Source organism: Rattus norvegicus, chromosome 9, assembly GCF_021556685.1.
Source record: "Rattus norvegicus strain SHRSP/BbbUtx chromosome 9, alternate assembly SHRSP_T2T, whole genome shotgun sequence".
In the NCBI taxonomy this organism is placed as follows: Eukaryota; Metazoa; Chordata; class Mammalia; order Rodentia; family Muridae; genus Rattus; species Rattus norvegicus.
The window spans coordinates 80233764-80522121 of record NC_141542.1 but is presented as its reverse complement, the minus strand read 5'-3'; the positions used below and the strand labels follow the sequence as shown (position 1 = coordinate 80522121).

Sequence of the window (288358 nt, the reverse complement as noted above, 5' to 3'; positions counted from 1 at the left end):
CTCACACAGGCACCAACCTGGTACTGCTCAAACCTGCTAAGGCTATGACAAGCCCAAAGAAGTGTTAATTATGGTCCGTGTTCACACTAGGCACACGGGGCTGCTCCTCTTCCCTTTTCTTTGTGCTATTAACTTGTCTTTTTATTTCATATTACCAGGTTCTGTAGTTTCTATGGTGGTGTTAATGGTGGAGGAGATGTTTGGAAATTCCTTCAACTTAGCATGCCTTCACCTCACAGTTTGAGCCAACGTCGTTTGTGAATATTAATATTAACAGAACGCCATCCCTGGTATATCCTAAAGCAGGCTGTGACATCCAGCAACACCATCCTTCATACTGTGTGTCCTTACTCCCCTCCCCCATGGGTGGTATCTGTCATAGGAATAGGTCTCAAGGCTCCTCTGTGGACTGACAAACTCTTGTCTGTGCTGGGGATCTGGAATGGAAAGAAAGACATGAAATAATGAAGACATCAGCACTTCCTGAAAAATAGAAGGTTGATTTTAAAGGTCACAAAGGGGCTGGAGAGATGTCTATAAGGTTAGAAGCTTGCACTGATGTCAGATAACTCAGAGATTCCTTGTAACTCCACTGCTAGATAATGTGATAACCTCTTCTGGTGTCCATGAGTTTACACACACACACACACACACACACACACACACACACACACACACATACACACACACACACACACACACACACACACACACACACACAATGAAAATAAAGTTTCAAAAGTCATAGAAGGAAGTGCACACAGGATTTGAAGTCCCAAAGCCAGTTTTGGAATAATAACTTTGTGGTTTATCTGTGGTTTACCTGCCATGATACCGTGGGGAAGTATTTAGCCACTGGGAGATGTGATTTCTTTGTATACAGAAGGAAGGCAATCATGTCAGCCTAGCAGGGAGGCTAAAATAACTCAATAAAGCATTGTAGATAAAAAGTGCGTGTAAGTTTGTAAAAGATGTAATAGCTAAGATTTATTGAGCTGAAACTTTTTACGAGACAGACACTATTCTACGTAATTTAAATCTCATTTACTCCTCTCTAAAATGTTCAGACAGATTTCTCTTTATCTCTATTTCAGAGATGAAGAAACCAGATCACTGGGAAAGTGTTACTGGACCCAAACCCTGGCAAGCTGAGACTGAAGAGACTCTAATAGTAACCACAACTATAAACGCCTGGTGAGAACCAATCCCTATGCAGCAGATGCAACCAATGACAACACATTGAGACATCACCACTCAAAGCCATGTAGGATTCATTCCTAGTGGCGTATAATCTATGAAATTTGACAGACATTTGATTTTCCATACAAACCAGTCTAGTATCAATTTTAGTGATCTAACTGTCCTCTGAGCTCCGTTAATCCGTTCCTCTATTTTCAATCCTTTGATAATAACTTTTGATCACCCAATCTGCATAATTATACCTTTTCCAGAGTATTATATAGCTGTGGTCCCACTGTACAGCCTTTTCAGATTGTTTTCTTTCACTTATTAATGTGGGTCTTGGGGTTTTTTTTCTATCATGATAGGTATTGTGACCAAGGCAAGTTTAAAAAAAAAGCATGTAATTGGGCACCTGCTTACAACATCAGAGGGCAAGGGTGAGTCCATGAGCATTATGGCATCAGGCAGGCAGGCAGGCATGGTGCTGGAGCAGTAACTAAGAGCTTACATGTCTAGACAACAAGCATGAGACAGGAAGTAAGCCGACTGGAATGATCTTTAATTTTTCTCAAACAGTTCTAACAACCAGGAAACATGCATTCACATATATGAGACTTTGGGGTCACTCTCATTCAAACCCCCACAATATGTTTATGTTTTGCTATTGGATAGTTTATGTATTTACATTTCAAATGTTCCCCCTCTCCCATCCTCTCCCTGCTTCTATGAGGATGCTCCCCCTCCCGCCCACCCACCCTTACCTCAACACCCTAGCGTTCCCCTACACTGGGGAAATGAACTTTCACAAGACCAAGGGCTTCTTTCTCCTCCTATAGATGCCAGGCAATGCCATCCTCTGCTACATACGCAGCTGGAGCCATGACTCCCCCCATGTGTACTCTCTGGGAGCTCTGGAGGTCTGGTTGGTTGATATTGTTGTTCTTCCTTCCATGTCTTTTTGCAGCTTGGAAGCTCCTTTATCATTGCTGGGTAATATTCTCTTCTCCGGCTATGCCACAGATTACCCATTCATATGTTGAAAGATACCTTGGTTGCCTTCTCTATGGCTAGTTATAAACTAAGCTGCCCAAACAGGCATGTGAATGATTTCGCGCAGTCATGTTCCTAGTTCATTTGTGTGAGAACTAAAGAGTGCAGTAGCTGAATCCTGTGCTAAGCACATGTTTTATTCCGTAAGAAATGGATTGACCGACCACTTTCCAAAACTGATCAAGACAGTTTTGCACGTCCACCAGCAGCCAATGAGTTCTGGTTGCTCCGCCCCTCCCCATGGCCTTTGCTGTTGGCCTTCCAGCTGTGGGCTGCTGCAGCAGACTGTGGCACAGATGGGAGTTTGAATTTGCAGCTTTCGGGTGATCTTTTCCTAGGTTCTTCATCTCCTTGTGTTTTCTTTGGTGTCATCTGCTTACATTATACTTATCAAGTCCTTTGATTAATGTTTGAGTTTCAAAGTTCTTTGTATATTTTGGATCATACTCTTATTTCAGATGTGCCTTTCATAAACATTTTATCTCAGTTTCTGTCAACTGGTTTTCTTGACATTTTCTTTCAAAGTGTTAGAAGTTTATACACTTACTAAATTTTGATATATCAATTTTTTTCATGGATTGAGCCTTTGCTGGTGTGTCTAAAATGTCAATGTTATACTCAGAATAATCTAAGCTTTCTAACACATATTCTTAAATCTTATAGTCTTGTATTTAATATTTTGGTAAAGGACTATGTATGTATGTATGTATGTATGTATGCATACATGCCTGTATATTCTTGTAGATGAAATGAGAATGCATGTGTGTGTGTGTGTGTGTGTGTGTGTGTGTGTGTGTGTGTGTGTGTGTGTATACATGTTGTGGTGGTTTGAAAATGCTTGGTCCAGGGAGTAGTACTATTAGAAGGTGTGTCCTTGTTGAAGTAGGTGTGTCCTTGTTGGGTAGGTGTGGCCTTGGTGGAAGTGTAGCACTGTGGAGGGCAGTGCTTTGGGAGTGCTTCTTCCTAACTGCCGGGAAGCCAGTCTTCTCCTGTCTGCCTTCAGATGAAGATGTTGAACTCTCAGCTCCTCCATTCCCATGTCTGCCTGGATGCTGCCATCCTCTCACCTTGATGGTAATGGATTGAACCTCTGAACCTGTAAGCCAGCACCAACTAAATGTTGCCCTTATAAGAGTTGCCTTGGTTATGGTGTCTGTCCACAGCACTAAACCCCTAAGGCACATGTACATGGAAGTCAGAGAGGTCAACCTTGTCTGTTATCCTTAATAGTGCTGTCCACCTCCTTTGAGGTGAGAAAGGTTTGTCACTGGCCTAGAGATTACCACTCAGGACAGATAGGCTGGCAGGCACGGCAGGAATCTGTCTATCTGTTTTCTCAGAGCTGGGATGGCAGGGGCTTGCTACCATCCTACTATTTTGGGCTAGATTCTGAAGAACTAAAGTCCTCATGCATGGTAAGCACTTTACAGATTGAGCCCCTCCCCCGCCACAGTGATATATAATTCTGAGTTAATACCTGTGTTTTGTCTGTCAGTGTCTAGTCATTCTAGTACTATCTGCTGCAAAGAATTTTTTAATAATAATCTGTTGTATTATTTTTCTCCTTTGTCCAAATCAATGGAGCATGTGCATGTGGGCCTATTTCTGGGCTCCATATTCCCCTATATTGATCTGTTTGTTTATTCTTTGCCAGTACCACACTGTCTGATGACTGTAAGGTTATAGTAAGTCTGAAATAAGGTAATGTCGCTCCTCTCACTCTACTCTCCTTCAACGTTGTGTTGGCTATTCAGTGTCGTTTATTTGTCCACAAATCTTTAGAATCAGTTTGTCAATAACCACAAAATAACTCCCTGGGATTTTGTTTGGGGTTGCATTGTGTCTATAAATAAAATTCAGAAGGGCCAATATCCTCACAATATTGAGTCTTCTATCCGTGAACAGAAATACCTCCCCAGCCATTCAGTCCTTTGGTGTCTTTCATTTGTGCTCCATATGTTTCCCTGAAGAGACATGTTACCAATCCTTCATTTTGGGCACACTAGCATTTTTTTTTAATTTTCAAATTCAACTTGCTTTTTGTTATGTACAGGAAATCAATGGACTTTCCTATGTCAGCCAGTTTGCCCTGAGAGGTTCTTAATTCCAGGACAGTCGTAGATTCTTTCTGTTTTCCTACCTGTATATTCATTTCCCCTTTAAACACACAGTTTTATTTATTCAGTACTAAACTATATGCCATTTATTATCTTTTCTTGTTTTATTACATTAGCTAGGCCCGCAAGGGCTCTATTGAAAAATGACACTGTTGAAATGAGTGATCGTCCTGTGAAACCAGTCAGTTTCATGTGGCTAAGGATGATGCTACCAGTAGCAGCTTTAAAACGTATTCATCAGACTGAGAAAGTTTATTTTTCCTAACCATAGCTGTATGTTGGACGCTGTGAAATTGTTTTGTAGATCTACTGGTAGGAGGCTATAACTTCCCTTCTTCAGCCTGTGGATGTGACGGAATGTTATGTAAGACTGGGATAATGTGTTGGAATGTTACATATGACTGGTATAAACCACCCTTAGCCAGGATATACAGTTCTTTCCACCCAAAGCTAGATAATATTTGCCAATAATTTTTAAGGTTCTTCTGAGTTTATGAAGACTATCAGTCTGTAATTTTCTTTCTTTGTCTGACTTGGGTATTAGATAAATTCTGTAGACTGGGTTAGGAAACATTCTCTCTTCTAATTTCTAGAATGAATTGTGAAGAGCTGGCATAATTTAAATGTTTGATATGAACCAGTAAGCTGGACTTGGGTCTTCTGCCATGGGTTAATCATAACTTCAGTTTCTATAACAGCTAAAGTATTGTTTTAACTGTCTACTTAGGATGTATCTTTCAGCAAAGAGTTTACTAATACTATCTGATGCTTTCTAAGCATTATGCTAGAACCTAAGAAACTAAACACATGTACAGTTTATAACTCAGTTCTCATTTTAACCCCACAGAATATGATCCATGTTCTACAAGCAAGAAACACACCAGGAGAAGAAAGTCACTTGCAAAGAGTCATGCAGCTAATAAGTTATAGGGTTACTAGTACTCTAAGCCACACAAACATTTGGTAAATATTCCTGGCTAAAACGCTTTATTTAACAAAGAACAGGAAGTTTGAATATCCATTGAAGATCATTCTGATAATCCATTTACTTAATAAATATGCGTGGGGAAATACTTTCTTGATGGCACTGGTGTGTCAGCTTTAGGAGATGCTGTGATGCAAATTTCTGCAGTGGTGGTGAATCACAGGGAAACTTGCTGGACAGCTAGTGACTTTCATCATTTCCCCACGTTCTTGAACATCTACAGCATTGTGTTTTTTCTTTCTTGAGTCTTCTTTTCTTTATTTATAAAGAGAGAAGAGTAATAGCACTTTTCAGAGGATCCTTTTGAGAATTAAGTGAGTTAATTCATGCTTAACAATGAGAACACTCTTCTATTGTAGTTAACCCCTAACCACCAATAAAACCACAGTAGTTCAAATTAAACACAACAAATACTTTAGTTAGTTGCAATAGTATTAAAAGACAAAGACTAATTTAACCATTCAATTGGTATTCTTAAGCAATGCAAAACCATTATTTTTTAAAAAATTTTAGGCAGGTTCTCTCTAAATAATCCTGACGGTTCTGGAACTCACAGAAATCTGTCCATCTTCCCCTCCACTCCTAACTGTAGATCCTAGATTAATTAAAGTACAAATTTCAAGCTGGGGCATTTTTTAGCTAGGTCCTGAGAACCAAACACCTATGATTTCAATACTCAAGAGACTGAGGCAGGATGATCACAAGTTCAGGGTCAGCCTGGCCTATGAGTAAAAGCCTGAATCAAAATAAAAAGTAACAAAGAAACAAATAAAACAAGCTCCCATTGCTATTTAGGGAGATTTACTAACAATCAGCTACTCAAATAGAAACCAAATGCAGTTATATTTATTTTCATTAGTTATTAACATTACAACTACTGATAGTTTGAATTTAATAGTTCCTTGACTTCAAAATTTAATGTTTTATTAGATTTGATTTTGTCATATTTATCTAGAATAAGTGGGAATCTTATAAATTTGTTTAAAGAATTACCCAAAACAATGGATATGAAGTTTAAAAGTAACTAGAAGAAACAAATGCTACTTAAATTGTAATAGATGGGAACCAATATATTTCTTCAATTTATTTTAGAATATTTACTATGCATTGTATTTTCATAAGCAATAATGTTTCAGAGTAAAATTTTCAATATAAAATGCATATTGGTACAAGTAATAGATGGAGAATGAATGCTTTGTGGAATGTATATTATAAAGAAAAATACAAATATCCCTTAGTATGTTTAAATATATATAAATACATATTCAGAAACACACTCTATTATGTTATTAACAAGTCAGAAAATATCATCTGTAACAGCACTAATTAATCCTTATTGAACAATCTATGCTATCATCTTGTGTTATTTTATATATCTATGCACCCACTTTATAAAACACAGCAATAGATAATAGTAATAGATAATCATAATAAAATATTTCCTGATCTTAAAAATATCTTTAATACACAAACATATGAAAGGTCTATGACAGAGCCTTTAAATTCCAAAATGTGATGTGTGATAATCATTGCCAGCTTAATGGTATTCAAAATATACTAGAGCCTGGGAAGCAAGAATCTGAACTCAATCCTGGCTGAGATAACAATAATTAGAACCTCGGTAACAATTGTGCAGGCTGGGGATGTTTTGAAAATTCAATATTCATATGTATGCTGTTTATTCCCTTGAAATAACAATGATCTTTAGAAGAAATGCTACCTATGCTTTATTTTTTCTGAAGATTTAGTTACAGAGATTAAACATTTTCCAGTAGCTGGAGCTGATGTGGACAACAAAGAGATCAGCAGTAAAGATCAGTATCAAGGGAGTTATCAAAAAAAATGTAATTCTTCTTTCCAATGGGGAGGAGAGAGGCAAATGAAGAGAGAACCTTCCAGGCCGCCCCTCCCTTGTCTCTCACATAATGCACTCTGCCCACCAGGAAGTGAGGCCCCTGAGGATGCTTTTCCAATTGCAGTAGGGATATGGGCGGTGGCTAGCCTTTCTCCCTTCAGATGGTTCCACAAACATTTGGGCTTTTCCTTGTCACAGTTTACGAGTAGGAGAGGAGTCTATCCCTGGGTATTCACAGAGATTAGCTTCAGGCGCATCTTGTATAGTGCTATTGTGCCTTCATATAACCCACCTACCTTCTCTTGAACACTTAAACTCATCTTTAGATTATCTCCAACACCAAATACAGTGTGAAACGTTTATATTGTGCTGTTCATTTTTAGACATGCTTAGTGTGAAGGAAATTTTCTCTTATGGATGTTGTAGCTAGGGTTTCTATTGTGAAAAAACACCATGGCCAAAACAGTTTGAGGTGTAAAGGGTTTATTTTGTATTCCTCTTAACAGTTTATAGTTCATTATCCAGGGATGCTAGGACAAGGACTCAGGCAGGAACCTGGAGGCAGGAGCTAAGACAGAGGGCATAAAGAGGTGCTGCTTACACTTGCTTCCCATGGCTTACTCAGACTGCTTTCTTATAGAGCCCAGGGCCACCAGTGCAGAAGTGGCACCAGACACAATGAACTGGGTCCTCCAATATCAATCATCAAGCAAGAAAGGCCAATCCTATGGGAGCATTTTCTCAATTAAGATTCCCTCTTCCAAATGATTCTAACATGTGTCAAATTGACATTTAACTAACCAGTCCACTGGATATTTTCAACCAAGTGAGTTCAGCAAATATCTATTGTTTCTGGAATTCAGCATTGAACAGATGGGTTTATCTAATATGTAAAACCTAATAGTCTGGGATCTCAATGAAAGTCTCCGATTAATAGCTTTTATGATTTTTATGTGAAAGAAATGAAAACTCAATAATTAAAGCTCAAAAACTCTAACAGGGAGCTTAGAAGGGCTGCTCTGGGTTTCTTGGGTGATACATAACATGTGTCAACAGAGAAGGGGAAAGTTGGTCAACCCCCCAAGTTATCACCACTCTCGTCTCACTGAGCAAATGAAATGATGATTATACTTCATGTATTCTTCCAGAACAGACATTCACCAAATGCTTAACAGAGGAAAACACTCCTTTGGGGTACATTATTAATAAGCACAGATGATCAAAGAGGGGTTGATGGAATTTTGACTGGAATGTATAAAGAGGTAAAAATAACAAATGTTGAGGCAAATTTCATACTTTAAATACTTAGTGGAGAAACAGTAAGCATGAATATTTCATGCAGTAAAGTATTTTCAGAGTTTTTCTTATAAAATTAACATATATTTAAAATGGAGAAATTAGAAAGTATGGAGAACAGGAGAGCTGAAACTATTTTTAAAAGGAGAGACTAATTCTCAGTACTCCCATGCTTCCAAGCTAACCAGTGTTGACCTTTGCTACATTTTCTATCTTCGGTCTATTGACCTACTTCAACTTTTCAAGTTTTATGAAAGCAAATTTCTAAAAAAAATAACTGAAAAATTTCAGACATAAACACATATTTACTTGAAGATCCCAATAAAACACACCGTACTATGGGTTGATGTCTATATGCAGGTGAGGGCAGGCACAAGATAAGGCAAGGCCCGTGACTGGGCAGTGAAAAAGAAAGGCGGGCTGAGAATTTCAGAGAAGGGACAGAAAGTATGGAGGAGAAGAGGGGAAGATGGAGGAAGAGAAGGATGACCCAGATCTGTGTGGCTTTAAATAGCCACCGGTAGCTATGAATATCTTATAAGAGATAGATAATTACAGGACAATTTGTCTTATGTAGGTGGGCAGTTTATATCAATATCAGTTGGCTCTGAGTTTATTGTATGGACATTTTGTTGGGTGAGAATTTACTGATATAAATCCGATTGATAAATTACAAGCCTCAAGAGTTTTGATTTTACCAGGTTACTGGGAATTGTGACAGCTAACCTCAAGATGAGCAGTCATTGTATGGGTCTGGTGTGGCAGTTACCCACCATGAGAACATAGCGAGATGGGTGGTCGCTGCTGGGGCTATCCATGGCGGTGAGACCACTGGGACCAGAGAGTAGCAGGTGGTAGTGTGGGACAGTGAGTCCTTTTTGTTTTATTATTAACCACAACACCATATTAACAAGTAAAAACCTCAGTACCTGGAATGAGCGTTCTCTTTTTGAGTCATCCAGTGTGGTCCCACAGACATCTAAACACTGTAGGCTATTGTCAATGTTCTTGGTTATCCAAACTTGAGTCCAGTGCTGATAGCACCACACACCTGAATCCAAAAATATGGAGAAATCAAGCTGGAAGCTTCATCCCCACTGGGTAGATTTTATAGTGCTAGAAGGTGCTGTTCACACTACTGAAGAAGAAAAGAAATCAACAGTCTCCCTCAGCTATGAAAACTGCAAGCTCCAGTAATGACTGATCTAATAACATATCCCACTGGCAAAATGGTGGTACAAATGTGGAAGAAACCAGCATCTTTCTGGTTGAGTTGATGACCTGGTCCATGAGATGAAATCTACTCTTGGCACTGTTAATAGGGCCAAGAACCTATGGAAAGATAGGTATGGTTCCTAATACTACTTGCTAAATTGGCATAGTGTGAAATGACTCCTAATGACTTATGGCAATACCTATATAGAGATCAATATGTTTCTTACCTATATCCAGAGGAGCGTCTTCTTGCCGTAGGTGGCAACTGACACAGAAACCTTCAATTGGTCAGTGTACAGAGAATAAGAGATTGTGAAAGGGTTGACCCTAAATGGGACATATATATTATACCTTCAAAAACTCTGAAATCTCATAAAGAGGGGGCAAAAAATATTGTAAGAGAGAGGCAGTATATAATTGTAATGAAACAGTAGCTGCCCATATAAATTCACACTGACTGTGATAGTATGCACAAGGCTTGGGAAAGCTCAATCCAGACAAAACCCCAGTATACCAGGAGGGAGGTGAGCATGGAATCATACTACTAGCTAATGAAACATTGGTATTTGATGGCATTTGGAACATTAGTTTTCTTTTATGATGTGAGTCCTCATAGATAGACCACATGCCAGGGTAGGCCCTGCTCCCAGCTCTGATTGAGTGACATAAACTGAACTCAATGGAAAAAAAAAATGGAGAATCAACTAAAAGTTGGGTGGGTGGGTGATAAAGTGAGAGTAGGTATGGGAGGAGTTAGGGGAAAAGGTGCATATGATCAAAATGTATTCTATGAAAGTCTCAAAGATTTAATACAAGTGTTTGTAAACAGTTTTGTCCAGACAGGGTCTTGCTATGTAGCCCAGGGTGACCTCAAATACATAATCCTCTAAGATCAGCCTCCTGTTGGTATCACAGGAATCCACTGTCAGGTCCCATTAGATTGCCAAGTAATAACAAAAACAAAAATGCCCTAAATGACAAAGTCAAGAGGCTTTGAAATGCTTTCCTCAAATGCAGTCATGAAGATCCATCTACTGGCCACCCTACTCTCCGAGGTTACTCCCTGTGCCTAATTACTTCCAAGTGGAAGTGTCAGGCAGTCTTTCCCTTGAATGCAAGTGTCATATATGTTCATTGTAGAATATCTGCAAGGTGGAAAATAGTATAGAGAAGAGGAAAAGAAATCATTAACCAAAGGTCGTTATTACTATTTGGATATCATTTTTTCTCCTTACTTTTCTAAGTATTTCATCTTCTTTTATATTACACATCCATCCTTTAGTATGAAACATAATTTTTCAATGTTATGAAAGTTCTTCATAGTTATTATTTTCATGAGCAAATAACTTTCTTAGTTGCTTTTATTATTGTTGTGGCAAAACACCTGGCAAAAAGCAACTGAAAGAAAGACGGATTTATTTTGACCCAGAGTTTGTGTGTACAGCCTATTGGGATGGGGAATGCATGATGGGAGGAGAGTATGGTGGCTACTCACATTGCAATCACACGTAGGAAGCAGAGACAGATGAGTTCTGGTACTTAAATGGGCTCTTCCCTACATTTGTTCTAGGTCTCCAGCTATGGTGTGGTACCCTCACATTCAGAGGGCAACCTTTCCTTCAGTAAACATTTCTAGAAATACATAGACGCACTCAGAGATATGATCCATGATGACTTTAATTCAGGCAAGTTAATAAAAATTAACTATGACAATATCCAAGTATCATTCACTACATATGAACATTTATATAATCTATCATTGAACACTGATTTCCCAACACTATAATATTTGTATTGTAAATAAAGATTATTCCAATGTATAAAACAATTCCACATCTTATTTCTCAGTATAGTTTTCCAGAAACAAGGATTCATTGTCAAAAGATGTGTAAGAGCCAAGACTCTTAATCTAATATTATCTATCTATCACATATATATCTATGTATTGATATATCTAAGTAAGAATGTATCTATCGCTATCTATAATTTATCATATATATATTTACTTGGGGCAAATGGGGGTGTATGTATCTATTTCTGTCTGTATGAAGATATGCATGTAGGTATGTGTGCATGTGTCCATGTATATATGTATGTAGAGGTAGATGTTCATATCAACTGTCTTTTTCTATTTCCCTCCACCCTAACTGTTGTTACATGCATATATGTATGTGTACATATATTTCTAAATATAAGCTGCTCAGTCTGTATAATATTAATCGCATATATGATTTCATGGCCGAGTATTTGGAATTGGATAACCAATTGGTATGGTTATCCCTGGGTAAGACTTTATTTGTCCTGCTCTCAGAATCCCTTATTTACCTGTAGTTGTTTTGTATAGGGGTTGAGGCCTCATGGGCTTCCCCTCGTCCATGTTGGTATATCTGTTGATGTTGCCTTGTTCAGCTCATTTCTTCTAGGTAGTCATAGTGGTCAGATTTTATGGTGTAGCTTTTAACATTACTAAGAGATACAATCTTACAACAAACTCTCTCATCTTCTCTGGCTCCTATGATCTTTCTGCTTCCTCTTCTTCAGTGTGAGTGTGTTTTGTAGACATATGCATTGGGATTGGGCTTTACAACTCTGAATTTGATTGGTTGTGGTTTTCCATAATGGTCTTCTATGATGTATGAGAATTTTCCTTGATGAGAGGTGAGGACTCCACTCAGTTTTTGAGACAGCATCTCTCACAGAACCCAGATCTTGCCAACTCGGCTAAGCTTGGTGAATAGTGACATATAGAGATCCACCTCTCATCTCCAGGACTGCCACACCCACATGCACACACTGCCACACCCAGCTTTTTCCATGAGCATTGGGTATTCATAACTCAGGTCCTCATGCTGGAGCAGCACTCTCCTGAGCCATCTCCCCAGTCCTAACTCTTAATGTTTTATCAGCAGCCTCTTTATTCCATATTTTCTCTATAAAATATGCATGCATCTTTGTCTCTATTTTATGGATGAAGAAACTCAGAAAGGAAGATGGATTAGCTACTTGTATTGAATCACACAAACAAAAAGAAAAGGTAAGAAAGAAATTTCTAAACATTTTACACAGGTTGTTTAACAACATACAGATTCCAAATTCTCTATATATACTTAAAATCAGGCTCTAAGGACAAGGGGCAGCCTATGCCAGGCAGTCAGCTTGGAGTGAATCTCAAAGTGGATCTTTCTAGTCATCAAGAAGCATATTTGTTTTAACTATGAAGCAAAAGTAGAAACAGCAGTTAAACCACACACATTTCACAAAAGATACACCAGGGACGGAAATAATGAGCTATGGATGGACAAGGCCAAGAAGTACTTTATAAGAAAACTGTGCCCAATCACACACAGTCGGATGCTTAGTATGTGTTTAGAGAAGTTATCCTTTAAGAATAGAAAAGATCACCAAAAGGTGGGTAAATGGAATATATAAGATAGAAAATGAGAAATATGGGAGATAAAGCATTTAACCTTATCATAAGGCATTGAGATGTAAAGAATGTGAAGAGGGTGGGTAGGTTTTACTTATCAAGTTGGCAAATGCTTAAATAAAATGCTTTTCTACATGGCTGTTAAATGTATACACTGATACAGTCCTTATCAAGCCACTTTATACCACGATGCTTAAATGTATTTTTCTAACCCAATAGTTGAACTTCCTCTAACTTATATTTGAGTATGCTATTCAAAAATTTGAAAGAAATTGCCTAGCTGATCATTGTGACATTATTTGTAAAATTGTAAACATAAAAGTTAGCCAAAATGATTGAACGTTATTAACAATTGTAATATGCTATAAATGAATCACGAATGTCATAGGAAAATTACCATGATTTAACTGTAATCTTAGCAATAGTATTCTAAACATAATTAGCTATCTATCAGGAACATTAGCAATGATTATCTCTAAGTGAAATTATTTGATAATTTTAAACATTTTTCTTACTAACTAGAGCAATATGATTTACTAATTGAGAAACTATGAAAATAAGAGATATAAAAATTTTATTATAATTTCCTTTTCCCACTCATAAAACATAACATATCTAGTGGTGAGGAAATACTTGTTAGAAATTTATTCAAGGATTCCAAGAGTAATTTTTAATGATAAAACTTTAGTGCTCTCAGCTATTACCATTCAAGTTGATATACATACATAGGAAGAGGGTAAGGACCAGCTCCGTTGATGATGAAAAAAATTATTTAAATAATTGAAACCACAAGTTGGTCCATCGTCTCATATCTCACTCACCTATTGTGGTCACAGGAACCAGCAGACCCAAAAAGCAAAAGGTCCAGAGCAGAAGCTCCATTGTTCTGAGGAAAGATAAAGAAAATCCAGAGCCTCTCTCCAGCCAGTTTGTCACTGTTGTTGATAGTGACTTTAGAAAGTCAAGATAACGTAAATCCGAGGACATTTCAGTAAAACCACATTTGAGCAATGACGTCATAAACTCCATCACAAGCTCATATACTTTTAAATAGTGAATAACATTTTACACAACACTCTTTCTCTCACATGAGGGAAGGGATGTGGTGAATGCTGGAGTACAGGTGTCAATGGGACTGTCACCTTGGCAGCTGGATGGGCCGAGGACTGAGAGTGCACACTGGGATGGAATGAAGACGCACATGGAGCATTTCGCAGAAAAGGCAAGCCCACAGCTACCCCTCAACAAAAGTGCAATTCTACTCAGTTGTTCTGAAAGAATACACACAAAACATTTTAAAGGCATGAAAGCACACAATCAAATAATACACAAAAACTGTCAGTAAAACTCTGTAAACATTTTCCCCTGCCCAAATGTTTTGTGAGGGCATTTGGTTGGCATTACTACACAGGGTTTTCCTAACACTCACTGATAATTGGATTTCCCCCAATCCCCATGTCCAATTTTACTGTAATATGTGGTCTCCTGCCAACCCCACTGGCCAAAGATTATCTTTCTGTAACCTTATGGAATGCAGGCAGTAACCCAGAGCCTCAAGGCCAGTGAGCTGGAACCCCAGGATCCTCACTAACAAGGGTGAATTATTATCACGTCTTTCCTGGTGATTAGATTACCCCTTATCATTGTGTTTTATAGCTTTCTAGTTAGTCATCTCAATACAATTTATTCACAATAATAGTGTTTTTATTATCGCTGTTTTATAGTTCCTATAGCAATAAAATTTATTCTCAACTCTATTATCACAATATTCAACTACTAATGGAATTCTTGCTCTTATTTGATTGTGTTTTAAAGCCATAACAATAAAATTTACTTCCAAAATTATGACTGCAAGTTTTATGCTCTTTAAACTACTTGATAAAATGCCTACAAACACATGTGATTCTTTAAGCCCCACGAGAGAAAGCCTGCCGAAATACAAACACTGCTGGGGGTAGTGGATAGATGTGTGGCAGGGAGATTGGTTCCTACTGTGCAGATATGTGTTCTTTGATTGACTAAATAATGGAATAAAAGAAATAAAAGGGGTTTACAAACACCTGATTTAAGGGAGCACTAAATTCTAATCGATAGAAATGTTTGTTAATAATAATAAATAATAATAATAAAAATAAAAACCAACTATTTTTACTATCTGCTAAGCCCTAAATATTTCTAGCATATTTATTCTTCCAAATAATGTGCTCTTGAAATAATGTCTGTGATTTCTTTGAACTCCACAATGTATGGCAGAATGCCATATAAGTTGGAGAGAAGCTGTTATGAAATATTATTACCAAAGGCCGGGGCTATTTTGAAAGCAAATAGCTTCTGTGGCTTAGGAATTAGAAGGCACATAGCCAAGTCAGCTGGCCACCCCTGCTGCAATCTTTGACCTGAACACAAGGACACTGTGCTAAGCCCCATCATTTACTGTGCCTAGAACATGGAATCAAAGAGGTTAGAACATGTTGACAGTAACGCCAAGCACTAGCAAGAATCAAGAAGGCGCTATGGCAGGCTCTCTGTATTTATTTGAGTGTGGTTAGTGGCTCCGTCTCAGACAGATGAGCTCGCTTTAACAGATCTGCTTCTACCATCTAAAGCATCAAATGGACAAAAGAATGAATGGACATATAGATGCACTAGCAAGAATCAAGAAGGAGCTATGGCAGGCTCTCTGTATTTATTTGAGTGTGGTTAGTGGCTCCGTCTCAGACAGATGAGCTCGCTTTAACAGATCTGCTTCTACCATCTAAAGCATCAAATGGACAAAAGAATGAATGGACATATAGATGCACACGTGGAGAAATGAGTATCTCTGCCAGTCTCTTGTCAGAGAGGCCCGAGTCTCTGTGAGTACATGTAAAGGTGAGGTTTTACCTTGCTACAAGAGTCCGCTTCCTTCTGCCCACTGCTAAGCAAGTGCATGACTCAGCTCTATGGTCAAGAGAGAAATTGTTTCTGGTCTCTGGCTATGGCAGTCTTGATAATCTGAATCAGTATTTAGGCTGAGGGCGTGCAGGACATGGATAGCCCCAAATGATGACTGAGCCCAGGGTGTGACAGTGTTCACCATGGCAACTACCAATGCAGCAAGTTTCCAGGATCAACTTTTTGGAGTCAAGCCATGAATGGAAATCCTTAGTAACCTTATGTCCAAGTTAGGTTTCTGTTGCAGTGATAAACACCATAACCAAAAGGAACTGGGGAAGGAAAGGGGTTCTTTCACCTTACACTTCCATGGCTCCGTCCTCACTAAGGGAAGTCACAGGGAGACGTCAAGACAAGAACCTGGAGGCAGGAATTGAAAATCAAGACATAAAGGAACTCTGCTTACTGGCTTTCTCAACTACCTTTTTAATATAATCCAGAATTACCTTCCCAGGAGTGGAATTGCCACAGTGGGCTAGACCCTCCCATACTTATCATTAATCAAGAAAATGTTCCTCCCCCCACACACTTGCTCATAGGCCAGTCTGATAGAGGCCTATAGAGGGTTTCTATTGCTGCAGTGAAATACCATGACCAAAAGAGCAAGTTGGGAAAAAATGGTTTAATTGCCTTACACTTCCATATTGCTGCTAATCAATAGAGGGAGTTGGTACAGGAACTCAAGCAGAACAGGGACCTGGAGGCAGGAGCTGGTGCAGAGACCATGGAGGAGTGCTGCTTATTGACTTGCTTCTCAGGGCTTGCTCATCCAACTTTGTTATAGAACCTAGGACCGCCAGCTCAGGGATGGGGATGACGCCACCCACAATGGGCTGGGCTTTTCTCATCAACCACCAGTTAATGAAATGCCCTATAGGCTTACTTACCTACAGCCTTATGGAGGCATTTTCTCAATTGATGCTTCTTCCCCTCTGATGACTCTAGCTTGTGTCAAATTGACACAAAACTATCCGGCATGAGGTATTTCTTAATTGAGGTTACTTTCCCCAGATGATTCTAAACTTGTGTCAAGTTAACAAAAACAGTAGCCAGGACACTTGTTACCCAATTCTCTTGTTTTGCACCTTTATCATGGCTGATACATCTGCATTATGGTTAGGTTCTCTTTTCCCACCTTCCACCAGCTCTTTGCTCATTGTCCTTTATAATGATTTTAACCTTCCTCCTCATTATGAGTCTTTGCCATGTTAAATACTGCCTTGGCATCTGCTTCTCCCATGATCTAGTCAGCATACCAGCCAGAGTTTAGGACAAGGGGGAAAAAACTAATGACTATAACTCACCAGGAGTTACAAGAACCTCTGTGAACTTTGTAGATGATTATACGCAGAAATAAAACTGAAGCTTGGAAATAACTGAGATTATTCAACATGGCCAAGGCTTTTCAAACCGCAGCCATCAAGCTACAGAAAGTCATATGCTAACTAAGTAGCCACCATACCAGTTGGCTTAAGAAAGAAAAGAAAAACAAGACAAGGAAAAAAAATTTTCCCCAAGTCGCTTCTCACTTGTCTGAATTTTTCCAGTTACCATGTGACCTGGGCGAAGCCATCAACCCTTTGGTGTAGCTAGATTTTGGTCCTTGACATATCTTCTATTTGGATCATCAGAAAGAAGGAGTTTCAGGGAATAAGTGTGTGCTCTCAAGAGAACGATGGAGAGGTAGGAGGGTAGGAGGCTGGAGAGATTCCCAGAGGAGTTTGGCTGTCCTTCAGGCCCCTCAGCAATCTGCCTGGGCATAGAATAGCAATAAAGTCAATTACCTGGAAAGCAGCCACTAGGCATGTTTCCATCACTTACCAGCTGGACAGTATTTCAGTCAGCATTACCCACCACCTAGGTTTCCAACAGTACACTTCTGCCTCACCGCCAGAGATGCTGCCCCTAGAAAGCTTGATAAAGATTCTGGGGCTCAGTTGAAGGAGCTTGCAACCCCATAAGAACAATGAGGCTAACCAACCAGAGCTTCCAGGGACTAAACCACTACCAAAAGACTATATGTGGACTGACCCAGGGCTCCAACTGCATATGTAGCAGAAGATAGCCTTGTTGGAGCACCAGTGGAAGGGGAAGCCCTTGGTCCTGCCAAGGTTGGACCCCCAGTGCAGGGGAATATGGGGGGGAGCAGTAAGGAGGATGGATGGGGGGAATACCCGTATGGGGGAGGGGGAGGGGAAGGGGGAGGGGATGAGGGATTTGGACAGGAAACCGGGAAAGGGGATAACATTTGAAATGTAAGTAAAGAAATATATCTAATAAAGATTTTGGGGCTCTGCTTCTGTCCATCATTTGGGTGCTAAACAGAAAGACATTCCAACTACAAATTTTCTTCCCTCTTCTTCTGTTTGCTCCAGGTTTATTGTCCCATATGTCATATTTCTGTGGATAAATGCAGCAGGGCCATTACAGATTATGACAGGAACGCATGGTCAGAATCTCAGTATAGTACAAGATAGGCCAAGTGCAGGGCAGAGCCCCCAGATTAGGAATCACATGCCCTGGCCTGCCATTCTGCTTCTACCATTTCATCAGCAATGTGATTTGTAGCGAGCTTCACCTATCTTCCTTCATAAAGAAAAGGAAAATTACTCTTGTCTTGCTTCATACTTGTATTTGTGGAGCAAATTATAAGGAGTAATACAAGGGAAAGCCCTCCAAAGACTGGAAAACCATCAACATGCATGGTGTAATTATCCCCGACACTAATAACAATGGGCTGCAATTGGATTATGGGTCCACGCAGGGTAATTCCAACAAGAGGCCACACAATACAGAAGAGAAAAATTGAACTCCCCCAGGCACATTCCTGGATCTGCTTTCTTTTTCACCAGAATGGAACTTATTTTAGTATTCATCTGAAGGGTTTTTCCTAAAAATGGGAGAATGGGTGGGGGCTCCCAAATACAGAGAGAGAGAGAGAGAGAGAGAGAGAGAGAGAGAGAGAGAGAGAGAGTAGAAGGAAGGAAGAGGAGGAGGGGAAAAGGAAAGAGAGAGAAAGAGAAAGATTTTAAATGCAGTGTGTATTTGCAATGGGCTAGACATTAGCTACTAAAATCAGCCATGTATGCTTTGCTTCATCTTAGCTCTCTGTTTATTAAGTAACAGCCCCCTCTAGCATAATTGACTTTTTCTATAAAAATACCCTTAATCTGATGTAATTCATATACTCCCATTTCTGTGAATTTACCCTATAATCTCTAAAATGATTTCTATAAAAGGAGAGAAAATGAGACTCCCATTAATTTTATACACAGAAAAATAACTGCTGTTGAAACCATTATGGGCTTTAATAATAAACACAAACACACTCAAGAAGTTCAACTGCACACCCTGGGATGACACAGACGTCACAGGCTTGCTGCTTCTATTCCTGGACATGGCGGGTGAGGATCTTCTATACTTCCCTATGCACTGCCTGTTTCTGTTGGCACCCCCACCCCCACCCGGAGCTCCCTTCACTTAAAATAATCTGTGGAGTTCTCAGTAAGGCTGGCAGAGCTCTTACCGAGAGTGGCTGACTGTTTGTGTCTCCGCCCTCAATTCCTAGTCTAAAATCTCTCAATGCAAAGGTGCTAGGTAAGGAGGTGTTTGGCAGGGGCGTGGGCATGGAGGTAAAACCTTCTGGCATGTGATAAAAAGTGGCTGAGGGGATGTGTTTGCCTCTTCTGCCACATGTGGACTCAGGAAGAAGGTGTCATCTGTGAAACAGAGAATTCCATCCCTCCCCACATGTGGAATCTGCAGGCTCTCTGATCTTCAATTTCCCAGCCTCTGAACCAGTGAGCAGTAAATTTGTGTTGTCTGTAATTCACCTAGTTCAAGGTACTTCGTCACAGCAATAAGGGAAGCAGCTAGCTGATTCACTTCTAAGCTCTAGAATTCATACGTGGATGGACTGGCTCTGCATCCACAGGTCCCGGGTAGATCTCAGACTCTACCCACAGACTTAACATTTGTGCATACATTCTTGCATGCGTACCTGGGTGTGTGCATGTGTGTGCAGGTGCACCTGTGTGAATATGGTGGCCAGAGGACAACCTCAGCTGTCATTTCTCAAATATCATCTACATACACCTTGTGCTTTTGAGACAGGGTTTTTCATTGTCCTGGGATTTGCCAAGTAGGTTAGGTTGGTGGACCACTCAGTCTCCCGGTATCCTCCCAACACTGGGATTACAAGCATACACCTCCACATCTTCATTATATATATAAAACTGTGTATACAGATATACAATATATGATATGTGTAATATCATATATGTAGTATATGGTGTACAGTATGTAGTATGTGGTGTATGACATATAATTCAGAATATAGGATATAGAATACATAAAATATAGCAACATATAAAATATGACAACATATGATGTGTGATATGTAATATGTGATACATGATATATGATATGTATAATATAATATATAATAGATTATATGATAGATTACATACAATATACCATATAACTATAACTATATCATCATCATCATCATCATCATCATCATCATCATCATCACTACACACACTATTCTCTCAGAATAACCCTTCTGCTTTTTATCTTGTTCTTTTCTTTTCTTTTTAGTGCTGGGGACAGAATCGAGGCTCTGCCACTGAATGACACTCCTAGTTACACATTTCTACTTTGAGGAAGCAGAAGACTCCCCCCACCCTCATGCCAGCCTGAGTTGATTAGAGCAAAACTAGAGTCTGCCTTGAACACCATTTCACTTCTCAGTCCCCCAGACAGAGCCTGGCATAGCACCTGGTAAACATTCGCTGCGTGAGTGAACTCTATTTCCATAATCATAATGTCATTGTTAAAAATTACCACAAACCCTTCAGCACTAATCCAGCTTTCTGTCCGTTGAATTTTCTCACCAGTAAGTCACAGAAGACCTCTGAGAGAGAAATCATTTGTTCCCACTAAGCCTCTGTGCCCTGGTCTGTAAAACAAAGGTGAAACTCTTCTTTCATAGCACCTCCAGGAGGGTTGAAGTAAGCCAGGTTACACGTATACAATCCACAGCTCAAGAGTTCCCTAACTTGTTTCATTTTAGACTCTTTTGAGGAGTTTTCCCTGTCTCCCCACTACTCAGACCAATTATGCAGAGTTCCTGTGGTTGGTCCCTTAAATCAGTGTTTCTTACAGTTCCTTAGCTGTGTCTGATGGGTGATTGGGTACAGGAACCCCTGGAATCATTGCATTGGGTTGCAGATCGCAAATAAAGTTTAACCATTGAATTATTCTCATCTAGGCTTTGGGAGAATAAACAAGTCCAAGTAAGCCATGCTGATTCCCACCACATCCTTCCTCAATTCAGTGTTTCCCTTCATTGACAAGAGTTCTAGTCAATGATCTCTGTCAATCATTCCAACCCTGATTTCCCCTCCGATCCAATGGCCACCGGAAGTCTCTGGTATTCTATCTACCCATTGACCTGATTCATATATAGCTTACAGCAGATTCTCATGTGTTCAAGTCACACATTCCTTATATCTCTGGTCCGGTGCTAGGTGAAACTTAATTAGATGTTGTAAAAAGGATCTTTGGTTTAAAAAAAAATAATACAGAAAGAAAAAAAGAAAAATTGAGACTCTCAGATAAAATGGTCATGGATCAAAGATTTTCTTTACTGCATCAATTAGTGAGAGAGCCAAGGAGATGTTACGACCACTTCAAAGGAGAAATCAAAGAGCCACATGTATATAGTCAATAGAAGGCTTTGAAGCAAATTTACAAATAGATACGAAATGAGCCCAGTGCATTCCACTGAGCACCCTTCATTTGTATTTCCATGGTAGAGAACCATTTGGATTACTGTTTATTTTCTGCAATGTGCACAGTTTAGAAATAGATCAAAGATGATGACACACACACACACACACAGAGGGAGGGAGGGAGGGAGGGAGGGGAGGAGGGAGGGAGGGAGAGAGAGAGAGCGCCACAAATGCTGCCTTAACAGACAGTGTTTTAGTTTGTTCATGGCATACATACCATGGCTTCTGTGGTCCATTTCCAACCTCTCTCTGTCTTTCCTGACAGCAATCAAAATTACAGCAGGATGATAGATTCTCTTTGGGATAAAATTGATAGTAGAATTAAATGAACACACCGTAAGACATCTCAGGAATCTGAATGAGGTGGATTCAGTTAATGGTACCCCAAAACCTGCACCATGAGGAAGCCATTAGAGCAAGTGTATAAATTTCACTGATTAAGATGTCAGTGGAAATGAGTTCTAATTATTACTAAACTAATGAGCTCAAGGCTTGGGAATGATTTGGAACTTGTCAGCCTGCTGGACAGCACCTCTGTGTGCCAAGTCTGAGACTGACAAGGATGACTTCAGTGTGTACCTATATTCAAAATCAATATAATGATTGTGACCAAAAGCTACAAGAATTGCAAGATTTAACCACAGGATTATGTAAAGGTCTCTCAACTACTGTGTTAGTTATCTTCTCATTGCTGTGATAAAATACCCGAAAGAAGTGGCTTCAGGAAGGAAAGATTTATCGTTGCTTATAGATGAAGAGCACAGCCATTATGGTAGGAAAAGCATGACTGGACAGCTCACCCCAGGGACAGCTCAATGCAGCAGTATATGGGGTGGGGGAGTTACATCATATGGGTTGCAAGCAGAATTTGCCAACTATAATGACTGAGGAAGATACTGTCTCCATATGACTCCACACACATGTGCCAACCATGTGCAGGCACATGTGCACTCGCTTGCATGTACATGTCATATGTGCGTAAACATACATACAAACAAACATACCTAACCACAAGACAGAGGGGAGAGAACCAGAAACTGGGGCTGGACAGACAGACCATAACCCATAAGCTCAAATTCTGTAGCCCTATGTCTACAAGCCTAGGAATCATGACTAAAATGTTCTACAACTCTCCCAAAGAGTGCACCAGCCGAGGACCAAATGTTCAGACACACAGGCCTATAGAGGACACATTACATTTAAACCGCAACAACTGCTTTAGAGAAAACTTTTCTGTAAAACTTTAACGTCACTGTTGTAGTTTGACAGTTAAGTTCTAATGTCCGTTCCTTGTGTCTTACAAGACTGTTTTCCAAATAGAATCTACTCACTATCTAGTTCTTTCCTCTCCTCACTCTGGACTATGGGAGTGCCCATTGGATTGTGAGGAATTCATTAAAAGTACAGCTCAGGGACACTGGGCCTGCCAGAGGTCACATCTCATTCTGCTTCAACCCTAACACTTCCTGTTAGCACTTCCCTCCCAAGGCCTCACCCGAGCCTGACTCCTCCTCTGGACCAGGGCCACCTTTCACATGCTGCCCAACCCAACCTTCCTGGAGCATCTTGTCAACAAGACTCTGGACAACACCCTTCACAGCTACACCCTTCACCTCCTGTTACACCCACCCTGCAAATCCACAAATAACCTTGGGTCATACATTATCTCCTTTCGTCTTCTCTCCCCTGGCTTCTGAGAGCTATAGAAGAAAGCTCACAATGGTCACATGAATATCTGGTGCATTTCTATCCAACATTTGCAGAGTACCCAATACACTGTGGCCTATAAATAATAGAAGCAAACCCAAAAGGACACAATGGTGTTCAATAAACTTCTGGGGATCTGAGCCATGTCTGTCAACCCTAGATAGGGAACCAACAAAAGAGCAAACAACAATTTCACCAGACCAGCATGATGAATCAATGAGTTTACCAGGGTTACTTACAGCCTTTGGGTGTGGATGACCCAAAGACAGCTGCATCACTGAAAAGCTCTCCCCACTATGGTGACAACTTACAAAAGCTGCACCCCAGAGCTCTCTACATGCTTTGAGGTTAGCTGAATTCAAGACTCTTCTCATTCACTGCTTATCCAGCCCTGACGTGGCCTATGAGTCTTGCTTCAGGAACTTCTTGGGCTTATGAAGTGCGTGAGACTCCTGCATCTCATGAGCCCCTCTCCCTGGATAGCACATCTTACTTGAGAGGACCCTAATGTAACTAAGTTTTTAAATGCCTACTTTTAATGATGGTTCTTAAATGCTTTAACCTCCCTTTTATCCCACCGCCCAACTAGAGGTGGTGGGAAAGAAAGGATGTGGGGAAAGGATCTGTTTAGAAAGATTGTTCGGAGCAACTCCCACCTGTGTTGTCTGGAATTTGGCAGTTCTTTACGAAGGTCAACAGTGGCAGCTCGGTCCACTCACAAACACTTCACGGATACACCAGCAGTCCAGTTCAGTAGAATCAGGATAGCAAACACAAATCAGCAGTAGTGGCACCACCTAACAGAGACAGCCAGTCCTCAGCCTCAGCTCTCAGCAGGAAGGACCAGAAGGAATGCCAGGAGGTTCTCAGCTGTGCCTCTCTCTGGGAAATGAAGATCATCGAAGACTCAAGACCCACAAGCATTGTACAGCTAGCTACACCAGCAGGCCAAGCTCAGCCTCCATCACAGACTGGAGGTCTATTTATACCCTCCAAACATCATGTGCTTTCCAGGGATCAGCACGGGTCTGTCTGAACTGACATCACTCCGCCAATCAGTCCAAGTTTGAGGAAGTAGCAAGAAATTGCAGCACACCACCTGAAGATTTTTGGTTCATTTCTCTCCATGGAGTCCTGACAAATGCAGCTCAACTATGGAATGTAAAGTGGAACAATACATGTGTGTTGTTAGCAAAGAATCCTTCATCCCGTGTCCTTTCATGTACTTGCTTTAGCAGAACATCCTTTCACTTGTGTCTGTTTCAGCTAAATGTTCCTTCATGTGTTTTCCCCAGCAAAACATCATCCAACCAACTTTCCAAAGAACCCTTAAATTTACACTTCACCCTAACCCTAACCAACGTGAGTGAGAGCAGAGCCTCCTCAGGGCCCAGAGACTGACTGGTGGTAGGAAGGATAGACTTCAATAGACCACAACAGGATCAAAATAATCAGAGTTGGGGCACTGAGTTTCAAGGAAGCCCAATAGAGGGCTCCTGAGTCCAGGACTTAGGAAGCCAGAGAAGGCTTTGCTACTTCATCAGTGATGGCCTTCAACTTCGACAAAGCCCTTGGCATGATTCAACACGCCTTTTGTAGATCTGGAGTCAGCTCCAAAAAGATGGACACACCATTGGCCTCCTTAGACCTGCTCACATTGTTTTTATTTATCTAAATCCTCTCTTAGCAGAGGACAGCCTCAGACTGAAGTGAGGGAGTGGAGCCCACATATGAGAATCTGTCTTCATTTCAGCCCCTTCCCTTCTGCCTCAGAAGGAACGTTGCTTTCTTTTCATGCTGTTTCCCACTTGGTCCCTGTTGCTCATTTGGGGACCAGGAGCTTCACAACCTGTCCTTATTTTCTCCATGACTTTTGTCTTCTTAAGATTCTCCTCTTAACTCTCTATATATGCTTCTCTTATACAAACAAAACAAAATGAAACAAAGCAAAAGCAAAAACAAAACAAAAAAACCCAATAAAACCAACAAGTAATTAAGGCAACTTAAAGATTTCCAGGTTTCACTAGTTTCCATGTTAAGTAAAAACAATGACTAATCCAAGAGGTTACAAATGTTAACCTTGTAGGTTATTCTGATTCAACTCACACCCACTTCTGCCTCTAATTATCCCAGATTCCCAAAGGAAAGTGGGTCATGTGTTCATGGAAAAAATTAAGATCATTGCTTGCTACAGGTGCCTCCCTAGCCATCCGCATCTTCCAGTTCAAAGTGGTCCTCTGAGTTCCATGGCGAGGGTCCATCATCACCACTTGCACTGTTGCCTGGGAATAGCCAGTGGAGTGAATGGCATTACTCATGGCTGCTTCTCCTAAGCTAAGCTAGGGCCAGGCTTGCTGGCAGAGTCCTCTAATGGCTCTGGCCACCAGTACTCTCCATCTAACGGTGCAGTGTCCATTGGTCTCCACCTTTATGTACCTGGAAAACTGAGCAGTGCAGACAGAAGAGTAAGTCAGGGCCTCTCCCCCACTGCTTTGCTCTTCATTAAGAAACCCCACAGCAAACATGGCCGCAGTAGGCCTCATGCCTGGCACAACCCAGGAGCACGGCACACACAATTTTCTACATAAAAAAAACACACCAAACACACATATTTGGTTCTCTCTCTCTCTCTCTCTCTCTCTCTCTCTCTCTCTCTCTCTCACACACACACACACACACACACACACACACACACACACACACACACACACCTCCCACACACACATACCCTCTGCATGCTGTGTCAGAGGTAATCTTATCTTTACAAATCTTACCAAGTAGACATGTCACATGACTGAACCAATTTGTGGCTACAGCTCGAGGTTTCCTAGACAGGTCCTCAGCCTCCTGTAAACAAATCTGTGGCTGTCTACAAAAGTCTGGAGTGAGAAGGTTATCTCAGCCAAGCTATGGAATAGCCATGACCCTGCCAGAAAGACCATGAAGCATCTCCACCTTGAATCCAAGACAGCAATCAATCCCCTTCTTTCCTCATTCCTATTCGAGACCTGTGGAAGAAGAGCTTTTATCTGCTTCCCCTTACTCTACCCTTACTCTACTCTACTGTCTCTCTTTCTCAATCTCTCTCTCTCTCTCTCTCTCTCTCTCTCTCTCTCTCTCTCTCTCTGTGTGTGTGTGTGTGTGTCTGTGTGTCTGTGTGTGTGTGTCTGTGTGTCTGTGTGTCTGTGTGTGTGTGTCTCTGTGTGTAAGTCTTCTCTGGAAATATAGTTGTAAATTAAACTATAATCTATCATAAAATGTACCATAATCTATCCCTGGCTAACTTCAAAAACAACCAGTTCCTGTGTATGATATCAGAGATGTTTTACTGAACACAAGCAAAAGTACATGAGAGGAGCTGGGGAGATAGGTCAGTGGATAGAGTGCTTGCTAAGCATATGTGAGGACCAGAATTGAGATCCCCAGCACCTACATAAATGGCAGATGGGTGTGGCAGCCCATGTGTAATCTTGCAGGGCAATATTAGACTAGTTAAATCTGCAAACTCTTGGTTCAACAGGAGAAAGAAACCCTGCTTCATTAAGTAAAGTGACTGAGGAATACACCCCATGTTAACTTCTGGCCTACACACACACATACACATGAAAAAAAAAGCTATTACCTCCATCTTATGAAAAATAACCCTGTCTTCTGTTCTTTCCTCTTGGTACTGTAGGACAGATCATTCCCATCCATAAATTATGAATAACCTTATTCTTTTTGTAGAGAAGAGAGGCAGGCTATTGCACCATTCATGTGTAAGTTTCATATTACTAGATTTGTGATTTTCCATCTGTGTGTTTGTGTGTGTTTGTGTGTGCATGTGATTGCAAAAAGAGCTGTTTTTGTTTAAAAAAAAAAAACAACTTTCCATTTCATAACTGGGAATGCCTCATCTCAAAGCAAGGTGAAACATCAGGTATAGCCCAAAGGGAGTGAAAAGCTTGCCATGTGGCTGATTCTCAGGGGATATCAGCAGGGTTGGATCTGGAGATTAGGAGCATTTGGAGCATCAGTGAACCCTATCTCTCTTTAGGGAGCACTGCGTGTCCATAACCTCTGCGTTATAAAAGAGAGAGAGAGAGAGAGAGAGAGAGAGAGAGAGAGAGAGAGAGAGAGAGAGACTTCAACATAAATATCCTTAAAAGTCTTGTAATGTTTCCCTGGAATTTGGAATCCATTAAGCCCATCTAGAAAAGCTGAATTATGGGGGATATTTGCTTAGCTGCTTTGAAAGTAACTAGAGGCAGTTTCGTGAAAGCTAATTCTCTCGGCATTGCTAGAACAAAGGATATGTAAGTATTTCTTTGGCCTTGGATGGAAATCCCAAGCAAAGAGTATAAAATGTCTTAATTTCTCCTTACAAAGAAAGAATGGAAGAAATCACCTTGGAAAAGCTGAAGCAGCAGACACTAGCAGGTGGGTAAGTGCTAAAGGTAACATATAGGTCATTTATCATGGTCTATCTACATGCAGGAGAAGTCAGAGATTCACAGTGTCACAGATTGACAGTGGGGTGATGTAAACACAGATTTTTAAGAATCCTTGAAAGGACTCAACCGTAATCAGAATACATACATACATACACACACCCACAGCACATGAATGCAGGCAGGCACTCATGCACTCAAAAGCAAAAACAAATATCTAATACAAATACTGTCGATCAAGAAAGCCATTTCCTAATCTCTTCCCTTTCCTACTCCCCCCACGTTAGAGAGATCTGGAAGTAGACTGGACAGATAAAAGCACAGAAGCACACATAGGAAGATAAGACATCTAAGCACTAGTTATTAAAGGTTGTATGGTTAAAGTAATAGCACTCAACTAATATTTGGAGATCAAGAGTTGAAGGAACTTACTTAGTGATAAAAAGATCATCATCCAGAGTGCATAATTGGTTTCTCCTGGGTGTACACCTGGTCAAAGAGTGTGGGACCCCCAACAGTGGGAGAGGGGTAGCTCTGATTCTTTTGCCTGCTCTTGGGACCCTTGTCTTTCTTCTGGGCTGCCTCATCCATCCTTGATAGGAGGGGATGAGCCTAGTCTTATTTCATTACATCTTGTCATGCCATGTCCGGCTGATATCTCTGGGAGGCCTGCTCTTTTCTGAAGGGAAACAGAGGAGCAGCAGATCCAGGGGGAGAGAGCCTGGAAAGAATGGAGGAAGGAGAACTGAGATAGTGTAATGTATGAAAGAAGAATACATTAAAAATTAATGAAAACACTAAAGTAAAAAAGAGAGAGTTTTAAAATTAGAAAGGTAAGAACCAAAAGAATAGAAAGAAAAATGTCTAAAAAGCCATACATTTGATAAGTTTGGCACCTCTCTGAGTAATTGATAAAACAAATAGAGAAATCAGAAATGATATAAAAAGTGTGAATACAATTAATGCCACCAGGAGTTGGCATTTCAGAAAAATACCCAATGTCTACAGCATCAAAAACACATGGATTATTTTCAAATGTGTAAGCACTTGCAAAAGTGGGTATAAGATATATGTCCTCAGACTACAATAATATAAAATTAAATGTGAATTATAGTAAAACATGTTGGAAATCTTCAAATATTTGGAAAATTAACTCTACACATTGAAACAATCAATGGGTCAAAGAGAGCAAAGAGAACATTAAAAAATATGAAGTGAATGGCAATGAAAATATAATACCAAACATCGACAGAAATGTGAAAGCAGCATGTGCTAGTGGGCAATTCATTACTTCAGTATCTCTGTTCAGGGCTGGAGAGATGGCTCAGTGGTTAAGGGCACTGTCTGCTCATCCAGAGGTCCTGAGTTCAATTCCCAGCAACCACATGGTGGCTCACAACCATCTGTAATGAGATCTGATGCCTTCCTCTGGCACGTCGGTATACACGCAGATAGAGCACTCATATACATAAATAAAGCCTTAAAAAGAAAGAATCTTAAAGAAAAGCCAATAATATCTCTTCTAGAAAAAGAGAATGGTGTGATCCATCAATAATTTGACTTGCTTTTCAGAAGCCAGAAACATACCAGCTGTCGTGACATAGGATAGGCTGAAGAAGCCAGGATAAGAAGAGGAAACAAAAAACCCAAAGCAAAAGATAGAAGTATTATCAGAGCAGAGTGAGTGAAACCAAAAGCAGGCAGCAAGAAAACCAATAGTCAATAGCTAACATTTAAAAGAAAATAATTACAATTGATCAATCTTTGCACAGCTGATCGAAGGATGTATAATGCTAAGTGAGGCAATGAAGACTGAGAGACAAAGCAGTGCGTGTTCTCCCTCATGTGCTAGTCCTAGCCTGTAATGCATATGCATATATGTAAATAGGTGTAATGTGGTTTAAAGAGAAGAGCAAGAAAATGTTAACGTCAGATGATGACGGGAGGGATGAAGAAAAGGACTCATGAGCCCTGAAGGAGGAAATAAGCATGCTTTTTTGGTTGTTGTTACAACTCTGTCAACCACCCCAGCCCCACTTGTGGTGGACCAGTGTATAAAATGCACTTGAGAGTACAAGTGTGAAACCCACAGCTTCAGAATGGCCATTCTAGGTGGACACACGTTAATTGAAGTTCAGAGTCAGGGAATACGTGTGTTTGTTTGAGTGGCTACCTTGATCTGGCTGTGTCATGTTTTTATTTGTGAGTTCAATATAATAACGTAATTTTTAAAAATGATTGATCAAAGGAAGGAGAGGAAGCTGGAGTGGGAGGGGTGGGGGAAGGGGACTGGACAGGAGTGTAGTGAGAGATGTCACTACAGACCCACAAGTGTAAAAGATAGAGGGACTTTAGCTGCAACTTTAAAAAATGTCCCCTCACGAGCATTGATTTTTTGTTTTAATTATTTGTGTTTTGAGATTATAATATGATCACATTATTTTCCCCTTCTCTTTCTTCCCCCTAAACTTTCCTATGTATTCACTTTCTCTCTTTCAAGTTCCTTTCCCCAATTGTTGCCACATCTGTACATGTGTGTGTATGTATGTGTGAGTGTGTGTGTGTGTGTGTGCGTGTGTGTGTGTGTGTATTCTATTATACAAATACAATGTGCTCAGTACCTATAACATTAAGTATATGTATGTTTTCATGGCTGACGATTCCGTACTGGATGACTAGTTGGTGTGATCTTGAGGAAGACTGTTTTGTTTGTCCAGCTCTCAGCACCCCTTGTTGTTTGTAGCTCTTTGTCTACATGAGGCCTCATGAGCTCCCTTCCCACCTTGTCCACATTAGCACATCTGTGGGTGTCATTTCTGTTTAGCAACTTCTGCTGGTTCTTGGGAACTGTGGAAGATCTGACCAGTTAGGCTCACAAGCTTCCCTGCCTGCTCCATGTGTGCTAGGCAAACGACACAAGACTTCTGTGGCACTCATCTCCTTTGGATCTTCATGTTCCATGGTGGCATCTGTGAAGGTGGCTGTTGTGTCAGAGTTGAGCTTCCTGACCATTGCCTCTGCAGAGGAGACTGTGCCTTTATTATCCTGAATGGCAAAAACAAACAAACAAACAAACAAACAACAACAAACACCCAAAAAATAACAACAAAAACCTTTCCTTCTGTGCAAGACAGATCAAACAGTATACATTGTGAAAAGCGGATCTAGGAGGAGGGTAGTTGTACGGTGTAATTGTAATAGAACTCACGCTTGTTCTGGCTTGGTGCCTGAAATGGCGGTCTCACCCATCCCCCACAGCTAGCTCCAAGCAGCCTTCTGGCCCTCTCATGGAACAACCATTCTGGTCTCCCTCAGCTCCCTCTAACCCCATAAAAGGAAAACACTAGAGACTTATATTTATACCAGCCAGATTTATATTGGTAAATCTCCAACCCCAATACACCCATGCTAAGAGCACACAACTCAGTTAATATACTTACAAGTGCATGCCTAGATTGGGCAAATATACACTACACTACTCTACTGCCCAGCTATGCAGTCCCTAGAAGCTTGCAGCTCCTCCAGGCCAGTGGGTCTGCTCCATCTCCACCTCTTCTTCCTCGTCTTCTCCCTCTATCCTCTGTCTCATGTGTCTCCTCTCTCTAAAACCTCCAGCCACGCCTTTCCCTTCCACTGCCCAATCACAGGCTCTAGCCTTTATTTTCAGTTGGGGAGCAGGTCACCTGAGTTTGTGATCTGCTCCTCCTAGGAGGTAGGATTAGCATCAAAATACAAACAGCACCAAGGCAATCCACAACAGGTAGTCACTTACATTCGCTGGCCAAATTCCTTTAAAAAGTACAATTAACAAAAAGTGACACAAAACTTAAAACAGAAAAAAATGAACAGGTCACTAATATATAAATGTATCCATTGCCAATGATCTACATACTGAAACCACTTTGAGTGGGTAAAATCGAAAGTCTGACCGTACAAAACAAGATATAGCCTGTCTGGGACATCAAAAATAAAGAATGCAGCCAGCATTTGGGGGTTTGGGGAAAGCTCCATTAAGTGTCCAGTGCTTTAACACAGCCACATCAAGGTGAGAAAACCAGCTCTCTTAGACAATTACACATAGGAGAGTTCATCATAAATCTGCCACACTCATTATTGTAAAATGTACGGTTATTTTTCCTAGGTAGTTAGCAACATCCTAAAAAGGACTTTATTGATTTGACAAGTACTAACAAGAATGTTCCTTTAGTGACTTTTCTTGTATTTTGTTTTGATTTATCTCTGGGATAGAACCCACATCCTTGTGCACTCTGAGCAAGGACTGTCCCACTGAGCCAGACACTAGCCCTTGGCATTTAAGACAGTGCCTCACTGTGCAGCTTAGGCAGCCTTTGAACTTACTGTGTGAGAGCCACCATCATGGTATTTCTTGTTTTTCTCAGTGACACACAGTGCATTGGTCAATTGGTAATAAGAGAAGGGATTTTGCTTCTTACAAAGACCCTCTTCCAGTGCTGTGGCTTCTTGGCAAGACAACTGAGATTGCTGTTGTAGCACATCCCTGACCCACACTAAGGGGAAACCTTCCCCTGTGGTCACTAAGACACCAGAAGCAACAGTGAATTGGCCACTTATAGGCTTGTTTTGCACCTTCTACTGGGACAGAAAGTACTTGTCCACCTTAAAGCACATTTAGAGAAATGAAAGGAAACGGCCGATATATGACAGAATAATCCTACTGGCATTTCATAATTGTAAATAAAACACACCAAGTATCCAAGTATCCTGCAGTATATGGAACCCCCATGACAAATGATTGTTCAACCCAGATGCTACCGACACTCTGCCTGAATACTCCGGCTGCCATAGCAAAGTACCTTAGACCGGCTGTCAGAAATTACAGGAACTTAGTTTCCCTCTGTCCTGAAGGCTGGAAAGATTAAGCTCAGAGTTTGGTCAGGGTTCTGCTTCTGGTTGGGGCTGCTCAGTGGCCTGGGAGAGGGAGACCTGAGGCTCTTCTTAGCAAAGCAATATCTCGTCCTCCCACTCCCCTTCACCTGATTGATTCCTTAGTTCAAATGTGGTAGCGTTGGGTCTAAGCGCCTTCCATATTATGACCTGGAAAAGGAGGGCACAAGTCAGTACTGTTTGTTACTATTAGGCTCAACAAAGGAAGGATCCTTGTAGCTATAAGTTACACCAGGCCACGGAAGCCAACATCGGATCTTTGGAAATCCATCTATCTAACCTCCTGGCCATGGTTTTAGAGACACTTAGTGTATTCTTCCAGCTTCTCTCTGACAAGTTTCCCAAAAGTATTTCCCTAATTCCTTTCCCTCTTCAACCTCTATGTTTTATATGCTATATTCTCCTCTTTTTAGTCTAAGAGACAACCCTTAGAAAATTCAGCTCCCATGATTCTTTGCAACATTTCCCCACCATTACCATCACTGTCATAATTTGTACACTTCTGTTTTGAATTGAAATGAGCTAACAGCCTATCTTTTCTGATGGGGCTTGAACTCTTAGTCAATAGCATTTGCAATCACAAGCTGTGTGCTCAAGCAAATACCTCTTCAGTTTCATGAAAAGCTAACTAATGTCCATTGTGACACCATATATTTTTATCTTCAATTCATCATTGTTTCCCCCCTTCAATTCCTATATAGAAAACTATGATTTAGCACAGATGCCATACCATGCCTTCACTTCTTCTCTCCATATTCTGTTGATAGTATTAGAGAACAACTTTTTATATAGTGATTACTCATTGTTAATGTATGTACTTATGTACTCTAATAGATAATTATATTTTATTTCTTTTTACCATTTTAGTATAGAATAAATACTCTAAACCATATTTGGCTCTTATCTGGATAAGACAGACTTTAATCCTCAAAACTCCCTTCCACCAAAGCGTTGACAACACCAGCAAAGCTTCTATCAATAAAAAAGGCTGACTTGCCCCGAGTTTGTGATGGTTATTCTGTTGAAAATTTAACCATATAAATGAAAAAAAGAAATGAAATTCATAACTTTCAAAGCAAAGAATTCCTATTACAAATCTCAGGAAATTTTCTAATCAAAGCAAGTCGTGATGGCATAAAGAGATGGTGTTTGGTGGTGACAGAGTGGTGGTGTTTTGTGGCTGGCTGATGTCCTGGAGCAGTTTCTGGAGAGAAGCTGTTGCTTGTTGACCATTGGGAACAAGGTTCCATCTCTAGTTGTCTGGTTGGATCTGTTCTGTGGTTTCTTCTTCACTATTTTGAACTAAGGCCAAAAACAGTCTCAGGTCTTCTTTCTAGTAGGGTGTCTGTGAGAACCACCCCCCATGCTGTGTAAAACACATTACCGGCTCATCCTAGAATGTTTCATCCATTACTCTACAGTGTCCCCCCATACCTGTACATCTCTAACAGGCTCCAGCACTGTTGCTGGTGGAGAGATCTCGTTTTGAGAACCCTCAAGCTCAGAAAGGGAACTGTTGAAAGAACATACAGTAATTGGAGTTCCTCAAGCTAAGAATTGCCTGGTGATAGTAGCTTCCAAGATAGAGGAGACTAGCAGTGGACACACAAAAGTTAAAAGACTTGAGCAAGCATCAAGACAAACCATGAATTTTCTCAGAGGCTTATAATCAAACAGTGCAAGAACCAGTGTGGAATTCGCACCATAGACCCACAGCAATCCCGTACTTACCTACCGCAAACCAAACCACACCTCCCTTTCCTCTCTGAATTATCAGCTAGACAACAAAGGAAGTCTTTCTTTCCTTTTTGTAAACATGAAATACATGAGCGAAGTAAGGTTTTAATTTCCCCTTCCGTCTCCATGTCACACACATAAATTTTGTCATTGCTAATGAGCTCATCCATTCAAGGTGGTAGGTAGTACGTTATGCATCTGAGCAGGCAATTTAATGCCTTAAGAAAAGGTAGATCCCTGGGAGGGGCAACATGCATCACCAGTCTCTAACACACAAAAGATGTATGTTGAAAAATCAAGGTCTGTGCCCAAATGTGCAATGTATTTTTATCCCAAACCCATTCCAACATTAGAAATATGGTTTCAACTAGATTGAAGATTTTTCTTCTCCTAAGAAATGTGAGGGTTGCCAGCGAGTGATGGAGTTTCCAGAATTCTTCTCCCAATGCTTAACAGATGAATTTATTGGATGAAAAAGTAAGAGTGACTCCAAGCTTCTCTGGAAGCTTGCCCAAATTCAGCAACAGTGATATCAATAAGTGTCACATAGAAGCATGCATAAAAGATGGGGGGAAAGGGAAGCAAACACACAGCCACTAAAAAGACAGTAACACGGAGCAGAGCTAACCGTGATGGACCATTGGAGTCAGGAGAAGAGACTTGCTAATCCATCAGCACTGCTTGGGGGCTCATCAGGGGGACCCAGGAATGAGGAAATGAAGTATTAAGGGTTCAAGAACACAGCACGTCAGCCTTTCCATTCTCCGGGGAGATTATGAAATCTCTAGCCATTCACAATATGCCTTCTGTACAGAGTGCTGCAGACTGCCCCAGATTTTGCAAACACCAATAGGTTCAAGAGAAGTTGCCCAAAGTTGGAGATCATGCAAGTATCTTCATGTTGAAATAATAGAATCTTTCTTCATGGTGGAGAATTCAAGGAATTGGGCATAAATTCATACTTCTCCCTAATTTAAATTCCAAACAGCTGACGAGTGACAGCACCCCCCAAGCACATTCTCTTTGCTTATCTCTGTTCATACAATAGAGTTCACCAAGTGTGCACATTTTCATCGAGAAAAGCACTCATTTGAACAATATTTGATTTCAAACCATTCCCTCAAGAGCCAGCAAGCTCCCAATGTCTTTTCTTGAGTTTCACTGACAATTCCAAAGTTCCCACAAGGACACTGAATTGTGTGCAGGCACACCCTGCGTAACTTCCTTTCACTAGGGTATGTACTAGTAGGGTATAGGCTGGATATGGCCACTGAACATGCTTTTATATCTGCCCTGAAACCAGGCAGGTCTCTGTGATCTCAGCTTCCTATGTGAGCCACTCTGTGGGCTGTGGCTATCGTTTCTAGTCACCTTCCTGACTTCTGAAATGTGACGTGACACAAGTAGAGTCCTAGTCCTTCAGTTCACAGTGAGCAGAAGCTTTGCTCCTTTTAAAACTATAAACAGCTTTATATAAGTAACGCTGTCATTTAATCCTTTCTGCCACCTAATCCAGAAGGCTTTCCAAGAAATAGAGTTTGGCTGGGGAAGGATAAAAAGACTAGACTCCAAAGAGCTGGGCCAAAGTCAGTATGAGACAAACAGGCCCTTAATCTTCATTTCACATCTGCCCAGCTCAGGGCTTCAGGCCCAGGGTTCGTTCTCTCTCTCTCTCTCTCTCTCTCTCTCTCTCTCTCTCTCTCTCTCTCTCTCTCTCTGTGTGTGTGTGTGTGTGTGTGTGTGTATGCATTTTCCAAGGGTCTGTCATTGTTAAGTACAGTTCCTGAATAAATGCTATTGAAATTACATGGGAGGGATCAGTAAATAGCATACACTATATAAAAGTCACTATAAAATTGATATGTGATCACGTTACTACTTCCATTCCCCTAAAATGTTGCACCTTCATCAAAAACTGTATTTCATTAACACTCTGTGTTAGTCCCTGAGTCAAACACAAGCAGGTAAAACTCACTTCAGAGTTTGCATTTTAATAATGAAAACAATACATCACACATCACGGAGAAGAATGGATCTCAGTGTTTCAGTCTGTCAGAATGTTGTTGCTGTCCTATGGAGAGATCCTTACAACCTGATGATCAATGATAGGCCACTGTGCAAAAAGGAAGTGCTTACCTTACAATTCTGATATTCAAAGCACAAATAGATGCATTTTCCTATAATGGGAAGAAGGCCCTTTAAAACACACACACACACACACACACACACACACACACACACACACACACCTTTCCAATCTTCATAAGCATCTAAGTCATTAGCTTTTCAAATGGAAGCTTCTACCCTTTCTTCCCAGAGAGCTGCAATATTCACCCAACTGAGCCTGCTAGCATGGCTGCAGAAACAAATTGGTAAAGAAGCTATGGAAACTCAGCTTGGGGAAGATCCCAATCACAGAGACCTGAATGACAGAAAGACAGGAGGGATTCTCCAAGCTACACTGACTCTCATAGTATTGCCTGTCTGCAGAAGCCAATCTCATAGATTCCATCATGGCATTTACTGGATTACCAGGATTATTACATTCATTAACTAATCAGTCCCTCTCACTCTCACTGTGAGAGCAACCAAGCTTTAGGACTGAGATAAGACCACCTTCACAGTGCTCTTACTAACAACAGTCTACAATTGTTTTGAAGGCTACTGCTGTGTGGAACTCCATCTCATGCCACAAGCTTGGGTCCCCAATGCCAGCAGAACCTGTATAATATCACTCATCATCATCATCATGGATCCCCATAATTGATGGAAGAAATGAAAATGAACTTTGTTTTTAACTTTACGAAGAAGAATTCTCTAAGCTAAATCATAAAGACTTCTATCATGGTCAGTAAACTTTGCTCAATCCCACATGCTTCCTCTCAGAGGTACAACTTAGGCAAGCAGTGACTGGTATCAAATGAACTTCATGCTAGCCATCACATAATAACAAAATGTCTCTTCCACATTGAGGCCACGCTTCATGCCTGGTTCGTTTCCCTAGAGATCTCTGGCAGCGTTTTCTAATGAGTTTCCCCATCATTGAAGGTAGTGTTGATGGAAAATTCAGTACAATGTGGATGGAGAATTCACTACCCAAGAATGTGTGCCATCACTCCCCACCAAAAAGATGCCTTGGTTTGTTCATTGTTTGAATTGAAGCAGGTCTTAGAGGCTTTACTTAATGGTTTGATTTTTAAGAGAACTGAAATTAAACAAAAATTATTTTTCTCAAGGCATAAAATTAGCTAATGAGATGTAAAGAGGCATTTAAATAAATCAGACAGAACCAAACTAAGGAAGGATTGGTGGCAAGCAGAAGACAGGGAATTGAATGCTGGGGGCAAAAATAATGAAAGCAGCTTAATTAAAAAAAATAAAGACAGGCAAACTCAGATGGTATCTATTATATATCTATCTCCTCTCCATCTGTCTACCCACCTGTCCACCTACCCACCCATCCTCCCACCTACCCACCCATCCTCCCACCTACCCACCCATCCTCCCACCTACCCACCCATCCTCCCACCTACCCACCCATCCTCCCACCTACCCACCCATCCTCCCACCTACCCACCCATCCTCCCACCTACCCACCCATCCTCCCACCTACCCACCCAGCCATCCAGCCATCCATCCACCCACTCACTCATTTACCCATCCATCCATCCATTCATCCATCCATCCATCCATCCATCCACCCACTAACTCATTTACCCATCCATCCATCCATCCATCCATCCACCCACTAACTCATTTACCCATCCATCCATCCATCCATCCATCCATCCATCCACCCACTAACTCATTTACCCATCCATCCATCCATCCATCCATCCATCCATTCATCCATCCATCCATCCAACCATCCATCTTTGGGCTATAATGCAAGAGTGCTATCTTCTTCCAGAGCCATATCTTACATCTTATAAATTCTTCTCTTCTGAAATGGTAGAAACACCCAGGCTGTCTCTTCCCCTAAGCCTTTCAACATGCATTGGCTAATAGTCAACACTCTTGTCTGCAGCTTTTTCATTCATAAATTCAACCAGTTTCAGATAAATAATATTTGAAAACAAATGCACCTGTATAAAACATGCTCAGACCCTTTTTTTCCCTTGATTCCTTAAGCTGTACAGTGTAACAGCTATGCGCACAACACTCATGCTAGACTAGGTGTTCTATGTAATCCAGAGATGATGCAAAGTCTGTGGGAAGATGTGTCTAGGTTATATCAAATGCTACATCATTTTATAAGAGGGACAATAGTATCTGGGGTTTGGGTTTTGGCAACGTATTCTGAAACCAATCTCCTAAGGATACTGAGGGATGAACTTAGCAACACTGAGTCAAGTGTCCAGACGTTTAGTAGTATATTGCACAAAGCAAGGCAGACAGGTCAGTCTCCTGTGTCAGGAATGGAATGGGATGGAATGGTGCCATGTTGCGCGTCTTCCTAATGTGGCTGCACTTCTGACAGTTGTTTTGCTATCTCCTGTCTGATTTTCAATCCATAGAATAGAGCTTACTCCATGAGTCGCTCCTCACCCCGTCACTCTCTCCCTCTCATAGAATGGCACAAACACACTGGAAATAAGATGCCTTCCAGCACTTTTATTTTCTAAGATTGAAGCAAGAATATATAAGAGGAAAGAGTGAGTTGTGGAATTATACATGAGTATTCATATATACACACATATATGAAACAAAGAAAAACATGATCTTGAGTTGGCAATCATTCTCTCTCCCTCTCTCTCTCTCTCTCTCTCTCTCTCTCTCTCTCTCTCTCTGAGCCCCAAATCAACATATTCAGAGCCTGAAAAATTAACTGGTTAGTACTAGGAAGACTATACTAAACAACAAGTTAAGCCCAAATTAGTTTCTTCATAGCCCTCCCCTAAACTGTACACACTCAGTGACTTCAAACTGACACAGCAAATACCCCTCTACTAACTACACAGAGGACCCTGGGATAGACACATCGTTGTCCTTTCACACAATGATAAAGAGGATGAAGCCACAAGGACATGCGGCGTACACACTGGTCCCCCAACTACAGATCACAGGACACCTGATCTCCAGCAACAAACCTGCACATAAGTGATCTTTCCTCCCTTATGTGAAGGAGTGAGTAAAGAAGGGGGGCTTTCCTCCTCCTCCTCTTCCTCCTCCTCTTTCAACTCCTCCTTCTCCAACTCCTTCTCTACTCTCTTCCTCCTCCTCTCCCCCCTCTTCCTTATTCACTCCCTCCTTGTTCTTACTCAAGACAGGCTAGCTTTTCTATTTTGTTGGTTATAGAGAATGAGAAATGAAGAGTAGATTTTTTTTCTTTCATAGCGACACCTCTCAGGGACTCGGGTATGAACTATGAGGTTGCAGACTGTGGTGTGCTAACTTTACCCTCTGCAGCATCCTTCGCAAGAAACCCTGATTAGTGACACTGAGGCAACAGGAACGATGAGTACATCTGCTACCCCTAGGCCGATCAAGACATAGAAGTTAGCACTGTACCAGTTGTGTGGAATCATCCAAGAGATCAAATGGTAGTTGCTGAGGAACTCCATCATCCCTACATGGTTAACTGGGATTCGGAAGTTGAGTCTTTTTATAACTTTGACAGATAAAGAGGGCAGATCTTCACAATACTGTGCAGGAAGCAGCTGCATATTTTGGCAACCATCGAGAGATGAGAGAATACATGAAATATTGCTTCAAGAATATAAAGGAGGAATCTAAATAGCCAAGAGAAGACCAGAGAGTGAAAACAAGAATTCATAAGGAGTTTCTCTCTGATGTGGTTTCTCAAAGGTACTGTATTCAAAAGCAGGAACCAGGGATCAAGGAGACAGGGATAGCAGCAAAGGACTTGGAAGAGTGAGCACCAAATTGAGGGAAAACTTTCCCGAGAGACACTTAAAAAGTAATCAGAAAAACAGACTGAAGATTCAGAAAGGGCAGCGCGTCTGGAGCCTGCAATGGAGAGGAGCACTGTGAAAGGCCACCTCCTATATCACACTCTTAATGGACCGAGAAATCTGCTATGCTAATAGCTCAGAGCCAATTGCTTTGCATGAGGTTCTGTCTAGTCCAAATGACTTTGACAAACTTCAATTTCCCACTTTAAACAGAGAGTGAATGATCGTTGCAAGGTGCATGCCTCTTTAGGGCCACCATGTTCATCTGGTGGGAAGCTGTCCTTGAGAGGCTGCTTATAGGATTCCAAGGACTGCTGGATTAGCCACTTTCACTCTGGCCCTTCTCCGCTCTGGAATGGCACCTCCTGTCATACCTCATCTGCAGAGGATGCTGGTCACCATTAAGCATTTCCCTGCTCTCCACCCACTGACCTGGCATGGCTACAGAGAACTCATGCTTGACATAAACGTAACAATTTCTGTGACTTGAGAATGATGTTCTGTTCTTCAGCTGGCTACTTCTCTCCCTTGGTGAGTTGTACATAGATCACACATATATAACAGGCTGAGAATGACCCCAAAAGCCTGTCACTGTGCTCTGAAATAAAAAAGCATCCCCAGTCCCCGTGGTTAAAAGCCAGTGCTCATTACTAGGAGATTGGTAGCTATGAACTATGACCAAGGGAAGAATCGTTTAGCCAAGACATGAAAACCTGTGTATCTAATTGATGTCACTTGGAGAAGGGCCTTCTCTACAAGCCAGCCAGGTAGAAAGATGGAGAGAAAACTGATCGAAATATTCTGAACTATCTTTTGAAAGGGAACTAAAATGTAATGAGATTCTTCTACATGCCATAAACTTCACTCTCTAATTTTGTAGCCTCCATCTCACTAGAGCTTGCCATCATTAGCTTCATTTTAAATGTGTGTGTGCTTGGAATCAGAGTCGAAGTCACTCATTCAAACTCACACACTGGCTCTCTGGCACAATGAGAAGCCTTATTTCAGACTGTTTAAATTCACTTTCTGAAGATCATCTCAACTGACACGGAAAAAGAACAGGGGAATTCTGGTGTGAGTTCGTGATTAAGTTCTCCACAGGTTAGATATGAAAGGGAGGGAGGTTCCTTAGCATCATTAGGACTATTTCTGTAGAAGCCAAAAGCTAAGGACATTGCCTACGTGAAAAACACGAAAGCTTCCCACTGAAGCCCAGGGCAAGGCAAGGATGCCATGCTCTCCAGATCTGTTCAGCCCAATGCTGGAAACATTATCCAAGATAGCAGAACTGAAAAAGAACAGAGGTACCAGACCAGAGAGAGAGGGGGAGAGAGAGAGAGACAGACAGAGACAGAGACAGCATCTTCTTATAGGTGATATGATCCTTTACAAAATAACTTAGAACTAAGTGAATTCAGTTAAGTGTCAGGATACAAAATCAATAGACAGACTTAGTAGAATCTTCACATGCAAATAACAGTCTAGCTGAGAAAGCATTAAAGCACAGTCCATCCCACAGTGGCATTAACAATAAGGAGATTAAGGATGATTTAAAACGAGGGCATGGGCAATCTCTAATCTGGAAGCTGCTCACATTCATATGAAGAGATAAGACTCTGAACCCACCCAAATAATGCTGAGGAAGCGAATCAAACCTAGTGATATTGTGAGTCCTGTCTTAAATTATATTACAAAGCCATAGTAATTAGATAGTATGACATGTCAATAAGAATGGGCATTCAGCACAGTGGAACAATGTGGAAGGGAAACTCAGTAATGGCCAAACAGTGCAGTCAGCTGCTTTCGATAAAATCACCAGGAAGATACAAAAGATAAAGAATAGTCCCTTCCAAAGATGTGCTGGGATTGTCATATAGAAAGGAATGAAACAGAGAGGGTGGCTTGTGTGAGCCCATGTGGAGGTCAGAGTAACGGCACTTGCCACCAAGGCCGATGACCTGAGCTGGATCCTAGGAGTCATACAGTGGGCAGAGAAATGACAGGAACTCCGTGAACAGGGCATGTTTCAGAGCCGCATGCTGGCCATGGGAGCCATTAGCCCAAATTATTTCTGTAGTGAAAACAGGACTTGGACCCAGGGTCTTGAATGACAGAAAACGTAGAGGGAGCTAGAAAGTAAGTGTTCTGAGTGAAGAGCTATAAGCAAACAGGGAATGCTTCATAAATAGTAGGATAGGGTTGAGGTAAAGTGTTCAGAGTAAATAATGGCTTGGGAAGATTCTAGAAAGAGGCCCATTCACCAAAAGAACATATCATTGAAGGTTGTCATTAGATATATTGCAAAGATCTTTTGTGTGCCTCTGTGCCTGGGTGTGCATGTGCATGTATGTGTGTGTGTGTGTAATGCACATGCACATGCACATGCCCATGCACATGTGCACATGTGCACATGTGTTGAAGTGGAGATCAGAGAACATCAAGCTGTCTGCCATCTTTTTTGAGACAGGGTCTCTCATGACCTAGAATTTACAAGCTAGATTGGCTGGCTAACTAGCTGCAGACCCCAGGGATCCTTGTTTCTGCCTCCCATGCTGGAATTACAATTGCACATCGTAACATGCATTTTGGCTTCTTTTTTTTTTTTTTTGGTTCTTTTTTTCGGAGCTGGGGACCGAACCCAGGGCCTTGCGCTTCCTAGGTAAGCGCTCTACCACTGAGCTAAATCCCCAGCCCCGCATTTTGGCTTCTTAAAATCTATATTTTAAAGGACCGAGTTCAGTTCCTAACACTTGCAAGGCAAACACTTTACCGAGTCATCCTCCTGCCCTGGGGACCTCTGGGTTTCCTGCTTTGGACTGTAGAGGAGGCAGTGATGCCCATCCAGGAGATGGCTCTGGGGCTCAGGTTTGTAACGTAGCTTCCAACCAAAGTCCTCATCACTGCAACGTGTCTTTCCTGTAAATATGAGTGATATGCATTTCAAGTGAACTTGAATCAAAAGGTTTTTAAAAATACTCCCAGCACTCCGATTTGAAAGAAGAAAGAAGAAAATGAATTCACTTCCGTTTGACTTCTCAGAAGTTAGTTTTGAGCAATTTTTAGCTCAGAAATGTTCAACATGAAAGCGTCATTACAGCTCATCTTATCTTCCCAGGCATGGAAAGGAGTATGGTCACCTCGCAGTCTGCTTTCTCTACCTGGGTAAGCATTAGGACGCTGTCTTCTCTGACCATTCATAAATTGCCGAGCTTCATGCCCAGGATACTTCTGCACACCTGGAGGTGAAAGCAGCCTCCCGTAGAACCTTTGCTCAGCAATATTAGAATTATTTTTGCAAGATACGGGACCTGGCAAACATCACTTTACTTTTTGCTAAACAGCAGCGCCCATGAGGTGCTGCATCAGGTCTGATGGGGAAGTCCAGCCCAGCTCTGCTACCCTAGGGAAGGACAACTTCCCTCAGATACGGCTAGAGAGACAGACAACTTGAAGCATCTCCATTTTCTTTTTCTGGATCATTTTTGTGTGTCCCCAAAGCTGGCCTTGAGTACAGTTTATTCCCACAACACAAAGGCATATACAGCATTAGCAATCCCTGCGGGAGAAAGCCTCCCCCTCCCTTACAGTTGCAAATCTTTCTCCAAATACTGGCGTGAAAATTACTACAATAAGTAGAGTCAAACTCAGAGCCTCCGGGGAGGGATTCATCAAGACTGTGCAAAGTGGTTTACAAATGTCATGTTATTATTTCTTAAAATGGGTTAGGCAGGTGTTTATCCATGCTTTTCTATAGGCCAAAATAATTTCATATTCTCCACTCTGACTCCTGTAGACTGGAGATGTTTGCAGGCTGTCACAAAAGGAGAAAATGAATGCACAGGAGTGCATGGAATATTAGAGCTTCAGGGGACCTCAGAGTTCAGCTCATTGAGCCATCTCACAGTGCCAAGGCCAGGCAAGTTGAAGCGACTTCCCTCAAGTCACAACCTGGACACTTTAATAGACAAGGTTGGCCTGAAACCCAAGTCAGGCTACTCTCAATTCGAGATGAGTCTTATAACACCCCAGGGGAAGCAATGTTAATTCACAACAGCAAAAGACTACAGTGCTATATAAATACTTGGAATGCTCATACCAAGCCAGGGACAGTAGGATATTTTTTAAATTCGAGGAAATGTGTATAAAAGAATACATATTTTAAAGGTAGAAAAATATAGAAGAGAAACACAATGGTTCAAAAGATAGCCTTAGATATCTGTCTTCCTAACCTAGTACCATCATTTACCGAACCATATCCCTACACTAAAATGTGTCCATAAACTGATTCTCTTATACGTAGGGACCACATTATAAACACCATTTTCTAACCAGCTTTGGGGTATATCTTGTTTCCAAGTTGATAAATCTGTATTGACTCTGTATTGACCCTCTCTGTCTCTCTCTGTCTCTGCCTCTGTCTCTGTCTCTCTCTGTCTCTGTCTCTCTATCTGTCTCTGTCTTTGTCTCTGTCTCTCTGTCTCTGTCTCTCTATCTGTCTCTGTCTCTGTCTTTGTCTCTGTCTCTCTGTCTCTGTCTCTCCATCTCTCTCTCTCTCTGTCTCTCTCTGTCTCTGTCTCTCTCTGTCTCTGTCTGTCTCTCTGTCTCTCTGTCTGTGTGTGTGTGTGTGTGTGTGTGTGTGTGTGTGTGTGTGTGTGTGTTGCTCCAGACCTTCTAATTGAGTTCCCAACATGAAACTTCTATACTGTCTGGTTTTTTCTCTTCTACATGCAACAGAAAGGCAATGGGTTGACTAAAGTGATAGTACCCTTCCAAGTCGTTCTTCCTAACAGCTGGTCAGCACAGGCTCTGTGACCTTTCTTAGCTGTTTCCTCAGCTAGCAAGCATGCTTCTTTCCAAGAGTAACTTGGTGTTTTAGAGAACAGACTGTGTAGGGCATCCTCAACACACACTGGTTATTTAGTTATGATATTAACTTAATAGTATATTAATTCTATAATTAACAATCATTTTGTGTATGTGATAAACACGCATGCATGTACAAAAGTTTGCACATGTAGGAGTACATGTGTGTGCAGGTGAGTGTGTATGTATGGGTCCATGAATATGGAGAGCTGATACTGACTTTGAGTGTCTTCTTCAATTGCTGTCTATTTAATGAGGAAGGGCATCTTACCTAACCTGGAGCTTGCTGATGCCAACTAGTCTAGCTAGCCCTTAGGGGCAGTCCCCAGCCCCCACCATGTGAATGTGAAGAATTAAGGTAGTCACCATACTTGGCCTGATTTTATGTTTCCTGTGGCTTTCTTCATAGTAAGTTCTTGATCCACTAAACCATCTTCCTCACCCATCAAGATCTCTATACCTAAATCTTTGTGTCTGCTCTTGTTCTCCAAGAGAACCAGTCTTAGAATTTCAAAGTAGAAAATATGTGTAGGTAGTTTTCACACTTATCACCTCTTGAAAGATTATGCCAAGTTCTCTTCTCTCAAGAGTCAGGAGTGTGAGTATTAAACAAAACACACCTCCACTTCATGGCTGTCAGGAAAGTTAGTCTGTTCTCACACATTTTACTGGCGTTTGTATTTCCTTCTCTTTCTGTTTATTTTGACTCCTCTTTCCCACAACTTGATGTCTCCAGAATTCATCAGGAACTTCACTTCTAGCTTCTATGGGTCAAGAAAGAAAAAGAGTTCTCTTAACTATAAGTATCATGAGGGCGGAGACTTGGGTATTTTCCTCCATGCCATTATTCAGAAAGCCTGCTTGTCAAGCACAACCAATAGACACTGACATAATTACTGATCAAGTGAATGAATGAATGAATGAATGAATGAATAGATGGATGGATGGGTGGATGGGTGGATGAATTAATTAATTGTACCTAACAGCTACAAGAATGGATTCCTAGCTGAACCCTGTGAAAGCTATCCTGACAAAAGCTAGAGGCTTGCACAGCCTTTCCTTTATTTTAAGTAAAGAAAAGACACCTAGGCTGGGGTCCCAGATCTGGTGGGGCACTCATTACCAAAACATCCTTTCTAACAGTATGGCTTTTTCATCATGACACCAAGCACACAAGCAAAGTACTCACTTCACTACACATTGGAGAAGCAGAATCCGAGCACGCATCACACGGATGATGCAATTTTAAAACTTCAATCCTATGTCATATTCACAAGATAAGTAAGCATGGCTCTGTGGGCAAGCAAATGTATTAACAATGGAAGAAAGGAACAGCACATGAGCTGCTGACTCTACCCCTCAAGATGCTGGAGACTTTACAGGTCTTTCGGATGTTATAGGAGCCTGGCAGGTAAGTGATGGTGGGCATGGACCAGGCAAGGGGTTCAGACCTTGCTTTAAAAGTGATGCTTACCTCTTGGCGCTAGCAATACCAAGAACATGGGTTAGAATGTTACATGATTAGAATGTCAGTTCCGTCTTTAAACATTGGCCAGATGTCATGTCAAATAAAAGGTTAGATCTGACCCACAGGGATAGTCTGCAACCAGGAAGCCAAACACTTGTAGAAAATAAAGGAACAAACATACAAATGAGGTGTAAAGTCCCAGGGATGCTGTGACAAGAGAGGATTCTGATTGTGGAGTGACACAGAGGTAAGACACCAACCCCACTTTCTAGGCCAATGTTGAGATGGACCAAAAGGATCCTGCATACACTGAATGGACCCCTCCTTCTTTAAAACCTCTGAGCATTAAAGAATTGGTGTACAGGGTACAAGTGTGGGAGGCAGCCAGCATGTGCAGGATTTTAGGTGGATGTGTACTCCAGTGTGAGTGGCTGTCTAATCCAGAGATGGGTCCAGTAAGTCATTAAAGAATGACTTTTTGGGGAAGAGAGCAGGCTCACATCTCAGCCAACTGGGTCCTCCTGCAGGTACAACATTTTTTTCATACTGTTACCCCCCAAAATCACTCACTATACCACCAAACTTAGAACCCCCAAACAGTTGTGGTGAGAACCCACAAAACTCAGAAGCTATGTAGCCTTACACTGCAAAATCTGTTCTGGCAGACACCCATGCTGCCATCTTCCCAGCACTGCCTAATCTCTTTCTCTTCAAACGGCAACTCGTGTATGGTGTGCTATTTTTTTCTGTTTGGAAATGCTCCAGCTGAACACTTGCCTGGTTGCTATGGTAACTATCAGGTAGCACCGTCTTTTTGCCTGGAGCTGAGACTGCCAGCAAGAAAGCCAATACACTAGTATATTGTTTCTTCCTGGACTAATCTTTTAAACTGTAGCCTATAGTGTTCCCATAATATATTCGATCAGAAGCTTGAGTGGTTTATTGAATTTAATGCGCCATGGCTCTCCTTGGACCAAGCAATGCATTCAGTAGTGGGCCTTTATCCTGAGTTTTTCTCCTTTGCAATGAAAAGTGTGAGACTTGCTTTGGTGTTCGTTTTTGTGATTTCTACAATTCTAAGAAAGAAAATGGATTTGTACACACAAACACTCTGTCTTTTTAATCTCACACTCGTTCAAGAATTATTTATCTTATTTAGACAGGACCCAGGTGGGCCATTTGCCAAACATCTGATGTTGAGATAGTATACATCAGCAGGAAAAAGCTAATTCGCTGCCGTGGCTAGTGGACACAGTTAGAAGGCAAAAAGTACAGGCTGGTGGGTTCGAGCAAAGCAGTGGCTGTCTATTCAAAACTCTTCAAAATACCTTCTCCACCTGTGTCCTGATGGAGGAAATGTGCCTCTCAGCCTCCAGGAGAATTCGAAAAAGAGGGAGAAAGGTAACAACTCAGAGCGCTATGAATGGCAGGCTTGTTTGGGGTCAATAAAGACCAGGGAAGAATGAGAGTTCAGTGAGGGTTGTTGTCTGGGTGTGCTAGAATTTTCACAGGATTGAGAGGCAAGTGGGCAAGCCCTGAGGCTTTGTCCCTCTGTGGTTGTGTCCCTTCCAGCATGGAGCCACTCAGGGCAGGACTGAACCATATAGGCAATGGCTAGATAGGCAACACAAACTTAATGGTATTTTGCCCTTAATAATTTATTGATATATAAAACTATTAGAGAATTATAAAATATTTAAGATCAGGGCTTTCTTTGAATGGATGTTAGCTGAGTACCTCCCTGTATTGACTTTGAAAATCAGAAAGTACAGGCACACATACTCAGATCAACTGTCCAAGCAGGACCTCTTTGATAATATACTTCTCAGCCTTTTACTTATTAATAGTTTTGTGAGCACCCACGAATCCATCATTTTCTCTTTATAGTTCTAGATGTTTTAATGTTATGAAGCATACACAGATGAGGGAAATGGGCCACTCCTTTCAACTACCTTCTAATTTGGCAGGGAAGGCTGCTATTTGCCCTAAAGATAGACCTATGCCTTTTTCTATACCCCCAAAACCAGTGACTGAAACTTTATTTAGAAAGAGGATCTTGTAGGTGTGATCTATTCCAGAAAACCCGAATGAACCTTAAATGTGACCCCAAGCATCCGTCAGAAAGGCAGAGAGTGATATGACTCACAAAGCCACAGGAGAAGACTATATGAAGACAGAGAAAATGGTCCAGCCTCATCCAAGAGATGTCAAGCAATTCTACCAGAAGTGAGCAGCCACAGGAAATTTCTCATTGCCCCAAACAAAATGCCACCATGTTGCATCATGACTTCAGGCTTCTGGCTTCCTGCTGGGAGAGAAGGAATTCCTCTCATTTAAAAATAATCAGTGTGTTACTTATCCAGTGCAGTCTTAGGGGTCTAATACATAGGATGATATGACGTGATTGGTACCATATGAATGATGTGAGTAGTTGCTATGGCAGCCTCGGAAGTAACTCAGTATCTCTTTGCCAAGCATTTTACATGCATTCTTTTAATTCTTCAAATGATTCCATCAAGCATTTACTGTAACTACCACCATCTTATGAGTGGGGTAACTGAGAATCGATGTAAGTTCTAGGGTCATCAATCTCTCATAGGTCCTAGAATAACCAGTTTTTATGTTACCTCCACAAGTTTCTCATTACAAGATCAAGTCCAAAGCCTTGATTGGACTTCCTATGGTCACTACAGTCTGGATATACAAATTGTCCTCCCCTGTTTTCTCTGACAGTAGGATGCAAAGAGCAGCATACTATAAAACCACTGTCTTTATTGCTTCCTGAAGGTTCTGAAGATTATTAGTTTTCTTATCAAGCACTTATGAAGTGTGGTTAAGAGTACCAATAAATAAATAAAAGACATCAAGTATAGAAAACATAAATTAAATTTTCTAATTAGGAATATAAAATGAAAACAATTTAATTTAGCATATATATATGGTCTTTGTCTCTGCCTCTCTGTCAATCTCTGTATCTCTCTCTCTCTCTCTCTCTCTCTCTCTCTCTCTCTCTCTCTCTCTCTCTCTTCCCTTTTCCCTTCAGAAATAGGATTAAAAAGTAGACTGTGATCTTTAGGTACTTGACTCTTTACTACACTGACAGCAGGACTGCAGAACTTCGGGACAGTTTTCTAATACATCAATAACAACAGTTTACAGAGATTTGAAAGAGGCTGGGCAAGCATAGGACTGGAATGGATGGGATAGAGCCTCATGAGTAGTGCCTAGCAGAGAGAGAAAGAAAACAGAGACAGAGCGAGAGTTGGGAAAGAAAATGGGCAGCAGCTAGCTCAGTGAAGCTCTTACTTTGAGGAATACCTGCTGGGGTGGGGTGAAAAAGAAAAGCCAATAATATTGAAGTCCAAAAGGAATCAGATCCTCTCCCTAGACTTAAAACCAAATGAATTAACTTTAGTTCAGTAATTGTCTAAAAGGCTCTGGGATATCTCAGGGTCCTTTGCTGGGATCAAAGTCTATTTTTAGAGAAGTTAATGCTTTCACAGTGTCTGCTGTTCAGTTTTTGCGTGTGTCGATACCTCTATCCAAAGAGACATCACTAACATTGAAAGTGTTGGAGAGGAGTATTTTCCTTGTCACTCAGGCTCAGTTCTGCCTCCTGGCTGCCCAGCACAGAGGCAATGCTTCACTGATGTGAGCTGAATGCTGAATGGGATTTAGTGGTGTCACTCTGCCAGCTATGAGTTCTATGACCTCGGGGATTGTACTTAGGTTTGTTTCCTGATCTGTAAGTGCAGATAACACTGTGTGCTTCCCAGGGTGATGAGCATAACCAGAAATGGCAGGTGCACAGTGCACTGCACAGATGCTGACAGCTTACACATAAGGTATTGTTACGTTGTCAAGACCGTGTTTCAGAAAGCCATGTGGTTAGAACAGAAACTAGGGAACGGTAAACTTGACTTTCCAGTTCATTTCATTGGCTCACTATCCACAAAGGCTATTCAGCATCCTCAAGCTAGTCTCCATTTATAAAATGAACATACTAATATTTATTTTATTAGGAACATTGTGGTGAATAAATGAGTTATCATATGTAAGAGTTATGTCCTTATACACTTATACATCTGTATATAAATTAGAAAATATTCTTTTCAATGAAAAAGTAAAATGGAAATTGCCAATAAAAATAGCTGGATACATTTGTGGTTTCTTTTTAATTTTCTAATATGTCAAAATTGACAGCAACTTTTCTTTTTAGATTTTATTTCCATGTGGAAGGGTGTTTTGTTGCATGTAAGTTTGTATACAATTTGCATTTTTGGTATAAGTGGAGGCCAGAAGTAGGTTTCAAATTCTTTGGAACTGGAATTAGCATATGGTTGTGGGCTGTCTTGTGGGAGCTGGGAATTAAACCCAGGTCCTTTCAGCCATTGAACCATCTCTGCAGCCCAACACCAACCTTATTTCTTCTACACTCTCCAGAATTCCTAAAGTTAATAGCTACATATCAACATATTTAACATTCCTCCTCAGTTAAAGAAAAAGAAGACAACCCTTATTCCTCTATTTAGAAGAACAGAGAACTTTGCAAATGTCCAAGTATCATAACACAAAACTCAAGGATGTTCCTTCTTCTTTTCTCTCTCACTGATTGCAGTTCTTGGAGGTAGAGACAACTAAAGCTTCGCACGTTCTCTGTCCCAGATGATGTGCGATGAGTGGGGAGGGCAGCGAAGAAGATCTGAGATCTCAGAATTCAGATTTTCAAGTTCACACTGCCTCTGAGTGCCAGTCCACAATGTCACGTCTACATTGTTGAAGACATGAACATGAAAATATGACAATTAGCAATGGCACTTCAGGCCCCCGAATCCCATGGGATTTATCCTGATCAAACATGGTTCATATCTAATTTCAAAAATTAGAAATGGTTTGAATATACTGGAAACTCTTAACATATATGCTGATAAAAATAAATAAATTAACTTGGTACTGGGCCATGGCTATAGTCAAAGGAGGCATGTTTGATTCAATGCACTTGGCTGTTAATAAACATGTTTTCTAGCCACCACTTCATATGCATGCATGTGGTTGAGTGATCATAAGACTCTGGGTTTATTAAAACAAGGTTCCTGGGAGATTGGGCCTCATGGTCCAAGGATAGAGGAGGCAGGTATGTGATGGGAATATACTATTCACGGAGAATAAAACTTCTGAGGTACATCAGTAGGTTTAGCAAAATGTATAGTAGCCACAGATTGAGAAGGATGGTTTAGAGAGTCCAATTTTAGCAAACACCAAGCTCTTCTGGCTTTGCACTCTTTTCGTTTAAGATCTTCATCTCTTCTGCTCTGGTTGGAAATTGAAACAGTCATACCACAATTCAATAAAAAAGGAAAACTCTTGGGAAATAAGCTTGGAAACTAAACCTGCAGAAAAACTTACAGAACATCCTGTTGTTTATTTTGTCTAGATTGTGTCAAGACAGTGATTGAAGTAGATCATTGGTTAATAGACTCTCATTAGTTTGCTTAGCAGGTACACAAGATAAAGAAAGGCTACAAGAGAATAAACCTAGCAAGGCTATAAGAAGATTGGCATCACTAGAATGATGAAATTGTTGGCTAAAGGGGGATTTCAGAGATATTAGGACTTGTAGCTTTTTAATTCAAGACTTTAGTGTGCCGTGAAAGTGTTTGATTTGAAAGGCTGTGGAAGTGGTTCTCATCCCTGTCTGACAACCTAGTTCTAGACAAGTCCTCATGCTAGACATTGGTTTCTTAAGTTTTCAAAATGAGGGGATCATATTCATTCGAACCCTTTGATTCACAAGAGGAGAGAATCTGGCTCAAACTGACCTGACTTTTAAGAGAGACTTTATTGATTTCTATAGCTGCACACAGTATGCCAACACCAGGCAGAGCTGAAAAGAGGTGCCCAGGACATCTTTGCTCTCCAACGAGTGTGCTCTCCCTCTGTGACACAAGGCTTGTCCTTGCATCTCTGGGGTTTTACATCCTGAGAACTTCAAGCACAGCGACAATAATGAAGAGTTTGTATTTCACCGTGGTTTAAAACTAAGGCTCCAGAACTGTGTTCCATTAGCGGTTTGGGTTTCAGTCGAATCTCCCAAACGTTCACCTCATGATGAGGTGAACATGAATGATGTTCTCCCGTGAAACATGAAGTGCATACAGTCAGGACAGAGACTGTGAGGGAAGACTGGGTTCTCAAGGAAAATCAAGTATCTGAAAGAAGGTAAATGGCTTATGGGAGCCCCTTAACTGGATGTCGAATACAATGTGAAACTGTTGACTTCAAAAACTATTCCAACTAGCTAAGGCAATCTCTGAGAAACTTTCTTGTATTGGAAAATTATTAGCAAAAAGAACTGGTGATTTTCTCAAGTGTCATAAAATAATGCAGAAATAAATTCATACTCTCTTCACTTGTAATCCCATGTTCTGCTGTATTTTGAGGGTTCTAACTCCAGCTGTTGCAAGAGACCCAGGAGAAAAGGATTCAACTCTCTGCCTGCAATCTCTCCAGGGAGGTATCCTTTGTTCCTTCTGGAGATGGTGTTAGGAACCTCTGATAACCAATGGTAGTCAAAGGATGGTAGAGGGTAGGTACTTGACTCTGAGCATGTCACAACACAGCACTGTTCATAGTCCAACTGAACATGCTTTGAGTTCTCAGTTTGGATGTCTAAGAACACATTCATGGTTGCCATAGCAACTGCCTAGAGGTGACTCCTTGTAGAGGTGGTAATGAGGATGCTGTGTCTTTTTCTTGGTCCCTGAGGTAGGAGGGAGAGGGGCCAGGTTTGAGTGATTTCCCCTTTTTAAAGTTTTTTAGATAATAACGTGCAGCCAGTATTAGAAGTCCCTGGCATAGCCCTTTCAAGTTTATTAAGACAGGTTTGACTGAGTTCAAATAGTTTGTTCGATCTCACATACTTCCATTTCACTGCAGAATACCCCACAGTCTGTTCCTGCTATCTATTTAAAATTGCAATACTATTATTACTTTTATTCCCTTCTCAAAGGACCTCGTCCACTCTGGCACATCATGTGATTGCCCGCTTTCCAAGGTGCAAACTCATGAATATTCTTAATTAGAACTGTGGTTTCCTGATCTTTCCAATCCAGCTAAGTTGGAACTTAATTACGGCAAGGGACCAGGAACATCTGGCAGGTCTAACAACCATGATCTGTGCTTCTGGATGTGCCCTGTGAGTTGCCAGCAAAGCCGTACATCACCGTGATTGCTGATACTCAGAGGAGACACAGAGGAAGAAGGAAGCAGAGCCAGCAATAACCTCTCAATTAAGTTCTCCGAAAAACGCAGATGATTAACTGGCTACAGGCAGAGTTTACTCTTCAATCAAAAACAGGAGCAACAACATAAACCAGGCACACCTGCCATCCCAATGACTTAGGGATGGAGAAGAGAAGCATTCCATCTTTTTACATTAGCAGGCTGTCCAATGTTTGGCAGCTCCTTTCCAAGTGATTCTAGTTTCCTTCCTTCATTAGTCTGAGGCCCAAAATAAGTTCTATTCAATTTCACATTATCGACTTGATTTATGTCAAAACACTGTACGTGTTATGACCCAGGCAGTGATAATCTCCAAGGAACTGTGACTTGGTATTTAAAACATGGTCTTTGAAAACTGATTATTATTTTTGGAGGGGGGAAAGTCTGCCTTATTTTTGATATTTTAATGGAATTGCTTTAAATTTAAAGGTTCATAATTGAAAACATTGTGTAGGGCTTCTGGTAAACAACATTGGGGATTTTATCTAAAGAATGTACGGTGTGCATCCTGCCAACTGGTAGGCACTATGGTAAACAGAAGACTCAATGTTCTGCTGATGTTTATAAATCAGTGGAAGAGAAGAAAGAGTCCCTTCATATTACGACACCGAGTAGTCTGTGATAATGGATGATATGAGCTTAAAGTAAACAGACTTTGAACTTGTCAGGGAGAAGGCAAGAACACCAATGGGGCTTCCTTACTTTATAAGCAAAAACTGGGAAATCAGGAGTTTGGGGTGACTCATGACAAGCAATGATGTAAGATAGAGGTCATGGGGGGTGTTATCACATTTAATTCTTAACGCTGGGAAATTATTCTCAATGTATAGATAAACAGCCACCATTCAAAAGTGCAAAGCTGTTTCTCAGAGATCACTCAGCAGCAACTGGCTTAACAATCAGTTCATGGAGGGGTGAGCAGTGCAGTTCAGCTCATCTATAAGAAGGCTAGGAAAATGCAGCCAGAATGTAGTCTATCAGGGCAAGATTGCACAGTGGGACTGCCAGAGTGATAAGTTCAAAGTTAGTCCATATTCATGTTATCCATTTATGAGTTATACGCCATACTGCACCGAGAACTGAAACACCACACCCTTAGTCCTAAGAGCACCCCTTTAGGCTTTCTTACTTCCATCCTCTCATTTCCTGTGGGCCTCTGCATCCATTGTTCCTTTGTTTTTCTACTCTCTTCTGGTTCCGGGAAGGAGCTGCTTCCTTGTCTCTTGCAGAGTCCTTCCATCCGGACTGATGGGTGGATCTTGCACTTGTCCCTCAACACCTTGACATGTGTCTCCTAAACAGATGCCATGCTCTCTTCAGAAAACTTCTGCTAGGAGAGATAGATGCATTGGGCTCTGAGAGCCTGTAGGCTAACACTCTGCTTTGTGCAGCATGCGCCAACCAAAACTTTGCCAGTTGTTGGCAGCAAGAAAGGAAGAGTAAAGAGAGAAGAGGTCAAAATGAAGACTACAGAAAAATGTCTCCTTCCTTTTCCCCCTCCCTCCCTTTCTTCTTTCCTTCCTTCCATCCTCTTTCCTTTCCTGTTTGTGTTTGAAGGTGTTTTGTTGTTGTTGCTGCTGCTGCTGCTGTTGTTGTTGTTGTTGTTGTTTCATTGTTGAGATATGATCTCATTCTTAGCCCAGGCTATCCCTGAACAGCATTTTCCAGATCACTTTGCACCTTGAAAAGATCTTACAGGTCTCCATAAGCCTTGTGATAATCTATATATTCTCTCTTCCTGGTCACCTAGCTTTAGTTCCAGCTCGGCTTTGAATACAGGTATCGAACGGAATGTCTGCAGGTGGCTTCGGGAAGACATTTCCTGGCTCGCTCTACATTTTAATCAGAAAAGTTTTTCTTTGCCAGGAGATTTTTCCTTAAAAGTCGTTTTACCTTCCAGGCACTAAAACCTTTGTTTGCACATGGCTCGCTCTGTGACAGGGCAGATTAGTTAGAGCTTGGATTGTCTCTGATCCACCAACCAGCAGAGATCACTGACGCAGCAAGAGCACAGGAGATGGGAGGCGGGAGGTGGGTCATTTGTCTTTTCAGTGGGCTCGCACAAATGATCTTCTCCTGACACATGTTCTGAAGACCCCTCTTCTTTCCCTTCAGGTGTTTGACCCTCTACTGAGTAGAGGAATTGATCAAAGTTGAAGCTGTAGCAAGACTGATAGAAAACCTCTATTTCTCCATAAATCAAAACTTTAGAAAGAATTCAAAGTAAAATGGTGATATCTAACTCAGTTGCTGAATTTGCCTGCCTCATGTGAACATGACCCACACTGTTTAGGTGTCTTATTCTCTAGTGTCTTTTTCAAAATATGCACATCCAGGGAATTCTACATGGAAAACGATTTTCAAAAAAAAAAAGCAAAAAAACAAAAACTATCACTGACCTTAGAGATGGATCTTGTTAAGCGAAAGATGGTAATTTGAAGTAAAGCTCCTTGTGTCGATTTCCAAAGAATTGTGGCTTGGAAGGTTCTTGTGAGGTGAAGGAGAACAAGAAGAAATAGTCATCAAGTTGAGATCCTGTGCCAAACATCTGGAGGAGAGAATGAGAGCATTATGGGAAAACAGATGGCGGGAGGCTTGGCCAGATAAATTAAAGGCAACGCTGCTCAGTATCTGATTACCTAAGAGAATTTGACTTAAAAGGAAAGCATCTATAAAACCTGTACTTTAAATAACCTCTTGACATGAGAACACTTTAAAAAATTGGAGCTCTTATCAGGCCTTGAGGTTTACTTTGATGGTTTTAATTTACTAATTACTGGGTGCATTGTTGCCTTTTATTATTATTAGAAACAAGACTCTAATTGAGAACCGAAAGGCTTATAAAGGCCCACACTAAAAATTATTTCCATGTTATTTTAATTAGCCTACTTAAATTCCATTTGAAAAATTAGGGACTTAGCCAAGCATCTGTGTGTGTGAATTAACTATCTCTGTCAAGAGAAGCAGGTGAGCTTCTTTGGGAGCTCTTTTCCCTCTGAAAAGGGGGCTCATTTGGTACATGTAAACGTTTTGTCTGTAGCCATACTGTACACACACAGAGCTGAGGGCTCACCAGCATTGCACAAACCCAATAAAAATTTAAAGAGTTTAATCTTAAAAACTTTATTGAGTCTCCCGCAAGACACTAAGCTCTGAAATGGAAATTAATAATGATGTCAAGAGTATATAACGTCAGGGCTGGGGAAATGGCTCAGATGTTAGAGCATTTGTTGTTCCTCCAGGGGTTCTGAATTCAGTTCCCAGAATGTGTGCTTCTGCACACACACACACACACACACACACACACACACACACACACTACTGTGTCACCTGCCTTTTGAAGACTGAGTTTTCATCCCTTAGCTTCCCCTGGTCACTTTGTATTAAAATGGCTCAGTCCTGAACCATGACCTCACAAACTGGGACAAGCATGTCAACTCAAGCATCCCTCCAAGAGGTCTACCAAGAACCTCAGGAGCCTCACTGCATTTTGCCAGGCCCTACCTCCTTCTGATCTCTTGGCGGTGCTTTCTCTCATCACCTATAGCTAGCTTCCTCCTCTCATGCTACACATGACCATTTTTCTCCTCAGTTTTTTTTTTCAGAAAAAGAATTATTTTTTCTCATCTCTTCAAAATTCACTACTGACAAAGGGCCAATGTGCATACCAGATCTTCCTGAAATTTTGGGAATAACAAAGAAGGACTAGCTCCTTGTGGGGTAATAAATGACTTAAAGTAGATGCAAGATGATGTGGTGTTATTCACTTGAAACCCCTCCTCCACTGCCAGGGGAAACTTCTTGCCTTGCATTCTAGCCAGTGGGGACACTGTTGCAATCAGTATTTCCATTTTCCAACTCTTCTTTAGCTCCCAGGACTTCTCCCTGCCACTCCCTCCCCCTGTCAGATAAATCACAAACATCACAAACCACCAAGCTCATCACACTAGCTGCCTTTTTCTGATCTATAATGATTACTGCGTTCTGCTAACACAGATATAGTTTACCATTAATTGAATATGGTTGCATTCATGATGTGTGGAAGATGCTAAATAATTTTTCATTGGATAGCCAGGGTGGCAGTATATACTTATGATCCCAGAAGTTGCACATGGAGGCAAGTATATCTAGGGTTTAAGGTCAGCCTTGGCAAATTTGGGGCCAACCTGGGCTACACGAAACCCTTTCTTATAAACAAAGAAAAATAAACCCCAAATCCCTTGTAAGAGGCCTCAGAGTTGGCACAAAACACACCTAGACACCAAGTTCTCAGCGCAAAGGAGATTTATTACCCCAGAATGGTAAGTGGTAGGGTGAGGAAGTTTCTGGATCTGGCAAAGACAACAGCAGGTGTTTGCAGAGGCAGTTTTTAAGGGGAAAGATGGAAATCTATGCTAAGATGAGCTGGTAAGTCCTGATTGAACCTATGAGTAGATGTAGTCAAAGAATTTTAACTGCCGGACCTTGGTGCTTTGATAGTTGGAGTTTGGTGATCAGTGTCAGGAACGAGTCAGTGGCCAAATGAGGGAATGAATGGACTTTGGGAACTAGCTAGGAATGTAATATAATGGTTTAGCAAGGTAGAGGGATAGGACCATGTCAGCACCATGTTTGCAGAGCTTGGGCCTGTTAGCCCTTCTCCCCTCAGATCCAAACAAGCATTTCCTGTGAGGGCATTATCGTATTTATGAGTTATAGTTCTTCTCTTCCTAACACAGTTCCTAAGAAGAAGCACATGGTTCACAGGAACAAACTCTATCTGCTTCAGCAAGACTACTTTCTTAGTTTTTAAATTTCGATAGTGAATTTTAACAATAAGCCCTTAGAAATTTGAGCTCTTCATCGCTTAGCTGAACAGACAGAGCACACCAGCCTCTGGACCAAGCTCCTGTTTTCACAAGCCACCACACTTCAACCCACAACATGGGCTGAGTCCAGGGAGTTCAGAAGTAGGTTATTCAGCAGAAGTGACCTTCCTTAGAAGAATTCAATACAATGAGAGAATCATGGGCTAAGAAGCCAGCAAGGGCCCCAGGGAGAAAGAACTGTGCAAATGGGTATTTAGAGAGAGGAGGATTCAATTCCTAGGAAGTCAAGGAACCATTGGGATCTATCTCACTTGACACACTGGGCATATTGATGGAAAATGTGGCCAAGTTTCTTCTGGTAAACACCAAATACTGGGGTGATACTGGGACAGTCAGAAGACCCAAAGGCCTTCCCAGGGCCTGGGCTTGGGAAGATACTGTAGTTTGCAATAAGCATCTGATAGGTCATGATCAAAGCCATGACCATGGCCAATGCTGTGGGTCATATGGACTTAAAGTTAAAGACAAAGAATAGAACCCTGTCACCAAGCTAGGATGTTTGATCAAGTCTCTGCCTGTTAAGGAATCTGAGAATATCGACTTTTTCCTGGAAGCATCTCTAAATGATAAGGTTCTAAAGATCATACCAGTATAGAAGCAGATTCAGGCTGGCCAGTGGACCAGGCTCAGTGCTTTTGACACTTTTGGGGACATGACAATGCTCATGTTGGTCTTGGTGTTAAGTGCTCCAAGAAGGTAGCCATTGCCATCTGAGGGGTCATCATCTTGGTCAAGTTTTCTATCATCCTGTCTTCCAAGAAACTCCGGGGGTGGGGGGAAACGTTATCAGAAAGCCTACTTTTCCATGCAAGGTAACAGCTGATGTGGCTCTGTGCTAGAACATCTCATTCCTGTTCCCAAGACTCTGCTCTTGTGACTAGGAAGATGATGCACACCAGCCAGAAGCTGCACTGTCACCCTGGGCAATTTACCCAAGGCTACTTTTGATGACATCTCTAAGACCTACAAGCCACTCAGCCCCCAATCTCGGGAAAGAGATTGTTTACCAAATCTTCCTATGAGGAATTCACTGACAATCTTGAGAAAATCCACACCCAAGTCTCTGTTCAGAGGACCCAGGCGCCAGCTGTAGCTACAACATAGGGTTTTTATAGCAGAAAAAATAAAGTAAATTAAGCCTTTTAAAAAAAATGAAAGAAAAAGAAAATGTAGCCCCCCCCCGCAAAGTTAATTTGACTGATTGATACATTTTAAAAGATAAAGTTACGTCATGATTTGGCTCATAATAACTGAAAATGTGTTCACTTATCTTCATCAAGCTTGCTAGACTATATGGATTCCGGCTTGGTCTCCATGCACCATTCTCCCTACTTGCTGAGTGGTCATCTACATATTCTATGACAAGCACCGTGCTAGCATACAGGACTGATGTGAAGGAAAGAAGCAGTAATGGACAGCCACTCTCATGGACAAGTGAGGATTGACAAGCTGCAGAAGAAGACAAAACAACATAGTAGACAGCATCACTGAGACAGAGGGTAACTGGTCTCTCTGGCTTATTACAGGCGGTAAAGAGAAGATGGCTTCTGAGGCACTCCCTCACTGATGGGTAAGAGATCCCCTCATGGAAGGAGAGAAGAACTAGGAGCAGAGAAAAGAGGCAGGCATGCAAATGTCGGGATGGAGAGTGGGTGGAAACAGCTTACTCATTCATGAAGGCAGTGCTGATGAAGAATATAGAGAATGGGTTTTTAACAGTCCTGCAAATGACTCAGAAAGGATAGGAACTGGTTAAGACCACTACTATAGAAGATGTGTGGAGGCAGGTTGGGTAAGCATGGTTCTCCCTGTGTCTAGCCCTGCTCTGTAGAGTAATTTACATACTGGGAGCTTACAACACAGTTTACTCGGAAGAACAATAGAAAGTGAAGGTTCTAAAAGCTGATGATAATGGAAACTGCACAACATCACCATCAGTTGAAGGCTGGAAGACACAGAGGCCCGGACCAGGTTTGCTGTGATGGTTCAGGTAAGAGATGAGAAGGTCCTGAAAAAAGATGTGCTGAACTGGAAGTTGAACGAATCCACGACCAGATTCTCAAGTGTACTCGAGGACATTTTTTGAGGGTGAAAAGTCTTCCAGAGCTCTAAGATCACATTGGGAAAAAAAAGAAAAGGCTAATGCATAAAATTACATTTTCACCTCCTTTAGATCTGTGCCTGTGCAGGAGGCCTGACCAAATCAACTAGGGAAAAAGTAGGCCAAAGCATTGTTCTCTTGCTCTGGCTTTTGTTGATAGAATCTAGATGATGGCTGATCGTGACCTGTTGGAGGAAGAGAAGTGCAAAAAAAGCTGCATCAAAGATTTGCAATTCTAAGAGTGTGGTTGGTCCTCCTCCAGACATTCCACACACAGGCAGAAGGCTGCATGCTCTGGTATATGGCAGCCGAGTCTTTCAGGTTTTTCATTGTGTTTTTGTTTTGTTTTATTGACACATAACAATGTATGGAAGGTAGCGTGATACTTCTGCATGTCTACACATTGTATAGTGATCAAATCAAGGCAGTTAGCATACCCACCACCTTAAATATTTGTCCTTTCTTTGTCATAAAAATATTCAAGTGTAGGTATTTGGAACATAATGTGTTATGGTTGCCCTATGCTCACTCTGTCACCCAACAGACCATCAATACTTCTTACCTAGACACAACACTGTGCCCATTGACCAAACTTTCACCTCCTCCTCTCACTGTTCTCCCAGTCTGTGGTAATAACTGCTTTCTACTTCTTTGAGATTCATGTTTCTGGATTTTATGCATGAGTAAGGTCATGCTGTATTTGTCTTTCCATTCTTAGCTTATCTCACTGAACATGATATCCTATAATACAGATACTACATTTTCCTCATCCATTCATCAGTAAATATGGCGTGTAGGTGCCTCTTCAAGCTTGCCCTTTGAATATGTGAGTATCCAGAAGTAGGACTGATGGGGCATGTGGTTGTTCCCCTTTCCATGTTTGAGGGACTTTGAGTGTACAAACTTACAATCATATACAGTATTTAAAATTTCCTCTTCTCTACATTCTTACTGGTGTTTATTTTTTTTCTTTTGGTGTGAGATAATATCATATTGTGGTTTTTTTTATTTGTATTTCTCTAATGGATAACACAATTAATCTCTCTCTCTGTGTGTGTGAGTGTGTGTGTGTGAGTGTGTGTGTGAGTGTGTGTGAGTGTGTGTGTATGTGTGTGTGAGTGTGTGTGAGTGTGTGTGAGTGTGTGAGTGTGTGTGTGTGATCTGTGTATAGAATGTGCATATGAGTGTGAAGGTTTCTTTGCCCACGCCTACATATGCAGAGGCCAGAGCAAGGCATCTGGAATCCTTGTCTAGTGCTTCCTGGCTCATTGCACAGAGACAGGGTCTCTGACGGAACTGAAAGGTTTTTAGGTCAAACTAGCTGAACAGCAATGCCTTTTGATCTGTCCGTCTCAGGCCTTCAATGCTAGAGTTACGGGTATGAACAGCCACAACTGGATTTTTATGGATGTGCTGGGGATTTAAAGTCTTTATAAACTTATGTTTATAAAGCAAGTGCTCTTACTCAATGAGCTACATGCTCCACCCCACCCCATTTTATATATCTTTTGGTCATCTGTGTATCTTATTTGAAGAAATATTTAGTTATTTCTGTAGCTCATTTTAAAATTTCATCATTTGAGATTATTTTTCCATGCAGTTTTTGATGGGTTTTTTTTGGTAGATTCTGAAAACTATTCTACCTTTGTGTCAAATATTTCTTCCATTTTATAAATTTTCCATTCATTTTTGTGACTGTTTCCTTTATTGTCCAGATTATTTTTGTTCTGAAGTCATTCTGCCTGTTTCTTGTTGGTGCTCTTGTTGTTCTAGCTAAAGGTCCTTTTCCCTGACATCTTCTCTAATCATTCTATAATCTCGGGTTTACATTTAAGAATTTAGTCCATTCTGAGTTTAATCTTGTTTATGGTAAGAAACCTGGGTTGTTTCTTTTATACAAACATGCAGTTTCCCCAGCATCCTTTATTAAGAGGCTGTCCTTTCACAACTGAATGGCACTGGCGTCTTTAAAATGTCTACAAATGCAGTAAAGCTGAATAGTCAGAGCAATGAGAGCAAAAGTACAGATATGGAGGCCCCATAGCACCTGACTTCAAAATATTCGGCAGGTAACAGCAATCCAAACATTATGGTGTTAGTATAAGAACAGACCCATAGACCAATGAGACAGAACAGACTCTCACTAGTGTCGAGGGCCCTTGAGTTCACTCTGTAAGATCTGGTTACTCGATGTTCCCATTGCCCTAAGTGGCTACACAACACCTCTGACACAACATTCCTACCTTCCTTGGGTCCTACTATGCTTCCTTTCCTACCCCCCACCTTCCTTGGGTCCTACTATGCTTCCTTTCCTACCCCCACCTTCCTTGGGTCCTACTATGCTTCCTTTCCTACTCCCACCTTCCTTAGGTCCTACTATGAATCCTTTCCTACTCTTACCTCCCTTCTACCTTACTATACCTTCTTTCCTCCCCTCCCCTTTTCCATGTCTCTACCTTACCATTTATCCTCTCTGGAGACAGCTAGCTGTTAAGACTCCAGATCCCAAGAATAGAGAAAGAAAGGATGACTAAGACTAAAATCAGAAAATGTAAAATATAATCAAAAGCTAACTCTGGTCTCCAGTAGGTATACAAAACATTTTTTATTTTCCAGATTTCTGCCATGCTCTGAGATATAAACAGTGCCAGGGTCATAGAAAGGCACCAGCACAAAGTAAACCTTGTGCATGCAGCTTTCTCCACCTCCTGAATTTTGAAGACACTCTGCTTCTCCTAAGAGGAGCAGAGCTGACACACTTTCCTTACAGATGTCAATCCCAACTACAGGGAAACACTTGAAGAGGTAAACACCAAGGACCAGATTCTCTTTCTTAAAGTTTCTTGTCCTTGGTAAACAAGACCTGAAATAAAACAACTTAAGAGGGCCTAGAAGAGACAGGGAACTGTTCTGGGCCTTCAGAGCATCCTTAGTGATGGGCATTTTAGCCTAGAAGGAAAGTTGAGACACGAAGGTAGGAAGAAAGGGACACTGAGAGGTGGTGGCTTGTACAGTGGATGGGAAGATCTGGCTCATCTAGATCTTTGTGCAGGAACCATCTTAGTTTCAATTCCCATTGGTCTGAGAACACCCTGGCAATAGCAGCATGAAAAGGAAAGGTTTACTGTGGTTTGTAAGTGGAGGTTTATAGAAGTCATTATGGGGAAGCCTGGGCAACGAGAACATGCATCAGTTAGTCATATCCACAGCCAAGAGTAGAGACCAGTAGATTAATGCATGTCTATTCATGCTTCGATCATGTCTTCCTTTTTATACAATTCATGATCCAAACCCAGGGAGTGATGTCACCCACTTTCAGGCTATGTCTTTCCACAACCATTAACGTAAACAAGACAATCTCCCAGAAACACATCCACAGACCAACCTGGGTTAGACGATCCCTCATGGAGAGTCTCGATTCTATTAAGTTGACAATTAAAACTGTCAGAGATTAGAGTCTATATTTCTTTTTCAACGCATTCTGCTGACTCCTCAAACCCACTCACAATCTTTGTGACTCTTCCACTTCATACACAAACCCAGTAACAATGCACTGTTCTCCAGACTACTCTTAAGATAAAGTGATTAAGATTTGGAGGTTGTGGGATCACACTTGAGTTTGATTTCTCCATCTGATACATATTTGTTGAGTGAGTATTGGCAAGTTACTTAACTTCATGGAGCCTTGGGATCATAAACCCCAAATCCTTAAATTCATGTGCTTTGTTTTCACGCTACTAATCATGCCATTTCACTTTAACTGTAAGGTAAGATCTCTTACAAGACAATTGTAAGGAAGGAGATAGAAGCTAAGAGGAAAGCATCCGTGCTCAGAGACACATGACCAGAGACAGACTTAAGTACATTGGCTCAATGTCAGGGAAAGCGAGTTCTGTCTCTGTAGGAAGAAAAGGCCAGACCACACCTGTGACCAGGACCTTATGGTCTGATTCCAGAGTCCTGCAGTAACCATGGCATTCTGCTGCCTCTGCACATATGTGTGTTGTAGTTACAATTTAAACAAGTATATAAAACCCATGTGGTAGAGCCTGCACCTTGCTATAGGTAGGGACAGTTATTAAAAGTATATCCTTACATTTCATTATTTATCCACTCGTCACTTAGGTGTCCACTTGTTTTTATTGGTTCTGAATCTATCCCGCCATCCAAGCATACTGTAACATCACCACCAAAAAGAGGCCAAGCCCTCTGTCTACTGCCGATGTATATGAATTACAGATAACTACACACACACACACACACACACACACACACACACACACACACACAGAGCCATGAGGAAAACACAGTGCGTATACAGCCCTGCCCTTCAAAAATGTATAATATGTGCTGACTTGAAGCTCATGCAGGTCACCAACCCTGCCACAAGCCAGAGATATCAAGAAAGAAAGCGAACAACCACTAGAGAGAGGCCAAGGAAAAAGGTAGTGAAGTAAAAAAAAAAAAATAATTAAAAAAAATCCCAGTGCAGGGTTTCTTCCTGTCTTTAACCATTTATGTTCCCAAATAAAAGCACACACAGCCTTTTATTTTTAAATAGCCTTAGGCAACACAATAGCTGGGCAGCAGCCTACCCTCCATACTGAGAGAATGCCTTCCCGTCATAACCCCAAGCCATCACTCACTATTTACTGTGTTCCATCTGGGCACCCTTAGCTCCAATTGGTCAGCTCACATGGCCACATTTCCTTTACTCTTACTCCAGTGTGGCTCTCTCTCTCCCTCCTGGTCATTCTTCTACCATGGCAGCTTTTCCCTTCCTTGCGGTGCCCTCTCTGACCCAAACACTCTCTGACCTCCTCCCCACCTCTGTCCCTCCTCCCCAGCTATTGGTTGTCAGCACCTTTATTCACCAATCAGAATTAAGTTGGGGGCAGGGTCCCAGGGTCTACTTGCAGACTCTAGGATTTGGGGGCCCACACTTAACATTACAATAGACAGTAAAAGAAAAAAACCTCAACAGGAAAAAAAGGAAGGAAAAAAGGAGAGAGAGAAAGAGAGAGAGGAACTTCTGCTCCCTCTTTCATATGCCTTTAAACTTTAAGCATTCTTAAAACACACTGTGACATTGTTCCAGTGACATATCCTTATATTCCCCAATCCCTAATTTCAGAGGGTCATTGCAGCCAGTGTCAGCCACCATGTGGAGAAACCCTCTGATTTTTCTTTAAATGAGGTAAAAATCGAGTGTATCTCCAAGAGTCAGAGTCACACGTTAGAAGCAGGAGACGTGAGTCCTCTGAAAAGCTGTCAAGGAGGTTTCTATTTTTGGCCTCCAGTCTGTTTCAGCATCAATGAGGGAAAGTGAGCCCTAACACACACACACACACACACACACACACACACACACACACACACACACACACACACTGTCAAGGGCATTTGTAATATCTGTGGAAGGGACACAAAAGGCGCTTGTGTGTATCAGATGGAGGAGAAAATTGGAAACAAAGGGGAAGTCTGCAGGCAGAGGATTTAACATTCATGTATGCATTCATTCAGCAAATATTTGCTGAGTGCCTACTTGAGGCAGAGCCCGGCCCAGGGTGATAGTTCTGAGGTATAAATATTAAAGAGGCCTAGCTCCTGCCCTTACCTCACAGTCAAGTGCAGGAGATGAGACACGTACATATTTATTATTTAGCAGTGTCGTACAAACATTTGAGCCAGGAGTCTGTGGGCTAAGAGGCTGCATTAGTGATGCTACAGAGAATGATGGCCCAGATCCCCCTGGTCACATCATTATCAGTCACCTCATGACATCAGCCTCCACCTTACCATAAACTAACAGTGTATGCTAGGCTCATAGCTAAACTCTAGGATTCAGCTCCCAAACCCTCTCTCCTTTAGAGGACAATGGATTCCGAAATACCCTGAAACCTTTGTATTCAAAGGTAGGGTTCAACATAGTAATATAAGTGGCTTCCAAAAGTCTAGGAGGCATTGTCCAGGTGATTGGCACAAAGGCTCTGAGGACACAAGCCCTCAATAGTGCCCATGGGTTCTGTGACAAAGAAGACCCTCTGAATCTGTCCACCATAACATGTGGATGGGTTCTCTAAAGTAAGGTCATAAAATGCTCAGAACAAAGAGCTCAGAGCATAGATTCACCATGGCCACTTTGCGTTCAGAGTCCAGGCTACTGTTCAAGGTGTAGGTCATGCTGACAATTCTTAATTCTTCTTATGTCTTAGGTGACGTGAAGTTAACCACTGTGCTGTTCTTGTTTCTTGTTTTCACTGTGGTGCTGACATAGACATCAGATTGGCTTGCTGGAATTAAGCACATCCACCTCCTAATCAACCATCACCATCACGTATCTCCAGAACCTTTCCATCTCCCCAAAGTGAGACTCCATTCCAATAAAAATGTTTTACCCTCCATACCTGCTTCTCCAGTCCCTGATTTCACCACCCTACTTTCTGTCTTTGTGGATTTGTCTACTCTAACTATCTCATATAAGCAAATTTATTCTGTATTTTTTTTCTTGCATGCTCTGTTTATTCAAGGTATAGTATGCATCAGAATTTCATCCTTTTTGAAAGCTGTATAATACACCACTGTTTGTGCATACTGCATTTTGCTTAACCATTCATATCTTGATGGACATTCAAATATATTTCTACTTGAGTATTGTGAGTGATTCATTGATTCATTGTGAACAAATATTTGCCTTACTATCTTATTTTTAATATAGTGCTTTAAAACTATTGAAAGTGCATTTGTAAAATAGTTTCCTCTTCTTGTGAAGGATCATATAAGGATTGATGGGGTAACTTCCTTTTAATCCTTTGATTTTGATGGGAATATTAGAAACACTCTTATTTTTACTGTCATGGGGTCTAGAAGAACAATACTACATTTTACCTGGCCTGCAAACTAAGAATGGGCATCAGACTTTTCAATGACCAATGAAGAATCATAGGGCAATAGTTCATGGTATTTGAGATTTGTGTTTATAAATAACTTGAATTTATAGGCATACTGCCATGATTATTCGTTTTTATGTTGTCTGAGACAGCCTTCAAACAACAAAGAAGAGTTGTCAGAGACCATATGCCTCAAACCCTAAACACTTAGAATCTGATTAATTTGAAAACAACGGAACAAACAAAGAAGTCAACAGCTGACACAAACACTTGATCTACTCTTGCTTCTTCATTTATATTTGGGGAAAGCCAGGACAGGGACAGTGCCATGTCAGGCCAGATACTATATAGCCCTAAGGGTTTTTAGAGCACCCTTGAGCTTCTAAACGTGCCCCCGTTGTGAGGCTGGGTATAGCCCAGTGGCTTACCATAAAGCTCTGGGTGGCGGACCACTCTGTCATCATTCCACATCTGCCCATGGTCTCAGCCTTCTTGGCTGCATCTTGACCCAGCAGGTTCACTCTAAGAGGGTATTTAACAGGGTCACCTCAGTTCATGTGCTGACCTTGCCTGTGACCTTGCTTAAGCAGGATACCCTAGGATGGAATATTTCCCCACTCCTCTCAAGGTAAGGCCCATATCCTAACTTAGTTCCACAGAGCTGGCTTCTGCTCTCTCCCTCGCCACATTCATCTTCCCACCTCACCTTCCTCACTTTACTCCTTATCATCTATGTCTCAAGAATTTCACAAGCCCCTGTCTGCTAATCTCTCTGTCTTCCTCTCCGCCATTGCCTCTGTGTGCACGTGCACACACACACACACACACACACACACACACACACACACACACGTGCTCACACTCCCTATCACAGACAGAACCCATAAGGATTCACCCTGTGCACTTTAAGCATAGAGTCAGCCTTGCAGTCCTGAACTCGTATCTGAGGTTTCTACTTAACGTTCTGTCTTCCCTGCTGGAGATTAAAAGGAAAGAAGAAAAGGGAAGAAATATACCCAACAAGTCTTTAGCGGTGTTGTGCATCATGGCGTGTGGCGTGACTTCTGCTCCTGCTTTGCTGAACCATGACACGGGTGTCAGAGAACTCAAGATAAATGTGAACAGGAGGAGAGATGTGAGTTCATTCATTTCTTCTTTTTCTTTCACTCAGTTCAGTGGCTCAAGTTGTCAACAGTGACATCCGAGACAACCAATAATAAAGCCACTTGATCTCTAGTAGCTAAAGGTCTGAGAAGAACAAACTTGGACCTGAATTGAAAAAGGAGATTGAATTACTAAAACCGTGCTTTTAAAACTTAGGGTCACAATTCATGAATGAGTTCAAAATCTATTCAGTAACTATAGCCAGCATTATTTACAAAGGACAAGAAGGGGGATGGGGGAAGGGAGGATGGGAAAGAGCAGAAGAAAGAGGAAGGAGGAAGAAGAGAAGAAGGAGGAGGAGAAGGAGAAAACACTGGTGTATACAGGGAACTTGTTGCTTTATATTTGCATAGTGTGTGTGTGCGTGTGTGTGTGTGTGTGTGAGTGCATGTGTGTGTATGTGCACATGTGTGTGAGAGCATATGTGTGTGAGCATGTGTGTGTGTGTGCACACGTGTGTGTGTGATAAATTACAATAGTATTTTCACAATCAATTATGATCAAACCACTTGCAAAACACCACATTAAAACATTTAAATTTCGGAGACACCGCCAGAACCTGAAGGAACAGACCGGATAAACAGTTCTCTGCACCCAAATCCCGTGGGAGGGAGAGCTAAACCTTCAGAGAGGCAGACAAGCCTGGGAAACCAGAAGAGACTGCACTCTGCACACATCTCGGACACCAGAGGAAAACACCAAACGCCATCTGGAACCCTGGTGCACTGAAGCTCCCGGAAACGGCGGCGCAGATCTTCCTGGTTGTTGCCGCCGCAGAGAGCTCGAGGGCAGCACCCCGCGAGCGAACTTGAGTCTCGGGACCACAGGTAAGACCAACTTTTCTGCTGCAAGTGACCTGCCTGGTGAACTCAAGACACAGGCCCACAGGAACAGCTGAAGACCTGTAGAGAGGAAAAACTACACGCCCGAAAGCAGAACACTCTGTCCCCATAACTGGCTGAAAGAAAACAGGAAAACAGGTCTACAGCACTCCTGACACACAGGCTTATAGGACAGTCTAGCCACTGTCAGAAATAGCAGAACAAAGTAACACTAGAGATAATCTGATGGTGAGAGGCAAGCGCAGGAACACAAGCCACAGAAACGAAGACTACATGGCACCATCGGAGCCCAATTCTCCCATCAAAACAAACATGGAATATCCAAACACACCAGAAAAGCAAGATCTAGTTTCAAAATCATATTTGATCATGATGCTGGAAGACTTCAAGAAAGACGTGAAGAACTCCCTTAGAGAACAAGTAGAAGCCTACAGAGAGGAATCGCAAAAATCGCTGAAAGAATTCCAGGAAATTATAAATAAACAAGTAGAAGCCCATAGAGAGGAGTCACAAAAATCCCTGAAAGAATTCCAGGAAATCATAAATAAACAAGTAGAAGCCCATAGAGAGGAATCACAAAAATCCCTGAAAGAATTCCAGGAAAACACAATCAAACAGTTGAAGGAATTAAAAATGGAAATAGGAGCAATCAAGAAAGAACACATGGAAACAACCCTGGATATAGAAAACCAAAAGAGACAAGGAGCTGTAGATACAAGCTTCAAAACAGAATACAAGAGATGGAAGAGAGAATCTCAGGAGCAGAAGATTCCATAGAAATCATTGACTCAACTGTCAAAGATAATGTAAAGCGGAAAAAGCTACTGGTCCAAAACATACAGGAAATCCAGGACTCAATGAGAAGATCAAACCTAAGGATAATAGGTATAGAAGAGAGTGAAGACTCCCAGCTCAAAGGACCAGTAAATATCTTCAACAAAATCATAGAAGAAAACTTCCCTAACCTAAAGAAAGAGATACCCATAGGCATACAAGAAGCCTACAGAACTCCAAATAGATTGGACCAGAAAAGAAACACATCCTGTCACATAATAGTCAAAACACCAAACGCACAAAATAAAGAAAGAATATTAAAAGCAGTAAGGGACAAAGGTCAAGTAACATATAAAGGCAGACCTATCAGAATCACACCAGACTTCTCGCCAGAAACTATGAAGGCCAGAAGTTCCTGGACTGATGTCATACAGACCCTAAGAGAACACAAATGCCAGCCCAGGTTACTGTATCCTGCAAAACTCTCAATTAACATAGATGGAGAAACCAAGATATTCCATGCCAAAACCAAATTTACACAATATCTTTCTACAAATCCAGCACTACAAAGGATAATAAATGGTAAAGCCCAACATAAGGAGGCAAGCTATACCCTAGAAGAAGCAAGAAACTAATCGCCTTGGCAACAAAACAAAGAGAAGAAAAGCACACAAACATAACCTCACATCCAAATATGAATATAACAGGAAGCAATAATCACTATTCCTTAATATCTCTCAAAATCAATGGCCTCAACTCCCCAATAAAAAGACATAGATTAACAAACTGGATACGCAACGAGGACCCTGCATTCTGCTGCCTACAGGAAACACACCTCAGAGACAAAGACAGACACTACCTCAGAGTGAAAGGCTGGAAAACAACTTTCCAAGCACATGGTCAGAAGAAGCAAGCTGGAGTAGCCATTCTAATATCAAATAAAATCAATTTTCAACTACAAGTCATCAAAAAAGATAAGGAAGGACACTTCATATTCATCAAAGGAAAAAATCCACCAAGATGAACTCTCAATCCTAAATATCTATGCCCCAAATACAAGGGCACCTACATACGTAAAAGAAACCTTACTAAAGCTCAAAACACACATTGCACCTCACACAATAATAGTAGGAGATTTCAACACCCCACTCTCATCAATGGACAGATCATGGAAACAGAAATTAAACAGAGATGTAGACAGACTAAGAGAAGTCATGAGCCAAATGGACTTAACAGATATTTATAGAACATTCTATCCTAAAGCAAAAGGATATAACTTCTTCTCAGCTCCTCATGGTACTTTCTCCAAAATTGACCATATAATTGGTCAAAAAACGGGCCTCAACAGGTACAGAAAGATAGAAATAGTCCCATGCGTGCTATCAGACCACCACGGCCTAAAACTGGACTTCAATAACAATAAGGGAAGAATGCCCACATATACGTGGAAATTGAACAATGCTCTACTCAACGATAACCTGGTCAAGGTAGAAATAAAGAAAGAAATTAAAGACTTTTTAGAATTTAATGAAAATGAAGGTACAACATACCCAAACTTATGGGACACAATGAAAGCTGTGCTAAGAGGAAAACTCATAGCGCTGAGTGCCTGCAGAAAGAAACAGGAAAGAGCATATGTCAGCAGCTTGACAGCACACCTAAAAGCTCTAGAACAAAAAGAAGCAAATACACCCAGGAGGAGTAGAAGGCAGGAAATAATCAAAATCAGAGCTGAAATCAACCAAGTAGAAACAAAAAGGACCATAGAAAGAATCAACAGAACCAAAAGTTGGTTCTTTGAGAAAATCAACAAGATAGATAAACTCTTAGCCAGACTAACAAGAGGACACAGAGAGTGTGTCCAAATTAACAAAATCAGAAATGAAAAGGGAGACATAACTACAGATTCAGAGGAAATTCAAAAAATCATCAGATCTTACTATAAAAGCCTATATTCAACAAAACTTGAAAATCTACAGGAAATGGACAATTTCCTAGACAGATACGAGGTACCAAAGTTTAATCAGGAACAGATAAACCAGTTAAACAACCCCACAACTCCTAAGGAAATAGAAGCAGTCATTAAAGGTCTCCCAACCAAAAAGAGCCCAGGTCCAGACGGGTTTAGTGCAGAATTCTATCAGACCTTCATAGAAGACCTCATACCAATATTATCCAAACTGTTCCACAAAATTGAAACAGATGGATCACTACCGAATTCCTTCTATGAAGTCACAATTACTCTTATATCTAAACCACACAAAGACCCAAAAAAGAAAGAGAACTTCAGACCGATTTCCCTTATGAATATCGACGCAAAAATACTCAATAAAATTCTGGCAAACTGAATCCAAGAGCACATCAAAACAATCATCCACCATGATCAAGTAGGCTTCATCCCAGGCATGCAGGGATGGTTTAATATACGGAAAACCATCAACGTGATCCATTATATAAACAAACTGAAAGAACAAAACCACATGATCATTTCATTAGATGCTGAGAAAGCATTTCACAAAATTCAACACCCCTTCATGATAAAAGTCCTGGAAAGAATAGGAATTCAAGGCCCATACCTAAACATAGTAAAAGCCATATACAGCAAACCAGTTGCTAACATTAAACTAAATGGAGAGAAACTTGAAGCAATCCCACTAAAATCAGGGACTAGACAAGGCTGCCCACTCTCTCCCTACTTATTCAATATAGTTCTTGAAGTTCTAGCCAGAGCAATCAGACAACAAAAGGAGGTCAAGGGGATACAGATCGGAAAAGAAGAAGTCAAAATATCACTATTTGCAGATGATATGATAGTATATTTAAGTGATCCCAAAAGTTCCACCAGAGAACTACTAAAGCTGATAAACAACTTCGGCAAAGTGGCTGGGTATAAAATTAACTCAAATAAATCAGTAGCCTTCCTCTACACAAAAGAGAAACAAGCCGAGAAAGAAATTAGGGAAACGACACACTTCATAATAGACCCAAATAGTATAAAGTACCTTGGTGTGACTTTAACCAAGCAAGTAAAAGATTTGTACAATAAGAACTTCAAGACACTGAAGAAAGAAATTGAAGAAGACCTCAGAAGATGGAAAGATCTCATGCTCATGGATTGGCAGGATTAATATAGTAAAAATGGCCATTTTACCAAAAGCGATCTACAGATTCAATGCAATCCCCATCAAAATACCAATCCAATTCTTCAAAGAGTTAGACAGAACAATTTGCAAATTCATCTGGAATAACAAGAGACCCAGGATAGCTAAAACTATCCTCAACAATAAAAGGACTTCAGGGGGAATCACTATCCCTGAACTCAAGCAGTATTACAGAGCAATAGTGATAAAAAATGCATGGTATTGGTACAGAGACAGACAGATAGACCAATGGAATAGAATTGAAGACCCAGAAATGAACCCACACACCTATGGTCACTTGATTTTTGACAAAGGAGCCAAAACCATCAAATGGAAAAAAGCATTTTCAGCAAATGGTGCTGGTTCAACTGGAGGTCAACATGTAGAAGAATGCAGATCGATCCATGCTTATCACCCTGTACAAAGCTTAAGTCCAAGTGGATCAAGGACCTCCACATCAAACCAGACACACTCAAACTAATAGAAGAAAAACTAGGGAAGCATCTGGAACACATGGGCACTGGAAAAAATTTCCTGAACAAAACACCAATGGCTTATGCTCTAAGATCAAGAATCGACAAATGGGATCTCATAAAACTGCAAAGCTTCTGTAAGGCAAAGGACACTGTGGTTAGGACAAAATGGCAACCAACAGATTGGGAAAAAATCTTTACCAATCCTACAACAGATAGAGGCCTTATATCCAAAATATACAAAGAACTCAAGAAGTTAGACCGCAGGGAGACAAATAACCCTATTAAAAATGGGGTTCAGAGCCAAACAAACAATTCACAGCTGAGGAATGCCGAATGGCTGAGAAACACCTAAAGAAATGTTCAACATCTTTAGTCATAAGGGAAATGCAAATCAAAACAACCCTGAGATTTCACCTCACACCAGTGAGAATGGCTAAGATCAAAGACTCAGGTGACAGCAAATGCTGGCGAGGATATGGAGAAAGAGGAACATTCCTCCATTGTTGGTGGGGTTTCAGACTGGTACAACCATTCTGGAAGTCAGTCTGGAGGTTCCTCAGAAAATTGGACATTGAACTGCCTGAGGATCCAGCTATACCTCTCTTGGGCATATACCCAAAAGATGCCCCAACATATAAAAAAGACACGTGCTCCACTATGTTCATTGCAGCCTTATTTATAATAGCCAGAAGCTGGAAAGAACCCAGATGCCCTTCAACAGAGGAATGGATACAGAAAATGTGGTACATCTACACAATGGAATATTACTCAGCTATCAAAAACAATGACTTTATGAAATTCGTGGGCAAATGGTTGGAACTGGAAAATATCTTCCTGAGTGAGCTAACCCAATCACAGAAAGACATACATGGTATGCACTCATTGATAAGTGGCTATTAGCCCAAATGCTTGAATTACCCTAGATGCCTAGAACAAATGAAACTCAAGACAGATGATCAAAATGTGAATGCTTCACTCCTTCTTTAAAAGGGGAACAAGAATACCCTTGGCAGGGAAGGGAGAGGCAAAGATTAAAACAGAGACTGAAGGAACACCCATTCAGAGCCTGCCCCACATGTGGCCCATACATATAGAGCCACCCAATTAGACAAGATGGATGAAGCAAAGAAGTGCAGACCAACAGGAGCCGGATGTAGATTGCTCCTGAGAGACACAGCCAGAATACAGCAAATACAGAGGCGAATGCCAGCAGCAAACCACTGAACTGAGAAGGCGAATGCCAGCAGCAAACCACTGAACTGAGAATAGGACCCCCGTTGAAGGAATCAGAGAAAGAACTGGAAGAGCTTGAAGGGGCTCGAGACCCCATATGTACAACAATGCCAAGCAACTTGAGCTTCCAGGGACTAAGCCACTACCTAAAGACTATACATGGACTGACCCTGGACTCTGACCTCATAGGTAGCAATGAATATCCTAGTAAGAGCACCAGTGGAAGGGGAAGCCCTGGGTCCTGCTAAGACTGAACCCCCAGTGAACTAGACTGTTGGGGGGAGGGCGGCAATGGGGGGAGGGGAACACTCATAAGGAAGGGGAGGGGGGATGTTTGCCCGGAAACCGGGAAAGGGAATAACACTCGAAATGTGTATAAGAAATACTCAAGTTAATAATAATAAAAAAAACATTTAAATTTCATATATGAGTAGAGAGGAAAATGTGGTTTATAAATTTTATGTCAGATATTTACATTTAAAATAAAAATACAATATTCACGGATGTTCTCAGCTCTTAATTTATAGAAACATGAGTTTCTTTGGTTTTTAAAACATGCCTGCACATTCTTTGACATTGCTTTCATTAAAAGGCAGTCTCTATCTCCTCTTTCCTCAAATTTTATTGGGCCCTGTGACTGCTTTCTCCTAACAGTCCCAATAATATAATACAATGGGATTTTGAGACTAGGACATCGAAAGCCATGAGAGTTTCCATTCTGTTTGCAGAGGCTTCATCCTCCATAGAAGTTTAGCTTCTCCACTGTCCAGGTGGGCACTATAGTCACTAAGCCCATCTGAGCCAATCCCAGAAAGGCCTAGATCTGTGAGGGAAGACATTTTGGATCCATTATAACAAACCTTCCTTCAGTCAAGCAGGATCATGTGATGCTTGATAGAACTCTCAGAGAATCAAGGCTCAAATTACTGACCAATAACACTGGGACACAGTAAAAGTGAATGCCATCTTAAGTCACATGGTGGTTGCAAAGTAGGTGAAACAAAGTGGCAAATGCCCAACAGGCATGTTATAAATAGTGCTTTTCACCTAGAAACATGATTCACAAAAGGACATAAGGACAACTTAGTAACAGCATAGATTTATCCTAAAATAAGAAAAAAACAGACTAGGAAATATCATAACACATAGTTCACAAGAAAAGTAGTTTTGAGGCACTTCTACATATATACATATATATACACATATATATACATATATATATTGGATTCTGATGTAATTTTCACTGTGAATTACAAAAATTTGGGGGGAGTAGTATATTAAAACATCTGAATTTATTATGAGAACAGGCAAGAACTTATTTAATAAGATTATCAGGCCGTAGACATCAAAAAGAGGGTCTTTAAACATTTCCCAGATATTGAATTCACAGAGCCACAAATCAACGCCATTTGCTTGTTGTAATCATCAATGATTGCACTGTTTCCATGTACTCTCGGAGCTGTTTCTGCCATGATATCTAGCTGTCCTAACTACCATCTCTGAGTCATGGTGTTTTATCATAATGTATATAAAGCACTATGCTTTGAAAAGAAAATACTTTCCAATGTTTATACTGACAGAACATTCCGAAGCGAGAATGGACTCCAAGCTACATTGATTAGTTCCTGCCTAATATTAAAGTCTTGTCATAGTTGAATTCTGCATTCAAATTCTCTTCACTCCTGCTTATTGGACTGATCAGACTTCTGAGGCAATAATTATCAATTCAATTAATAAAAAGCTTCTCAAGGTTGCAATGGTGCTCAAGGGAGATGGCAGAGAAATTATTTTTATGGGGAATCACAGACTCAAATCTTGGTGCTTTGTAATGAATTAGGTTACAATAACTAAAACACAAGTGGCATTTTCAGGGGAACTGTCATTTTGTTGTTTTCCCGACGGTTTTCTTGTCCTTTCCTAATGTGCATTAGCCAGAGAGCAGCAGAATTTCTAATGAGGTAGACTTTGGAATAGTCATCCATAATCCTGAAATCCCTACAGATAATTCTAGAACTGCAAGCTGGCTTTCTGTCAGAGAACTCAGTTCCCCGAATTATTTTGATCAAGCCGTTCTTTGGATATTTTCTTACCAATACCTTAGTAATAACAAGTTGTGTCTTTTTGTTTGGTTTATTGGGGGATAAATTATGTGATTGATGTAGCATTGGGCATTTCAGTAGCATGACACTTGGATATCTCACGTGTGATAGCATTGAGGGCTCCCTCAGACAAAGAGGAGGAGGCATTGGAAAGACGATTCTCAGGCCAGATATACATATTCAGAGAGTGATGCATACCAATCCTGTCCTACCAAAAATCCATCAGGAGCCATGAGAGGGGTGTGTGTGTGTGTGTGTGTGTGTGTGTGTGTGTGTGTGTGTGTGTGTGTGTGTTGTACACCATGTGGAATATGAGGAACAGAACAGGAATACCCCACCCTGCCCCAGTAGAGCCATACTCCAGTGAGTCCAGAAAGCGCCTCTACTCTAGTGAAAAGAGCTTGTTCCCTGAGATAGAAGGTTTGCACACCACACTTGACCTCTCTCTAGTGGGTTCCAGGGGACAATGGGACAGGCTTGAGATCTTGGTGCTTTGTGGAACATGCCACATAGGCACATTACTCCACACAGGGACCATGGGTAAAGAAGGATCTTATTCATTTCTTATGTATTTCTCACAGTAGAAATATTCAGAGTATCAATTCTCTGTTCTGAGGACATGCCCAGTCAGTATGGAAGTCAGCATACAATGCAGACTGTGGATATTTATTGTGGGTAACACACTCTGTATGCGGAACACTGTGCTATGCATTGAAATAAAAGAAGACCACAGCCCCTGCACTACTGTGGCTCAGAGCTAGCTCAGAATAGCCAAGCAGACAAAGCAGTATTGTGGAACACATCACACAGGCAGGAGGAGGTGAGCTCACAGTGTGATAGCATTGGGGGCTAAGACCAAGAGGATCCTCAGACAAGACAGGCAGAAGGAGATGTGAGATATGAGATGGCATACTGCAGGCTGCTTCAGGGAGTGAAGCCAAACTACTGCATTTTAGGAGATCATGAAAGAAAATAGGCTATGGGGGAACCCGAAGAAAGGGCTTCATATGCCTTCAAAGCATCTGGAATTCTTTTTAAAAAAAAGTTATGAATTTCTAATAGGACAAGTACAGAAGTGACGCATCTCTGCATCCTTTAGAAAACATGTTTTAAATTCCATTTTACATGCAGAAAAGATGCATAAAGTGTAAGTGCATAGCTCAGTGAATTAGAAAGTCTACTAGAGGAGGGCATTTCACTGTTTCACAGTAACTGTCTGCCATTGGCTGCTATGCTGTTTTGATGCTATGCTTGTCTATGAAGGGGAAGTTTCTGCTGCAGACGAGAGTATCTAACCTGGATCAAACTATGACTAAGCACTGTTGAATGATTCAGAGACATGTGTCTGAAGATGTAGAAGAATCCTCGTAAGCAAGATAGCATTAAATGGGGTACCGTGGGGTACAATGGGGTCAGCCTTGCTTTTGGCAGAGGACTGGGTTTACTCCAAGGAGTGATGGGTAGGGAAGAAGTCAGACCAACGTGAGAAAGGACCCGGGAGCAGCAGTACATCCAGGCTTTGCTCCAAGTAGCCCCAAGTGGGTGACAGTGCTGCTCTAGCACCCCAGAAACTGACCCCCTCTTTTTTGCATATTACACCTTCCGATGACCGAACTCCACTAGGCTGGAGGCCCCCAGCTCTGCCTCAGCCACTGCCTCTCCTGACCATTGTGTTCTGAATAGTGTTTGGATTTTGTGCTTACTAACACATTTTGCTCATTTCTGGCTCTAATTCATAACTCTTCTCTCATGGCCTGTGAGGGATTGGGGCAATTTTCTCTGCAGAAACTTCCAGTAGTGCTATCGTCTGCTATTGAGGCTGTGACAAACGATGAAGCTTACTCTGAGTAATTTGTTAGCCATCCTTAACCTTGCTTGGCAGAGCAGGACCACAAAGTGCTGGCCAGCCTGCCTTCTGTCCATCCTGGTTCAATTGGCTGGGTTGGGTAGGTGGGATGGGTGACACAGAACATGGAATTACACTTCCAAGAAATGACTCAGTCTGTTATCTAGGTAGGGACTATGAGCTTGGAAGACTGTGTTGATTCCACAGTCACAGATTCGACCAACTGCAGCTTGAAAATATTCTTCAAAGTGTATCTGTACTGAATATGTAGCATTCATTCTTGTCACTGTAAACCAGTCAGTTTAGTTAGGTTTATGTTGTACCCAGAATTATGAGTAACCAGGACATGAGAGGATGCAGCTGGCTCTATGGAAACACCATGCTATTCCATATAAGGGGCTTGATGTGGTATCTGTGGGGGTCCTGTAGCCAATGCCACTGGACACCTAAGGACGGCTCATTTGTTTGACAGATGACAACCTGCTTTAAATAGGACACTTGAGGGTACTCGAAGAAGAAAGCCTCTTACTGCGACATCTCTGCTCCCTCCAGACTGTGGCCCTCCGCGGCACAAAGCCCCACAGAGTCCGTCCCCACCCCCAGCCCTGCACTGAGCCTGCTCCCCCTGGTACAGGAAAAAAAAAAAAAAAAAGAGCTTCCTGATCAGACCCTTACTTCTCTTCAGTATCAACTTAAATTCTTTCCTGCTCACCAGTCACAGTTGAGCCATTCCAACCCCCACCCCACCACCAGTCACTCAAATAAGCGCTGCAGCTGTTTGCTCAGTTCAGAGAAGATTGGCACCTGCTGTTTGTAATACCCACAACTCTCCTTGCTAAGCTTCCATGAGCTGAATTTTGTTCCAACCTGAATATCAGTATCCCCAAGAGATCCTTCCCACTGGTGAATCAAAACACCCAGAGGCAACCCTGGAACGCACTGAGCTGGGGAGAAGAGCTATTGGCTAAGGGAGCATACGAGAGTCACAGTAAAAACCGGGGAAAGTCAGGCAGGCACCACTACAAATGTATTCAGATAAAACTCCTTTGCGCACAGCTGCTTGCGCTGTGTGATGTGTGCCGTGAGCAAAAGCGAGTAAAGCAAGCTGATAGTCAGTGTGACCTTAGCCCTGGGGTTCACTGGAACTCACACTTTTCACTTAACGGAGCAGGGGGCAGGAGCCAAGTACAAGTGACTTGAGGCCTGTGTTCCTGAATCTGCCTTCAGCTGCCACAGTGACTGAGAGATGCCTGAGGAGACAGAGAAAGGGGAGTCGGAGCCCGGAATGAGCTAGGGCTATTTGAGAAGAGGTAGATCAGATCCTGGAATGGGTAGGGAAAGGTTAGTATAGGATTAAGCGGGGCAGATTACACTTGGCCACAGTCAATATCTGGGTTTCATTTCCCTTGCTACAGGATGTGCCCAGGTGTTTCAAACAGCCAGGGGCCATGTGGGTCTCTCAGTCTTCAAAGAGTGCTCTGGGTGCTATATGGGGAATGGAGGACAGAAGGATGTTTGTAATGGAAAAATCCTGCCTACATGCTTAGAGGTCTCGGTTGTTCCCAGGAAGAGTTTAGATGCTTCACAAGCACCAATTCACCAAATCCTACCTTCTCTGTGAATGAGACAATTGAGACTCAGGGAGTGCGGTAGCTTTTCAGAGGTCACACAGTTGGTAGGCAAGTGGAGCTGGTTCTCCAGCCGAGGCAGTGTGCATTCAGAGTCTGGGCTCATAACAAGCAGGGTAAAACAGGCACAGTTATTCCTGCCTTCCCAACTGACAAAGGACTGCTTTGAGCTTAAAATAGCATGCGCTAGTAAAGTGCTGTGAATATTAAGAAGGGTACTGCGTGAATTTAACAATGCCATTATATCGTATAAATATAACTCATTAGACAAAGTATAATGAATTGGGTCCTAATCTTCTGTATATTATGGTTAAAAGAAGCACTAATATTTGCAGCAAGAAAAACAATTAGCACATTCATTAAGTCGAGTCCTGCTTACACTTTGCTCATTAACTCTAATCATCTATGAAATACTTGAACTAAGCTAACACGTCAGCCTCAGAGCCATTAGAGCCTGTCAGCAGATAGGAGGCTTTAACTTTTAGAGAATGTTTTCATTTTTACAGACTAACAAAGAGCCCAGCTCAGCCGTCATCTCCCCCTAATGATATAGGTGATCACGATGTTGAATAGGATTTAAGCTCACAGATTATTCTTCTCCACAACAGCACCATAAGCTGGACCCTAATTAGTGGTCACATTTAGTTGTCTGTACTTCACTCAATATTGTAACTCCTGTTTGGCCTGTCATCAGCAATATACAGACTAAGTAAAGCTTAGGGATATTTCTAATGTGTGGTTTTTATGTGCAAGTCATTTGGACAACTCTACTCGAGACGCTGGGTAACCAGGCACACTTAGAAGGATGTTCTCAAATCTTCTGAGAATCACAAACACCTTTAAGTGTCTGTGTTCAGCATTGACTTCTTCCCAAAGAAAATGAGAATCTGTATGTACACTATTTGAGAAGGCGGCAAACTCCTAATATAGATCCTGTTAGCGGTCAGAATGCTACATGAAGAATCCGTGCTTTAACTCGATTCATTATGTAGAGACAACTAAAGCTCATGCCTGGTTATAAATGTCCTTCTTGAAAGAGGAGTGGTAGCTAACAGGCACACAGGCAGGGTGGAAGTAGAAAACTTACCACTGGGTAACTGAGTCAAACATCTTTAACACAGTTTGCATTTTCTTTTGTGGTACAATTGCATTGGGTTCTGTTTGGAAACATTGTCATTTTTAGGGGGTGTATGCTAAGATATTCAAGGGTAAAAGGTCACAATGATATAACTTATATGGGAAAGATTTAACAAAATAGATGATTGATTGGTACATACATGCATACATATATGCACGTACATGCATACATATATACATATACACACCATACATACATCTACCATGCATTACCATACATGTATATATACATATATATCATACATACATACATGCATGCATGTATACATACATACATTTGATAAATAATAGAGAAAGGATGAAGTAAATATAAGGAAATGTTATACTAGTTGGTGGAGTGGGGCATGGTGGTGTACATTTCTGATGCCAGCTCTCGGGAAGATTGTGAGTTTGAGACTGGTCTGGGTTTACACATTGAATCTCTGTCAAAAGAGAAAGCAGGGAGAAAAGGAGGTAAGAGGGTGCTGTACATCTGACTTTCATTTTACTGTTCTTACAATTTTCTCATTGTTAGAAAAATTTATAATTATTATTATTAGGGGAAAGATAATAGTTTTTGAGTGAGATTCGAGATAGAAAGCATTAATTTAAAATTAATTTTAAAACATAAATAGTGGAAGTTGAGCCTCCATGTACAATCTGAAGGAGGGGTTGATATTATTAGATTCAAATAGAAAATAGTTTTCAGATTTGTTCTAGAAATAAGATTAGAGAAGAGGCCAATGAAGAGGAAATTGATCAGATAAGATTGTAAATTACCTCAATTTACCTTAACCTAAGTCAACTGAAACGTCTTTGATATTAGTACGTGTAATATGAAAACACCATGTACTGTATAAATATAACTCGTTAGTGTCTGATGAACGGACTCCTACTCTGTATATTGCAGTAGTTAAAGGCAGCAGAAGCAAAGCTGTGAGAGGGATGGCTTAGCATCAAGAGCACTAAATGCTCTTCAGATGATGTCAGCACCCTTATTGTGCCTCACGGGCACAGAGAGGTAACTCCAGTTCCAAGGTATCCGACTCTCTCTTCTGGCATCTTCTGGACACAAAGAACGCCCGTGGTGCACATGTACACAGACAAACTCTCTCACATAACAAGTAATAAAAGCAGCAAAACCAAACAATTAGCACACTAAGTAGAACCCTACTAAACTTCAACCAAAAAATTATAAATTTCTTAAAATTTGTATTTAAAATTGGTTTTATGAGTTAATGGTTTTATGAGAACTTGAGAACACTGCTGGTCAGGGGTGTAGAGCTGATGTTGACGAGACCCTCCACTAAGACAGAATTACTGATGAAAACGATGTTAGCGAACCACCGCAACACACGGCAAAAGCCAAGACAATGGAAAGATGTACCACACTCCTTGGTGGGAAAACCAAACACTGCAAAAATATTTTTATTTTTAATTTTCTCAGATATATATAGAAAGTCAATGTGATTCCAATCAAAGTCTAAGATGAGTTTATTTATTTAAGTATATGAGTGTTTTGTCTATATGTCTTTCCGTGCACCAGAAAAGGGCATCTGATCGCAGGGACTACAGTCACAGACAGTTGTGACTTGACACGTGGGTGCTGGGAATTTGAAAGACCTCTGGAAGAGAAGCCAGTGCTCTTAACTGCTGAGCTAGATTTCCAGCCCCTCCAGTCAAATTCTTAACCATATTTTCCATGGGTCTTGATAAGGCAATGGTAGAGTTTATATTGAAGTCTGAGGTTGGCAAGAGCAGAAACAATTTAATAGTAATAATAATAATTAATAATAATAATAACCTATCTCGGTAATCACTAGGGGCTAATCACAAAAACTATATGACATTGGTATAAGAACAACACAACAGAAGGAGTCCAAAGGGTGCCTGGACACCTATGGAAATATTAATACATTGGACTGAGACTTTACATATTAGTGAAAAATGATAGGAATTTGAATAAGTGGTGCTTAAAGGCTAGCTAGATATGTTGAAAATATAAGATGATGCCCCGTTCAGTCCTCAGCTCCAAAAAAACAAAAAAAGAAAAAAATAAGATGATGCCCCTTACAAAATAACTTTCTATTGTATTCAACTTAAAGTTTCAAACATAACTTTTTGGTGTTGACTTGGGAAATAATATTTTCAATATGATTTTAAAACATTTTAAAATTGATTCTTTAGGCTGCAATAAAGTAATAGATTTCTTTGTTCCAATGTTTAGTTATGTGCCTGTATATGTCTGTCTGTGAGTGCTTATATGTGAGTGCAATTGCCACCAAGACCAGGAGAAAGCTTCAGATCCCCGTTATAATCAGAGTTTTAAGCAGTTGTGAGCCAACCAATGTGGGTATTGGAAACTGAACTTGGGTTCTCTACAAGAGCAGCAAGCGTTGTAAACCACTGAGCCATCTCCCGCCATTAAGAGGCATTATTTGTCAGGTGAAAGTAATCACTAATTGGTGGGATGTTGTTGAAATTCATACAATAAGAAGGAGATTAGGTAGAATTCTTACCAGCTCATAAAAATGAAAAGGATAAACAATTTAATGGGCAAAAGGTATAAACAAATATCTCTATGAGCAGGAAACACAAAGAGCCAATAAGCATAGGTATAATCCCTCTATTTCAAACTGATGGGGTGCAAATTGAAACCGTGAATAAAAACCACACTGAAAACCACCAGACAGACAGAAACCATCAAGTCAGACTCTATATTAGCATTAGCAAGACTATGGAGTGTCAGAATGCTTGCACACCACTGCCGAGAGCATCTCATGTTTCATTCAGTTCCCACTAGAGTTTTCAAAAAGCCCCAGGAAACAAATGTAAGAATGTACAGAACAAACTCCCCATAATAGAAGAAAATGTGCTACACTCGCTCAATGAAATTCTATAATGTAATAGAGTATAGTATATGACATAATAATATAATATAATATAATATAATATAATATAATATAATATTGGAAACGAGTGAGCCAAATGAACTGTGGCTCCCATATTCCAATATGGATGACAAAATTGATAACAGAGATGTCTGTTTCATGTCCGTGCTACGCTCAAGCACCCTGACAAAGGCAGCTTGGAAAGAAAGGGCTTGTTTTAGCTGCCAGCTCCGTTTCAGTCCCCCATTTCAGGAAGTCACAGGACAGGAACTAGAGAAGGCGGGTCATATCACGGCTGTACTTAAGCAGAGAGGAACATATTAATACACACATGCTTGTGCCCTGTTCACTTTCTCTACTCTTGTGTGATTCCAGCCCTTGCCTAGCAAAGGAACAGAGAGCAGGTCTTCCCACCTCAACTAGCACATTCAATATATTCCCCTCAAAAACACAGCCACAGGCCCTACCAATCTAAACAAACCCTGGAGATGTTCTTTCCTGGTGACTTTAGATTGTGTCAAGTTGACAATGAAAACTAACCATTCCACACACAAAATAAAATACAAAAGATTTCATTTTTACAAAGTTTAAAATATGCAAAAAGTAAGCAATGTGTTTTTAGGAGTGCATACACATGGAGTCAAGCAGAGAGAAAAGCAAAGGGATAAGAAACTGAAAACCCAGTACTCCAGGGGTTAACAGAGATTGTGTTTTGTTGTTAGTGATGGTGTTTCGTGGTTTTGGTTCTTCTGTTGGTGGTGGCGTTTTGGTTTTTTGGGGTTTTGTTTGTTTTTCCAGGGCAGGGCTTCTCTGTGTAGCCCTGGCTGTCCTGGAACTCACTCTGTAGACCAGGTTGATCTCGAACTCAGAGATCCACCTGCCTCTGCCTCCCACCTGTCTGTACCACCATCACCTGGCTTGTTTCTTTCTTATTTTCTTCGTTGTTTTTTAAGCCAGATAGGAGGTGCCCTGTTGTCAAGATGTTTTGCTGAGTCACTCGGGCTTCTCCACCTCAGACACTTCCTCGGGCTGCTGCAAGGTGACACAGTCAGATGGTTGCTAGAACTCCCGCTTCTGAGGTCCAGTGTTACAACTGTGATGTAGAAGCATGCATTTAGATATTGCTAAGTGTTGCCCACAAGTCAAATCCCACCCTACTGAGGACCAGTGTCCTACAAGTCCCTCTCTCCTATATCATCTTCTTGTGGGTAAATATCTACTTTTTTTTTTTAATTATTGAAGCTTCTAAAACATGGTGCGACCCAAACAACTAGTTCAAATGAGTGCCAAATGAGACTCTTTGAGGCAAGCAGAAAACTGTCAGCTCCCCATTGGTTCTTCGACACCCCTCGTGAGCCTGACATTCTCCGGACTCTAGCTGATCCCTCAGGCAGGTCCCACGGCTTTTTGATCTGGCATTTTAATGTGGTTAAAGCTAATAAATGGAGGAGATTTATCAAGCTTCGGGGGTAGACACTCAGATAATGAGCATGTCATTTCTCCCCAACTGAAGCAAGGATTTAATAAAATTGTAATCATAGTCTCGGCAGTTTCATTAACCTTCATAATGATTCCAAAATTAATTTGAGAAGATAAAAAGTTGAAAAAGATAAGAAAGAGAGGGAATGGAGACTTGCTCTATTAGAAACAGGACTTCACACGCGCGCAAAATAATTAAGATAGTGTTTGGTGAGACAGATGATCTAATGGAGGCAAACAGAGCCCAGAGTAAGAACCATGGAGAATCCATCAAGATAAGCTACAGTGACACATTAGTCCTGAACTCCACCATTTAGCACTTAGTTTTCTTCTCGCTCAGAGTTCAGTGTTAGCATGGATGGATGAATGCGTGCGTGCGTGCGTGCGTGCGTGCGTGCGTGCGTGCGTGCGTGCGTGCGTGAAGAAGCTCCGGGAGCCCTGATTCAGGCTCTGCACGCTCATGTTCTCCTCTCACCTCCAGCTCACAGAAGAAAGCTGAGAGATGGAAAGAAGACTGCCCAGTCCTATCTGAGAGCAGACATACCATTTCCATTTGGGTACATTGTTGCCCAGAAGCAGACTTCAGGTCTCCAGGAAGAGCAGTGAAGAGTGAACACCAGCAATGCTCACAATGTACTCCGTGGTTCATACTCTCAGCTCTATTTTCCTCTGTCTACCCAAACACCATTGCCAATACCTGAGTTGCATATTATGAAGAAAAATTAGGATGTTTGAAATATAGCAATATGTCAATAAAATAAAATAAAAATAATATTTCGACACTTAACTCACAATGTGACTCCAAATGGATTGAAGATTTAGATGTAAATAATAAACCTAATATTCTTAGAAAAAAATTAGCATTTGCTGTCTTCACTAAATCGAACAAAAAATTTTGTTAGAAAAATAATGAGCGCCAATTGTAAAGGAAGTGACCGATAAGTTCAAGTAGCAACAAAACAGGGAACAGTGTTTTATAATAAAGCAGAAAAGACACTTGGGTTACATGTAACAGAACGTTGGACTGTATTTGAAAATCTAAATAACACACGCAATAAATAAGGGGGAAAGGGGAAAACCACTAAAAGAATGAATCAAATGGACAGGCAAGTCCCATACCAGGCATGAGATGTTTACTAGGACATTGTAGATAATAGAAAAACTAAGAGATAATCAAAATTTTCCTAGAAAAAATTCTCTAATCTAGCTCTAACAATGGAACTTTAAACCAGAGTTAAAATGACAATCATACTCTGCCCACAGCAACCTGGATAAAAACTGGGAAAGATAATGTTTGTTCAAAACACGAGTGTTTCTGCACATTTTTAATCTGTGTATTGTTGTATTGTTTTTTATGTACAGGTTACAAGGTCTAATAAAAAAAAACGGATTAGAAGGACTCAAATCAGAGTCAAGGTTACGGTTGTCCTCAAGGCAAAAGAACAAACAGACTTTGAAAGTACTTCTCAGCTTTATAACGAGGCAGAGCTTTATAACAGGCAGAGAGGCGACAGGCTCAGGGACAGCCCCTGTTCCGTTGTTGGGGGTCCTGCATGAAGACCAAGCTGCTCACCTACTGTATATGTGCAAGGAGGACTATGTCCAGCCCTTGCTCACTCTTTGGTTGGTGATTCAGTCTCTGGAAGACCCCAAGGGTCCAGGTTAGTTGACTCTGGTGGTCTTCCTGTGAAGTCCCCGCCCTTCCATCTTTTCGGGCCCCTCGATCTTTCTTCCACTTCTTTCATAAGACTCTCCGAGCTCCATCTAATGTTTGGGTATGAGTCTCTGCGTCTCTTTCCATTGGCTGCTGAGTCAAGCCTCTCAGAGGACAGGCTCCTGTCTGCAAGCATAAGAGACTATCATTAACAATGTCAGGGATTTGTTCTTGGCCATGGGATAGGTCTCAGTTTGGGGCAGTCATTGATTGACCATTCCCTCAATCTCTGCTCTGTTTTTGTCCTTACACATCTTGTAGGCAGAACACATTTTGGGGCAAAAGATTTATGGGTAGGTTGCTGTCCTTATGCCTCTACTGGGAGTACAGCCTGGCTACAGGGAGTGGCCACTTCAGGCCCATATCCCCCACTGCTAGGAGTCTCAGCGAGAGTCACCCCCATACACCGTCTGGGGCCTCCCTCCATCCCAGGTCTCACATCTCCTAGAAATTGCCCCACATACACCACCAATCTATCTTCTCTCTCCTCTGTTCTCCCTACATATGATCTCATTTCTTCCCACCCCACACCTCTTCCCTCCCCATCCCCTTCCACCGACCTCTGATATCTATTTTGTTTCTTCTTCTGAGAAAGATTCAATCATCCTATCTTGGGCCCTGTTTGTTAATTGACTTCTTTGGGTCTGTCGATGACAGTAGAGTTAGCCTGTACATTTTGGCTAATATCCACTTACAAGTGAGCACATACCATGCATGTCCTTTTGGGACTGGGTTACCTCACTCAGAATGATATTTTCTAGTTCCATTTATTTACCTGTAAAATTCATGATGTCTTTGTTTTTAAGGCTGATTGGTATTCCATTCTGTAAAATGTACCAACTTTTCTTTATTCAGCCTTCAGTTTAGGGACATCTAGGTTGTCTCCAGATTCTGGCTATTACAAATAAAGCTGCTATGAACATACATGACCAATGTCTTTGTGGGATGGTGGAACATCTTTTGGGGATATGCCCAGGAGTGTTATAGCAGGGTCTTGAAGTAGAACTACTTCTAATCTGAGAAACTGCAAAATTGGTTTCCGAAGCAGTTGTATAAGTTTGCACTCCCACCAGCAATGGAGGAGTGTTCCCCTTGCTCAACAGCCTTGCCAGCACATGCTATCACTTGAGTATTCGATCTTAGCTATTCTTACCATTGTGACATGGAATCTCAGCTGTTTTGATTTGCATTTCCCTGATGACTACGGATATTGAACATTTCTTTAGGTGCTTCTCTGCCCTTCGAGATTCCTCTGTTGGGAATTCTTTCTTTAGCTCTGTGTCCCATTTTTAAATTTGGGGGTTTTTTGGGGGGAGGGTTGTTGGTATTTAACTTTTTTAGTTCTTTATAAAGTTTGGATATTAGCCCTCTGTCAGATATATGGATGGTGAAGATTCTTTCCCAATCTGTGGACTGCCATTTTGTCTTATTGACATTGTCCCTTGCTTTACAGAAGATTTGCAGTTTCATGAAGTCCCATTTATCAATTGTTGATCTTAGAGCTTGAGCCATTGCTGTTCTGTTCAGGAAATTGTCTCTTGTACCAATGAATTCAAGGGTATTTCCTACTTTCTCTTCCATGAGATTTAGTGTCTGGTTTATGTTGAGGTCCTTGATCCACTTGAATTTGAAAAACTCTCCAATCTCTTTTTGAGGGCATTTAGTGCTATGAACTTTCCTCTTGGTCCTGCTTTCATGGTGTCCCATAGGTTTGGGTATGTTGTGCCTTCATTTTCATTGAGCTTTATAAGGTCTTCAATTTCTTTTTTATTTCTTCCCTGACCCGGTGATCATTAGATAGAGAGATGCTCAGTTTCCATGAATATGTGGGCTTTCTGTTGTTCCTGTTGTTGAAGTCTACTTTAATACATGGCAATCTGACAAGACGCATGGGATTTTTGTAGTCTTCTTGCATCAGTTGAGGCTTGCTTTGTGACAATGGTCAATTCTGGAGAGATGCTGAGAAGAAGACATATTCTTCTGTGTTTGGGTGAAATGTTCTATAGATATGTTAGCTCCATTTGAAACATAACTTCCGTTAGTTTCATTAATTCTCTATTTAGTTTCTGTCTCAATGATCTCTCCATTGGTGAGAGTTGAGTGTTGAAGTCCCCTACTATTAATGTATAGAGTTCAATGTGTGATTTAAGCTTTAGTAATGTTTCTTTTATGAATGTGGGTGCCCTTGCATTTGGGGCATTGATATTCGGAGTTGAGATGTCCTCTGGTGGATTTTTCTTTTGATGAGTATGAAGTGTCCTTCCCTGTCACTTTTGATTGCTTTCAGTCTATATTTTGGATATTAGAATAGCTAGTCCAGCTTGTATCTTGGATATATTTGCTTGGAAAATCTTTTCTAGCCCTTTATACTGAGACAATAACTGTTTTTGTTGCTGCAATGTGTTTCTTGTAAACTGCAGAATGATGGATTCCATTTATACATCCATTCTATTACCCATTGTCTTCTTACTGAGGAATCAAGTCTATTGATGTTGACAGGTATTAATGACCAATGATTATTACTTCCTGTTATTTTGATGTTAGTGGTTGTTGAGTGTGTGTGTGTGTGTGTGTGTGTGTGTGTGTGTGTGTGTGTGGAGGGTGTGTGTTGGGGTGTGTTTCTCTTCTATTGGTTTTAATGGCATGAAATTACTTATTTCTTGTGTTTCTTGAGTATAGTTATCCTCATTGAGTTGGAGTATTCCTTCTAGTATCCTTAGGGCTGGATTAGTGGGAAATTGTTGTTTAGATTTCTGCACCTATGGTAAGTGAAAGTTTTGCTGGGTATAGTAGTCTGGGCTGATATCTGTGGTCTCTAAGGGTCTTCAAAACATCTACCCAGGCCCTTCTTGCTTTTAGAGTCCCAGATAAGAAATTGGGTATAATTCTGATAGGTCAGTCTTTATATGTAAATTGGCCCTTTTCTCTTGCTGCTTTTAAAATTCTTTCTTTGTTCTGTATACTTAGTATTTTGATTATTATGTAGCAGAAGGATTCTCTTTTCTGGTCCAATCTGTTTGGTGTTCTGTAAGCTTCTTGTACCTTTAACCTTTAGGTTAGTTAAATTTTTGTCTAAGATTTTGCTGAAGATGTTTTCTGGGCCTTTGACCTGGGAATCTTCTCCTTCTATTTCTATTATTGTTAGGTTTGGTCTTTTCATTGTGTCCCAGATTTCTTGGGTGTTTTGTGTCATGAGCTTTTTTTTTTATTTTGCATTTTCTTTGACTAATGTATTTTATTTTTTTCTATTGTTATCTTCTATACTTAACATTCTCTCTTCCATCTCCTGTATCCTATTGTGATGTCTATTTCTGTAGTTCCTGTTCTCTTTCCTAGGTTTTCCATCTCCAGGAATGTCTCAATTTGGTTTTTTTTTTTCTGCTTCCATTTCCCTTTTCAGGTTTTAGAGAGTTTTATCCTTTAACTGTTTGATTATATTTTCCTGTATTTCTTTGCATTTATTTGCTTCTTCTACCTGTTTGAATGTATTTTCCTGTATTTCCTGTATATTTAAGATCCTCTTGTGCTTCAGTTTCATTAGGATATCCAGTTTGTTGTAACAGGATAGCTGAGCTCTGATGGTGCCATATTGCCCTAAGTCTTGCTGCTTGTGTTTTCATACTGTCCTTTAGGCATCTGGTTTTCCCTGGTATTGGCTGGATGATCCTGATGGCAGCAGGACTTCTCAGAAAGGTGGGAGGAGCCATGGGCCAGACAATGGAGGTCAGGGTACCAGACTCTGCTGGCTATTCCTCAGGCAGACCCCACCCTGCAGGCTGTGTCCCAGTTGGACTCAACTGAGATGTCAGGCAGATATGACTGGGTTGGAATTAGTAGAGCAGGGTTCTAAGATGGTTAGTCTCACACCTAAAGAAATGTTCAACATCTTTAGTCATAAGGGAAATGCAAATCAAAACAACCCTGAGATTTCACCTCACACCAGTGCGATTGGCTAAGATCAAAAACTCAGGTGACAGCAGATGCTGGCGAGGATGTGGAGAAAGAGGAACACTCCTCCATTGTTGGTGGGATTGCAGACTGGTAAAACCATTCTGGAAATCAGTCTGGAGGTTCCTCAGAAAATTGGACATTGAACTGCCTGATGATCCAGCTATACCTCTCTTGGGCATATACCCAAAAGATGCCTCAACATATAAAAGAGACACGTGCTCCACTATGTTCATCGCAGCCTTATTTATAATAGCCAGAAGCTGGAAAGAACCCAGATGCCCTTCAACAGAGGAATGGATACAGAAAATGTGGTACATCTACACAATGGAATATTACTCAGCTATCAAAAACAACGAGTTTATGAAATTCGTAGGCAAATGGTTGGAACTGGAAAATATCATCCTGAGTGAGCTAACCCAATCACAGAAAGACATACATGGTATGCACTCATTGATAAGTGGCTATTAGCCCAAATGCTTGAATTACCCTAGATCCCTAGAACAAACGAAACTCAAGACGGATGATCAAAATGTGAATGCTTCACTCCTTCTTTAAATGAGGAAAAAGAATACCCTTGGCAGGGAAGGGAGAGGCAAAGATTAAAACAGAGACTGAAGGAACACCCATTCAGAGCCTGCCCCACATGTGGCCCATACATATACAGCCACCCAATTAGACAAGATGGATGAAGCAAAGAAGTGCAGACCGACAGGAGCCGGATGTAGATCGCTCCTGAGAGACACAGCCAGAATACAGCAAATATAGAGGCGAATGCCAGCAGCAAACCACTGAACTGAGAATAGGTCCCCTATTGAAGGAATCAGAGAAAGAACTGGAAGAGCTTGAAGGGGCTCGAGACCCCAAAAGTACAACAATGCCAAGCAACCAGAGCTTCCAGGGACTAAGCCACTACCTAAAGACTATACATGGACTGACCCTGGACTCTGACCCCATAGGTAGCAATGAATATCCTAGTAAGAGCACCAGTGGAAGGGGAAGCCCTGGGTCCTGCTAAGACTGAACCCACAGTGAACTAGTCTATGGGGGGAGGGCGGCAATGGGGGGAGGGTTGGGAGGGGAACACCCATAAGGAAGGGGAGGGGGAAGGGGGATGTTTGCCCGGAAACCGGGAAAGGGAATAACACTCGAAATGTATATAAGAAAAAAAAAAAAAAAGAAACCATTCATGGTAATTTTCATAATAAAGGAATTAACATTAAAAAAAAAAAAAAAAAAAAAGATGGTTAGTCTCAGAGCCCCCAAAGGTTTCCATGGGGAAGCAGGACACTCTTTGAGTTCCTCAAAGGTCCTCCAGACAGACTGCACTCAACTCACCTCTGCAGGCTGTGTACAAGGTGGACCAACTGGGATGGTGAGTGGATCTGACTAGAATGGGTTTGGTCGAGCAGGGTTCCAAGATTTGTAGCTTTGCCACTCCCTCAAGGTTTCCACAGAGAAGCAGGATGTTCTTGGGTTCCCACAGTGTTCCTCCAGACTGAAGAGTGAGCCCAGAGCTAGATAATAGGGCTCAGGAAACTACATACAACACACTTCTGCCATCTGTTCCTGGGATGGTGGGTGGATCCGACAATATTTCTTATTAAGGGCCATGAGACAGAAAAAAAAAACAGAAATGATATAAGGTATTAGTTAGAATGTATAGATTACTTTTGATCAGATTAGAGTTCTTGAATCAGAGCACAGATCAAGTGACATGTCAGGGTTAGACCTCTCCAACCTAATGCAGTGAGTGTTGAGAAACTTGACTTCACTTCTATTCCAACAGGGCTTAGCTTTCCCAGTGGCTTCCTGTAAAGGAGGCAGCAAACCCCTGTAGAGCATGGGGGACAGAGCTTGCCTGTCACTGAGCCCTCCAGAGCAGCACTAAAGCTCACAGGTCACAGAAAACAATTTAATTCATAGAAGCAATAATTTAAATAAAGGCACAATGACCTCCACAAAGTAAGCAATCTCATAAATAGCCCGATTTTATAGCTAATAATATGCATGGGTCGCATTACTTGTTATTGAGTGCTTTGAGTTCTGGGGTGGGGGGCGAATAATAAAATGCCACTTAATGTATTTTTTCTATTTTGGGACATCAATGGCATTTTAATAGCTACCATCCTTTTGACTAAACTGAAAAGTCACCCATATATCACTCATATATCTGTTTATGAGGCTTTCCAGACATCTGTTTCTTGCATTAGGTAATTAGTTTAGAGCAAGTTATGGTGAGTGACATATATTGAGTTGACCATCTGCCTTCATAATATAGTTCATTTCCAGGACAGGGCTGTTGCCCTCTGTCATCCCATCAATATTCTCCACACAGGTCTGCTGCTCAACTCTCTGCTCCACTCCCTGATATTTGTATCTTAACTCTTTCCAACAGGACTCACAGTGCAGACCTACAACTACCACAAGGGAGATTTCATTTAGAAAGATTTAGTAGATGCAATCAAATCCCTCTAAAGACAGCCTGAGCAAATGGTTACAAACGGACGTTTTTATATGTGCTGTAGTTTTCCTAAATCAACAAATCTTGTTTTATGTTATACATCACCGTAACCATGACACCTGGGAGTGCTGCTCTAAAACAACTCTGAAGTACCATGGCCAATAGCTGCCATTTCCTGTTGAGAAGAACAAGAGTTCTCAGGATGGTACAGTGACATGGGCTTTGAAACCATCTTGAATTCCATGTTATGTTCAAAACTGCCTCACTGGGACTGGGCAATGACATTACTGCTTCCTTGTCCCATGAGCTTTGCAACATAGGTTTTCTAATTGTTGATGTAAGCTAAGTTTAATTAAAATAAACATGAAGGAAAGAAGAGGAAGAGTAGGCTGACTGTTATTTTTTAGAAAACAGGCTATGAATTGCATTTTAATGTGTGTAGGGTGTGTGTGTGTGTGTGTGTGTGTGTGTGTCTTAGTTTGGTTTTATTGCTGTGAGAGACACCATGACAAGGCAACTCTTATAAAGAAAAATATTTAATTGGGGCTGGCTTACAGTTTCAGAGGTTTAGTCCATTATCATTATGGTGGGAAGCATGGCATCTTGCAGGCTGACTTGATAGTGGAGGAGCTGAGATTTTTACATCTTGATCCAAAGATAGCCAGGAGGAAACTGGATCACACTGGAGAGAACCTGAGCATAGGACACCTCAAATCCCGCCTACACAGTGACACATTTCCTCAAACAAGGACTCCACACCTCCTAGTACTAGCCAAGCATTGCAACACATTAATCTATGAGGACCATACCTATTCAAACTACCACAATGTGTGTGCATGCATGTGTAAAATTTGTGCACATGTGTATGTGTACATGTGTGTATGCATCTGTATATGTATGTGCATGCATATATGTGTATATGTGTGCATGTGTCTGTGTGTATGTATGCAAGCATGTGTAAGTATATATGTATGCATACATGTATAAATGTATATATGTGTGTATGCATGCATGTGCATGTGTGTGCATTCATATATACATACATAACTGTATACATGTATATGTATGCACATAATATCCATGTGTATAGACATATGCATATGCACATACATACACATATGTTTCTGGGTGCATATATGTGTGCATGTACACATGAACATGTGAATGCAGGCATATTTGTGTATTTATGAGTGTATGCATGCATGTGTATTTGTGTGTGCATCTATATATGAGCATGTGTGCATGTATACGTGTGTTTATGAATATGTGTGGCATGTGCACATGTGTATGAGTATGTGCATGCACATGTATGTATGTGCAATGTATATGAATGCATGTATATCTATGTGCATGAATATTATGTGCATACATATATATAGTTACGTATGTATATATGTATATTAGTGTATGCATGTCTATATATGCATGGATATGCATGTGTGTGTTGCATACATGTTTTTATATGTGTATGAGTATGCATATGCATTTGTATAGGATTGTATATGAGTGTATACATGCATGTATATATGTGTATATATGTATGTGTGTGTGCATATGAATATGCATGTGTATGAATTTGAATCTTGCAACTCTACCATAACAGTTAAAAATAATCTCTTATTAGTGGCAGCATTCCAACTGCCATATTGCTGTTCCTTCTCACTAAGAATTATGAGTAAATACTTAATCACAATTTTTACTTGTCTGAATTTTCTATTTTTTACAATGACTTACATTAAACCTATAGAGGAAAAACATGAACTTTAGTTAAATACTTTAAGAGTTGGAAAAATATTATGATTTCATCATCTGACTTTATCTCTTCTGAGTATCTGGGTCTACCACCCAAAGAAGCATGATATGTTAAGAACTAGGAGTCAATTTGTGTCTTTTGCTTTGCTGCATGTTTGAGGTAACTGCACCAGCTATGGATGTACTCCTTTGTCTCTTGTTACTAGGAGACAGCAACATCCAACTGGCAAATAGAAACAAAGAGAAAGCAAATAAAAAGAGCATCCAATCTGCCACTATTTCTTAGCAGTACGGTCTCATAATACCACACCATATATGCAAACATCACAGTGTCTGCTAAACAGCAGCATAGTGGAAGTGTCTTAATAATTAGACCCCTGCAAAAATAAAGTGTGGGCCGTGGAGATAAATCACTGAAAATTGTGTTTGCAAACAAGCATGAAGACTAGAGTTTAGATTCCCAGAACCCATGAAAAAGCCAGCCAGGCATGGCATCCACCTGCAATTCATGCACTTAGGAAACTACCAGAAGCCCCAGGACAAGCTGGCTAGCTGAACTGGCTGGAACTAGTATGTTGCTCACAACCCCAACCAAGACCCTTGAGGGCAGGGGTAAGAAGGTGCAGAGTTAATAACACAGACTCTGGCAGTCATGCAAGTGACAAAAGCAGTCTCATTTATTTCAGGGATGAGGCAAACCTTTATACCCTCCATCCAGGCCCGATTGGGGCTACATAGAGCTGCTTGCTCTATGTAGTTGGTACCATCTAATCGGTTGTTCTGGTCACTTGCTCTGTCTTCCAGTGTCAGGTAGGCTTTAGGGGTTAGCAGGTGCAGAAGCTACTGTTGCACTTGTGTGGGCCACCATGAGCTGGTCAGGGTTTGCTGACTCATTCCTCCTTCACTAGGAGGCTCTGGGTTCAGCAAGAGACTCTAACTAAATAAATAAAATGCAGAGTAATTAAAGAAGCCATCTGATGTCAACTTTGAGCTCACACACACACACACACACACACACACACACACACACGAGTGGACATGCATATACTTGTGTTCTCATTTTTAGGCACACACACAAACACATGATAATTAACTATGAGATACAGGTAAAATGCAGAATAGAAGAGTAAACTTTTACCTACTATGTTAGAGCACCCAGAATAGATAAATATACAAACTCAACAACTACAGAATCGCACACATGGAGTGTTCATTTGCCTTGTGATATTCTATTCAAATTACAGCCCCTCCCTCAGGAAGCTTTTCTCACTATTTCTGAAGCGTACTCTCCTTCACTGGCTTTTTAAAACATTACATATTTCTATTATGGTATCTACTACTGTGCTTGACTGTCCTATCCCATCTCTGAAGCACATAATTATGTATGTCTGAAATTCATCCTAATATTTATAGAATGAAGATAACCCTTCATGTGTCTGTGCACTCCTCACTCATGCTTCAACAAACATTGCTTTGAAATTACGTTTTTAAAAGTTTCATTTGCACTGAACATGTATAATCTATTTTCTAATCATTATTCCCTAAACAACACAGTCCAACAACTATTTGCACAACATTTACATAGTACTTGGTGTTACAAGTAATCTAGAGATGATTTAAAATGTAAAGAAGAGTGTATATAGGTTATATGCAAATATACCATTTTGTATAAGGGATTTGACTATTCTCAGACCTGGAACCAATCCCAATCCCACACAGATACCAAGGGACAACTGTATTTAATGTGGCATTGTTCTCCCACCTTATTTCTGTCTTGCATTTCCAAACCAACTCTCATTAAATCAGTGGAGGAATTTACAATTCATCAAGCTGGGAATAGCCTTCCAGTCTGCCTATCTGGAGGGGAGGGAGCACATCTGTTGGTGTTTGTATTATCTAAGAAGATAAACCACATTGCTTGTAGGATAGAGACCTGGGGAGACTGAAATTAATAACCTCAGGCTCTCGTAGACTGAGAGAAGGGAGGAATTTTAAAGGGGTGACCACCATGAGAAGATTCTGTTTTTATAAAACCGGATGCATCCGACGATTTCTCCTTCAACTCCCCGAATTTGTTTTTGTGTTCTAAACTGCACTCTCAGACAATTCAATGATATTGCATCTGCTCATAGAGCTAAAAGCAAAACAGTCTTTGGATGTGTCACAGAAGGAACGCATGAAACTTACAATTGAAATCTCCACTTGCTTCTTCCCCCCTTTTACCACAGAATCCCTCATTCCCCAAACTCCAAGACTGACAGCTCATTATTGAATTCTTCTGGATAGAATATTCTCTGCTGGAGAGAGCAGTATAACCTAAGCTCACATTCTCATCTTGAAAGCGGATATAAAGGCTGAGACTTGATCTCAGATGACAAAAAGTGACCATAGTATCAGGACAAGCAATGCAATTGTTTGGGTCTTAGTTGTGAATGCCTCACCACTAGAGATCTCTTCTGTCTGTCCCTATTTCCTTCTCTTTCCCACAAAGATTAATCCAGATGTAGCTACCGGGGAACTTGATCTGTGACAGCTGATGTGTTATAAGTTGTCAAAAATGCTTCAAAATAAGATTTGGACCTGGTTCAGCTATGATCCAATGAATAACAATGGCCCTACCACTGAAGGCAGACAAACCCCAGAATGACAGGAAATGTTCACCAATGGTAAACATGGACAGAGGCAGGCACAATGAGCATGTCTAGTATATGAGGTGCTAGAGAATTAATAACAATAATTCTTATTATTATTAATAATAATATAATACAAGTAAGTGACCTAATTAAAGACAAGTTTGATCACCAAGTTTGGACCATAGCAAGTGACAAATCTCCCACCATTAAGGGCAGGCAAAGCCCCTTATTCACTATAACTCAATGGTCCTGACAGGTCTACTATGCCACTATTAAGGTCTTGAATAGAAAAGAATGGGAAGTATGAAGTTTAAGATGGGGGTGTCTGTGTTGATCAATTCAATAGTATTAAGCTCTCAGATTCTCGGGAATCTCCTGGACAAGTAGCCCACTGTTTCCAGTAAAATGTTAATATTATGAGGCTGAAGAGGTGGCTCCAAGGTTCATCTAGAAAAATCTCAGTTCAGATCCTAGTACCCATGGCAGGCAGCTCCCAAGCACCAGGAGACCCAAACTTAAAACTAAGTTTAAGTCACAGCAAAAAATGACTTCTTACATTTTTGGCTTCCTACTATATTTAAGGGAGAATAGACCAAAGCAGCTGTAGGTTCTAGACAGAGCCCAGAATACATGCGAGACTGAATTCTGAGGGTTTCTATATGGGTGAAAGACAATGGCAGATACTGGAGTGTGGATAGACATGACAGTAAGATTGAGCTTAATGCTTAGCAAGACCAAGACAGTGGTAACATTTCTGTTACTACCAGGGCTTGTGAGAGGTTAGAGAAAGCAATGGCTCATATTAAGTCAGGCAGAAATATTGCAACATAAAATGAGAGGAAAAACTAAAAGCATTACAGAAGTATGCAATTGTGGATATATCAGGTAATGCTGAAAATCCCACCAAAGTAGTCCAACCTAGAAGAAGATCCAGAAAGTACTCTATGAAACAAAATAAGAAGCATACTGCTCTAAGGGGCAGCATTATCCATGGGCAGCTTGGCTTTGGCCAACTTCTGGATATCATGGCTGACAATGGGCAGAGCAGCCACTAAGAGGAGCTGAACCTTAGAAAGCTATGGAAGTGCTTAAAAGAGCGAGGCATCCCTAGGGGTGACAGTAGGAGCTGTGGTACATCCCACAAAACTTCCATTTAAAAGTTCCTCTGAGGAAAAGGATGCCACTGTAGTCTCACATGAGTGGTTCCTGGGATATATATGAGGCAAGGAGAGTCCATACATAGCCAAGTGGGTTCTGAATTGTGAAATCTAGACCTTTCTTTTTTTACCCCAGCTGCTAAGAATATTAGCAGTGGACAGCTCTTCTGTAGTGATAGTGTTCCACTGAAGAAAGCCATTTTCTCACAAGCATGATTTCTTTCAGGGAAATTCCAAGAACTGATCCATCAGGAACTATGAAAGCCCACCTTCCTCATCCTATTCAGACCGAGACACAGAGCTGCTTAGCATCACCAAGGCCTTGGTGATTGCTTTGAAGCCTGACTTCCTGTCTTATATACTGTTTCTCCACCACTTTTTATGGGTTTTCACACTAAGAGTACCCCAGTAAAGTTCATGAATGCAGAGCTCCTTCCCATGGAACCTAAATTGTGCTCTTCCTTTCAGCACATGCTACATCAGACATTTGTAAATGCATGTATGTGATTGACTTGCTATAGAAGAAGAGTCTAGATTATAAAGGCCAACCTCTTCCCTGTGTTCATCCATCCCTTCAAAGCCACTGTGGTCCAGGGAAGACCTTATGGATGTGACATTTTAAATATACCCTTGATTCTGGAAGGAAGCATGATATTTAAACTGCTGCTCCATTAAGAACCCAGATTTAAATCATTCTATGATGTATCTTTCTCTTTATCCCTGATTCAACTCATTGAATGAAGAATAAAGAAGCAGTCAAAAAGCTTGGTAGCAGCTAAGTAAAATATGAAAAACTAGTTAAGCTAATATAGCAAGTTCAGAAGAACTGAGCGACTAACTATTGCAACTGTACTAGTTTGGTTCTCTGTTTCCATGAAATAACCCTAACCAAAAGAAATGTGGGGAGGAAATGGCTTATTTCTCCTTATAACTTCAGTCCTTCATAGAGAGAAGTGAGGGCCGAAACTAAGACAAGAACTGAAGCAGAGGCCATGGGGGAAAAGTTGCTTACAGGTTCACTCTCTATAGTTCTCTCAACTTGCTTTTTTATACAACCCAGAACCACCTACCCAGGAGTAGCACCAGCCTTGGTTTTGATAGGCACTCCCACATCAATCAGTAATCAATAAAATATTTCAAAGACATGCCTGTAAGCCCATCTGATGGAGGCAATTCTTCAATTAATGTTGCCCCTTTCAAGGTGGCTCTAGTTTGTTGATAAAAAAGTTGATAAAAAAATTAACATGTACAATTAATCACACGTTCTTCTTAAGACGCTCAAAACAGAGTTTGTGGCCAACTTCTGACTACCAAATAGAATGATTATCCATCTCTTCTGCCGGATGCTAACCTCAGCCCTCTCTGTCTCACACTCTTGCAATCCAGTTTCCCTTTCACTTCAATTTCTTCACACAGACCTTGTTATTTTTATATTTCAAGGCAATTTCAAATCCAGTGTGGGGCGGGGTGGAGTGTGTGTGTGTGTGTGTGTGTGTGTGTGTGTGTGTGTGTGTAAAACAAAGAACCCATTAAGTGGAAACCAGGAAGAAATAAGGAAAAGAAGGGGAAAAGGTTATGACACCACTGGTGGAAAGAGGAGTTGAATTGGTCAGAAATCAGTTCCTTGTGTGGCTATTGCTTTACAGAGCTCGGCACTGGGAAGTATTTATCCACATCACACAGTTAAATGTGTATGATGCAAACCACTGTGAAAACAAACGAGTCTGGTTGCCCAATTGCCCTAACTGAAGGCTGATTCCAAGGTGTGTCCTTGGTCATCCCAGATGTTGGCTCTGCAGACTCAGAGTGCTTATATCATTGTGCACAGGCAGGCAGGAGGAAAGGTGTCAGAAGGATCAAAAAGCTATTGATGTAGACATGGGTATATATAGAGATATAGTCTCAGCTCATCCATGGAGAAATATTGGTTATAACTTCGTATTTCCAGATTCCTGTCCGATTCTGTTCTTTTCCTCTAGGCACTTTCTACTTTTCCTATCAGGATTCCATGGAAATCTTGTTCTGGACATGCTGGGGTGGAAACCTAGTAATGTTGTTTCCCCCCAGCCTCCCTCCCCAAGCCAAATAATCATCCTAAAGGAAAGTACCAACGTCTGACATGACGCCCCTGGTCTTTCCATTCTTCTGTGTTTAGTAATTGCTCGGAAGAATAAGACTATGATTTTCAAACGTGCCAGAAACTGTGCATCTTGAACTTCGGGGAATTTTTTTTCTACCTAAAAGGTAAATTATCATGACTAATGCCAATTCTACTTACGGTACTCCTGGGCCACTTGTTCCCCTGTGGAGAAATGAGAAAATAAAATCAACCGAAAATGCATTTGTCTTCATTTTAAAAGTATGTGTTATCAGGCTTTATTTATTCAGCGGTGTGCTCCGTCAGCCTTTGAATGGGGTTGCCAAACATTCTTGTGCTTCCCAGAGGAAGCTTAACTTGGGACCAAGCTTGTTTCTCATCCCAGCATCCCAGCTTGAGGTGTCCAATGGTTCTTCATAGACATCTTTGTTCATTGGAGAAGCAGGTATTGTCACATTGGTTCATACCACCATTCTATGAGGCTGAATATGTTTCTTTTAAATTTTTACATTTATTTATGCTTTAAAAATAGAAATAGCAAGAAAGGGTGAACTTAAGGTTTCTTAATACATAGAAATTAAAATATGTGAAGAAATGAAAATGCTAATTTTCATAATCTGCTCATTCTACATTGTATAAATAAACTATACAACTGTACATCATAAAAATACAGAAATGTTTTATGCCAATTAAAAATAAAGAGTTTGGTATTTTATATACTTTAGCTACTGTGAAGAATGCAGAAATCAATACAGCAGATGAAATGTCTCTAAGATACTGATTTTCTGAGGTGAATGTATGAATTACTTGATTACTTCAAAATAAACGTGTATATCAAAATACCTAGTTGTACACTTTAAATATATGGCATTTTAATTTCTAAGTCATATTAAATAACCCTGTAAAATAAGGCACTCGACAGGAACTGGAGAGATGGCTCAGCACTGCAGAGCAATTGTTGCTCTTGCAAAGGACCCAAGTTTGATTCCCAGTACTTGGCAGTGACTCACAACCATCTGTGACTCCACTTCTGGGAAATCTGATCTCTTCTACTGACTTCCATGGGCAGCAGGCACACACACATGATGCAGTTTCAGAAGAGCAAGCAAAGTACACAGAGATGAGGAAAATAATGATGATGATGGTGGTGGTGGTGGTGGTGGTGGTGGTGGTGGTGGTGGTGGTGGTGGTGGCGGCGGCTATGACGATTATGTGCTGTGATTGTAGGAGCACTTACCATACATGTAGATTTAATGCTTTACTTAGAAAATCTAACCAAGGCACAGACTTGGAGCAGTGTACAGTGGAGAGTCTTTTCCCACCAAGATATTCTGTACCCAAGAACTTTTCTCTGTCTCTATTGCTATAACAGTCAAATCATCAGCACCTGGTCCCTCCAGTTGACAGCCTCAGTTTCAACAAGCAGATGCAGCTATTTGACCATAAGGTATAACTGTATCAGAAGTCAACCTGATTCTCTTCCATAATTCACACCCCACATTTAAATAAGAATACATGAAATATGCCCGATTAGCAATTTTGATAATTGAAATAGCCCGATTAGCAAATTTTGATCCAAAACAGTCTTGCTAATTCCACACTACTCTCTATCCTGCTTCTCTAGAATGGATTATCTTGCAGAGCTGAGTGCAAAATTTAGTTTTTACTGATTTTCTAAAAGATTTGAATCTTAGCCATGGGAATCATAGAAGTCATCCTACATCATACCCTCATTTAAGGAAGGGAGGTAGAGCTCATCACAGCAGTTGAGCAGCACATGGAATCCATCCAGGTTTCCCAGGTTCATTTCCAAGGGCTGATTACTGCTTGAGCTTAGCACGTTTGTCAGTATTGTTTCTATAAGGCCTCTCAGCATTTAGCTTTTCATTTAGTGTGGTGAGCCTCTCAGTGTGTCTCCCTAGGGAAAGTGTAGTGAAAAATTTCCCTCTGATCTACAAACAAGCTCTAATTGGATGCCATCCATGACAAATGACTCTGAACATGATTAAAGTAGTCCTAACATTGGTGGACAGGCACTTTTAAAATTTTGTTCACTACTCAGTTCTTAGTGCCATGGTAATGCTACAATCTACTAATAAAATATTCGCCAAATGAATGTTAGCCAGACCAAAAAGAAAGTAAGAATGGAAGGAAGGAGAGGGGAAGGAGAGGAAGAGGGGAAAAGAGGGAGAGGGAGAGGAAGAGAGGGAGGGGGGGGAGAGAGAGAGAGAGAGAGAGAGAGAGAGAGAGAGAGAGCGCGCCATGAAAATTGTGATCCAGGTAAAAGTTTGATTTTTATGGAGAAAGAGACATCTTTTCTTAAATTCAAGGGGATAAAATGATGACATTTATACTTAGGAAAGACACTTTAACTGTAATGAATAGACATGCATGTGGCCAGGAGATGGACTCAAAACAGGGAGAGAGTAAGTAAGAGATCTTTGTGGCTAGTCCAGGGAGTCAGTAATGTGTCACAATATTCTAGTATACCCTGAAGAAGTGACAGTTGGTGACGGAAGCTTGACTGGTTGATGCTATGATTCCTGGCTTTTCAGACAAATGAGCACAGATGGCATTGACTAGGCGAGGCAGCATATGGCTAAGGAGGTGACGTTCGTCGAAGGGATGGTGGTGGGGTGAGCACTGGATATAATGACTTTAGGACTTGCTGGTGCAGCACTTCAAGAAACATCTGCAGATGTCAGTGTGGAGCCGAGGAGAGGAGGAGGAGGAGGAGGTGGAAATTTGGATCTGAAGCTAATGGCATAAAGGCGTAACTAAAAACTAAGAGCAAGTGGTGATGTTATGTAGCAAGGCAAGGATAGCTGGGAAGAAAAGACCCAGAGAGAATCCCTGAGGAACATCAGCACCGCAAGAGGCAGAAAGAAACCTGCAAAGGTGAGACGGACAGATAAGAGATACAGGAATGTTGGGGAAACAGGGCAGGGGTGGGGCAGGGGTGTGTGTCAGGGGGAGAACACTACAAGTCAGAAGGAACAGTCAAAAGCTTGTGTTGGGGCTGGAAAGATGAACAGTGGAGCTGGTTAAGAACACTGGCTGCCTTTCTAGAGAATATCGGTTCAATTCCCAGGCCCACATGGTAACTCAGCACCATTTTTAACCACAGGCCCAGGGAACCAAATGTCCTGTCTGGCCTCTGTGGGTACTGCATGAACATAGTGACAAACATACATGCAATAAAACACTCATATATTTATGATGAAATGGTGAGTGGGATGAGGAGGGCATCTCATAAGTCAAGTATTAGAAGGATGGAGTCAGTGTTATGCTTTCTATGAGAGCCTCACCAGGATTTGTTGAGCATGATTTCTTGAAGGGATGGGAAGGCAGACCGTGGGGACAGAACAAAAGGGAGAGCGAAAGTCCAAGAACTGAGGGTGGTGACTCTCCTCAAGAGTTTGTCTCTGATGGGAAAGGAAGAGAAGGACATGACTGGAGGGGAAACTAGGGTTTGTGTGAGTTTTGTATGTTTAAGAGGGCAAGCATGTGAGCATCTTTACAGAGGAAAGAGGATAATAAGGAAGGCAGTGCTGAAGGGACCTCAAAGCTGCCTCATTTCCCACAGGAGTTGTTCCAATATTTCTACTCTGACTCTCCCCCACCCCAACCTGAGCTCCTCATACCTCACGGTATCAGGACTTCCTATGCCCATGCTCGTGTTCCCCTCTTTTATTTCAGTCCACTGAAGGGCTTCAACCTCTGTTAAGAGCCATCACTCATTCCCTCCCTCATCCAACCCCTCCCTTTCTGATTCATGTCACCTGAATCCTGGAGACAGACTTACAGAAGGGTTATTCTGAAACAGCACAGGGTGCCTGTACACAAAACACAGATTAGCAAACTACAAATTTAGTAATTATCCACAAATGTTTTCAGTGCTCTGGTAACACTGTGACCCCAAATGGTTCTTTGAGACTCTCAGAGGGGGAAGACTCTCAGTGTCTCTGAAGCTTTCAACTCACCATCCACAAACTCGTCACCGAGCACTAAGGCATCTCTAGAACACCAACTTAACATTGCAAAACGAACAAAAGCCTCAATCCATCTATGTATGTTTGACTTTAATAGAACACAGCTTTCTAGTCTGAGACACACACATACTCCTAATACATATTCTTTCGCTTCTATTCTGAGACACACGCATATTCTTAATACATTTTCTTTCACTGTTGAATGTGCAAAGCACTCCACTGAATTTCAAATTTCACTAATCTCTTAGAAAATCTTAATTGCCAACTTCCCTAGTCAGGGTTATGAAAATACAAAAAAAAAAAAAAAAAAAAAAAAAAAAACAACCAACCAAACAAACAAAAAAAAAAAAACCCCAAAAAACAAAATGCAAAAACTTGGCCTACACACTGACATCTCCCTTGAATATGGTTTCCCATTAGAGGCAAATACGATGACCAATATAATCACCACCACATTTAGTTTGCCATAATAGGATAGAAATAATTCCATGGATGAATATCTAAAATGTGTAAAGTGGTCAAATTGTATCACTTTAAATATAATGTTGAAATGTATAGTCTCCGATAGTTCTCTCCTAGTAATGAACCACTTGCACCTGGGAGTCATCAATAAGAGGCAGAGGCCTATCTTCAAATACTCATGAAGGGACACTCACCCCAAAGAAAGCAAGCAGTAAAGTACAGCATAAAGGGCTGTGTGGCAGAGACTGCTCTACACCCCCAGCATGCTCATTTGCCCGGTCTTCTCAGCAAAGAACACTTGAGTTTAATTGGTGACTTGGCCATCCAGTGGGATGCTTTATCTTCCAGGATCATTTCAGTTCACCGTAGTAGTCATGTGATGATGGTCTGGCCAATAAGAAGAGCGACTTCTCTATAGTATCTTGGAAAAGGAAAAAGTTGCCCCTATTCTCTCTCACCCTGGATTGGAAAGAGGGTGTGGTTCTTACAGCCTGGCTTTGACTATGTGTGGATCACAGTCCACCTATTCCCCACTACAACTCACTGGTCTCTCAAACTATAGTCTAGAGTGGTGGTTCTCAACCTCTGGGTCATGAACCCTGTGAGAGTCAAACAACCCTTTCACAATCAAGAAGATTCAATGATGGGTGAGAAGAAACTGAAACCTATGATGGCCATTAGAACAGAACCATCTACCTGCCCTATCTTCCACTGTGGACTCTACAGTGAACTAGGAGCAAATGTCTAACTTTTCTGAGCCACTGATGTTTAGGTGTCTTTGCTGAAGCAGCCTCATCTGAATAGCTGACTCCTAAAAGAGAAATACCTGCTTCCTAAAAGAGGAAGCTTTTCTGATATCTCCTACAGGCATCCAAAGAAAACTATTCCCCACTATCACTCGCTGACTGCTAAAACTATATTCTAGAGTTCCCAGTCTGTGGGTTGTGACCCCTGTCAGGGTCAAACCTTTCATCCTGCCTATCAGAAGTTAACAATATGATTCATAACAGTAGCAAAATTATACTTATGAAATAGCAATGAAAATAATTTTATGGTTGTGGGGGTCACCACAATATGAGGAACTATATTAAAGGGTCACAGCATTAGGGAGACTGAGAACCACTGGTCTAGAGGATCACCAACATCCTGGATGTGGGTGCATCTATTTTCCTTGCCTCCCCATTTACACTCCCTATCCAAGCTGAGTCAGAGGCAACAACACTGTGCCTTTCTCTGCATGGATGGTCCTGAAAACATGGACTGGGACAATATGAGAATGAAGAAATGCCAGACACGCATGCAGAAAGGCCGTGCTAATTATGATGGAGGAGGGCACTTTCTGCTCTACTTGGGACCTCTGTGCACTTGTTATAAATGACAGGGGAGGAAGCATTAGCCAGTCTCTGTGGGCAGTCTATGTCCAGAATCAGTTTCAGGCTAGAAGCATGCAAGAGACAGAAGGCACAATGGATGCCCTCTGTATGCTAGTCTTAGCTAAAAGTGAAACATTCATCAGCACTTGTACTTGAACTAGAGGAAGGCTTTGCCATCTCTCACCCAGAGAAGGCTTTGCCATCTCCATGGGTCTGAGACACTGGTGTTCTTGGCAAGGCTGTGCCAACGTCAACAATACACGCTCACTCAGGGCTTCCTCCACCCCCACAAGAGTGGGACAATGGCATTCTCATCCAGCGTATACTGAGCCAGTGGGTTGCTATTATATTCAACACCACAGAAGCAGTTAATTATTCTTCATCGAGGACTTTGAAAGAGAAAAGGCCACGGGTTTTTGAAGTGAAGATACTCTTCAGCCCTTGGCACCACATCTGTCTGCTCCCAATACAGACAGCCATCAAGCAGTAGGTTTTTATAAGCCATAATCACCCAGAACAACAACTTTAAAGGACCCTGATGTAGACAGAATGGTCAACATCGGGCTCTTATTTGTTTTCTGAGCTATTAGCATTCTGCTCCCACTCGCGGCAACTGCCTGTTTTTCCCAGCGGTATACTACACATTCCTTTCTATTAGCCAATGAATGTTAAACACATATTACAATGATTTTTTTTGAAACAGAGACTTCTAAATTGTTAAACTGATACACCAATATTATTTTCATTCTTCATAGGAATTAGGGCTCACTTTTGATTGCAAGCCTCATAAACAAACACCCTCTTTATTGCCTCATTGACAATTACACAATCTCTCTATCCTCTTATTTACAGAGTTTTATGGAAACTATTTCAACAGAGTAGACATTTATCATCACAGAAGAAACTCTCATTTTGACATTAACTACCTTAGCTTTATTACAAGCTCATTTTCCACAGATGTCCAGCCATGATTTGCTCCTTTTTTATCAGGAAATAAATAATATCAGGTAATAGCTTCCTGTGGCAGAGGTTACATCTTTATTACATCCAGGGAAATAGATCTCCACCAGTCAGAGAAAAGCCAGATGGTATACCCTTCTCATCAATAAAATTTAATTTTTAGTAAGCCAGTCGCTATCAAGCTAGTGTTCAACTAGAAAACAGACATTTCAGATTCTTAGAAGACGCAGTAAGTGCCACCTTGAAAGTTTCTAATTTGTTCTACATGGCTGCCATTAGTAGCTGTTGCCTCTTCTTCGACCTAAAAGCCTAACCCAGTAATCTGGCTAAGCCAACCAATCACGGACTGCCTCCCTTCTATCTGCCCTGTGCCCCGAACTCTGTGTCTACTCTGAATGTCCATGGTGCAACCTGGATAACTACTGCTTAGCTTTCTATCTGGTATACCCATGGTGCATCATTACCCTGCCTTGTTTTCTGGCTTTATTTGCTGCCTTCATCCACACATCATGCTTATCTCTGGTACTGTATTCAATTTATATAAGAACTTGAAACTGCCCCCAAAAGATCAAGTTCATGCGGCCTCTGCAAACACTGTTCCTTTTGTTTGTAATGTCCTGCCTATACCCACCCATTCATTTACATCTGTACCTTGGCCTGGATAACTATGGATTTGCTTGGTATCTAGTATACCTATGACTTTCCTGGTAAAGATCCCCCTGCAAGTCATCCAAGATTAGACTTTTCCTCCTTTGACTCTCCAGTCAAAACAAATGTTGGCTAATTTTTACTGAAAAACAGCATACTAACTTGTCTGGTGTGATCTTGCACAACTGAGATGCTTGGAGAGATGCTCAGCATGATTATTTCAGCCAAGAGAATTTGTTGATGTCATTAATATTGCTAGAGGCACCAGTTAGGAATGGCAGCGAGGTGCTAGTATCAGAGAGCAGAACTAACACAGGCTTAAAATAGAAACTTATTGCTCTGCCTCAGAAAAAAAAAAAAAGAGCATCTAAAGATAGGCAATCCGGGCCTGATACGGCAGATATAAAGTCATCAGGGACACAGCTGCATCATCCTAAGTGTACAACTTCCATTCTCAAGACTGCAGGATGTCTATGGGTCTCTAGACAGTCAACTTTCATTTCAGACAAGAGAATGAGAAAAAAAGGAATAAGAACAAATGGGACTCTTGCTGGTGCCTTCCCTGTGGGCTTCAGTTGATAGCAAACTGGCCACTCTTAAATGCAAGAAACAATGCATTATGGGATGAGTTAGTTGTGCACACTAGTGTTTCAAATAACATTATATACTAAGAAAGAGTTGGGTAGCAAATACTGGGTAGGTGATTTGCAATTTACTCTGTACATGGCCAGCTCTTAGAGTCCATGCTTTAAGGAAGTAATTATCCTGACTAGGACATTCAAATTTTGATGTAATCTAAGAAACAATACACTGTTTAGCAAGAAGAGTCACCAGGGGGATTTTTAAAACAGCCCATTTCCAATATAAGGAAGGTATTAAAATTTAAACCACAATGATCTTTTGGGAACTTATCTTTCGAATCTAGTAAGATGTGCTTTCATACAGAGACCTCACCTACTCATTCTTGTATTATGCATATTATGCACGCTGAACTATCAGTGTGTAGCACAATGCATAATTCGCCTTATGAAGTAGGACTATCATCCTGACTTTAAACACCAAGGCAGAGTGCCAAGTGTCTTATACAGAATCACATCCCTGATGATTGCGCCAGCTTCAAACCCAGGTCTGCCCAAGGCTCTCTATGCTAAGTAACAGATTTTCCACAAAGCCCAGCCACCCACCTTTAAAATGGACTACAGATTCAGTCACTTCAAGAATAGAGTTTTCACAGTGTCAACTGGTGAGAGGCCATCACAGTCTATGCCAAATCTATTAGCGACTTTGCTAAGTTTAAGCATGTGGTGGGCGTGGGTCTTAGAGCTAGTAAAATCATTTCTACCCAGTTTTTTGTGGTGAACTAGCTCATGACCTGTGTAGCCCACGGGAGGCATCACACTCATTAGAGCTAGTGCCCTCCCCCTGCACTGTTCCCTGTCTCCTCATCCTCAATCTTTTCAAATCCTGACATGCCTTTCACTGCATTGTTAAGCCCCCTGCAGTTTTCCTAATGACTCAGACCTTCCTGTTTCCACCTTGAAGTACATTGTGAACCCACGTTCTAGTTCTTCAAACCTTCTGTGTTCTATCAATCCCACCATACTAAATTATAGGCACTTATAGTATTTAAACAAAAAAACAAAAGTCAAGTATGTAGTTACTATTTTGTCCACACTAATCATTCGTCATGTATTCATGAATGAGCAAATGGTCTACCTGTGTTTTACTATTTTTTGGAGTGTTTTTCTTGACAGGGATATGCTTAGAATTCAAAACTGGGCTCAAGGTTCTATATTGGGACTTTCCATATTGTGCTGGTTTGGTTTGTTTACCAATCCGAAGCATCCTCTAGGAGACTATAACATAAACAACCTCCTCATGTCATTTTCTAACATTCAGAATGTGTGTGATGCCGTGTCATGCCCTAGTGCCATGTGAACAGTAAACAAGTAAGCCTAAGTCTTCAGACGCTCCTAAGACTTTCGTAGCTTTATCCTGAGTTTCCCATCACCAATGAATGCAACAGAGATAACGTCTCAAGCTGCCACTGCATCCTTCTAAATAAAAAATGATGAGACATCTAAGAACATAAAATTGGCAGGCTCACAATACATCTTAAGAAAAACGGGAGCGTAGTTGTCAAGGAGAAAAGATACACAGACAAGAGTCTGCAGAGCTATTTCGTTAACGATTCTCACAGTGGTCCAATGGCATTCAGCGCTAAGCAATCCTTATCCATGCTGGAATGGTTGACTGGGCAGCACTGACTGATCTTAGACAGCTCATCCTGTCTCAGTCAGACAACCTCATGTGTACAGGAGATACATTAACAGGAGCAGATCAGCTGGTTTTAGCTGATGCCAGATGTTCTTGGCTAGAATAATATTAATCCATCTCTGTTTCAACCATCTCCAGCCAGCCAACAGGCTAAAACACAGTTTCTTATAGTGATGAGAAGGTAAGAAGCTTGGCCAGGCTTTAGTTTGTATCTTGCTTACTAACTACTCTTTGTCCAACCAAGTCTCATGTTAGAGAATATAGTCTCTGTAGTTGTGTAGCAAAGACTTCAGCGGTAAAGAACTGCTTTTACAAATCTCCCACAAGAAAACAGAATATTATTTGCCTAAATTTTCATTACTAACATGTAACAGTGATTGGGTATTAGTTGAACAGACTCACAGATCAATAGATGGACAGATGACTGGCTTCATTAATGAAGCTAGTTTATGGAGCTTTTAGCAGAGACAAGTTATTAATAATTCAACTACATATCATCTTGATGCCAGCAAGAAAACACTTGTCCACAGATTTCTACAAGATATGACCCAGTCTCTGTAAAATCAGAGACTAATCATAAATTAGCTTGTACCGTGATGTCAGTGGTGGAAGGTTCTTCATATCCTTCTCAAATTGGAAAACACTTTCCAAGTATCACCAAAGACTTCTTGTGAAACTAAGGTGCATGTTCCTCACGGTTATACTGAAGCCACTCTAAGATCTACAATCCTCATTCTGTACTGCACAGAGCTAGGGAATGCAGGTGTGTGTTTTATTTCAATGCAAGTTCTTTATTGCAGGGAAAAGATTAAGAGCCCCTGACCCATAGCAGACCTCTGAGAAGTCATGCAGGTTTCCCTGGAGCTTTAAAGCCCATCTTTATTCAGAAAGCTTCACCGGTGACTAGACTACAACAGACAATTGTGAACCCAAAGGCAGAACTATTGAAGCCCTCCTCCGTATACCTTTGCTCCGAACTGAAGGAGAGTTTTGCTTGGTAGTGAGATAGATTGAATAAATAATTAATCTGGGATCTGGAGAGGTAACTCAGTAAAGTATTTGCTGTGGAAGGGTGAAGATGTGAACCCAGTGAGTTCAGATCTGCAGCACTCTCCTAAGAAGGTGGGAACAGAAGCATTTCCTGTAATCCCAGCTCTGGAGAGGTGGAGACAAACAGACCTTGCCACTTACTGGCCAGAGAATCTAGCCGAATGGAAAAGTCCTGGTTCAGTGAGAGATTCTGTCTCAACAAATAAAGTGGAGAGCAACAATAGAAGACATGTGATGTTAGCATCTCTTCTCTATAGGCATCTACTTGCATGTGCATAAGCACACACACGCACACACACACACACACACACACACACAACACAACACACAACATGCTAGATGAAAGCATGGAGATTGTGACATCACTACAGTGTATTGTTTTTAAAGGAAATAAACCCAAGACTTTCAGTGATTTCTATAGGATAACCAAGTCGTAGATAGTAACTTTTGGTATCATTCAACATCCCAGATAACCCTGAGGGACTGAGGAGTTGGAGAAGTACTCACAGTAGCAACCAAAATCCCCTGGTTTTGACAGTACCACTGAGCTCTGTGGACTCTGCCCATTATCACAGGTGGCAGTCGTCTACATCTTCATGATTGCCCCATGAGCTTTTCAGAGGAAAGGGTCAATCTTGCTAAGAGTTCAGTGACAAGGCATCATCGTTTGACCACAGCTACTTTTTGTTGAGGTTTGGTCTGTTGCTGTGTACTGAAATGCTAAATTCTGTACCCAAAGAATTCTGTGCCTGTGAATGAATTCTCACATTTACCAGCTTTTGTTGTGCAAACCTTGCTCCTTAATTTAAAACTATTGGTTAATAAAGATGCCTACAGCCTGTAGTTGGGCGGAAGACAGGTAGGCAGGGATTTGGTTTCCCAGCTTGGGGTCTGAGAAGAGACCACTAAGTGAGGGGGAAGGAGAAGGAAGATCCATCTCCATCCCCATGGGACATGGATCATGAGACCATGGCCATGAGGACTGGACAGTTGGAATAAGAGCTGCCCAGATAGAACGTGTAGAGTTTTATCTTGGGTTTATTGACAGGGAAACAGACAAAACAGCATGGTATCTACCTAGGTCTAGTGCTTTAAAGCTTATTGTAAATACAAAGGTTTTGTGCCTGTTATTTGGGAATTAAATAATCTAATTTGGGGTAGAAACCCCCAATTAAAAGTTATTACTACAACTTTTATTTATGCCTGCCATCCTGCTGTAATTATTATTATTTCCTGCCGTGATTATGGATGATATCATCCTTCCCAAAAGTGTCTTAAGATGGATGATGGTGGTCATGCAGGCTAAGAAATTTACCCACATGGCTAGTGATGGCAGAGCCAGGACAGGGTTCTAAGTCAGTCTGATGCAGATGCAGATGCTCAGTCACTGATCCCTTTGTCTACACTCATTCTCAGTGATGCTGATTGAGGCCATTCCTCTGGGAACAGTCAGTGGGGACTTGGGCATTAAGACTGGAAAGGAGAATTTTAGTGGATTCTAGTTGTGGTCAGAAGGGCTGGAAACACTTGAAAGAGCTGAAAAGAAGATGTAAAGTCTCTGATATGTATCTTTTAGCTGGAGGGTAAACTATTGTTTTATATGTTATTATGTATTAATCTGCTCTCATGATGACTGAGAACCTAAGGAACCTTGATGGAAACAGCTGGAGAAGCACGAGTAAACCATGTCTAGTCATTCACTCCTCACACATGAGTGCAATCACCGCTTGTTCTTTTTATTTTTCCATTATTCCTTTATTTATTCACTTTACATCCCATTATCTGATGCCCCCTCCTCTCTCATTCTTGGCACATCAAATATCTGCAGGACTGGGCATATCAGGGACCCCACAGGAAGACCAACAGAGTCAACTAACCTGGACCTTTGGGGACTCCCAGAGACTGAACCACCAAGGGCTGGACCTCTCATTCTTTAGGCTATAGTCATTGCTCTTTGCTGACACATCTGAAGAAGGATCCATCCACATTGTCCTCATGCAAACCAAGTTGCAAAATAATTAGCTTGGTGGAGTGTTTTCAGAGAAGAATCACTATTAAATTCTTTTAATAAAATATGTTTATTAAACCAAAGGACTGGAAATAACCCACCTGACAGTTGTGAGAGTTAGACCAAATTAGAGGAGAAAGCATAAATAAATAAATAAATAAATAAATAAATAAATAAATAAATAAATAAATAATAAAAATAAGCCAATAAGGGTATAGAAGAACCAGAATAAAGTCTCCTTACAGAATAATTCTTAGCCACGGGGGTTATGTTCAGAAGTTGTTTGCCCAAAGCACAGTATACAGAGAGCAACCAGGGAACCCCTAACTCACAAGAAAAAGCACAGTGAGAACAGATGTCTGCAGTTGCTTGAGTGCCCTGGAGGGAACTGTGGGAGTAATGATGCATACCCTAGGAGGAGGGGTAGAGGGACTGAAGGAAGGGAGCAAAAGGAGGAGGGAGGGAAGCAGGGAGGGAAAAACAGAGAGAGAGAGAGAGAGAGAGAGAGAGAGAGAGAGGAAGGAGGAAGAGGAGGAGGAGAAGGAGAAGGAGAGGGGAGAGAGAGGAGACAGGGAAGGAAGGAGAGACAGAGATGGGAAAGGGGGAGGGAGAGGGAAAAAAGAGACAAAGACACAGAGGGAAAGAGAGAGAATCCACTGACTCAGAGGGAAGAGTGAGGAATGGGTGACCTCTTGGCCACTTGCCTGACATTTCTCTGAGCCACACCTAAACTGTGGCAAGTAGAAGAGACTTCCAGAGAACAGATCCCGTGGTCTCCCTCACCACAGTCTCCAGGGTGGAACTGGTCAGAATGTTTTCCTTCTTACTAATCGACACTCAAGCCACAAGAATATTCTTTTTCATTCTGTTTTCAGGGAACTAGAGAGCAGGCAAGCCCCTCACTACCTATGTGAACAGGGTTGATGCGGGTTTGCCATTACCTTGTGGTGTGATCCCCTGGAAGAATAGTGTCAAGCTCCACTGTCACCCCCGGGTTCATAGGCTGGGCTCTAGAAATCAGTGTCTTTTGTCCAAGCAGATTGTTAATTTTGTGCCAATAAATAAAGTTTGTTACAGTTAAAAACAGTTTAAGCAAAAGCCTTAGGAAATGAACCTTCATCCAATGGCAGAAAACCAGATATGAGTGTCAACCACAGGCCCAAATCCCTCGGAGCAGAAAAGCAGCCAAACAGCCAAGCAGACAGACCAGCACATGATGCAGCTTCTTCTGTCTCCTCCTGCTAGATCCTTTAAGTGGAATAAATATGCTATTGCTAACACTAGAAAGGGCGCTGACGTTGAAATGTCTCAGTATTGTTCATTTGAACTTATAGTGGCTGGTAACCAAGTACAGACTCCTTCTTATCCCCAAAGAGTCCTTACCCTCAGAAGCTACAAGAATGCTACACTATCTGGTGAGAAGAGCGGCTCTACAGATACAATTAGATATACAGATAGAGCTTCCAACCAACTATGAAATTTCCTGATAAGGTAAGAAATGAAGCAAGGGCAAGCCCTGTTCGCTCACCATAGCTTCTCACGTCAGTCCTAAGGAGTTTTCTCAGATGAGGATAATAAATAGGAGGTCTGGGGATTAGGGGAGAAGAAATAAAACTACCTTTGTTCATTGATAAGCAACTATATAGAAAGTACGAGAGAATCAGCCAGGCCCGGTGGAGCAAGCATAGAACCCTGGTTACTTGATAGACAAAGCTGGGCAAATGGCAAGTTCAAGATTGGCCTGGGTTACAATGAGTTCAAGGCCAGCCTCAGCAATGTAGTGAGACACTGCCTAAAAATAAAGTGTAAGTAGAGAGATAGGGATTTTGCTCACTGCTAGAGTGATTGCCTGGCATACACAATGCCCCGAGTTCAATCCCAAAGTAGCCCACAGCCCACCTCCAAAACGGACACAAAATTAATATAAGAAAGTCAATGCCTACCTACATGTGAACATCTAATGAATGGTGTTTTAAATTTTAAAAAGTTACCATGATCATTAATAACCCCAAAATAAAATACAAGAGTATAAATTTAACAAAATATATACAGTTTTAAAAGAGTGGCTCTCCAGAGCTTTGGTAAATATATTGTGTTGGCTAGTCTTATGTCAACTTAACACACAACTAGAGCTATCTGAAAAGAGGCAACCTGATGTGAGAAAATGCCTCCATAAGACTGGCTGCAAGGCATTCTCCTAATCAGTGATTGATAGGTTGGGCCCAGCCCATTGTGGGCAGGGCCACCCCTGGCCTGGTAGTCCTAGATTCTATAAGAAAGCAGGCTGAGTCAAGACTGATGACACATGGCTTTAATCCCAACACTCTGGAGGCAGAGGCAGGTAGATCTCTTTTGAGTCCAAGACCAGCCTAGTCTGGAGATTAAGTCCAACATAGCCAGAGTTACACAGAGAAATCCTGTCTTGAAAAAGGCAAACAAGCAAACACAAAGACAAACAACAAAAGAAAACAAAACCAAGCTGAGCATAAACCCTTTCCTCCCTAACTTGCTTTTAGGTCAAGGTGTTTTGTCACAGCAATAGCAACCTACGGAAGATGCATACAATCATGGATGGGAAGGCAGTCAAATATGTCAATTCTTCCCAACTTGATCTATATACTTAACACAGCCCAGCCAGCCTCTGCAGATGTAGCTTAGTTGGAGTGGTGCTGGCATAAAGCCCTGAGTTCCATTGTTACCTCACAAACCAGTTATGGTGACACATGCTGGTGGTTCCTGCACTGAGGAGGTGAAGGAGGATCAGAGGTTTCCTCTCATCCTTGGCTATACAGTGGGTTAAAGCCAGACGGGTTGCTTAAGACCTGCCTCAAACACAAAAAGATCCACACAAACTTCAGCAAGCTATAGGTATTGACTCATTCATGCCAAATATAATATGAACAGACAAAAGACCCACGAGACTATGGGTAGAATGAAGGTTGCTAATTAACTGCCCTTAAGAAAGGGTGATTTCCCTGGCTTATCAGGGAGAGCACAGTCTCATCACAGGCATCCTTATAAGTAGAAGAGAGAGGCAGAAAAGTCAGTGTCAAAGTAAGCTGAGTGGTGTGAGCAAGAGTCTATCGGACACTACTAGGTCCAAAGATGGAGGGAGGAAGCTCAATCCAGGGATGCATGGAAACTCCAGTAGTTGAAAAAGCCAACAATAAAATGATTCTCTGAGATCCTACAGAAGACAGACTTGCCCACCCATTTCTTAATTTGAACCTGAACCACAATGAACTTCTGATTCTAGCACTGTACAATAATAAGTGTAAATTTTGAGCCACTTGGTAGTGATTTGAAGACGATAGGAGAGAAAGAACACTGCGCTAACTTTAGGCTATTTCACATCTGCTTGCCTCTGACTCTAATAAGTACTGCCACAAAGCTCTGACCTTATACAAGTGAAGACACTTCAGCCTCAAAGGCCAATGAGTGCTTGTCTTAGTTTGTATTTTATTGCTGTGAAGAGACACCATGACCAAGGCAACTCTTATAAAGGACAACATTTAATTAGGGCTGGATTACAGGTTCAGAGGTTCAGTCCACTATCCTGGGAAGCACCGCAGAGTCCAGACAGACTTGGTGCTGGAGAAGGAGCTAGAGTTCTTCGTCTTAATACAAAGGCAGCAACAAAAAAATAAAAAAAGACTGTGTCTTCTTCTGAAAGCAGTCAGCAGGAGGCTCTCTTTCCACACTGGGAGGAGCTTGATTGTAGAGACCTCAAAACCTACCCCACAGTGACACACTTCCTCCTATGAGGCCATACCCACTAATAGTGCCACTCCCCATCAGCCACACCCACACATGAGTCTATGGGGATCAACCTATTCAAACCACCACAGTGCTATTGTCTGGCTATGTCTTGAACATGTGCCCTAAGGGCTGCTCATTGGAAGCTCAAGGTTGGGGAGGTGATGCAATGTTTAAAAGAAGTGGGGGTCTTCTGCAAGCTGATTGAGTCACTAAGGAGATGAATATGGGTCTGTATGATCGTGGTCAAAGAGCCTTTCCCTTTCTGCTCTTGGCTTCCTGTCTCACTACGTGAGTTTTCCCACTCACATGTGCTTTCCACGTGCTGGCAACTGCCATGATGCAATGCCACTAGAGGTGCCACTCCAGGGCTAGCACTGCTCATGTGAGCAGCCCAGTAAAGTACCCATCCTTAGCCACTCTGTCACAATGTAAAACAAACTCATAAGAACGACTTGTCTACAGTGTCTTTCCTCAGTGAAATATAGTCCTGAGGTATAGGGCACTGAACCCAAAGCTGCCTTTGTGCCAGACCTGGGCTGTGCAACTTCAGCTCTTAGACTCAGTTCCCTGAAGCTAAGTAAAGAAAATTCCCATTTTTTTTTCAAAAAAAGCTCTCTATGTACACACACAAAAAAATGTATTATTTTATCTAGCGACTGGCTCTGATGGGTACTTCCCTTATTTAATATGTAGGCCTTCTCTAAACATGAAAGGAGCAGGGTGAGACATGAATTTGGCTCAAAGCACTTCCGTTTAACAAGCCAGTCAGTCCCTCGGAGTCATGTTCGGAAGGCTGTTTTTATTGTTCGTGTTTTTGCTTTTGTAATTAATTAATTGCCGATAATGCTTTTTTGTTATATTTTTATAGTTAATTAGCAAGCATTGGGAGCAGGCAGCAACTTTTCATAGACTGCATAAGCACACAGATAAGAAATCGGCATCGCTACTGGAGTGCGCAATCACGGATTACTGGGCTGCTCGCACGAGAATTACAGACTAATTCAACTACAATAAAAAATTACACTTGAAGAGCTTATTATATACTATTCCTTCCCCTTCTGAGGAATGTCTGAGCAGAAGCCTAGCATGGCTACCATGGCAACTATAACGCAAAATTGGCAGTAACTTTATGAATTGCAAATTCTGCTAAGGGTGTTGGGGAATTTTTTTCTTCCTTCCATTTTTAACCATCTCATCTGCATTATCCCAGCAATATGTTAAACAAGATTTGGGGGAACTCAGCAATTACTTGGAAACAAGCTGTGTTTTAAAGCCTCAAATTCCATTTTTCTAACGAAGGCGCATGTTCACAGGGAACCCCCAGTTTACCTGGTTTTCATGTTCCGTGGTTTTAACTGAGCTCTTAACATACTGATCACCCTCACCTTTTCTGAGGAGAGTCGGGGTACTCTAACAAAGGGACTCACTATATTCCTTCCTGAACAAACAAACAAACAAACAAACAATAATGCTACAACCAGTTTCTCCCTCCGAGTAAATTCAGTTGTGATTCTCCATCAAAACATTCACCAAAGAAATGGTCAGTCCTTCTTGTTTTCCTCCCTCAATCCCATCACACATGAGTCACATGACAATGGGAAGCAGGCAGCACCCAACGAGGCTTGCTGACTTGGGATTTAGACACTTGCAAAGGTTAAGCAAAATCACGCAGTTCTGCATGGCATGTGGTCCTCCTCACTTAAGAGGCCTGGAATTGAGAGGAGAGTCACATAGCATCATGCCACCTTCTACCTCTGATTTTTGCCTCATCCATTTCACAAGTCTGTTGTAAAAATCATATGAGACAATGTGTTTGAATGCTGCCATGTCCCATTAAAATACAACAACCCAGAATTCCGATTTTCAAATTTGATACAACTCTTAATAAAAAGCTAAAGTATAAATGGATTTTATTCTGAATCTAGCACCAGGAAAAAAAAGTGATGGTTTGCCAAAAGATAGTTCAGGTCTTGGGCAACACTCTGAAATGAAGGTAGGAACAAAAATATGAATGAAATCCTACTCTATGACAAAAGACATAAATAGTTGCCTCTCCAAACTGTCTGTTTGCAATGAGTGAGACAGAAAATGACTTTGTGAAGCACATCTCTAAGAGAAGAGTCCTTCTGTGTCCTCAGTGCAGGGCACACAGCAGCATTTTGAGGAAACAAGGAGTCTGCTGGTGTGCTCTTTTCTGTCTGTCCTGTTCCATAGCAACCCACACCTCCCCACTCCCCGGGGTCAGAACTCTAGCTGTCTCCTGCCATTAAACAATAGTCTTCAGAAAGGATGTGCCACAGAACAGCTGATGCACATAAATTATTTTAGACAAGGTAATCAGAGGAATCAAAAGGCTTTAAGAGACAGGCTCTTGAGTTGCTCTGAAGACTTTCTGGTCATAGCTTCCTTCTTTCGTGTCTTCACTCAACGTTTACTGAAAATAGATTGTTCTCTGCCCTGCGAAATAAAGGGAAGGAGCCCACAAGGGCTCATTTACACAGACCTTTCCAACTGATTGGGAGCAGACAGTCCAGCCCCCTCCTCACTCTAACAGAGTCATGAGATAGCAAAGAGCAAGCACTGAGGACAAAAGGGAGTGGGGAGATACGTCCTGAGAAGTGCTAAAGAGTTGTGTGGTGTGGGAGTGTCCTGCATGATAGCGAGGGTTGGGACTCTGTAGAGGAGAAAGCACTGGGAAAGTCCAGAGAGACGAAACCTGAGTGCTGTAGCTGCGGCACGAGAGGGCAAAGGTAGAAGACCAAAGAATCCTTCCAATGTGTATCCAGGTTGGCTTGACAGTCTATGCATAACAGTGAGAAGGCCCATATTCTTTCTGAATAAGGAGAAAGAATGTTGTTATCAGATCTGGGTTTCAGGAAGGACTCAGCAGGGATAGCAGACTCTTTCCAGCAAGACTACCGGTCAGTCACGTCACTCATGTGTCTCCTCGGGCAGCCTGCTCTCTTCAGCACAGACCGGAAAGCCAACGGCCCTGCAGACATGAGGAGCTTGACAGAGCTACAGGAAACTAGAATCCGCTGTCCTCCACAACTTGCTGAAGAGCAAGGAAAGCTGTTAGCCTGCTCTCAGAAGGTGAGCGCACAGATTGCAAAACATTTCCACCTCTCCAGCTTGGCAGTGATACAAAAATGCAGTCGGTTCCCTTCCCTCCAAGTAACTCACAGCAGATGCTGATGCCCTTAGCCTCTTCCCCAGCTACAGTTCCCAACATCATTTCCTTCCAGAGGTCAGGCATATGGAGCTCATTAAATTCTACACAGCAACATTCGAACCGTGTGAAACTTTTTGTTTGCAGTGCAATTTAATGTTGAGTTTGATTTAAGGGGGACTGCACATTCTTGGTCCTGGGACGGAAGCCTATTCATCCAGAAGTTTAAAACCTGGTTTAGGAAGATGGGTTGGAGAATTGAGGCTTATGTTGAAGATTTGTAAAGGTGGAAGAATGCCCTGTCTTAGAAATGGTCTACTCCAGCTTCATTTTTCATACAGTGGAGGAAACCAAGGTCTGGACTATTTAAATGGTAGAGGTAGGGCCTAGAAACTGGGTCTCCTCGTCCTTGGCCCAGCAGCACTACCACCCTTGACTCCCTACAGATCAGAAAGAAGAGACAAATAGCATTTCTCTTCCAAGGTGAAACTCACTTCAAAATAAAAATGGCCACCCATTTACAATGTGCTCACTCCTTCATATCCTATTATAAAAATGAGAACATTAAGACTTTTGCTTGAAAGTGACTGGCTTCTGTTTGCTACAAGATTATATAACATGTGGAATGAAGTTGCTAGGAGTTTAAATAACTTCCTCAGAGTCATGTGGCTTAATATAAAAGTCTAAGTCTTGGTGTCTTCACCTGTAAATGGGTAAGATGGTTCTCACAGTTCAGTTGGATGTTGTGTTTACTTAAACCTTAAAGGGAAATGCTTAAAAGACAGTGACTGTTGTATTTTGAAGGAGTGGGAGGGCTTCAGTCTTCTTAACAGACTCAGTAAATACTCATTCTCACAACTGCAGTCTGAAACCTCTGAACCCATCAGCAAAAATTAAACATTTTCTCCACTTGTACTTATTATCTTAGGTGCTGGGTCATGGTGGGAAAAGCTATCACACACACACACACACACACACACACACACACACACACAGAGAGAGAGAGAGAGAGAGAGAGAGAGAGAGAGAGAGAGAGAGAGAGAGAGGGAGAGAGAGAGAGAGAGAGACTTCATTCACTAATATTAGCCCTCCAGTGCATCTAATCACTTGTTTAAAATGAGGCCACATTGTGAAAGGACATTTGCCACCACCGAGGATTCTTACAGACTTGGTTTCTTGAAGAGAAGTGGAGATGCTTTCTACTTATTGGATCAGGCTCGGGAACCTTGGAGAAGTCATCTGCCATGGAACCAGAGCCTGCTCCCAGGACAAGAAGGTGGGAAATGGGGGTGTTGATAACTCCATGTCAGACCTGGGGAAGGTAGACTTCTCTGGAAGTGTTTGTGAGAGTAATATTCCATCTTCAAAACAATTACATGTTATGATCACAAGCAGGAAGGATTACTGTAGCTCTTGAAGAATTAATTCTCAGTCAACAGGAAGGACACAATGAAAGAAAGAGCCTCTGAGCTACACGAACCCCAGGTAGCCTGTGGGAGGAAAATGCCTGGGCCAACCAACTTTGCCCCTATTCAGGATAAACTGTCACCTACTTCACCCATTTCCCCAACAACACACACACACACACACACACACACACACACACACACACACACACACACACTGACGAGTAGACCACATGCCTCCCATGCTCTGCCAGCATCTTTCAGAACTGAGGGTCAATACCATCCCTGCTACTTGCACTTCAAGACTTCATCCTTCATGCTGTTATCACCATAACCCTATCATCGCACTGCTTGTTAGTCATGATTAAAACAATAAACAAAGGGAAAAGTCTTCCCCTGGTGAGCATGAAGAATTGCAGATTGAGTACATCTTGTTTGGGCCCCACACCGTGTAATGTTATATGCTATTACGAACAGTATTAGAGGATGTTTTATTGCCTGATACAATTTCTTTCTAATTGTACTATCTGCTCCCTTCAGATTCCAATCTCATCCTGAAGGCCCAACAAAGTAACCCAGAGGGAGTTTATAGCTCTTGCCTGCAATTTATGGAAAAAGTCTTTCTCCTTGGTGATATAACCCTGAAGCAAAAATGTGAAACGGAGCAGAAAGAGTCAGGGCAGGCTTTGACTACTCGGCATTAAAAGGAAGAGCATATGGGATATGAGCCTTGCTGCTGGGGTAACTAGCACGGAGGGGAAATCTGGGGGCTCATGTGGAAGTGTGCCATACACCGGCAAGCTCACGCTAGAAAACCAGTTCACTCAATGGCTGGCTCAGTCCTGAGGCTGGAAACAGTGAAGATTTCTTTTGTCCTCTCTCACTGGCTCTGTCAGCTCTTTCTTTCCTCACCCAAACAAGAATGCCTCTGGCATACGAGAAAGAACTCTATTCGCATCCAGTGGTTAGAAGAACCTAATTTCAGGTATCCTAAAAGCGCATCTGTTGATCTATCTTCAATAGTCATCTCTCACCCAATTTTAGGTCCTTCGCTCTTGTGATTTGAGGGGAGGGGAGTGTCAGTCTCCTCTACTAGCTTGTCCATCTTTCCTTTTCTCTTTTCTTCCTAAACTATTCTCTGTGCTGCCTCTGGGTCCTGGACAAGGATAAAAAAGGACAAGGGCAAGGTCTATGAACTGGTGGTCTTGTATTCTTTGAGGATTGTCCTTTTAAGTAAGATAATCAGATGCTGGCTCTGGCACAACCTTGTATGGGGGGGGGGGATTCTTAAAGAGATATTCTCCTTCCTCAGTTTGTTCTATCACTGCAGCCCTCATACTAACCATGCTCCTAACTGAACCCCTAAATGCATTTTGGGCTTAGAAGACTCCATATGGCTTCCTTTGCAAACGCTGGCAGGAAGTCCTATAGGGCAGGTGCCTTTCAGCATCACTCTGACTTGCTAGTTTCCTCATTAGTCACTTACTCCACGAGAAGTATCTCCCTGTCATCTGCTCCCTGGAGACCCTGAAGCCTCTCATAGTGTCTGCTTTTGTTCTACCATCAAAAGTAACTACAACCGTCTAGGCCTCTCCAGGTAACAGCCAGGTTTCACCCCCATCCACCTTCTCCAAGCCCACCAACACTGATCCACATCAAGTTGTGAAATGCAATTCTAAATGCAGTCTTCTGAGTGTCAACATGAGTTATGATTTTAGTTCACTGACGTCACAAGTCTAAGGTACCAGGTATTTCTCAATGAGCAGGTCACACCCGACCCTTTCTCTCTCACTGGGTTTCAAGCTTAACAGGTATCTCTGCAAGATACAGATGATTTTCTCTTGCGAGCATTCCAACTTTCTCCTTGGTGAAAAAAAAAACTTACGATTTACATTCTTCTCTCTCATAATCTTAGACAATTTAGAGAGACAGCTCCATACTCATACATAAATACCAATGTTTAAGCTTATTAGAATATAGATTTTCACATATAAAAGCTTATATCCATCTTGGCATTTTTCTAATACTCAAGCCGAATATTATCTCTTTAGATGCCATGACTCTTTTAATGAAGTAAATATGATCTTTCAAATCTTGTCAATGGCACAGAATACTTTTTGAATTCATGCATTCTTATGAAATGAATGCAGAGTTTATTGGATAAAGGGATAGATGATGGATAGGTAAATAGATAGAGATGGACTTATTTTCTAAGTCTTCTAAATTCTACATGGTGACCTTGGGAAATGTCATCTAATGTCATTCAGTCTCTTAGTTTTCTCAGTTATAGACAGACACAATAGTCACAAGGCTTGCTGTGAGAAACGGATGAGATTACTTGCAAGCTCTATACTATATACTGCAAGGAGGTATCAGTGAGATGGGGCAGGAGATCTACGGCTCTGCTATTGCCTTCAACATTTTTCACAGGCTCCATTTTACCACATGCAGATCAGACACTGGAAGATTATGCCCCAGTTTCCTGTGGGCAATAGTCCAAATAGGAGAATCAAAATAGCTGTGCAACCACCAAAATCTGTCCCAGAGTTCCCCCCACCCACTGAAGCTGATAACAATGACTACATCATAGGGTTGTTGTGAGAATCACATCTCTTAATGTAGTACAGCGCCTACTACAGAGACAGCAGTACCCAGCATATACAATGATTAGATTCATTAGTACCCTGTAAATTCCCAGTGTAAAATACCACAGGGTTACCTCCCCCCTTCAATGCCTAGGTTCTGTCATTTTTGAATAAGCTTAGTTGCTATGGTTACCTCCCAAAGACACAACGTTGGAAAACTTGTTGGAAGATGGGGATTGATGGCAGAAGGCTTTAGTGGACGACACAAAGCAACTTCAGCAGTGGAGACATTTTAATACATGTGAGCAGTCTCCCTTGGAAACCAAATTCACATTTTTGCCAACATGGAAATGAACTCAAGAAGTGGAGCCTCAGGAACTTTGTGCATGGCTCCCATGTGAGACCCAGACCCAAGACCTCAAGAACAGCATTTCTGCTCCTGACTCAATTCCAGAGCACTTCGGTGGCCTCTCCCAGGACCTGACAGTCACAAGATGTAAGTTGCTAGACAGCCTTCATCTGATGCTGTTACTTCTGTGTAGAAGGAAAAATAAGTGGCCCAGCAATTGAGTTCAAAAAGAGGGGGGCAGAGCTAAGAAACATACACCATTTGGTGTTGTGCACTAAATAATAATAGGCATTTCTTGCTATATTCACTAGCAGCATTGATATGTGTTCTGGGGGCAGAGAGAGGTCTCACTTCCTCTCAGTCCTGTTCACTGAGGGGAGTGGTGCTAACAGCCCAAGCTGATCCCTCCCCTTGGTGTGCTTATAAATGGGTTTTCATCTATGAAATCAGCTACAACTACAGCTACAGCCACTCTCAGTGAGCGAACAAAAGCTGGTCTGACCCTGCTTCCTCTTTCCAACACAAGCAAACCCAAGGCCCTAAGAGGCCTGGCAGACCCAAGGTATTGTATAGACAGTCCTCCTGAAAAGACTCTTTCTGCCTGGTCATTTTTTCCCAGACATTCCAGGGAGCTGTCCTGCTCTTATTTGAAATTCTAACCAGAAGGAAGTCACCCCTGAAAATACTAGGTGCCCCAATTTTCTTTTCATGATGATTCAGCACCACCTAGGGGACACTGCCATTCATTTCTTGTTTTTTCTATCTCCAGTTCCTTGTAAAGTACTTCGGTCCTCCCCACTCACAGCCTCTGAGAAAGCCAGAGAAGCTTCTCTGCCACACGTGCTTTTCAGACTTTAGCCCAACTACAGCTGGAAACCATGCTCAATTAGCTTCCTGCTCAAGACCACTGCTGAGAGCTGCAGTTCATATCCACAACTCAGCCACAGGGAATTTGCCTTCCTATTATAAGAAGCATCAACTGTAGGGCACGACATATAAATGTATTTATAATATGCACACTGGTCCTTCAGATTGGCTCTTAGCATCCCCATTTTACAGATGAGGAAATTGAAGGTTATGAAGTTAAGAGACTTTCCCAGACTTCAAGCCATGGTAGACTTAGTCTTCACTATAAAATGATTTGTCGATATCCTACTATGGGTTGAGTCCCCATAGCAGCAGGATGCTCAGTTAGGTGAGTTATTATCGTTCAGAAAGATCACTCCAAAGCCCATTGGGCCATTCCAATAGCAAAGACTCAAATCATACATCTAGGTTGAGGGTACTGCTGTAGGAACTATCTTCGAGCTGCAAAGCAACACTTCATTACTTGAGAAGCAAGTTGCAGGTTAATTGAAAATATGATGTAATTCCGTGTTGCTGTGCGTGTAAGGTCTGTGATTGACTGTAATCAGTAGGAATACTTGGGAAGTACTGGTGTAGTGCTGTGAGCTTGAGGTTGGGGGAGGAGTTTAGAACTTGGCTCTTCTTTTCCCCTAAATATTATCTCTTAGGAAAACTACTTAAAGACCTTATCAATATTCCTAATCTGTGGAATGAATACAAAAAATTATCAGTAACCGTCAAACAAGTGCAGTAAAATAAATACGATCACACTGTAAAATGCTAGTACAGAACCTGGCACCTAAGAGATGGCCACTGCTGTTCTTTAACCTAATCATTCACTCAGCTCACCATTGACCTTGGCCCAACATGGGTCTCTGCCATTTCTGAATGGGAAATTCATGGTGAGCAGGTTTGGTTATGTAAACTATGCTTTGGCATCGTACACTTCACTTAAAACTAAACAATAAAGTTCCTTAGGAAAGGAGATGATAAAGGATAAATAATCTTTGGATTAGGAGAACACTCTAGAGATGAGAAATTAAATACTGAAAACAGTTTGACCTTCAAGAGATCAAATCTCTGGGGGTGGGGCTTACACATGGATGTAACACAATCTAAGCATCCACCAGACAAAGGGATAGCCCACACCATATACATACAGAATACCTAAGGGATAGCCCACACTATATACATACAGAATACCTACTACTGCGCTTTAGAAAGGAAATTCCAACATAACAAAAAGAAAAGGGAAGTGTCCTGGGAGTCTTCTTTTGAGTATTTCTATTGACAGGGGTTGGGAGTGTGGCTCAGTGGCAGATCACTCATCTGGCATGAAGCATAAGGCCCTAGGACAAGTAGGCAGTGCTGAAAAGAAGTACAGATAAATTCAATGAGGGTGTGAGGTGGAATCTCAGGGCTGTTTTGATTTGCATTTTCCTGATGACTACAGATGTAGAATATTTCTTTAGGTGCTTCTCAGCCATTTGAGATTCCTCAGTTGAGAGTTGCTTAGCTCTGTACCCCATTTTTAAATAGGATTATTTGGTTCTCTAGAGTCTAACTTCTTCAGTTCTCTCTATATTTTTTATATTAGCCTTCTATCAGATGTAGTCATTTTTTCCTTTTGACAGTGTCCTTTGCCTTAAAGAAGCCTTTCAATTTTATAAGGTTCCATTTGTCGATTGTTGATCTTAGAGCCTGAGCCATTGGTGTTCTGTTCAGGAAGTTTTCCCCTGTGCCAATGTGTTTGAGGCTCTTTCCCATTTTCTCTTCTATTAGATTCAGTATATCTGGTTTTATATGGAGGTCCTTCATCCACTTAAGAGTTGAGCTTAGTACAAGGAGATAAGAATGGATCGATTTGTATTCTTCTACATGCTGACCTCCAGTTGAACCAGCACCATTTGTTGAAAGTGCTGTCTTTTCCACTGGGTGGTTTTAGCTTCTTTGTTAAAGATCAAGTGACCATAGGTGTGTGGGTTCATTTCTATTCCACTTATCTATCTGTTTCTGTAACAATACCTGTTGAGGGATGGGGCCACCCACCTATCTCAAAAAATTTAACCCAAAATTGTTCCTATCTAAAGGAAATTCAGAGACAAACAATGGAGCAGAGATTGAAGGAAAGGCCATCCAGAGACTGCCCCAACTGGGGATCCATCCCATCTGCAGACACCAAACCTTGACACTATTACTAATGCCAAGAAGTGCTCCCAGACTGGAGCCTAGTATGGTTGTCCTCTGAGAGGCTTCACCAGCATCTAAGACAGATGCAGATACAGCCAACCATTGGACTGAGCCCAGGGACCCCAGTGAAAGAGTTAAGAGGACTGAAGGAGCTGAAGGGGATTGCAACCCCATAGGAAGAACAATATCAACTAACCTGACCACCCAGAGCTCCCAAGGACTAAATCACTAACCAAAGAGTACACATGGAGGGACCCATGACCCCAGCTACATATGTAGCAGAGGATGGCCTTATCTGGCATCAATGGGGAGGCCCTTGGTCCTGTGGAGGCTTGAGCACTGAGGTGGAAATGGGGGGAGGACTCTCATAGAAGCAAAGGGAAGGGGAATGGGATGGGGATTTGTGGAGGGGAAACTGGGAAGGACAATATTTGAAATGTAAATACATAAAATAACCAATAAAGAAAAAAAACAAACTAAAATAATAACTTTGGGCCTTTTCCTTCTCATGCCACCTGCTAGGTCCCATCCTTCCTAGCATCCTCCTAGGCTCCTTCAGGACTTTGCTGCATAGCCAGCTCAGCCCACCAGCCGTCCTATCCCATTGGCCTTCCTGGCCTTTCTAGGACTTCCCCACACTGCCAGGGAGCCTGCTCCTTCCTATCCCACAGTTCAGCAGGGCTCTCCAAGATGTCCCTATGTGGCCAGCTAGGTCTGCTCCTTCTGACCCCAAAGGTCCCCAGTCCCTCTGGGTCTGCCACTCCTTGCGTTGCTAGGTAAGCCCTGCTCCTCCCTCCTCCATAGCTCCCTTTCTCCTCTGGGACCTCCCTCCCCTGCCCATCAGATAGGCTGTGCTCTTTCCTACTCACCACAGTCAGTCCATCTCCTCTGTGATCTCTGATTTCTCTAAGCCCTTGGATAGATTATCACTATGGTTCACTATATAGGCCTCCAAGCTCCTCCCAGGTGTCACCAAGTGCTAACAGACTGACCAGCTCTTCTTCCAGGATCTCCTATCCCCATCCCTCAAACGAAGCCTATTCCTTCCCACCATATAAGCCGACGGTTCCCTAGGGAATCTTACTCCTCAGTGCTCCCAAGTGGTCTGTGCCTTTCCTTATCCCATAGGCTTCCCAAGAAAGCCTGCCCCCAATTCATTCCCAACTGCTTATTCAAGACCAGACTTGTAGAGCCACACCAGATCACCTTAAGGTAAAGGATGAAAAAAGATACTACAAGCAAATGAAACTAAGAAACAAGGAGACATACGTTCTAATATGTTCAAACCAAACTCATCAGAGGTCATGTCATACTCACCAAGGGAACACTCTACCAAGAGTGCTTTTTAATTTTTTTCCTTTTCATTGAAAATAGGTTCTTTATACTTCTAAGCATAGATGAACCCAACCTCATAAAATATATATTAGATCTAAAACTAGAGATTAACCCAGAACAGTGTTAGTAGGCAACTTTTATACTTGACTCTGACAAATCGACACCTGGGCAATCTGACAACCCAACCTTAGATGAAGTGCTACAGGCTATTGAGAGAGGCAGAATCAATCTTCAGGGATGACTCCCAAACAGGTTATCCAGGTCCAAGTAATTAACCCTAAACATATAGACATACAAGCAATATGAAATGTACTCACTAGGTTGTGTGTGTGCCCAAATATATGCACATATATGTAACAATAATTATAGTCATGAATTTGAGAGGAAATAAGGTGGAGTAAGAATAGTTGAAGGAAGGAGGAGGGGTAGAAGACATGTAAATACAGTACTCATATATGAGATTCTCAAGAGGATAAAAAGTATACAAATAAATGCTTTCTTGTCATTGTCCGTGGGGTAGATAGGGAACGAGCTTCGATAAATCTGTCCGGTCCTTGGAATATGCATCATCATTAGCCACTAGAAGAGACTGATAGACACTTAACATTTAAAGAATGAACCTGGGTTTTCTTAATAACAGTATTTCCATCTCACTCTGAACCTTATAAAGGTTAGATCACTTGGCTAAACACACACAAAGCTAGACGATGTCCAATATGGAACCAGAAGTCAGATCTCCTGGGACACAAACTGCAGAGCAGCAGAGGATGAGAGGGTGTGGAGATCAATGGCACGACCTCGACTCAGAAAAATGAAATTCCTAGCACCTTAACTTCCTCATCTGTTAAGTGTATGTGTGTGTGTGGGGGGGGGGGTTTCACTTAGAGATCTCTAAACTTCCTTTTAGCTCTGACCTTTCTACATGCATCTGGTTACACTGATAAAATCTGACAGCTGTTGTCATGCCACTGTGGTTTGTTAATTGGCCAGCTAGGGGAAGCCTCACAATTCTTATGTTTGTCAGCTCACATTCAAACCCTAGCCTGCCTTGCTATCTGTAGACTTGACAAAAAATTTCTCCATATACTAGACGAGGAAATGAAAGTCCACAGAGAATCCTAAGAGCAGCTAGATTCAGAGGGTTTTTAAGATAATGAAGACAGAACACAAACACATACTTAATCGTGCCAAGCAAATAGGAAGGCACATGTCGGGTGCTTAGGGATAGAATAATCCTTCCTTGTGCAGGCTATAATTACATGGATGACCATAAACATTTGCCATTGTATCCTATGGTTAGTGGATAGACAGACATATATAATGAACAAAATATTCGAACCTCAACAAAAGAATAAGGAGACAGTATTTAAAAGTAATATGTCTCGTTCATAGTTTAGCTATATATTTACATTTTATAGGTCTCATGCAATAGTGGGAGAGGCAAGGACAAAGAAATTAATCTCAGGGGCTGGGGATTTAGCTCAGTGGTAGAGCGCTTGCCTAGCAAGCACAAGGCCCTGGGTTCGGTCCTCAGCTCCGGAAAAAAAAAGAAAGAAAGAAATTAATCTCAAAAACGGCCAAACTTATGTCAACTGACAGCCGTCCATTTTAAGAAATATGATTACTTCCCTTCTGTTTTTCCTGTTGTGGCCCAGGACATACCTCCACTTGTCCTCCACATGCTACATATGTGCACACCACCCTCTGGTGCATGCTTTGTGCATGTGTGAGTATGTGGTTGCATGTGGAAGCCAGAGGTTACGGTCAGGATGTCTTCCTCGGTACTTCTCCACATCATCCGATATGGGATGTACAGTAGAGCTGGCCAGCAAACTCCTAGGGTCTTCCTGTCTGCACCCCCCACACCTCTAGACACACACAAGGTTACTGTAGAAAACCATCCACATCTGGCTTTTCACATGAGTAACATTTGCACAACAAACACCATAATCACTGAACCATCCCCAGGTCCCTCACTCACATTTCACATGCTACTTCACCAATTCTTGCATGACCTAATGCTACCTAGCCACTGTTTGAATGATCTGAAGTATAAACCCGAGTCTAACAACAGCTGATAGAAGTATAAATATTCAGACTCCAAATAACTCCCAACACAAACTTACATGTGACCCATCACAACACAACTAAGAAACCAGCTTTTAACACAGCAAAGACAGTGAGAAAAAGTTCAGAGACAGCTCCTCATCTGGACAGTCAGCGGGCAGATATAGGGGAAGAATGGCTCTTCTGCAGTGTTTTCAGTGTACTCTAAAATACCAGAGTCAACACGTCTTCCATTCTTAAAGTCATCTTTAACCCAACCTGAAATAACACTGCTCCAGTGATCAGCCAGCTTATCCCACTGATGACTGAATCACAGACTTTATTAAAGTCATTTCACAACTGTGCATGTTCGGACAAGTGTCTGATTTAATACGAGCTTTACACGCTTTCGTCAGTAGTGGCAAGTGCTTCATCTGAATAGATCTTCTTCCTCACAAATGTGACCGCATCCTCCATCTTTAGTTTCTTCAGCTCCCAGTTATGGATCTTCCCAAGAAAGAAAAGAGTTTGTGAAGAAATGATAACATATAAAATAAGAGCTTCTTTAGAGACCTAAGCACAGAGTCACAGCAAGCTAGCTTTTAAAGATTAAATGTCAGCAAGCGAATGTTCATATTCTGAATGCAGTAAGCCTAGGACTGAGGAAAGCAGTTAACACCTTAAAGTGTAAAACCTCAGGGGCTCTCTGAACAACGCAAGGTCTTTTCTAAACTTATAACCAGGACATCAGTAGAAAGGAGCCATAGCACATCTGAGTCAGCCAAGCCCAACCCACCTTTGGATACTAAAGTACAACAACGTGTGTGTTTACACTTCACGATGTCTGCAGGGCCACAGGAATAGCACACAGATAAAGCCAGAGATCAGCATAAGGTCTTAGCAACTGACAGGGGAGCTGAAAGGCTGTTCGAGAAAAGCTGTGGTGCTGAGGGTCAAAAGGAAGCCTAAGGGAAGTATCATTTTCCAGGTCTCCGGGCAAAGAATATAAAATATAAGAGTTTCACACTAGCCCAGAAAACAGAAGCCTTAACATTATTCCTTGTTCAAGATAATCTGAAAATTGGAGATAATTCCATGTGTCTTAAATTCAGTATGAAAAGGTATTATTTATCCTCTTCTTCATTAGAGATTAAGGCTGACCAGATACCATCTATAAACTCCCAAGCAGATGACAATACCCAGCTGAGTAGAAGCCAAATCACGTACTAGAATGTTCCTTCTGACCAAAAAAAAAAAAAAAAAAAAAACAACAACAAAAAACAAACAAACAAACAAACAAAAACAAAAACAAAAAAACACCCAGAGCTAAAACATGAGTTACCGCCATGCTGGCTGCTCCCCTAGAGCCTAGTGACCCTCACTCACGGCATCTGACAGCTGGGAGAGTGAACAGCACTAACTCAAGAAACGGTCCATTCATATTTGTTTCTTACCAAGATGACATGGAAGCCCATTACATTCAAATGTCGAATTTTCATGGCCATCAATCCTCTGAGGTGGTTTGAATTTAAACAGTAAGCAGACTTAGGAACACACAGCACGGCCACTCTGAAAAGAAACAACAAACACGAACAGTACGGGTGAGCCCTGGGAATCGCTGCAGCCCGCTCTCAGGAGCTCAGGCTCAAGTCTTCCGGACCTGGCTCCCGCTGGTCCAACTGTCTTTACTTCTGCTCCTTAGCCTCTGCAGACAACAAATATACAATGGCTACTTTGTAAACCCAAACCTGACATGCTGTTTTACACATTTCTGCAGCCTTCTTTATGAATGGCTTTACTTTCTAAGGAGGAACATTTCCTAATAAGAAAACACCCATTGAAAGGGTTTCTGCGGCACTGCTAAGCTCTGACCCAAATGTAATTACTTAGTGGAGCTATTGGTGAACACGATAGGAATGGTACATGGTCTTTCTAACTCAAGATGAAACACAAGAAAACCCTAAGACCAAGGCTCCTCCGAAAGGGATTCCGTCAGCGAAGTGGAGCACACTGATCCCCCTCATTCTCGGCTCTCAGGAAGTTCACTGACAGGACAAAGAAAAAAGAACAAAAAGAACATTCCATCTTCTAGACACTGCTTTCCAGTAGAGACATTTCATACTTACCACAGACCACTCAGTTTTTGCACTTCCCAGCACCTTATGCTACCAATTACTATATCATTTTACGTCAGAACAGTAGGGAAAGGTGATTTAAACGGGATGAGAAAAGGCTTTCTTAAGGGTACTTGGGTAACACAATACTTAAAAAGTTAACCAAGTAATAGTAATAAGCCAGATGGATGTAGAAACAGGCAAAGACAGAATGATGTGTGAAGGAAGAGGAATGAGCCAGGAAGACTTTGAATCCATCCAGGTTTTTCCTCCTCCTCTTCACTGCACACATGTGCCTGCCTGTCTGGGAGAAAAGCCTGGTACAAGTTCCCTGGGGCAGAACATCCAACTCATATTTGTGTGGCCCACAGACCTAGCCGAACCTCCCACAAGGCCGACAACAGAGATGCATGTGGAAGGAGTCCATGATCTGCTTCTCCTGAACAGGCAGGACATTCTCAGAATATAAAGCCATGTTTCGGCCAGCACAGTGAGTCAAGAAAAACGGCTTGATGACTTGAATTAGCTTCAATGTGCACTGATCTACAAACAATACTAATTTCAAAGCTATAAAGAAAGGACAAGGAGGATGGGAAACGTATTGGTATTTAATTTCTGTAGATGCCTAAGTTTGTGGTCACTGTATTACCTTGGCTGAAGTTTATACTACATTAATAGTTCTGTTGGCTTTATATATAAAAATATGTAAATTTAGATTTTTAAAGAATATCTGATTTATCAGGTGCTTCAACTTCTCTCTGTTGTATTCAGCCACAAGCAGCAGATTCCCGTATGCGAAGGCCCCTGGTATGATGCAAGCCACAAGCATTCATAAGGTCTTTTTGATACTGCTATCTAATATTCAGTCTTCCGTCATAAAAATCTTAGTTCAGAACGCCCAGCAAATAAAGTATGTAAAAACTACCTCTGCATGTTTGTGGCAGAACTTGCATCTCCCTCAGAAAATGAAAATACTTGGGTCCTGTTAGTATCCATTCTGATTTCAAAATCTGAAAGGAAAAACATGTTGATATTAATTTCTCAAACACTGCTCAAAGTGATTTCCACATATCAAAGGACTAATTACAACAGTACCAGAAAAACAATGACAGTAACTAAGATAAAACTGAGAACTTAAAATGTGGCAAATTCTACTCTAGGGACTTGCCATGTAGAATCTCATGCACTGGTCACACAGTTCTATGAGATACTATATACACTCCAGTCATTGTATTAGAAAGTAATACAACAAGAATCCAACTACTAACAAAACCCCGTGCCAGGCATGGGAAATCTCCTGAGCTATCGATTAGGGGAGTCAAAGAGCTTCTCAAAATAATATAGGCTATTGTAGTTGCTCTTGGCTGTCTTTTAGAACTTAAAGGTAAGATCCTATTGCTGAAGACACCACCACTTCATATACAGACTTGGGAGAAAGCGAGCTAGAACTGACTCTCAAGCCTCCTCCATAGCCCTCACACTGTCCAGCGGTCCCATGCAAGCTGGCAAGAGAGAAAAGCAATCAATAGTCCTACCCAGATATGCAATAATGACCAGCATGGCAGGGCACCCACAGTGCAATAGTGACACCTATGTTTTGGGAGGAACCTGTCTACTTAGACTGAAGGCCTGCTCAAGTGGGGGAAATCCATGCCTAATACTATCAACCTGTAGCTGATGAGGTCACAGACTCTAGAGAACCTACTACTGCCACCTTCCTAAACCAGCAACATTTCTTTTTTTTTTTTTTTTAAGATTTATTCATTTATTATATATAAGTACACTGTAGCTGTCTTCAGATACACCAGAAGAGGGCATCGGATCCCATTACAGATGGTTGTGAGCCACCATGTGGTTGCTGGGAATTGAACTCAGGAACTCTGGAAGAGTAGTCGGTGCTCTTAACCGCTGAGCCATCTCTCCAGCCCACCAGCAACATTTCTAATACTTACCCGTACCCGCAGAGAAGCACAGCTCTCACTCGTCACCAAAGAAGATTCTTTCTGAAGGAGACTCTTATAGAAAGCTCCAAGTGTTCCCATTGCAGAGAACAACTGACTTGGGGGATGCCTAGCCCCAGCTGATACATCTACAGAGCAGTCCCTCAGCTAAGGTTGGGACATTTCAGAAGAAGGCATAGAAAGACTCCAAGAGCCAGAGGACCAGAACATCTGCTGTGAGACAGTGGCTTCTACGTGTGACAAGAAATCTTTATGTATGGTCACCGAGATAAGACTTGTGCAACACCACCACCTGTTGACAGGCCAGTATGAATAGGGAAAAAAATCTCCCAAGTCCTACCCCTAGATGAAGAGCTACGGACAATTAATATCTACTGAGAGACAAAGAACAGTCTTCTCCAGGGACAAACTCATGATAGGTTACCTAGTCCCGAGTGGTCAGTGGTAAACAAATACACAAACAAGCCACTCCGAAGGGGCTCAGCAAGCTGTATTTAATACCCATGTGTGTGCCTGTGCATACACATACAGCAGCAATTAAAGGGGCATGGATCTACAAGAGAGTAGGAGACACAGGAGTTGTGGTGGAAGAAAAAAGGGGTAGAAATGATATATCGGTGGCACTCATGTTGAATATACTCTCCTAATCCTTTGTCAGAACAAACAAAATACATTTTAAAAATAAAACAAAATAAAGGGACAGCCATACCAATGTGATAATTATGTGGCAACTGCACATTTCTCGAGAAGCATCCATCCCCTTCCAAAAGCCTGCTGAGCACCTCTGCAAGCTTCTCGTTTGGATGTGAGGCTGTCAGTGGCAGCTGTGGCAACGGTATATGTATACATTTGTAAGTACTTTCATCAAGTTTCAGACAAGTATTCAAAACATGAAGCTTATGAATATTCTTCTCTGTGTCACCTAAAAATACAAAGGCAAATGCACAATTAAAACATTAAAGTCATACTTTAAAATACTAATGTATCTATGTGTCTAATCACCTCTTAAAACCTTTACTTAATGCACATTAGTTCACTGCACACAATGACGGGTTAAATTGCACGCATATATATAATGAATTTTTTATTATATTCACCTCATTACCTTCACTTATCCCCCATTCCCCTCTCTACTTCACTCTATTATTTTATTCAAAATATTTTTCATACAATACATTCTGATCATGGTTTCCTTTCCCCGAACTCCTCCCAGATCATCCCTCCCCACTCAACTCCATATCCTTTCTTTCTCTCTCCTTAGAAAACAAATGGGCAAACAAAAAAGACACAAACCAAAATTTTAAAAAACAAATACAGGAAACACACACACACACACACACACACACACACAGACACAAGCATAAAAACACAAAATCAGAAACTGTAATATACAAACAAAAGACTAGTAAGACAAAAAACAAAAAAATAAAAATAGAAAAACAACAAAAACAAACAATGACAAAAAACCCAAACAGACCAATATAAGACAAATGTCTACAAAATTACTGCTGAGTTCTTTCTGTGTTGGCCATCTACTGCTAGGCGTGGAGCCCACCCTTAAGCGTGGTTTGTATGCCCATTGAGACTGCATCAGAGAAAACTAATTTTTACTTTGCAAGTGGCTATCAATTGCAGATAGCTTCGTGATTAGGGATGGAGACCCGTGTCCTCTTCCCCCTCAGTGCTGGGACCCCATTTGGCTGGAACCTTGCACACCCTATGTGTGCTACCACAGTCTTTGAGGGTGGTATAATGTATCCGTTCTACTGTGTCTGGAAGGCACTATTTCCTCAGAGTCTTCCACCACCTTGAGAGTCTTTCTGCCTCCTCCTGAGGAAAGCTCTGTGAGCCCTGAGGAGAGGGAGGGTTGATGTCCCTTCTTTATTTCTCAGTGACTCCCTGGTTATCAATACCTAGCTCACTAACCTGCACTTGCCAATGTTTCCTTCTTTAAACTATTGTTAGAACTGACTTGATCTAAACTTCTCGTTTTATAGGAGGGAAACTGTTCAAGAATTTGGGACTAGAATCCAGGTCTCCAAGTCTATTCTTCAACCACAAACTGCTTTTTAAAAATCAATATATGGGGGGTTGGGGATTTAGCTCAGTGGTAGAGCGCTTGCCTAGCAAGCGTAAGGCTCTGGGTTCGGTCCCAGCTCCGGAAAAAAAAAAAAAAAAAAAAAAAAAGAAAGAACCAAAAATCAATATATGGTGTTGACTCATCACAACTCAATTTCAGAACTTTATAACATCATTTATAGAATGAATTATAGCTTTATTCTAAAACACGTTATTAAATTTTGGACATCTACTCAAATACTGGTTTTCTTTATTTAAAGTCAGTGACTGTAGGGCATGGTGACACACACCTTTAATTCTAACACTCGGGAATTCCACCTGCATAGGTAGGTGAGTATCTGTGATTTGTAGGCCAGCCTGGGCTACATCGACATGGTCTCAAAAAAAAAAAAAAAAAAAGTCAATGATTGATTTGATTTCAAAAATAAATAAATAAATAAATATACTAATTTGGTACTCCCTTGGTCATTAGATCTAACAGGCTCTCTCCTCATTATAGAGGAGTAACTGTTCCTAGCTGACTTGGACTGGTTAACAGTATACGTAACGAAAGGAACGCAAGCATGTCTACTCAAGAACCCTGAACTTAGATACATGCAGACTGAACCCTGTGCCTACAGCGCAGGCTAAAGAGTAACGACGGTGTAGACTGTACCCCTTCCCCCTGCAGTAGGGATGCCACTAAAGACAGCTCTGTGGGTTTGTAGCTTGGAACACTGACCTTTGATTTCACTGTTGCCAGCTGTACGCAGCAACATGTACTCTAATGCTGCTCTAAAGATCCACTCAGAATGACAAGGTGACTCCTACCTGAAGTCAGCAGTTCGTGGATGATGTTCTCTTTGATAAGCTGGTTAATAGGGGCCAGGGGGAAATAATTCATCATGCAAAACGAATGCACAGCATTCAACAGGCTTTCAGAAGAGATCTGGTGAAGACAGCCAGTCAGCGCACTTGCCAGAGCTTCTAGGAACCTTGTGGGGAACAAAGGAAAGTCAGATTTCAAATAAGCCTATAGCACAACGTCACAGAAGAGCTGACTCCATAATACAGACCCAAGGTCTTCAAGGGAAGCAAAGAAATGAGATGAGACAATCAGGTTTGCAAATAAGTATCCACATCCACTGCAAGACGTGGCAGACCCAGGCTCAAGTGTGCATATCTAATAAAGATGCCTGCAGATGTACTGCATAAAAACGTTCTACAGGCTTTTAGTTCTTTCACTCCTATTAAAACCCTGTGGGGTAACAGTATTATTATTCTCATAAATAAAGATGAGTGAACAGGCCCAGAAGTTGAGTAACTCATCCATGAACTAATTACAGTAGATGGGCAAGAAATAGAGACAGTTTTAGAACCTAAGTGGTCAGGCACCAGAGCCTTCTACTTGTCAGTTTCTATAAGGCCTGGACTGGCGCTGCAGTTTTATAAGCAATTAAACATTCCTAGCTATCAACATTCTTGGTAATGACTTGCAATCCCAACCCTACGAGTTGCAGCTACTGTTGTGCAGCAGAACCCAGCAGGTAAGCACATATGGATTGGGAGCAGAATGCTTTGGGGAGCTGACACTGTTAATGAAGGGCAGACTTCCCTTAAATCCAGGTTAAGTCTGACTCTCAGGGCATATGTTATCCATACCATAACAGAGGGAAGAAAAAGAAAAAAACACACAGGGTACTATGACAGGGTCGGAGGGAGAGAGGAGTGTGGGGGAGAATTTGAAGGGTAGGGAGGATCATCTGAATGGACCCCTGACAGCAGACTGCGGCTCAGTAAGGCAGCAGGATGAAGGCATGGAGCAGGGATGCAGACAAGACTGTGTGCAGGCCAAAGTCTGAGATCAAACTGGTCAGTGGGCAGGGCAGCAGGAAGGCCTGTGAGGTGAGAACTGAAGAACCAGAGGATGGGATGAGCAGCCTGGAGAAAGCAGCCAGGCTGTGGTGTTAAACTGGGAACTGACCACTCTGGACTCACGCAGCAGTCAGCAGAGTGTGAACCACTCTTAGTTCCAGTATAAAAGGTAAAAGAAAAACTACTAATTATTTAAAAGTTAATAACTAAACAATCTTAAAGATATAAACTATAAAATCAATAACAAAGAGCGGGTAGAATAAAGTTGTCCAGATATTCTGTGTGACTGGAGTTACGAGACTAAACTACCTACCACACCAGCATAATTATGTAAGATTCACAGGAACCCCAGTAAAACATCTACTGAAGATACCAAAGGAGGAAAAGAAAGACACAACTTACAAAGGACAACACACAAAAGAAAAACAGGAAAAAAATGACAGGAAACTAAATGGCAGTGTGCTCTCCCAATAAAAGCTTTAAATATATCTGTACTGTGGTCATTAATCTTCATTGTTAACTTGTCAGGATGCACAATCACCATGATAATACACTTGTGAGTATGTCTGCCAGGGTATTTTCAGAAAAGCTGAACTAAGAAGGGAAGACAGCATCCCCAATCTGGCAACACTATCTTCTGACCTCAGACCCTGGACCAAATAAAACATGAGAAAGCTACTACTTGATAGCATCCATCCCTCCTTCCTGGGTGTAGGTGACATGTGACCAGCCTCATGTTCCTACTATGATGATTTCTGGGAATCAATTGTACTCTCAAACTGGGAACAAATCATAAGTTGTTTATTGTGTATTTTGGCACAGCAATAAGAAATGTAACTCACACATGTATTAAACTCTCCAATTAAAAGATAGAAAACAGTTTAACAGATAACAATATAGGTGAGGTCTAACTATATACTGTGTAGAAGTTCACAATCTGAAAGTGAAAAAAAATAAAAGATGGGACAAGCAAATGGTGACCAAAGAATAACAAGGATGGTCATATATTTAAAGTCATAAACTGTCACAAAAGACAGAGACAGTAGTCATTCTACTAAAAGAGTCAATTCATCATGAAAGTGGGACATGAGGAAACAGCAAAATTGAGATCTTACAGACAGACAGACAGACAGACAGGCAGGCAGTAATACAGTAATTCTGAGTTCTGTTCTTACTCTTCATTCAATCATCCCCGATGCAGAAATGAAGACAGGAACCCTGAACAATATACACTCAAGATGAGAGTGCAGATAGAGAGACCTCCCACTGAACATCATCAAAACAGACTCTCTTGCTTAAGCACATGCAGGACAAACTGCATGTGAGGTCCCAACAAAGTTAATACAGTTAAGAAAGTATAAATCTTACTAATATCAGTTCAGTCTACAACAGAGTAAGTTAGACATCACTAAAAAATGGAAAACTGGAAAATTCACAGGAAAAATTATTCAACATGGTTTTGAACAGCTCATGGATAACAGGGAAAAAATTCAAATAGAAAATTAGAAAGAAATCTCAACAAAGCCACAGCACACCAAAAGTAACAGTATTCTAAAAAAGCTGCAGCAATAGTAGTTTCCAGTAATAAATGCTACCTTTTAAAAAGAATATTCAAATAAACCTTAATTTATACCTCAGGAAACTAGAAAATGAGGCTGCAGAGATGGCTCAGCAGCTACAAGCACTGCTGCTCTCTCGGGTCTGAGCTCCATTCCCACATGGCGACTCACAACTGTCCACACTCCAGTTCCAGGACTCAACTTCTTTTTCTGGCCTCCACAAGCACCAGCACACATATAGTATACATACATATGCACAGGCAAAATATCCATATGCATAAAATGAAAATAAATCTTTAAAGGAGAGGAAACTAGAAACTGCACAAAACAAAGCCAGAGCTGGCAGAGGAAGAAAGTGATGAAGATTTAAACAGAAACAAATAGGAACTAGAGGGAAAGATCAACCAAAGTAAGACTTGACGAACCTGCAACTAAAACTAATGGGAAGAAGGCAGTTATCCGAAGAGTAGAAATGAGAGCTGAGACACCAATACTAATGCTGGAGACAAAACGAAGGGGGCTGGAGACCACTTAGTGGGTACAATGCTTAGCATGAGCCTCAGGTTTGATTCCTGGTACCACATAAACTAGGCACGGTAGGGCACCTCTAAAATCCCTAACACTGGGAAGACTGAGGCCAGAGGCTACATAGTGAGCTCAAGTTTAAAAAACAATGCATGTAACCTATCAACAAACTAAACCATAAGGAAAATAATCAAAATAGACCAACAATGAATACAGAGATTGAATCAGCAATAAAACCTTACCCCCCCCCCAAAATCTGGTGAGGTGGTGGCTTATATACATACATACATACATACATACATACATACATACATACATACATACATGTGGGCAAAACATTCATACACCTCTCAACAATGAAAAAGTCTAGACCAAAGCACTTCACTGGTAAACTCTGGTGAACTCTACCAGATCTTGAGAAGGAGAAGAATTAAATTAAATGAACAAAACCCTTTTAAACTCATCCAAACATCTATATAAGAGAGAACTCACAAGACCAACAATACCTTCAAATCAAAAGTAGGCAAGCATGCTATACACAAACAAAACACTAGCTAACCAAATTCAGTAACACATAAAAAAGGAGCCTACATAGACCACAAACAATTGAGACCCAGGTAGCCTCAGCACACGCCACCAATTAATGTTAGAAGCCACATTAACAGAATAAAGGGTTAAAAGGAAATCACATCACTACCTTAAGAAGCACTTGAGGAACCTTTCTGGATAAACTTTCCCAAAATATCTGGTATGGAAGGTATGCGCTTCAATATAATAAAGCCGTATGTAAAAACAAAATATAGTCAGGAACATGATAAATGATAAACTCATAAATAAGACCAGAATGCCTCTTCTTGCCCACTTCTACTTAATATAGTACTAGAAGTTCTAGCTTAGAGTGAAATAAATAAATAAAAATAATTAGGTACATAAGTAATTAAGCAGGAAAAGGTAAAGGAAAAGGAAATAAATAAGATTCAAAACAGAGACATAGCACCTGCTTTACGTCCCCACACTAATGAGCTGTCTGTCCAGTGTCCTTTATAATACACCAAGAAGAGTAAACCAAGGACTTGAGAGACTTACACCCTGTGGCTATAAAGCTGAGAAACTAAAGCTGAACAAATAACACACTTCTCTCACCCCCAGACTGCAAGCCAATGTTTTCAAATGTCCGTATTATCGGCAATGACTTAGTGATCAGTGAAATCTCTATCGAAGTCCCAAAAGCATTTTTTTTAACCCAACAAAGATAAGTGTGATTCTGAAATTCACATGGAAACCAAGTTGCCTGAACTCTCTTCCCCATCCTGGGAAGAAAGAAATAGGCTGGAATTAACACCTTTCTGCTTCAAAACATATTACAAAGCTATGGTAATTTAAGATCACACAGTTCTGCATGAAAACAAACAAGGGCAGCAAAACTACACAAGGAGAAAGGACAGTCTCTTCAGCAGGGCTGGGGAAACTCAATATGTGCCCACAAAGAATAAAACTACACCTTTGCCTTACGCTTTGCACAAAAATCAACTTAAACTGATTAGGCCTAAGACTTGCACTCCCAAAACTCCTACAAGAAAAATATATGGGAAACCTTTATTTTATGACATTGTGTACAACGATGATTTTAGACTACCATATAAAAAGTACCCTTAGTAAAAGCAGACATAGTCAAGGGCGACAGCAAACTAAAAACCTTCTGCTATGTGAAAGTCGACAGAATAAGAGAAGAGCAGAAAATATTTATGAACTGCATACCCAACGGGGGTTACAATCCACAAACAGAAGGGATCCTACAGCATGGATGCACCAGATGTTTCTCCAGAACACACACTCACTGCACAGCTATAAGAAAGGTCGCGCTACACAAACAGCCACCAGGAAATGCAAACCCAAATGACTAAGATGTGCCCTGCACCTGTTTGGATGGCCACCAAAGCCACATAAGAAGACAGGAAACAGTCGGAGTCAGCCCACACCACATGGTGCACACTGTTCGGGTAACACCACATGGTGCACAGTGCTAGGGTACAGCCCTTCCACGCTGTGCACATTACTCAGAGAAAACTACCGACGTCAGTGAGGATTCCTCCAAAAGGAAAAACCCAAATACAAAACTGGGATGGGAGACATGGCCACCATAGGGTTCCTTGACCCACACTCAGGCATAGTTCTCCTTTTTGTTGTTTTTGTTTTAGATTTTTTAAAACAAAAGCCTCAGTCTGTAGCCTGGGCTGGCCTCTAACTTACAGCAATCCTCCTGCCACAGCTTTCCAAGTGCTGGGATTACAGGCGTGGCTACAAGTAAATTTTGATTTATAAGAATTAAAATCAGGACCTCTACAGGATATATACACACTGGTGTTCAACACAAAACATAACAGCCTAAACGTTCATCGACAGATGAATAGACAGAAGATGGTATAAACATATAACTGGGATATTAAATTTTTAATTGTTATGTACCCTTAAAAAAGAAAAATTCTTTTATATGGTATAATACAGATGAGCTTGGACACTGTGTTAAGTGAATAAGTTAGTCTAATGGACATATACTCCAAACTCAGAAACAGTAGGATAGAGGTAAGAAGTGGGAGAGGAAGAGAGAGGGGTGCTGTTTGGCAGGGACAGTCCAAGGATGAGGGGATGCAGCTTCAGACAGCTGTGCTGTCAGCAACACTGTACTGTCTACTTGAAAGTGTGCTAGGAGAGCATTGCTCATGTTGAAAACTCTTCCCTCACAGATGAATAAAGAGACAATAAGTAGGTAATAAATTTAAAGAAACATTTCTCAACTTTTTGAGACAGTTAAAAACAACAATTAATTTAGGAGTTAAAGGAGAAAAGTGGACAAGTTCAAAATGAAACCTCTGAATGAACGGCTGAACAAAGCATCAAGCAAGACAAAGAACCTCAAAGGTGAGAGTGCTCAACTCTGTCAGTAAACGCTGCTGTGCTTCTAGATGAGATGTCTGTGCGCACGGTCATGTGCACTAACATTTTAGGCCGAGATCTGTGATGTTTCTTTAAGTACACATGTGATGACATAGAAGGAAAAGCATACGTACTCTCTGTTCTGGACATTGTGGACATGATTGAGAGAAGAATACACATGAAGGACAGAAACAATGTTCTTCACGGTCAGAGAGCCAGGCTCCTGGACTACTTTCTCCAGAAGCTTGTCCATCAAACCAGGAGGTCGAAAACCAAGAGTTTCAAATGACAAGAGGAAAAAGATAACCTTAAAAATAGAAGGAAGAGGAAGTTACTCAACGGCTAAAGGATGCCTCTCTAAGTTTTTAAATCTCAAAGAACTTAAGCAACAAAATATAACCCCAAAAGGAACAATTACAATTTCTTCTTCTTTAATCAGCTATCAGATTAATTAGCAATCTCCTTCTAAGCTGAGAACCAAGACATACAATGATCTCATTTAAAACCCTTTCTTACCAGTTTTTCATATGACAGGTCTGAAAATTACTTTGTTATGCCTTTTCTGCACAATGACCCCTATCTTGAACTACTCCCACTTCCAAATCCTGCCTGCATTCTCGTAGATGACATAACTCACTTTTAGATTTTTTCTTTCTTTTTTTGCCCCCATAAGCTGCCCTTGAGCTTACAATGCTGCAGCCGCAGCTTTCTGAGAAGCTGGGATCTCAGTATGTGCCATCATGCCCCACTGGATTATCTGAATCTTAATCCCAATTTGTCCTTTTCTTTTTTTTAAATTAGTATACACAGTATTAGATTCCACTATGGCATTTTCAAACAAAATTTGTTTTTGTAACTCAAACATTTCCGTATTTTATATTAATTTGTAGGAGCACAATATCATGATTAACATAAACTTCACTTCCAATTTCCCACAGGGTAATATTTACCATAAGAATTACTATCTCTGGAGTTGGGGATTTAGCTCAGTGGTAGAGCGCTTGCCTAGCAAGCGCAAGGCCCTGGGTTCGGTCCCCAGCTTCGAAAAAAGAATTACTATCTCTGAAATCAATTGTCATAATAAACTCAAAATTCACCTTAACAGACTGAACCCAGTGATCCACATACTTCCCTAGAAAAAGCAGGCTTTACAACCTGCTTCAGTTAGACCTGAGATTGTTAAATGTGAGTACTGAGAAGCTGTTATTCCCAAGAAAACAATAGATAAGACCATGAAGTAATTACATTTTACTCTTCCAAAACCATAAACCTGTCACGCCTTATTATTTAGACCCATCTTTATTATTGAAAAGCTAACAAAAAAATAGGAAACACAATGCTAAATATTTAGCCCATCTACCATATAATCCTTTGACAACCAACCAGAGAAGAACTTTAAACAATGTGTTTCTTTCAGATAGAAAACTGATCAAAGACTGACGACTCTATCAGTGAGCAGCCTGCAGAAGGATAAGGAGTTGAGATAAGTCAGCACTGGAGTATTTTCAAGCCTGACTTCTACGAAGCAGGGAGAAATGTTTAAAACAAGTGAATGAACAAGCTTCCTGACAGTCACTCAGGGATAGCCCCGCCTGAAACTCACGTGTTTCAACTTCCAGATGTCAAAGGTTGTAGCCACATAATCTGCGATGCTTTTGAAGAGATCTTCATTTTGGTATCGGAGGTCTCTACAGGACTGCAGTATGCTGATCAATACTTTAAAAGGACACCCATGGATATTATCTTTAAGAATGAGTTAAATAAACAAGCGTTACCAACCAGATGTTTTTGAACAGAAGACTCAAGATACTCAATACCTTCTTTAGTGGGGAAAAAAAACCGCTGTATTTGAAGGAAAACAAAACTACAGGCAAAAATAAAATTTATATAAAACCAGTTATCAGTTCTACATTGTAAAAGCCAAGGTTTGAAAATAGTTAATAAGTCAGATGTGGCAGGTCCTACAGGAAAGCCCCCCTTACCTATGACCACCTTACAGATGTGGCAGGTCCTACAGGAAAGGCCTCCCTTACCTATGACAATCTTACTGCACTCATTCAGAAGGACGACAGAGCGGTGATCCATGGCAGCTAAGACTTCAAACATATGCCGGCTATTCAAGACAGAAAATCTGCCTAATTCCTTCAAGGCTTTCATCTACAGAAAAACAAACTTGCATTTAATTAACACTTGTGAAAAGTTTAATGTTAACAAAACAAGGATGGTGCTTACGAAAGATGACATAGACACATATAGAAATTATATACAGAAATGTTTGCACATACCAATAAATATATATGCCTTAATTCATTTCAGCAAAGCGAAACCCAAAAACATATCCATGTCTTCCTCAAAAGGATAACTGTAGGAAGTGACAAGTCAAAGACAGTTTTTGCCAATTTCACCCACCAGAGAAAAGCTAGGTGTTTACCTCCAATTTCTTCTTAAGAGCAAATGGTGCATCTTTCCCAATACATCTCATCACCGTTTGTAAAGTGAAGATATCATTTATGTTCCAAACTTGCTGATCAACTAGGATTCTGTCATTAGACACAAGAAACAGGACAATCCTAGAATCTCCACAGCAGAAATCTGACAAGTTCATTTGATCCAGCATCTACTTGGAATAGGCCAAGAATATGAAAACCACGGACGTGGTCTACTTGCTCAAGATGGTGTCATCACCTAAGAAGAGTCTACATCATTCTGTTCACTTTCCCTTACATTATTGTACTGTCTTTATAATGAACAAATCACACCAGATTAAAGGTCTCCTCATAACTCCACTAACCTGTGCCATGACATTAGTTGTATCAATTTTATATCTTCTTGAAATAAGCCAGTGTAGAGCAATCCCCATAGCATACAAGTAACTCTTGTGAACTGAGTATACACGTCAATTCTCCCCTGACATCAGTACTAGAGTCTAGGAAAAACTAATTTCAACAGCACCCACATCTTTAAAAAAGTACTATCTTCAGCTTTATATCATTCAGAATTAAAATTTTCAGTTTAACAAAGTATTAACTACCACCAATGTGTACCTTACCGGTGCCTCTCAAAATAAAAATTCAACTTTCCTCGGGTCTTGTAATTCTCCGTTTAAGGGACAGTGAGAAAGCCACGTGAAGAAAGTCTAAGAGGTTCTTACCGCAACCCTGCTCGAAGCGCGTTCACATTCATGCACGGCTCCATGGTCACTAAAGCAGTCGACAAAATTGAAAGACATCTCTCATCACACTCACTGATGCGCTCCTATTAAAATATAATCACAAATAAGCCAAAGGTGATTAGTTCCAAAGCAAAACCTCTGAACTCATACTTTCAAAGCACTAAGTACCAGAACAGTAATTCACAAACCCCAGAATAAACATCTATTCTGGGGAATAATATATGTCAATTCAGTGACTTTCCCAAATAATGGACACATAATCCTCTATACACCAACACTTTCTTAAGCATCATTGGGAATCAATTTGATATTATATTCTTTTGCTTATGAAAATAACTTGCATTAAATATAATTTTTACCCCTTTGTGAACACTGAAGCCACCATGAGGACAGCACAGTAGAATAACAGAAAAGCTATGAAAGTATATAGATCAACCGCTCCCCTAAATGAACCCTTGAAGACTGTGTCCTCACAATTTCCACATAGCCTTTCCTGAGCATCACGCTACAACTGCTTTGGGGATCTTCTTATTCACCTGGCCCCCTGCATTTTACTATCCACTATCTGATAACTAGTTAATAAACTAGTTAGGGCACTAGTTTATTCCAGAAATGGCAGGGGCATTCTGGAAAGAGAACAGTGATGATACAGCTTCTCTAGTACTCTACAATTCAACCACAACCCAAGAGTAAGACCATATTCGAGGAGGCCTTTTGCTCTTGTCTAAAGTAATACAACTTAACCACTACATATAAAGCTTTGAGTCAGAAATAATACAATGCTTTAAGGGACTGGGGGAATGGTACCATTCCCTTGAGAGTTTCCATAGACAGACAGACCTTTTATTATATAAATTTATATATCATAATACATGATATAAAAATAATAAAATATATAATACACATAATATATAATAAATATATATAATATTATATATTATATATGTACCTCATAACATCTGCTGTAAAATATCAGGCTACTTGACTCAAATTCACTGACAGCACACTGTCCTTTCACCTCTGGCTAAATTTCTTTACCACACCCCCACACATTACTGAAGCACAATGACATGCAGATTTTCTAACTCCAACTATGTTCCCAGTGAGGATGAGACACAGATGTGAATGAAAAGTCTAATGCAAAACGGCATCACTGTTAGTGGAAAGTGGATCCAGACAATTTCTAAATTACCACATTAGAAAAGAATGCCATGCTAGCAAACAAACAGCTATTCTATGGCTTACAAAACCACAAAATTTAAAAGTTCTTGCTTGAGGACCTATGACTGGAGTTTACATAAAAAAATTAAAAAGTTATATACCTATAACTCAATTCATGAACTCTAGTGAAACAAAATATGACAGATTATTTCCAGGAAATTAATACATTTTAAGATACTTAATTATTAAGTTTAAGAGTAACATGGACACTCGTAAAAAAGTAAATGATTACTACTTCACATCTGGTGCCATATAAACAACATCAAGTAAGCTTTTGACGCCTTTGTTTGAAACTGAAAATGCAAACTTAAGTATGTCAATCTCTGTCTTAAAATTCTCCAATGGACTACTGTGCCTACTGGGCAAATACAAACTCCACCAGGCATACAAATTGTTTTTTACTATTTGCTACTATCTTTCTCAGCCTCAAGACCTTGCCCCTCAGCACATACACAACTACTTTTTTACCCAACTCAAGCCTATTGTTCTCCCACCCCACCCCCCCATCTCACCCCATCTCACCAGCATTCTTTACTTTTGATGAACCAACCCTCATTCCCACTTAATCTGAGAGAAAGTAAGTGGGGCAGGCTTTCACAAATTTCCAAAGCAAAAGAAATGATCTAACTTAAGATCTCCTAGCCATATAATACATAATACAGAAATGCACATTAAAACATATATTATGCTGATAGTCTTTTAAGGAAGCTATATATCTTCATCCCGGGAACTCCTTCAAAAATATGTTAAACACAGTAAAACCACATTTAGTCTCCTTTTTCACTTACCTGAATTGTCCTCAGCAAAGTCTGTACCATAAGAGAATTCTGAGGAACTCCAAGCTTCACGATAGCATTAAGACTGAACAAAAGGTGGTCATAGCGCATAATCTTGGCTTCTCTCATCATTTGCTCACACAGCTGGTTAAAGGCAGGGTGACTGAACATCAGTTGTTTCTCAAAGCGCCTCTTGTCTTCTGATATCCTTTTGGCAATTATCCACATGGCTAAGAAATAGTTACTACCAGGAAATGTAGGCGCTTTTGAAAATGTGTCCAGCACATCGCTCAGAGAGTTGCACTCCTGGGCCAGCTTTTTATAATTCACAGGAGTTGGTCTCATTTTCTTGGTGAGCACATCTTCAGTGGAGGTATGATGAAAGTTTGTTTTCATTAAATCATGATCAGATGTCCCATCAGAGACAAAAGAATGTTTTGCGTCAAAGGACAGTCTTCTAGGACAAAGTATTCTATCAAGTTTAAAACCAGCTGCATGGATTATGCCTCTAGTTTGAGTACAGCCAGCTACTGATTTTGAAATAAATATATCCTGAAAGAGGTATCTAACAGATGGCTGCAATCCCTCATCAAAACCATTTAGCAGATGGTTCCTTGGGTTCCGTTTTGAATGAATTACTTCTGGTTTGCAAAATACCAAAGAATATGTCCTCAAAGCTCTGCTTCTTGGAAGTGAAGTCCTGAATTGTCTGATGCCCCATAAGAAGGTATGTGCTCTGTTATTCATTTTGCTATCTGCAAACGCACTTTCAAATACCCAAAGTGCAACACAAGTTAACTTCTTTCTGAAAAAGGGCACATGCCATGGGCTGTCCTGTAGAGGAGAGGTGAATAAAAGAAATAAGTCAAAAACTGTTGCTTAAATGAGGGAAATGCATCTAACAGGGGTTTGCCTGGGCACTGACGAGCTGCTAGAGCTTTACATTTAAATGGTTAAAAACATGTTCCCAGTATGCTTTGTCCACTTTCACTTCATCCTTGTAAAGTACCCAGGTAAGTCACTTTAGAGTTGTGGATAAAGTAGTTTCAATTAGTCAATCAATAAATGCGGATAAAATAGTGTATATATATATATATATATGCTTCCTCCTTTCTCCTAGTTTCTTAAAAGAGCTCACTGCTGTTCTATCTCTAGCCCCTTTTCCCACTCAATCTGGCTTCTCCTTTACCTCCTATACAAACTATTTCAACTACAATCACCAAGGATTTCTTAGATAAACTATTCAGTCTTGTCTTAGTTGGGCTTCTTTGATACACAGAGTTGACATTTACCATCTCTTTGAAAGTTCTTTTGCTTCACTATATATTCAGAGAAATATATAAAACATTCAGGGTACTTTGTGTATAACAGTAGCAGGACAGTGTTCTAGAGGAAACAGTGGTATATATATATATATATATATGGAGAGGAGGGAGGAGGAGGAGGAGGAGGAGGAGGAGGAGGAGGAGGAGGAGGAGGAGGAGGAGGAGGAGGAGGAGGAGGAGGAGGAGGAGGAGGAGGAGGAGGAGGAGGAGGAGGAGGAGGAGGAGGAGGGAAGAAGAGAAGAATTGCTCGTGTAAATGTTCCTTCCTCGGCTAAGGGGAACTTTGTTGAAACTACTTTGGAGGCTTTCATTGAAAAGTGTATCACTCACTGATGGACACTTCAACTAGATGATCTATCTTGCCATGGCCAAAAGCAAACTGTTAAGAAAACGTACTCGGGCAGTTCGGCCTCGGTTAGGGACGGAATTAAAAAAGAGAAGCGATATTCTTCCTGCTCGAGAATCTACAATCAACCAGGTTCATCAAGATCCCGAAACCGGAGCCAGCGTCCTTCCGCAAATGGGCCGCCCAGCGTCAACGCATCGCCCTAAACTTAAGAACGAGGTCACTTCTCAAACTTTTCTCCCCTAAGTAAAAAGAATACTACGATACTGCCCACGATTCCGCTTATGCTTACTTGCCATCCACTCACCTTAGAACAGAACCCCGTGACTACACACGGGCGCAGCCATGACAGTTCCGCCTCAAGCGGCGCGTCTGGTGACGTTCTACGGATTCTTTTGTAAGACAAAAAGTATAGATTCGCGGCGGCTGTAGAAGGGCACATGTAGATTCGGGGGGAAACCTGCCAGAAAGAATAGATTCTATTCTCGGATGAAGAGATAGAGCCGAGATCCGTAGGAAACCATGGTGCTCATAAAGTTCATAAATAGTTGTTTACGGAAACTCAATACATTCAAGTAGTGACTTTGAACTTCTAGTCTCTGGTGGTGCAGCCTCCTCTGAGAGCGCCTGCGCCAGCTTTAGTAGGCGCCGCGGTTGCCTGGAAACCGTGACGCCCGGGTTCCAGTTTTTAGGTCTTGCTAGAAATCATGGCCAAATTTGTGATCGCCGGTGAGTGCTTCTCCAGTAAGCCCACAGATCGTTTCCCATGGCTGTTCGCCAGCCTTGTTAACCAGTTTCTATTCTGCAGCCCCATCCTTTAGACGGATCACCCCAGGCTTTCTAGATATTTATTCAAAGACGCTTGATAGACAGTGGGGATGTGCCAAAGTCTGATGAGCAGTGGGAACACATTGGGGGGGGGGGGGGGGAGGGAATCTCACCTCTGTCCTTAGAGAGTTTTAATTCCCAAGGGGGGTACAAAGGTATAAGGAATCACTTTGATCTGCTGTGTTTAACGTAATGACGGACAACTGTACAGGCCTCTTGCAGGGTTGGCGGGATAGGGAGCATAAAGAATGGCAGGAGAGAAGGAACTAACTAGAGAGCTGTTAAAGGAACCACCTCCAGATAAAGGTAAAGACTAGAAGAGTTATAGTCGAATGGAGGGCCTAGATATTGGAGTATGGCAGGGCCTGGGGTTAGACTTACAAATAGAAACTAGACAAACATTTAGTTTTAAAAAAAAAAAAGTTTGAACTAAATCTTGAACACAATTAATGAATTTAGGTAAAAATAATGTCAAAGTGTCAATGAGTCTGCATTTTTAAAAGGCATCTCGACAGCTGGAAGCAACAGTACCATTTACTGGGACAGACTGCTTGCTGCACCCACTTCCTCCTTTCTCTCCTAGTTTCTTAAAAGAGCTCACTGCTGTTCTATCTCTAGCCCCTTTTCCCACTCAATCTGGCTTCTCCTTTACCTCTTATACAAACTATTTCAACTACAATCACCAAGGATTTCTTAGATAAACTATTCAGTCTTGTCTTAGTTGGGCTTCTTTGATACACAGAGTTGACATTTACCATCTCTTTGAAAGTTCTTTTGCTTCACTATATATTCAGAGAAATATATAAAACATTCAGGGTACTTTGTGTATAACAGTAGCAGGACAGTGTTCTAGAGGAAACAGTGGTAGAGGGTCTACCTAGTCAAGGGCTTCCCAGTGGGAGAGGTGGTTAACCAGATGCCTGAACAACTAGAGTTACCAAGCAGAAAAGACTCAGGAAGAAGCTGAGCAATTTAGCCGTGGATAATAGGGAGTAGAGCTGGAGTGCGCTTATAAAGACCATATATGGTTGTGACTGGAAACTCAAAGCCTTCAGGTAAGTGACCTTGAACCTCTAGCTCTTCTGAAAAACCTGAGCTGAGCTGCCCTTGATGGTACAGTTGCCAGGGAAGCATGAAGCCATGGTCCCGGTATCTAGATCTTGGCCAAGTTTGATGATAATTGAGAGTGGTTGTTAAGCATAAATTGAAATGAGTTTAGTTGGACTGGAAGAGAAGGTGCAAGGAAAAGAGCGCTGGCCCACTCACTGGCTGTAAAAAAATGGTGAAAGAAACCACTTACTGTGATGTTCTGGGGGTCAAACCCAATGCTACCCAGGAAAAATTGAAAAAGGCATATAGAAAATTGGCCTTGAAGTACCACCCTGATAAGAAGCCAAATGAAGAGAAAAGTTTAAACAGATTTCTCAAGCTTATGAAGTTCTTGATGATTCCAAAAAAGGGAATGATATGACAAAGGAGGCAAGCAGGCAATTAAAGAGGGTGGAGCAGGTGGTGGTTTTGGCTTGCCCATGGATATCTTTGATGTGTTCTTTGGAGGAGGAGGAAGGATGCAAACAGAAAGGAGAGGTAAAAATGTTGTGCATCAGCTCTCAGTGACCTTAGAAGACTTATAGAACGGTGCAACAAGAAAACTGGCTCTGCAAAAAAAAAAATGTGATTTGTGACAAATGTGAAGGCTGAGGTGGTAAGAAAGGAGCAGTAGAGTGCTATCCCAACTGCTGGGGGACTGGCATGCAGATCAGGATTCATCAGATTGGACCAGGAATGGTTCAGCAAATTCAGTCAGTGTGCATGGAGTGCCAGGGTCATGGAGAATGCATCAGTCCTAAAGACAGATGTAAAAGCTGCAATAGAAGAAAGATAGTTCGAGAGAGGAAAGTTTTAGAAGTTCACACTGATAATGGCATGAAAGATGGTCAGAAGATAACATTCCACAGTGAAGGAGACCAAGAACCAGGACAGGAGCCAGGGGATATTATCATTGTGTTAGATCAGAAGACCTTTTCCTGTGTGTGGACGTACAGCTGGTTGAAGCATTGTGCGGCTTCCAAAAGCCAATATCTACTCTTGACAACTTAACCATAGTCATCACCTCTCATCCAGGTCAGATTGTCAAGCATGGGGATATAAAATGTGTGGTAAATGAAGGTATGCCAATATACCATTGGCCATATGAAAAGGGACGTATAATCATTGAGTTTAATGTAAACTTTCCTGAAAATGGCTTTCTCTCTCCCGATAAACTCTCTTTGCTGGAAAAACCCCTTCCTGAAAGGAAGGAAGTAGAAGGAACTGATGGAATGGATCAGGTAGAACTGGTGGACTTTGATCCAAATCAGGAAAGACGGCGTCATTATAACGGAGAAGCGTATGAGGATGATGAACATCACCCCAGAGGTGGCGTTCGTTCAGTGTCAGACCTCTTAATGGGCCAGTCACTCTTTGACCTTCTGTATGCAGTAGTGAATGTGGGAAGGACTGTAATCATAATATGCTCACTACTTGACCATTGTTTTTGTTTTAATATTCAACTATAGTAGTGTTTTAAGAGTTAAGTGAAGAACAAACACAAATATAAAAGTTCTGACTTTGCCCTGTATGTGTGATGACTTTAATGTTCTAGATGAAAATGAATACTTGTAAAAACTTGTTTAAAAAGTTCCTTAGCATCTATTAGGCCATATCTTGTGTAACTCATAATAGCTGTGTACATTAGACTGATATGCTAACTATGTGTTGTTTGACCCTTCGTTGTTTAGCTATGGAATTAAAATTCTGTATTTAACTGATTAAAAATAAAAGGAAGGAGAAACTGAAGCTTAAGTGCATTTGAATATGCTCAAGAGGAGACACTAGAAACAGAAGTGAGAGTCTAATGGGGCAGGGAGAATTTGTTCAGCAATGTTTCCAGAAGACAGGAGGTATGGGCTTCAGAGCTGGAATCCTCTTCCTTTTCTGTTCTTTCTATCCACCTCCCCATCATCTCATTGGTGCCTGGGCAGAAGGAACCAGGATCTAGAGAAAGCAGGTAATTGAGATTATCTTGGGTACAGGGCTTTTACAAGCTATTTTTCAATAAAATGGACAGGATCATTAAACATGAGCCATAAAGTGAGTTTGAATAAATTGACAATGGATTTGAATTAGATAGAGAAGCTTCTCCATAGAGAGGTGCTGAGCAGGATTGATGCTGAGGACTCTGTGAGGCTGAGGAAGAATGTCCCACAGCAGGTACTGCACTTCGCCAGCCTGTCCTCCTAAACAGACACCCATCCCACTTCTGGGGGAGGGGGATTAACTCCCTGTGTGCCCCTCACTGCAAAAAAAAAAGTGTATTTAACATTCTCCATATGCACCTGCACATCAGACTGCCCTGCCAATCCCACCTTTCCACAGGCACTGTACGTTCTTACTAGCACATTTGTCTGAATTTCTCACCCATGAGTTCTCTCCAATAAGGTCAGCCCAAAAATAGAGGTTTGCCCCAGATTCTTCCTTCTTCCTCAGCTTCCTCACAATAGGGACCACACATCAAGTCTAAAAGGGACTGTGTTTCCACCCCTTAACTCACATTTTACCTTCAAGTGTTATTTCTTTTAACATGAATTTATTTATTTTACACAGGGGAATGCAGAGGTTAAAGAATAATCTAACAGAAGTATGTGTCCTGGAGATGAAACTCGGGTCTTGAGGCCTATTGGCAAGGGTCTTTATCAGATGAGCCTTCTCAGTGGGCCCTTGAGGAGATGCTAATGAATAGCTCACTGTTAGTATCTCATGCTTATATAGTATGCTACAACCTCTTATGTGGTACAGCAGAGTACTAGAGGAAAGTAAATATTTAAAACATTCTCCTTTTCCCGCAAAATTGTATTGTGTAAGATTCTGACCTATGAAATGCACCTTATTTCTATTAATATAACAAAATTAGATGTTTGTATTAAATAAGTTTATTCTGCAATTTTCTTATAAAATTATGTAGCCATGGTGCATCCTCTAAGTGTATGGTTATAATGATAAGACCCTCATAACCTCACTGAAATTTGGGTGTTGAAAAGAAAGCACAGCTAACGTGAACTCTTCTAGGTAAAGCAAACTGCCCATATTATGCTAAGGCAGAACTTCTGGCAGACTATTTACAAAAGAATCTTCCTGACTTTCGGATTTTTAAGATCACGAAACATCCTGACGAGTGGGAGGTAAGAACCTTACAGTTGTCAAATGCACTTACACAAGATAAAGTTCCACTTTGATAAAATACTAGTATATTATGTCAGGTTCTGAGGATGGCTGGTCACATATTAATGATATTTGATTTCCCATAAAATGAGTCCTTCCTCGTCTATCTGAAGACATGGTTTTTGCTAATACCTGAGAGCACAAAGGAGTCTGCAGTAAGTAGAATAAATGTGCTGATTCCACATCCAGGCCTACCAAGAAAACAGGTAGTTTGTACTTCACTACAAGTACAAGTAAGCTGAGGTCTTTCTGGAAAGTGCTCTCTGAACATCCTGAGAAGGAATGAAGATGAAGGCAGCAGTATTAGGGAGGGGACCGGGGGAGTTGAGCTACAATACAGTTGCCACAGAGAAGTCTGGAGATCATACAGGGAAAGCATGTTGGGGATCCTTTCAAAGGTATTCCATGCTGAAGAAAAGTAGCTGAGCCTTTGTATTCCTGCGTCAACCAGACGCCCGATGAGGGCTCCCCAAAGAAGAGGGCTTAATCTTAGTCACGAGGAATCCCTTTAGCTGAGGTCAGTCCTAGAGAGACTCGGCAGTTAATCCATTGGCTTCTACTATCCCTGGTGACTGAGGACACAAGTGCCTTCCTTGTAAGAGGGATGGGACCTGGACTATTCATGAGTATCAGCTACAGTCCACCTACTGTGCCTCTGGAGCTGTGTGCTCCATTAAGTAAATTCACACCATCTGGTAAGAGCTCTTCTGGGATTCATATCAAGATCTATCCCTGGGAAACTCTATTAGAGGAAGGGTTTGCTAATGAACCGTATTCCCCATTGCACATAGTTTCAGAGCCAAGCTGGCATTCATCTCTCCTCACCACCATCCATTACGGGTCTCCCTCTACTGCTCTAGGCCACTTGTTAGGTGTGATGACCTAGTTCTGTGTACCTAAGGGATGTGAGCCCCAGTCCGTTTTCAAGACGTGGCTATTACACTCTCCCTTGTATGTCCAAAATTGGGCCAGAGAATCACGGACGGTGCCCAAATGATAATCTAGATGTTAGATGTTTTTAGTCTGGGTAGTAGCTGTTGTAGGTCTCTCCTTAAGAGCACACCCAGTTACTCTTTCTCCAGAAATTGCTTCTTTCATTGCCTGCTGCCCTCTCATCTCACTGTGATCAATGTCAGCTGTAGCTGAAAGGCGAGACTCCTCTTACTCTGCTAGAACAGTTCCTCTCTGGAAATGTAAAGCCTTCGCGTAGGCTAAAGTAAAGAAATTTGGGAACCATAAATGCTCCAAGAGGGCTCCCAGGAATGATGGCAAAGAGGGTCTCTCTTAATTCTGCCCCCTTGATTCTTTAATGCTAAGTACTGTATCTATTAGAAGAAAACACTACAGATACACAATACATTTTACAACTTGAAGGAGCCAGACCATTCCTTCCATATATCAGTCTTCCACCTGGTGTCTGCAGCTTTGCTGGTCTGCCCTGCTCCTCTACCAAGTTCGGTGTTATGTGATAAGGACAATATATCCCCTACTGACATGCTCAGTACTATACCACTTTTCCTATAAAGTGATCCCCTTGGTTCAAAGATGTGTGCAAGACCTTAATTGTCAGGTTAAACATTTTGTAAGTGTGTAGTCAGGGCTTCTGATGAAAGCATTACAAGCAGAAAAGGCCATACCCTACCCAGCACATGTTGAATCCAATCCAGGCAAATCATTTTCCTTTACACTGTGGAGAGAATGCAGTGGGTCTACCCAAACAGATAATGGTAACATAAACTTTTTTCTGATAAGTATGATGAGAATATCAGATGGATGACTTTTAGCTCATTAATTAAGCCTAAGTCATAGGAGCTATAATCATAGATTTGAAAAGCAGTGTCAAAATTTATGTGGCCATAAAACTAGAAACAACTCATATATTAATAAACCTTGGTATTTTTCTTTAAAATCAGCCAACTTAGAATACATGGCCTCTCTTTAGGTTAAGCACTTGCACTCCAGCAAAGAAGCAAGTTCCCACACTTTATTTGGCCATTGGACCTGAAGAATATTCCCTGTTATTTATTAATGTGTTATTTACCTCATCCCTATTTCCTTTCTTTATTTGTTCTTTCATTGAAACAGAGTCTCACCGTGCAGCCTTCACTGGTCCGGAATTCACAGGGATCCACCTCCCTCTGCCTCCATGGTGCTACAATTATGTATCATGAGCAGTCGCTCCAGGCTTGCTGCTATTTTCTCCTTTATGTTTTACCATTTGATGATATATGAATGTATCACGAACATACTTTTAAATGCAAACTTTATAAAGCCATTACTCAGTTGTTTAAATCCTACAAGATCAAACTGAATTCTTGGCCAGATTTAATAGATGACTTTTACTGGAGGCTTTTCCCACAGGAGTGGCTGGAAGATGTCTGTGAAAGGAATATGTGGGACCACAGAATCTCCCCCATTATCTGGAGAGAGTTGCTGGATCGTGGAGGCAAGGGCTTGCTTTTGGGAGGATACAATGAGTTTCTGGAACATGCCCAGGTATCGGGTGGCATTGCTTATGTGTTCAAACATATCATTCTCTTAGCATTATTCTATATTTCAAACTCTTGCTTTCCAAGACATTCTGCCCTCTTTCTCCTACTCTATTTTCTATTCTGGCTCTGTCTGATAATGATCTATTCTCTGAGGCTGACTTTTTCTTTCCTGGTATTTAGCTTTACTATGGCATCACTTCCAGCATGACGACAGAGCTGATGATGATCATCGCCCAAGAAAACATGGAGACACATACAGAACAAGAGTTAGATAAAGAAAACTTGAAAGACCTCATCAGTCCCTTGCAGGTCTGGATTACCAGGTGGGATAGTCAAACCCCAGCATTTATGAGTCTGGATTTTTATTTTTAGAAATAACAATGTAATTGGCTTAATTTCACGATGGAAGAATACCTAATCAGGTTCAAAAACGTGTGTGTGTGTGTGTGTGTGTGTGTGTGTGTGTGTGTGTGTGTGTGTGTGTGTATTGACACATCTGGTTTGTACATGGTTATGAGTGTTTCTGGGTGTCTAGCCTCCAGCATCCTCCCCCATGGGATTTGCATGCATACATGTCTTCATTCAATCTAAAGCAATGTTCCTAGAGTTTTTCCCCACTGATCATTGTTCTCTCCCCACCCTGCCTGCTGGTTTTCTTTGGTTTTCCCTCCTGCGCTCAGAACTGTCTACAACCCAGCTGCCCTGGGGTTCCTCCCTTTCTCCATCCCAAGGCTGCTCCTCCTCCTCGTTGCCCCACTTGTCACTGCCTCTCCTTCTGTCTCTACCCTCTCTCTTTGTTCTTTTTCTCTGCACTTCCAGCCCCTCCATCTCCCTCAGACTGCCCTCCTCACCACATGTGTGTAACCTAACACGTACCTGTTTTGAGGAAGTATACATAACTATGGAATACTGCAAACACTAAAAAGATTCAGAATTGTACCACACATACCCATGAACCTGTCCATAATAAAGCACCAAAATGGGCATCACCACAGTGCCCTTCCCAAACCCAGCAAGAGAAATAAAAGTTCACAAATGCATTTTCCAAACCCCTATAGTCGATCATTACTGAAATAGCAGATCCAGATACATTTAGTTTCAAATAGAGCACAGAACCTTTGCTTATTCTACCCATCCCTGTAAGGGATTTTTCCTTGTAAGACTGTGAGAAAAGCAATCTGTCCAAAACTAAAGGCATTCATTAGTAGATAAAGGTATAAAGGACAATGAGGAACTGAAGCATGAATCTTAGTCTTTTCACAAGAAAACCCGAGTTTATAGGCAGGACAATCTAATAAGGAGCTTCTGTTTGCTTATTTTTTTGTTTTGTTTTCTGCATGTGGGAGAGTTCTTTTATTTGAAAAATCTAACACAGCAGTACATTTTAGTGTCCTCAGATGCTGGGATGGAGTGGGTGTGAGACTTCCCTGTTCGGGTTCCCTAGGCACATCTGTGCAAGTGTGAGACTGCTCATGTAAGATAGTGACTCATCCTCTGGAAACATGCAGAAACATTGGTTAAGAATAAAATGCAGAATTGGCAAGGAATCTAACCATTTTCCATCCAACTTTTGCATTTCAACAGTGCAGGTTCTCGTGTGTGCTGCCACTTAATTCCCCTCTTGCTAAGTGGGGAAGTGTTCGGGATGCAGGCAGAGATCAGCCTGACCCTGTTTGACCAGGAGCAGAGGAGGGAATGCCTCAGTAACATAGTGATGGAAACTGAGAATCTGGCCTCCCCAGTCCTGCGCACTGTCTCCTTCTGCACGACGGTAAAGGATGCCTTCCTTCAGGCTGAAGTCATCATCATCCTGGATGACAGCACGGACGAGGAAGTGTACAACATGGAGAGCTGCCTTCGAAGCAGGGTACCACTGTGCCGCCTCTATGGTTACCTGATAGAGAAAAATGCTCACAAATCTGTCAAAGTCATCGTGGGAGGGAAAAGCTTTCTGAATCTGAAAACAACTTTGCTCATACAATATGCACCTAGCCTCGCAAGCAACATCATCGCAGTGGCTCTGGGGTTAGAAGGCCAAGCAAAAGCAGTACTGGCCCGAAAGATGAAAACAATTCCATCCAGTGAGTGAACTCCTATCAGTGTCTTGTTTGTGTTTTGAAACATGGGTTCAAATAGTAGAGAGAGAAAGCTACATCCTCCAGGACCATCCTGGACGTGCGACATAGATTAGGAGGGAAGGATTGGACCCAGTGTGGCTCTCCCTCTTTCAGGGGATGCCACTTAGACTACCCCACTCTCTTTGCCCAGCTTTTTCCTGTACACACATACTGTGGTCCAGTTTAATTCATAAACTCAGGGCAGCAGGAATAAATGGTAATAACCTAATAAAACAAATCACAGTGACATACAGTAATGAAGATCTACAGCTTACCCGCTGCTTAGTTTTTGAAAACTTCCCTATCATATTTTAAAGTACAGAGCTGGCTGGTAGGTCAATGGTAGAACTCTTGACGAGCATGCATGGGAGCCTAGGTTCCGTCTCCAGTGCTGCTGCACCCTCCCTGAAATGAAGAGACTGCACCAGTTAGCTGAGCTATGGATGAAATGTGAAGCTAGCGGTAAGGGGGACAGCTGTGCACACTTCTTTTTATCAACTCTTATGACTGTCCATTATCATAAAATTAGCAAATATTTGTTGTAGTAATTTTTAACCTAATATCCCATTTCTCCATGATAATAATGGGGAAAGTAGGGTATGTTGTTTAAAAAACACCAAGGCCATCTTAAAATGGTTTCGCCTCCTTTCCCACTCGTCTGACTCTGAACAGTCAGATTAGACTGCTGTGCCTCAGTTTTATCTTTCAAAACAGCAAGTCCCTTCTAGAACTGATGTGAAGATCCAATAAGATAGTGTGGTAGTTACTTTTTTACTGCTGTGAAGAGACAGCTAGGACCAAGGCAACTCAGAATATAGTAAGGTTGCAAATGGGAGCTTGCTTACAGTTTCGGAGGGTAAGTCCATGGCCACCATGGCAGGGAACATGGCAGGAGGCAACTGTGGTGTTGGTGCAGTAGCTGAGGATTTGCATCTGACCCATAAGCAAGAGGCTCAGATAGGGAAGTGAGGGCACTCTTGAAACCTCAAAGCCCACTCCCAATGACATACCTTCTCCAACATCAACTCCAACAAGGCCATACCTCCTAATCCTTCCCAAACAGTTCTACCAACTAGGTACTAAATAGTCAAACCTATGAGCCAATGAGGGCTATTCTTATTACAACCACCACAAACAGTATTTCTAAAGTGCCCATAAGAGATGCCTGATGCAAGATAAAGCTTAGAAAGAGATTAAACATATAAGTTTTTATAACTAATTAAATTTTTGTTATTGATATTCCAATTGGTAGATATTAGAATCATACAAAAGGAACACTGAATCACATCAGCATTGGCTTTTTGTATCCTTAGAGGTGGTCCTTTGTGTCCTTACAGCAACATTGATGAACATGGTATAGAGTGCTGGAGGCAGTCTCCCATGCCATTTTTAGCTTACACATGAACACTCATCCACATGTGGTCATGCACTCTGTGTGTGTGTGTGTGTGTGTGTGTGTGTGTGTGTGTGTGTGTGTGTGTGGTGGAAGGGGTATGAAGTTAAGAGCAGCACAAATGATACAATTTTCACTAACAATTTCTTTCACAGCAGTCCCCTCAGTATTCCTTGACTTACCCATCCAGCACAGGGTTCACCAGTGACTACCAAGCCCTGATACTTAGCAAGGGGAACCCCAGCTTTTGCACAGGTTAGAGAGCTTGGACTTCACTGGACCAATCCTAAAACAATGTAAATATACATTGTTTGTATATTGTAAACAAATGCACAGACAAAGCATTGGATTTGAATACATTTTATATTGATACACTTTATTTTAACCATTTCTGATTCTGTTCTGCATAGGAATCAAAGATGTGATAATTTGGGGTAATATCACTGGAAATAACTACGTTGATCTGAGGAAAGCAAAAGTTTACAACTATGAGAGTGCTATTAGGGGACCTCCTGGATATTACCACTCTGTGTTAAGCTTGATTTTTGACAGGTAGAGTATTTTTCTAAGTGAAGTATACTAACGTTAGACAAATGAAATAGATGTGTAACAATTGTAAGCACCTGTGGACCCCAGTGTGGCCCTGGTGGGAACAGAGTGACAGGGCTCCCATGTGAGCCTCCATGAGAGTGATGGCTGCTGTGGGTATAAGTCCTGTTCATGTAATAATGTACACATTTTCACATTCCTCTGAAGAAGGTCCTCTCTGTTAATGTTAATGGCTCCATAGTAATCAGACAGCATGAGTCCAGGACATAATGGTGTGATGTATATGTATATGTATATGTATATGTATATGTATATGTATATGTATATGTATATGTATATGTATATGTATATGTATATATATATGTATATGTATACGTATTCTCAACTATGCATATATAAGGATGCAATATGAATCATGAGGGAGGGGCTTCATGAATCTAAATGAACAAAATGAATACTATGAGCCAGTTCCTAGGACAGAGCAAGGTTAGACCCAAGTGTGGTAGAAATGGTAATTTCAGGGTAGGCCCCAACCAGCTATCTTAACAAAGGCAGGCAGATCTCTGAATTCTTTTGCAATGTTAAAAGAAAATATGTGCTTGCTGTTTCCTAAGAATTAAAGGACTGGGGTCATTGGATGCTGATTCATAGGATAATCAAAAGGAAACTTGGAATAAATAACTGAATTGAGAAGGAAATAAAAAACTGGGCTTTTGATCTGCATGAGATGAGACAGCAAAAGAGACAGTAGTTCTTTAGAATTTTTTCTCTAGAGAGAGCTGAGCTGTCTCAAGATCTCTGGAAAGCAATACAACTCTTCAAGAAATTTTCTTAACAGGATCTCTGATTTGGTCAGAAGATCCAATAATTTTGGTTAGAAAAGCCTTGAGCTATCCAGATAGCTTTTGGAATTTTTACTATTAGGAGAGCTGTTTCAACCAGAGAGTTTTTAGAATAGCAAGAAAAAAAAGCTGTCTACAACAGAGCGGAACATACACAGATACACACAGACACACAGACACACACACACACACACAGAGAGAGAGAGAGAGAGAGAGAGAGAGAGAGAGAGAGAGAGAGAGAGAGAGAGAGAGAGAATGGAGAGAGACAGGGGGAGAGGGAATGCAGTCTGGATAGCCATCTCAGCGGAATCTAGGCCACCACCTTTGACCTGCAATTTGACTTCAAGTCATTGTTTTCACCGCTCCCAGACAACTCTTCTCTCAGAACCCCTCTCCATGCCAAGGCTGGTCCTTGGCAAGCACCATTAAAACAGTTTGCAAAGTCTGCATGAAACTAACATGTATTCTTTACACACATATTTCTGTGCTTTCTATTGAAGAATCAGAAAAATCCACGAATAGTAGCCAGTTGGTCCCCACCCCCATCTGATTTGTTTTAAAGTTATGAATTTTTATATTTCAGGCTATCCTTGCAGGTTACTTTTCAATACTTTGTATATTGTTACCATTATCTCTAAAGCAGGTATACATAAAGCAAATGTTAATGTAAAGACATGCACATCGCCAAAGAGAAAGGGAGTTGAAGCATTGGTAGGAAGAGGAGTTAAGATGATGAGTAGACCAGGTCAGGTGGACCATTAAGTCCCAACAGAGGCAGAGAGGAAAAGTGGTGCATCCCAGGAGCAAGGAGGCTGAAATCCCCCCTCCCTTTTTATGGGACATTTTATGTATTTACATTTCAAATGTTATCCCTTTTCCAGGTTCCCCCCTCTCCCATTCCCCTTCCCCCTGCTTCTATGAGGATGCTCCCACTCCCACCCACCCACTCCCACCTCGCCATCCTAGCATTCCCCTATACTGGGGAACCGAGCCTTCACAGGACCAAGGGCTTCTCCTCCTATTGATGCTGGACAGCGCCATTCTGTGCTACATAAGTGACTGGAGCCATGGGTAGCTCCATGTGTACTCTTTGGTTGGTGGCTTAGTGTCTGGGAGCACTGCGGGGGTGGGGGTGTGTGGTCTGGTTGGTTGCTATTGTTGTTCTTCCTATGGGGTTGCAAACCTGAAATCTGTCAACATTATTTATTAGTTGGTGTGGCTTTAGCGAAGTTACATCAGATTTGAGCCCCAGCTTCTCCGATGATAGAACGAAAATGGTGGTGTGACCTGTTCTGTTTAGAATAAAAAGGAAAACAAACAGATTCATCTAGGTAAACACTGGCATTCTGATGAGAATGCAGAAAGAGGAGCTCCTCGGAAGCACAATCACATCCCTGATCCAGATCCCAAGTTGCAGTTTTTCCTTTTCCTTTTCCTTTTCTTTTTCCTTTGTCTTCTATCTCCTCCCTGTCTCCAGTGCTCAGGAATGTGATTCATGCCTAGGCACAGTGTGAACTGGGCTCCTGTCCTGAAGCCCATGCCCTAACATACTGATTGCCGAGGGCAAGGTTACAGGCATCTGGGGGCATTCCCTCTCACCCAGCTGAGCTCTTGCCCGAATTTATACTCCAGACAATAAAACATATTGTCCCAAATCTCAGGGCGAACAATTCACTGTTTAATGAATGTATTTGATTTTAAATGAAGGATATGAATGGTCCCAGGAAAGCATCTAAATATAATTATTCATAATGAAAGAAATTGGTCTTGTGACCTTTGGGTCTGTCTCATTACTGCGTAGGTAGCGGATAAAGTTCTCTGGGCTGAGTTTCAGGGCTCAGAAGATTGCCTTTTCATCTGGTTTTTCATGCAGAGAGTGGATAACAAAAGAGTTTGTGAGGACGCTTAAAGACTTGAGCAGCACTGGAAAACAATTTGGAGGCATTTTGGCAGCACACAGCATAGCCACCACCCTGAAGTACTGGTACTGTGGCTCACCACCTGGAGAGATCGTTTCCTTGGGTGTAATGAGTGAAGGTCTGATTCCTATTTTGTAAACCCCTATTTAGATCATAGCTTGACCGATAAGTTGTGTAGATTTCAACGCTGCCATGCATGCACTCATTCAGTCAGTTGCCATTCAAAAATTGAGCAACATTTACTGTGAATGTATGAGAGATTACACCTGGTTTCATGCTTCAGAAAATGTATAGGAGACTGAAGGAGGTAAAGATCTTTACAAGTTGTCTTCCAATGCATTCTCACTGCGTCTGGCTGAGAAAGAGAAAACCAAGTCCATTCCCTGCAGGGAGCAGGATGCTTTGTGTCAGAGCAGGCTTTGTGAAGAGAAGGCACTGCAAGAAGTCTCCAGGTGTTTGATGTTGACCTGGAAGGCCAGTGTGGGAGAGCACTGAACACCAAGAGCAAAGACACAGAGATGGGATCTGAATGTGCAAGGAGACCCAAGCTTCAGGAGAGCAGGTAGAATGGGAAATGTAGAAAGACTGCTGCCTGTCAGTGAACACTGCAGAGATGTGCTGTAAACTAAAGAAAGCACAAGTTTTCCAACATCCTTATAAACTCGGAAAAGACAGTGTCTGCTGTTATATCCTTTGTAGGTTCTACCACAAGCATTTCTTTGGCTCTTGTCAGTCTTGTTCACTCTCTGATCTTCAGGCCTGCGACTCTCTGCTGAGTTCTATCCTTGGTTGGTCAGCAACATGGCCATGTGGATGGCATACTGTCAACCCAATGAACAACAGCCTGAACCAACCAGATCCACCTCCGGTGTCCCTTATTTAACAGCAGTGTCACTGTCTCCTCCTTGATCCAATTTCAGTACACTTCAGAGACATCTTCAAACAACCCATAGTGTAAGAATTAATCTCCATCTCTCTTCTACGTTCACACAGCATCTTGTTCTTCTCTCAGACAGAATACTCTTAACAGGCCTTTTGAGATGCATATGTTAGAATATGTGCACTGAGGACAGGGCTTCCTGTATGTCGCCTTCTACATCTCCATGGGAGAAGTATCTTATGTGACATTTGGCAGATACTGTACAGTTAAAGTAACAATTATTATTAGAATTACAAAATACAATTCCAAAAAAGTTATTATAATAATAACAATTATTAGATAAGTCCTCCTACATTCTATCCCCTTAAACCACACTCTCTGCAGATGGGATACAGGCAGCTTGAACAGTCTGGGAAGCCTGCTAATAAATAGTCTGTTAGTATGGCTTCTTCAGAGCACTAGGGTTTTGTTGGTAATGAAATAGGCTGGGTAGACACAGGGCCAAAGGACAAGCTTTGCAGCGGTTGGAAGTGAGATTACCGAGCTGTCGCCACAAAATCACCCTAGACTGCTGGGATCCACATGTACTATGCAAGACCATAGTACTACTGACTTTCTTCTCCTTCATATATTGTCCATTCTATATCATTAGCCTTGCAAAATTACGTATTCCCACTATACATCTGACACCATGGCATACCCAATAAACTATATCTAAAGACAAAAAAAGTAAGCCTAATTCTGAGAAAGTTTGACATATTCCTATACTTTTTCACATTTTTCTCTACCTGAACTCATAGGAATACCTCCATTCTTCAAAGTTTGTCTATAAAATGACTAGACAAGATGGCAGGAGCGTGATTCTCTTGAGAAGCATACATTCCCCCCTCCAAGTGTTACAGAAGCTCTTAATAAACCTGCTTTAGAAAACCCGTGTTTGCTTTCTGTTGACTTGTCTTGAAGTTGTTTCCTTCAAGGTGATTCAGTATCTTTGCCTCTTCTATGGTGGGGTCTCTGTAAAGAACTCAGGCTGCATATGACACCATGGCATACCCGATATGAGCCAGCGCTGAGCTGTGATGTGACTGCCATGACTGCTGACAGCCATGCTTCTGCTATGCATAACAGCAGGAGTTTGCAACTTTACTAATTGAAAGCCATTCATAGGCTGTAAATACAATAGGAAGAAAGTACAATTAGTTTTTCAAGAACACAAGTGGAGAACTGGAAGCTCTAAGAAAATAATCAGGTATCTTGTTCACCTCCTTTCCGATCCCAGTTCAACACACCAGGCCAACATGGCTGCTGTAGTGTGCTGACTAGTTTCATGTCAACTTGATACTAGTCACTGGAGGGCAGGGAGCCTCAGTTGAGAAATACAGGCTGTAGGCAAGGGACATCTTTTTAACTATTGATTGATGCAGGAGGGCTCAGCCTATTGTTGGTGGGGCCTGTGCTGGACTGGTGGCCCTAGATGCTCTAAAAAAGCAGGCTGAGTGAGCCGTATGGAGCAAGCCAGTAAGTATTACTCCTCCATGGCCTCTGCATCAGCTCCTACCTCTATGTTCCTCCTCTGTTTGAGTTCCTTTCCTGAATTCCTTACAAACAATGGTGACTGCTAGAGCCAAAGAAGACTTCAATCCCCAAACTCCAAAAGGCAGTTCAAATACCCAGAAATGGGTTCAACCTGGACTATAGGAGAATTTCAGCAGTTAGATAAAAGCCAGCATTCCTCAAGAATCCATGAAGCTGGTTCTTCTCTACCAAAAGAAGTCATTTTCTTAACTGGCAGAAGGGACAGATGGCTACTTGTGGTGCCCATTAACCAAAGTGCATGCTGCCCTCCAGGCCCCTTCAGGGCCACAAGCACCTGCTACACATTTCAAAGTCTGTGCTAGCATCGTAGCTCTCCTCCCCTCCTCCCTCTTCCCTCAAGTTCAATAGCTTCCTTCCCCTGGGCTATTCATTCTCCCGATATAACCCTGATATTTTTCTCTCTGTCTCTCTCTTTGTCTGTCTGTCTCCCCCCCACACATCCCCTTTTCTCTCTTTATCTCTCTGTTCTTCTCCTGCTTCTATCATGGCCTGTCTCACTCTGCTGGTCAAGTTCAGTTTATTTCCGTCTCTGCTCAGGATTCTTCCAGCTGACCTCCCAATAAAAACCATCCCCGTAATCATATCACGGATGAATCATATTGTCAGTTTATACAGTGATGAAGCATAAGCCAAATAAATCCTTCCCTTCCCAAGTTGCTTGGTCATGGTGTTTTATCACAGCAATAGTAACCCCAACTAAAACACTTAGTAAGCTAAAATAGAAGGCTACATTCATCAAGTGGTCCAGGCAGAGTTATGGGACAGCTATGGAAAACAGGCCCAAATTACACACAAGCCTCAGAAAAGAAAGGCCACATTAACTCCTAGATAGGAAGGAGTGGAGGATGGTCAGAACGAGGACATGTGTGTGCTTGGGCCTGAATAAGTGCTCCAGTCCTAGTCAAAGAGCAGTTCCAGAAACGTAGCTCCACCAGTGTCCTTAAGAGTCATGTACTGCCCTAGAGGTTAAGAGCATGTCCTGCTCTTGCAGAGGACCAAAATTTGGTTCCCAGTACCCATGTCAGGCACCATCAAGAACTCCAGATCCAGGGCACCTAACACCCTCTCCTGGCCTCCACATGTGTACACATGCTCTTGAGTGACACAGGCAGGCAAGCAGGGGTGGGGAAGCACGCACACACGTAGACAAACATCACAGATAAAATCTGAAAATCATGTATTTTGTGTGTCCTTTTCAGCTATTTTTCCGAATTCTTCTGTATTTGTTTATGCTTTGCTTGTGTGTGCTCCCTGCAGGCCAGTTCGGCATTCCTGAAGGGATTGTCTTTTCTATGCCAGTGAAATTTGAGAATGGAACTTGGGTGGTCCTTACTGATTTGGAAGACCTTTCGCTCAGCGAGAAGATAATAAACAGGCTCACAGGTGATCTGATTCAGGTAATGGCAGAAAGAAGGTCTGCAAAGGAAACGGCCTTCAGAATGATCGATTCAAAATGATTCTGTATAAGAAGGCACTCTGAGCTCAATTTGCATCAGATCCCTGAACACCATACACCAACACAGGTTGGGAGAATGTAGCAAAAGTACATTATGCATCTAGTTTTATAATCTTCGGCATGTTAAAATTACTTATTTATTTTAAATCAAGACTCAAAGAATTTGTCTACTAAAGAATGGCTTAGTGGTTACTGTCATTTAATTCTCTGATTATAAATTTTTCAACAGGAGAAACTTGTTGCATCTGGAGACTTATTAACTTTTCAACCAATTGAAGAAGGTAATCTCTTAATTATGTTGTCCCATTGGGTGATGGGATAAGATAGCACTGGGGAGGCGGGGCTGGAGAGATATCACAGTGGTTAAGAGCACTGGCAGCTCTTACAGAGGACCTAGGTTTTGTTCTCAACACCTACTTGGTGACTCATAACCATCCACAACTCCAGTTTCAGGGTAACTACTGTCATTTTCTGGGCCCCTTTGTCACAAGACATGTATGTGCTATATACTTTCATGTATAGACAAAACTCTCTACACATAAAATAAAAATGAATCTCTTTTATTTTTTAAAAAAGGTACTATAGGGCTAGAGAGGTAGCTATGAGGGTATCAGCACTTGCCGTGCAAATATAATATGAAATTTGAATCCTTACCCCTAATACATAAAAGTGAGTGTAGCCACACACACATGGAAGAGATAGGAAAGTCTCTGAGGCTTGCTGGCTGCCTGCCCCCAAGCTCTACTACAATGAAAAACCTGTCTTAAGAGGACAAAGTAGAGAGCAATAATAAGAGATATAACCTCCTCCTCTTATCTCTGTGCACATATGGGTGGGCCCATGTGCCTACAGTCATATTCACACACACACACACACACACACACACACACACACACACACACACACACACACTACATCTTATAAATGAATTACTATTAATACTAGCATATGTTTTTAAACTAAATTATAAGTAGAGCAAGCTGCCAAGTTTAGTGTGTCTTTAACAAAAAACATAAACATGCTAGAGAAATCTCCTTTTCAGAAACCTATGACCATATAAATTTTGTATATTCCACATTACTAGTTTTCTAGAACTAATATAACAAATCACCATATACTAGGTGGTTTAAAAATAACTTGTCAATAGAGCCACGTTCTTTGCAAGATCTGGAGAAGAATCCCTCTTTACCTGGCCTTGCCTCAGAAGAGATGCATGGCATTCTCTGCCATCCTGAACACTTCTGTCTGTCTCCTAGATGTTTGTGTTTCCAAATGTCTCTCTAGTCACAAGGACTAGTCATTACATTTAGGACCTGTCCTAATGGAATCTGACTTTTGTCTTTGTATTTATTTATTATATGTATGTGTGTGCATAGATGAATTTATGCATGAGGGAGTGTTGGGCACTCTGGAATTGGCAGTTGTGAATTTCCATGTGAGTGCTGAAAATCAATCTCTGGTCCTCTGCATGAATGACAAGTGCTCTTAACTGCTGAGCTATCTCTGTAGCCCCCATCTGACTCCATTTTAAATTGATTATTTGTGCTAAGTCTCTGTTTACAAACACAAATGCCGGCAGCGAGAACTGCAATGTATCTTTTGGGAACCACAATCTAACATGTTATGCCATATTTACTTTCAAATAACTTTATTTAAAATTCATTAAATATCAATAAATCCATTTTCTCATTGACATTTTCTCTAGTTATAAACTGGTGAGGAAGTACTGCCATCTCCCTTTTTTTTTTTCTTCTTCTCTTTGTCATTAAAAAAAGAGAACCCAACCAACTAACCAACAATCAAAACACCTTAATTGAGCATGGTGGTGTACACCTTTAGCCCTAGTGTGTTAATTCTAGGCAGAGGTAAGCAGATCTCTGTGAGCTCGCGGCCTACCTGGTCTACATAGTGAGCTCCAGGACAGTCAGGACTCAGAAGAGAGAGACCCTGTCTTGAAAAACAAAACAGAGAACAGCAACAACAAATTCTCAATTTACATCTGGAAGAAGAAAAGTAGACATGTGTGTACTTGTTTGTGCAAAAAGCATTAAGCAATTATCTTTTCAAACTTTAGATTCTTTCTTTCCACTAATATCTGTGGAGGAACAACAGTGATCCATCAGTAGAAACTGGAAATACAGGGAAGATAAGATAGACGGTGGCCCCGCCTTACACAAAGAATATCTTTCTCAGGATTGAGAAGCAAGGGATTTGGAGAGGGCTTATGCCTGGGAATAGAAGACACAGACCTAGGCCAGGGACACATAGATTAGCTTGTTTGGGGAAACTGCAGAAAATCTTGGGTAACCAACAGCCAAGGGGAATGAATATCTGGGAAACAAGCCATGAAGAATAGCTTTGTTAGTTAATGGAAGGCTTCTGTGTACAGCATGCACTGGCAACAAGCAGGTGACAGAGAGGCAATGAGAGGAACAGAAAAACCAGACATACAGAATGAGCTATGAGGCCAGGATGGCTGTGTAAATGGTTCCAAGGGCAGGACATAAAGGACAATGGGTATCACGAGGCAGCACATTAGCACAAAGGAAGGGTGACTTCAGCCAAAACTTAAAATAACGAAAACGTGAAAGCTATAAGGACATAAAAATTTCAAGACTGGATGATGGACTGACTCTGGAAAGAGCTAGAAGACTTGGGTTCTTTCTGGTTGGGCAACTATGGAGATGGATTGACAAGGGGAATGGCACAAAGGTCATCATCATTCAGAGAAGGGGATTTAGCATATGAGGTATGTTAGTGAGGGGGTATGAGAGGGACATGAGGAGTTGTAATATGAGCATAACTGGAGTGAACTCAGGGTTTTATATCCCAACTGTGTAATAACCTATGCAATGTCTAAAATGGAAATATCAGATAGAGAATGCCGTACTTCCCAGAGTTCAGGACTGGATTATGGTTGTCAAATTGGGAGCTTCTACTTCATAGACAGCGGTAGATAAATGATTATGGCAGATCTATCTAGAAAACAAGAGGATAAAGGGGGATCCAGCCTGTGGTGGCCACATAGCATAGGAGAGGTTGGCAAAGGTGCTCGAAGGAGGGATGGGATGGGATGATCTTATGTCCTGGAAGGAAGACTAAGTTGTGTGATGGACAGTGGGGAAAGGGCCAGTCACATAGCGCAAGGCCCCAAACTTCCCCAGTGGATAGATGGCAGAGAAGTCACTCACAGCTGTGGTGAAAATAATCTTATAGGATGTTATAGGATGTAAAAGGAAGAAATGAAACCAGAAGAGAAAAAGGGACGTTAGATTGCGAGTTTACAGAAAATAGGGCTGGACGAAAGGAGTGTCACAAGGCAGGGAAAGGAACTAGAGCATTCTTAAACAAATGAGTGATTTGAGACAGGAGAGAGAGAGAGAGAGAGAGAGAGAGAGAGAGAGAGAGAGAGAGAGAGAGAGAGAGAGAGAGAGGTAGATTTTAAGTTTAAAATGGTTGCTGCCTGTATTGTCTGAAATGGGAGAGTGATTCCAAAGAAAAATCAAGAAGCAAGAAGGCCAGCTCTGTAGCAGGAGGAGAGATGCTAAGAGCCTGACAAAGAGGTGGCCATGGTGATAGAGAGAGCTACAGCTAGAACTGTAACTTGAAAGACTTGCAGTTGATTTGAGAGGAAAAGGAAAACCCAAGGGGGTCTAAAATTGCCAAGGGCTAGGAAAATGGCTGAGTAGGTAAAGGGCTTGCTAGCAAGCATGAGGATTGGGCGGCAGGAGGCAGACAGGAGGGTCTTTGGTGCTTGCTAGACACGCTAGCCAAATCAGTGAACTTTAAATTCACTGAGACCATGCCTCAAATAGTAAGATTGAGTGCAACTGAGGAAGGTAGCTGACATTAACCTCTGAGTTCACACACACACACACACACACACACACACACACACACAGTACCCAGGGGTTTGGGCCTTAAGATGTATCATTGCCTGGAATAGAACTCCTCCAATAGTGGGCCACCAACAGGTTTGGAGTGTGGAGTTATTGGTGTCAGTCCTAAGAATAGCTTGGATAAGTTAGAGTCCCCAAGCTGGTTGCCTCTACTGCCCTTGTCATTTGCTATGTGTGCTAAGTCTTAAGAATAACTGCCAAAGTTGGAGAAATGGCTTAGCAGTAAAGAGCACTGACTGCTCATCCAGAGGTCCTGAGTTCAATTCCCAGCAACCACATAGTAGCTCAAAACCATCTGTAATGGGATCTGATGCCGTTTCTGGTATGTCTGAAGACAGCTACAATGTACTCATATAAATACTAAATAAATCAAAAATAAAAACCAGAATGGCTGGGAAACCCTGACTAAGGAAAAGAATAGAGATGAAGAAGATTTTCAGGAATCCTGTAAGTGAGCATGTCCACTGAACAATGAACATGTGTCTTTGAGCATAAGACAGAACTGTGCAGAATATGAGCATATGGAGTAATCAGCAATCATTACTTCTTAGAAGAAACTGGTATCTCTGGTTATCCCTAGGAAGAGGTCCCAAGTGACAAGGGAAGGAACATTTCACTTGTACTCTCTCATGCCTTCAGACTTGGTTTCATGAATATTGCTTCTGTATCCAAAAAATAGAAAGAAATGGGTGGCTATCTGGATAGGTGGATGTCAATGTTTAAGCACCACTGGAGAGGAAAGGGGTGCAGCTACAAGGGAGTAGGGAGATGAGTCCTCCAGACAAACACAGGACCAGTCCTGACTAGGAACGTGTCTAGCGTTAAGTCTAGAAGAGGCAATGGTTGCAGATGGAGGTGTCCGTATCTGTACAGGCGAGACGAGCACCGAGCAAACCCTGAGACGACTCAGAGACCACACTGAGGAAGGGCAGCTTGAAATAGCTAATTTTAAAAGGGATAAACCATACAGAAAAGGTACAGAGAATTCAGTGGAAGTCAGAGACCAAAGCGTGGAGGGAGTCCAGTGTGTGGTTGTGGGGTTCCCTAAGAACAATTCCCAGCAGATCCAATTCTGGATGCAGAAGTGGAACATGCCCCAAATATTAGCCTGGACATCCATCCCAAATATTAGTATGTACCTCCGTGTCATTCTGTAAGAATGAGAAAACTTGAGACCCGGTGAGAGAGAGACCCAGCCGCCTGGTCAGGTGGGCACTCCTGAGGCTGCAGAGCGGAAGAGACCACCAACTCTGCTCACCCCTGCCCACATCCCTGGCCCAAGAGGAAACTGTATAAGGCCTCTGGGCTCCCCTGGGGGAGGGCCCAGGAGCGGCAGGACTTCTGCGCCTGAGACACCGCCGGAACCTGAAAGAAACAGACCGGATAAACAGTTCTCTGCACCCAAATCCCGTGGGAGGGAGAGCTAAACCTTCAGAGAGGCAGACAAGCCTGGGAAACCAGAAGAGACTGCTCCCTGCACACACATCTCGGACGCCAGAGGAAAAAGCCAAAGACCATCTGGAACCCTGGTGCACTGAAGCTCCCGGAAGGGGCGGCACAGGTCTCCCTGGTTGCTGCCGCTGCAGAGAGCCCCTGGGCAGCACCCCACGAGCGAACCTGAGCCTCGGGACCACAGGTAAGACCAAATTTTCTGCTGCAAGAAAGCTGCCTGGTGAACTCAAAACACAGGCCCACAGGAACAGCTGAAGACCTGTAGAGAGGAAAAACTACACGCCCGAAAGCAGAACACTCTGTCCCCATAACTGACTGAAAGAGAGGAAAACAGGTCTACAGCACTCCTGACACACAGGCTTATAGGACAGTCTAGCCACTGTCAGAAATAGCAGAACAAAGTAACACTAGAGATAATCTGATGGCGAGAGGCAAGCGCAGGAACCCAAGCAACAGAAACCAAGACTACATGGCACCATCGGAGCCCAATTCTCCCATCAAAACAAACATGGAATATCCAAACACACCAGAAAAGCAAGATCTATTTTCAAAATCATATTTGATCATGATGCTGGAGGACTTCAAGAAAGACATGAAGAACTCCCTTAGAGAACAAGTAGAAGCCTACAGAGAGGAATCGCAAAAATGCCTGAAAGAATCACAAAAATCCCTGAAAGAATTCCAGGAAAACATAAATAAACAAGTAGAAGCCCATAGAGAGGAGACACAAAAATCCCTGAAAGAATTCCAGGAAAACATAAATAAACAAGTAGAAGCCCATAGAGAGGAGACACAAAAATCCCTGAAAGAATTCCAGGAAAACACAATCAAACAGTTGAAGGAATTAAAAATGGAAATAGAAGCAATCAAGAAAGAACACATGGAAACAACCCTGGATATAGAAAACCAAAAGAAGAGACAAGGAGCTGTAGATACAAGCTTCACCAACAGAATACAAGAGATGGAAGAGAGAATCTCAGGAGCAGAAGATTCCATAGAAATCATTGACTCAACTGTCAAAGATAATGTAAAGCAGAAAAAGCTACTGGTCCAAAACATACAGGAAATCCAGGACTCAATGAGAAGATCAAACCTAAGGATAATAGGTATAGAAGAGAGTGAAGACTCCCAGCTCAAAGGACCAGTAAATATCTTCAACAAAATCATAGAAGAAAACTTCCCTAACCTAAAAAAAGAGATACCCATAGACATACAAGAAGCCTACAGAACTCCAAATAGATTGGACCAGAAAAGAAACACCTCCCGTCACATAATTGTCAAAACACCAAACGCACAAAATAAAGAAAGAATATTAAAAGCAGTAAGGGAAAAAGGTCAAGTAACATATAAAGGGAGACCTATCAGAATCACACCAGACTTCTCGCCAGAAACTATGAAGGCCAGAAGATCCTGGACTGATGTCATACAGACCCTAAGAGAACACAAATGCCAGCCCAGGTTACTGTATCCAGCAAAACTCTCAATTAACATTGATGGAGAAACCAAGATATTCCATGACAAAACCAAATTTACACAATATCTTTCTACAAATCCAACACTACAAAGGATAATAAATGGTAAAGCCCAACATAAGGAGGCAAGCTATACCCTAGAAGAAGCAAGAAACTAATCGTCTTGGCAACAAAACAAAGAGAATGAAAGCACACAAACATAACCTCACATCCAAATATGAATATAAAGGGAAACAATAATCACTATTCCTTAATATCTCTCAATATCAATGGCCTCAACTCCCCAATAAAAAGACATAGATTAACAAACTGGATACGCAACGAGGACCCTGCATTCTGCTGCCTACAGGAAACACACCTCAGAGACAAAGACAGACACTACCTCAGAGTGAAAGGCTGGAAAACAACTTTCCAAGCAAATGGTCAGAAGAAGCAAGCTGGAGTAGCCATTCTAATATCAAATAAAATCAATTTCCAACTAAAAGTCATCAAAAAAGATAAGGAAGGACACTTCATATTCATCAAAGGAAAAATCCACCAAGATGAACTCTCAATCCTAAATATCTATGCCCCAAATACAAGGGCACCTACATACGTAAAAGAAACCTTACTAAAGCTCAAAACACACATTGCACCTCACACAATAATAGTGGGAGATTTCAACACACCACTCTCATCAATGGACAGATCATGGAAACAGAAATTAAACAGTGATGTCGACAGACTAAGAGAAGTAATGAGCCAAATGGACTTAACGGATATTTATAGAACATTCTATCCTAAAGCAAAAGGATATACCTTCTTCTCAGCTCCTCATGGTACTTTCTCCAAAATTGACCATATAATTGGTCAAAAAACGGGCCTCAACAGGTACAAAAAGATAGAAATAATCCCATGCGTGCTATCGGACCACCACGGCCTAAAACTGGTCTTCAATAACAATAAGGGAGAATGCCCACATATACGTGGAAATTGAACAATGCTCTACTCAATGATAACGTGGTCAAGGAAGAAATAAAGAAAGAAATGAAAAACTTTTTAGAATTTAATGAAAATGAAGATACAACATACCCAAACTTATGGGACATAATGAAAGCTGTGCTAAGAGGAAAACTCATAGCGCTGAGTGCCTGCAGAAAGAAACAGGAAAGAGCATATGTCAGCAGCTTGACAGCACATCTAAAAGCTCTAGAACAAAAAGAAGCAAATACACCCAGGAGGAGTAGAAGGCAGGAAATAATCAAACTCAGAGCTGAAATCAACCAAGTAGAAACAAAAAGGACCATAGAAAGAATCAACAGAACCAAAAGTTGGTTCTTTGAGAAAATCAACAAGATAGATAAACCCTTAGCCAGACTAACGAGAGGACACAGAGAGTGCGTCCAAATTAACAAAATCAGAAATGAAAAGGGAGACATAACTACAGATTCAGAGGAAATTCAAAAAACCATCAGATCTTACTATAAAAACCTATATTCAACAAAATTTGAAAATCTTCAGGAAATGGACAATTTCTTAGACAGATACCAGGTATCGAAGTTAAATCAGGAACAGATAAACCAGTTAAACAACCCCATAACTCCTAAGGAAATAGAAGCAGTCATTAAAGGTCTCCCAACCAAAAAGAGCCCAGGTCCAGACGGGTTTAGTGCAGAATTCTATCAAACCTTCATAGAAGACCTCATACCAATATTATCCAAACTATTCCACAAAATTGAAACAGATGGAGCACTACCGAATTCCTTCTACGAAGCCACAATTACTCTTATACCTAAACCACACAAAGACACAACAAAGAAAGAGAACTTCAGACCAATTTCCCTTATGAATATCGACGCAAAAATACTCAATAAAATTCTGGCAAACCGAATTCAAGAGCACATCAAAACAATCATCCACCATGATCAAGTAGGCTTCATCCCAGGCATGCAGGGATGGTTTAATATACGGAAAACCATCAACGTGATCCATTATATAAACAAACTGAAAGAACAGAACCACATGATCATTTCATTAGATGCTGAGAAAGCATTTGACAAAATTCAACACCCCTTCATGATAAAAGTCCTGGAAAGAATAGGAATTCAAGGCCCATACCTAAACATAGTAAAAGCCATATACAGCAAACCAGTTGCCAACATTAAACTAAATGGAGAGAAACTTGAAGCAATCCCACTAAAATCAGGGACTAGACAAGGCTGCCCACTCTCTCCCTACTTATTCAATATAGTTCTTGAAGTTCTAGCCAGAGCAATCAGACAACAAAAGGAGATCAAGGGGATACAGATCGGAAAAGAAGAGGTCAAAATATCACTATTTGCAGATGACATGATAGTATATTTAAGTGATCCCAAAAGTTCCACCAGAGAACTACTAAAGCTGATAAACAACTTCAGCAAAGTGGCTGGGTATAAAATTAACTCAAATAAATCAGTTGCCTTCCTCTATACAAAAGAGAAACAAGCCGAGAAAGAAATTAGGGAAACGACACCCTTCATAATAGACCCAAATAATATAAAGTACCTCGGTGTGACTTTAACCAAGCAAGTAAAAGATCTGTACAATAAGAACTTCAAGACACTGAGGAAAGAAATTGAAGAAGACCTCAGAAGATGGAAAGATCTCCCATGCTCATGGATTGGCAGGATTAATATAGTAAAAATGGCCATTTTACCAAAAGCAATCTACAGATTCAATGCAATCCCCATCAAAATACCAATCCAATTCTTCAAAGAGTTAGACAGAACAATTTGCAAATTCATCTGGAATAACAGAAAACCCAGGATAGCTAAAGCTATCCTCAACAATAAAAGGACTTCAGGGGGAATCACTATCCCTGAACTCAAGCAGTATTACAGAGCAATAGTGATAAAAACTGCACGGTATTGGTACAGAGACAGACAGATAGACCAATGGAATAGAATTGAAGACCCAGAAATGAACCCACACACCTATGGTCACTTGATTTTTGACAAAGGAGCCAAAACCATCCAATGGAAAAAAGATAGCATTTTCAGCAAATGGTGCTGGTTCAACTGGAGGGCTACATGTAGAAGAATGCAGATCGATCCATGCTTATCACCCTGTACAAAGCTTAAGTCCAAGTGGATCAAGGACCTCCACATCAAACCAGACACACTCAAACTAATAGAAGAAAAACTAGGGAAGCATCTGGAACACATAGGCACTGGAAAAAATTTCCTGAACAAAACACCAATGGCTTATGCTCTAAGATCAAGAATCGACAAATGGGATCTCATAAAACTGCAAAGCTTCTGTAAGGCAAAGGACATTGTGGTTAGGACAAAACGGCAACCAACAGATTGGGAAAAGATCTTTACCAATCCTACAACAGATAGAGGCCTTATATCCAAAATATACAAAGAACTCAAGAAGTTAGACCGCAGGGAAACAAATAACCCTATTAAAAAATGGGGTTCAGAGCTAAACAAAGAATTTACAGCTGAGGAATGCCGAATGGCTGAGAAACACCTAAAGAAATGTTCAACATCTTTAGTCATAAGGGAAATGCAAATCAAAACAACCCTGAGATTTCACCTCACACGAGTGAGAATGGCTAAGATCAAAAACTCAGGTGACAGCAGATGCTGGCGAGGATGTGGAGAAAGAGGAACACTCCTCCATTGTTGGTGGGATTGCAGACTGGTAAAACCATTCTGGAAATCAGTCTGGAGGTTCCTCAGAAAATTGGACATTGAACTGCCTGAGGATCCAGCTATACCTCTCTTGGGCATATACCCAAAAGATTCCTCAACATACAAAAGAGACACGTGCTCCACTATGTTCATCGCAGCCTTATTTATAATAGCCAGAAGCTGGAAAGAACCCAAATGCCCTTCAACAGAGGAATGGATACAGAAAATGTGGTACATCTACACAATGGAATATTACTCAGCTATCAAAAACAACGAGTTTATGAAATTCGTAGGCAAATGGTTGGAACTGGAAAATATCATCCTGAGTGAGCTAACCCAATCACAGAAAGACATACATGGCATGCACTCATTGATAAGTGGCTATTAGCCCAAATGCTTGAATTACCCTAGATCCCTAGAACAAACGAAACTCAAGACGGATGATCAAAATGTGAATGCTTCACTCCTTCTTTAAATGAGGAAAAAGAATACCCTTGGCAGGGAAGGGAGAGGCAAAGATTAAAACAGAGACTGAAGGAACACCCATTCAGAGCCTGCCCCACATGTGGCCCATACATATACAGCCACCCAATTAGACAAGATGGATGAAGCAAAGAAGTGCAGACCGACAGGAGCCGGATGTAGATCTCTCCTGAGAGACACAGCCAGAATACAGCAAATACAGAGGCGAATGCCAGCAGCAAACCACTGAACTGAGAATAGGTCCCCTGTTGAAGGAATCAGAGAAAGAACTGGAAGAGCTTGAAGGGGCTCGAGACCCCAAAAGTACAACAATGCCAAGCAACCAGAGCTTCCAGGGACTAAGCCACTATCTAAAGACTATACATGGACTGACCCTGGACTCTGACCCCATAGGTAGCAATGAATATCCTAGTAAGAGCACCAGTGGAAGGGGAAGCCCTGGGTCCTGCTAAGACTGAACCCCCAGTGAACTAGTCTATGGGGGGAGGGCGGCAATGGGGGGAGGGTTGGGACGGGAACACCCATAAGGAAGGGGAGGGGGGAGGAGGATGTTTGCCCGGAAACCGGGAAAGGGAATAACACTCGAAATGTATATAAGAAATACTCAAGTTTAAAAAAAAAATGTGAATGCTTCACTCCTTCTTTAAAAGGGGAACAAGAATACCCTTGGCAGGGAAGAGAGAGGCAAAGATTAAAACAGAGACTGAAGGAACACCCATTCAGAGCCTGCCCCACATGTGGCCCATGCATATACAGTCATCCAATTAGACAAGATGGATGAAGCAAAGAAGTGCAGGCTGACAGGAGCCGGATGTAGATCTCTCCTGAGAGACACAGCCAGAATACAGCAAATACATAGGCAAATGCCAGCAGCAATCCACTGACCTGAGAACGGGACCCCCATTGAAGGAATCAGAGAAAGAACTGGAAGAGCTTGAAGAGGCTCGAGACCTCATATGAACAACAATGCCAACCAACCAGAGCTTCCAGGGACTAAGCCACTACCTAAAGACTATACATGGACTGACCCTGGACTCTGACCTCATAGGTAGCAATGAATATCCTAGTAAGAGCACCAGTGGAAGGGGAAGCCCTGGGTCCTGCTAAGACTGAACCCCCAGTGAACTAGATTGTTGGGGGGAGGGCGGCAATGGGGGGAGGATGGGGAGAGGAACACCCATATAGAAGGGGAGGAGGGAGGGGGATGTTTGCCCGGAAACCGGGAAAGGGAATAACACTCGAAATGTATATAAGAAATACTCAAGTTAATAAAAAAAAAAAAAAAGAAAAAAAAAAGAATGACAAAACTTAAGGCGGTGCTCCAAAAATTATTCTGAAGTCTCTCATGCTGACTTTATTTGGAATAACAAATTGTCTCGGAAACAAATTTCTCAATATTCTACTTCTTTTATTACTTGGGCTCTAAATAGATGCTGAGGTGATTTTGCCCATCAGCACTGAGTGTGGGAATGGAGAATAAGCCCAGTCTTGTTGTTCACTTGGCATTTGAGGAGGAAGAGGGGCAAGCCACGGAGGTGAAGATAAAAGTGAAGATGAGAAACTGACTATAGCACATAAGAAAAAAATAACTAGGAATCAGGTTTTCAAAGTCCAACCAGAGGTGATCTTTAAAAGATCTAAGACCCTATCGCTAAGATTTCTAACCGTCTATGATGGTTGCTGTCTTTCAGAATGAACTAGTAAAAAAAGAAAGTGGCAGAAGGCTCTTGGTTCAGACCAAAGAAGATTTAGCGGAGGTGTGGGCAGAGTGTGAGGCTGGGGAATTCAGAGTTGGCTGATGGCCAAGTCCCTAGGATGGAGCCAAAATAAACACAGCCCAGAGGCAGGATGAAGGGGGGGGGGGCTGTAGGCTGAAGAAACCCAAGAGCATCTGGTTTTAACTCAAGCTCTTTTATTCTTAAAATTTACAGGTCCTCTGGGTGGCTACCTGCGTTTGGCAGATTAGGGCTATAATTTTCTTACTTGATAAATGGCTACAAAATTATATATGACTCATTGACTGGTAACTGGTACTAATTTTTCCAACTATCCTTGATTATAGAGTGTCTTGTGAAATAATGTGGCAAAGTATAGACTGAATTTTTATTAACAAAGATCTAGATTATTTTGTATCCCTCCAAAAGAATTAAACCCGCTGCCGCAGATATCCCAAACTCAGAAACTTATAAATAATGAGAGATTGCATCTCTGAGTTTGGAGATCTCTGTTTTTTAACTCGTTGATGAGAAGATACATGAAAAGGAGACTATAAAATATAATCGATCAATTTAATACTTTTCTAGCGTTTGGACAAGTCAAAAGGCCTCTGGCTCCTCCAAAGATGACAACCAGGAGGAGCCCAAGGCCATGAATGGCATGCAGACCGAAGTAGGAAAAAAATGTTCCTTTTAATCTAAAAATTTTAACTGAGTTTCAAAGAAAGAAAAAAATATTTTATGTATTTGCATGTCAAATGTCCTGCAAATTCCCAGTCTCCCCTCTGTAAATCCCCCATCCCATCCCCCTCTCCTTTGCCTCTGAGAGGGTGCTCCCCCACCCACTCCCACCTCATCCCTCTAGCATCCACCTTTGCTGGGCAAAAAGTCTCCACATGACCAAGCACCTCCCCTCCCATTGATGCCAGATGAGGCCATCCTCTGCTACATATGTTGCTGGAGCCATGGATCCATCCATGTATACTCTTTGGTTGGTGGTTTAGTTTTGGGAGCTAGGAGGGGTCCAGTTAGTTGATATTGCTATTCTTCCTATGGGATTGCAATCTCCTTCAGCTCCTTTAGCCTTTCCCCTAACTCTTCCACTGGGTTCTCTGGGCTCAGTCCAATGGTTGTCTGTGAGTGTCTGCAAATGTCTTTTTTTTTTTTTTTGGTTCTTTTTTTCGGAGCTGGGGACCAAACCCAGGGCCTTGCGCTTCCTAGGCAAGCGCTCTACCACTGAGCTACTACCCCAGCCCCATCTGCAAATGTCTTAATCAGGTGCTGGCAAAGCTTCTCATAGGACCGCCATACTAGGCTCCTGTCAGCAAGTACTTCTTGGTATCAGCAAGAGTGTTAGGGTTTGGTGTCTGCAGATGGGATGGATCCCTAGGTGGGATGGTCTCTGAATGGCCTTTCATTCAGTTTCTGCTCCGTTTTTGTCCCTGCATTGTTACTATTCCCTTTCCCGATTTCCCGGTCAACATCCCCCAACCATTACCCCTCCCCTTCTATATGGGTGTTCCACACCCCATCTTACCCCCATTACCGCGCTCCACCCAACAATCATGTTCTCTTGGGGTTCAGTCTTGGCAGGACCAAGGGATTCCCCTTCCACTGGTGCACTTACTAGGCTATTCATTGCTCCCTATGAGGTTGGAGCCCAGGGTCAGTCCATGTATAGTCTTTGGGTAGTGGCTTAGTCCCTGGAAGCTCTGGTTGCTTGGCATTGTTGTTCATAAGGGGTCTCGAGCACCTTCAAGCTCTTCCAGTCCTTTCTCTGATTCCTTCAACGAGGGTCCCGTTCTCAGTTCAGTGGTTTGCTGCTGGCATTCGCCTCTGTATTTGCAATTTTCTGGCCGTGTCTCTCAGGAGAGATCTACATCTGGTTCCTGTCAGCCTGCACTTCTTTGCTTCATCCATCCTATCTAGTTTTGTGGCTGTATATGTATGGGCCACATGTGGGGCAGGCTCTGAATGGGTGTTCCTTCCGCCTCTGTTCTAAACTTTGCCTCCCTATTCCCTGCCAAGGGTATTCTTGTTCCACTTTTAAAGAAAGAGTGAAGCATTCGCATTTTGGTCATCCTTCTTGAGTTTCATGGGTTCTGTGCATCTAGGGTAATTCGAGCAATTGGGCTCATATCCACTTATCAATGAGTACATACCATGTGTGTTTTTCTGTGATTGGGTTACCTCACTCAGGATGATATTTTCCAGTTCCATCCATTTGCCTATGAATTTCATAAAGTCATTGTTTTTGATAGCTGAGTGGTACTCCATATTTTCTGTATCCATTATTCTATTGAAGGGCATCTGGGTTCTTTCCAGCTTCTGGATATTATAAATAAGGCTGCTATGAATATAGTGAAGCATGTGTCTTTGTTATATGTTGGGGCATCTTTTGGGTATATGCCCAAGAGAGGTATAGCTGGGTCCTCAGGTAGTTCAATGTCCAATTTTCTGAGGAGCCACCAGACTGGTTTCCAGAATGGTTGTACCAGTCTGCAATCCCACCACCAGTGGAGGAGTGTTCCTCTTTCTCCACATCCTTGCCAGCATCTGCTGTCACCTGAGTTTTTGATCTCAGCCATTTTGACTGGTGTGAGCTGGAACCTCAAGGTTGTTTTGATTTGCATTTCCCTTATGACTAAAGATGCTGAACATTTCTTTAGGTGTTTCTCAGCCATTCGGCATTCCTCAGCTGTGAATTCTTTGTTTAGCTCTGAACTCATTTTTAATAGGGTTATTTGTCTCCCTGCAGTCCAACTTCGTGAGTTCTTTGTATATTTTGGATATAAGCCCTCTATCAGTTGTAAGATTGGTAAACATCTTTTCCCAATCTGTTGGTTGTCATTTTGTCCTAACAACAGTGTCCTTTGCCTTATACAAGCTTTGCAGTTTTATGAGATCCCATTTGCCGATTCTTGATGTTAGCGCATAAGCCATTGGTGTTTTGTTCAGGAAATTTTCTCCAGTGCCCATGTGTTCAAGATTCTTCCCCACTTTTTCTTCTATTAGTTTGAGTGTTTCTGGCGTGATGTGGAGGTCCTTGATCCACTTGGAGTTAAGCTTTGTACAGGGTGATAAAAATGAATCGATCTGCATTCTTCTACATGCTGACCTCCAGTTGAACCAGCACCATTTGCTGAAAATGCTATCTTTTTCCATTTGATGGTTTTGGCTCCTTTGTCAAAAATCAAGTGACCATAGGTGTGTGGGTTCATTTCTGGGTCTTCAATTCTATTCCACTGGTCTATCTGTCTGTCTCTGTACCAATACCATACAGTTTTTATCACTATTGCTCTGTAATACTGCTTGAGTTCAGGGATAGTGATTCCCCCCAGAAGTCTTTTTATTGTTGAGGATAGTTTTAGCTATCCTGGGTTTTTTGTTATTCCAGATGAATTTGCACATTGTTCTGTCTAACTCTACGAAGAATTGGGTTGGAATTTTAATGGGGATTGCATTGAATCTGTAGATCGCTTTTGGTAAAATGGCCATTTTTACTATGTTAAGCCTGCCAATCCATGAGCATGGGAGATCTTTCCATCTTCTGAGGACTTCTTCAATTTCTTTCTTCAGAGGCTTGAAGTTCTTATCATACAGATCATTACTTACTTGGTTAAAGTCACACCGAAGTATTTTATATTATTTGGGACTATTATGAAGGGTGTCGTTTCCCTAATTTCTTTCTCGGCTAGTTTCTCTTTTGTGTAGAGGAAGGCTACTGATTTATTTGAGTTAATTTTATACCCAGCCACTTAGCTGAAGTTGTTTATCAGCTTTAGTAGTTCTCTGGTGGAACTTTTGGGATCACTTAAGTATAAAATCATATTGTCTGCAAATAGTGATGTTTTGACTTCTTTCTTTCCGATCTGTAACCCCTTGACCTCCTTTTGTTGTCTGATTGCTCTGGCTAGAACTTCAAGAACTATATTGAGTAAGTAGGGAGAGAGTGGGCAGCCTTGTCTAGTCCCTGATTTTAGTGGGATTGCTTCAAGTTTCTCTCCATTTAGTTTAATGTTAGCTACGGGTTTGCTGTATATGGCTTTTACTATGTTTAGGTATGGGCCTTGAATTCCTGTTCTTTCCAGGACTTTTATCATGAAGGGGTGTTGAATTTTGTTAAATGCTTTCTCAGCATCCAATGAAATGATCATGTGGTTTTTATCTTTCAGTTTGTTTATATAGTGGATTACATTGATGGTTTTCCATATATTAAACCATCCCTGCATGCCTGGGATGAAGCCTACTTGATCATAATGAATGATTGTTTTGATGTATTCTTGGATTCAGTTTGCAAGAATTTTATTGAGTATCTTTGCATTGACATTCATAAGGGAAATTGGTCTGAAGTTCTCTTTCTTTGTTGGGTCTTTGTGTGGTTTAGGTATAAGAGTAATTGTGGCTTCTTAGAAGGAATTCAGTAGCGTTCCATCTGTTTCAATTTCATGGAATAGTTTGGACAGTGTTGGTATGAAGTCTTCTATGAAGGTCTGATAGAATTCTGCACTGAACCCATCTGGACCTGGGCTCTTTTTGGTTGGGAGACTTTTAATGACTGCTTCTATTTCTTTAGGAGTTATGGGGTTGTTTAAATGGTTTATTTGTTCCTGATTAAACTTTGTTACCTGGTATCTGTCTAGGAAATTGTCCATTTCCTCCAGTTTTTCAAGTTTTGCTGAATATAGGCTTTTTGTTGTAGGATCTGATGATTTTTTGAATTTCCTCTAGCTCTGTTGTTATGTCTCCCTTTTCATTTCTGATTTTGTTAATTTGGACACACGCTTTGTTCCTCTGGTTAGTCTATCTTGTTGATTTTCTCAAAGAACCAGTTTTTGGTTCTGTTGATTCTTTGTATAGTCCTTTTTGTTTCTACTTGGTTGATTTCAGCTCTCAGTTTTATTATTTCCTGCCTTCTACTCCTCCTGGGTGTGTTTGCTTCTTTTTGTTCTAGAGCGTTTAGGTGTGCTGTCAAGCTGCTGATATATGCTACCTCCTGTTTCTTTCTGCAGGCACTCAGAGCTATGACTTTTCCTCTTAGCACAGCTTTCATTGTGTCCCATAAGTTTGGGTATGTTGTACCTTCATTTTCATTAAATTCTAAGAAGTCTTTAATTTCTTTCTTTATTTCTTCCTTGACCAGGTTATCATTGAGTAGAGCATTATTCAACTTCCATGTATATGTGGGCATTCTTTCCTTATTGTTATTGAAGACCAGCTTTAGCCCATCGTGGTCTGATAGGACACATGGGATTATTTCTATCTTTCTGTATCTTTTAAGCCTGTTCTACGACCGATTTTATAGTCAATTTTGGAGAAAGTACCATGAGGTGGTGAGAAAAAGGTATATCCTTTCGTTTTAGGATAGAATGTTCTATAAATATCTGTTAAATCCATTTGGTTCATGACTTCTCTTAGTCTGTCTATGTCTCTGTTTAATTTCTGTTTCCACGATCTGTCCATTGATGAGAGGGGGGGGTGTTGAAATCTCCTACTATTATTGTGTGGTGCAATATGTGCTTTGAGCTTTAGTAAAGTTTCTTTTATGTATGTAGTTGCTCTTGCATTTGGAGCATAGATATTTAGGATTGAGAGTTCATCTTGGTGGATTTTTCCTTTGATGAATATGAAGTGTCCTTCCTTATCTTTTTTGATGACTTTTGGTTGAAAATCGATTTTATTCGATATTAGAATGGCTACTCCAGCTTTGCTTCTTCAGACCATTTGCTTGGAAAGTTGTTTTCCAGCCTTTTACTCTGAGGTAGTGTCTATCTTTGTCTCTGAGGTGTATTTCCTGTAGGCAGCAAAATGTTGGGTCCTCATTGCATATCCAGTTTGTTAATCTCTGTGTCTTTTTATTGGGGAATTGAGGCCATTGATGTTGAAAGATATTAAGAAATAGTGACCGTTGCTTCCTAGTATATTTGTGTTTGGATGTGAGATTATGTTTGTGCTTGTCTTTGTTTTGTTGCAAAACAATTATTTTAATGCTTTGTCTAGGGTGTACTTTGCCTCCTTGTGTTGGGCTTTACCATTTATTATCCTTTGTAGGGCTGGATTTGTAGAAAGATATTGTGTAAATTTGGTTTTGTCATGGAATATCTTGGTTTCTCCATCTATGTTAATTGAGAGTTTTGCTGGATACAGTAACCTGGGCTGGCATTTGTGTTCTCTTAGGGCCTGTATGACATCTGTCCAGGATCTTCTGGGTTTCATAATCTCTGGTGAGAAGTCTGGTGTAATTCTGATAGGTCTGCCTTTATATGTTACTTTTTCCCTTACTATTTTTACTATTCTTTCTTTGTTTTGTGCATTTCGTGTTTTGACTATTATGTGACGGGGGGGAGTTTCTTTTCTGGTCCAATCTATTTGGAGTTCTGTAGGCTTCTTGTATGTTTATGGGCATCTCTTTCTTTAGGTTATGGAAGTTTTTTTCTATGATTTTGTTGAAGATATTTACTGGCCCTTTGAGTTGGGAGCCTTCACTCTCTTCTATACCTATTATCCTTAGGTTTGATCTTCTCATTGAGTCCTGGATTTCCTGTATGTTTTGACCCAGTATCTTTTTCTGTTTTAGTTATCTTTGACAGTTTTGAGATGATTTCTATGGAACCTTCTGCTCCTGAGATTCTCTCTTCTGTCTCTTGTATTCTGTTGGTGATGCTTGTATCTACAGCTCCTTGTCTCTCCCTTTGGTTTTCTATATCCAGGGTTGTCTCCCTTTGTGCTTTCTTGATTGCTTCTATTTCCATTTTTAATTCCTTCACCTGTTTGATTGTGTTTTCCTGGAATTCTTTCAGGGATTTTTGCATTTCCTCTCTATAGGCTTCTGCTTGTTTATTTGTGTTTTCCTGCATTTCTCTAAGGGAGTTCTTTATGTCTTTCTTGAAGTCCTCTGTCATCATGATCAAATGTGATTTTAAATTTAGATCTTGCTTTTCTGGTGTGTTTGGATATTCAGTGTTTGCTTTGGTGGGAAAATTGGGCTCCGATGATGCCATGTAGTCTTCATTTCTGTTCCTTGAGTTCCTGCGCTTGCCTCTTGCCATCACGTTGTATCTGGTGTTATCTTGTTCTGCTATTTCTGACAGTGGTTAGACCGTCCTATAGGCCTGTGTGTCAAGAGTGCTGTAGACCTGTTTTCCTGTTCTCTTTCATCCAGTTATGGGCACAGAATGTTCTGCTTTCAGGCGTGTAGTCGTTCCTGTCTACTGGTCTTCAGGTCTTATGGTGTCATTTTCTCAGTTGAGGCTCCCACTTATGACTTGAGGCTTGACTTAACACTAGCCAGCAAAGAGGTGCTAGTCGCACAAACTGTGCAGGGAAAAGACCTAAGAGCCTGTGATGTGCCAAGACTCACAATTAATTAAGGAGCTTAAGAAAACAGGATTTTGTATGTCAAAATGTAGGAAACATGATTGGCAGTCCTAATACTCAGGGGGCGAGGAAAGATTGGTTAACATGAAGGAGAATAACATAAACATGTCTTGAAAGTTGCTTGGGAACTAAGATAGCTGAAAGCAAGAAATAGATGGTTTATCTGTTCCTGATTTAACTTTGGTACCTGGTATCTGTCTAGAAAATTGTCCATTCCCTCCAGATTTTCCAGTTATGTTGAATATAGGCTTTTGTAGTAGGATCTGATGATTTTTTGCATTTCCTCAGATTCTGTTGTTATGTCTCCCTTTTCATTTCTGATTTTGTTAATTTGTATACACTTTCTGTGCCCTCTGGTTAGTCTGGCTAAGGGTTTATCTATCATGTTCAATTTTTCAAAGAACCAGATCCTGGTTTTCTCGATTCTTTGTATAGTTCTTTTTGTTTCTACTTGGTTGATTTCAGCACTGAGTTTGATCTATTCCTCTTGGGTATATTTGCTTCTTTTTGTTCTAGAGCTTTTAGGTGTGCTGTCAATCTGCTAATGTATGCTCTCTACAGTTTCTTTTTCAAGACACTAAGTGCTATGAGTTTTCTTCCTAGCATTGCTTTCATTGTGTCCCATAAGTTTGCATATATTCTGCCTTCATTGTCACTAAATTGTAAAAAGTTTTTAATTTCTATATTTCTTCCTTGTCAATGTTATCATTGAGTAGAGCATTGTTCAACTTCTATATGTATGTGGGCTGTCTTTCTTTTTTTGTTGTTATTGAAGACTGGCCTTAGTTAGAGGCGATCTGATAGAATGCATGGGATTATTTCAATCTTCTTGTATGAGTTGAGGCCTATTTTGTGACCAATTATATTGTCAGTTTTGGAGAACGTACTGTGAGTTGCTGAGAAGTAGGTATATTCTTTCGTTTTGGGATGAAATGTTCTATAAACATCTTAAATCCATTTGCTTCATAACTTGTTAGGTTCTCTGTGTCTCTGTTTAGTTTCTGTTTCCACAATCTGTCCGTTGATGAGAGGGGGGTTGTTGAAATCTCCCACTATTATTGTGTGAGGTGTAATGTGCTTTGAGCTTTAGTAAGTTTTCTGTTATGAATGTAGGTGCCAGTTTGGGGATTTAGCTCAATTGTAGAGTGCTTGCCTAGGAAGCGCAAGGCCCTGGGTTCAGTCCCCAGCTCCGAAAAAAAACACCAAAAAAAGAATGTAGGTGCCCTTGCATTTGGAACATAGATATTCAGAAATGAGAGTTCATCTTGGTGGATTTTTCCTTTGATGTGTATGAAGTGTCCTTCTCCATCTTTTTTGATAACTTTTGGTTGAAAATCAATTTTATTTGATATTAGAATGGCTACTCCAGCTTGTTTCTTGGGACCATTTGCTTGGAAAATTGTTTTCCAGCCTTTTACTTTGAGGTAGTGTCTATCTTTGTCTCTGGAGTGTGTTTCCTGTATTCAGCAAAATGCTGAGTCCTCTTTATGTATCCAGTCTATTTTTTTTAATTGTGGAGTTGAGTCCATTGATATTAAGAGATATTAAGGAATAGTTGTTTCCTGTTATTTTTGTTGTTAAAGGTGGAATTATATTTGTTCGTCTCTCTTCTTTTGGTTTCATTGGTTTCTTTCTTGCTTTTCCTAGGGTGTATTTTTGCCTCCTCGTGTTGGAGTTTTCCTTCTATTATCCATTGTAAGGTTGGATTTGTGGAACAATATTGTGTAAATTTGGTTTTGTCATGGAATGTCTTGGTTTCTCCATCTATGTTAATTAAGAGTTTTACTGTATATAGTAGCCTGGGCTGGCATTTGTGTTCTTAGGGTCTGTATGACATCTGCCCAGGATTTTTCTGGCTTTCATAGTCCCTTGTGAGAAGTCTGGTGTAATTCTGATAGGTCTGCCTTTATATGTTACTTGACCTTTTCCCCTTACTGTTTTTAATATTCTTTCTTTGATTTGTGCATTTCATGTTTTAACTATTACATTACGAGAGGAATTTCTTTTCTGGTCCAATCTATTGGAAGTTCTATAGGCATCTTGTATGTTTATGGGCATCTGTTTCCTTAGGTTAGGGAAATTTTCTTCTATAATTTTGTTGAGGATATTTACTGGCCCTTTAAGTTGGGAGTCCTCGCTCTCTTCTATACCTATTATCCTTAGGTTTGGTCTTCTCATTTTGTCCTGGATTTCCTGGATATTTTGGGTTAGGAGCTTTTTTGTGTGTTTTACATTTTCATTGACGGTTGTGCCAATGTTTAATATGGTATCTTCTGTTCCTGAGATTCTCTCTTCTATCTCTTGAATTCTATTGATGATGGTTGCATCTATGACTCCTGATCTCTTTCCTGATCCTTCTATCTCCAGGGTAGTCTCCCTTTTTTATTGCTTCAATGTTTCTATTTCCATTTTTAAATCCTGGATGGTTTTGTTTGATTCCTTTACATGTTTGGTTGTGTTTTCCTGTAATTCTTTAAGGGATTTTGCATTTCCTCTTTAAGGCCTTTACCTGTGTTGTCCTGTATTTCTTTAAGGGGGTTATTTATGTCCTCCTTAAAGTCCTCTATCATCATCATGAGATGTGATTTTTAAATCCAAATCTTGCTATTCTGGTGTGTTTGGATATTCAGTATTTGCTCTGGTGGGAGAACTGGGCTCTAATGATGCTAATTAGTCTTGGTTTCTGTTGCTTAGGTTCCTGTGCTTGCCTCTCACCATCAGGATGTCTCTGGTGTTAGCTATTTCTGACAGTGGCTTGACCCTTCTATATGCTTGTGTGTTAGCACTCCTCTAGACCTGTTTTCTTTCAGCTGGATCTGGGTACAAAGAGCTGACCCAACAAAGAGAACCAATTTCCCTTACAAATATCGATGCAGAAATACTCAATAAAATTCTAACAAGCCGAATACAAGAACACATCAAAACAATCATCCATCATGATAAAGTAGGCTATATGCCAGGGATCCAGGGATGGTTCAATATAAAGAAATCCACCAATATAATCCACTATGTAAACAAACTCAAAGAAAAAAAACCACATGATCATCTCACTAGATGCTGAGAAAGCATTTGACACAATTCAACACCCCTTCATGTTAAAAGTCTTGGAAAGATCAGGAATTCAATGTCCATACCTAAAGATAGTATAAGCAATATACAGCAAACCAGTAGCCAACATCAAACTAAGTGGAGAGAAACTTGAAGCAATCCCACTAAAATCACAGACTAGAAAAGGCTGCCCACTCTCTCCCTACTTATTTAATATAGTACTAGAAGTCCTAGACAGAGCAATCAGACAACAAAAGGAGGTCAAAGGGATACAAATTGGAAAGGAAGAAGTCAAAATATCACTATTTGCAGATGATATGATAGCATACATAAGCTACCCCAAAAGCCTGATAAATAACTTCAGCAAAGTGGCTGGGTATAAAATTAACTCAAACAAATGAATAGTCTTCCTCTACTCAAAGGATAAACAGGCTGAGAAACACCCTTCACAATAGGAACAAATAATATAAAATACCTCCCTGTGACTCTAATCAAGCAAGTGAAAGATCTGTATGACAAGAACTTCAAGTCTCTGAAGAAAAAAATTGAAGAAGATTTCAGAAGATAAAAAGACCTTCCACACTCATGGATTGGCAGGACTAATTTAGTAAAAATGGCCATTTTTCCAAAAGTGATCTACAGATTCAATGCAATCTCTATCAAAATTCCAACTCAGTTATTCATAGAATTAGAAAGAATAATGTGCAAATTCACTTGAAATAACAAAAAAAAAACCCAGAATAGGGAAAACTATACTGAACAATGAAAGAACTTCTGGGGGAATCACCATCCCTGACCTCAAGCAGCATTACCAAAAAATAGTGATAAAAAACTGTATGGTATTGGCACAGAGACAGGCATGTAGATCAGTGGAATAGAACTGAAGACTCAGAAATGAACCGACACACCTATGGTCACTTGATTTTTGACAAAGGAGCCAAAACCATCCAATGGAAAAAAGATAGCATTTTCAGCAAATGGTGCTGGTTCAACTGGAGGTCAACATGTAGAAGAATGCAAATCGATCCATGCTTATCACCCTGTACAAAGCTTAAGTCCAAGTGGATCAAGGACCTCCACATCACGCCAGAAACACTCAAACTAATAGAAGAAAAAGTGGGGAAGAATCTTGAATACATGGGCACTGGAGAAAATTTCCTGAACAAAACACCAATGGCTTAGGCTCTAAGATCAAGAATCAACAAATGGGCCCTCATAAATCTGCAAAGCTTCTGTAAGGCAAAGGATATACTCATTAGGACAAAATGGCAACCAACAGATTGGGAAAAGATCTTTACCAATCCCACATATGATAGAGGGCTAATATCCAAAATATACAAAGAACTCAAGAAATTAGACTCCAGAGAGCCAAATAACCCTATTAAAAATGGAGGACAGAGCTAAACAAAGAATTCTCAGCTGAGGAATATTGCATGGCTGAAAAGTACCTAAAGAAATGCCTAACATCCTTAGTCATCAGGAAAATGCAAATCAAAACAATCCTGAGATTCCACCTCACACCAGTCAGAATGGCCAAGATCAAAACCTCAGGTGACAACAGATGCTGGTGAGGATGTGCAGAAAGAAGAACACTGCTCCATTGTTGGTGGGATTGCAAACTGGTACAACCAGTCTGGGAATCAGTCTGGAGGTTCCTCAGAAAAATTGGACATAGTACTTCCTGAGGACCCAGCTATACCTCTCCTGGGCATATACCCAAAAGATGCTCCAACATATAACAAAGACACGTGTTCCACTATGTTCATAGCAGCCTTATTTATAATAGCCAGAAGCTGGAAAGAACCCAGATGCCCTTCAACAAAGGAAATGTGGTACATCTACACAATGGAGTACTACTCCGCTATCAAAAACAATGACTTAATGAAACTCATAGGCAAATGGATGGAACTAGAAAATATCATCCTGAGTGAGGTAACCCAATCACAAAATACACACATGGTATGCACTCACTGATAAGTGGATATTAGTCCAAAAGCTCAAATTAACCAAGTACAATCCACAGACCACATGAAGCTCAAGAACGACCAATGTGTGGATGCTTCAGTCCTTCTTAAAAGGGGGAACAAAATTATTCATATGAGGAGATATGGAGACAAAGTTTGGAGCAGAAACTGAAGGAACGGCCATTCAGAGCCTGCCCCACCTGGGGATCCAGCCCATATATACACAGCCACCAAAACTAGACAATATTGATGAAGCCAAGAAGTGCATGCTGACAGGAGCCTGATATAGCTGTCTCCTGAGAGGCTCAGGCAGAGCATGACAAATTCAGAGGTGAATGCTAGCAGCAAACCATAGAACTGAGAATGAGGTCCCCATTGGAGGAGTTAAAAGGATTGAAGGAGCTGAAGGGTCTTGCAACCCCAGAAGAACAATACCAACCAACCATAGCTCCTAGGGACTAAACCACTACCAAAAGACTATACATGGACAGACCAATGGCTCTACCTGCTTATGTAGCAGAGGATGTCCTTGTTGGGTACCAATGGGAGGAGAAGCCCTTGGTCCTGGCAAGGCTGGAGCCCCCAGTGTAAGGGAATATCAGGGAGGGGAGTCGGGAAAGTGGGGGTAGTTGGGGAGGGGGAACACCCTTATAGAAGAAGGAGAAGGAGGAATGGTATAGGGGGCTTATGGATGGGAAACCAGGAAAGGCAATAACATTTGAAATGTAAATAAAAAAATATCCAATAAAAAAATAAAAGATTGTTGGTCATGGTGTCTCTTCACAGCAATAAAACCCAAACTAAGACACCTGTTTTCAAAGAAAACACTTGTCCTCACTTTTTAGAATGTGAAATATCAGAGCAAAGAAGAAAATTTTAATTTTGAGAGAGGGCTATGTTTAGTCTAGTTGTTATTTAAAAAAAAAACTAGAAGTTACTTCCATAGGTCAAGGGTCATGTTGAGATGAAGATACTGTCAGATTCAGTCTGTGGTTAAGACCAATTTTATGATTTATTTGTCTGTCTTCACATGAAGGACAAGCAATGGGTTCCCATGAGCCTGTTTTGGAGAATCCATGAAGAATCCTCCTCTAACCACCCCCCAAAGCCCAACCTTTCAATAATATTATGAGAATTTTAGACTACAATACATGAGGAGTTGATATGGGTGCAGGACTCAGGCATTTGATTCCTGTGACAGAGGCCCAGGATAGGTGGAAGCAAATGGGGTAGGTAACTGGAATTGTCAAGAACGACTTTCAAGAATAGATGACATGGCAGCTGGGCTCGATGATGGCTCCTCCCTTCAAGTGCTTTAGAACAAAAGTATGTAAGCAAAGGGTAGAGGACAAAGGGGATTATGTAAAGCATCTACGGGGGGGGGGGGGGAGCATGGCAGAGAGGCCTTGCAGGGAACCAAGGCAAGGCCAGAAGCACATAGCTCCTATAAACAGTAAGGTATCGGGTTAGGTCGGATGATACAAAATAGACTAACAGACCTGGGAAGATAGGTGGGAGTCATGGGCTGTATGACCATAAGGTTATGAAATAGTTGGAGGCTAGGCCTTTTGAACTAATTTGATCATATAGGTGGCCCTATGGAGGTATTTTCCAGACTACATCACTGTCCAAAGACCTGAGTACCAGACTCAGAAGAACTCGAGAAGCCTAGGTCAAATGTGCACACAGGCATGATTCCTCTAGGAAGGCCAACCAGTGTCGAGCAATACTTAATGAGAAGCTGGGGTGCACCGAGGTCCTGAGAGAGCTGAGAAAAATCCTTATCTGTCAGAAAGAAGGTGACTGACCTGTCCCCAGGATGAGAAGGGGAGAAACCGAGTTGCAGAGAACACATCCTCTAGAAAAACTCCCATTTAAGTTGCCAGTTAGAACTTGAGGTACTTAGCGCTTCTGCCAAGTGAGACTCTTCTGCAGAACTCAAGTTACTTGAGTCCCCGGACAGAATAGAGAAAATGGCCCTGATTTCAGAGTCTTAGAGGGTGTTTTGTGAATGAGCATTAAAATCAAACATAGCATATAAGTCCTTATGAGTCATAAAAACATATAACTCATGTTGACTGCAAAAAATTAATGGTTAAGAAAACCAATTTAATTACAAGGACTTTCCCATTGAAACATTATAAAACTGATAACAGGTGAGTTAAGATCAGATCTTTTTTTCACTGAACGTGGAAAGGATAGAACAGGCCATGCCAGGATAAAACAGGACAGGACTGGATACAAGGAAGGAAAGGATGGTGAAAGGAAAGAAAACAAACAAAATAATAGATAAGTAAACCTTTTACATATTGAAAGTATATACAAAATATTAAAAACATGTGTGTTAAGAATGCATATTACTCATAGATGCTAATTAATGCTGTACACACATATATGAAATCCAAGCGTAGGAATGCTTGTGACCCTAGCATGTAAGCAGTTAACTAACTCTACTCCGAGTTAGAAACCAGCCTGAGCTACAAGTAGGATCCTTTCTCAAAAAAATATTTTTTTAAAGGATGGTGGTAAATAGAAGGGATTTAGAAAAGAGTACTGTAGAAAGTAATTTTTGGTTAATCTGTACGTACCCAAACACACAACCTATGATAGAAAACACACACATTTTATCATGGCTTCTGGCACAAAGTTTGAAAAGCACTAACTCAGAACATCTCACAGGCTATTGATTATATTTGAAAACTAACGTTTTAAATTATTGGTTTCAGATCCCAAAGATAACACGCCTTCTCCTACAGGCCTGAATGAAGAAAAGGAACAAGCTGAGTCTGACAGTAAGTTGGTGGGGCTCACAGTCAGAGCTTGGTAACAGCTCGGCCTCTCCTCTTCAGACCCAGAAACACTCTGAGGCAGGGGGATGACAGCACCAACAATTGCTTTCATCCTGAAGCTGCTTTCTCATCGCGTCATGCGTCAAGCTCCCAAGACACTTTAGCTCAGCCCTAACCCCATCTGTATGACCCTTTTCGATTTTCTCTATTTAATTCTCCTTTACAAAGCCCAAAACAGCCAAGAGGCAAGGGGAAGCTTCTTCAGCAGGTCAGTGAGAGGGGAGCCTGAGAGACCCAAGGAAGTAGTTGAATTGGGGAGTAGGAGGAGAAAACTTGAGGATGCTGATATAGAAGCAAGGCTGTCTTCTAAGTCTGCACACACAGATCAGTAACGATCTAGTGCATTCCCATTTTTACCATCTCTGTACCCGAATCCCTCTGTGTAGAGGGAAGCTGGCTTCGCTGAGTAGCTTCCCAGTGACTTAGGCTGGTAAGCTTTCATTTGTGGAAGGTTAGCAGAGACTTGCAACACAGTTATCTGGCTGGACATGTTTTTTGCCCCATTGTCCATGGGACCAGGAAAAAGCTGTTGTCTTAGACTGAGACAGATGTGCCCTCACATCTTGCAGCTCCTAATAGAACCAGGCCACTGTGGAAGTGCCATGGGAGGAGGAATGAGGTAGGAGAAACGAGAATGGCTGCCGCATAGCCGACACAGTTTATATATTACTTCTTTGGGTACTCTACTCACTGCAGAGGATTATTTCAGGTCTGAGTTATCAGCTCACCTCCGAAAAGTCACCAGTTCAGGAAACCACAAATGGTACATCGTCGTAGACAAAGCATTAGCAAGTGCTTCTTTTCCGACAAATTGAATGGGTTAGCAGAAGATCAGGACTCCCTGCAGTGTGATTCTTTCTTAACAGCTGCTCCCTAACCCTACATTACTGAGATTCAGGCTGCCTCATTTTCCTGGAATCTAGTTCTGCACTTTAATAACCAAGGCTATGATGGGGGGATCTGTTCTTTCCTCGGGATGAGTGATGGGAAAAGCCAGGAGCTATGTTGAACCATGTGAGTTTTCTTTGCCAAAGTATTTAATTGAGCTCCCCCATTTCTTATGAAAACAAGTTGGTGTAGCTTTCTTTTTGTCTGACCAATGAGGATGTTCGCTCACACCTCCACCCTTGTATTTATATGTCCAGTGGACACAATCCCGGGAACTTTGTATTCTGAAAGTACTCAGCACGATGATGAGCTTTGGAATTGAACATGGAGGACTAGAATTAATGCACTGAGGAAAGGCCCAGAGATGAAAGGAACTGAGGCTGTAGATGCATGCACAGCTCAGAACATGGAGCAAAAGCAGGGAGACTCACACATAGGAACAGCTAAGTCAGGAAGGAAGCCAGAATTTACACTACCATGTGGAAATGGTTAATGACTTTCTCTCACCACCGAATCTGTCTCACACAGGTCCCCTTTCAGTCACTGAACCAAACCAAATGCAGGAAGCCTGGCTGGAGGAAGAGGGGAACAAAGGTAAAAGCTAGCAGAAACGGGAGCTGCTGGTTCGTTTTAAAGAGTTACAATCTTCCCATGTTTTCCTCCGTTTACAGACTCTGATGTAAAACATGGGGACCGTGAAAAGCTTCAACCAGAACAAACATGACGGAAAGACAGAAAGACTGGCGAGTGTCTGCACTTAGGGAAAAGCAATTAAATGAAACAGGCCCCAAACCTGGTAGAGTCACATCCTACCACTTTTGCCAATTACTGTATGTCCTCAAAAACAAATGAACACAAACCACTGTTTTAAAGACTTTAACATAGTGTTGTCAATCATTGCATCTTTGCCTGGATGTCACCTATCTCCTACCTGACATTCTTTTAAAAAAAAATTTTTTTTTGAGACAGGGTTTCACTGTGTAGCTTATGAATTCACTATTGGCTCAAGCTAGCCTCAGACTCACAGAGATCCACCTGCCTCTGCTCCGAAGTACTGACTTCCACCTGCTACTCTTTTTTATTTTTATTTTATGTATCTATTCCCTCATATCTTACATCCAACCCCAATTTCCCCTCCCTCCTCTCCGCCCATAGTCCCCCTCTCCTCTTTCCACCAATCCATTCCTCCTTCTGTATCCCCGTTACTAGGAGTCTTAGGTCACCCTTATAGATTCCTGGGAGTTTCCATCACATTAAGTTTCCACCTCATCCCCCTAAATCCTCCTCCCAATTCCAGGGAAAAGGGCAGGCCTCCCAGGGATATCATCCAGACATGGCATATTAAGTTGCAGTAAGACTAGGCACCTCCCTCATATTAAGGCTGGACAAGGCAACCCAGTAAGAAGAAAGGATCCCAAAAGTAGTTTTTAAAAATGTCAGAAGCAGCATCAGCTCTCACTGTTAGAAATCCCACAAGAAGGCTAAGCTGCACAACTGTAACACACATGCAGAGGTCAATCCCATTCTGGCTCCTGGTAGGCAGTTCAGTCTTTGTGAGCCCCGTATGAATACGAGTTAGTTGATTCTGTGGATTTTCTTGGGATATCCTTGATCCCTTTGGCTCCTACAATCCTCCCTTCCCTCTTCTGCAGGATTCTTTGAGCTCTGGTTAATGTTGGGCTGTGGGTCTCTGCAACTGTTTTCATCAGTTGCTGAATGAAGCCTCTCTGATGACAATTGGGCTAGGCACCAATCTATGAGTATAGCAGAATATTATTAGGAAACATTTCATTGGGGACTGTTAAGTCATTACAACCAACAGGGGAAAGTCTGTACTTGGTTCCTTCTTAAAAAGCTGTCCTCCCAAGATGCAACACCACATTACAGGCAGCTATCTGTGGACCCAAAGAGAAACACCACTAGAATAATAAGGTGATAGCAATAAGCTGTGCAAGATGTAGGGAAATATTGGCCATGAGGAACTCACAGAACCTCTCAACCAACACAAGACCAGTTCTAACCTTTGGTGAAATACCAAACGCTTTGGCAAACTCTGTTGTTTAACCTGTTGGCTAGGTAGGAATTTCCATTACTTATAGACGACTTCCATATAGAGTTATATACATATCTATATAACCTGATAAAGAAATAGCTTTCAACTCTTTGTTTTAGGGGACAATTATTTAGATAATTTAAATAAATCACTTTCCCCATTCAATTGGGTTTAAAAACTGAATAATCTTAGTTTTTAATATTTTTCCCAATTCCAGAAATTAATTGCCATAAAGATTTATGAATCCTGTTGCAGTAGTTTTTCGTTTGTTGTTTTGTTTTTTTTTGTTTTTGTTTTTTACATTAGCACCAACTGAACTCACCAGATTGCTAGCTAGATGTGCTGGCCCACATCTGGAATCCCAGCACTTAGGAAATGGAGGCAGCAAGATCAGGAGTTCAGGGCCAAAGTTCAGCTACAGGTTGAGTTCAAGATCTTGCCTCAACCAAAAAGGGAACAAAAAAGGATCACTGATTTTATGGTGCCAGTGATTTTGTGTGGAACCTGAGAATTGGCGTTTTCAATATATTTCCAAGGTCTGCTGCTATTGCTCTTTGGACACAGTTTAATGGCCACTGTCTCAGGTTGGCAGGAAAGTCATCAGTGAGCCTTGAATCCATTTCTAGCACAGCAGTGCCACAGAGACTTTAGTCTAGAATTCACATTCTGGCCACAGGATTCTTATCCCATTTTATAAATTATTTTTAAGATCTCTTAAAGCTATAGCCATCCAAACCAATTTTCACTGTCGGATGGAGACCCAGGTTCTTGGCACTTCTGGTATCTTCAGGTTTAATGCAATCCTCTGGCTTAATGACGCCTTTTGTCTAATGGAGATGAGACTTCTGAGACTCCAAGAGGTACAAGTGAAGTAAGGTCTTTTATAACAATCAGTTTGCTCATTTTCTGGCCTTGGACTAAACATCTTTAACTCTGAGATGATCCTGGCCCAGAGCTGCATGCTTTCTCAGGCTGCAGAGGACATGGAAAGGTTACCCAAGCTTGCAGCTGAGCTTCTGGCAGCAAACTGGTAACCACCCAGTGTGAGCATCTGCTCTGTCCCTCTCAGTGACTTTTTCTGGGCAAAAATTAGGAGCCTAGAGAGAGATCTAATCACAAATCTCTTGCTTTGCTGGTACAGAGACACATGGTTTTTAGTGAAGGTGCCACAAGCCAGGGTTTTGATGAGTACACTCTGTTTCCTCTTTTCCTATAAGTATGCTACCTACATCTTGGAGGTGGGGGGAGGAGGCTACAAATTCTATCCTGTTCAAGAACAATATACATTAGTCACATTCAAACAATACTATCAAATCAACTTTCATATACACCCAAGATTACAACTGTATTTATAAAATCTTGTAATAAAGTCTCAGTATTTGCTGTGTGTCCTACTTTCATTTGTATTGCTGTGATGAGACAATATAACTAAGGCCACTTACAAAAGAAAGCATTTGTGGGGAGGGGTGTACAATTCAGAGGGTGAATCTATGACCATAATAATGGTGAGTGTGATAATAGGCAGGCCTGAGTATGAGACACAATTCTTTATGCCATAAGCATGAGGCAGAGAGGGAGAGGTAACTGGGAATAGCATGGGAAACCTCATATCCCTGCCAACAAAGCACACCTTTAATCCTTCCCAAATAGGTCCACCACTGGGGACCGGGCATTTAAACATAGGAGCCTACAGGGTCCATTCTTACTCAAACAACTATATAGTGGGTTGGAAGTGTTTTGTCCCTCAAAGGTTTGGTTTTTTTTTTGTTTGTTTGTTTTCATTGGAATTTTTTGTTTCCTTTGTTGGTTGTTGGTTTTGGTTTTGGTTTTTCCTGTGTGATAGTATTAATAACTGGTGAGAGTTTCAAGCAGTAGAACCTCATTATTAGGTCTATTGAAAGCACTGCTCTCAGAAACAATTAAATTAGTCCTGTGGCACTCTGAACTAATTGTAAAAGAACAAGACTATCGAATAAAATCACCTTTCAACCAAAAGTTATCAAAAAAAGATAAGGAAGGACACTTCATATTCATCAAAGGAAATCTTCACCGAGATGAACTCTCAATCCTAAATATCTATGCTCCAAATGCAAAGACACCTACATTCATAAAAGAAACCATACTAAAGCTAAAAGCACATATTGCACCTCACACAATAATAGTAGGAGATTTCAACACCCCATCACTCTCATCAATGAACAGATCACAGAAACAGAAATTAAACAGAGACATAGAGAAACTAACAGAAGTTATGAACCAAATGGACTAACAGATATTGATAGAACATTTCATGCTAAAACAAAAGAATATACCTTCTTTTCATCACTTCATGGTACCTTCTCCAAAACTGACCATGTAATCAGTCACAAAACAGGCCTCAACAGATACAAAAGATTAAAATAATCCCATGTGTCCTATCAGATCACCGTGGACTAAGACTGTTCTTCAATAGCAAAAAAACCGACAGAAAGCCCACATATACATGGAAGTTGAACAGTGCATTACTCAATGACAACTTGGTCAAGGAAGAAATAAAGGAAGAAATTAAAGGCTTTTTAGAATTTAATAAAAATGAAAGCACAACATACCCAAACTTATGGGACACAAAGAAAGCAGTGCTAAGAGGAAAAGTCATACATATGAGTGCCTCTAAAAAGAAAGAGAACATACATTAGCAGCGTGACAGCACACCTAAAAGCTCTAGAACAAGAAGTAAATACAGCCAAGAGGAGTAGAAGGCAGAAAATAATCAAACTCAGGGCTGAAATCAACCAAGTAGAAACAAAAAGAACTATACAAAGAATCAACAAAACCAGGAGCTGATTCTTTGAGAAAATCAACAAGATAGATAAACCCTTAGCCTGACTAACCAGAGGGCACAGAGAGTGTGTCCAAATTAACAAAATCAGAAATGAAAAGGGAGACATAACAACAGAGCTAGAGGAAATTCAAAAAATCATCAGATCCTACTGCAAAAAGCCTATATTCAACAAAACTGGAAAATCTGAAGGAAATGGACAATTTCCTAGACAGATACCAGGTAACAAAGTTAAATCAGGATCAGATAAACCATTTAAACAACCCCATAACTCCTAAAGAAATAGAAGCAGTCATTAAAGGTCTCCCAACCAAAAAGAGACCAGGACCAGATGGGTTTAGTGCAGAATTCTATCAGACCTTCATAGAAGACCTCATACCAATACTGCCCAAACTATTCCGCAAAATAGAAACAGATGGGACACTACCCAATTCCTTCTATGAAATCACACTTATGCTTATACCGTTAAACCACACAAATACCCAACCTAGAAAGAGAACTTCTGACCAATTTCCCTTATGAATATTGATACAAAAATACTCAATAAAATTCTAACAAACCGAATCAAAGAACACATCAAAAAGATCATCCATCATGATCAAATAGGCTTCATTCCAGGGATGCAAGGATGATTCAATATACGGAAATCCATCGACATAGTCGACTACATAAACAAACTCAAAGAAAAAAACCACATGATCATTTCATTAGATGCTGAGAAAGCATTTCACAAAATTCAACACTCCTACATGTCCTAGAAAGATTAGCAATTCAAGGCCCATACCTAAACATAGTAAAAGCAATATATAGCAAACCAGTAGGTAACATTAAACTAAATAGAGAGAAACTTTAACCAATCCCACTAAAATCACAGAGTAGAAAAGGCTGCCCACTCTCTCCCTACTTATTTAATATAGTACTAGAAGTCCTAGCCAGAGCAATCAGACAACAAAAGGAGGTCAAAGGGATACAAATTGGAAAGGAAGAAGTCAAAATATCCCAATTTGCAGATGATATGATAGTATACTTCAGTGACCCCAAAAGTTCCACCAGAGAACTACTAAGCCTGATAAACAACTTCAGCAAAGTTACTGGGTATAAAATTAACTCAAACAAATCAGTAGCCTTTTTCTACTCAAAGGATAAACAGTCAGAGAAAGAAATTAAGGAAATGACATCCTTCACAATAGTCCAAAATAACATAAAATACCGAGGTGTGACTCTAACTAAGCAAGTGAAAGATCTGTCTGACAAGAACTTCAAGTCTCTGAAGAAAGAAATTGAAGATCCCAGAAGATGGAAAGACTTCCCATGTTTATGAATTGGCAGGATTAACATAGTAAAAATGGCCATTTTTCCAAAAGCAATCTACAGATTCAATGCAATCCCTATCAAAATTCCAACTCAATTCTTCTTAGAGTTAGAAAGAGCAATTTGCAAATTCATTTGGAGTGACAAAAAACCTAGGACAGCAAAGCTATACTCAACAATAAAAGAACTTCTGGGGAAATCACCATCCCTGACCTCAAGCTGTATTTCGGAGCAATAGTGATTAAAAACTGTATGGTACTGGTACAGAGACAGGCATGTAGATCAGTGGAACAGAATTGAAGACCCAGAAATGAAGCCACATACCTATAGTCACTTGATCTTTGACAAAGGAGCTAAAACCACCCAGTGGAAAAAAGATAGCATGTTTCAAAAAATGGTGCTGGTTCAACTGGAGGTCAGCATGTAGAAGAATGCAAATCGATCCATTCTTATCGCCCTGTACAAAACTTAACTCCAAGTGGACCAAGGACCTCCACATCAAACCAGATACACTCAAACTAATAAAAGAAAAAGTGTGGAAGAATCTCAATCACATGGGCACTGGGGAAATTTTCCTGAAGAAAACACCAATGGCTTAAGCTCTAAGATCAGGAACCGACAAATGGGACCTCATAAAACTGCAAAGCTTCTGTAAGGCAAAGGACACTCTCATTAGGACAAAATGGCAAGCAACAGATTGGGAAAAGATCTTTACCAATCCTACATCTGATAGAGGGCTAATACCCAAAATACACAAAGAACTCAAGAAGTTAGAAGTTAGACCGCAGGGAGACAAATAACCCTATTAAAAAATGGGGTACAGAGCTAAACAAGAATTCTCAGCTAAGGAATATTGAATGGCTGAGAAGCACCTAAAGAAATGCTCAACATCCTTAGACATCAGGGAAATGCAAATCAAAACAACCCTGAGATTCTACCTCACACCAGTCAGAATGGCCAAGATCAAAAACTCAGGTGACAACAGATGCTGGCGAGGATGTGGAGAAAAAGGAACACCCCTTTATTGTTGGAGGGATTGCAAACTGGTACAACCAGTCTGGGAATCAGTCTGGAGGTTCCTCAGAAAATTGGACATTGCACTACCTGAGAAACCTGCTATACCTCTCCTGGGCATATACCCAAAAGATGCCCCAACATATAACAAAGACACATGCTCCACTATGTTTATAGCAGCCTTATTTATAATAGCCAGAAGCTGGAAAGAACCCAGATGCCCTTCAACAAAGGAATGGATTCAGAAAATGTGGTACATCTACACAATGGAGTGCTACTCAGCTATCAAAACCAATGACTTCATGAAATTCATAGGCAAATGGATGGAACTAGAAAATATCATCCTGAGTGAGATAACCCAATCACAGAAAAAAACACATGGTATGCACTCATTGATAAGTGGATATTAACCCAAAAGTTCGAATTACCCAAGATACAACCCACAGACCACAGGAAGCTCAAGAAGGACAACCAAAGTGCAGATGCTTCACTCCTTCTTAAAGGGGGGAACAAAAATATTCATAGGTGGGGATACAGAGGCAAAGTTTGGAGCAGAGACTTAAGGAACGACCATTCATAACCTGTCCCACATATGACTCATATATATACAGCCACCAAAACTAGAAAAGATTGATGAAGCTAAGAAGTGCATGCTGACAGGATATATATGTCTCCTGAGAGGCACAGTCAGAGCATGTCAAATACAGAGGTGAACGTTAGCAGTAAAACACTGAACTGAGAATGGGACCCCCATTAGGGGAATTAGAGAAAGGACTGAAAGAGCTGAAGGGGCTTCCAACCCCATAAGAATAACAATGCCAACCAACCAGAGCTCTCAGGGACTAGACCACTACACAAAGGCTATACATGGACTGAGCCATGGCTCCAGCTGCATATGTAGCAGAGGATAGCCTTGTTGGGCACCAATGGGAGGAGAAGTCCTTGGTCCTGCCATGGTTGGAGCCCCCCAGTGTAGAGGAATGTTGGGGGGGCGGAAGGGGGAGTAGTTGGGGAGGGGAACACCCTTATAGAAGATAGGGCTTATGTCTGGGAAACCAGGAAAGGAAATAACATTTGAAATGTAAATTTAAAAAATATCCAATAAAAAAAGAGAAAGTTTAAAAAATTAAAAAAAAAAGAACAAGACATACATAATGTCGCTTCCTTTTTGTCAGGTAATTCCTCCTTCCTGAATGTTCCTCCCTTCATATTACCATCTGCCATGATGTGATACAGACATGAAGACTCTCACCAATGCTGTCTCTGTATTATTTGCACTTTTAGCCTCAAAAATTCAGTTTTGGTGGCTGAAAATCATGTACCTGCACATACATGAACACAAACACATGCAAACACATGTATACACACACACATACACACATACACATACACACACACACACACACACACACACACACACACACACACACACAGGAATATGGGTGGAACCCAGGAATAAAAACCACACCGTTACAGCTACCTGATTTTTTGGCAAAGATCTAAAACTTTCACCAGAGAAAAGGCATTTCTCCATCAAGAAATGGTTTCAGGAAGACTGATATCTTTGGGTAGAAGAATAAAACTATATTCATTATCTTTCATCCTGTACAAAAAGTAATCCAAAACGAGTCAGAGGCATTTATGTCAGATTCGGACCCTGACGTTGCTAGAGGTAAAACACTGCAGGATGCAAACACAGGCAAGGACTTCTGATAGTTCAAGGCAAAATCTAGGGTTGACAAATGATGTTGCATAAAATTCCAAAGCTTCTAAACAATGAAGAAGCAATTACTTAGTAAGGAAATCACTCAGAGAACAGGGGGAAAATCTCCATTAACTGAGAAAAGATTAATATCTGGACTATATAAAGAACTCAACAAAAACTTACTATCAATACAGCTAAGCAACCAAATCAATGAATGGGCTAACATGAAGTGTAAGTATGAAGTGTAAATGGCCTATAAACATTTTAAAAATGTCCATTAGCCATGAAAGAAATGCAAATTAAAACTACACTGAGGGTGCTGGAGAGATGACTCAGTGGTTAAGAGTCATCCAGAGTCTTCCAGAGGTCCTGAGTTCAATTCCCAGCAACCACATGGTGTCCCATATCCATCTGTAATGGTATCCAATGCCCTCTCCTGGTGTGTTTGAAGAGAGCAACAGTGTATTCACATAAACAAAATACACTGAGATTCCATCTCACCTCAGTCAGAATGGCAGCCATTAAAAACAACAAAAGCTGCTGAGACAGAAGGGAAAAAGGTGCCTTAAACACTGTAGGTAGAAATGCAAACCAGTCCATCAACTACAGAAATCAGTATAGAAGTTCCTGGAAGGAAAAAATAACTAAGCATAGAACTACTGGATGACTGTTGTATCACTCCCAGGTATGAACACAAAGGACTCTAAGCCAACAGACCTCAGAGATATTTACATATTTATGTTTACTGCAGCACTGTTCACAATAGTCAAAATAAGGAATTGGTCCAAGGAACTGAAAATGAATAAAGACTATTTAGTTGTATATATAATGGAATTTACTCAACCTCAAAGAAAAACAAAATCCTGACATTCAGGAAAATTTGATGGAAGTGGACACCATTATGTGAAGCAAAATAAGCCAGTATTAGGAAAACAAATGTTTTATGTTTTCCTCACACATGGAATCTAAATTTGAGTTGTGTGTAGGTTATGAAGTTAGAAAGGGGTCCATGAAAGAGGAGGGAGATGTCCATCATGAGGGCTAGAGAAGAAAAGCAGCTGACAGAACAACAAGAAAGCAGAGAAGGCTGTTTGACAAGAGGGAGGGAACCAATAAGTGGGGTCAGAGTGAATGGGAGAGGGTAATAGAGGAAAAGGATTCATAAGAATAATAACAAAACATTGTGATAGATATGTATCAAAATGTCTTAATGAAGTTTGCTACTTTGTATGCTAATTTAAAAACTAGTTTAAATACTAATAATCTGTACAAAATAAAATGTAAATGATCGCATGATTAACTTGGGTGTAACACTGCATTTGGTCCTGGTGATGAAACCCACACCTTCAAGATTCACAACACCCCAGCAGGGCTGCAACAGATTCATGAGTCTAACAATTGGCAGGATATCATCATCTTCTTCTCATTGGTCTTTCTCTATGGTCTTGCACCTGTTGAGATGGCTGTTAACCAAAACATAAGAGATTAAAAAGCCTCTGTGAGTATATGAAGAAAAGAAACCATCTTACTCTGTTGATAAAAATATTAATTAGTACAGCCATTATGAAAATCAGTATGAAGCTTGTTCAAGAAAAATAAAAATAGAGGTCGGATATGGCTCAGTAATGAAAGCTCTTGCCACTCAAGCATGAGGACTGTCAGAGTTTGCATCACAAGAAACTCTCATAACTGCTGAGTGGGCATGATGGCAAGAGTTCCTAGAGCACGTTGGCTAGCAAGGCAACCAGGGAGTTCTGGGTTTGAATGAACAAGGTGAAAGAGTGATCAGGATGATTTCCAACATCAACCCAGGACCCCCACATGCATATAGACACATGTGCATATATGTCTACATACACACACACAGAAACACACACACCCATGCACACACAAATACACCCATGCGCACACATACACACACATGCACGCACACACACAGATATACACCCACAAGCATATATGCATGCATGCATGCATGCACATGAGCACGAAAATGAATTAAAACAAAGTGACTATATGAATCAGCATTGTCACTAGTGAGCACCCACCCAAAGGAAAAGGAATGAACATGGAGAAAAGATGTCTGTGTTCCCAGGCCAAGGGTCAACGAGTAAAAATTCATTATTGTTAGGCGATTTCAGAAAAGAAATCTGGTCATTTCAACAATATCCATGAACCTACATAACATTGTTATGTAACATGAAGCCAGACACATAACTCAAATACTGTGTGATCTCATTTATATGTAGATTTCCATTGACTTGAAGCCAACAGTAGGATGGAAGTCTCTAGTGTTGGGAAGGTGTTGGTTGGTCTGGGGCGGGGGGTGCGAGTTCAGCTCAACAGGAAAAGTCTAAGGAATCTATTACACAGCAGGCCATAACCACATGGCAGCTATAATAATGTATTTTAAAATATCACTAAGGGTAGTTTTTTTGTTACTGCAAAAACACAGTGTGTGAAGAGGAAACATTAGCTCAATCCATTAGTTCCTCAGTGTGTGCCTTAAAACCGTGTTCCACATCCCTTGATGGAATTGTGTCATTTAAACTTAACTCATTTATAAGCATAATATTTATACCAAATACATGTCAAATATCTACTAAATTACCAGACTTCTCTCTTTGGACTCACGAATACATTATGGTATCAATTTCAAACTGTCAGTCATCTTGTTTATATCCATAGAATTAAAGCTACTTGGGTACAGTAGTCCTTTAATGCATGGTTCATAGTTCTCTTTAGGATTTCTTCTTAAAGGCTTGTAAATAATATTGGCCCATAAACATTTTGCAAGCATATGTTTGAGTGAATATAAAGACACAGAGAGAGAGTCATAAGTCTTCTATTTCATCATTCGACTTTTTGCTGGGCTCATAAAATGAATTTTATATGCTCGTACATCTTCTAACCATATTCACATAAGAATCTTCTGTGTTTTGAAAACAGTGAAGACACACAGCTTGTGTGGACTCAGACCGTTATATTTTTAGCTCATTTGTTGTGCCTTTCTTGGTAATGGTTTCTGTTTTTTCTTGCATCAGCATTAACAAGTTAACCTGAAATAATTCAACATAAACATTTTCATTAAGTCTTCTTGATTTACATATGGGATTGACTACATAGATTGAGTTAAAATCTATAGAGCCCTCTCTGCCTCTCCCTCTCTCCTTCTCCCTCTCCCTATCTCCCCTCCACCAAGTTTCATTCTTCACATTTATGTATTAAGCAGAGAGTGGGTGATCCCCTGTTGGCCTCCACAGTACCCATTTGCCACAAGGAGCTGTCACCTAGTTAGTTTCTGGGATCCCTATGCCCAACTCAAGGCAGGTTGTGACAGAATAGGAAGCCTGACCCTTTTCCTACCTGCTTGCTTGGTGAGAGCTGTTTCAGATGCAAAGCCTGGATTACCAATTAGCCTTTTCAGAAACTGCCATGTTTCCAAAGGTCTCGTCTTGACAGGCACTTAGGATATAAAATGGCAACAGCTGGATAAAAAGCACACAACAAAAGAGAGTGAGAAGAGAAAAGACAGGTGGGCTGAATGGGGACTAGGAGGAGGGAGGCGACCTTGATGTGACTTTGGGCTAGGGCCACGGTTTGCAACAGTAGCTACAAAGTTCCACTAATCAGAAGTAACTGAAACCACAAGTGCAGCCGAGTTTAAGACTACCAATGGTCAGTTTGCCAAAACCCACTGTCTGTGTTTAAAAGTAATCTGATCTATCTTATTCTGATTAGGCAACTCCTTTTATGGATACAGAATCTTAATTGACAGAAGCAGTCCATGGTAGCAAATCTGAGCATGGCATCGTTTAGGGAAACATTCGGACATGCTTTCCATTGCCAATACCAGGAGCTATGTTGGCTTGAGGCAGATATAATATACAATATAATAAGAATGTATTGTATATTATACAAAGACATGCTTTTCCACCCAACTTGATTCTGTTCTTGTCCCATCATTTACCAATTTCCATTTTTTAATAGAGCTCATTTCCTCTTTGGAGAGACTAATAGTAAAGTATTAATAATGCTTTTCAAATGCTGTCCTTGGCTTCGCACTCATTCCAAACTGATCTTCACTATGGAACCTTCTAGAAAGGTTGTGTGCACTCTTGTTATAGCTGAGTGTGCACTCCCAGGTGTCCTAGTTTCTCAGCTACCGCACACCTGCACATGAAGTAACATTTCTGTACACTGGGTCAAGGGTTTTGTTCATTTATTTTTGAAATTACATCTTATTTACTCCTCTGTCTCTTTCTGTGTCCCTCTCTCTCCCTCCCTCTCTCCCTCCCTCTCTCCCTCCCTCCCTCTCTCTCTCTCTCTCTCTCTCTCTCTCTCTGTGTGTGTGTGTGTGTGTGTGTGTGTGTGTGTGTGTGTGTGTGTGTGTGTGCGTGCACACGCAGGAATGTGGGGGCAAGATAGAGGACAATTTGTAGGAGTTGGTTCTCTCCTCCCACTATGTGAATTCTAGGATTAAACTCAGATCCCCAGGCTTGGTAAAAAAGTAAGTACCTTTCCCCACTGGCCCATCTGGTCAGTCTCAAATGTTTTTGGAATAAGTTACAATCGATTCTAGGGCCAGTTGACATCCTTAATGGTAAAGTTTTAATACATTTGGTTTGTGTGATAACACTTTTTAAAAATCCTAACAAGATTAGAATAGCTAAATTTTAAGTCTGAACTTCTTTAGAAATAAGACATTAAGTTGTATTTATAACTTAGAAGGAAATGTGAATTCATCAAAAATTGTTATCATCCTTCTGGTGATTGGTATTGTATTTCATATCTTTTAAAATGTAGAACCACACCTCTACATTTGCCGAAGAATTAATAAAATGATTTTGGCTCCATTCCTGTGTAACTCTTTTCCGGGTTGGTTTGCTAGGTGCTATCACCTGGGATTTAGGGTCCTAGTTACTGTCTCCCAAGCTCTGTGGTGACTCTTGGCTCCCAGCAGAACTGGGAGATGCTTTATTTCCCTATTCATTACATGAAACTAATACGGAAATGACCCTTTGAAACAGAGACGTATGAGTGACCTTAAATTATTCAGCATATTATTACTAATGAATGTACTTCTTGGAGCTCTTAAAAGTGGTGCAACTTCAGTTGACTCTGCCGTGCAGTCAGAGGAGACATCAGCCCCACACGAGAACGTCGGATCACCCTTCCCTACATCCAGAACAGTGGAGTCACGGCTGCTGAGTGTTTGACTAACCCGTTGCTCCAGGGAAACTAAGAAAGGTAAGGGGCTGTCCTCGGTGCATCTCCAGCTGTCCAACTGGATGGGAGGCCATCTTTCCACACTACAGGGGAGTTTTGGGGGGCATATGTAGGAACACCCCTATACTGAGAAGAGTTCTGACCTGATTTTTCTTGCTGCATGTTACTGGAAATATTCGTAAACTTCCTGAGTTTTGGCAAGTCTCAGGTTATCGCCATTGGCATTATTTTGTTTCATTTCACTTTCTTAATAACCAAAGATGGACGTTCATGTAGACTAGGCTTGCTGTGTTACCAGAGATGACCTTGAGCTTCTCATCCTCCGAACCCAACGCCCAGCTTTGGCCACACATCTACACTCACTTTCTATGGACTGGGATCAAATCCAGGGGCTGAATTCATGCATGCAGAACAAGCACTCCACCAGCCGAGCCTCACTATCATGTTTTTTTTTTTTTTTTTTTTTTTTTCGGAGCTGGGGACCGAACCCAGGGCCTTGCGCTTCCTAGGTAAGCGCTCTACCACTGAGCTAAATCCCCAGCCCCTCACTATCATGTTTTAAAGAAAAAAATGAATCAGTTTCTGACGCACTTTTTATTTAAAATGGTATTTATCTGCCAAATGGTTTTTTTTTTTAATTTTTAAATGATTTTTATTTATCTTATGTATGAGTACACAATTGCTGATCTCAGCCACACCAGAAGAGGGCATCAAATCCCATGTGGTTGCTGGAAATTGAACTCAGGAACTTTAGGAAGAGCAGTCAGTGCTCTAACTGCTGAGCCATCCCTCCAGCCCTCATGACTTTTTACTTTAACTCTTTCATTTACTGAAGAAGGTGAAAATATTGTTTAAATTGAACTGTCATAACTTTTTGAATGTCTTCAACTGCTGTTCTTAATGAATGACTTTTTTATTAGAACTGTATAAATCGGGCTGGAGAGATGGCTCAGCGGTTAAGAGCACTCAACTGCTCTTCCAGAGGTCATGAGTTCAATTCCCAGCAACCACATGGTGGCTCACAACCATCTGTAATGAGATCCGATGCCCTCTTCTGGTGTGTCTGAAGACAGCTACAGTGTACTTATATATAATAAATAAATAAATCTTTAAAAAAAAAAAGAACTGTATAAATCTCATATCATAATATTCTTTTTAAAAATCTTTTAGATTTAGTTCAATTTATTTTATGTAAGTGTTTTGCCTGGAGAGCGATGTATATGTATATGTATATGTATATGTATATGTATATGTATATGTATATGTATATGTATATGTATATGTATATGTGTATGTGTATGTGTATGTGTATGTGTATGTGTATGTGTATGTGTATGTGTATATGTATATGTATATGTATATGTATATGTATATGTATATGTATATGTATATGTGCACAGATGTCAGAAGAGGATGTTGGGTCTCTCAGAATTGGAGTTCCAGATAGCTGTGAATGTGGGTGCTGGGAACCAAACACAGGTACTCCACAAGAACAACAAGTGCTCTTAACTGCCAAGCCATCTCTCTAGCCCACACATAACATCCTTTTATTGAAAGAGTGTGGTTTATAGTTTATATTTATTAACAAGGGAGCTAATTTACTTACTTTTCTAAACAAAGGGCTGAATTCTATGTAGACACATATGTGTGCATATGTATGATACGTGGATAGTATCTGTTAAAAATCTTATGTATAAAGTTATTTGGCATAGTTTTATTATAAATTTAAACAATTGAGGTCTTCATATTTGACCCTTAACATTCAAGTTAACTTGATACTTTCTTCAAATGAGAATTCAGTCCACTTTTAAAAATGCAACTGCTTCCTATTTTTAAGTATTAGCTTAATTGAACTACTCCTAGTTTTCTAAGAAAGCAATCTGTATCCCAGTGTTCCTTGTTTTCCTCCTCCAAGGGATGGAATGGCCTTCCCTGAACACCTGTGCTTGCTGCTCCACAGGTGAATGATTCATTGGTTGCTCCTCATCCATCATCCTTCCTCCGTGAAACCTACTGCAGAAAATGGTTCATTTCTAGTTACGAGGACCATCTTGCCATCTGTCCCGTCATCCCAGGAATTCTGTGAGATGGACCCAAATAAGCAAGGTGATTATTTGTTGTTATGTTTTTGACATAAATTGCAAACAAAAATTTAAACATAGATGTGGTTTTAGATCCTTGCATCATGGAGTAGAGATGGAGCAAATTTGTGGGTGAAAAGTAATTTATTGGGTGACTGAAATGATCTTCTCTCCTCTAAACAGAAATCCATAACATGCAGAAGAATATTTGATCCGTTATCTCTAAAATCCTAATAAAAATTTAACAAAAAAATCTTAGCATCAAAATAATTATATTGTAAATTACTATTCTTATCACAAAAACTTGTATCTTGTTGTTAAAATGTCATCACTGTGTGTGCCTTATCAAGATATGATCACAGGCCAACATGGACCCAAAGCTGTCACTAAACAGGTATTTGGTAAATGCATTTGGGAAAAATAATTCCCCTTTTCCCAGCATGTCTAAATGCCACAGTGAGCCGCAGAGGGGTCAGTGGCATTTTAGTTTTGAATTTACTTGCAACTGTATTTCCTTAGCAAATCTAGACTATTAGCCTTCGTTGTTTGGCTTAAAATTCAATGATCTCATACTATTTATTGAAAACAGCAATATAAATGTTTCAAGTTATCGTTACCCTTTTCAAATCTGAGCCATCCTACCAATAGGCTACCCACGAAGCAGTGTGCAACCCATGTATGCTTCTATTTTCTGTCCCTAATGGAGTTTTTCTCAATTCAGTGTGCATCCATGGGGCTTGGTAAATACTGGCTTCTGCCTTCGAAGTCTGTGGTTTGGTGCTTCTGGATGGTTTGGAAATACACAGTTGGCAAGTTCCCAAAAAACACTAACAGGGCTTTCTCGGGCCATGTTTGGAGGACCCACTAGCCTACTGTGTGAACTTGTAGATATCAAACTAATGGTGGGAAATTGAAAGAGACATTATCATATTCACCTCGATATCTGTTGAAAAGCACAGTGATGTAACTGAACAAAAATAAGGATGGAGAAGACCAAAACTTGTTTCTCAAACTGCATCTATGAACAATAAAACACACAGCTTGTGCTGTTATAGCTTTTATCACCCAAAACTGCATGTTCATGGCTTGAGGCCTGAGACATAAAGCATTTCCTCCTTTTCTTGAGTTTTCTCCTATTATCAGAAACTTGTTTTAGCGGAGCCTCGAGGAGGTGGGGCTGGCAGCCGGTCACCCGGGATGCTCGCTCATTCCCCACCGCACATTGTATCACAGCTTGCCGTGTTATGCTGCATAACTTCATCAGATGACGCCGCAGAGCATCACTTGACAGGAATGGCGGGCCAGATGGCTGTGCAGCTCCATGCCTCTCCTTCAACAGGAGCTGCATCTGGGGGCCTGCAAGGCCCTGGGTTTGCTGAGTCTCTGTGTCTGTTTGATGCATCAGAGAGAAATCAAGGCATAGAAACCTGCTGATTTCCAGAGGAACAAAATGCACCAGATATCACACTTTCATAAATTATTTCTGCTCTACTCTACCCTCAGTGTGTTCTCCTCCAGAGGCTAAGATGTTTCTGACTTCTCCCGTTCTCTACTGTTGTCTGAAATGTAAGCATGTTTAAAGCACATGGAAACACTGAATTCAAAAGGGTTAAATCAAAGTGCGGAGTCTGTAATATGATTATATAGTGCTTATTTTAAAAGACATACACAAAGAAGTTTTGGGCATCACTTCTTTCTAGGATGATAATCCTTTGGCAAAGCCCACAACTACCCATATAGGGGTCTTTGACTCATTATCGTTATTGCTTATTGAATTAATATATACTCAGATGTTCTCTGGAATTTACAAAGAATTGATTCTAAGTCTCCAGAGATCCAAATCTGCAAATGTTTGAATTCCTTACTAAAATGTCCTTGCATGTCTGACCATACTGAAAATCATCCCTAGATTATGTATAATACCAAATAAAGAATATAATCTGTGGAAATAGATCTTATTACGTATTTGTGAATTAATTTAAAGAAAATTATGTGTTTGGTATAGATGCAATTTTTGACTATTATTGATCCTTCACCTGACCGAATCTACAGATGTGGAAACTTCTAATGCAGATAGCCAGCCAGCTGTTAAATTCAGAGCATGGCTTGTGGTCTACCCTAACTGCAAAGGAGGATGATGAGCAAAGCTCAGCATTGCCTTGTTCAACACCCCCAGCCACTGGGAATGTCAGCTGGACTCACTGTAGCAATTATGAATGGCCTCCTGTGAAGCAGGCATAATATACTAGGAGACGTCAACTGACCAGCTCCATAACACGGGTGCCACTATTGTGCCAGTGGGTTAACATTGCCTGGCCAGGAACTATTGTTGTGTACAGGGTTTGCAGCTAAATAAGACCATTGGGCTGGCTTATGCTCTAAGATCAAGAATCGACAAATGGGACCTCATAAAACTACAAAGCTTCTGTAAGGCAAAAGACACGGTCATTAGGACAAAACGGCAACCAACAGATTGGGAAAAGATCTTTACCAATTCTACTGATAGAGGGCTCATATCCAAAATCTACAAAGAAGAACTCATGAAGATAGACTGCAGGGAGACAAATAACCCTATTAAAAATGGGGTTCAGAACTAAACAAAGAATTCACAGCTGAGGAATGCCGAATGGCTGAGAAACACCTAAAGAAATGTTCAGCATCTTTAGTCATAAGGGAAATGCAAATCAAAACAACCCTGAGGTTCCACCTCACACCAGTCAGAATGGCTAAGATCAAAAATTCAGGTGACAGCAGATGCTGGCAAGAATGTGGAGAAAGAGGAACACTACTCCTCCATTGTTGGTGGGATTGCAGACTGATACAACCATTCTGGAAATCAGTCTGGTGGTTCCTCAGAAAATTGGACATTGAAATACCTGATGACCCAGCTGTATCTCTCTTGGGCATATACCCAAAAGATGCCCCAACATACAGTAAAGACACATGCTCCACTATGTTCATAGCAGCCTTATTTATAATAGCCAGAAACTGGAAAGAACCTAGATGCCCTTCAACAGAGGAATGGATACAGAAAATGTGGTACATCTACACAATGGAATACTACTCAGCTATCAAAAACAATGACTTTATGAAATTCATAGGCAAATGGATGGAACTGGAAAATATCATCCTGAGTGAGGTAACCCAATCACAGAAAAAGACACATGGTATACACTCACTGTTAAGTGGATATTAGCCCAAATGCTCGAATTACCCTAGCTGCACAGAACACATGAAATTCAAAAAGGATGACCAAAATGCGAATGCGTCATTCCTTCTTTAAAAGGGGAACAAGAATACCCTTGGGAGGGAGTAGGGAGGCAAAGTTTAGAACAGAGGCGGAAGGAACACCCATTCAGAGGCTGCCCCACATGGGCATACATATACAGCCACCAAACTAGATAAGATGGATGAAGCAAAGAAGTGCAGGCTGACAGGAACCGGATGTAGATCTCTCCTGAGAGACACAGCCAGAATACGGCAAATACAGAGGCGAATGCCAGCAGCAAACCACTGAACTGAGAATAGGACCCAGTTGAAGGATTCAGAGAAAGGACTGGAAGAGCTTGAAGGGGCTCGAGACCCCATATGCACAACAATGCCAAGCAACCAGAGCTTCCAGGGACTAAGCCACTACCTAAAGACTATACATGGACTGACCCTGGACTCTGACCTCATAGGTAGCAATGAATAGCCTAGTAAGAGCACCAGTGGAAGGGGAATCCCTTGGTCCTGCCAAGACTGAACCCCCAGTGAACGTAATTGTTGGGGGAGGGCAGTAATGGGGGGAGGATGGGGAGGGGAACACCCATATAGAAGGGGAGGGGGAAGGGGTTAGGTGGATGTTGGCCTGGAAACCAGGAAAGAGAATAACAATCGAAATGTAAATACGAAATTTTTAATAAAGTTGGAGAAAAATAAAAATAAATAAAATGGAAAAAATAAAATTAAAAAATTTTTAAAAATAAGACCACTGGGGACAATTCTTCCCCAGCAGCATAAACAGGACCTCTGTCATCGTGCACTAAAAGTTTATGATGAAAGTTGAGCATTCCTAGAGCATTCCTGACTGCCATCTTCATTACACAAGATGAGCACATCCAGAAGTCTCTGTATCTTTAACCTTTAAATAATCTGCTCTATGTCTGGGAGTAAGAGTGCCCAAAAACACGTGAGTTTAAACCAAATGTCAGTAAGGTCGGTTTTAACATGTTCAAAGATGTGGCTGTACCTCAACCACATAGAGATAAATACTGGATATAGATGATATAGATAGATGATAGATAGATAGGTGGGTGGATAGATAGATAGATAGATAGATAGATAGATAGATAGATAGACAGACAGACAGACAGACAGATATAAAGGTAGGAGTAGGGGCAGAGGTAGGGGTAAAGGTACAGGGAGAGAGGGGTGGGGGAGAGAGAGAGAGAGGATATTCTGCCCTTCCCAAATAAAAGTCCATTTTTTTTTAAGGAGAAAATTATTTGAAAATAATTCTCATGGTCTCTTTACATACTGTCAGCAATAAATTTTTCTCCATTCTTTCATTTCTTGGTGGTGCTAACTTTGGCTTTGCACTCAACAAGAATATAAACTCCCTAAATTCTGTTGCACTAAACGCTCACAGACCACACCTTAAATTCAAATAAGTTTTAGCTCTCCTCTGAAAAACTAGAAGACCTTGAATTTTGAGATGCACAAAAGAATGATCAAGAAAATGCTACCTTTTCACCTTTTAAGTTCTCCAATTGCTGCCTGGAGAAGAAACAAACAAACAAACATTATTCTAACTCCTGCCATGTATGCCTGAGTCAGTGAAATCCACGGAACTGCTCCTTATTTTGCTCCAGTTGGGGCCACTTAGCAAAGGCTGAAGGACTGGCTGTTTCTAATCATGAAATTTCCCCTGCACAGTAACCCACTTATTCCCAATATCCTGCAGCTTAGAAATCAGCTGGTGTCAAATTTAAGATTAGTTGTATTTTGAAATCTTCTTCTCCTTGGCATAATTAATACATCAGTCTTGAGCTCAGGGCCTAGCTGTGTACAAAACATTTGCTTCATATGGAACATTATGGTTATAAACTATTTAGCTGGAGTTTGTCACCACAAAAAATACGTGACGTAAAATTGCTCAAAATACAGAATACAAAATACAAGGACAGCTCTTTCCAAATTTTACAATTTGTTTCCTCTCTTGCTCAAGAGCTCTAACTAATCCAAACTTCGTTATTCCTGAAGTTTTTAGACCCCCTTTCTTAGCTTGTTTCCTATGGTTGTAGTAAATACCAGGGACAAAAGCAAGTTAGGAGAGGAAAGGGTTTATCTCACGTTACAGTTTACAGTCAAGCACAATGGAACTGCAGGGCGAGATCTGTAGCAGAAGCCATAGCAAGCCATGCTTACTGGCTTCCTGAGCACCCCACTTGCTCAGCTTGCCTTTAAGTACAACCCAGGAACACCTTCCTGGGATGGCATGATTCATGGCCTGAGTCCTCACCCAGCATTCATTAATGAAGATAATGCCCATAGACTTGACTACAGGCCAGTCTGCTGGAGGCATTTTCTCAGTTGAGGTTCCCTCTTCCCAGGTGACTCTTGCTTGTTCCACATTGACAGAAAAACAGCACACCGTACCACCTATTGAGTGAGTGAACTTGTCCCCATTCATAAAGAAAACAACAGCTCTGAGACATGGCAGACATCATCATCAATCACATCCTTTTATTTAGTCTTCCTCTCAGGGAATGAGGAATGATGGGATTCTCAGAGAAATGAAGTCCATCAGCTGTGCATTCTCTCCCACCCAGCCTCTCTCCATTAAGGTTAGTGGTATTCAGTTACAACAGAGAACTTTGCCCAGAGAGGCTTTACCTGGTATCACTGATGACCACACGGAGAGACCTGTTTCATAAGGAGATGACAATATGATCGTAACACATTGCATTCGTAAAAACTGCTTGGAGATTAGATCTTAACTATTTTCATCACCCGAAAAATTATAGCCGTGTGAGTAAGGCAAAGCATATATTGGTTCATCTGTGCAGCTGATCCACGATGTGCACATCTTTTTTAAAAGCATACAACATAAAATAGGACTTGGGGCATAGCCCAGTTGTAGAGTAGCTTGCCCAGCATGTACAATGAATGTCATGTTTTGTTTGTTTGTTCTCATGTTTTTCTGCCTGTTAATTCAAACGAATGTGATAAAGTAAAAGGGGACAAGCCTGTGCTGTGCTCGGAAGCCGGCACCAGGAGGCGATGCACTCCAGCACATCCAGCCTCCTTTTCCTTGTCTCCTCCTCAAGGTGGAGACCCAGATAGGAGAGTGATTGCTGCTCCAATCCACATTTCCAAGTTGAAATCCAGCAGGAAAAACTCAGTCTGGTGGCCTGACACCTTGAACATGGAGTCCTTGGACCAAGATTTGGAGATTAAATCATGAACCCACGTTGACGTGTTCACTCCTTTGTAGTAGACTTTGGCTTCATTTTCCAACAGACAGGGCAGCCAGCATTAATAGGGTATGGGGAACTCAGATTAGGGGAAAGTAGTTCAACAGGAGAAAAATAAAGTATGTTACAGGGACATGTGCTCCCCCAAAGGGACTTGGCTATGACAAATACTACCTGGACCCCTTACTGAGTCCACCACCAGTTCCGCTTCTGACTCCTCCTCCCTGATCCACATACATAGTCTAGAATTTCTCCTGCCTTTGCAATACAGTCTTCATTTAGAATGCTGTTATTTCTGGCTTTCTCATTGTCCCTTCAGATTAAAGATCTTGAAAACGTCACCTGCTTTGGTGTTTACTCTCGGCTTTCCATTCTCCACTCAGCCCTGTGCGTTATGAGGGCTGCTTTCACGGCTCTCCTGAACCCACTCTTGCAAAAATTCCAAGAATCAAGTTGCCACTCATAAACAGATAGTACAGGAGCTCAAGGCTGATGCTCATGTGGCCCTGTAGGTACCAAACCAATGGTTTGCTTCTTCTTTCTAAAGTTTGCCTTCTTTGACCTCCAGCCACTGCTTTCTCCTACTATCTTTGGCAGTCTTTCTTATATTTCCTCTTAGACTTCTCTTCCTCTTCAGTTACTTAACTGACTATGTTCCCCACATTCGCTACTTAGTCCTACTTTCTATCCACTGACTATTCCCTCTACTCAAGCAACCTAAGTGATGAACATGATGCTGTCTGCATCTAGCACTGATAACACGTCTCTAGCTCAGCTCAACTAGCAGCACTGACTTGAGACGCACAACCAAGACTTGGGGACCCGATCAGTACTCCATGTAGCTTCTCTCCCAAGCTGAACTGTCAGTACACAGTCTTTAGCCACATGTGACTTTTGAATACTTGAAATAAAGCTACCATGAACTGAGATGTGCCACAAACATAAAATATTTCAATGACTAAATATGATAAAAAGTACATTATGAATAATTTGATTATATGTTAAACAATATCTTGGCATACTTGCTAAAAGTAGAAGGGAATTCTAATAATATCCCTGCTATAATATAGCAAACAAGGTAGGGCCTTCTCTTTGACAGATCTTGTCAAGAGAGTCCTCCACAAAACAAAAATCCACTGATTAGATGTGGCACAGAATAATAGATTGGAATTTATTTTGTTTCTATTTGCAAACCATAATCTATACATATATTCAAATATTTGAAAAGAAGACATTGTTTGCTGATACCAAAGTCTGTAGACAATCTTATTGTCTGGAGATAATTCCCAAAAGCCATTGCAAAGTTCCTAGACAACTGTTCTAGAATTAATATTTTTTAATACATAAAGCTTTCAATGTTAGCTTGTATACATCTACTTCGGGGCCTTGTTCAAGGGCACATTGCCTATGCCTGCCCCTGAAGTGTGTTGACAACATGCCACAGCCATGTTAGGATGCAAATTTGTAACAAGCCTCAGGTGATTCAGATGCCGCTGAGCCAGAAACTACACTCTGAGGACCACTGCTTTGCACCATCAGTACCCAGCTTTAGCAGACGATATTGGCTGCTTACAATAAACTGAACGCTTCATGCGTAAGACCTTCTAAAGCTTCATTGAACTTCATTACCAACGGGAACACATCGGGAGACCTAGTCTGCAGTTTTACATTTGGTCGCTGTGAAGACTGATCATGAGTCTTATCAGACTGGAAATCTGTCGTGAGACAACAAAAAGCTGTACTGTGAAACGTCTACCCATCTTTCATTGGCATTTACAGATAAAACAGCTTACTGTCTATCTTAATTGTCTCGCTTACAAGATCAGGCTCTAGGAGCCCTTCGGTTCTCTCCTGGGGTGTAGGATTTGCTCAATGATATAAGTGTTATCCACTCTACTTCATGTTTTCTTTGCAGGTGCTCTTAATAGGATTGAGAATTCTGTCTATAGAACAGCCTTCAAATTACGATCTATTCAAACTCTTTGCCAATGTAAGTACAAGTTCTTTGTAACACTCAAGACAATCTGACCCTGATAGTGTGTAATGTTCAGTTCATGAAGAAAAGCAAAACGTGCCCCACTCAAGTGACTTCCTGGATCAGGAAAGCTGGACCTGTGCATTGAATTCACTGGTAATACACAAGATGTGGGAGTGGGGGAGAACTCATTGTGAGGGAGAGCTCATTGTGAGCAATCTACCCATACGTTGCTTCACTGGCAGCAATAGAAAAGGTAGGCAAGGATTTTTGAAAGCAAAAAGTCTCAAACTCCAAGACAAAATATCACAGGAGCTCCAGGTAGCAAGATCCAGTGACTATCATTATTCGGAATCTTGTAAGATTAATGGGCATTGCCTTTATCTGCATGGTTGTAATTTAGAACTCTCACAAGACAAGAAGCCCCTGCATTCCAAATGGTGGGCCCAGACGATAGTGGCTTGTGATCAATGATTAAAAAAATAAAAGTTTACAGCAGCTGCCTGCCACCTGTGGCCAGGTTTTATTGAAGAGGTATTCATGAAACCTGCTCCTCTATGCCATAGACTCTCCCTTCAAAGCAATATCAGAAAACAAATAAAAAATTTTATTATGCTTGGTGGATTCCTTATCTGTGAGGGTGATTTATGAAGTAGTGAGAAGCTCCGGGTTTTATCATTTCACAGGCTGAAGCATTTTAAATGCCAGCTCTTGGGGCTCTTGACATCTCCACCTCTCGGGTGGTACAGGGAGTGTTTATTAAACTTGTCTGTCACCCTCTGCTGGCAGGAAACAAAGGGCTAGCTAGATGTCATTCTTCTCTCTATTCTTTGATTTGTAAACTTTTTACATGATGTCTATACCTATGTGTGCCTGTGAGAAATCGCCCACAGTTTTTGTAAATAGCCCTGGTTTTACGAAGTACCATCTCAAGATAATAATATTGATGGAACCAAGACTTTTAAGAAGTGATATTTCTGAAGAAGAACGAGACCCACACAGTCCAGTAATTCAGCCACTGATTTTAGGATGCCTTTAAAATTTATTTTTCGCTATGGGACCTGCAAACACACCATTTCAACACACTACATCCCATCTGATGCTAAGCTGTAGAGAGCAAAGTTGTATCCAGGTAGGAAAGGCCAATGTTTAGTCCTCCCAGGGCAAAGTGCAAAAAGATCCTCCCCCACTTCATCACCACAGGGTTTCAACTTCCTTTGAAGGTTTATTCTTCAAGTTTCCATCTCTTTTTAACTTCAGTCACACCCACATCCCCAGCAACTTGTCTACTAATAGTGTTTTCATGCCTTAATGACAAACAATTTCACACACACAAAAAATCTAGGTCCATAGTGGACTTATTTTTCTTTAAAATATGACAACCGTAAAACAAACAAACAACAACATTCTCACTTAAACACCAGGAGATATTTGCTGTGTTTGAAGCCACTTGCTCTCATCAGAAAATAGTCCCCATCTTTTGTTTGCTTCCTGCAGTGGACTTGATGAGCAGCTCCCTGATTCAGCAAGTTCTATGGCATGAACATTTGGGGGAAGTCACAGTGACCTCCATTTCTGTGCAGCAGCTTTTTCAGGAGCTCCGGGAGCTGTTTCAGAGAACTGGGATGGGAAGTCCAGTCCAAGTGCATCCAAGAGCACCGGAACTCACTCTGAGTCTTCTGATGGCCATGTTTGACAGGTGAGGATGTGCAGATTGTCCTGTGACTGCAGGAGCGAGATCTTCAGCCACTGGTCACTTAGTTCTGTCTCCCATTCACTTGAGATCTGGTGTGAAGATGTTCTCTCTACTTGCTGGCTTGATATTTGTCACTAACCAACCCATTGCCCACTCAATAAGGAAATAAAGAAGTGTTCCTAAGTGTTGATTGTACAAAGAATGCATAGATAGTTAAAAGCAGAAAGTCTCTCTCTCTCTCTCTCTCTCTCTCTCTCTCTCTCTCTCTCTCTCTCTCTCTCTTACAAACTCTTTCCCACCCCAGACCAGAATTGCCACCTTTTGGAAGGGTAAAATGTCTTTATACTATACTTTGCTCTTCACTCTCTAGTTGCATATTTCCTGTTCATTTCTTTATCATGTTTTGACTTAGTTGGGTGTTTAGCTGAGATGGCAGTGAATATCTAGTACACAGACAACTCACAGTTGATATCTCAGAGGTCCTCTCTGGAGACACTGGCTTTGTGAATCTGTGTGGGCACATGTGCGTTTGTACACTGCGTGCTTTGCTAAGCTGGGGATTTTTTCTGCTGGTTCTCAGTTGGTTTGAAGAGAAGGATGAGTAAAAGAGTGAGGAGGAGAAGATGATGATGATGATGATGATGATGATGATGATGATGATGATGATATAAGCTTGCCTCTAGAAGGCAAGCACAATATAAACGCTTACATTTCTTTGTATTCCTGATTTGCCACTTATTTCTAACTTCATAAATAATAGAGAAATACATTCCTGAGTGATTTTGTCATGATTTCAGCCTCTTTAAACATTAAACCTTGAAGTGTTTATTTGATTGGTATACTTCAACAGCCTTCATATCTTCGATAAATTGTCTGTTGAGGGTAGAAATTTACACAGCTAGTGGACAGAGAGCAGTCAGGCTCAAGGCTAGAGTATTTTTGGAGTGGCACGTGCTTTTTTCTTTTTCCCTCATCTTTGCTGTGTGGAATGCAGGTAGGTGAATCCTAGGGGACTAAGGCTTCCCACTCCACCAGTATAGCCATGACTGAACACCCAGACCTGGCATAGTGCTTGTCACAAAGAAGCATTCAGTAAGTACTTACTGAATTATGAATGGATAAATGAATGACTGAGACAATCACTTTTCCTTTAGTGCCTTGTTCTGCCAAGTTCTAAATCTACGAAGAGACTATAAGAAGCTAATAACATAGCATCATATATGAAATACCTGTAATACTTATGATTTTTATAAACCACTTACATAAATAACCCTGCCCTTTCTACTCTTGTCTGTGATTTGTGACTTGTGGCCCCACAGAACAGGATCAGGAATTCTTAAGCTTCAACCTGTGGCTGCCGCGCTGGTTGCTCTCTCAGGGGACAGCCCTCTCACAAAGTACAGAGGTAGCATGCATAGACATTATGTGTGTTCTGAAGCATGGTTCTGAAGCCCCAAGTCTGTCACCCCGTCTGCTAGCTTCTGCATCCCTGTCTTAATGAACTACTCTTCAGCCTGCCTCAGCATGACCGGTTTGGTTTGGTGTTTGTTTGTTTGTTTGTTTGTTTGTTCACTTAGATACTTTTATTTTATGGGCATTTTGCCTGCATGAATGTCTGTGTACCACATAAGTGTAGTGCCCACAGAGGCTAGAAATTGGAAGTCAGATGCCCTCAGTCTGGAGTTACAGACAGTTGTGAACCTTCTTGTGAGTAGTGGGACCAAACCCAGGTCCTCTGGAAAAGCAACCAGTGCTCTTAACTGCTGGGCCACTTCTCTAGTCCCTGTCTTGTTTATACATTTAAAAAAAATATTTGCCGGGTTCTCTTTAAAAAAAAATGTACAATTTCTAGTTTTGTATTACTTGGTTACCTTTAACATTTATGGTTTTAGAGAGTATGCAGAAACCATTAATTACTATTTTTTTAAAAAAAAATAGGGATCCTCACTTTGCTATTCACCAATCTTTACCACAGAGGTCTGGACTTACCAGAAGGTGAGGTGTGAATGGGTCATCAGTTATTTTTTTTTTTTTTTGGTTCTTTTTTTCGGAGCTGGGGACCGAACCCAGGGCCTTGCACTTCCTAGGTAAGCGCTCTACCACCGAGCTAAATCCCCAGCCCCGGGTCATCAGTTATTGATGGTCTGCCCTAGAAGGGCTTCACAGCAACAAGCAAACAATAAGAATATCAGTCTGCAGTTTATTGTACTCACAAAGAAACTTTCTCCAAGCATGTTCTCTTCATGGACACAAGGATTCAATGAAAGAATTCTTCTCCCTTTATATGCCTAGCTCTTTTTCAGCTCTATGCAGAAAACAACAGGAGAGGTGATGAATCCCAAGCCCGCATGACCCGAAGAGTTTTGAGAGCCTTACTAACAGATCTCCAGCAGGTAAATCCCTATACTTAGGAACTCTCAGTTGATGTCAGTCATATTAACCTATTATTATTGTTGTCACTGCTGCTGCTGTTCTTAAAATGTCGGTTCATCTTTATGGAGCCCAGTCCTAACCCTGTCTGCTTCTTTCTCTGCACTGAGCCAGTGACCTCTCCAAAATGTGTCACTTTGTGTGAGCCACCTTTCTGGTACAGGAGACCTGAACCAGTCAACTTGAGAAGCAGAGATTTTTATCGTGGCTCACTGCTGTGAAAATTTCAGCCTGTGGCCACTTGTCCCTGTTGTTTTTGGACTGTGGCAGGCAGAAAATATCATAGTGGGAGCATACGGTAAAGGGAGCTGCTCATCCTATGGTGGCCAAGAGAAAACAAAAGACTAGAATCTAATCGTGTCCTTCAAGGGCTTATCCCAAATGAGGCCCCCACTCAACAATTCATCTGTTTCTTGATGCCACCAGGCTGCAGCCAGGCCTTTAATACATGCCTTTGTGCGTGGGGATAGGGGGGATACTTAAAATCCAACATAACACACTCTCATTCCCAAAGTTCTTCATTGTCCGTTCCCATCTTCAGCAGAGCCCCATATTCCACAGCTTCAGAGCAAAACCTTTGTAGTTTGACTTAATCTTTCTCTCTAAAAACAACACATTTCTGGCTCTCATACAAAAATTCTGCTATTCATTAATTAGAAAAAAGTCAACTTTAAGATGTCATAACTAACCAAAGGGAAAAAATATCAGATTCAGAAGACTAAGATGGATTTATAGATAGGCACAAAACTGAGTGTTGCGGGAGGTGTGCTGTCTTGGGTTTTAGGCTGGTATTATAGGTAGACACTACACCTAGCTTCTAAAAATGTGAGTATCACAGAAAAATGCTATACAAACCTAAGGGGTTTGCGCCCGCGCGCGCGCGTGTGAGTGTGTGTGTGTGTGTGTGGGTGTGTGTGTGTGTGTGTGTGTGTGAGAGAGAGAGAGAGAGAGAGAGAGAGAGAGAGCACTCTATGCTCATTTGATGCTGTCCCACAATCCTTTTTCATTCTATACCATCCTGTTTCTCTTTCTTCTCCATGGGGCACGTGCTTTCTAATCTCTGTCTTGAGTCCACATGGCCATCTCCCTGCTCCACAGTTCTATTGTTGCTGCTCTGCACTGTGGCTTGCATTTTGCTCCTTGAACTTCTCTGCTCTGGTATTTACATTTATTCTTTTCTTTCTCTAGCTTCTCTGAGAAGTTTCTGAATTGTTTATATCCATTTTCTTGCTGTTTGATGAGCTTCCTTGTTAATCCTTATGACCGTGTTTTGATGTCTGCGCATTGAATAAGTAGCTAACTGTCTTAGTTATTTTTCCGTTGCTTTGACAAAACACAATGACTAAGGCAATTTATAAAGGAAGCATTTAAGTTAAGGGTTCATGGTTCCAGAAGGTTAAAGTTCATGGCTGTAATGGCAGGGATTGTGGCAACAGACAGGGGGTTATGCTGCTGGGCAGTACCTTGAGAACTACTAAATAGGGAGTAGTTTAAGGAGAATATCAACTTTGGGTGTTGACAGTGGAGGGTTTACCTTCTTCCTTGATGTCCCAAAAATTAGTTCTTCATTTTTAGTTTACAAGACTAAAGTAATTAGTCTGCAATTGGGATGTTGAGTCCCTTTAAACATTTTGTTTTCAACAGGCCAGGAATAGTATTAAAATTAAGATAATAGAGAAAGAAATAATGGAGTTTAATTGACCCATAATAATTAGTGGGCGTTCTGCAAGTTGCCCACCAATTCATGTGAGAATGAGTAGAAAAACTACCAGGATTCAATCTAGGGATTGGGTGAGTAGACGGAATGTAAGATTGTGTTGTTTTGAGATGTGGAAGGATGGGAGGAAAGGCAGGGTGAGAACTGAGAGGACTAAGCTACCACACCTCCTAGTTTGTTGGGGAGAAATGGAGGACTAGTGTAGTCAAAAAGGAAATGTTATTAAGGTTTAATATGGGGAGGGATTAGGTAGGCTGACTGGAGTGTAATTGTCAGGGTCTCCTGAGCAATCCAGGGAAATAAGTCTGAAATTGTGGGGATAAAAGAATAAGAATGAGGGGCCTATGATACCTTAGATTCTGTAGTAAGGCTAAAAAGGAATTTTATCTGCAACAGAATCTAGGCCAGATTACATCTGATCCATAAACATGACTTAGAGACAGAGAGAGCTAACTAGGAATGGTGTGGACTTTTAAAACCTCAAAGCCCACCCACCTTCTATTGACACGCCTCTTTCAACAAGGCTACACCTAGTTCTTCCTAAACAGTTCCACCAACCGGAAACCAGGTACTCAAACATGAATTTATGGAGGTCATTCTCATTCAAATCACCACAGTGGCTATTCCAGTTTTGAAGTGTACCTTTGTCTGGGAATATCCGTTAACAGTAAATCTGTGTAGACTATCTAGGCAGACTTGCTGTTATGGTCCTTAAGCCCATGAATTCCGTAGCCATTGCATTATTGGGAGGTGTCCTAAGCCTGGACCATTGCAGCCAGCACAAGTATAAATTGAAATTCCAGCCTTATCTTCTAAGGTCTGCCTATCACTGAGAGTTAGTTATTCAGAGTCCAAGGTTACGATCTCCAGCCAGAAATAACACAGACTGGAATCTGAGTCCGTCTCACAGGGCCTAAGGGCTCTCAATTATAGCAGTATGGACCTAAAGGTTTTGTCCATAGGCACAGTCCTAGTGTGTCCTAGGGGGCTGTGACACTGCCTCTTGATGAGTCTTATTGTGACCAATGGAAACGTCTAAACCTACCTCCTCCTCTTACCCCAACCAAATGTGCTTTAGATACTGCTCTACCTCAGGTTAATGGAAGATTGACACTGGCTGTATAGAACTGCCACCCTGCCTTCTTCAGTGGGGGGAGGGGAGTGCACATGTGTGTGTGCCAATGGGTATATACATAGAAAAAAACTGGGGAGGACATCAAGTGAGACTTTGATTATAAGAGTTTGGGTACCTTACCAATAGCTACAGCACTAAAGAAAATGTCTCTTCTCTTCCATCAATCATTACCTGGATATACATTCTCCAAGAGGAGCAGGGATGCTGACAGACTCCATTTTGCATAGGCTTTGTGCAGGAGAGCATAGCTGCTCTGAGTTTGAAGGCAATAGCTACACAATGTCCAGACATCAGTATTCCATGCCTCTCTCCCCATTACCTCCAGCTCTTACATTCTTTCTGATGTTCCCTGAACCTTGAGGAGGAGGTAATAAAGAAGTCCCATTTATGGCCAGGCACTCAACAGCCATTTATTTTCTGCACTTTGACCAGCTATGGGTCTCTGCAGTGACTGCCAACCATTGCACACAGAAGCTTGTCTGCCCAGAGTTGACAGCAGGTTTTAAATTTTTTAGTAAGGTTAAAATGTTGCTGGCAGTGAGTGTTGGGGGGGCTCTCAGGAGCAATAGAGAGGCATAAATGTTCTCGTCCCCAGACAGGATTCAGCTCTGGGACAAAGGAAATAGAAAATAGTTTTAATTGGGAAACAATAGCACAGACACAGGGGGCAAGATATGGACAGAGTCACATCTTATGGAACAGTTCGATAAAACAGAAAATAATTCATAAACTAAAATGGATAAAGGGAAGAATTTCCAGGATTAGTCTGTGTTTTCCCAGCATGGAGTCTACTCCTTTTGTGTTCCTCTGTGGAGTTTTCAAATGTGTCAGAATATCAGATGCATAGTAAGGAATGTCAATTATGAAAACCTAATGACATGGAAATAAGCAAAGGACACTTAGGATATATCTTGACATGGGTCCCAACTGGCTTCACAAATGTCCTGGCTTTTGCCTGTGTTTTTGTTTTTCTCTTTTCTTTTGTTACCAGACTTTTAAAAGGGAGAGACAGAGATAGAGGTAGAGAGACAAGGAGAGACAGAGAGATTGTTAGAAAGAGACAGATTCAATGCCAGCTTTGAGGAAAACTGAAGAAATTCTCTGACTCAAATCTGCCGCATGGGGTTTAGTGTGGTTTTGTGGAAGGAAAGAGGGACTGTTCCGAGGGGCAACGGCAGGGATCCATGCTCTGGGCAGGGTCTTCATCATCCAGATGTGAGCCGTCTTCCCTCGTCTCTGCTGGGAACCACACAACGGACTTGGCTAGCTTGCAGCTAATGAATGAGAACCTCTAAAGTCTTCTTTTCAGCCAGGAAAAAAAAAAATAGAAGGGACAGTGTGCTGGTTAGTTCTTTGTCAACTTGGCACAACTGGAATCACTAGAGGGAAGAGAACATTAATTGAGGAAATGTCTCCATCTTGTGGTGCGTCTGTAGGACGTCTTCTTAATTAATGATTAATATGAAAGGACCCTGCCCACCGTAGATGGCGCCACACATGGGTAGGTGGTCCTAGATTATATAAGAGAGCAGGCTGATCAAGCCATGGGAAGCAATCCAGTAAGCAGCAGTCCTTCATGGTTTCCACCTCTGTTTCTGTTTGAGTTCCTGCCTTGACTTCTCTCAACAAAGGGCTGTGAGCAGGGACCTGTAAGCCAAATAAACCTGTTCTTCACAAGATGCCTTTGAACACGGTGCTTATCACGGCAGAAGAAAAGCAAACTAATGCAGTACAGAGGGAGGGGCAGTTTTCGTGATGTCCTGGTTTAAGGCAGTTCCGCCTAGTCATCAGCTTCTAGCTGCTAAGCAGTTTGCTTCTCTCTGTACCATACAGCCGGCCTCAAAAAATGCCAGGTGCAGGCATTAATACTTTAATGCTCTTCCGGTGGCTGCAGCAGCACGTAGATCCTACTGCTGATTTTCTGCTGTCTGAGGCATGTCTCAGGCAACCATCACTGCAGATGATGCTCACCCTTAACTCAAGCAGCTAGAAAGCCAGGGGAGGCTCAACCTGCTCATCCACTTGATAACAGTAGCCAGTTTCAAAGTGGATTTGATAAAAGGAACTGGGCAGAGGAGCATTTCCTCTCTCTCCTTTAGAAGTCTTTGTGACTTCCTGACCACTACTCATGGCTTCAAGTTAGCTCTAGTCTCAAAGGTTTTAAAAATCCATTGGCTTTGAATTCAATCAAGGTCAATGGGCTGCTGGGCTGCTGGGCTGCTGGGCTGCTGGGCTGCTGGCTCACACAGCCTCTCCCTCCTCTGACCACAGCAGCGCCAGGCTTCTGAGAGGGCCAGTGGGAAGAGGCTTTGCAATTTGCATAGCAAATTGTCATCCCATTGGCTTCCATTATGGGATCCAAGACACATTATGATAGAAAATTCCAGTCCTTGAAATGTGACTCAAATCATCCCCTTGGAATGCTAATTATTGTTCAGAGTGCCACCCTGCCCATGCCAGTGTGCCACCTAGTCACGTTGAATTCTTCTCCATAGAACACCTGCAAGAAATTAGCCAAATAGGCAATTCATCCACAATTTAAAAAAGAAAATCTTTATGTAGATATTTAAAGGGGAAGCATCAGGTTAAATTCCACTACAGTAAGAATCCCAACTACAGTGTCAGAATCACAGAGCTGGAATTTCAGTCTTCCGGAACTCATGTTTTACATATGAACTGAGACCCTCTTTTTCATTAGGGATAAGGACACCACAGTAAGAAGAGTGTTGGATCAGCAATGCTCTTAATGAGTGGCTCAGTTAGTCCATCAGTACTCAGAAGGCAAAAGATGGGAAGTGAATCATTGGTCTGCTGCTGCTGCTGCTGTTGTGGTTTTTGACTACATAACATAGGGAGTAGTTACTTATGCTCTACTGGTGGCAGGGTTATTAACAATTTAAAATACAAGCCATCTTGTTACTAGTAGGCAAATGTTTGTTGACTTTTGGCTGGCTAATTGTCAGCAAAGTGGTTCTAAGTGCCACTTTCCTGATTAGGAAGATGTTTATCTGAGTTGACGGACTCCACAGGGGGTCTTTGCAATTACTTCTGAGATTGCAGGCAGTGTGGCTGACAGCCTGTGCTGGGCAAGACGTCAGATGTGAAACTGGGACTCTTGTCCAAATGGGAATAAATGTAGGTGACGGGTGCACACATCTGTGTGCACAGAAACCAGAGCCAAATGTGTCGCTATCTTAGAAATCACAAGAGGTCCTTAGTCCCTTAGTGATCCCTTGATCTATTCAGTTTTAAAAACATTTAATTAACAAAATTTATATGTATGAAAGCTGTTAAGTGCAGTGTGATGTGCACACCTCTGTGGTTCCTGGGACTCTGGAGATAGGGAGGTAGGATGATTATTTGAGTTCAGGAATTTGAGGCCAAACTGCGAGATCCTCTTTCAAAAGAATAATTACAGAAAGGAAAGAAAAACAAAGGAAAGGAAAAGGGGAGGGAGGAAGGGAAGGAGGGACAGAAGGATGGAAAAAGGGAGGGAGGAACAGAGGGAGGAAGGTCTGTTACAGCATTGTGTATCACAAGCAACACAAGCACAGGCAGGACTGTGTAATGGCCACCACAGTCCAGTCCCTTGCACACTCACCATACCCACAGTTACCATTCGTTTGTTGTTAGGATCTAATAATCTCTGAAGGAAGACCCCAGACTCAAATAACATGCAAAGGCACAGAGAATTCATTCTGCATAAATTACCAGCATGCTGGGGTTAACCATGTATCAAAATGGTGACCTCAGACAAAGGTGAGCAAGCCTTTGGGGAAAAGTAAGAGAATTTTAACTAAGGTTAGGTAATCTTAATCTTCATTGGTAGATGCCAGAGAAGTTATATAGGTCTGTTTCTGATTGGCTGCTATGTTAGTTTTAGTATATTTGGTGAGGCCTTGGGGAAATTCCAGGGTCCAACTCAGCTTTGAGCTTACAGAGACATGGATAATTAACAGCCCATCTTCAGTTGTTCCTGCTGAAGAGCCCAATCCGCTCCCCTGGGAAACCAAAACTTCTCCATTCTCAAAGTTTTTAGGGCACCTCTCTGTGTGAGTATATGATTCAAAGATGAAGATACCCAAAACCTGATCTCATATCAAATATCAAGTGAGCAAGATGATGTCATTAACATGTTACTGTGCTCTGTGTTATGTCCTCAGAACCCAGTCATCATAAATTTTAAGTTTATACTATTTGAGCAACATCTTCCTAATTTTTTCACTCTAGCCCCATCTCAAAGAAGCTACATTCTACTCTCTGTTTAGATAAATTCAGCTGTTTTAGATTTTTCCATGTAAGAGAGATTATGCAGTATTTCTGTGTATGATTAATTTTAAGTTTATTCAGCATGTATGTTCCAGGATCATGTATACTATAGCAAATGACAAGATGTCCTATTTTTAAAGGCTGAATAGCATCAACAAACACCTAGGTTGCCCTTACATCTTGGCTGCCATGAATAATGTGGTGAATGTGTAGATATCTCTTATTGACATAGTGAGTTCATTTCCTATCTGTCCTTCCTTTCAACCATGATGATGATCACCCCACTTCAAAGACTGGACTTTGCCTATGAAGTGTACCCCCAAGAGACCCTCAAATCAAAAGCTCCCAACCAGTAGATCCTATCATTGAGAAGTGACTGGATCATGAAGACTGATCTAACCAATGTCTGGAGCCATCAAAGGAGATAGATTTTAAATGGACTATTGGTAGAAACTTCCTTTGGGGCCTCGTTAAAGAACCAGGTCAACAGTGATATATTTCCCTGGGCTTCTTGTCCCTATGTCCCTTGGTCACTATGAGGTCTGTCTTGCTGAAGCCCAGAAGCTACATACTGAAACCACAAACCAACCTCAAACTCTCCTCTTGTGAAGTTCTTTATGTCAGATATTTTGACAGAGGAACAACACAAGTAATGGAATTGTCATGTATTCAAATGAGATGCTATGAAAACACTTGACAGGGTTTTTCTTAAAGCCATTGTTAACTTGAATGCAGTGTCACTATGACCTTCATTTGGCGGGGTGGGGGGGTGGGGGGGGAGATGCATAAAATAACCTGCCTGAGACTCTAAGAAGTCAGATAATAGACCTCTTCCCTTTGCTACCTCGATGCCTTCCTCCTGTGACCTTCCCCCTGGCCTTTCCTTTTTCATCAGTCCAACTCAAATGTTACATTACACAAAACCTAAACTTACCTTTTTCTTTTGATGGAGATGGTTCCTCTGTTCTCGGATGTCCAGTGGTTGTTGCTTGCATGACCTCTGTTTCTGTGAACGTCATTACCCAGGGAATACTAAGTCCATTTTCCGGAACTAACACGAAGTTGCCTTTGTAGATCCCAACTGTGGTAGGAGAGAGCTGTTCTTTGTGTCCCGTGGAAAGTGCTATCCACAGCTGCTTCCGAGGGGTGAGTAGCATGACCGTCCCTTGGAGCTGGTGCGGATGTTGGAAGACTTTGCTTAAACTAGACGTCACATGGATCCCAGGATGACCTGAGTTTGGAGGCAGCCTTGCCTCTAGCTTTCAGATGTCTTTAGCAAAACAGTCACAGAAACAGAAGGGAGAAAGAGAAAAGATACCCCTGAACCCACGTTTCAGCTTGCTCTTGCTTCCCAGGTGTTGAGCTTTGGAATCAAGGAGGAAAAATTCCTGTCTTGGGCACAATCTGAGCCTCTTGTCTTCCTGTGGCTCCCAACCTGCTACCGATTATCAGCCTCGGAAACAGTCACTCACCCTGTGCGGTGCAGTGTTTGCAGAAGCTTCCCGATCATAGGACTGAGGTACCGTCATGGTCATGCTTCATTTGACAAATGGGCCCAATGGTGGAGCTGCATAGCACCAAACCCTCTCTGGGATCTTTTCTATACATTTAGAATTTTCTTGCTTTTAGATCATTAATTCTCTGTCTGAGGCAGCCTGGTTGAAAATATATGTATTTCCTATAATTGGTGAAATATTAAGTTTTTTTTCTCTGACTCACACTCAGAAGAAGCCAACTTTTTTGTTCTTCCAAAGCAATGGCTTTTCAGCTTTGGGTCAAGATCCTTTTGGATCACACAACCCTTTCACAGAGGTCAAATATCAGATATCCTGCATATAAGATATTTACATTATGGTTCATAACAGTAAAATTACAGTTGCAAAGTAGCAACAAAAAATTTTATGGTTGGGGTCACCAAAACATGAGGAGCTGTATTGAAGGGTTGCAGCATTAGGAAAGTTGAGAACCAAGGTATAAAACAGATGTCTTTTGTTCCAAATAAACCTTTTAAACACTTTGGAACTACCCCCCAAGAATGGTTTATTAAGTGTGAAGGAAACACTAGGCTAAGTGGTTCACAGGGATCATGTATCTTAAAATGTGGTACAAGCTTTACAAAAGACTGCACTATCATCTCCGGCTTCCAGAAACACTAAATTACCCAGTTAGCAGGTAGAGGAGACTAGTGGCCAGCTTCCCCGCTTTGCCACAATGAGGGATTCAAAGAAGGCATCAATTTAGATTCAGCCATCAATTCAGATCTGTTGAGTCATGAGCAGATGGATGAGACTTCTGAACCCCTCCTTGGCTTTAACAGTCACAGTTAAAGCCCCTTCCTAGAGGTGTGTTGGTGCACACCTTCAATGCCAGCACTTGGGAGGGAGAGGGAAACTCTGGATGCCAGCACCTCACACAGTAAGCTTCAAGAAAAACAGGGCTATACAGAGAGACTCTGTCTCAAACAAACAAACAAACAAACAAGTAAGAAAACGAGATATCATGGCTGTGTGGTGGTGGCTCATGCCTCTAATCTAAGCACTAGGGGGACAGGTACAGACCAGCCTGATCTACAGCCTGAGTTCTAAGACAGCCAGGACACACAGAGAAGCAGTGTGTGGAAAAACAGGAAAAAGAAAGAAGGAGAGAGAGGGGGAGGGAGGGGGGAGGAAGAGGGAGAGAGGGAGAGGGAGGAGAGGGAGAAGGAGAGGGAGAGAGGGAAGGAGGAAGGGAGGGAGGGGGAAGACAAAGCAGAAAGATCAAATGTTGTCCCTACTATAGGAATTAAGTTCTAGAGAGATGGGTTATCATTTATGCTCTGTAAAAAATAAGTTGTGTACGACTGAGATGAGATGGTAGAATACACTTTGCTAAAATTATCAACAAACCGTTGTATTATCCACTCAGCTGTCTTTCTGTGTCTCTGAAGATGATTTCAGAACATGAAGGAACACACACAAGGGTAGTTAGCATACTGTCCAGACAATTCACTGTAGCTGTCTACCATGCCGGATGGCTCATCCAATAATCTTGATTAAAGACCCTTATCTTTTCTACCTGGTACCCTCTGTTGCCTTCCCATTTAGTGTGTTAACAAATTTTCAAAGTTACATAAAAATTTTGTAAGGCTAAGAAGGCACTCCCCATATGTTTGGGGGTACTCGTTCTCTACTTGAATATCAGCTGTTTGCTCTCCTAGTGATGTAAGCTGTGCTTCCATTTCCATTGGCAGATACCGTTGTCTAAAGTGCCTCGACTTTGACATCTGCGAGCTGTGTTTCTTATCTGGTCTCCACAAAAAATCTCACCAGAAGTCACACACTGTGATGGAGGACTGTGTCCAGGTAACATCTAAGGCAGTGTGGAAAAAAATTTCACTGCCCCCATCCTTACAAGACATTTCATTTTAAAACCTTTCCCTCTGAGCTGAAGGGGATTGCAACCCCATAGGAAGAACAACAATATCAACTAACCGGACCCCTCAGAGCTCCCAGGGACTAAACCACCAACCAGAGTACACATGGATGGGCCTTGGCTCCAGCTGCATATACAGCAGAGGATAGCGTTGTCAGACATCAGTGGGAGGGGAGGCCCTTGGTCCTGTGGAGACTTGATGCCCCAGTTTAGGGAGATGCTGGAGCGGTGAGGCAGGAGTGGGTGGGTAGGGGAGCACCCTCTTAGAGGCAAAGACAATGGAGGGAGGGATGGGGTTTGCAAATGGGTGACTGGGAAGGGAAACAACATTTGAAATGTAAATAAATAAAATAACCAATTAAAAACAAACTTTCCTTCTGTCAGTTAACCCTTAAGACTGTAAAGGGCCAGCTCAACTGCCAACTTTTCTCAGTGTAACAAGGCTCTTGTGTGACCGAGGAGTAGTAGGTACTGTAGTAGAAAGTCATAATGACGTCCGTTGTTTTCTATGATTGACACGTGCCGTGAGATTAAACATAAATGTGCTTTTTTACATCTCAGCTTTTATAAATGCTTTGGGGAACAAGAAAAGGCTTAATGGGCTACAGTGTACCATTGATCTCAAGCGATAGGAAACATCTGTCAAAGTTAGTAGAATCAGGCGTTAGCAACTGGGATGGATAAGGAAGAATAAGGGTGTTGATTTGGTGGAAACAACACAGTAAAGTGTCTAGCTGTGGTTCTCCTTCAGAAAGGTTTTAATATGACTTTCCCTGGGTCCGAAATTTAAAGTACATTTTCCTTTCCCTTTGGGATAAAAAGAAGAAAAAAAAACCTAAGTAAAACTTTATAACTCTTGATACTTTCAAAGAAAATCATTAGTGACCAACAAATGCACTTAATTCTAAGAAGAAAGAAAAATATAATGCGAACACAATTTGCTGTTCTTATGGGGGTGGGTGGCAGTTGGGGTGCCTAAGGAGGGAGAAAACATTGTCTTTTTAACCACTGATTTCCGGCGAATCTGTACAACGAAGTTTCTCTCAAAGGTCATTGCAGTGACGGCTGAGGTCGGAGTGCCTTCACCAAAGGCAGCTTTCCGGTTCTTTCTGATTCTCTCTTCAAGATCAAGGGCCACTCAGGAAGCGCACGCGCCTGAAGTTTTCCAAATACTCCCCCCCCCCCCCCCCCCCCGGAGCGCAGCCTTGCTCAACTGCTCCCTGGAAGCCTGCGATTTGATGGTGTTATAGTGACATCGTGTGGTCATCGTGTTAATAGACATTAACTCTCAAGAGCTGGAGACTGCAAATAGAATATTTTTGTATCTTTTCCCTGAAGTTGCTTAGGTGGGCGAGATGGGTGGGTTTCGGGATATCCACTATCTACTGAAATTGTATACAGTAGCAAACCGGGAAGGGCGTTCCGCCCTTGTTCTTAAAGGAACCCACATCTCCAAATGTTAGCGACCATAAACTCAGTCTGATGTGGTCCCTTCTTACAGAATCCCCAGTCTCTTTAAGCAGCAGTTACTTATTGAAGCAGGTGGGGGTTCAGCATGGAGACCTGTGCTAGACGCAGGTTTATGCATGAAGGATATGAAGAAATTCAAGGAGCAAGGAAGATTATTTCTCCCAATCACCAACAACAGAAGCAATAGTTACCAACGCTTTCATCATGCACCATGTCGCCACCAATGCATAAGGAAAGGATCTGAGGCCCTTTCAATTTTTTACTGGCTTGATTTTTATGTCTTTTATTCATTTGCATGCAGATGTGCGTGTGTGCCAGCAGCCAACACGTGGAAGTCAGAGGACAATTTGTGGGCATCAGTTTTTTCTTTGCATCATATGGATAGAGGGTCAAACTTGGGTGGTTAGGTTACCCACTGAGCCATCTTGTCTACCCCTCAGGGCCCCTTTCAATATTGTTCATTTCCACAGATGTCAGCAACAGAGAATACAAAACTCCTCTTCAGGAGCCTCAGGAACAACCTGCCCCTGAGACACCACAGGGCAGGAGCTGTGGGGAGGCAGTGGCTGCTGGACCAGCTGGCTTCAGGGGACTCAGGTAGTAGCCACGGGCAGGCCAGGTGCGTGGTGTGGGTGCTGCTGCCACAGCCAGCATTGATTATAGCCACAGGTTTTTATTTTTATTACCATGTATTAATTATAAATAATAATGGGTTTATTAAAGCATTTTCATACGTTCATATATTTCCATCACTATTCACCGTATTACCTTCTCTGGTCCCGTATTGCTCCTGCTACCCCTTTCCTTTTCCACAGTCCTGTTTCTACTTTCCTGGCTCGTGTCTTTTTCTTTCTCACCCTCTAGCAACCTTTAACCGAATATAGATCTTCAGGGAGGCATGGGGTCTCGAGAATCTCTCTTCCTCTGGCGATGAAATGTTGGTGGGGCCAATTTTAAATAGGTCTCCTGTGCGGGTAGTCATGGGTACCAGAGTTCGAGTGCAGACTGTCGACCTGGAAGATGGTGGTCTACCCCTCCATCCCCTTCTCTTGCTCTGACATCCTTTCTCCTTCTGGGATTTTCTCTGGGTCTTGGAGGAGGAGAGACACAGTCTGAGAACTCAACAGCTGCTAATTCTCAGTGCTTGGAGTATTCATGAGGCCCGGCAGCAGATTTCATGCTAAAGCCCCTGTGGAGGGCACGGATTGGAATAGAGTAGAGATTAAATTACTTTCTATAGCCTTTACGCGGAGAACTAAGAGGCAACAGCGCCACGTAGTGGCCACTGAAGTAGTTGCTCCTGCAAGCAAAGGCATCAGGGCCTTAGAAGATTCTGTTTGAGTAACTGCCTTGTGAGAGAGCGCTTCACACTTCAGTGTGGGTAAAACCAGACTTACGCTGTAGATGAGATTTCCCATTCTTCCATTCTCCTACACTAAGTGGTAAAGGCGTCCCCAGTCATTTTCCTCCAAGTAATCATTACATTTGGTTCTGTCGTCTTGCTTTGCCTTTTGAGTCTCTACTCTGGAATGTATCCAAAGCTGGCCTTGAATTCACTGCGTGGCCCATGCTGGCTTCTTAACTAGCCACCCATTTTCTTTCACGTATTCCGTGCTGAAATTACAGATGTATTCCTACCACTCCTGATGCAAACTATAAATTTTGTGTGTGTGTATATGTATGTATATATATATATATATATATATATATATATATATATATATATATATATATCATATGTGTGCAGATGCCCATGTGCTTTGGGGCACATCCACATGTCAATATGGAGGAAGTGAAAAACTTCAAAGTGTTATTCTCTATACATTGTCCACATTTTTTTCCTTAAAAAAAAAAAAGGTTGTACCTATTTATTTGTATGTGTTTGGGTGTTTTGTCTGCATATATTTCTGTGTGTCACATTCATGTCTGGTGCTCATGAAGTCTAGAAGAGGACATTGGATCCTGTGGAACTGGAGTTGCAGATGCTTTTGAGCTGCCAGGGTTCTGAGACTTGAACCCAGGTGCTCTGGAAGAACCCAGTGCTCTTAACCATTTAGCCATTTCTCCAGTGCCCCCTCCCCTAGTTTGAGATAGTTATCTCTCAACTGGCCTGAAACTTGCCAAGTAAAGTATTGGCTATTCAGCAAGCCGCAGCTCTGTCTCTCTCAGTGCCAGGATGAAGGTACGTGCCACCTCACTGAGCTATTTAAATGAAGGGTTTGGGATTGACACTGAGATCCTAGTGTTTGCAAGGGAGCAGTCTACCTACTGAACTTTTCCCCAACCCTACAAGTCATCATTTTGATAGCCTGCTCTCATCCTTCTCGGGATAGCCTGCTCTCATCCTTCTCGGGATAGCCTGCTCTCATCCTTCTGGGGATAGCCTGCTCTCATCCTTCTCGGGATAGCCTGCTCTCATCCTTCTCGGGATAGCCTGCTCTCATCCTTCTCAGGAGCATCATTGCTTGTCAGCGAGTGCATGTACACTTAGAATCAGGGTGAAAGAAAATGCACCGTGCTGGAGTTTGCTAGGAGCTGAAACAGAGAGACCCGGCCTCATCCAGCAGCACGTGTGACCTTTACTTTTCTGTGACTTACTTTCTTCACCCCATCACAGAAAGAGCCTGTCCTTCATTCTCTCAACATAATACTTGTGAGGACAAGATAAACAGAAGGGGATTGCAAGGGCTGTGCAGCACTAAAGTCATTTAAATCTTTGTATTATATCTGATCTACTCCGAGTACAATGAATGTGGTTAGTCCCCTAGATATTATGATGTAGTTTTCAGCATGGTCTGGGTATTCATGAACTCAGAAACTCTGACTGGTGACCAGTCTGGCAATGAATGTGCATGTTATAATTTCACAAATGTGATCGTAGGCAAAGATCCCTACTCCCTATTAAGATGGCAGATCAGGGATGCTCATTTTCTACGGTAAGGGTTATTGCCAAGTGACAGCACTGGATTGGTTTAATAATTCAGCAAGCAATCTGCTCGAGAAGACGCCTCCTTCCTCCTGCTATAGATTCGCTTTACACATGACTGTGCCCATCAACAAGAATAACTTTTATTTATAAGAACATAATTGAAAGTGAGATGTCAGACATTACCCTTATTAAATATTTGGGGGGAAGTTCTCAAAAATGTAATAAAAAACAAAATTAAAGTGCCGAGGAAGAGAAGATGAAATCTCTTGCCTCTGCAGCTGATATAACCCCTTAGGAAACCAGAGGGACATAGCAGAAAACACTAGAATTAAGGCTTTGATTGACCGTGGAACATGGAAGAAATTTGCATAAAATCGACAGCTTCTCACTCTCCTAGCGATAACCAGCTAGGAATTCATGAAACCCTCATTTATAATGTGCCTAATTTTACGGAGAAACTATGGGCAAGCTTAACAAAAAATGAGATGCATAGAATAAAAATTATGGTAATTATTCATGATGCATTACATTTCAGCAGGTCATGTTGCTATATTGCTCTCCATTTTCAACATTTGCATTATTCTCCCCTTAAGTCACTTTGTTTTAATTAAAATATAATTTTACAGCTACAAAAAAAAAATTATGCCATGTCAGTAAGTACGGAAAACAAGACCTAAACACACACACAAAAGCATGCCAGATAGCTGAACGGGATGGCATTCGCATAGACTAGGATAAAGTGAGTAGAAGTGGGTCACGGGCTTAGTTGAGAAGGGCACCAAAGGCTGTAGACTGGCTCAGACATGTTCTGGCCTTGTTCACGGCCGTCCTGGGCAGGAGCTGCCTCCAGTGGGAAGTTTGGGTTGTGCTGAGGCTCCCACAGCTGTCCTGCATCCCTGCAAACCCTGATGGGCGTGTCATCATATGATCATTATCCTTCTACCTAGGACTCCCTGAGATTAGCTTTGTTTTTGTAGAGGCCGGACTGAGTTCTCCCGGGTGATTACCAGTGAGGTTGGGTGGTTTTTTTGTTTGTTTGTGTTTGGTTTTTTTTGTTTTTTTGTTTTGTTTTGTTTTGTTTTGTTTTTTGGTTCTTTTTTTCGGAGCTGGGGACCGAACCCAGGGCCTTGCGCTTCCTAGGTAAGTGCTCTACCACTGAGCTAAATCCCCAGCCCCTTGTGTTTGTTTTTTAACAGGCTCATTTAACATGGTAGTCTCTTCTGTGTACCACCTGTCTGGTGGTCTGCGCTGCTTACGCTTTATACAGAATAGTAGCTTCTAGGCTGTCTCCTGCCCCGAGCGATTCATTTCATAATGCAGGAATTTGCATAGTGACGCTGATCCACCATTCCCAATCATACACAGGTTCAGTGCTTACACATCCACCTACGGGCAAACTCTTATATGTAATCCAAAATCAATACTCGAGGTGCCACTGTAGCGCTAACGGGTGGGCAGAAGATAAAGGCCGTCCACGCGTGCCTCTCCACGCTGCCGCTGGGCTGGCGGTGGTTTTCGCTTTCTTGTTCCAGCTTCACACTGTAAAACAATTCTCTTTCACACGGTCTATTCTGGACTGAGTGTTTCACACTTTTGTGCCTTTCAAAGTGGTTCCGCAGCTGCAAACAGCCCTCTAGTGGAGTATTGAAGTATTTTCAGGGCTCCCAAAAAGCTGTGATGTCCCCTGATGAGATAACATGTGTGAGGTGAGCTTTATGAATAAAGCATTCCGTGTAGTAAGGAAGTAACTCCTACCTGCGCCTGATCTCAGACTTTTTGTTCTTTCTCGTCTGAAGTTTATTTGTAAAAACAGCATAGGACACTGGTCATCTGCAGATAGTGTGTAGGTAGGTGTGTCACAGCGGTCCGTCTGTCTTCACATTGGCACGAGCCTTTTCTATGGGGCCTTCACAGGGGCCTGGGCACCCTTGAGAGCCTGAGCTGGAGCTGAAGGTTGGGCCTTAGCTGGAGCTGTGGCCTCTGCCTTGGTTTGAACTTTGGGCTTTGATTGGCAGAACTGCGGGCCATGTAGCTTCGAATCTTCTTCCCAAGCTTGGGGTGAGCCATGAAAACCAGATGACTGAGTTTGCAGCTGGGGCCCTTTGTCATCTTGGGCTTGATGGCCTCTGCCCATGCACTCATAGCCTTTGCATTGTTTATCTGCATTGTCTTCAGGCCTTTCTTGTTGTACTTCTTGACAAAGGGCATGTTCCTCAGGAACTTGGGATCAACCCCCTTAAGAAATTCATATCTCTGTGACTGGGGTTTCTTGATGCCATTTCTGTGCCATTTGCGGGACTGGTTGTGTGTGGTGTGTTTCTTGGACTTGGCCATGTCTGTACCGTAAGCCACGGCTCTCTCAGCGCCTGGGACTAGAAGAGCCAGACACCTATTTTTTTTTATTAATTGGCTATTTTACTTATTTACATTTCAAATGTTGCCCCCTTCCCGGTCTCCCCTCCCTCAAACCCCCATCCCATCTCCCCTCCCCTTTGTCTCTAAGAGGGACACCCACCCACTCCTGCCTAACCACTCTAGCATCCCCCTACACTGGGGCAACAAACCTCCACAAAACCAAGGGCCTCCCCTTCCATTGATGCCGGATAAGGCCATCCTCTGCTACACATACAGCAGGAGCCATGAACCAGCCCATGTATACTTTTTTGTTGGTAGTTTAGTCCCTGGGAACTCTGAGAGGTCCGGTTAGTTGATATTGCTCTTCCTATGGGGTTGCAATCCCCTTCAGTTCCTTCAGTCCTTCCCCTAACTCTTTTATTGGGGTCCCTGGGCTCAGTCCAATGGTTGGCTGTGAGTGTCTGCATCTGTCTTAGATGCTGGTGAAGCCTTTCAGAGGACAGCCATACTAGGCTCCAGTCTGGGAGCACTTCTTGGTACCAACAATAGTATCAAGGTTTGGTGTCTGCAGATGGGATGGATCTCCAGGTGGGGTAGTCTCTGAATGGCCTTTCCTTCAGTCTCTGCTCCATTTTCTGTCCCTGCATTCCCTTTGGACAGGAGCAATTCTGGGTTAAAATTTTGAGACAGGTGGGTGACCCCATCCCTCAACTGAGGGCCATGCCTATCTACTGGAGGTGGTCTCTTCAGGCTCTATCTCCCTTATGCTGCGTATTTCAGCTAATGTCATCCCCACTGGGTCCTGGGAACCTCTTGCTTCCCTGACATCTGGGACTTTCTAGTGCTTCCCTCTCCAGTTCCCCATCCCCCACTGCTACATCTTTCTATTCATCCTTCTGACCCTCTGGACCTCTCTCCTGTCTCTTCCCACACCTGATCCTGCCCTCCCCCTCCTCTCTGCCTCCCAGGTCCCTCCCTCCCTCCCTCTACCACTCATGGTTATTCTGTTCCCTCTTCTAAGTAGGATTGAAGCATCCACATTTTGTTAAACTTCTTGTTAAACTTTATGTCGTCTGTGAGTTGTATCATGGATATTCTGAGCTTTGGGGCTAATATCCACTTATCAGTGAGTGCGTACCATGTGTGTTCATTTGGTTTGAGGTCTGGGTTACCTCACTCAGGACGATATATTCTAGTTCCATCCATTTGCCTGCAAAATTCATGAAATCATCATTTTTAACAGCAGAGCAATACTCCATTGTGTAAATGTACCACATTTTCTGTATTCATTCTTATGTTGAGGGACATCTGGGTTGTTTCCAGCTTCTGGCTATTATAAATAAGGCTGTTATGATCATAGTGGAGTAGGTGCCCTTGTTATATGTTGGAGCATATTTTAGATATATGCCCTGGAATGGTATAGCTGAGTCTTCAGGTAGAACTATTTCCAATTTTCTGAGGAACTGCCAGATTGTTTTCCAAAGTGGTTGTAGCAGCTTGCAATCCCACCAGCAATGGAGGAGTGTTCCTCTTTCTCCACATCCTTGCCAGCATCTGCTGTTGCCTGAGTTTTTGATCTTAGCCATTCTGATGGATGTGAGGTGGAATCTCAGAGTCATTTTGATTTGTACTTCCTGATGACTAAAGATGGTGAACATTTCTTCAGGTGCTTCTTGGCCATTCAAGATTCCACACTTGAGAATTCTTTGTTTAGCTCTGTACCCCATTTTATAGGGTTATTTGGTTTTCTCAAGTCTAATTTTTTGAGTTCTTTGTATATTTTGGATATTAACCCTCAATCAAATGTAGTGTTAGTGAAGATCTTTTCTCAATATATAGGTTGATGTTTTGTCTTATTGACAGTGTCCTTTGTCTTACAGAAGTTTTCAATTTTATGTGATCCCACTTGTCAATTATTGATCTTAGAGTATGAGTCATTGGTATTCTGTCCAGGAAAATTCCCCCTGTGCCAATGAGCTCAAGGCTCTTCCCCAATTTCTCTTCTATTAGATTCAGTGTATCTGGCTTTATGTCATGGTCCTTGATCCACTTGTTTCTTACAAGGAGATAAAAATGGATCCATTTGCATTCTTCTACATGCGGACCAACAGTTGAACCAGCACCCTTTGTTGAAAATGCTGTCTTTTTTCCACTGGATGGTTTTGGCTTTTTTGTCAAAGATCAAGTGACCATAGGTGTGTGGGTTTATTTCTGCGTCTTCAATTCTATTCCATTGATTTACCTGACTGACTGTACCAATACCATACAGTTTTTATCACTATTGCTCTGTAATACGTCTTGAGGTCAGGGATGGAGATTCCCTGAGAAGTTCTTTTATTGTTGAGAATTATTTTCAATATCCTGGGTTTTTTGTTATTCTAGATGAATTTGAAAATTGCTCTTTCTATCTCCATGAAGAAATGAGTCAGGATTTTGATAATGGGTATTGCATTGAATCCATAGATTACTTTTGGTAAGATGGCCATTTTTACTATAATTAATCCTGCCATCCATTAGCATGGGAAATCTTTTCATCTTCTGAAGTCTTCTTCAACTTCTTTCTTCAGAAACTTGAAGTTCTTGTCATACAGATCTTTTACTTGCTTGGTTAGAGTCACACCAAGATATTTAATATTATTTGTGACTATTGTGAACAGTGTTGTTTCCTTAATTTCTTTGTCAGCCCATTTATCCTTTGTGCAGAGAAAGGCTACTGCTTTGAGTGAATTTTATGTCCAGCCAGTTTGCTTGCTGTCTATCAACTGTAGGAGTTCTCTGGTAAAATTTTTGGGATCGCTTATATATATGATCATATCGTCCACAAATAGTGATATATTGACTTCTTCCTTTCCAATTTGTATCCCTTTGACCTCCTTTTGTTGTCTAATTGCTCAGTCTAGGACTTTGAGTACTATACTGAATAGGTAGGGAGAGAGTGGGCAGCCTTGTCTAGTCCCTGATTTTAGTGATATTGTTTCACGTTTTTCTCCATTTAGTTTGATGTTAGCTATTGGTTTGCTGTATGTTGCTTTTACTATGTTTAGGTATGGGCATTGAATTCCTGATCTTTCCAAGACTTTTTAACATAAAGGAGTATTGTATTTTGTCAAAGACTTTTCCAGTGTCTAATGAGATGATCATGTGTTTTTTTTATTTGATTTGTTTATATAGTAGATTACATTGATAGATTTCTGTACATTGAACCATCCCTGCATCCCTGGGATGATGCCTACTTGATTGTGGATCATTTTGATGTGTTCATGGATTCAGTTTTGAGAATTTTACTGAATATTTTTGCATCAATGTTCATAAGGGAAATTGGTCTGTAGTTCTCTTTATTTGTTGGGTCTTTGTGTGGTTTAGTTACCAGTGGAACTGTAGTTTTATAGAATGAATTAGGTGGTGTTCCTTCTGTTTCTGTTTTGTGGAATAGTTTGAGACGTATTTGTATTAGATCTTCTTTGAAGGTCTGATTATAGTTCTACATTTTTTTGGTTGGAAGACTTTTAATAACTGCTTCTATTTCCTTAGGGTTTATGGGACTGTTTAGATGGTTTATCTGATCCTGGTTTAACTTCGGTACCTGGTATCTGTCTAGAAAATCATCCATTTCATCTAGATTTTCCAATTTTGTTGAGTATAGATTTTTGTAGTAGGATTTGATTTTTTAATTTCCTCAGTTTCTGTTGTTGTCTCACTTTTCATTTCTGATTTTGTTAATTTGGATACTATCTCTTTGCCCTTTAGTTAGTTTGGCTAATTGATTTTCTCAAAGAACCAGCTCTTTGTTTTGTTGATTCTTTGTACAGTTCTCTGTTTCTGTTTGGTTGATTTCAGCCCTGAGTTTGATTATTTCCTGCCTTCTACTCCTTTTGGGTGTATTTGGTTCCTTTTGTGCTAGAGCTTTTAGATGTGCTGTTAAGCTGCTTGTGTAGGATCTCTCCACTTTCTTTATGAAGGCACTGAGAGCCATGAGTTTCCCTCTTAGCACTGCTGTCATTGTGTCCCATAAGTCTGAGTGTGCTATACCTTCATTTATGTTACATTTTAGAAAGTCTTTAATTTTTTTATTTCTTCTCTGTCCAAGTTATCACTGAGTAGAGAGTTATTCATCTTCCATGTGTATGTGGGCTTTCTGTTGTTTTTGTTGTTATTGAAGACCAGCCTTAGTCTGTGGTGATATGATTGGATGCATGGGATTAATTCATTCTTCTTCTATGTGTTGAGTCTTGTTTTGTGTCTGATCATATGGTTAATTTTGGAGATGGTACAATGAGGTGCTGAAAAGAAGATATATTCTTTTGTTTTAGGGTGAGATGTTCTGTATACATCTGTTAAATCCATTTAGTTCATAACTTCTGTTAGTTTCATTGTGTCTCTGTTTAATTTCTGTTTCCATAATCCGTCCATTGGTGAGAGTGGGGTGTTGAAATCTCTCTCTATTGTTGTGTGAGGTTTAGTGTGTGCTTTAAGCTTTAATGGTAACATTTCTTTTACAAATGTAGGTGCCCTTGCATTTGGGGCATAAATGTTCAGAATTGAGGGTTCATCTTGCTGGATTTTTCCTTTGATGAGTATGAAGTGTCCTTCTCCATCTCATATGATAACTTTTGGTTGAAAGTTTATTTTATTGGATATTAGAAAGGCTACTCCAGCTTGTTTCTTAGGACAATTTGCTTGGAAATTTTTTTCCAGCCTTTTACTCTGTAGTAGTGTCTGTCTCTGTCCTCTTTCTCTGTTTGTATCCAGTATTTTAGTCTATGCCTTTTTATTGGGGATTGAGTCCATTGATATTGAGAAATATTAAAGACCAATGATTGTTGCTTCCTGTTATTTTTGTTGGTAGAGTTAGTATTATGTTTGTATGGTTCTCTTCTTTTGGGTTTATTGTGAGAAGATTAATTTCTTCTTTTTTATCCTTGGGTGTAGTTTCCCTCTTTGTGTTGGAGTTTTCCATCTACTATCCTCTATAGTGCTGGTTTAGTGGAAAGATATTGTGTAAATTTGGTTTCATCATGGGTATCTTGCTTTCTCCATCTATGGAAATTGAGAATTTTGTTGGGCATAGTAACCTAAACTGGCATTTCTGTTCTCCTACAGTCAGTATGACATCTCCCAAAGATCTCTTCTGGCTTTTAGAGTCTCTATTGAGAAGTCTTGTGTAATTCTGATAGGTCTGTGTTTATATGTTGCTTGAACTTTTTCCCTTACTGTTTTTAATATTCTTTCTTTGTTCTGTGCATTTGGTGTTTTGATTATTATGTGATGGGAGGAATTTCTTTTCTGATCCAATCTATTTGGCATTCTGTCGGCTTCTTGTACATTTACAGGCGTCTTTCTTTAGGTTAAGCAAATTTTCTTCTATGATTTTGTTGAAGATGTTTACTGGCCCTTTACCAAAGATTACCAAATCTTCACTCTCTTCTATACCTATTATTCTTAGGTTTGGTCTTTTTATTGTGTCCTGAAGTTCCTGGATGTTTTTCACTTTCTTTGATTGTTGTATATGCTATCTTCTATGCCTGAGATTCTCTTTTATTCTGTTGGTGATGCTTGCATCTGTGACTCCTGATCTCTTTCCTAGGTTTTCTACCTCCATAGTTGTCTCCTTTTGTGATTTCTTTATTGTTTCTATTTCTTTTTTTAGACCATGGTTTTGTTCAATTCCTTCACCTGTTTCTGTTTTCCTTTATTTCTTTATAGGATTTATGTGTTTCCTCTTTAAGAGCTTCCACCTCTTTACCTGTGTTCTCCTGTATTTGTTTAAGGAAATTATTTATGTCCTCCTTAAGGTCCTCTATCATCTTCATGAAATGGGATCTTAGATCAGAATCGTGCTTTTCTGGTGTGTTAAGGTATCCCGGGGTTGCTTTGGTGGGAGAATTGGGTTCTGATGATGCCAAGTGGCCTTGGTTTCTGTTGCTCATGTTCTTGGGTTTGCCTCTCACCATCTGGTCATCTCTGGTGTTAACTAGTCTTGCTGTTTCTGACTGGAGCTTGTACCTCCTATGAGCCTGGTTATGTTGTGCCTCCTTGTGTCAGGCTGTCTCTGGGCATGGGAGGGGATCTGGAGCACTTGATCTGTGAGCCTGCTTGTGTCAGACCTCCTGGAAGTCAAGCTTACTCTGGGTGTGGGTGGGGTGGGGTGCTAGAGCACAGGATCTTGCCCCCCACCCCCGGGCATAGTTGGAAACCAGAAGGAAGGTGTACCTCTGGCAGGGCAGGAGGTCCTGTGTCTTCTGGGCTGGGGGTGGGCAGATCCAAGTTAGAGTAGGTATTGGGGCAGGGGGATGGGAGTTGAGATTCAACTTTGAGCTACTGATACCAGAATTCCTGGGGTCAAGCTGTCTCTGGGTGTGGGTGGAGTGTGGAGGGAGCTGGGCCTCATCTCAAACTTCTAACCTCTAGACATATAAAAGAAAATGAATTTTGCTATTTAATGTGTGCTGTATATGGTATTTTGTTATAAATTTCAGAACTGAGACAATAGAATAATCCCAAAGTGTTAAAATTATCTGATGAGACAAGGATTGACTGTGCCACTCCGAAAACATGTTGCTCTCTCCAGCATTATACACCCACCTCCTTGCAGAAGTGGCTAGCTACAGAACAATTACTTTTCATATTTTCTCATTGTGTCTTAAAGTCATTATCACAGTCTACAAAAAGCAACAGAATTAATCTCTTTCTTAAATGTGAAGTCTTTGTGAGCAGACAATTCCCTGCTCTTTTAATGTTTTCTTCTTTTGCTCAACTGTAGTAACCAAAGATGGTAAAATGCTTCCAAAATAATTTTGAATAAAACTAAATGGAACTCTGTACAATCAAGTATTCCTAACCGTACAGTCATCTGTGCTCCTTCAGATATGACATAACAAGCACCCACCCATGCTTTGAAACCCTGGTCTCTGACCTGGACAAGATGACCCATGAATCATTATCATTGACTTTCTTAGTATTTTTATATCTAGATTGGCATGGAGAAGGGAACATGGAATTTCCATTTCCATTTTCAGCTGACTAACTCTCTACTAACTGGACAGTCTGCTGGAAAAGAACACAGAGGAGAAGTGGGAAGTGGGACCACATCATTGCTATTTGAAAAGACAATGACCTTGACATCTAACTTCATTAACATTTTCAATCAGAAAGGGGGATGGGGCTGGAGAGATAGTTCAGTCGTTAAGAGTGCTTGTTGCTTTTCCAGAAGACCCAAGTTCAATTCCCAGTACTCTCATTGGATAGCTCACAAGTACCTGTAATTTGAGCCTCAGGGCATCTTCTGGGCTCCTTGGGCACACACAAATGGCATACATGCCCACACATGTGAGTGCATGCACACACAAATAAATCTTTTAAAAATATATTTTCAGAAAAAAATTGATGTCATACTTAATCATTAAGAATTGCCCCAACATCTTACGAAAGTCTGCTTTCTAACAGGCTTTGCATTCAATATAAAGGCCCTAAAACCCCAGTGTATGCAAGCTCAGCCGGAGCAGTAGAAACAGCAGCCACAGAACGCACCAGATTCCTGTGCCAAAGGTCATCACCTGCTCTGCAAGCAATTGACAGCCCGCATCGCCAGCTGAGCCCAGAAGAGAGGGGAGCCAGAGAGAAGCAGAGCATCCACTCTGTAAGCAAGCATCAAGCCTTGTAAAACTAACTAGTCCCAGACCGATGTAATCCCAGACCGATGTAATCCCAGACCGATGTAATCCCAGACCGATGTAATCCCAGACCGATGTAATCGATGAAAACTATGGAGCCATGTTTCCAATCATAAACTAGTACATGTTTCTGTTTGTCTTTTGAGACATGGTCTCTCTTTTTAGCCCAAACTGGACTAAAACCAGATCAACCCTTGGGCTTCTGCCTCCAGAGTACCAGGAATACAGGTGTAAACTACCATGCCCACTCTCTCCCTGGGCCATACAGTTGTTACATAAAATTTGGAAAAATAAGTAAAAAATGAAAATAATCTATGTGTACGCATCATTAACATTTCAATAAGCTTCACTCCCTTTGAATATTTTCATTTAGACCGTACTTTGAGATGTACTGATTAAACTGTCAAAGTGTCAATGTAAATTATATTGTGAACATTTTTCCATTGTCAGAATTCCTCAAAAACATCTGCATAGTTATTTAAATAGACAGAATGCTATTCATTTAACTCGCTTTTTTGACATTTAGGTTGCTTCCAATTTTTACTGTAATTTAAAATTTACTTTTAAAACTTCCTTTCATTATTCTTTATGTACAGTTTACCCTATTGTCTCCCTACAGTACATTTCTAAAGTAGGATTACCAAAAAAGGTTATTGAAAATATGCTTAAAGTTCATCATTGCTTATTGTAAAATTGCCTTTCAGAAAGTTACGCCAGCTCATACACCCAGCAAATCCAACTCCTAGCTCACTGAAACTTGGCTAAAGCTAAAATGAACTCTTGCCACATTTTAATTCTGCCAATTTACAAGAAAGTAAAATATCATTTCACTTGCTTTTATTTTTCTCAACTTGAGTGAAACAACCCTCCCTCAAATACTTTAGAAGGCATTATATTTTGTCCCTCCCATCCCCCCTCTGGAGTCTCACTTTGATGTCACGATATTTGAACTCTGCCCCTTCCAGCTCGGCAGAAGAAAACCTTGCTTCCTTTGGAATAGAATGACTTGCTTTATGGATTTTTTTTCTTTCTAGTTTCTTATAGTTTCAGCTCTCCAGGAGAAAATCAAATGATTCCTTAAGTGTGTTTTATTTTTAGCATTCACGCTTATAACAGTGACTTATGTTTTTCCCTGATGGGGATTAAAAGAAGCCTGCTATGTCTCCCACCCTCCTTACTTGGTTCTAGTTTGTACTTTCTCTATTCAGTCTTACACTTGTAGTGCATTTGTGGTTTATTTAGAATGATTTTTGTAATACAAGCAAAGTGTGAGTCTGAAGTTTAAAATACGGCACCTACAATTGAAGTATGAGTGACATATTAAAAGTGACACATATTTAATTGGTACCACCGTGGAGTGTATGCACAGATATATGCCCATGAAACCATGACCACATCCTGGCCATAAAATGCCCAACATCTGTCCATCATCTCCTAAAGCTTCCTCTCAGCCCCATTACTGTTATTGTTCTTGGATGTGTTGCTATTACTAGTATGGGAGATAAGAATGTGTAACATTAAACGCTACTCTCTGATGATGGGGCGGATGTCTAGGACTTATTTATTTTACATAAGAACAACTTTGGCCCATATACTACCACCCACCCATTTCTTCCAATTTTTTGTTATTTTTTATGCTGCTGTGAAATAATTATTCTTCTAGAAGAATATCAAAATGTTCATCGCTGAGGTAGTCTGATCTTCAGGGGGCCATCAGGGGGTGATTATTTATAACATTTTTAATAAGTTTAGTAATCAAGGGAAAAGATTAGTTTCTAGGAGACAGCTGTGCTAAGTAGAACCATGCTGGAGAGTGAGGGGTGTACCCACCAGTGCCGAAAGGCTTGGAACCAGGTGTTTAGCTCCTTTCAGCCATAGGACCTCTGTCCCTACTTCCCCAGGGGTGACCTGCATGGGACAGTCCTTTTCCTCTACATTTGTATGTGAGAAGGTGTGTATACATGTATGTGTAGGCCTAACTCTATTGAATTGACAACCCAAAAGCCTTTCACACATGTACAAGAAAGCCATACACTTTTATTTACTGCATCTAATTCTAAACAATTGGAAACAACCTAAGGTGCTCAGAAAGTGGTTCAGTGGGACAAGGTACTTGCCATATAAGCTAAACAGCCTGAGTTCAATACCAGGAGCTGGTCTTCTGACCTCCACACAGGCACTGTGCACACATGCCCCATTCTCTGTAAGTAATAAAAAAAATTAATCAATAATAAAAGTTTTTAAAATTAAAAAGCATTAATTCTTTAATGGAGAATGACTCAATAAACTTTGGTATCTAGCCTGTGAGCATCATTGTATATTTACATACAGAAACGTAAAATGTTTATCAATTACAGAAAAAAATGTTTTATATGATACTATAGATGGAAAAAATCTTCACAGTTTTTTACATTAAAAACATAAAGGTCATTACTGTAAAGCTATGCTTGAATATTTAAATGAAAATAACGGCCTGTCACTCAGAAGCAACAGAGTGTCTACACCAACAAGAAAGGTGACTGTACATGTGTATGCAGCTCACTCTCCTCTTTCTGTGGCCCCTTTGCTTTTCTACCCCTGTGCCCACCTTTGATCATCTAAACAGTGTTTCTCTGGGCCCAGGCCCTCTCTGGGTCACTTGCAAGAGGAGAGGAAGCTTTAGAGTAAAGCCACGGTTGTCTAGAAGTGTAAAATGGGGAAATCCGTGTCTTGACCATGGGTGGAAGTTGAACCAAGCTGAGCTGGGTCGCCAGAAATCCTCATGTGGCAGCTCAGGAAGCAGAGTGTGACATGAGAAAGTTCAGTGAGGAAATCCTAAAGAAGAGTAGAGCCACCCTCATTCATTCAAAAGACTTGGGGAATTCAACGGGAAGTAATGACTGTCAGGAGACATCCAGGTAGGAGGCAATGAGCAAAGATGAAGCAAAGCATCGAAGGAAAAGGAAGAAGCTTAGATCAAAGACAGAAAAGGACCCAAGCGTGTTCTGTGGATGACTCTAGAAGTAGCTGTTCAGAGAGGCAGCTTATGGGGGCAGAAGACTGTTGTGACTTACCCTTTAGTATTTTATATTAATATGTGAACATATTATAGTGTAGTAATATTAATATATAATTAACTTTGTAAATTAGGCTGCACAACTATACTTTTCATACATTAATATTTGCATCATTGTTCTTAGACATAAATCTAAGCATCAGCAAGTTTGTAAAATGTTGTATTTTATTTTGAAAAACAATACATCATTATCAGGCCCATATGACAATTCTTTAAATGTGCTTAAGTTCAGACTAAAAAACTCATCTTCCCAATTTCTTGCTTCTCTAGACCGTAGTCAACATTAAGAATGAGCTGTGGAGGACTCGTGACTCTGTCAACGCTCTGCACAGGGAAAGAAGGTAAGAGCCACATGTAGATATCTGAGAAGACAGGATCCCCGTGTTGATATGTGACAGCGGCTGAAACAAGCCAGGAGCTCTGCCCTGAGCTTTTATAGAGACATTTCTGTAGAAAAAAATGAAGCTCCCCCTTTTTTTATTGGAAGAAATTATTTAAGTAAGGAAATCCTATATTTCAATATGAAGTTTTTTCAAAGGCAACTTAATGCTGAGTGAGTAGTGAGGCATAACAAATATCATCTAACTGGGTATAGAACAGTTTTATCCTTGATCCCATTACTTGAAAGGAGGGTAAGAGGGGCTGGGTAGATGTCTCAATTGACAACATACTTGCCACATAAGCATGCTGACCTGATTTTGATCCTTAGGACCTGCTTGTTGGAAGGAGAGAATTGATTCCTGCAAGTTGCCTATGACTTCCACATGCTCACCACACACACACACACACACACACACACACACACACACACACACACACACACAAATTCTTGCCAGGCATAGTGTTGCATGCCTTTAATTCCAGCACTCAGGAACAGAGGCAGGTGCATCTCCGTAAGGTTGAGGCCAGTCTGGTCTACATCAGGGCTACATAGCGAGACTCGGTCTCAAAATAAATAAATAAATAAATCTTGAAGTTTTTCAAAAATAATTTTAAAGCTATGTTATTCCATGTATGTAGTCCATATCTGCTGCATATACCATTTGTAACCTAATAAAATATTTATCACTACAAAACGCACCAAAGTATCAGACAGATTTAATTAAGGAAATGAAAACCAGAGGCTCCATTTTGGCTGTGTGCATCAGCGTTTTTATTGATGGTTTGTATGAAACTGTACAAGCACACAGCTCAGATGTATGTGTGATGTGGTATAAAAGGCACCGGTAATAGGTTGAACTTAGGATTACTAACATTTAATTCCTGAAACAGTAGAATAATCACTAAAGACATAACTTCAAGGGATTGAAAAGAATCCGAACAGCTGGAGGCCCAGGCTCTCAGGAAACAGCAGAAGCGGCTGCGATGGACAGTAAGCTTAGTAACAGGCAGCATGAAGTCCCTGGTAACAGGGCCCTGACTACATCTCTGATCAGACATTGGAAGAGTGTCATCCAGTTGCTTAGTGACAACTCCTTAGTCTTCAGTATCTGGGGACTCAATGACATTGTGTTTCACTACATAGCATGTGCCCTTTCCGGGAGCATTCGGGCCCCTTCCAAGGCCTCACACACAGAATTCAGGGTTCTTGGTAATAGAAAGCAAATAAGAAACTTTAAAAGGGCAGATCCTAGGTCATGTGGAAGGAATTATTTCTCAGGTAATATGAACTTGGTATCATAGATTTGCTTGGAAAGCAGCAGGGTTCAAACTCCTGGAAATACTTGTACCAGGTAAATTATAGCTAGTGGGGGCACTTTATGAGGATTCTCCCCATAAAATAAAAACTGGAGAGCCAGGTGTACTGACACATACCTTTAATTCCAGCACTCCTGAGAGACAGACAAGGAGATCTCTTGAGTTCAAAGCCAACCTGGTCTACTTAGGGAGTTCTAGGCAGCTACATGGTGAGATCTTGTTAAACAAAATGAAACAAAACAAACAACAAAAAGAAAGAAAAAGAGAGAGAGAGAGAGAGAGAGAGAGAGAGAGAGAAAGGAAGAAAGAAAGAAAGAGAGAGAGAAAGGAAGGAAGAAAGAAAGAAAGAAAGAAAGAAAGAAAGAAAGAAAGAAAGAAAGAAAACTGTTTCTGATAAGGCTTGGCTTGGTTTCCCCTGGGCTATTGAAGAATGAGGATACTTCAGCTGTCTAAACATGGTGGATAGGCCAGAAAGGAGGAAAGGATGTAAGGTTTGGAGCACATGGGACAAAAAAGAGAGATTGTCAGTCATGCTTAGTGAAACACTGTGGGATTGACAGCCTTTCTACACACCTCTGAGTTATGTAACCCCCGGACTAACTCCATTCTGAAAAATCCACCATATAAAATGCCTGGCACTCTAACTATAATTAGGATTTTTGGGTCAGGCTTCCTTGTGACTAGAGGTTTAAAGGTGACTATTTAAAGACACCTGCTTTGTGTGAGAGCTTAAACTTTATTTCAAGACCTTTTCCAGGCATTATGACACTTAGGAATTTCAAATATGCTCTCATATGGAAGAATGTCACTGTTCACCATAAATGTTAAAATGCCAATAGGACTGGTTAAGAACAAGATCATGTTAATTCCATACCTACTATGTGACAGGACCAGAGAATGTGGTGATAGAGTTTCCAGAATTGGAAAACAATGTGCAATAAAATAATTTAGTAATATATAAATAAAACAGGAAGTATATGAGTGTGTAAGCTCAGAAATTAAGGCTGGAGACTAGATAAAAACCTGAAATCTCACACTACTGAATTTAAAAGCAACTAGACATAGAGAAAAAGTATACAGAAAAATAAAGAAGAAAAACATCTAAACAGGGCCAGAAAGAGGTTGGAGTTCTGCCTTGTAGGGAGGTAAAAGGGAAGTCAAGGAAAGCCTTGTTGAAAGTGTAATTAATGTGTTAGCATAGATTGCAAGGAGGTGACTGAAGCTATAACCTAGAGGGGCAAAAGACTCAAGGGAAGAGTATAAACGAACAGATCTGTGACTCGTGGGCTGTATACCTTCTCTGTGGTCTCCATGCTAAGTGAATTGCCTTCACAAATGGGGTATTTCTAGACATAGTACTGAATAAGGGCAATATGTAAATGTAAGTCAGTGCTAAACCATGTTGTCAAAAGTAATCCAACAGGCCTAGTGAGTTCAATATCTCTAAAGATGTGAAAGCTGGGGAAATAGTCGTAAGACATATGTAATGAACACAAAAGGTATCTGCCCACAGACACAGCAGCAAGTGGTGGTGATGGAGTGACATGGTAGTCAAGGCACAGGCTGCCCACCAGGAGGACCTGGGAAGCTCTCACTGGACTGTAGGTGTGATTCTCCGCTCTTACACAAACCTGTTTCCATACCAGGTTCCTTAGAAAACAGTTGCAAAGATACAAGCACAAATTGCAAGGCACATACACCTTACAGGAAAACCAGAACTGCAGATTTGAAACAAAGATTCGGGAGCTCACAATCAACCAAGATAACCTGTGGACCAAGCTACAACAGATGAGACGAGACCTACAGGTACAAATGGGAGATCTACTGTCTGTCTGGACTACCTAGAAGTCTAACCTCAAGTATCCCTGCCCTGGCCAAAGAAGGGCTGCTTTCCAAAGCCTCACACGTCGCTTGGACCAGCCTCTTCCCCACCACTCCCCTCCATCTCCCCAAATCTGCTCCCACTTCCACCCACTAAGCTCTACACTCTTTCAGACTGCAGCCTTGCTACACAGGGGAAATGGTAGAGCAAAGCGCTCCCGTCAAAGTGCTCCCGTCAAAGTGCTCCGGCATAGCATTTGGCCTCAGATCTCTTTGTACATTGTTAAAAGATGTTAAGGACTTCCCTAGGATGCTTTATCTCTGTGAGCTATATCTGTTGCTATTTTATCCTGTCAATAACAACAATAACAACAACAACAAAGACTGAGAAGTGTTTCAAAAGGATATTCATTAACTGAGATATAAAATTGGTCAATATATATATATATACATATATAGAATATTTTCAAGCAATAACTGGATATTTTTAGAGCCTGGGAGAGGGTCAATGATTTGTGTACTTGGTTAAACCTCTAGAATGTGGGACTTTATGAAAGCAGAACTTTCCTTGCTGTAAGCAATCTTTTAGGAGAGGTTTACTTAAGTTGATTTGCATAAAGGTGCAGTTAAAAAAAAAGAAGAAAGAAATCTTGCTGTAGCCATTCACATAACTAAAGTATTATCCACTGATACAACATCAAACATAAAAAGCAATTGTTTTTGAAAGGGTAGGTGCATTATGAAATCTAAAGCCGTGTTTGTTTCATACTCGACTTTATTAAAATCCCAGTGTTCTCGCTGCTCTCTGAGTGGAACTATCCATGTTTCGTGTTGTAATATATATTGGCCACATGGTGAATATTGACTCACTGAGCTAGACTGAGCCTCCTGGAGCCTGCCAATTTCATTATACAATATTATTTTTTGAGGAAAGGAAGATAAGAAGAAAAAAAACTCACATCCAGTCCCACCAGTTGTTGTCAGAGAAACATTTAAGAATTGAAAGGCTTGCCAGCTCACCCGTGGCAGATACAAGCTTTCTAAAATTTTAATTATCGCTTGAATCCTCGACTGTTATAAATGACCACAGAGTTAATCATTTTCTCTGCAGTGTCACATTCCTTTTCTTCTCCTCCCTCTCCCCCCAGAAAATTATTGCCTAATGTCCCAGTCTAACACAATCTGCCAGTCTTCCCTTGGCGGGAGAGCCGATGCCTGTGTTTCAGGGCGCATCTGAAATACTCTGTGGGTGCTTTCCATTTTGATACACACAACACTGAAAAGACAGATTATTAAGAAAGTTTGGATCTTTTGCTATACCAGGAGACATTAAGTTAAGTTGTCTTCTTTTTATTATTTATTTTATTACATCACAAATGCTCCCCTGCTCCTGTTACCCCCTCATAGAGTTCCTTTGCCTCTGAGAGGGTAGCCCTCCCCACTTCCCCCCGCCCATCACTATGGTGCATCAAGTCTCTGCAGGAGAGGTACATCCTGCCTCACTGAGGCCACACAAGGCAGCCCTCTGTTACATATGCGACATGGGGCCTCAGACCAGCCCGTGTAGGCTCTTTGGTTGCTTCCTCGGTCTCTGGGAGCTCCCAGGCATCCAGGTTAGTTCACACTGTTGGTCTTCCTGTGGTGTTGCCATCTCCTTAAGGGCCTTCAGCCCTTCCCCTAACTCTTCCATAAGGGTCTCTGACCTCTGTCCATTGTTTGTCTGTGAGTATCTGCGTCTGTCTCAGTCAACTGCTGGGGAGAGCCTCTCAGAAGGCTGACACGCTAGGCTCCTGTCTGCAAGCTCACAACATAGCATCGTTGATAGTCTGAGGCATTGGTGCTTGCACGTGGAATGGGTCTCAAAATAGGCAGTCACCGATTGGCTATTCCTTCCGTCTCTGCTCCATCTGCGTCCCCGCATTTCTTTTGGCGGGGGCCAATTTGAGGTCAAAGTTTTGTAGGTGGGTTAGTGGCCCCATCCCTCCACTGGAGGTCCTGTATGGCTACTGAAGGCGGTCTCTTCAGGTTCCAGATCCCCATTGTTGAGCATTTTGGTAAAGGTTACCCCTATTGACTCCTGGGAGCCTTTATCATCCTGGGTCTCTGGGACTTCATGGAGATCCATCCCTTACCACCCACCTTCCGCAGCTGCACATTTCCATTCATTCTCCTGGCCCTCTGTGACTCCCTCCTGACTATTTCCCTCACCCTCCCCTCGCTCTCCCACCCAGATCCCTCCTTCCCTCTGCCTCCCATGACTATTTTGTTCCCTCTTCTAAGTGGGATTCAAACATCCTCACTTGGGCCTTCCTTCTTGTTTAACTTCTTTGGGTCTGTGGGGCGTATTATCAGTATTCTGAACTGTTTGACTAATACCCACTTATGCGTTAGTATAAACCATGTATATTGTTTTAGTCTGCGTTACCTAACTCAGAATGATATTTTCTAGTTCCGTCCATTTGCCTACAAAATTCATGATGTCCTTGTTTTTAATAACTGAATAGTATTCCATCGTGTAAATGTACAATATTTTCTCCGGTTGAAGGACATCTGGGGTGCTTCCTGTTTCTGGCTATTACAAATAAAGCTGCTATGATTGTTTTTTTTTCTTTCAGTTTATATAGTGGATTATATTGATGGATTTTTGTATAATGAACCATCCCTGCATCAGTGAAATGAAGCCTACTTGATCATGTGGATGGCAGCTTTCATGTGCTCTTAGATTCAGTTTGCAAGTATTTTCTTGAGTATTTTTGCATCAGTGTTCATAAGGGAAATTGATTTGAAATTCTGTCTTTGTTGAATCTTTGTGTGGTCTAGGTGTCAGGGTGACTGTGGCCTCATAGGATGAGTTTGGCAGTGTTTCCTCTGTTTCTATTTTGTGGAATAGTTTGAGGAGTGTTGGTATTAGCTCTTCTTTGAAAGTCTGGTAGAATTCTGCACTAAAACCATCTGATCCAGGGCTGTTTGTTTGTTTGTTTGTTTGTTTGTTGCTTGCAGTGTTTTAATGGCTGCCTCTGTTTTCTTACGGGTTATAGGACTATTCAGATGGTTTACCCAATCTTGATTAAGCTTTGGTAATTGGTATTTGTCTAGAAAATCATCCTTTCATTTAAATTTTCCAATTTTGTGGAGTACAGCCTTTTGAAGTAACACCTAATAATTCTTGGAATTTCCACAGCGTCTGTTCTTATCTCTCCCTTCTCATTCTTGATTTTGTTAATTTGGTTGCTGTCTCTCTGTCTTTTAGTTAGTGTGGCAAAGAACTTGTCTATCATGTTGATTTTCTCAAAGAACCAGCTCTTAGTTTTGTTGATTCTTTGAATTGTTCTCTTTGTTTTTAGTTGATTGATTTCAGCCCTGGGTTTGATTATTTCCTGCCATCTACCCTTCCTGGATATGTTTGCTTCTTTTTCCCCTAGAGCCGTCAGATGTACTTTTAATTCGTTAGTATGAGAAATTTCCAATTTCTTTATGAGGGCACTTAGTGCTATGACTTTTCCTCTTAGCACTGCTTTCATAGTGTTCCATAAGTTTGGGTATCTGGTACCCTCATTTGCGTTGAATTCTACGAAGTCTTTCATTTCTTTGTGTCTTCCCTGACCCAGTGATAATTAAGTAGAGATCTGTTCAGTTTCCATGAATATGTAGGCTTTCTATTATTGTTGAAGTCCAGCTTTAAACCATGATCTGATAAGATGCACGGGGTTATTTCAATCTTCTTGTATCTCTTTGTGATCACTTGTATGGTCAATTTTGGAGAAGGTTTAGTGAAATGCTGATAAGGTATGTTCTTTTGATTTGGAGTGGTATCTGTTGGGTCTATTTGAATCATAACCTCTGTTAGTTTCATTATTTCTGTGTTTAGTTTCTGTCTTAATGATCTCTCCATTGGTGAGAGTGGGGTGTAGAGATCTCCCATTATTAATGTGTGGGGTTCAATGTGTGATTTAAGCTTTAGTAATGTATCTTTTACAAATGTGACACCCTTCCATTTGGGGCATAGATGTTCAGAATTGATACATCCTCTTTGTAGGTTTTCCTTTGATGAATGTAAAGTGTCCTTCCCTGCCTCTTTTGATTACTTTCAGTTGGAAGTCTATTTTATTAGATATTAAAAATGGCTACTCCAGCTTGTTTCTTGGGTCCATTTGCTTAGAAACCTTTTCCCAACCCTTTATACTTAGGTAATGACTATCGTGTTGCTGAGATGTGCTTCTTATACACAGCAGAACGATGGACTCTGTTTACCCACCTACTTTGTTAGCTTGTGTCTTTTTACTGGGAAATTGAGTTCATTGATGTTAAGAGATATTAATGACTAAGGATTGTTACTTCCTGTTATTTTGATGTTGGTGGTGGTTGAGAGGGAGAGAGAGAGAGAGGGAGAGAGAGAGAATTTCTCTTCTGTTGGTTTTAATAGTGTGAAATTATTTATTTCCTGTGTTTTTCTGATATAGTTAGCCTCATCAGGTTAGAGTTATCCACTGTTGGGCTTAGTTAATGAATAACTATTATTTGAATTTGGTTTTGTCATGGAATATCTTGTTTTCTCCGTTTATGATGATTGAAGTTTTGTGGGTATAGTAGTCTGGGTCTCAAACTGCAAGACCTCTGCTCAGGCCTTCTAGCTTTCTAGTTTTAATCTCTGATGAGAAATTGGGTGTAATTCTGATAGGTTGGCCTTTATATATTACTTGGCCTTCTTCCCTTGCTGCTTTTAAAGTTCTTGCTTTGTTCTGTGTATTTAGTATTTTGATTATTATATCACAGGAGGATTTTCTTCTCTGATCCAATCTGTTTGGTGTTCTACAGGCTTCTTGTATGTTTATGGGCATCTCTTTCCTTAGGTTAGGGAAAGTTTGTCTATAATTTTGTTGAAGATGTTTTTTGGGCCTTTAAACTAGGACTCCTTCTCCTTCTCCTTCTTTCTTCCCTCTTCTCTTCCTCCTCCCCTTCTCTCCCTCTCTTCTTCCTCCTCCCCTCCCCCTCCCTCTCTCATTTCCTTTCCCCCTCCTCTTCCTCCTCCTCCTTGTTGTTGCTGCTGCTGCTGCTACTGCTGTTGTTGCTGTTGTTGCTGCTGCTGCTGCTGCTGCTGCTCCTCCTCCTCCTCCTCCTCCTCCTCCTCCTCCTCCTCCTCCTCCTCTTCTAATACTATTACTTTTAGGTTTGGTCTTTTCATTGTGTTCCCAAGTGGCATGACTTTAGATTTTTGCATTTTCTTTGACTGATGCATTGATTTTTTTTTCTACCACATCTTCTACACCTGAGATTCCCTCTTCCGTCTCCTGTATTCTGTTGGTGATACTTACATCTATAATTCCTGATGTCTTTCCTAGGTTTTTCCAACTCCAGAATTGCCTTAGTTTGTATTTTGTTTATTTCTCCCATTTCCCTTTGCAGGTTCTGGACAGTTTTATTCATATTGTTCACCTGTTTGATTGTATGTTTTTTATATTTATTTGTTTCCTGTTTTAATGCTTCTTCCCCTTTGAATGTATTTTCCATTATTTTCATAAGGGATTTATTCATGTCCTCTTTAAAGGACTCTATCATCTTCATAAGATTGGATTTAAGATCCTCTTCTTGTTCTTCAGTTTCATTAGGATATCCAGGGCTTGTTGTGGCAGAATAGCTGGGCTCTGGTGGTGCCTTATTTCCTTGGTCTTGTTGCTCCCGTTTTCACACTGTCCTTTAGGCATTTGGTTTTTCCTGGTTTGGGCTAGATGATCCTGATGGCAGCAGGACTTCTCAGCAAGGTGGAAGGAGCCGTGGGCCAGACAATGGAGGTCAGGGTACCAGACTCTGCTGGTTATTCCTCAGGCAGACCCCACTCTGAAGCTGTGTCCCGGTTGTACCCTACTCTGCAGGTTGTATTTCCATTCAGACCAGCTGGGGTGGCTGGCAGATCCAGCTAGGCTGGCTGGTCAGGCATGGCTCCAAGCTGGTTAGTTTTAGTGCCCCTGAAGGTTTTAACAAGGATGCTCTTGGGGTCCCTCAAATTCCCCCAAATCCGGGAGCAAGGTCAGAGCTAGACAGTCAGGCTCCAGGGATCATACGTGCCCCTCATCTCTGTCAGCTGTTCTAGGCAGACCAGCTGAAGGTGTCTACTTTTTAACTGGTAGCATATGATAGTCTTCTATGAGTTTTGTGTTTTGATGTTGCCTGCGTTCTCCACTTCCTATTGCTGGTTGTGAACCATCCATGTACATGTCAGTATAATGGACATACAATTTAAAGAATGAGTATGGAAATAATTTTATTCTACAGACTCCTAAAGAATCTTAGGTTCCTGAGGAGCCTGGGCCAAACTTGAAAACGGTGGAACACATCCCTAGAGTCTTGTGCCTCCAGCTTCTCATGAAGTCCCTCACAACACACCTCTGAGGCCTATCACTAAAAGCATGTTTTACTGTAATAATTTGTGCCTGTCAATCACCATGAGTGTATATTATTAGAAATTCCTTATGACACCTTTAGAGCCAGACATACTCAGAATTAGGCATCTTTCCAAATTCCTTGGGGTTGTTCCTGAAACATTTTACAACCTGAGCATGGCCCAGTCTTGCACACATTTAAATTTATATTGAAGTAACAGCATAAAATAAAATTATTGAAATATCAAGAGTGAAAAGCAAACAACAATAAAACCAAACAAACAAACAAAACCAAAACATGTAGCCAGTGTAGTTGGGATGCTGAACTGTAATGAATTTGTGGAGAAAGTAAGTTATTTCTTCCTAAAGAAGGTTTTCTTTACCCAGGCAATGTTGCAACCACCTCGTCCTTCTTCTCCTCAAACCACAGTATTGAAGATTGTCCATTCTTTACCAGACGATGGCTTATGGAGAGGAGGTAACTCTTCCCACATCAAGAGTGTCACTAGGGATAGTCCGGAATGGGAACCTCTTCCTAATTCTGCCAAGGTGAACAGAAAGCACAAATGTCAAGCAAGTTCAGGAAAAGTTCCACCAGACTCTGAATCCCCAGAGATCATTTTTCAGAGCACTAGTAAACAAAGTCACCCACAAAAGATGCCAAGGGAAGTCCATAGTTCCCCATCTGCTCGCCAAGAGGAACTGCAGGACAGTCTCCAGATTCCTCCTACTGAAGTAAGCAGCCCTACTCAAACACCAGGCAAAGAGATGGATTGCTTCAGTGAAAAGAGAAATGACCTGGAAGATGAGGAACTACAAGAATTGTTGCCCAGACTCCTGGATGCCTTTAGCCTAGACTCATCAACAGGTAAGGGAAACTTTGGGTTTTATTGTTTAAGTTGTTTTTTATGTTTGTTTGTTTGTTTGTTTGTTTGTTTGTTTGTTTGAGACAGAGTAGATCAAGCTAGCCTTGAATTCACAAAAGTCTACCTATCCTTAAGAAGTCCTGGCCAAGCAAGATTTCCAGAGCCAAAAGAGTGTAATGACCAGGAACTCAGGCTGCTTGTTAAAATGCCAACGTTCATAACATTATTTAGTCTTTGGATTCAGTCCCTGGCATTGACTAATTCATAATCACCATGAACACTAAAGGTCATTTGAGACATTACAATAGCATCTGGCATGTGGTTAATTTTTACTATTTTGAAAGTGCAAGTGTTGTTAGTAAGCTTTCGTCACACATACCTGAACAGCCCAATGCCACCATTTAAAAACAAGGACAATAATGCTCCTGTCTTAGTGTGATAGAGTATGGTTTTTCTGTTCTAAGTTGTACATCATCAGCTATAACTCATTGCTAAGTTATAAAGGCTTTTGGTACTTTACTAAGGCTCTGTTTTGTGGCCACATTGTCTTCTTTCTATTTAGAATATAGATATTGGGGCTGGGGATTTAGCTCAGTGGTAGAGCGCTTACCTAGGAAGCGCAAGGCCCTGGGTTCGGTCCCCAGCTCCGAAAAAAAAAAAGAACCAAAAAAAAAAAGAATATAGATATAGATATAGATATAGATATAGATATAGAGGTATTTATTGTGGTTAACAGTTTTTCAACAGAAAAACCTCTAAGGAGAAGTCCTTGGTCCTGCCAAGGCTGGACTTCCCAGTGTAGGGGAATGTCAGGGTAGGGAAGCAGGAAGGGGGAGTGGATGGGGAAAGGAACACCCTTATAGAAGAAGAGGGGTGGATGGGATAGGGGGCTTATGGACAGGAAACTGGGAAAGGGAATAACATTTGAAATGTAATTAAAAAATCCAATAAAAACAAGAAATAGAAAATCTCTAAGATCTGGAGACTTGTAGGAGAGTGAAATGGTACTCCTGTGTGTTTCTGCACCGGAAGAGGTCTTCTCAACACAGTTATGTTTTCTATAGATAACACCAGCAACAGAGTAGGGAATATAAACAAAAAGGAAAGAAAAATGAGTAAGGATTTTTAAAAAGAAAAGGAAAAAGAAAAATAAAGGAAAGGAAAGGAGAGGAGAGGAGAGGAGAGGAGAGGAGAGGAGAGGAGAGGAGAGGAGAGGAGAGGAGAGGAAAGGAAAGAGGGAAGAGAAGAATGTAAGGGGGTCAGTACAGGGATGAATTTTCCTCTGTTCTGGAGGCCACAAGCTCAAGCTCAGGGTGTCACTGGCTTCTCCTGAGGCCTCTTCCCTTCATTCATTGATTGTCATCTTCCACCCAGCTACATGGTTTCAGTCTGTGTTTACATCCATTAGTCATACTTGAATAAGTCTACCCCAACAGCATTATTTTAACTTAATTGTCTTACACACACACACACACACACACAGATACTCATACACACATACACACACAGATACACACAGATACACACACCACACACACATACACACACATACACACCACACACACACAGATACACACACAGATACACACACACCATACACACACACATACATACATACACACCACACACACACACAGATACACACACAGATACACACACACACCATACACACACACATACATACATACACACCACACACACACACACAGATACACACACAGATACACACACACACCATACACACACACAGATACACACACAGATACACACACACACCATACACACACACATACATACATACACACCACACACACACACACAGATACACACACAGATACACACACACACCATACACACACACATACATACATACACACCACACACACACACAGATACACACACAGATACACACACACACCATACACACACACATACATACATACACACCACACACACATACACACACAGATACACACACACACCATACACACACACATACATACATACACACCACACACACACACACTACACACACATACAGACACAGATACACACACACATACACACAAACATACACATGCACAGATACACACACACACCACACACACATATACACACATACACACACCACACACACATACACACACACACACACACGCACGCACACACACACCATTGAGTCCATTATTTAGTATTGTAATTATCTCTTTAAAGACCCTATCTCTAAATATAGTCATATTCTGAGGTTCTGGGATTGAAACTTTATAAATTTGAGTCTTTGGGGGATCACAATTCAGCCCATGACAGTTAGAGAGCTATAACCTAGGCACATGACAATGTCGACTATATACAGAACTTGGTAGAGTCTAGTCAATGGAATAGAAAGTATTAAAGTAAGAAGATTTGAAGTCATGGTCATAGTATAAAAGGAAACGAATTCTCAGAGATGTCAAGGACCTAGGACAAAGACAGGATGAGAATTTTTTATGCTTCATTCTTAAACCAGCACAAAATCCCATGCTATGGTTCTGCCTAAGCATCCTTGGGATCCTGGTGAGTATTCAAGACAAAGTCAATTTCCACTTCACCTTCTCAGGAAAATGTCCCTGGCTAATTGGGCTTTATTGAAAAGATTTGTTTATGACATCTTTACCTTGTTTTTTGTTTTACTTCTGTTTTCCAAGTAAGATGATGAAAACTGCAGAATTCTAAACCTTTTTCTCACAAATGCAGTTGCTACTGTGTCTAGATTCCTCATAGTGTATGTCTCTATTTTAATATCTTAACATTTGTCCAGTTTTATATCTAAGGGTAAAGTTTAATGCATATTTAAGTGACTTTATCAGGGTCTATGTGCATAGGTATATTTCTATGTATTTATCATTATTATACCATTAAAGAAAATTGTAAAATTTAAAAGAAAATTATAAAAGAGTAAGTGCATTACTAAGTTTACTTTTATGATACTTTTATGATACTGTTTACTTTTATGATACTAAGTTTACTTTTATGATAATGTATAATTAGAATTGTCTAATCTTTAGAAAATACTTTTAATTCTCAAAATGTCACCTGTTTGTACTCACAGTAGAACCACTGAGATGTTATTACAGGAAATATGCATTATTATATAAATATTTTTATGATTCAAAAAAACTAATTTTCTCATGTGTGTGAAATATACACACGTGGCGTGTTGGTGGTAGATGTCCCTGCAGACACTCATGGAGGCCAGAGAAGACCATCGGTGTCCTACTCCATCACATTTACCTTATTCCCCCATAGCAAGGTTTCTCACTGAACCTGGAGGGAGGCTGGTGTCCAACAGTGCTAATGATGCCTATGCCTCTATTCTGCTAGGCTTAGGCCTGTGTGCAACCATGCCCAGAATTTTTATGTGGGTGCTAGGGATCTGAACTAAGGTCTTCCTGATTGTGCAGTAAGTACTCACTGACAACCACCTCAAACCTCTCCCCAAAATGCTAATTTTTTTAAGATTTAAATTTATTATCTCTTTTTTCTATATTAGTCATTTTGTGTCACTGGAGCATGATGCATGAAGATTTGTGCACATGAGGCATGAGGATGTGTGCACATGAGGATGTGTGCACACGAGGATGTGTGCACATGAGGCATGAGGATATATGCACAAGAAGCATAAGTGTGTGTGCACATAGAGCATGAGGATGTGTACACATGAGGCATGAGGATGTGTGCATATGAGGATGTGTACACATTAAGCATGAGGATGTATGCACATGAAGATGTGTGCACATGAGGATGTGTGCACATGAGGATATGTGTACATGAGGCATGAGGATATATGCACATGAAGCATAAATGTGTATGCACATGGAGCATGAGGATGTGTTCATATGAGGCATGAGGATGTGTGCACATGAGGATGTGTGCACATGAGGTATGAGGATATATGCACATAAGGCATGAGGATGTGTGCAAATGGGGGATGAGGATGTGTGCACATAAGACGTGAGGATGTGTGCACATGAGGATGTGTGCACATGAGGCATGAGGGCGTGTGGTAACTGCATGGCTGGTATTTCTCATGGTGTATCTCCCCAGTCAAGTATTTCTAAAGGGTTGTTTGCTTGCTTGTTTGAGACAGGGCCTTATGTAGCCAAGACCTAAAACTTGCTATATATGGAAAGATAATCTTGAACTTCTGCTTCTCTATCCTCTATTTGGCCAGTGCTAGGATTACAGGTGTGTGCCAACTGATATAATATGGGGGATCAATTCAGGCCCTAGACATGCTATGCGAGCACTGTGCCCATCCTTCTAACCCTCTATTTAAGTTTCTATCCTTATTTCAATCTGGTGTGGATATAATCTTTTTTCAAACTCCACCTCACCTTTGGTAGTCTAGATTATATAAAAATATCCTCCATAACCTATAAATTATCTCTAGAGACTTGCAAAAACTAAAGTCAAACAGAGCCAGATGTATGATAACCACACCCACAAACATGTGGGAAATGCAGCTAAATTAAACTGAGCTAAAATAAGTTATTGGCCACTTGTTTTTATTTCCATGCTTTTAATAGAAGCACCAGATAACAGCAAAAAAGATTCTCATCACTTTACTGTTCTTTTAAAAACAGAATTGTTATTAAAAGTTAGAAATACCTACTACTGGAATGCAATAGTCTAAAATTTGCCAAGACAGAGGGTCACTAAATTCATCTAGTATGGCAATTAGCCGAGAAGTTGATAGCCTCTGCAGATGACAGTTTTGTTAAGAAACTACCACATTTTGTAAATGAAGATGACCTTTATATTACTTTGAAGCTTAAGGTCATTGAAACAGAAAATGTAGTGATCATTTTGTGGACACTATTTATATTAACTGAATAGAATCCTTCAGTATCAATATCTAAGATAATGAGATTTCCAGAGACCATGGGAGTTTAATTGAAAGAGAGGGGAGGAGGGAGGAAGAGAGGGAGGGAGAGACAGAGACAGATAGAGGGAGAGGGGAAGAGAGAGAGAGAGAGAGAGAGAGAGAGAGAGAGAGAGAGATACCCAAACCTCTTTAAATTCTGAATGTTGAAAGTTAGTAGCAAATGAATTAGATTAAAACTTTCAAAAGACAAATTAGATTTGAAGAAGTGTTTAATATTCTTTTCTTATGATCAAAGGAAAAAAAACCACATAACCTCTGGTTTTATTATCTCGTTTGTTATTTCTTTCCATTTGAGAGTGGAATTCCCCACACTCGTGTGGTAAATCCTTCCTCTCGCTCATCTGCTTTGCCCTCCACTTACCACTGTCTGCCTCAGTTGTGCACAGGGGGGACAGAAGCTGTGCGGCTGGAGCAGGAGGGTGTGGCTGGAAAGCGAAGCTGCAGCAAGGCAGCTTGATAGCACGTGCCAAGGCTGCTCCCTCCTCACACCCAGCACAAAACAGGGAGGCTGAATAAAACACCAATCCCACATTCTTGCTCTGAAAGAAATCTGTTTGACTGTGTAACTATGTGAAGTTCAACACTGAAACTCTTCTAAGATCTGGTTGAATTAGTAACTGTAACCATGTACAGTTCCATACTAACTCTTCTAAGATCCCGTTGAATAGGTAATGATAAAGAGTTGGTGCATATTTTAGAGATATTATCAAGATCTCTCATATAAATTTATTCCTATGTGTTTATACAAGCATCGTTGTATCATTGGAAGGGAAATCATAAAATTCGAGAGTATTTCTAAATTCAAATGGCATAATAATACATAATGTGCAATTAGAATTATCTAATTTTTAGAACAATTTGAAGTACCAAAATATCATGTTTCCAATTATAGTCTCAGTAGTACAACTGCTAAGACCCTTTTTTTTTCCGGAGCTGGGGACCGAACCCAGGGCCTTGCGCTTGCTAGGCAAGCGCTCTACCACTGAGCTAAATCCCCAACCCCGCTAAGACCCTTTCAATGGAAGTGTGAGCACTACTTTTGTTGTTGGTGGTAGTGGTAGGGACCTTAAAAAAAAATTCTGCCGTGCAAGATCGAAAGGAATTATCTTTACATTTTACATAGCCAAGGGTTTCTAACAACAAAAACCGAAGCTCAGACTAATAAGAAACTTTGAGAAGTTCCTGACACATAATATGAACCTGTTACTGGGGCTTTCCCATGAGAATGCAGAAAGAGCTTGTGTGAGACTGAAGAGTAGGAGAAGTTGTGATTGTTTTGTTTTGGTTTTTGTTGTTGTTGTTGTTGTTGTCGTTGTTGTTGTTTTTTTAGCTGTGTAGTTATTAGCATGGGGAAGAAGGAGAGAAATGTGGTCCAGTCAAAGCAACAAGACAGAACTCCAGAAATGGACCCTAAAAAGGAGAAATATATAAGTCACCTGACAGAGAATTCAAAATGATCACCAGATAATAGGACACTTATGAGAAGGAGTAGGGGGCGCTATCTGAGGCAGGAAAGGGGACCAGCCAGTGGGAGGGGGAGGTGATGGAGGGTGGCCGAGGAAGGGAAGCAGAGAAGGGGAATGAAGAACAACAAAGTTTAGTGCCACATATGTAAAGATTCCTAATGAAACCCATCGCTTTGTAAGATAACCTGAAACAACTTAAGATGTTTGTAAATCGCCAGTAAGATGGTCGATGAGGTCAGGCGATCGGTGAATGAAAAATGAGAATGTTAACAAAGAGCAAAGTGTGTTGAATTAAACAGAAATTTCGAAATTAGAAAAGAAAAGAAAATTTTCAGTGAAAGCATCCAATGAAAATAGAATCAAGCTGAACAGAGAATCAGTAAGGTCAAAGACAGAGCCCCTAAAGTTAGTCGGATGAAGAAAGTGAAGAGCTGAGAAAGCCCAAGAGAGATGTGGGATGCAGTCAAGCAGACCACTGATGCCACAGAGCAGACCGCTCTATCTGTTGCCTTCATTCTAGATGAAGAATAGAGGACCAGAAAGTATATCCAAAGAAACAATGGCTCCAAACATCAAGTACTGAAAAGATCATAAAGACAACAGAGTGCCACAACCAGGCCCTGAAGACCCCAAATTAGAAGAGCTCAAAGGAGCCCACCACTGGACAAGGCACATTATAATCAAATCACCAGGAGTCAAATCCAAAGGAAAACTATGAACCTGGCAGAAGTGACCCTCATAACACCATAAACACATTTCTCAAGCTAGAGCGAAACCATCTGGTGCATTCAAAATGCTCAAAGAAAAGGAGCACTACCAGCCAAAACTGTTATAGCCTCAAAGCCACTTGGTGAAAGAAAATATGTTAAAGAAGGGTATAGAATACGACCATACTGAAATGGAGTGTTTGGCCACTTGGTTGGCTTGAATGCTGTCAGAAGGACAGAGGCTCAGTATCTCAGTATTTATTCCAGAAGACTAATCATAGACCAGATGGTTCAATAGTTTCTAGTCTCTACAGTTACCATTCTGACAGCCTTCTAGCACATTCCTGGTTTAAATTATATTTAAATAAATAGTTTTGGTATTGTGATTTCCTCTGGACTATCAGTTTCTAATTTATATGCTATATTACTTCAACACACACACACACACACACACACACACACACAAGTTACCTAAGAACAGTTATTTGGTCTATGTGTGTGTGTGTGTGCATGCATAAATGTGTGTACATAATTGTATGTATGTTTACATGTACATACATGTGTGCTTGTGTGGGCATGCATGTGTACATTGTGTGACTGTGTGTAATGTGTAGTATGTGTGTATATGTATTATAAATATAGATCAAGGAGAGGACTAGATTCTTGGGTCATATTTTTAGCTATTTTTTTTCTTTTCTTTTTTCTTTTTTTCGGAGCTGGGGACCGAACTCAGGTCCTTGCGCTTGCTAGGCAAGCACTCTACCACTGAGCTAAATCCCCAACCCCATTTTTAGCTATTTTTAAAACATCTTTGAAGAAGCTTACAAGAACAAGAAGAAGAAAAACTCTTATGTATGAAATAGATATTGCTGTCCTGTTTTTGAATCACTGTACTTAAAGTTCTTATTCGGGGTTGTGGGGAGAAAAGTTAGTTCATCAAGTGAACAAACTTGCCACTTAGACCTATGACTGAACTCCATCCCTGGAACCTAAATGGTAGAAGGAGAGAACTGAGTCCTATGACTTGTCTTCTGACCTCCACGTGTGCTGAGTGCATACTTACACATGCATTACATATCCACACATGCTGCACATATATACACAGACAACTAAATATGTCAACTATTTGATAAATATCATTTCAAGTTAGATGTTTTAGCCATTCTGGAGAGAACATCTTGTGCACCCACAGGAAATAGTGCAGATATGGCTGCATTAGAGCCACAACACTATCAGAAGGATTTTCTGAGTCTTCCCTCTATCCCCTTGTGATGTTACGTGTTGAGTGTAAATTAAAATGCCAAGTACAGGACCTTTTCTGAAAGTGAGCTCATTAGCATGGCCATCACTCACACTGTTACTTACAGATAATCCTTCTTAACAGTTTAGGATATTTTATTTTTAAAAGTTATCGACACATAATGTGTCTTTACTTCTTCAACATGTTAGGGGATGTTTAAAGGTAAATAAGAACAGATTTCTTAAAAACAGAAGCTCTTCTTTTAAGGATTATAAACATCAAAAATTTAAACAACAGCTGCTAAGTTCTGTTAGTTTTACAGCACAATTTCTATTACAACAGATCATCAGGGAACACGAAAGCCTTTTTAAAAATTAAATTAGCTCGTCTCATCTCTCTGACCATATCCACCTCAACCCCCTGTTCTCTCTCAGAGTCATGGCCTCTTTTTCCTTAATTATTGATATTACTATATATGACATCAACAAATGTATAAACACAACCCACTAAGTCCATGTAGTGCATGATTTTAGGATTGACCACTTAGTATTGATAACCTGTTAGGTGGCTCATTCCTGTGGAAGACTGATTCTCCCTCGCACAGTCAGTGGCCATTAATGGCTTGATGCTCTTCACCAAGGGGTGGAGCCCCATGAGATTTCCCCCATCACACTGGCATTTTAGCTGGTGCTGTTACTGTTCAGGTATTAAACAAGGCATCCACACTGTTGAGATAAGGATGCAACTTCCCTACCATAGAGAGAAGGCACTATCGCACAGCGAATGTCCTGGTCCTCCGTCTCTTACAACCTTTCTTTTCCTTGATGTTCCTTGAGCCTTAGGTATAAGAGTTGCACTATACCATGGACACATTAGGCTGGGCTCCTCACAACTGTATCCTCTGCAGTTTTGACTAGCCGTAGCTTTCTGATGGGGTTTCTACTGTTAGCTGCAAGGAGGTGGTCTCAGAATAGCCGTATTCTCCCCAGTGGGCAGCTCAGAGTCAACTGGATATTCGGATGCAGATTCATGGGCTAGACCCACTCTTGTGCTGGGTTTCAACAGTCCCCAGGGCATTATGATATAATGGCATTTCTATGACAGCCCTCTGGAGTATGCTTTTCAGTTCCACAGATTCATTCCAGCAGCTGGGATAGAACTGTAGGACACAGCAAGTAAGTTAAGTACTAGCCATCTTCTCTGTTGAGGAAAGGGGCAGCATCCTCAGGAATGAATTGAAGATGGGATCTGACTCTTCTCTGTGAGCTAGAGCTGTAGCCACATAGGTCTTCAGAACCCAAGATAGTATTTTCCTAAAAGCCTTCTCTCCCCTGCTGGTTTCAGGTCCGCAGCCTTTGGTGGACGTGGAGCTATATGGTAGAGCCGAGCAAGTGTGCAGGGCCTTCTCTGCCCTTGTGGATCAAGTCACCTTGCCCAGCTTGGAGTAAAAAGAAATCCAGACTCAAGGGCCCCTTGGTGTGATGGCAAAACCGTTATTCAGAATCTGAATTAGAAAGAAGAAAGCCTTCATCGCATCTCTAAATGGTTGCTGTGAAGGGTATGAACTTAGGTTTTGGGTATTTTCTTTAAATACTCCGCTATCTTGGTTCTTCTGTATAAGGTAAAACTTTGAGGGCAAAGAAAGGCAGAGGGGGTAAAAGAGAGCACATGGTAGCAAGCAGGATCCTGGTGGTTGAGTTTCGGTCAGTGAGCTACTCTCTGTGTATTGTTGCTATTACTCAATTGTGTGATCTATATGAACATAAACAACAGCCTACAAGTGTCATTTGTAATACTGAATTGATAATCCAGTTTTTTAAATAATTTTATTTTTCTTGGATATTTTATGTATTTACATTTCAAATGTTATTCCCTTTACCCCCTCTCCCAGACCTCCTCCCCCTCACCCTGCTTCTGTGAAGAAGCTCCCATGACTCCCACCTCAACGCCCTGGCATTACCCTTCATTGGGGAAACAAGCCTGCACAGGACCAAGGGCTTTTCCTCCCATTGATCCTGGACAATGCTATCCTCTGCCACATATGTGGTGGGAGTCATGGGTCTCCATGTGTACTCATTGGTTGGTGGATCAGTCCCTGGGAGCTCTAGTGGGGTTTGATTGGTTGATATTGTTGTTCTTCCTACGGTGTTGCAAACCCCTTCAGTCACTTCAGTCTTTTCTCTAACTCCTCCATGGGTACCCCTTATTCAGTCAAATGGTTAGCTACAACCATCCTCATCGGTATAAGTAGAGCTCTGGCAGAGTCTCTCAGGAGACACCCATCTGAGAAGACACCCATATCTGGCTCCTGTCAGCAAGCACTTTTTGGCATCAGCAATAGTAACTGGGTTTGGTGGCTGCATATGGGATGGATCCCCAGGTAGGGCAGTCTCTGGATGGCCTTTTCTTCAGTCCCTGCTCTACTCTTTGTCCCTGTATTTCCTCCCGTGAGTATTTTGCCCTCCCTTCTAAGAAGGAATGAAGCATTCACATTTTTGTCTTAGGTATTCCAAGCTTTTGAGCTAATATTCACTTATCAGTGAGATAATCCACTCTATCAGTTTTCTATCTGATGCTTCTGTTAAACAATGGGTTTTTTTTAAACCACAACACACACACACACACACACACACACACACACACACACACACACACGCGCGCGCGCGCACACACACACATTTGAGTGCATGTGAAACTTGTTTAAAATCTGGATCATGCCAGTGTTGATTTTCTAGTTGGGATGTTGTAGTAGTATGAAAGATAGTCATTTTGAGGGAAATTGGACAACCTGTATTGTTCATCAATGTCTCTGTACCATTCCTTACAATCATATCTAAATCAACAAGTAGCTCAACCATGTTTTTAAAACATGCCTCTTTCTAAAAACCCCATGCTGGATGAGTTTTACCAAAGCACTTACATGGATCCTTTTCCCTTGGGTTGAATAGTTATCATTGACATTGATACTGATATCCAGGATACTATCTAACATCTTTTTGTCATTAACACACTTGATTTCTAAGCATCTTATGTGCATTTATATATTTAATTCTCATAACAAACCTAAGGAGTCTTTAGCTTCTAAAGGCACAAAGAGGGCAAATGGCCTTCACAGTCCTTAAGCTAGCACTTCATGCTGCATTCGAACCCTGCGCCCAAATCTTGCTTGGCTTTCTCCTGGTCTACCTAGACAGATGTCATTATGGCAACAGGCACAGGGCAGCCCACAGCACCAGTAAATTCATGTCCTGACCCTTTATGGAAAAATGAAAACTTTTAGCTCCTATATGGAGTACAGTGATAGGGGAGGAACAGAAGAAGAGTTGTGTCCCTTTGCTGGTTTATAAGACATAATAATCTGTTCAAAATGACTCTGTATAGAAAAGTAGTCTGAGTGCTAGCTTGTTAACATTCTCATTCCCCAGTCAATCAAAGCTCAAGGCTGTTGTCTCCTTTGCCTCCTCCACCAACCCTTTTCAGGGTTCCACCCCTCGTTGCTAGGTTCCAGCAAATCCCCAATGAGACTGCATCTTCTGATTCCCTTTAGACAACTTTTCCAGTTTGAAGATGGCCCCAAACTACAGAGAAACTTTTCTTGAGGCTAATTGCTAATATATCTAAATTCAAAGTCTTTGTCAAGCATGAGCTTTAAGAGAAGGATTTCAAATGTGGGACTAATTTGAGGTAAAAATAGTGCCATGACTACGTCTCACATGCATCGATTGCCTGGGTTCTGCTTGAACAAGGCTCATGCAGGCTGACCAGTTTTTTCAGGGAAAGAAATATGGACAGGTTTTTCTTGTATCTTGTTCACTTCCATTTTATTTTGCTTCTCAGTGCAAAGTATAACCACTTATAGAGCTTTAATATTTAATCAAACAGCAAATACATAATTGAAAGATAATTATGCTACCTTATTGGAGTTTGGATATGGTTCATGCTAATATTAAAGATTTAAATAAAGAGAATCCAATAACATCAGTTGGGAGCCAAAGCTTTTATTAATTTTGTTTTCATTAGATGAATGTTTTATTCCCCTGTGGTTTTTTTCCTTCATTCCATATTCAGAACTATTCTCCCAGACAAGGTTGAGAATCGCAGACCATCAGCAGTCCCGCTCATGCATATAGTCCTTCCACTCCAGTTTCATAAACAATGCAGCAGTTAATGGCTTGTGATTTGTGTAGCTTATGCTAAATGTGTGGCCTTCTAGCTCATTAGCATTGCCACCCCTTCCCCGGCAAATTATCATACTGTAAAGAGACAAATCCCTCATCCCAGCAAATTCTTTAGCTCCTGTAGACAGAGGGGTGGTCAATCAGTAATTACCATGTGAACAGACCAGCTAGCAACCAAGATGCTGAAAATAGGATTCTTAGAAAATTTGACATCCTTGGACATTTACACCGCTTAAAATACATAAATCATTGATAGGAAAATATTCTTTTTTTTTATTCCAAGGCTTCAGTTAACTCTGAAATTAGCTTCGATTTCTCTTTATTTGCAGCTTCTCTTTTCCAGTGAACCCAGGGCCCCACTTTTGCAATTGCATGCTTGTCAAATCTCCAATCAATTCCTTCTTCTTTAAGTAAATGCTTCTAAGGAGCTGAGAATATGCACCTGAAAATAGAGAGAGGAAGCTTCATAAGGTCTCTGCATTACATTTAGGTTTGCTGTTCTGCTTAAAAGGAAGAATTGACGTTTTCGCTATGCCACCATCACAATTCTATACATAGTTAGAACATACATGCAAACTTGTGTTTAGGGTATTTTCTGTCTTGTGAATTTTACTTATGTAAACTATGTAGAACAAATTATTATTATTTATAATATTTGTAAATCAAAATAGGATGTGATCTTTAAGTTTTAGAGAGAGTCATTTTATCATGTTTAATATAGAAACCTAAAGCAAACATTTTAAGCCACCAAGAACATAACCTTCCAGAGGCAGTGCTGGCCTCATTCCACACATGCTGTGACTTGGTCATATGGATTATTTCCACATTTTTAATGAATAATATTGTTTAATTATTACTCTGTTGTAGAGATATGAATAATCACTATATTTTTGGTAAAGAATATTGGAATGAAGAGTCTTGTACCACAGCATCGGCTGCACTTCATGACACTTCCTGACAATTGAGTTTCAAACAGATGCTCGCAGAGTATGTGGCTTAGAAAACTTCTTCAGCAAAGAGGAAAATCAAGCACTGAAGGATCTGTTTGTATGGGGCAAGCAGTGTTTTCTGTCTAAAAAATAAGAACTATAAACATTGTTAGACACTTATCACAAATGCCATCAGATTATAAACCTAAATTTTAACTTTGCTCATTACAATAAAACTCCAAACTCATAATGTTTCTAGAACATATAAACTGTCAGCTTCAGGAATGCAGATTTTTGCCCCCTGTCCTTAATGACAAAGCTAAACTTGCTGTAGGAAGAGGGCATCACTTTTACACAGATGATGTTGGGCCACAAAATCTTTTTATTTTCAAAGAGGTCTTTAGTGCTTTTCTGCTATTTCCTCTTTAGGGGTTAACAGTGCACTGCCCTAAATCAACCAACCAACCAACTAACCAACCAACCAACCAACCAACCATCCAACCAACCAACCAACCAACCATCCAACCAACCAACCAACCATCCATCCAACCAACCAACCAACCAACCATCCAACCAACCAATTAATCTCTCTCTTCTCTTCCCATCTCCCATCTCTCTTCCTCCTCTCTTCATCTTCCCATTTATATCTTCTCAAACTCCTGACCTCCTCTTTCCAGAACCCTATCAGTATTTAAGACTAAATGTGGATATTTAGAGCATATTTAAAGCTTCCTAAAAAGGCATCAGGATTTGGTTACTAGTCAGTGTCTTTCTAGATCAAAAGTAACCTTTAGACTCTTTTCTCATGACGTCATCTGCAACACTTAGAATTTTTATAGCTCCCATGTTTGACTTCTGTCCCTCCTTATTACTGTCCCTCCTTATTATAAACAGTCATGGTGTCCTGCTCATCATTCAGCTCAGCCACCTGTCCTTGGGGAAAAGCTTTCCCAGTGTCTCCAGAGTTAGGGCCTTTCAAAGAGTCTCAGAACATTCATACAAACGAAGAACGAGAAGAGACTTTGTGATCTATCAAATTCTTCCCATAGCCTCCCTTTCCTGATGAAAAGAGTAAGAACTTACACAAATTAACTCTCCTGGGGTTCCATATTGATTTGATGTCTCCTGTTTTCATATTTGTTGACATGATATTTAAAAATGTGATAAACTACATACAGCATCTCATGGGTCACATATTTTAGCAAAGTATGATTCATAGGAACATTTCATAAGTGGCTTTAAAATAATTTATTTTAAAGTAATAGGAACAAGAGCCCTTTTGCATATTACGTATGCAGTAATTTTAGCTCTATCTGTTTGCCCTATGCTATGATGTTCCTGAGAACTATGAGGACGAACACCTCTTCAGCCTCACCTTCCTTCCAACTTCATAGTACTCCATCCCCAGGAACAAAAGCAAAACTAACTTGAGGATCCACCCTGGTACATCCAGAGCCAGCCTGAAGCACTTGAGACTAAATGAGGCTTCTTGAAAGGAAACCACAGTGTTCCTGTAACTATTTAACTTCCCAACATGTATCTTCTTGACCCAAGACCCTATCTCACTGTGATTAAACCAACCAAATGAAAATCTCATTTCCTGATCTTCAAACAGTTGCTTATGCAAAACATTAAAATAACTTTAATAAAGGGACATGTTAGCTTCTGCTACTGAGCTCTTGGCAAACCAACTTCTCCTAAAGTTTACAGAGCAGCTGAGACCATCTCAACTCTCTGGTGAAGAGCAGAGAGTGACTTTCAGAAGTTTTGGAGGCGTATTTCTTTTCATGTTCAGCTGAACACAATGAGTCCTTCATTTATTCTGGAGACATTTCTCATAATTGTGGAAAGTGAACGCCGGATTTAAAAACACAAAACAGCTACCTCTGATGGGACTGAATGAAGCCTTACACCACCATCAAGAGACTTCAGAAGAAGAAAATATATGGTCCTGATTGGTCAATGCTGATGTTATTGTTATGCCCACTTATATAAATAATAGTAGAGAAATATCTTGTTTCTTGGCTCAGCAAATTATGAAGGGTTTTTAGGTGCTGAGGTTAAGGTAAACTATGTATTTTAGGCGTGCTCTGAAAAATCTCTGTGGAACTGTTATTGATATTTTTTTCAACTGAACCATTATAAAGACATATAACAATGCTCACGATTAAATAATCACTAGTACAGATTAGTTATGCCTTGATTTTTCCACCAGTGCATAAATAATTTTAACTGCACCTAAATGGTCCTTGCTACTAGATTTGGAAACTTACTGATGGAAAGAACACCCAGGACAGAAGGAAAACTGTATGACCAAGGCTTGGGTGTCTCTCATAACTTGCAGGAGCTTACTTTCCTCACACTCTAATTTTATATATGGAACATTTCTGCTGAACCTTTAGAGAAGACTAGATTTTAATTACTATATAGCATTCACTGCAGAGAAAAAAGTCATTATTCAACTTATTAAAAATTAATAACTTACTAGAAGTTAATTGCTTATTTATGATTCATTCAAACAACAACAAAATATAAATATAGGTTAGTTGATATTTTTGCTCTTGACATCATCCATTAAATATTTCTCAAGATACTCCTTCATTTGCCTGAAAGCAATGTCTTGTTTTCACTTTAAAGGGGACAAGAATTCCAGTGCTGCAAACATTGCTCCCACCCCAGCTCCTATTCATGACTTATTAGTCCCACACCAAGGAAACACAAAGTTACACTCAAGTTAACAATAAAAATTATCTTAATTTTAGGGCAAGCTTTACACCTTTACATTGCAATTTTTACATTGGGCCTCTTTCCTTCCTTCCTTCTTTCTTTCCTTCCTTCTTTCTTTCCTTCCTTCCTTCTTTCTTTCTTTCTTTCTCTTTCCTTCCTTATTTTTTCCTTCTCTCTCTTCCTTTCTCTTCCTAATGACCTTCCATTTTCACGTGAAGTTCTAGAGTGAATACACTATGTTAACAACTATTCTGTTATTGAGCCCTCTTGACATCCACGCATTTAAAGGACTGTGTGAGATATTGGCCTCCCTGAGAGCACCTTCCCTCTTCCTCACACATCAGCATATTCACGCTTGATAGATTCAACAGATCAGGACTATGCACCTTGTTTAATCCCCAAATGCCTGGGCAGCACTTTTGAGACTCTCTGTTCTTCTCCAGCCAATTCCCTCCTTCCTAAGCCATGGTTCCTAGAGAGGACACAGTCTACATAGATGTCCCAGAAGAGTTGGGCCAGATCCCAAAACAGGGCACCATGCTTCAAGTTCTCAGATGACTTCAGATAGATCATAAAATCCCAAAAGCCAGAGACAGTGTTAGAAACACGAGGCTTCCGCATCTCCAGGAGGAGCATTGATGAGGACTCCCAGCACTGAGGATCAGCTTGGTTAAGAGTCAGCAGGTCTGTCTGACTGTGACAGAAAACAGGAGACACATAGTACATTCCCACAATGAGCAGGAGGCAGGTGAGACTCAGGGGGCAGTGGTTCCTGCTTCTGGTCCCAGGATCAGTCATGGTCCTGCAACTGTACACATGGAAACACATCAGTCCAGGCTTGTCTTTCACTCAGTAAGAGAAATTAATGTTCCCCTGAGAATCTCAGTCCCAGGAGAAGAAACACACAACATTACTAACTAGGAACAGAATATCCTTCTTCCTGCATCACAAGCCTCGTTCTCTCAACCCATTCCTGATCCAGGTTGTGCACAACCAAGATAGCAAGGCTAAGAAGACGTCCCAAGATGTATTCCTGGTGAGATGATAAGTGGACCGACTGTTTACTGGGCTGTAGCTTAAAAGAGTACTGTGTGAAAATTAAAGTCCTGCCATGTTAACACAAAAGTACACTACAGTTAGGAACTTAATGCTTTTTGTCCTTGTTTGTATGCCTTCTTGTTTTGTAGTACCTTTTAATTTTTAAAAGATGTTAGGCTTATAAAACATTATAACAGAAATAAACACACAGTTGATGCTTGGTTTGTGGATACATGTATTTCGAGACTGCAGGACAAAGTAAAACTAATAGATAGTTTGCAATCCTAAATGTCATGTGATCGTGATATGGCCTTAATAAAGATGTTTTTAAATTCTCTCTGCTTGCAATGGATCTCAAGGTTTGTCTCTCCTTTGAGTTTTCTAGCTCACAATGTCTATTATAATAAAATTATCTGAACAACCACATGTCACTAGTCTTTATGCTGCCTCTTCAAAAAGTCCAATCAAAAATTACACCTTTGCTATTATAAAAATATGTTCGTCCCCCACCCCCATTAAAAGGTCATCTGATTGCTCTCCAAGTATCCAAAGCAATTCAGCACAAAGAAATAAAAACTGGAGGGACATGCACACTGCTCACTTCCTCATCAGAATTTGTAATTACAACACCAGAAGACAGGCTCTTTCTCTCCTTATCAGTAGGGGGACAATTGGAGACACTGCCAAGGAAGTGTTTCAGAACCTAGTCATTAAGGGTCATGTTTGGAATAGCAGGTCACTCAAAATATGTTTAGTTTTGCATCATTTTCTCATTTACCCTACTAGAAAGAATGTATTAAGATGAAATATCAAAGTCACCCCAAAGGTTATCTTTGTTCAAGAATTACAACTTTGATAGACAAGTTTTTAGAAGACCAAGTGAGGGGTGCTGTCCGAGGTTCTGAAGTTGGCGTGTTCTGGGATTCTGGGGTTTTGTGTCCTGGGATTCTCCGGTTTGTGATAATAGCTGGAGACTCTTCATAAAGGCTCCCCGTTTCAGAGCTGTTTCAGAAAGGTGGGCTTCCTAACTCAGGAGTTCCCCTGTGCGCCCCGTTGAGTGTCCGGTGCTGGCCGAGTTTGGGCCGGGCACCTGCTCATGCTGCTGCTTCGTCCTCCCAGGGAAGAGCCTCAGGGTCAGGGTGCCACTCACCTCTTTGTTCTACGCCTCTTCTGTGGGTCTGAAGGGCGCCGCTCCGCAGTTAACTGCCCTAACCGCGATCCCTCGAGTGCGCGGAGAGGACGCACTCCGGCTGTTCCCAAGGCAGGTGACTGTCCCCAGCTTCCGCGTCCTGGAAGCAGCGTGTCTCTTCTTAAGCAGTGGGAGTGTTCGGCTACGTCAACGGACCTGCAAACTGCTGCTGCCTCTCGCCCCCAAGTCCCCGTCCCAGTCTCCAGAGCTCTCTCTCTTTGCCCTCCCCCGCAGAGGTTTGGAGTTAGAAAAATAGGGCGTTGGCTGCAGACCCCCCTCTCCCTGACCCCGGCCCACGCCCACTCCCCTTTTTGCGGGCAGTCTTTTTTGTAGCCGAGTTTCCAGGGCCCAACGACCTAGAGAGTCAAAGTGATGTAAAGTTGGGGCTCACCTCTCTGACGCCTGTCTGGGGGATGGTGGGAGGGAGCCGACCTGGCTTCTCACCAGTACTTCATCTGAGTTTCAAAGCGTGAGAGGGGAGGAGCACGTGAGACCTTAGGGTCTGGAGAAGAAAAAAAAAAGGTGCAAATTTCCAACTGCAGCCAGAGTGTGAATTCCTCCTACTGCACTGAGGCCCCAGGTAGATGAATGGCAGAGAAAGTATGGTAGACTAGGAACTTGTTACTGTTGATCTGAGGTAGGTAGTACTTTTGTTTTTAACCTGGGCTGTTGGGGGTGTCCTTATTTTTTCCCAACTGATCCCCCCCCCCCGAATCCCTGCTCTCCAAAAAGGGGGAGCAGCCTTGGTTGGATGTTCTTCTGCTTTCCCTTTCACCCAGTCACTTCTCAATGGCTTTCCTGAAAGTTGGTGCCCACATAGAAACATTCTCTGCTAAGGGATCTCAGGTGAAGGACCTCCATTCCCACATCTTTCCTAAAAGGCCTCCAGCATCCTAAAAAACCCTGTACTCTCCATTAACTGAAGAGGTGGTTTTGTGCCAGCTTGACAGTATCCATGGTTACCTGGGGGGCTTAAAGAGAGGTTTACTGAAGGCTCAGAAAGCCAGCCTCCTCCAGAGATAACATTAGGATGTGCTCTGAAGGAGTCCAGAGAGGCTTTGAGTTTTTCCTTCTTCTCTCTACTGAACTGAGTGAACTTCGGTTTCTGTCTTTAAATCGGGCAAGAAATATTTGCTTCCCTTTGTCCCAGTGGGTGTGGGAATGAGATAGTGGTCTTGCTTCCTGGAATTCAAGGAACCTAATCTTTTAGATATCCTTCCAGAAAAGTGGGCATTTTAATGAAGCCAGTGAACACAGGCATAGATCTGTTGGAACCTAGCAAAAGGACCAGACTCCTGCTATTTTGGTTGGACTAGGTGCAAGATGAGAAAGATATTCACCTAGTAGAAATAAGACAGCAGAATAAGACAGATTCAGTAAAGGGTGCCAATAAAATGAATGGAAAGAAGTTTTTAGTGGACTAAGAAGATAGGTTACTGGTGAGAATATTAGGGGCAATCTCATATCAGCATCTGTGGAACTGTAGTGAGTAAAGATAGGAACGGACAATCAGGAAATGACAGCAATACCTGAACCTTTTCCTATAAAACCTGGATACCAAGAGGGAGAACAAGTGGAGTAGAGACTAGAGATTGAGTGTTCATCATCCAGCTGAGGTAGGGAGCCCAATAGAGAAGGTTGAGCATCTGGAAAGGGTGACTAAGTTTTTCAGAAGTGAGAAGCAGATGGGTAAAAAAAAAGAAAAGGGAGCCAAGACCTAAGAGAAGGGCAGACCGCTTGCCTCCTCAAACAGGAAAGAAGAAAGGGTGCTGTGGGCATGGAGGACAGGGACGAAGCAGCTGAGAAAGATGATAATGTACAACCTCAACTCTTACTGAAGGTCAAAAGGAAAGGAGTCATGCGCTAAGTAGGGAGTCTACAGAAGGGAGAAAAGCTTTTGAGTATCTGTTGCAGGCAAGACTGTAGAGAAGAAATGAGAGAGCAGACAGATTTCAAAGTATCAGTAAGAACTCAGAAAATGTATGAATTGATAGTGTACTACGCTGTGTGCCTGAATACTTTTTATGAGGCAGAATAACATAATTATTGCAATTATTCTCTGAATCCCAATTGTCTAGGTTTGATCTGTGTGTCTTTCCCTTGTCATAGCTCATGGATTCCCAGAAAAACTTTTTGTGCCCTTACCATGCCTGAGATCAGGATGTATCTGTCAACTGACAGCACTCTGGCAATTAGATTTGCAGCATTGTCTTTTTCCTCTTAAAATATCAAGATGTCGATCATGGATGATGTCTTTGACCTGATACAATGCTTTAAGAAATGTGATTAACTCCTATGAGACCATCCTCTTGCTTACAAAATGGACAGAAATATCCTTCCTGGTTCCTGAGGATAGAATGAATTCATACTCAGAAAACATTTGGGAAGATGGTTCGCATGGCAAAATGTGACAAATATTAGGGTTTTTCTTGGTCTCTTGCAGCATTCAGCTGACTGTTATGGGAA

The 288358-nt window shown here is 41.2% G+C and overlaps 5 protein-coding genes and 1 pseudogene across 7 annotated transcripts in view; 3 read left to right on the top strand and 3 right to left on the bottom strand.

Moving 5' to 3' along the window:
• Nucleotides 1-830, bottom strand: part of Cpo (carboxypeptidase O) — an 18301-nt gene extending 17471 nt beyond the window's left edge. The window contains 2 exon segments of the mRNA XM_087567938.1: nt 352-437; nt 824-830. Of these exon segments, the coding sequence (XP_087424064.1) occupies nt 352-437; nt 824-830 (93 nt within the window).
• A 132442-nt stretch (nt 831-133272) lies between these two features.
• Fastkd2 (FAST kinase domains 2) lies at nt 133273-153190 on the bottom strand. Of its 2 annotated transcripts, none has more exon segments than NM_001398523.1 (12): nt 133273-133458; nt 134406-134520; nt 135991-136075; nt 137736-137948; nt 139916-140079; nt 146112-146284; nt 147581-147720; nt 148011-148134; nt 148409-148517; nt 149129-149232; nt 151159-151980; nt 153124-153190. In NM_001398523.1, coding segments are annotated over 11 exon segments (2070 nt in total). In that variant the 5' UTR covers nt 151894-151980; nt 153124-153190; the 3' UTR covers nt 133273-133350.
• Nucleotides 153191-153499: 309 nt separating this feature from the next.
• Mdh1b (malate dehydrogenase 1B) lies at nt 153500-203391 on the top strand. Of its 2 annotated transcripts, NM_001108221.2 has the most exon segments (12): nt 153500-153545; nt 157752-157864; nt 160266-160400; nt 160577-160719; nt 161981-162477; nt 164317-164458; nt 167171-167334; nt 170950-171089; nt 171378-171429; nt 198941-199006; nt 200480-200545; nt 200623-203391. In NM_001108221.2, coding segments are annotated over 12 exon segments (1593 nt in total). In that variant the 5' UTR covers nt 153500-153523; the 3' UTR covers nt 200676-203391.
• On the top strand, nt 155388-156264 carry LOC108351941 (dnaJ homolog subfamily A member 1 pseudogene; annotated as a pseudogene).
• A 12777-nt stretch (nt 203392-216168) lies between the features above and the next one.
• Dytn (dystrotelin) lies at nt 216169-277313 on the top strand. Its single transcript, XM_087569114.1, is given in 16 exon segments — nt 216169-216187; nt 224536-224610; nt 226093-226294; nt 227611-227696; nt 228584-228684; nt 236917-236988; nt 237198-237361; nt 239072-239183; nt 241194-241342; nt 253451-253594; nt 255770-255776; nt 257003-257073; nt 260077-260236; nt 267016-267496; nt 277176-277270; nt 277272-277313. Coding segments are annotated over 16 exon segments (1980 nt in total).
• A 2500-nt stretch (nt 277314-279813) lies between these two features.
• On the bottom strand, nt 279814-286331 carry Fam237a (family with sequence similarity 237 member A). Its single transcript, NM_001401946.1, is given in 4 exon segments — nt 279814-280451; nt 284052-284473; nt 285854-286012; nt 286284-286331. Coding segments are annotated over 2 exon segments (552 nt in total). The 5' UTR covers nt 284464-284473; nt 285854-286012; nt 286284-286331; the 3' UTR covers nt 279814-280311.
• Between the last annotated feature and the right edge of the window lie 2027 nt (nt 286332-288358).